The sequence below is a fragment of the Homo sapiens genome, chromosome 19 (genome assembly GCF_000001405.40).
Source record: "Homo sapiens chromosome 19, GRCh38.p14 Primary Assembly".
Classification (NCBI taxonomy): Eukaryota; Metazoa; Chordata; class Mammalia; order Primates; family Hominidae; genus Homo; species Homo sapiens.
Genome location: NC_000019.10, coordinates 5,912,757 through 6,119,504, shown reverse-complemented (window position 1 = coordinate 6,119,504; position 206,748 = coordinate 5,912,757). Strand labels below are relative to the sequence as shown.

Here is a 206,748-nt window from a genome sequence, read left to right as displayed (position 1 = left end):
GTCTCAAAAGAGAAAGAAGGGAAGAGGAGAGGAGAGGAGAAGAGAGGAGAGGAATGGAGAGGAGAGGAGAGGGAGGGAGGGAGGAAGGAAGGAAGGAAGAAGGAATGGAGGGAAGGAGGGAGGGAGGGAAAGGAGGGAGGGAGGGAAAGAAGGGAGGGAGGGAAGGAAGGAAAGAAGGGAGGGAAGGAGGGAGGGAGGAAGGGAGGGAGGAAAGAAAGGGAAAGGAAGGGAAGGGAGGAAGGGAGGGAGGAAGTAAGGAAGGAAGGAAGGAAGGAAGGAAAGAAGAATAATTTTCCCAGTTGAGCCTTCAGATGAGCCTGCAGCCCCAGCTGACAGTTTGGCCACAATCTCCTGAGAGACATGGAGCCAGAACCACTCAGCTAAACTGCACCCAGATTCCTGACCCACAAAAACTATGTGAGATCATGAATGCTTGTTTTAAGCTACTGATCTTTGGGGTAATTTGTTACACAGCAGTAGATAGTGAATACATTCAGTTCCCTTATATGTAAATGGGACTAATAATGCAAAAATTATCATGAAGATAAAATGAGTTCTTATGGCAAAATGATGGAGAAACTATTAAGCACATAGTAAACAATAAATGTTTGTATATTGACTTTAAAGGGTAACAGATATAGATAGATATCTACTATAAGACATACACACACACACACACACACACACACACACACACTGTAGGTAGACATATACTTTATTTTATTTTTATTTTTATTTTTAATTTATTTTTATTTATTTTTTTGAGGCAAGGTCTTGCTCGTCACCCAGGTTGGAGTGCAGTGACGCCATCTTGGCTCACTGCAACCTCCACCTCCCAGGTTCAAGCAATCCTCCTGCCTCAGCCTCCCAAGTAGCTGGAGTACAGGCATGCACCACCATTTCTGGGGTAATTTTTGTATTTTTTAGTAGAGACAGGGTTTCCCCATGTTGGCCAGGCTGATTTCAAACTCCTGGCCTGAAGTGATCCACCTGCCTTGGCCTCCCAAAGTGCTGGGATTACAGGCATGAACCACCATGCCTGGCTGGTAGATATACACTTTAAAGGTTACTACTTTAAAAGGTACTACTTTAAAGGGTACTCTTTTTAAATAAATATCTTTCTTTAAAAACACAAATAGGAGTGCACTGTGAACACTGTACTGCATTTACTTTTTTTGTTTAATAAGTAGATTGTAGCCATTCTCCTATACTGCTCGGATAGTTGCATCTTATTCTTTTTCATTGCTGCATAATATTTCATTGTTTAGCTGAATGCTGCTTTGGGTAATCAGTGCTTTATTGTAGGCTGTTTAGGGTGTTTCCAGGTTTTTGTCATCCACTTTTTCTCAATGCCTCATCTTAAATTATGTTTTTTACTCACAGACTATTTGAGGTGACAGAGACCCATCCTTGGAATCATTTGATGCTGGGGTTTCAAATCGGTGATTCTGGGCATGCAAACACTCTGTTGTGCCCCTTGCCTTCAAAACAGCTCCATTTTCACCTGTTTAACTCCAAACCCAGGTCTCTAGACACCTAACCCTCCTCACTAGCCTTCCATGGGAACTGAAGCTTTACCACAGCTTTATTATGGGGTGATGTGAGGCAAAGAATTCATTTCACAGCCAAAAATTTGGGAATACACCTAGGTAATTTCCTTTTTCTTTCTTTTGTTCTTTCTTTCTTTCCTTCCTTCCTTCCTTCCTTTTTCTTTTCTTTCTTCCCTTCCTCCTCCCTCCCTCCTTCCCTTCCTTTCCCCCTCTCTTCCCTTCTTCCCCCTTTCTCTTTCTCTCTCTCTTTTTCTCTCTCCCTTCCTTTCTTTCCTCTTCCTTCCTTCCTTCCTTCCTTTCTTTTTTTTTCCTTCATTGACAGAGCCTCTGTTGCCCAGGCTAGAATACAGTAGTGAAATCACAGCTCACTGTAGCCTCATATTCATGAGCTCAGTCCTCCTGCCTCAGCCTCCCAAGTAGCTGGGACTACAGATGTGTGCAACCATGCCTGGCTAATATTTTAAATTTTTTTTTAGAAATGGAGGTCTCACTTTGTTGCCCAGGCTGGTCTCAAGCTCCTGGCCTCAAGTGATCCTCCCACTTTGGCCTCCCAAAGTGCTGGAATTACAGTCGTGAGCCACTGCGCCCGGCCTAGATCACATTTTGTTTATTTGTTCCTCCATGGATGGACACTGGAGTTGTGTGCATTTTCTGGCTTTATGAGCTAATGCTGCTAGGAATATTCATGTAGAAGTTTTTGTGAAGACCTAAGTTTTCACTTCCTGTGGGCAGACACCTAGGAGTGGAATTGCTGGATCCCATGGGAATTCCACTTTTTACATTTTGGGGAACTGCAACTTTGAGTTTTAGAAGTGGGAAAGTCCCAAGGAAACCAGGATGAGTTGGCCATCCTGAAAATGATTCCTCCTTGGTGTCACTTGCCCTTGGGCCTTAGGTAAGAGGAGCAAGGGAGTCAGGTGTTGCCTTGTGCACACCCCTTTCCCTCTACCACTGCCTGGTTATCCACTCCTGTGGCTTCTTCTGCTGCAGACTTCAGCTCTGCTATTTCCTCTCCAAGCTGTGCCCAACAAGGTCCTCCAACATGGTTCAAGTGGCTACTTTAAGGAGGCAAAGCTTTGTCTCTGGAATGAACTGGACCAGAGTCCACTAGGAGAAAATATCAGCCTTACCTCCATTCATTCAAGAATTAAGCTTCATCTGTCTCCTCGCTGTCTGCCCTGGGTGTCCTATGTCAACAGGAATGTGGCACTTCAGCAATTTCTCTTTTCTTTTCTTATTAAGAGACAGGGTCTCTCTCTGTCACCCAGGCTGGAGTACAGTGGCGTGATCATAGCTCACTGCAGCCTCCATCTCCTGGCCTCAAGCGATCCTCCTGCCTCAGCCCCCCAAGTAGCTGGGACCACAGGCACATGCCACCACGCCCTGCTAAGTTTTTAAAATTAATTTTTGTAGAGATGAGATCTCACTGTGTTGGCCAGGTTGGTCTCAAACTCCTGACCTCAGGTGATCCACCTGCCTCAGCCTCCCCAATTGCTGGGATTACAGGTGTGAGCCACTGTGCCTGGCCCTTAATGTATTTTCTAATTTCCCTCATGATTTCTTCTTTGAGATTGAAGAGTTTTACACATTTTGGTTAGTTAAGAAATATATAAATACTATAGTAAATATGCCACATTGCCATGAAAAAGGGCTGAAGTTTGCTTGAGGAAGTTGCTATTGAAGGATTGCAGCTTGTGAGTTATTGTGAAAAGGTAGAAAAGTCATCTGTAATCAGATGGAAAGTTGTAATGCTAGGCATAGATAAATGTGGCTCATAATTCACAGGAAGCTGAGGTGGCTGGTAGATATTTCAGATGTGTGCTTATGCATATTTTGTGCAGTCCTACACGATTTGGTCCAGACAGGTGCAGTTTTCTATTTACCTAGTGTTTCTTGCAGACAAAATTGTGCATAAGGAAGGCAAAATCCACATTGTGCTCAAATTGTTTCCTATTATATCCACCACTTTGGGACTAACTGACATTTCAAAGACAAGCATTCTAGCAGAACGGAGTGTACAAACCAGCTACAAGGCACCTCCTGTCACACCCTAAAACGTTATCCTTCACTCCCCACATCTAGTCCACTAGAGTGTTCTTCCAAATGTACCCTCAGTCCACCCACTCATGTCCGCCTCCACTACCAGGTCCCTAAACCAAGCCACCATACTTTCCCACCCAGGAGAACTGGGACAGACTCCTAGGATCTCTCTCTGTCCCTTTTGTCTCCTACAATCTATTCCCCATGAGGTGGCTCAACTGAGCTTTCATTTTTATTTTTATTTTCATTTCTGTTTTTTGAGATGGTGTCTCTCTCTGTTGCCCAGTCTGGGGTGCAGTGGTGCGATCTTGGCTCACTGCAACCTCTACCTCCCAGATTCAAGCTACTCTCCTGCCTCAGTCTCCAGAGTAGCTGGGACTACAGGTGCCTGCCATCATACCCAGCTCATTTTTGGGTTTTTAATAGAGACCGGGTTTCACCATGTTGGCCAGGCTGACCTCAAGTAATCCACCCCTCTAGGCCTCCCAAAGTGCTGGGATTACAGGCATGAGCCACTGGGCCTGGCCTCAACTGAGCTTTTAAAATTATAGTTTAGGCTATGCATGGTGGCTCATCCCTGTAGCCCCAGTACTCTGGGATGCCAAGGAAGGAGGATCACTTGACATCAGGAGATCAAGACCCTGTCTCTACAAAAAAAAAAAAAATTCTTGTATTTAGCCAGCCTTGGTGGCACATGCCTATAGTCCTAGCTACTTGGGTGGCTGAGGTGGGAGAATCCCTTGAACCCAAGAGTCTGAGGGTGCAGTGAGCTGTGATCGTGTCACTTCACTCCACCCTGGGCGATAGAGTAAGAGTCTTTTTTTTTTTTGAGACGGAGTCTCACTTTGTCGCCCAGGCTGGAGTGCAGTGGCACCGATCTCGGCTCACTGCAAGCTCCGCCTCCCGGGTTCACGCCATTCTCCTGCCTCAGCCTCCCGAGTATCTGGGACTACAGGCGCCCACCACCACACCCGGCTAATTTTTTGTATTTTTAGTAGAGACGGGGTTTCACCGTGTTAGCCAGGATGGTCTCGATCCCCTGACCTCGTGATCCGCCCACCTCGGCCTCCCAAAGTGCTGGGATGACAGGCGTGAGCCACCGCGCCCGGCAAGAGTCTCTTAAAAAAATAATTAATTGACAAAATAAAATAAAATCACAGATCGGGTGACATTCCACCCACTCCCCACCCCACCTGTCCCCGCACACACCCCTGCTTAAAACCCTCCATGGGGGCCGGGCAAGGTGGCTTACGCCTGTAATCCCAGCACTTTGGGAGGCCAAGGGGGCCGGATCACTTGAAGTCAAGAGTTTGAGACCAGCCTGACCAACATGGTGAAACCCCATGTCTACTAAAAATACAAAAATTAGCTGGGCATGGTGGCGTGCACCTGTAATCCCAGCTACTCGGGAGGCTGAGGCAAGAGAATCGCTTGAATCCAGGAGGCGAAGGTTGTAGTGAGGTGAGATCGTGCCACTGCACTCCAGCCTGGGTGACAGGCGACTCCATCATAAAAAAAAAAACAAATTAAAAAAGAAAATGCTTTGGAATTAGATATAGGTGGTGGTTGTACAACATAGTGAATGTACTAAATGCCACTGAACTGTTTCCTTTTAAAATGGCTCATTTTATGGTATGTAAATGTCACCTTAATTTACAAAAATGTGCCGCACAAAAGCAGGACTCTAAGAATTTGCCACCTGTTGGCTTGTCTTTTGCTACTCTGTGCTTGTCTTTTGAGATAACTGGGGCCACAGTTTCCGCCTCTGGCCAGGGCTGGGAGCGGGAAGAGGTCTAGCTTAGCTAAACGGGTTGACCAGCAGTTCCAGGACAGGCGGTCACCTTACTCCCCGAGGCTACAACTTGAGATCGCACCACTGCACTCCAGCGTGGGCCTGGGCGATACAGCAAGACTCCAGCTCAAAAACAAACAACAACAACAACAACAAAAGACACCCTCCATTGGTTTCCCAGTCTGATCGTGACTTCTTCCCTACGGCCTCCAATAAAATGATGGCCATCATATCATCCCCTGACTCACTCACCCCACCCACTCACTGCTCTTCCCCTTTCATTGGCTCCAGCTGTGCCCAAGGACCTGCTTTCTGTTTCTTCCACATCAGCTTTCACCCCAGGGATTTCGAATTCCAAACTATTTTCCTTTGTTCCTCGTTACTCCAACGTTGCCTCAAATGTCAGCTCCTTAGAGAGACCCAGGGTGACCAACTCTTCCCGCTTTGGGGATTTCCCGGTTTTAGCACTGAAATTCCCATATCCTGGGAAACCCCTTAGTCTTGGGCCAAGCAGGATTGTTGGATATCCCAGGGAGATCATCTCTGGCTGCTCTATCTAAGGTAAGCCCCACCCACCCACTTCTCCCACCAAGCCACTACTGTATCACTTTTCCTATGGCCATGGGAATTTTATCTATTTTATTTACACCTGTGTCCCTAGCACCTAGCAAATAGTAGGCGCTATCTATCTATCTATCTATCTATCTATCTATCTACCTATCTATCTATCATCATATACTATATATATACACACATATATGTGTGTGTATATATGTGTGTGTATATATATAAATGTATATATATATATATTAGAGACAGGTTCTTGCTCTGTCTACCAAGCTGGAGTTCAGAGGCACAGTCATAGCTCACCACAGCCTAGAACTCCTGGGCTCAAGCGATCCTCCCACCTCAGCCTCCTGAGCAGCTGGGACTATAGGTGTGCACCACTGCGCCTGGCTAATTTATTTTATTTTTATAGAGATAAGGTCTCACTATGTTGCCCAGGCTGGTCTTGAACCCCTGGCCTCAGACGATCCTCCTGCTGAGTCACTGCACTTGGACCTCAATAAATATTTTTGACTAAATTAATAATTGAATGAAAGGGACTGATTACTGTAGACCACTTGAGCTTAAGAATCTGTCACATGGCCAGGCGCAGTGGCTCCTGCCTGTAATCCCAGGACTTTGGGAGGCTGAGGCGGGTGGATCACTTGAGATCAGGAGTTTGAGACCAGCCTGGCCAACACGGTGAAACCCCGTCTCTACTAAAAATACAAAAATTAGCCAGGCGTGGTGGCGCGTGCCTGTAACGCCAGCTACTCGGGAGACTGAAACAGGAGAATCACTTGAACTCGGGAGGCGGAGGTTGCAGTGAGCCGAGATCATGCCACTGCACTCCAGCCTGGGCGACAGAGACTCTGTCTCAAGAAAAAAAAAAAAATTAGAAGATGATGAAATCAATTTAGCAAATCACCGTCAACATTTTAATTAAAATGAAACAGAACAGGAAATATCAGAGTGCGTTAAAGTATCATTTCACGGTACTTTAGTTACAGTATCATTTGTTTTAGTTATAGATATGTTTGTGTGGACTGAGCCCCTAGGTAAAATGTATTTCCTGCTGTATGCTGTGGTCAAAAATGTTTGAAAACCACCCATCTAGTGATCAAGAGCATGGACTTTGGCACTAGACTACTAGGGTTCCGATCCCTCACAAGCTGTTTGACACTGGGCAAATTCACTCATTCTTTCTGGGCCTCAGCTTCCTGATCTGAAAAATGGGGAAAGGCCGGGCATGGTGGCTCATGCCTGTAATCCTAGCACTTTGAGAGTCCAAGGCGGGCGGATCACTTGAGGTCAGGAGTTCCAGGCCAGCCTGGCCAACATGGTGAAACCCCGTCTCTACTAAAAATACAAAAATTAGCTGAGCGTGGTGGCGGGCGCCTGTAGTCCCAGCTACTTGAGAGGCTGAGGCAGGAGAATCACTTGAACCCGGGAGACAGAGGTTGCAGTGAGCGAGCCAGATCGCACCACTGCACTCCAGTCTGGGTGACAGAGAGAGACTCTGTCTCAAAAAAAAAAAAAGAAAAAACAAAACAAATAAAAACGGGGATAATGCCTAGCATCTTTCTAAAGATGCGATTGTAAGATTTAATGAGTTTGCATATTTAAAAAATGCTTAGATCACTTTCAGGCACATAGCAATTTAATCAGTGCTCACTAATATGATTTCTTGTTGAATGAATGAGTGGGGCTGAAGCCTAATCTCCTGCCTTTTCTCAGTACAAGTTGTTTTCTCCTATTCTTCCAGCCCCTTGTCTCGAATAACTATATGTTTACCTCTTTATTCTGTTTGCTGTCAATGTTCCCTCACTAGAATAAAAGTTCTATGAGGATCTGTCTGTTTCTGTCCTACTCGTAGCTGAATCTACCAGCTTGAGAGGAGGGCTGGTGAGTTTGGCAAACATTTTCTGTAAAGGACCGTATAGTAAATATCTTAGGCTTCGCGTGGGACATGCCGTCTTTGCGCAACTACTCCACTCCGCCCCTGTAGTGTCAAAGCAGCCTTCCAAGCTGTTCAAGGAAATGGGCGTGGCTATGTTCCAATAAAGCTTTATTTACAAACCCAAGCAGGCAGAATTTGACCCGCAGGCCGCAGTTTGCCAATCTTTAAACTAGTTCAAAATACTGGGCCCAATACAATAAAAGAGAGTCTCCTATCAGGTTCACACCCCACAAAAGCTCCTTTTGATAGTTTCTTTTTTTTTCTTTCTTTCTTTTTTTTTTTTTTGAGACGGAGTCTCGCTCTGTCGCCCAGGCTGGAGTGCAGTGGTGCGATCTCGGCTCACTGCAAGCTCCGCCTCCCAGGTTCGCACCATTCTCCTGCCTCAGCCTCCCAAGTAGCTGGGACTACAGGCGCCTGCCACCACGCCCGGCTAATTTTTTGTATTTTTAGTAGAGACGGGGTTTCACCGTGTTAGTCAGGATGGTCTCGATCTCCTGACTCCGTGATCCACCCGCCTTAGCCTCCCAAAGTGCTGGGATTACAGGCGTGAGCCACCGCGCCCGGCCGATAGTTTCTTTTAACCATGTAAAAAATATATATATATTTAAATTTTCAGCTGGGGGTCCGTGAAAAACAGGCGGCGAGCGAGAGTTTGCTGACCCCTGATCAGACTGTTCCCACATGTCCCACACTCCTCCTGTGGGGTAAACGGAGTCCCTTGGGTCCCCTAAAACTGGACTTTCCCAAAACGCGCCACCAACCCACGGCGCCGCGCGCGCGACCGGTTCGCCAACCCTCTGAGCCGCGCGCGCCTCCCGCCAAGACCCGCCCCTCTTCGCGGCCATTGGCCGAGTCTCGCACTCTTTTTCAAGGGGGAACGCCTCCTCCTTCCGACAGACTCTGCAGACAGCCAATGGAACGCCGTAGGGTCTCGCGCCCCGCCCTCTTGGGGGCCCGTTGGAGGCGAGCGTGGGCGGGCCGTTAGGAAGGTGGGGCGCGGAGCCTGGTAACCGTTGCCGGTAACAACGCCCCGCCCCGTCGGGCGGGCGGGCTGCGCGAGGCTGGCTGGCGGCGGGAGCCGGAGGAGGAGCGGCCGCCGCCGCCACCGCCGCCGCCATAGAGACTGTAGCCGTGGAGACTGTTACTTACCAACGGGGACCAACACGCAGCAGCCGCTGCCGCCGCCGCGGGAGCCGCTGCCCGAACTCCCGGCCCGAACTCCAGGTGACCGATGCGACCGCCCCGGGCCCAGCCCGGCCGGGGAGTGTGGGGGGCGGCGGGGACCCCGTTCGGGGGCCGGGGGGCGGGCAGCACGTCCCCGCCGCTCACCCCAAACGTCCGGGTGGTGCGCCCGCGGGACCCGCCTCCGCCACCCCGTCCGCGCGCGCGGCGGAGTTTGGGGGGACCCTGGCGACGTCCCCACTTTCCTTATTGACTGAACGCGGGGGAGGTGCGGTGCCGTCGCCTCACTTTTTACAAAACTTCCTGAGGTTGGGGCGTCCGGGGACCCCTTTCTCACGCTTACCTTCAAACTCGCTGAGTTGGGGGCGCCCCGGGAACGTCTCTCAAACTCCTCAAACTCCCTGAATTGGGGGCGCTTGGGGACCCTCTTCTCACCTTAACCCCCTAGATCTCTGAGTTGGGGGCACCCAAGGACCCCTCTTTTACTCATACCCTCGAATTTTCTGAATTGGGGGCGCCAGGGGACCCTCTTCTCACGTTTACTCCCCAGATCTCTGAGTTGGGGGCACCCAGGGACCCTTCTTTTACTCAAACCCTCGAATTCTCTGAATTGGGGGCGCTTGGGGACCCTCTCCTCACTTTTACTCCCCAGATCTCTGAGATGGGGACACCCGGGGACCCCTCTTTTACTCATACCCTCAAACTCCCTGAATTGGGGCCACCTGGGGCCCTCTTCTTACTTTACTCCCCAAACCTCCGAAATTGGGGTGACCCCAGAGCCCTTCTGTCACTCTTAGTCGCAAACTTCTTGCATCGGGGGGACCTCGAAGACTCCCTTCTCATTTTTACCCCAAATTCCTAGATCTGACTTGTCCCGGGGACCCCCTTTTTAATGGACTCCCAGACATACTGAATTTGGGGGCACCCCTGGAACCTTTTTCTCATTCCTTAACTAAAAGCTGGTGCGTCTGCCCTGGGGAGAACCCCTCTTGCCCTTCTCACCTTTTCATCCCAAACTCCCCGAGCGAGCTTCCCCGGGAACTGTTTCTCACCTTTTTGCCCCAAATCCTCGCGTTCAGGTCGCCTCGGACACCCCCTCCCCTTCTCCCTGTGACCCCATATTCCTGAGTATAGGGGTTCGTGCGTCCGCCAGTCTTTCCACGTGCCCCCAAGATGCCCCTCCGCACGTCCGCAGCTCTCCTCTTAGGACTGATCTGGAAGGGAGAAAAGTTTCACCAACGCGAGTGAAACTTTTTTTTTTTTTCAATTTATTTATTTTGTTAAAGAACCTAAACTGCTCCAGGCATTTTCTCCGAGGTAGTGCGAGTGCGTGTGTGTGTTTGTGGATTTAAACTCCACCCCCTGCCCCCACCGCCCACCAGCGCGCTCGCGGGCGCACACACACACTCACACACACACACTCACTCACACCCCAAATGCTCATTTCTTTCTTTTTCCTCCCTCCGAGAAGCCTCCGCGCTCCCTCGCCACCAGCCTCCGGCTCCGTTCCTTTTGGTTTTCCTCGCTGCACCGCTGGGAAAGTTGGATTTCCCGATCCTAGTGGCTATTTCAAGGGCCCCCGAGGGCCCCAAGCGCCCGGGCCATTCTGGCGGCTGCCGGCGCGGTTCATCTTCCTATTTTAACCTCCTGGTTGTGCGGCAAGAATGGGGAGGGGAGAGGGCAAGATGGAGCTCGGGACCCAGGGCTGGCTGCCTTACCCCCGCCCCCCCAGGCTTCATTCCTACTTTGGGGTGTTGTTAGCATTGTGCCTCCCTGCAATTATTTTCCTGCTTTGTATCATAAATGACCAGCGCAGGCTTCGATGAGTTCTTTTCCCTCTCAGTCAGCTTCATCTCTGTATCAAACCTTGTACAAGCTTCATTCTCTGTTTCAACTAAGAGTTCCCCAACAAAGTAACAGTAATAATAATAATGACACAAAACAACAAAGACTTTTTAAAAAAATTTTTGCCTGTACATATTGTTGACATGTATTTTATCTTTTTACATCGTGCCCTGAAACATTGTTTGCTTATGGAAAGATCCTTACCTCCCGTCCTTCTGGATAAGGAGGAGGGGGGCATCTGTGCTTTCTCCTGCTCTAGTTTAAAGACTTGAACTGACTCTAAAATAACCTTAGAAACGACAACTCACCTACTCTGACCAGAGAAGTAAGAGTTTATGGTAACCTCCCTAGGAAAAGAATTTAAGTTCTTGAATTACTAGGGCTTCTTCATCAACAGGCGTGGTACGGAAGGCAACTTATAATGTATGATGGGAAAGATCACTGTTCTGTGATTCTGTGACAGTTCAACGGACTTGGGTTGGGAATGAGTTCTGAAATAGTTTGCTCCTGCAGGAAAAGCAATACTGAAATATTTTAGTTTTTTAAGTTCTTTCTTATAAACCACTGAATCTGAGAAGAGAGAGACAGTTATTACCTCAATAACAGGACAAGTTCTTTGAAATCACTTGATCTTTGCTTTCTGCGTGAAGGGCACGCATTACCTTAATGTATGTGTGATGTATATTTAAATACAACAATATAATATAATGTGTATGTGATGTATATTTAAATGTAAATACTCATCTTTTAACATTGTTTATCATTGAAGTACTGCTAAGGATGGTTCTGTCCACCAGAAATGCAGGTGCTGGGGAATTGTTTATCTGGGTCTTATTCCTTAGATCTAATTGTTTAGTTTTACATTAGCATTATAATTAATAAAAATATTAAATTGGCTTAACTTTAATATTATAATCGAGTCAAAATTTTAAATGCACCTGTGGATTTTTTTTTTTTTTTTTTTTTTTTTTTTGAGACAGGGTCTCACTCTGTCACCCAGACTGGAGTGCAGTGGCAAGATCTCAGCTCACCTTAACATGCACCTCCCAGGCTCAAGGGATTCACCTGTCTCAGCCTCCTGAATAGCTGGGATTACAGGCATGCACCCCCACACCCGGCTAATTTTTGTATTTTTAGTAGGGATGGGGTTTCACTATGTTGGCCAGGCTAGTCTCAAACTCTTGACCTCAAATGATCCAACCGCCTTGGCCTCCCAAAGTGCTGGGATTACAGGCGTAAGCCACCAAACCCGGCCCCTGCACCTGTGGATTTTTGTTTGTTTGTTTGTTTGTTTGAGACAGAGTCTTGCTCTGTCTCCCAGGCTGGAGTGCAGTGGCACCATCTCGGCTCACTGCAAGCTCCACCCCCGAGGTTTACACCATTCTCCTGCCTCAGCCTCCCGAATAGCTGGGACTACAGGCGCCTGCCACCACGCCCGGCTAATTTTTCGTATTTTTTAGTAGAGACGGGGTTTCACTGTGTTAGCCAGGATGGTCTCGATCTCCTGACCATGTGATCCGCCCACCTTGGCCTCCCAAAGTGCTGGGATTATAGGCGTGAGCCACCGCGCCCGGCCGGCACCTGTGGATTTTTATAGTAGCTAGTGATTGTTTTGCTCATAAAATGCTGGGGCCAGAAGGAACCACATCTTATAATATATATTTGTTTCTAAAGTTGACATCTATTTATTAAATATTTAAATATTTTTAAAATATATATTGAAATATTAAAACATGTATATATAATATATACTTATATATTTAAATATAATAAAATTTAAATATAAATATATGTTAAATATAAAACAAATATATTTAAATATTTACAAACATTTAAACAGTATACCCCCATAGGTACCCACTTACTTGTAAAATAGGAAACTTTTGAAAAACCAAGGGAAGTTCTCATCTTGCTTGTCAGGACACTCACTAAACTGCAGGGGAGGAGAATGCGAGTCTGTGGGCCTGTCTCTGAAACTATGGGTCCAGGGCATTCCCACTAAACACAGCCGTATTTCTGAACTGAACTATATGAATATTCACCCGAAGTGGGGAAGAGAAGGACCATAAGTAACTTCATGTCAATTCAGGCCAGCTTTTGTCACCAAGTGAGTCCATGCCAAATTTACAAAAAAATTGCCAGTTTTCAGAGTTTCCTGGATTTCAGTATTGTTGTAAGGGGTTGTGGGCTTATGTATTTTTTAAAAAGATGTTTTGACTCCGTCTCTAGAATTTAAATGGCAATTAGCTCCTCTGCTGGTCATGTTCTCATGTTCTCTCATGTAGACATATGCCTGGTGTAGTGAAAGGTCTTATTTTGTTGGATGGATGGATGGATGGATGGATGGATGGATGGATGGGCAGGCCGATGGAATATACACTGGGAATTAGAGAAAAAACTGAAAACCACCTACTTGCTTCTTGGAAACTCTAAGATCAGCAAAAGGATTCTCCCAGGAAAAAAAATATAGGGGAAGACCCAGAATGAAGTGGGCGAAAGGGATAAGGGTAGGTGAAGGAGGAGTGGCAAAAGGTCCAGAGAGAGGCCCTAACAGGCCTATAGGGAACTGGAGCCTGGGAAGCTCTGGACTGGCTTAGGATTCTAAGCTCTTCTCTGCAGAAAACATCTATCCAGCTGCCTGCTGGGTACATCCAGGTGGATTCTGACAGGCACCTTAAACTTAAGGTGGCCAAGCTGAGCCTGTCATAGTCCCCCCAGATCTACTCCTCCCAAAGCACCCCCCAAACTCGTTGGTACATATCAACTCACTTCTTCCCATTACTCAGGCCAAACCTCAGGACTGTCCTTGACTCCTCTCTCCCAAGCCATCAGCAAATCCTGTTGACTCCACCTTCAGTAGTTCCCCAGAACCTGACCATGCCTCGCCACCTCCACTGCCAGCCCCTCTGGTCCCAGCCACCAGCATCTAGCCCGGATGATTCCACCACTGGTGCTCGGCAGTCTCTCAGCCCAGCAGCCAGACGGGGCCTGTTAACCCTGGGAGAGGCGGCGTCATGTTAAGTTCTACTTCATACCCCTCAGCTCGAAACCCTCCGATGGCTCCCATCTCATCTGCAGCAAAAGCCAAAGTCACCCCTAACTCCACTCCCCGCCAAGCCTAATACCTCTTTGACCTCATCGCCAAGCTAGATGCCTTCCCTCACTGCACTTCCACCCTGCTGGCCTCTGGAAGCTCATTCCAGCTCTGCCTGGAAAGCTCTTTGCCCAGGTATTTGGAGGGCTGGCTCTCCGACTTTCTTCAGGCCTTTTCTCAGATGTCACCAGGCCACCCACTTGAGAATGGGTGCTCTCAGCCTCCTTCCCTGCTTTCTCTGTCTCCTTAGCATTTATTCCTATATAACACACCATAAGTTATACGTATTTATTGTATTATCACTGTCCTCTTGTTAGAATGTCAGCTCAGTAAGGGCAGGAACTTCTGTTTTATTAACTTCTTTTTTTTTTTTTTTTGTGAGACGGAGTCTCACTCTGTCACCAGGCTGGAGTGTAGTGGTGCAATCTCGGCTCACTGCAACCTCTGACACCCAGGTTCAAGCAATTTTTCTGCCTCAGCCTCCTGAGTAGCTGGGATTACAGGCACGTGCCACAACGCTCAGCTAATTGTTGTATTTTTAGTAGAGACAGGGTTTCACCATGCTGGCCAAGATGGTCTCGATCTCCTGACCTCATGATCTGCCCACCTCGGCCTCCCAAAGTGCTGGGATTACAGGCATGAGCTGTTTTATTAACTTCTATATCCCCAGGGCTGAGAAGAATTTTGGTGCTGAGTAGGCAATTGAGAAATATTTGTGAAATGAATAAACAAATGGTTTCCTTGACACTTATGGGGAAAGCATATGTAGAAATGAAGAGTTGAGAGCTGCATTGGGTGTGGTGGCTCACACCTGCAATCTCAGCTACCTGGGAGGCTAGGGCAGGAGGATCGCTTGAACCCAGGAGTTTGAGACCAGCCTGGGCAACATAGCGACACCCTGCCCTTAAAAATTTTTTTTTTTTTTTTGAGATGGAGTCTCACTCTGTTGCCCAGGCTGGAGTGCAGTGGCACCATCTCAGCTCACTGCAAGCTCCACCTCCCAGGTTCAGGCCATTCTCCTGCCTCAGCCTCCCGAGTAGCTGGGACTACAGGCATCCACCACCACAACTGGCTAATTTTTTGTATTTTTAGTAGAGACGGGGTTTCACCGTGTTAGCCAGGATGGTCTCGATCTCCTGACCTCATGATCCGCCCACCTCAGCCTCCCAAAGTGCTGGGATTACAGGCGTGAACCACCGCACCCGGCCAAAAAAATTTTTTTTAAATTAAGAATTGCTCATAGGTACCTTAAGTTCATATTGCCATCTCTGAGTCAGTAGAGCCCAAATTGGATGAATCTGGATGAATGGGGCAGGGGAAAGAGGAAAGGAAAAGTTGCAGGTCATAGTGCTGGGTGTTGCAGACCAGGGCTTTGGGGCACAGCAGAGAAGGAGTTAAATTGTGGTGCCACCGTTTATTAGCTTAGTGGCTCTGGGGCAAGGTTTGACATCTGTGAAATCGATAATAATAGCTCGTGTGGTTGCTATATTAGAAATAATTTCTATAAGCTATTTAGCACAGGGGCTGGCATCTAATAGGTGCTCAGAAAAAAGTAACTGTTGTTATTATTATTATTATTAGGATGAAGCAAATAAGTAGTAAGTGGCCTGGGATGATCAGTTTTTTACTGTGGTTTCCTGACCAGGACCAAATGCTAAGGAGGCGTTTAGTACATACATCTTGCTTGACTGAGTGGTCGGCCTCATGCTGTCTGTTTTAGGGTAGGAAATTCCCTTAAATTAACCTAGAAACTCATGGGTACTAATATGTCCCTCTGCAAACATAAGTGCTTCGTAAGAACAAAAACAGCACGAAAAGTTGTTGGAGTCCTACATCTTGGTTGTGGCATGGGTCCCTCTGAAATGACTCCCCAAACATCACATTTATGATGAGTTTTGGGGAGTGGCCAGCTCTACAGATGAGAACATTTTAAGACTGGTTTCCCTTCTCTGTTATCACTGGCTCTTGGATGCCAACACAGTCAGAGTCTGGAAATGAGCCACTTGGAGCCGGGGACTGGCCTGGTCTTCGTGCCAGGACTTGAGTTGGGCCCTTAGGAGCAGACGGCCTGGCCTTGCTGCACCTCAGTTGTTTTTTCCTGAAAGTGCATTCCTGTTTTATGATACATAGGTCTTGCATGTTTGAAAACCCTGTTGTATGCCCTGGCAATTCCTTATTCTTATTTTTAATGTTTGTGAATTCCATGACTTTCTAAAAAGTACAGTTGACTTGCCACTGCCTGTAGATGATACATAAAGCAGATAGATTTTAAATGCTGTCAGTCCATTTACACCTGCTACAGTCCATGTTTCAAAGTGGAGAAAAAGCTGAAAAGCCATTAAAAATATGTAGAACTTACATGTAATGGTCCAATATAGTGATTATTTGTCATTTATTACATAATGAAGCCCAGATGTGCTATATATGGTAAGCCTATTTCTACTAAGATCTCTGCAGTTTTTTTGGACGTGTGTGCATGTGTTTGTGTATATGTCTGAGACTGGGGGATGGGTAATTCATAATAAAAAACGAGATGAAGTCTCGCTCTCTTGTCCAGGCTGGAGTGCAGCCTCAAACTCCTGGGCTCAAGCAATCCTCCTGCCTCAGCCTCTCAAGTAGCTGAGATTATAGATGTGAGCCACTGTGCCTGGCCATAAGAGGCTTCTTGTATTTGAACTTGGCTGAAAAATTGAACAGTAGAGACAAAAAAGCAAGGCCGTGTGATGCGGACTGGGCTCCTGGCGTCCAGCAGTTTTTAAGGAGGTGACAGTTGAGCTGAGACTGAAATGAGGAGAGGGAACCAGCGCTGTGGGGTTCAGAAGGAAGAGCCTTCCAGGAAGGGGGCAGCAGGTACAAAGGTCCTGCAGTTGTGTGGCTGATGCCTGGCGAGCAAAGCAAGGAGAGGCAGAAGAGGCAGGGGCAACCTGCAGGGCCTTGGAGGCCATGGGCAAAGTTTGGATGCTATTCGAAGTATAAACTGGATCATTGGTAGAGTTCACATCAGCCGGTACCTGTCAGATCAAAGGTGTCCAGTCATTTACCGGAAGACCTGCTTTTCAGACTCCTGACATTTGTTCATCATTCATTCATACAATCTTCATTCATTCATCCTTCATTCATTTATTCATTGCCTATTTTGAGTAAAGTGCTATCCTATCCAGTTACAAAGACCAAAGACCAACAAGGAAGAGGAGTCAGTATCAAATAGGCTTTGCTAGATGTTTCTACAGGGCACAGAGGGCAGACAAAGTGGGGAGGCCAGCTGTCCCTGGAGCTGAGGAAAGGTCTGAAAAGAGGATGTGGATCTGAACTGCATCTTGAGAATAGTGTTCTGCAGGCAGCAGATGGGGGAGAGGGGTGTGGCCATGTTTTCAGGACTGGGCGGCCCATGTTTTCATGTCCCCGTGAATGTGATGACTATACACTATATAAGTGGAATCATAGAGTATTTGTGTTTCCGTGACTGGATTATTTCACTTAGCACAATGTCTTCAAGGCTTATCCATGCTGTAGCATGCATCAGAATTTCCTTCCTTTTTAAGGCTAAAGAATATTCCATTGCATGGATATGCCACATTGTGTTTCCCCATTCATCCATGGATGAACACTTGGGTGGTTTCCACCTTACAGCTATTGTGAACCATGCTAAGCAGAGATCTCAAAGGGACTCTTAGGTAGAGGGAGAACCTGGACAGAGGCTCAAAAGGCAAAGGAGGAAATAACTTCAAGAACTGAGCACCATGAAGAGTGAGATCCAATGGCAACCAGAAAGATTAGACTTGCCCAAGTCCCATGTGAAAAAGGATTGGGTCCCCACAGAAAGGCAGAAGGCTTGACTCATGAACGCCTGTCTCCTGGAAAACTGTTGAAATTATACCAATGATATAGAAGTCCATTCCTAAAGCTGCAACAGCACTTAATTATACTTTTTTAAAAATGCAAACTGTTTATCTTTTAGAAACTGTGCCATGTTTCCAAGGATACATTTCTGTCCAAAAGGTGATCTGTGGGGAAAGGCCTTAGAAGCAGTTTCCAAAAAAATTACCAGCCCACAAAAATGTATGCGGGCTCCACCCAGGCCAGTGGAAACCCAAAGAAAATAACACGAAGGCCTTTTTCCCACCTCTCCTGTCCTTCTCAGAATACATACAGACAGATGTAGCCTGCCTTGAGAAAAAATATATTTGGAATTCCAGACCCACTGAAAACAGACTAAAAGATGTGCTTCTGATTTTAAAAGGAATTATTCGTTTTCTTGAAGAATTCACCCTACTAGGGACTTCAGTGAGGAGCTCTCTGGGGTCTCCATCCATTTCTTTAGAAAATATTTGTGGGCCTGAAATATCAAACATCTGAGGAGCTTATAATTAGTTAAGCATTTACGTGTATTAATATATCGTCATGTGGACAGTTGAGAGGGGAGAAGGCACTAGACAAATTTAAAATTGTTAGAAACCATTGGCAACTGATATTCAGAGCCTAAGTTAAAAGCAGGATATGTCTCAGGAGCAAATCTTTTGTGTAAATCCTGGTATTTTTACTGCAGACCTTTAAAATGACAGACGCGGGTGAGTAAAAATTACTTCTGGAAATGGATATGATTAATTAATTCAATTAATTAATTCAATTAAATCAATATAATTCAATTAATTAATTCAATTAAATCAATATAATTCAATTAATTGCCAGCCTTGGTTCACACTGATGAGTGTGCTCATTGGAGAGACTCAGCATGCAAAAGAAAAGACTCATCAATTTGCAGTTATTTAATTTCACGAACTGCCGGATGGTGGAGTCAGTAGCAGCGGCTGGGCCGCAACATGGCGCCTCCCACCTAGACTTCCGGTCAGGAAACTTCCACCTTCCTCCGATTTACGTGGGCCTGCATGAGCCTACTTCTCTTCTTATTCTAGTGCCAGTGGCCTCTGGAGTCTTGGTCCTTCTTACTGGAAGTAGCCCTCCTCTCCTGTTACAGAGGCAATAATTCTCCAGCCTTCCGGTCGCCGCCAAAGCCTCCTGCCTAATCACTTCCTGTATTGTCTCCCTGCGGCTCTTTGCACAGACCTTGGGCTCTGTCGTCTCTGGATTCTTACTGATCTCTTCCTCTTCTCCCAACCGCCTTGTCATGTCTCTTTGAGCTATGTCAGGAGGAACGGAAGGGCACTTTCTTACTACTTTTGTTAGCCAAACGGACAAACTGTCCCCTCCCCTTTGTTGTAACCACACATTCAAGGCTTCCTTCAGTCCAGCCCCATCTCCCTTTTCGTTGCCTCCCTTTCACTACTCCAAATGAGCTTGCCATACTTTAAACGGGTCTTGTACTTTCTTATCCCTTCTCTGGAATGTCATTTCTACTGAAGAAAATCCTACTCTTCCCTCAAGACCCTTCTTTAATCCCCTCTTGCCATGGAAACTTGAGATTTTCATTGAGGAGCTAAGTTGGAAAATATAAACTAGAGCTGAGTCTCTACCCTGGCACTATTGACATTTGGGGCCAGATTATTCTTGGTTGGGGAGACTGTTCTGTGCACTGTAGGATGTGGAGCAGCCTCCCAGGCCTCTACCTGCCAAAAGCACACTCCCCTTTCCCCAAGTGGTGACAACCAACTGTTTCCAGACATTGCCAGATGTCCTGAGGTGGGAGTGAGGGTGAACAGAATTGCCTCCCAGCTGGGGGCTGCTGGACTAATCAACAAGAAGTGGCAAGGACTGCAGGCAAATTGCCTCAGCACTTAGATTTAGCACTGCAAGGCCACTTCGACAGGTGGTAGTGATTTGTGCGTCTCATTTCCTATTCTTGATTGTGACAAGGTTCTGGAGGATGGAGACAGCTACCCCTGCCACAGTTCCCACAGGCTATGTTGTACATAGGGCTTCATATTTAACATGTGAGTGAATGAAACACATGAGCCCGAGTGCTCTTCAGGACGGCAAGGCCTACATCAAGATGGTAAACCTTCAGTTCTTAAAAAAAAAAAAATCACGCAGCCCGTGCCTGAGATCCAATAACCTTCAAACTCCATGTTTTCGATTTGATCTCAATTAACATTCCAGCTCTTTCAATATGTACTTTTCCTTTACCAAATTTCAAAAGAAATTTTAATCAAAGACCCCTACTGTTAATTAATTTCCCTTTTTACCCAGCCAAAATTGCAAATGAAGTTCTTTTTCCAGAAAGTTCGGGGAGCGGGGAGGGGTTTTATAACAGAGCTGCTGCTGAGTCTCATTGCTAGGAGCTGAGTACACAGTGGAGAATATGAAATCCCGAATTCTATGTCCCAGCCCATTGCAGTGGCTTGATTTGTCTCTTGTTTTGCTTTGGAACTTTTCAAAGATTTCACTCTGTTAAAAAGTCAATTTGGAACAAATATAGAGCTGTTATGTCTATTAGAATTGTTTCAGCAACGAAATGTGGCACTCAGCATTTGTTGAACCAATGAATTCTCCTTTTTGCTCTGAGGGAAAGCAAGGTTATAGGGCAAGTTGTATTTTAACCCTTAGCTTTTTTTTTTTTTTTTTTTTTTTTTTTTGTGGTTCAAGCAGTTTGTGAAAGATTTGAAAGCTGCATACATTTGGGGTCACCCCAAAAAGTCAGCCCTGGGCCACGAGCAGTGGCAGAGGAAGCAGTTACAGAGAATTAACAGAGTTACATAAAATTTACTCACTTTGTAGGCAAATATTTCTAACCTTGGCTCCCTTTCTTAAAGATCTATTTCCCCAGCTTTGTTCCCCAGCTCAAAAGCATTTCCCAACACGTGGATCTGCTACCACTGGATCTGCCAAAGCAGAATCCTCTTTTTTTTTTCCAGTTCTTTTTTAGGCCTTCCCAGTAGGCTGAGGAGAAAGTCTCTCGTGGGTGTTAAGGTATCTTTAACCCCTCTATAACACTCCTGACCTCTCACGTTTAACGAAGAACAGACTTCAAAACTTGAGAGCTGAGTGTTAAAGAAAAATAGTAAATGGTAGTATTGGTGGTCCTGGAATGTGCTAAAACCACCAAAGAGACACTGACTCAAGATCATTGCCCAGGTGGCTCTGACGAACTTGGACGAAAACGCATCTCACTGAAGTCTCTATCTTGCGGCCTCTTTACAGGTGTTATTATCAGCCAAGCACCCACTGCGCTGTCTCGGTGCAGGGAGAGCCCCCATTTCTCAAGTTCCCGCAATGTAGCCCCACATTTCTAGTTAGACCAGTAACAGTTCTCATCAGGAGGAGAGGTCGTTTTTAATGCAAGTCAAAATATAAACCACTGAGGCTGGGATAAACTTCAGGGGTAGCAAAGTTCTTTTATTGTTTCCAAATAGACACTCTGGAATAAATTATACATTTAGTTGTCTGGTTACAAAGCTCATAGATAAAATCATGTATGACGTCATTTATCGAGTCATTCACCTTCTCTGATCTATATAAGAATGTTCAATGCTGTGTGATAACATTTTTGATTCTTGTATAAGAAAAGAAGAAAGAGGGTTTTTCAAGAACAGCAGAGAGTGTTACGTTGGCCACAGAATCAAGCAAATGGGCAAAAAAAGCAGCCCTCAGTAAGGAGTAGCCAGACTTTAAAAGTAGTGCCTGTTAGATCACCAAGGTTATGTTTTAAAAATAAAGGGAACCTGGCACAGTGGCTCATGCCTGTAATCCCAACACTTTGGGAGGCTGAGGTAGGAGGATAGCTTGAGGCCAGGAATTCAAGACCAGCCTGGGCAACATAACAAGACTCTGTCTCCACACACAAAAAATTAATTAGCTGGGCCTGGTGGTGCACACTTGTAGTCCCAGCTACTCAGGAGGCTGAGGTGGAAGGATTACTTGAGCCCACGAGTTACTTGAGCCGTGTTTGCACCACTGCACTCCAGCCTGGGTGAGAGGGTGAGACCTGTCTCTAAAATAATAATAATAATTAATAATAATAAAGGGTTGCCATGATGTTACCCATGGGTACATACTATGTGCCTGGTGTATTACATGTATTACTTCTAATCCTTGTAAAAGCCCGGTGGAATTGGAATGATGATCACGCCCTCAGAAGGGTAAAGATATCTTAATGCATGTCTCAGTCCTTTGGGCAGGTAGCTGAGGAATCTTTCCTGCCGCTAAACTCCATGCAATTTGCCTTTCTCCTTAGTTGCTTCCCCTCTTTGTTGCTTCAGAAAGGGTTGGGCCCAGGGTCTAGGAAGAAAGGCAAGGCCCAAGTGAAAGAGAGATGTGTGGGTCCCAGCCTGGGCACCCTGCTCTTGCCAGAAACCCGAGTAGCCTGGACCGCTCGTTCTTCCTCCCCAGGGTCTAGTCCAAGGCTGTAGATGGAGCTGTCTCCTCTGTTGCCCAGTGTTGAAGGCTAGGGGTCATCTCATCCTCTCCCCACTCTGCTTCACCCCCACTAACCCACTGCCCTCTTTTCTACTCACTACTTCCTATAGGTCCCACCACCCAAACTGGTCTTGTATTGATTCTTCCCTTTCTGTTTCTGATTATACTGTTCCAGTTCAGACCCTCTCATGCAGGACTGTTAAAGTAAACTTCCGATTTCTTCCCTTAGATGAAGGGTATGGTGCTGGTCCTCTTGTTCTGTGTTCTTCCAAATCTGGTGCTTCCAGCTGCCCTCAACAATGGCCTTAAGATGGTGGGGGACCCTGGGAGGGGGAGACCACATGATATGGTGGAACATCATGGAATACCAGGAGTGCGTTGAATTAAATCATGTGAACTCATATTTTATTAATGCAACATGATTAAATTATAAGAAACGAGGCCAGGTGCAGTGCCTTACGCCTGTAATCCCAGCACTTTGGGAGGCCAAGGTGGGCGGATCACGAGGTCAGGAGATCGAGACCATCCTGGCTAACATGGTGAAACCCCGTCTCTACTAAAAATATAAAAAATTAGTCGGGCATGGTGGTGGGCGCCTGTAGTCCCAGCTACTCGGGAGGCTGAGGCAGGAGAATGGCATGAACCCGGGGGGCGGAGCTTGCAGTGAGCCGAGATCGCGCCACTGCACTCCAGCCTGGGAGACAGAGCAAGACTCCATCTCAAAACAAAACAAAACAAAACAAAACAAAACAAAAAACAAAAACGAGAGTGTGCGCAGTATCAACTATGAGCATACATTCTTTAAAACTGCTGTTGATTGGGTGAGACAGACTGGTACAGGGCTTCCCAATAATGTGAAACCTGCAGGGTATCACATTAGTTTTTGTTTTGTTGTTGGCTACTCTTCATTAGCAAATAAGAGGAAATATCTACCAAGGGTTTAAGAAATATTGGTAGGGAAAATGTTTTAAATTCGAGGAACCTATTCAATAAATATTTCTGCAGATTGGCGCAAGTGCCATTATTTTATTTGAGCAGTGCCTTTATTTTATTTGAGCAAAGGAAGCCCACAGGATGTTTTAGTATTCCAAGGAAGTGGGGATCAGCAAACATTCTCTATAAAGGGCTAGATAGTAAATGTTTTAGCTTTTGAGGCCCAGATGGTCACTATCTCAACTACTCAGCTCTCCCGATGGAGCTTGAAAGCAGATGTAGACAACATGTGAGAGCTTGGGCCTGGCCGTGTGCCAATCAAACTTTATTTATGGATGCTGAAATGTGAATTTCATGTAATTTTCATGCATCACAGAATATTTTGATTTTGATTTTTTTCTAACCACTTCAAAATGTAAAAGCCATTCTTAGCTCATGGGCCATACACAAACAGGCTAGCGGCTGGGCCAGATTTGGGTGGTGGGCGGTAGTTTCCTGACCTCTGCCCCTGTGGTGCAGTCCAGGGGCTCTGACTCGCATTCGTAGACTTTCTCCAAGTGGTCCATCCTATTTCCCCCTTTATTCCCCGAGCTCCACCCAGCTTGGTCTCTTGACCCCTTCCCTGCCCCACACACCCTCCCCTTGTTTACACCTCTGCCTGATTTTCCCTACCCCACCTCCAGCAGGGTCCAGGACGGGATGCTGCCCAGACTCCCCTGCCCCATTGTTTATGGTACCCTGTTCCATCTGGAGTCTGCACCTGTTACCTTTTGCCACGTAAGGAATTATCTGTGTATGTCTCCTTTTCTTTCTCACCCCATCCATGCAAAACCCTTGAGGATAGAGGCCATGTCTAACTGTATTTGTGGGACACCAAATAGAGTAATTATTTGTCAAAATTACATGAGTTCTTACTAGATAGAGATCACATCTACATCTAAAAATCATTTTGCTTACTTTCTAGTAAAATAGAATCTCTTAAAATATTTGTGAATTCTTAAACTTATCCTGAGATGATTTATTCTAAGTGTCTTCTAGATCATTACCGGCCAATAAAGAAACATAACACAAGCCACGTGTGAAATTTGCAATTTTCTAGTAGCCGCATTTTATTTATTTGTTTTTATTTATTTATTTATTTGAGATGGAGTCTTGCTCTGTCGCCCAGGCTGGAGTGCGGTGGCGCGATCTCGGCTCACTGCAAGCTCTGCCTCCTGGGTTCACACCATTCTCCTGCCTCAGCCTCCCGAGTAACTGGGACCATGCCTGGCTAATTTTTTGTATTTTTAGTAGAGACGGGGTTTCACCATGTTAGCCAGGATGGTCTCAATCTCCTGACCTCGTGATCCACCCGCCTCAGCCTCCCAAAGGGCTAGGATTACAGGCATGAGCCACTGCACCTGGCCTAGTAGCTGCATTTTAAAAAGTAAAAAGAGACAAGTGAAAGTAATTTAATAATACATTTCATCCAATGAACTGTATTGAAAATATTCATTTCAATATATAACCTATATGAAAAATTATTGTCGAGATATTTCACATTCTTTTTTGTGTGCTAAGTCTTAGAAATGTTAGTTCGGACCAGCCCCATTTCAGGTGCTCAGCAGCCACGTGTGGCCCTGGCTTCTATACCGACTGCACAGGTAAAGGTGTTAAAGTCAAAGCAGGCACAAGTTTTAAGTCAACTCTTCCTTTTAAAAGGTGACCACTATATTGGCTACTTACTGGCGTGCAGATACTTCATAGCCGTGAAAACATAAGGTCACTGACAAAGTCTGAGTAGCGTGGGTCCACCTGACCTCAGCGTTGTCCATTTTCTAAAGTGATCATCACTGGACTTTGAAACACAGGTGGTGCCCTCCAAGCCACCTGAGTGATCTGTCCCCAGAATTCCCTAGTGACCATTTCAGGACTTTGGGATCCTGTGTGTAGTCCCCATAATTCTGACTGCTTCTCTTTTACATTATAAAAGTCTTACGTTTTCATCATTAAAAAAAAATCCAAATTGTAAAAAAGAAAAAAAGAGCCTCTGGCTGCTTCTTCCTCTCTCCTCTGCCCCTCCCACCACTAAGAAAAGTTTGGTGTGGATGGTTTCAGATATTTCACAGGCCTGTAAAACATACATACGAATTCTTTAGTGTTTTTTGCATTGGGATGTAATTCACATGCCGCAGAATTCAGGCTCTTAATGTGTACAATTTAGTGGCTTTCAGTATATTCACAAGGTTATGCAACCATCACCACCATCTAATTCCAGAGTCATCACCCCAAAAAGACACCCTGTCCCCATTAAGCAGTCACTCCCCACCTCCCTTCCCCAGCCCCTGGCAGCCACTAAGCCACTTTCTGTCTTTGTGGATTTGCCTGTTCTGGAAACTTCATGAAAATGGAATCATATAGTAAGTAGCCTTTTGTGACTGGCTGTTTTTAGCATGATGTTCTCAAGGTTCATCCACCTTGTACCACGTGTTGGTGCTTCATTCCTTTTCATGGCTGGACTAATAGGGTTTTTTTGTGTGTTTTTTTTTTCTTCTTCAAAAAAGAGATCTTATTTTTCTCACTTTTCTGCCACCTGCTCTTTTACCTAATATTTAGCCTGTATCTTTCCTTATCACTTTCTACTGTGTTTGTGCTTCATTCTTTCTACTAATGGTCTGATATTCCACTCCTGTCCTAAGTACTTACTTAGCCTTTTATTCTATTTTATTTTATTTTTTTGAGACAGAGTCTTGCTCTGTCGCCCAGGCTGGAGTGCAGTGGCACAATCCCGGCTCACTGCAACCTCTGCCTCCCGGGTTCAAGCAATTCTCGTGCCTCAGCCTCCAGAGTAGCTGGGATTACAGGCATGTGCCACCACGCCCGGCAAATTTTTTGTATTTTAGTAGAGACGGGGTTTCACCATGTTGGCCAGGCTGGCCTCGAACTCCTGAGCTCAGGCAATCTGCCCCACTCAACCTCTCAAAGTGCTAGGACTGCAGGCATGAACCACCGCACCCGGCCTTAGTTATTTATTTATAGGCATTTTGGTTATACCTTCCACTTTACCGCCAATGCTGCAGTAAGCACCCGTGTCCAAATATATTTGTGTACACGTGTGAGATGTTTGCCCACTCGCGGCAGGGAAATTGCTGAGCCTGATGGACTTCCTCCCCTTGGCGTTAGCTTGCCGCCACTTACATCTGCGCTCCATTCCTACTATAAAGGTGACTTTCCACTTTTGTCCTCTCCTGAAACTACGCCGCCTCCAGCAGGACCGGGGCCACCTCCTCGCCTCCCCGACACCACAGGGCCTTTTTTTTACCACATGCGTGTCCGTTGCCCTAAGTCCCCGTCCCACTCCTTGCCTCTCAGGCCAACACAAACTCTTTAGCTTCTTAACATTTCAGAGTAGCAGGTCCCGGACCCTTTGACAGCCTCGTGAAAACTTGTGTCCCCACCCTCCAGGAGAATGCACACTGAACTCACCCACAGTGTTCTGTGGGCCACTTAGGAGGTGCTCAAACCCCCTGGCAGCCTCTCCCTCCCCCGGCCCCTCCTCTGGAACGTGTTCCCTGTCAGCTTAGCTCTGCCTATCCTACAGTCCACGTGTGACTGACTCAGCCTCATTCTGTCACCGTGAGCTGCGCCCATGCTCGCGTGTGCCTCTTGGGGAGGCCTGGCTGCTGGGCTGGTTTGCGCAGCCACAAGCTCATGCTTGTCGCCCTTGACTCCTGCGCGGACTCGAGCCTAGCAACGGCCTGCCCCGCCCCTCTGAATTCCCTCTGGACGCGTGGCTGTAAACTCTGCTACCTTTATTCTCCAGCAGAGCACTCGTTCTTCTGCCTTCTCAGCGGAAGACCTTCCTTCCAGCAGCCCAGCATGCAGCCTGCGGGGCCACCCTCCGTCCCAAGCTGCTTTCTTGGGTCATTGACCCCCTGCTGCCATGGCCCGGGTTTAGGGACTTGAGCCCCTGCTCTCTCCAGCCCGAGGAGGGAGCTCAGTTGTGCAGCCACTAGATCCTGTTCTTGAATGTCTTCCTTGCTGTTATAGTTGGCTTCTTCTTATGGTACAAATTCTTTCTCTTTAACTCTACGTAAACAATTTAAAACCAGAATTCCTGTGACCTAATCCTCGATAAAGTTATTCATTCTTAATCTGAGCTTTTCTCCTATTTTAAATTCAGTGAATCATGGTTTTCTTTTTTAACATCCTTTAAGATTTCTGAGACACCAACCTCCACAGTTTTCCTCCCCCCACTCCCGGATGTAGAATCTTCTAGAAACTCCCTGCTCCTTTATTCTCCAGGGTTAATGTTCACTGAGGGCTTGGCCCAGAAAGTCTACAATTCTCTGACTCCCAAACTGGGACATAGTCTCATTTCAGATTCCTGATTGTAAAATGCCTACCTCCCGCAGTTCATTCCTCATTCAGTCCCTCGGCTTATTCTGTTGATGGGTCTCATGTAAACACGTTTTGCGGCTTAGACTCAGAGTTCCTGAAACAGATTTCCCCACACCTACTTCTCTCCCATCACTCGAGATTTTCACAAACAGTCTGTTAGGGATCGTGTCCAACAGATATTGTTGTTTGTTACTGAAGTTTATTTCTGAAAATGTTCGAATTGTACTTTGTACGTTCTCGTGCCTAATTTTCTCATAATTATGAGAATATTGCATTTTACTTCTCCTGAGGTGAGGAATGCAGGAATGCTTTTAGTCTCTATATCATTGTTTCTCTTCGTGGCTGGCATTTGCCAGCACTCAGCGTCATCTTCTTTTTTCAATTGTGATAAAATTCACATACAATTCACCTTTTTTTTTTTTTTGAAGATAGGGTCTTGCTCTGTCGCCCAGGCTGCAGTGGGGTGGTGCGATCATGGCTTATTGCAGCCTCCACCTTCTGGGCTGGGACTATAGGTGCACGCCACCATGCCTGGCTAATTTTTTGTAGAGACAAGGTCTCACTATGTTGCCCAGGCTGGTCTCAAACTCCGGGATTCAAGCAATCCCCAGCCTCAGCCTCCCAAAGTGCTGGGTTTACAGGCATGCGCCACCACACCCAGCCCAAAATTTACCATTTTAACCACTTTAAAATGGTTTTCATTTGGTGGATTTTAGGATTTTCACAGTGTTGTGAAGCCATCATCACTCTCTAATTCCAGAACATTTCCATCACCGTGAAAAGAAACTCCATACCTATTAGAAGTCGATCACAGTCCCCTACTCCCAGCCCCTGGCAAACACCAAGTCTGCTTCTTGTCTATGTGGGTTTTCCTATTCTGAATATTTCCTGTAAATAGAATCATACAATATGTGACCTTTTTCGTGACTGACTTCTTTCACTTGTGTGTATATAAATATATATTTAAGCCCTGGAAGGTTGGGTAATATTGTTTTGCAGTTCATCCACATTGTAGCCTGTGTCAGAGCTTCATTCTTTTTTATGGCTGAATAGTATTCCACTCCATGGGTGGACCACATCTGTTTATGCATTCATCCCTTGATGGGCATTTGGGTTGTTTCTACCTTTTGACTATTACGAATAGTGCTGCTATGAATATTTGTGGACAAGCTTTTGCCTGGACATATAGCTTCATTTCTTCAGGGAATATACCTAGGAGTGGAGTTGCTGAGTCGTATGGTAACTGCAAGTTAACTGCCAAATTGTCCTTTCACAGTCCCACCGGCAGGGAGTGAGGGCTCCAGTTTCTCCACATCCTCACCAACACTTTTATTTTTCCCTGTTTTTAGTATAACCAGCCTCGTAGGTGTGAAGTGGTGTTTCATGGTGGTTCTTATTTGTGTTTCTGTAATGACTGATGATGCTGAGCCTCTTTTCATGTGCTTTCATCTGTCTATAGCTCTTCTTTGGAGAAATGTGTATTCTTTTTTTTTTTTTTTTTTGAGACAGAGTCTCACTATGTCACCCAGGCTGTAGTGCAATGGCGTGATCTTGGCTCACTGCAACCTCACCCGGCTGAGAAATTTGTATTCAAAGGTGTTATCTGGGCTGGCATGGTGGCTCATGCTTGTAATCTCAGCACTTTGGGAGGCTGATGCAGGAAGATCACTTGAGCTCAGTAGTTCAAGACCAGCCTGGGCAACATGGTGAAACCCTGTCTCTATGAAAAATTCAAAATGCAAAAATAGCCAGGTGTGGTGGTGTGGGCCTCTGGTCTCAACTACTCCAGAGGGTGAGGTGGGAGGACCTCTTGAGCCTGGGACGTTGAGGCTGCAGTGAGCGATGTACATGCCACTGTACTCCAGCCTGAGTGACAAAAGCGAGAACCTGTCTCAAAACAAACAAACAAACAATCCAAAGATGTTATCTTATACAAACAATCCAAAGATGTTATCTCATATAATAATTTTCTCTAATCCACAAGTTTCTGTTCCTCTGTGAAATGCCCAAAGACCCTGAATCATGAAGGTCCCCAGCACATGTAAGAGCTACACAGGGTGGTGGAGGGAAGGGAGGGTGACAGTTCATTCAGATGCTACAACAAAAATATTAGAGACTGGCTGGCTTCTAAACAACAGGAATGTGTTGCAGTCAGCTCTGGAGGCTGGGAAGTCCAAGATCAAGGCACTGGCAGATTCAGTGTCTGGGGAGGGCCTGCTTTCTGGTTCGGCTTCTGCCTTCTAGCTGTGTCCTCACGTGATGGAAGGGGCAGGGGAGGTCTCTGGGGCCTCTTTTGCAAGGACCCTAATCCCATTCCTGTGGGTGCCATGCTCATGACCTAATCATCTCCCAAAGGCCCCACCTCCAGATGCCGTCATATTGGGGGTTAGGTTTCAACATGTGAGTTTTGGGGGGACACAACATTCCAACCATAGCACAGGGTCAGAATCCAGAGGACATGAGGGCTGGCCTCCCCCTTCCCTGTGACATTGCTCCAGCTCCTGCCCGTGCACACTCCCTTTTCAGAGACTGCCCAAAACCCCACATCCTCCGCCACTGAGATGGAGACAGGACAGGAGTGTTGGTCTTCACCCCCAGAGTGTCCCTGACCTGCTGGACGCAGATTTCTAGCGTGGTTATTTGTCATTACATGGGCTATTTGATACCTGCCCTTTTATTTATTTGGAGTTATTTTAGGCTCTGTTTTAAAGACATGAGTCCAAACATCTGAGTCTAATACAGAGTGGGCAAACTAGCCCATGGGCTAAATCCAACTCACTGCCTGTTTTTGTACAGCCCATGAACTAAGAATGCTTTTTTCCTACATTTTTAAGTAGTTGGAAAAATCAAAAGAAGAATATTTTAGGACATACAAAATTATCTGAAATTCACATTTCAGTGTCCATAAATTGTGCTTGCTTCAGCAGCAAATATACTAAAACTGGAACCATAAATAAAGTTTTATTGGCACACAGCCACAGTCATTTCACCCTACAATGGATGGGGTTGAGTCATCTTGACAGCGAGCGCTTGACCTGCAAAACCTAAAATATTTACTATTCCACATTTTACAAAAAAAGCTTGCCACCCCCTGGTCTAACGCACATTACTTGGCTATATGTGACTAGTACTCATGTGTATATGAATGTGATGCTGATTTTGAGGTTTATAAAACCCCTTAGGCTCTTCAATGGTGTTTAACATATTTTTGCTTTCTCTAAGAGAGAGAGGAATAATATTTACTTTGTTATCTTCTCCAGTTTGTTGTAATTAAAGAAGAGTCTTTGGCTACATCCATCTTGCAGGATGAATTTCGTTGCCTTCTTATACCTATGAGAACTGTGCCTTTAAAAAAAAATGCTGGGCTGGCATGGTGACTCAAGCCTGGAATCCCAGCACTTTGGGAGGCTGAGGCGGGTGGATCACCTGAGGTCGAGAGTTCGAGACCAGTCTGACCAACAGGGAGAAACCCCATCTCTACTAAAAATACAGAATTAGCGGGGCATGGTGGCACATGCCTGTAATACTAGCCACTCAGGAGGCTGAGGCAGGAGAATCGCGGGAGGCGGAGGTTGCAGTGAGCCGAGATCACGCCACTGCTGTCCAGCCTGGGCAACAAAAGTGAAACTCCGTCTCAAAAAAAAAAAAAAAAAAAAAAAAAGCTGTAGTGCCCTGGCCCTTCTCTGTGGCATTCTTCTTTGTCTTTCAGGCCCTGGCCAGCCTGGGTTAGGCTTAGAGCAGCACTCTGGGCTGGGAAGGGCTCTGTGTTCAGGGGTCATTGCTTCCTCTTTGTTCTCGTCTCTGACTCACCAACATGCAGCTCTGGGTGACTGTCCCTTGAGGACTGTGGCTTCCTGGCGGGTTAAGCCAGTTCTGGAAGTGGGTGTGCAGCTTATGGCAGCCAGGAGTGGTTTCTGAAATTAATTACTGCTCTAGATGATGATGTAAGGAGTGAGACTCCTGGGGAGAAACTGCCCATGTGGAGAAACCCAGCACCTGTAACCCATCACCTTCGTATCAAAACACGCTGTCCACCTAAGAAGGGCGAATGTGCCATGGCTAATCAAGGAAAATAATTTCTGTTTAGCTGTCAAAAAAGCTATTTCCATGATATCAGCCCTTTGATTTGGAGCTGAAACCTCCAAATCAAAATAAATTCTGCAGCATCTGAATCTTTTGTTGTAGCTGGATTTTTTAGAGTGAAGGCATTGCTAGGAATTACTGACAGAGTCCAGGGAGGGGCTAGAATTGGAATCGGGCTTCTCTGAGGTGAGAAAGTTAGTGGGGACTCGCCTTAATGCCTGGCTGTGGAACTGATCAAGGTCACTGGCTAGATGTGGTAAATCAGATGGGCTTCCTTGGGTTGGATGGGTGGATGCTAGAAAAAACTGCACTTCTCTCTAAGTCCCTTTACTCGCCTCTGGCAGGCATCTCCCTCCTGGGCTTCCTCTGATCCTCGATCCTCAATTCCTGGGCTTGGTGGACTGTGGGTTAATTATCTCCTAAGTGTTCTTTGAAAGCAGAGCCAATTATCAGCACAGTCCCTTCCCAGGCTGTTTGAATTCCTAAATACAGGGCAGTGGGAGGGAGGAGTAGCCACCTGTGGACTGTGGCTCCCTGCTGGAGACGGGTGTGCGTCTCGCTTCGCCCCTGTGAAGGTTATGCCTGTCGCCCTGTCTATCATGAGTCTGTCTCTGCAGCTTGTGGCTTCTGACCCGCTGCGACCATCTGCCTGTGCTCAGTCCCCACCCAGGAAGTGAACTGATTCTGTCACTTTCTTCTAAAGACCACAGATCTGCCTGGTTTATACAACGAAGCTCGTCTGAATTGGAGTCCTCAAATTTGTGAATTTAAGTTTTAAAAGATTAAAAAAAAAAAGACATACTGCTGTAGCCCAGTGGTTTTTAATCTTTCATCAGTCTGGATCTCTTTCAAAATCTGCTCAACACTGGGAATTTCTCCTCAGAAGAACAGGCATGGAAGGGCAAAAATTACATGACAATCTACGTTAGTAGTAAACAGAAAAGGCAGAGGTGCCCATGTGATGTTTGTATCTCTGTAGAGTTGTGTGGTCAGAACAGACAAATTCCCTTTGCAAATAATAGTAAGGAAGCGCATCACTGAAAACAGGAATGAGCCGTGTGCGTGGATGCATCCATTACTGTCAAAGGGGAGACACAGAAGTCATCTAATTCCTGTGAGCTTCTCTTGCAATTCACTTTTACAGTGCCCTTTCCGGCAAGATTAGATTCTTGTGTGTTATTACTTAACTTTAATTATTTGCTTATAATGCAGTCATGCCATGCATAACATTTCCGTCAACAGCAGACCACATATACAAGTGATCCCATAAGATTATAATGCTGTATTTTTCCTGTACCTTTTCTATGCTTAGCCATGTTTGGAGATACAAATACTTACCACTGTGTTACAATTGCCTGCACTGTTCACTGCAGTCACATGCTAGACAGGTTTGTAGCCTGGGAGCAATAGGTTATACCATACAGCCCAGGTGTGCTACGTAGGTTGTAGCGTCTAGGTTTCTGTAAGTATCACTCTGTGATATTCGCACAATGATGAAATTGCCTGAGGTTGCATTGCTGAGAACGTATCCCTGTCAGGAAGCGACTCATGGCCGTATTTTACTCCTGCAAGGGTGCCAAGATCATTCGATGGGGTAAATACAGTCTTTCCAATAAATGATGCTGGGAAAACTGGGTTTCCACATTCAAAAGAATGAAATTGGATCTCCCCTGCCTTTTTTTTTTTTTTTTTTTTTTTGAGACAGGATCTTGTTCTATCACCCAGGCTGGAGTGCAGTGGTACAATCATGGCTCACTGCAGCCTCGGCCTCCTGGGCTCAAGAGATCCTCCTGCTTCTGCCTCCCAACTAGCTGGGACCACAGGCATATGCCACCATGCCAGGCTAATTTTTAAATTTTTTATAGAGACGAGGTCTCACTATGTTGCCCAGGCTGGTCTTGAACTCCTGGCCTCAGGCAATCCTCCCACCTCACCCTCCCAAAGTGCTGGGATTACAGGCGTGAGCCACTGTGCCCAGCCAGGACTTTTATTTTATAACATACACAAAAATTAACTCAAAATGGATCAAAGACCTAAACATAAGAGCTAAAACTGTAAAATTCTTAGCAGAAAACATAGGGAGACATCTTTATGACACTGGATCTGGCAATGATTTCTTGGATAGGACATCAAAAGCACTCACGACAAAAGGAAAAACAGAAGGATTAGGCCATCAGCGTTCAAAACTTTTGTGCATCAAAGAACAGTAGCAACAGAGTAAAAAGACAACCCAAGGAATGGAAGAAAATGTTTCCAAATCATTTCTAATAAGAGGTTAATATTCAAAATAGATAAAGAATTTCTGTAACTCAGCAAAAAAATTTTTTAATGGGCAGAGGACTTGAGTAGATATTTCTCTTTCTTCAAAGAAGATATTCAGATGGCCAATAAGCAGTTGGAAAGGTGCTTCATACCAGTTATCATTGCAGAAATGCAAATCAAAACCCTAATAAGATACCACTTCACACCCATTACGATGACTGTTACCCAAAAGAAGAAAGACAGAAAAATGTTGATAAGAATATGGAAAAATTGGAACTGAACCCATGTGAACTGTTGGTAGGTGTGCAAAATAGTGTAGCTGCTTTGGAAAACAGTATTTGTACACTCAGACAGGGATTTGTACACTCATGTTCATAGCAGCATGATTTACAATAGCTAAAATGTGGCAGCAACTCAAGTGTCCACCAACAAATGAATGGATAAATAAAATGTGATCCATCTATACAATGGAATACTATTCAGCCTTGAAAAAGGAAGGAAATTCTGACACAGGCTGCAACATGGACATTATGCATTATGCTTAAGGACATCATGCTCAGTGAAAGAAATCAGACACAAAAGGACAAATCCAGCCGGGCGCAGTGGCTCACACCTCTAATCCCAGCACTCTGGGAGGCCAAGGTGGGTGGTGGATCACCTGAGGTCAGGAGTTTGAGACCAGCCTGGCCAACATGGTGAAACCCAGCCTCTACTAAAAATATAAAATTAGCCGGGCGTGGTGGCAGGCACCTGTAATCCCAGCTACTTGGGAGGCTGCAGCAGGAGAATCACTTGAACCCAGGAGGCAGAGGTTGCAGAGAGCCAAGATCGCACCACTGCACTCCTGCCTGGGCAACAAGAGCGAGATTCTGTCTCAAAAAAAAGAAAGAAAGAAAGAAAAAAAAGGACAAATCCAGTGTGATTCCACCCCTAGGAGGTCCCTAGAGTCATCAGATCCATAGCGACAGAAAGTAGAATGGTGGGTGCCAGGGGCTGGGGAGGGGGTAGGGAGTGAGTGTTTCATGGGGACAAAGTTTCAATTTGGGAAGATGAGAATGTTCTGGAGATGGATGGAGGTGATGGTTGCACAACAGTGTGAGTGTGCTTAATGCTACTGAACTGTATATTAAACATGGTTAAAATGGTAAATTGTACATTATGCACATTTTACCACAATTAATGATAAAGAGTAATTGACTCGTCATATTTCCCAGCATTACTTTACTAGGAGGCATATGCTTTTTATGGTTTGCCTCTAGTAAGTCCCTACGCTGTCCTGCTAAAGCAGAGGATCACAGCTTTAATAAAGACCCTAAATATTTATCTTGCCTGTGGTCATGTATAGCTGAACAATGCACAGCGAACTCATTTAGTTTCCATGCGCTTAACTGGGCTAACTCTGCTTTTGAGCCTAATGGAAAGCTTGGGGCAGGTGGAGGACCGGTTCTTTAGCACTCACAGACGATTCCCACACCACACTCCCATATCCGGTCTTCTCTGCCGAGAATTCTCCCTGCCCAAGAGGTCTGGGGTGCCCTGGACACGTGTGCTCATCTCCTGTATTTGGAGATCTGGGGCTGGGAAGAGAATGTAAAGCAACCTAAACAGTAATTTAAGAATGGAGAAAATGGGACTAAATTATTCAGACACGTTTGAGTGCCTACTCGCTAGCAGGCATTTTCCGCTGCCTATAATTATGAGTAAGACATGTTCCCCCAAAGGCCATCCAAGATAGGGGTCACAGCCTGGGCAAGATGGTGAGACCCCATCTGTACAAAAAATTAAAAAATTACCCGGGCATGGTGGCACATACCTGTGGTCTCAGCTTCTGGGGAAGCTGAGCAGGAGGATCACTTGAGCTCTGGAAGTGGAGGCTGCAGTGAGCCATGTTTGCACCACTGCACTCCAGCCTGGATGACAGAGCAAGACCCGGCCTCAGAATAAATAAATAAATGAATAAAAATTAAAAAAAAAAAAAACGGGTCAGCAGACTACATCTAGCACACTACTGTGGGTTTTTATTTTTGTTTTTAGTTTCCACGAGTTGAGAATATTTTTTGCGTTTTTAAATGATTGGAAACAAGACAAAATATTTTGTGACACATGAAAATGATATGAAATTAAATTTCAGTGTCCATAAATAAAGATTTATTGGAACAGCACCAGCACCAGGGTCAGAACTAGCATGAGGCAGTGAGGCCCTCGCCTGGGATGCAAAATTTAAGGCAGTGCCTACAAAAATCCACAGTCATCAAGATACACAATGTTTTAATGCAGTATTTTAAAAAATCAAAATAAATGCCAAAAAATTTCATGATGAAGGCCGGGCACAGTGGCTCATGCCTGTAATTCTAGCACTCTAGGAAGCCAAGGCGGGTGGATCACTTGAGGCCAGGAGTTCAAGACCAGCCTGGACAACAGGGTGAAACCCCGTCTCTACAAACAATACAAAAATTAGCTGGGGGTAGTGGCACGTGCCCGTACTCCCTGAGCCCAGGGAGGTTGAGGCTGCAGCGAGCCGTGTTTGTGCCACTGCAGCCTGGGCAACAGAATGAGACCCTGTCTCAAAAAAATAATGGGAAAAAAATTCCATGATGAGCAAAATGTTGAAATTTTACATAAAGACAGGATCAGCACTGCTGCTTCTTTTTCCTCTTTGCCCCAGGCTCTAGCATGGCTCTGAAAAGCGCTGAGTGCAGCGGCCACACTCACTCCTCCTACTGTCCAGAGGCAGAGTTGAGTAGTCTCAACAGAGACCTGCAAAGCCAAAAATGTGTATTTTCTGGCCCTTATAGAAAGTTTTCCAGTGGCTAACACCTGTAATCCCAACACTTTGGGAGGCCAAAGTGGGCGGATCCCATGAGCCCTGGAGTTCAAGACCAGTCTGGGCAACATGGCAAAACCTCATCTCTACAAAAAATACAAAAACTAGCTGAGAGTGGTGGTGCACGCCTGTGGTCCTAGCTACACGGGAGGCTGTGGTGGGAGGATGGCTTGAGCCCAGGAGTTAGAGGATGAAGTGAGCTGTGATCGCGCCACTGCACTCCAGCCTGTGTGACAGAGAAAGGCTCTGTCTCAAAGAAAAAAAGAAAACTTTCCAACCCCTGATAGACATCAATTCAGGAGAGAAGGACCCTCCTCTTACTATATTAATCCCCAGCAATGACTATAACCAAACTAGATTCAACATCTGGTCCATTTCCCCTGTCTACCATTTTTTTTTTTTTTTTTTTTGAGACAGGGTCTTACTCTGTTGCCCAGGCTGGAATGCAATGGAACGATCTCAGCTCACTGCAACCTCTGCCTCCTTGGTTCAAATGATTCTCCTGCCTCAGCCTCCCTAGTAGCCTCCCTAGTAGCTGGGATTACAGGTGTGCACCACCACACCCAGATAATTTTTGTTTTTGTTTTTGTTTTATTTTGTTTTGTTTTTGAGACGGAGTCTCACTCTGTCGCCTAGGCTAGAGTGCTGGAGTGCAGTGGCATGATCTCAGCTCACTGCAAGCTCCGCCTCCAGGTTCACGCCATTCTCCTGCCTCAGCCTCCAGAGTAGCTGGGACTACAGGTGCCCACCAGTACACCCAGCTAATTTTTTGTATTTTTTAGTAGAGATGGGGTTTCACTGTGTTAACCAGGATGGTCTTGATCTCCTGACCTCATGATCTGCCCGCCTCGGCCTCCCAGAGTGCTGGGATTACAAGCGTGAGCCAACGCGCCCGGCCAATTTTTGTATTTTTAGTAGAGACGGTGTTTCACCATGTTGACCAGGCTGGTCTTCAACTCCCGACCTCAGGTGATCCACCCTCCTCGACCTCTGAAAGTGCTGGCATTCCAGGCATGAGCCGCCGCGCCCAGCCCTCCATCTACCTTTATATGTACCTGTTTAAAAAAGTGAGTGTACACTCAAATTATTTAATTTTTGGATAATGGTACATGTAAGCCAATAGCAATTAACACTGAATTAATAAGCATGCTAATGTTTGTGTGCTGTGATGATTTACTGAGAGTATAATTACCTGCATTAAAAATGTATAGAAGCCATCATTTACTTTCATGTTAACTAAATGCTTAATTATTTAATCCTTCATGCAATGGGCTTAGTGTTACTTGGTTTGTTTATAAAATGATATGATTCCTTCCCCGGTTCCACAGACAGGTCTTAGAAGCATAATTAATTATTCTTTTTATTTGTTTAAAATAGAGACAGGGTCTTCCTTTTCGGCCTGGTTGGCCTCAATCAATCCTCTCACCTTGGCCTCCCAAAGTGCTAGGATTACAGGGGTGAGCCACCATACCCGGCCGGGAAGCAGACTTATTATGAACTTTTTTAAAGTAGTGAATGTCTTTGTCTTGGTTTTCCTGCATTCACTCTTTCTGTCTATAATCTAAGAAGAGTGCTCTTTTAAAAGATGTAAGTCAGATTATATTGTGCCTGTGGGTTGAGCCTCCTGGGGCTTCCCTTAGCAATTGGATTTTTTTTTTTTTTTTTTTTGAGATGGAGTCTTGTTCTGTTGCCCAGGCTGGTATGCAATGGCATGATTTTGACTCACTGCAACCTTCACCTCCCAGGTTCAAGTGATTCTCCTGCCTCAGCCTCCCAAGTAACTGGGACTACAGGCGTGCATCACCACACCCAGCTAATTTTTGTATTTTTAGTAGAGATGGGGTTTCACCAGGTTGGCCAGGCTGGTCTCAAACTCCTGACTTCATGATCCACCCACCTCAGCCTCCCAAAATGCTGGGATTACAAGCATAAGCCACTGAGCCCCGACAGCAATTGGAATTTTAAAACTCCAGACATCTGACCTTGTCCAGGGCCTCTGCTGCTGCAAGACCTTTGCACAGCTATTCCTCTTGCCCAGGCTGCTCTCTCCCACATCCTCCCAAGGTTGGCCCCTTCTTTGCAGCTGTCAGGTCCCAGCTCAGTGCCATCCTTAGTGCCACCCATAACTGGCTATCAAGAGGGGAGCCCTCTCCACCACCACCCCTGGCTCTATCCCTCTGCAATCACCTTGCACCACAGCCCGGATCTCTACTGAACAACCTTGTGTATCTGGAACCTTGTGTATTCTTGCCTGACAAGGATACTGGCACCCTGAGAGCAGCACTTTCATCTGACCTGCTCACCTTAGAATCCTCAGGCTGGGTGTCGTGGCTCACGTTTTAATCCCAGCATTTTGGGAGGCCAAAGTGGGAGGATTGCTTGAAGCTGAAAGTTCGAAACCAGCCTGGGCAACAAAGCAAGACCTCACCTTCTCTCTCTCTCTCTCTCTGTCTCTCTCTCACATACACACACACACACACACACACACACACACACACACATTAACCAGGCATGTGCCTGTGGTCCCAGCTACTCACAGGAGGCTGAGGCAGGAGGAATGCTTTAGCCCTGGAGTTAGAGGCTACAGTGAGTTGTGATCTTGCCACTGCACTCTCCAGCCTAGGCAACAGAGCAAGACCCATCCCTAAAAAAACAGAATCCTCAGAGCCTAGAATGGGGCTGGGCACTCAGTAGATGCACCTGGTTTTTCTTTTTTTTTTTTTAATTTATATTTTAAATCTACATACAGTCGTGTTTGCCTTTTTAGGTTTGCTGTTCTATGGTTTTTCACACTTGCATACTTTTTTTTTTTTTTTTTTGAGACAGAGTCTTGCTTTGTTGCCAGGCTGGAGTGCAATGGTGCAATCTCAGCTCACTGCAACCTCCGGCTCCCTGGTTCAAGTGATTTTCCTGCATCGGCCTCCCAAGTAGCTGGGACTACAGGCACGAGCCACCATGCCCAGCTAATTTTTGTATTTTTAGTAGAGACGGAGTTTCACCATGTTGGCCAGGATGGTCTCGATCTCCTGACCTCGTGATCCACCCACCTCAGCCTTCCAAAGTGCTAGGATTACAGGCGTGAGCCACCACACCCAGCCCACTTGCACAGATTCTTATAACCTCCATCTCAAACAGGATGGAGAGCAAGTCCAACCTCTCTCTGTAGTCAGACCCTGGCCCCATTCTTAGCCTCTGGCCACCATCTGCTGTCCCTTTCTATAGCTCTGCCTTTTCCAGAATGTCGTATAAATGGAAACATACATTGTGCAGCTTTTGAGACTGGCTACATTCACTTGGCATAAATGCCTCTGGGATTCATTCTGTCATTGCGTGTGTCAGTCGTTTGTTCCTTTTATTGCTGGAGCACAGTCCTTGTGTGATCCTACCACAGTTTGTTTGTCTGGTATATTTTCTCTTCATGATGGATGTTGAATTAACATGAAAACCTCTGGTTGTAAGAGCGACAGCATACTCTAGACCAAGTACACTAAATCGCAGTGATACTCCCTGCACAAACAGCCATTCTGTTTGGTAATTTACAGGATTACAGTTTGGTAATTTACAGGAACCTGCATGTCTTAGAATGTTTACCAATGAATTACAACTTTTAAAATGATATGCAAGTAATGGCCGGGCGCCGTGGCTCACGCCTATAATTCCAGCACTTTGGGAGGCCGAGGCAGGTGGCTCTCTTGAGGTCAGGAGTTCGAGACCAGCCTGGCCAACATGGTGAAACCCCGTCTCTACTAAAAATACAAAAATTAGCTGGGCATGGTGGCATGTGCCTGTAATCCCAGCTACTTGGGAGGCTGAGGCACTAGAATAGTTTGAACCCGGGAGGTGGAGGTTGCAGTGAGCTGAGATTGTGCACTGCACCCCAGCCTGGGAGACAGAGCAAGATTCCATCTCAAAAAATAAAATGATATGCAAGTAATACAAGTAACATTCTCCTGGGAAGGACCACCATCTACAGCAGGAGATTCAGAAATGAAAATTTCTCTTTTCGTCTTTCTGTCTATCCCACCTCATATGAGGTAAGCACTGTTAGTCATATAACTTGTGTCCTTCTAGATCTTTTTAAGGCCCCTTTACCTATTTTATAGTATGTATAGCTGGGGTTTTTTCAACATAAATTTATTCTGCAAATATTTGAGAGCCTACTGTGTGCCAGGCACTGCAGATGTTGGCTTTCTTTCTTGGAGACGGTACCTCTTCTTTTTAATGGCAGCATAGTTTTAGAGCTAGGATGCACCATAAGGTACTTAATGATTTTCCTGTTGATGAACATTTGTTTCTAAATTTTTATGACTTAAACTAATGCCACTGGGGACAGGTCGTCAATATACCTTTTTTTTTTTTTTTTTTACAGCTGTGCTGAGATCTGTTTTACATACCGTAAAGCTCACCCATTTGAAGTGTATGGTTCAGTGGGTCTTAGTATACTATCTTCACAGAACATTTTCATCACTCCGAAAAGAAGAAGAAACCCTGAACCTGCCATGAACAGCCACTTGCCCTTCCTCCTCCCAGCCCCGGGCAACTGTGAATCCACTTTCTGTCTCTGTGGATTTGCCTGTTTTGAACCTTTCATATAAACAGAATCACACACTATGTGGCCTTTTGTGACTGGCTTCTTCCACGTAACATAATGTTTTCAGGGTCCACTGTCCATCCGTTTACAGCATGTGCCAGTGCCTCGTTCCTTTTTTTTTTTTTTTTTTTTGAGATGGAATTTTGCTCTTGTTGCCCAGGCTGGAGTGCAATGGCGCGATCTTGGCTCACTGCAACCTCCGCCTCCCGGGTTCAAGCGATTCTCCTGCCTCAGCCTCCCAAGTAGCTGGGATTACAGGCATGTGCCACCACGCCCGGCTAATTTTGTATTTTAATAGAGACAGGGTTTCTCCATGTTGGTCAGGCTGGTCTCAAACTCCTGACCTCAGGTGATCCACCCGCCTCAGCCTCCCAAAGTGCTGGGATTACAGGTGTGAGCCACCGCGCCCGGCCGCCTTCGTTTATCCATCCATCAGTTGACAAACATTTGGGCTGTTGCTACTTTGGGGCCATTAGGACAACGCTGCTGTGAACATTGGTATCCAAGCATTTGTGTGGCCATGCACTGTTTAGCACATGTCTACTTCTGCAGGATGAATTTTGAGGAGGGGAAAAAGACCCCACTTATAGCTAGCTCTTTGTCTCTGACTGTGTAGGTTTGAACATCTCGTAAGTCTTGAGAAATGCTTGGAGGCCATTTCCTGCAGAGGCACACGCCCCTCTTGGGTGGGCTGGGGGAGGCAGTGGCAGAGCCCAGCCCACCTGCCCCAGCCACCAGTGCTCCCGGGTTTTGCATTCAGCCCCTGGCACACACTCATGGCTAACCCTGGTGCCCTTGCCTGTCTTTGACCCAGCACTGGCGAAGGAATTGGCAAAGCCACCAGGTTAATGATGCAAGCCCCAGAAACTTGCGGCATAGATGAGAAGGCAAATGGCCTCTCCTTTTGGAGAACTAAAGAGATTTAAGGAAGCTTGCTGGCTCACTCCCTCTCACCGGCAAGGATGGCACTAAACACAGTCCGCATCAATCACTGTTTTTGTTATGCGATTTATGAGTTGCTCAGCCGAGAATAAGGTTGCACGTGGTAGGAGGAGTTCTGTGTGTACCGAGGTCTCATGGAAGGACTGGATTTCTAGGGAAGAAAAGGGAAAAGGGAGTTGATGTTAAAATATCATTTCTATAACAGTAATGCAGTAGTGTTCATCTAGAAGGAGAGCTGCCACATTTGGCAAGATGCTGGGAGAGAAACAAGTATTAAGTACTTGGTTAAAATGACAAACCCCACAAATATGCCCTGGAATGAATATAGCTCATAGCAGGAGGCACTCCCTAAAGGGCTTAGCAACATCACAAATAGCGAAGAGTTTTTGAAATCACAAATAGCAAACAGCATAACTGCTTTTAGTTTCAGATATTTAAATCTGCAAAAAATCAGTAAATTATGTGGGTTACGTTATAATGGTGTGAATTACAACGATGACGCTAATGAACATTTATGGGCATTTTCCGTGTGCTGGGCTGGCCATTAAACTCCACACTTTGTAGGACTCCTCTCATTTAACACAACCACCCAACACAGATAGAAGTATTTTCTCCGTTTATGGACAAAGAAATGGAAGTGCAGAAAGATTTAAGTCCCTGGCTGAGGTCACCCAGCTAGAAACTGGAGGACCCAGGAACTGGACCCAGGCACCGGACCCAGGCACCCTCGCCTAGCCTCCTGTTTTAGAGCTAGGATGCACCGTAAGGTAGTTAATGGTATTCCAGTTGATGAACGTTTGTTTCTTATTTATGTATTTATTTATTTTGAGACAGAGTCTCTCTCTGTCACCCAGGCTGGAGTACAGTGGCACCATCTCGGCTCACTGCAACCTCAGCCTCCCGGGTTCAGGCGATTCTCCTGCCTCAGCCTCCCAAGTAGCTGGGATTACAGGCATGCACCACCACGCATGGCTAATTTTTGTATTATTTTTTAGTAGAGATGGGGTTTCGCCATGTTGGCCAGGCTGCTCTCGAACTCATGACCTCAAGTGATCTGCCCACCTTGGCCTCCCAAAATGTGCTGGGATTACAGGCATGAGCCACCGCCCCCAACCTCGTTTCTAATTTTTTGTGAACACCAAGCTCCGAAAGCCAAGTAAAGGGGTGACGCTGTGTATTTCAGAGCTCGATATTCCCTCTGCTTTCTTCCTCTCCTCTGTCCCCTATGCCAGATCCTCCAACTGTTCATGACCTTTGAACTTGAGAAGGGACCTCTTTTCTGCTTTATCTACACCTGCTTTCCTGGTGATCTCACCGAGGTACAAGAGTTGAAATGCATCTTAGAACCTCCAGTGTCCTAGTGTCTGCAGCCTGGCTCACTCCCCGAATCCTGGACTTGTGTACCTAGCTGCCTAGGTGGCAGCTGCATGTGGGTGTCATCTGATGGGCATCTGAGGCTTCTGTCACCCAAAACTGGGTGCCTGATTCGACCTCACACTTGTCTCTCCCCAGACCACGGGCTTCCCCAGCTCAGCACCGGGCAGCTCCATTCTCTAGGTGCTCAGGCCAGCCCCAAGCCTTAAGTCAGCCTCGACTCCTCTCTTTCTTTCACCCTTTATGTCAAACCCGTCAGCAAACCTGGCTGGCTCTGTCTTCAGGTGTCTCCCAAATGAGAGCACTGCTATCACGTAAGTCTTTGTCACCTCTGACCTGGTTGTCCAGCCCTGACGTTTGCTTCCATTGACCGTTGATACTTCCAAAATATCTGTCAGATTGTGTCCCTGTGCCCTAAACCTTCCAGTAGCTTCCCAGCACACTCAGAGCGAAAGCCAAACACTCCACTGTGGCCTCCTTGTGTCTCTAAGTCCATCTTCTCCTCCTCCTCCTCCTCCTCCTCCACCTTCTCCTCCTCTTCTTTCTCCTCTTCCTCCTTCTCCTCCTGTCTTAATCTGTTTGGGCTGTTTCAGCAAAAGGCCATAGACTGGGTGGCTGTAAACAACAGACACACATCTCTCAGCCCTGGAGGTGGGAAGTCTGAGAAGAGGGTGCCAGCAGGGTCAGGTTCTGGTGAGGGCTTCCCTCTGGGATGCAGATGGCTGTCTTCTTGCTGTGTCCTCACATCACATGGTGGGAAGCCAGAGAGAGCTCTCTGGGGTCCCTTCCATAAGGGAGGGCATGATCCCACCCTCATGACCTAATCACCTCCCAAAGGCCCCACCTCCTAAAGCTACTGCCTTGGGGTGAGGAGTTCAGCATAGGAATTTAAGGGGACACAACATTCAACCCCCAGCATTCCCCCAGCTCCCTCTGGTGGCCTCCTCACGTGACCCGTGTGACCCCACATGTCCCGTGTGCCTCAGCCTTGCCGAGCACCATCCCTGGCAGAGCCTTCTCAGCGGCGACACTTTCCTCACCTCACTCTGCCTCTGTCCTGTCACTGCCCCAGGTCACCTTGTTGCCCCTGGCCCATGCCGCACTCCACTTGTGCATTTGAGTGTATTTTTCTTCAGAGCATTTGTCACCTCCTGCTGTTCTGTGTCCATGGTGTCGTCTGTCTCTCCCTGAGGGGTCAGCCCCACATGGTCAGGGACTCAATCTGTTTCATTCCCTGCTGTGTCCTCAGCACTTGAAGCCGGCACATGGCAGATGCTCAGACTGTGTTTGTTGAATGAATGAACGATGGCTGAGTGTCCAGGCTCTGAGGGAGTGTGTTATGGGCACCCTTCAAGCCCCAGCCCCTGTACCCAGGGCACTGTGTGGGGTGAGGAGATGCACCGGCACAGGCCGGGTGCTAAGAGGAAGGTGGAAAGGTTCTAGCCCACCTTCTCTTCTCGTTGACTTGAGGTTAGGAAGGGGCTAGCTTGGGATGAGAGGAGGAGCTTCCTCCACACTGTGGCATCTGTACCCCGCCTGATGTTCCACCTGAACTCCTGCCACAAGCTCCAGATCTGTTCCTGTACCGCACCCCCACCCCTGCTACAAAACCCCGGCTCTCTGTTTGCCCACCTGGTCCGCCGCTTTGGGCAGAGCTGCCCTTCATTCATTTTCCATCTTCCCGAGGGCTGACCTTGGCTGCTGTGGGTCATTAGTGATGAGGCCCAGAACCTCAGCTGGGGCAGAACGAGTTCCTGCTACCCAGGGCCGGCCTGTCTGGGGGCTGCCTAGAAGTCGCCCTGTGGTCCTCTACAGTCATTCCTGTGTGAGGACGAGACACACACTTTCCACTTGCTGGAGAGGAGGGTCTGGGTGGCTTTTTATTGGTGCATTCACCCTCTCAGATACTTCCTGATCAGTATGAGCTGGGTAAACAGCCAATTCAGATGGCTCAGACTCCCGGAAGAGGAGCGCTTAGCCCAAATTACTGGTATTAGCCGTCCGCATTCAACCTCATCTTAACCATGAAATTTGCACGGTAAAAAAGAGAATTTGACTTACACAGAAATGCAACTGTGTCTTCATCGTTCCACTCTACAGTAAGCTTCAGAGGGCTTTCATCCATTCAGCCTTCCTTCTTTCCATCTTTAATTGTTTTGAAATTCCATTTGGATGGAAATATTTCAAATATTTATTTTTTGTTTTTATATATCTTTTTGCAGTTTTTATGGTTTTATTTAAACACAAAACATGCACATGAGCCGTCTACTCATTTTCTTCACTGCGCAGCCTGGCATTGGGGTTGGTGACTCTGACGGCAGCTGGGCGGCCCTTTCCACGATGGTTTTGTTTCTTGGAGGAAACACTGTGAGCGATCTCAGCACAGGGAGATTTGTTGCACATCAGCACTTCCAGCTCCTTGACGCTGGGGACCAGGAACTTCCGGAAGCCACTGGGCAGCATGTGCTTTGTTTTTTGTTGCTCCCATGACCAGTGTTGGGCATCAAGATCTGGCCCTTGCAGGCGCGGTGGCTCATGTCTGTAATCCCAGCACTTTGGGAGGCTGAGGAGGGTGGATCACCTGAGGTCAGGAGTTTGAGACCAGCCTGGCCAACATGGTGAAACCCCGTCTCTAATAAAAATACAAAAACTAGCCAGGCATGGTGGTGGGAGCCTGTAATCCCAGCTACTCTGGAGGCTGAGGCATGAGAATTGCTTCAACCCGGAAGGCGGAGGTTGCAGTGAGCTGAGATCGCACCACTGCACTGCAGCCTGCACAACAGAGTGAGACTCTGTCTCAAAAAAGAAAAAAAAATATCTGGTCCTTGAACCTTCTGCAAACCCTATTGTCAATACCTCTGGGTTTCCTCCAGTTACACTTAATTTTGACATGTTGGTCTGACTGGTGCCAGATGAACTCCTTGGTTCTCTTTTTGACGATCTTGGGCTTCACGAGGGGTCTGAGGGCGGCCATGATGCTGAGGAGGAGACAGCTGCCACCTCCGTAGGCAGCACTGAAGAGAGAGGGGCCTTTTTTTTCTCTTTTTTCTTTGTTATGTCCTTGGAAGGAAGACTTCATGTTTCTTTTTTGAGAGACAGGATCTCTCTCTGTCGCCCAGGCTGGAGTGCAGTGGTATAATCATTGCTCACTGCATCCTCCACCTCCTGGCCTCAAGCAGTCCTCCTGCCTCAGCCTCCTGAGTAGCTGGGACCGCAGGCACACCCACCTTACCCGAATAATTTTTAATTTTTTTTCTCTAGAGACGAGGTCTCGCTTTGTTACCCAGGCTGTTCTCAAACTCCTGGCCTCAGGCAATTCTCCCACCTCAGCCTCTCAGAGCGCTGGGATTACAGACATGAGCCACTGCTCCTGGCCCAAATATTTATCTTTTAAAATGTATGCAGAAGTGAAACATGCTTTCCAAGAGCAGCAACAGGCAGGGTCACCCAGCACCCAGGTGGATACTTGGGCCGCCAAGGCTTCTGGAAGCCAGGACAAATGGAAAGAATATTGGAACATGGAAAGGTCTGAAAGGTGGCAATTTGTCCAAATCTACAGTTGAATCAGAAGAGAAGCGGTGGGTCAGGAAGAGGGTGATTTGAGTTCTGTTTCATCAGACTCATCTCTGTTTCTCTTTCCATCTCTCAGGCGGAGTTAGAACATTCCATTTTTTTATCCAAAATTATCTTTTGCTCGGATTTGGGAACTGACTTAATACGGAGCTGGGAATGGAGACACCAAAAACAGAACCAGACAAAGCTGAGGGTTTGTTCTCGCCCCTCCTGGACAGCGTGAGTTGCTCGCTGCTTTCAGGCCCTGTCTGAAGTCATCCCCAACCCCACACCGGGAGAAAATGTTTCCTGAGAAAAATGAAAACCCCTCTCAAAACTTGATGGAATAGGAAAGCCATTTAAAATATTTTACAGGTTTTAAGGTGCCTTTTTACATTTTAAAAATAACATTTCCCCTCAAGCTTTTGTATTAAATTGCCTTTCTAAAACAGAATTGATTTTAGTGTATCTTCTTAGAATTAATTGGGACTAATTTAGTTTAAAAACCTAAAATACCTCCAACATTTCCCTCTTTGGGTTTAATTCTAATAATGAGTTTAACAAAAAGACCCTTTTGCTGCATCTTCTCAGCGCACACTGAGGTTTTGCTTTGGGGTTGAAACTTTCATGGGGACAGAAATAGAATGTCCTTTTGTCGTTCTCATTGGGTTGGATGGTGGCATTTGAGACAAGCAAAGAGATGACGGATGGAATAAATATTTCTAATTTTGTCTTTCTTCGCTTCATTTTCATTTCTTCAGAGATCCCTGGGTCTTGCTGAGGGGATCTCTGACTTGGCTTGATTTTCTGTCCCGGGCCAATTGAGATATGTCTGTGCCTCAAAGATAGACGATCACTTAAAAGTACCGACAGGATCTTTCCCTCCCAAAGACAGGCGAGACCTCCTCCCGTCAGGCTGAGTCCATTCCTTGTCTGGAGCCAGGGAGCTCTGCTTCCCAAACTCTCACAGCAAGATTCCTGGCCTCACTCATTTGTCTTGCATTAAATTTCCTTGCAATCTTGCATAATTCGAGCATGACTTAGCAAGAAATGCATTTTTAATATGTGACTCTAACACTTTCTTATTTAAGGATGCATGTTTGTACGTTGACATAGCAAGAAAAATAGGTATATTAAAACTCATTTCTAATAATACTCGAGTGTGGAAAGATTAGCCATTTGGCAAATTTGAAAAGAGGTATGGAGTAACCATAAGGAAAGCAGTGAGGGCCAGGCACGGGGGCTCACGCCTGCAGTCCCACACTTTGGGAGGCTGAGGTGGGAAGACTGCTTGAGGCCAAGAGTTCAGGACCAGCCTGGACAACATAGTAGGACCTTGCTACTACAATTTGTTTGTTTGTTTGTTTTAAGTAGCCAGGCGTGGTGGTGTGCACCTGTAGTCCTAGCTACATGGGAGGCTAAGGCAGGACAATCACTGGGCTGAGGGCCCAGGAGTTTGAGGCTGCAGTGAGCTATGATCCAACCACTGTACTCCAGCCTGGGTGACAGAGCAAGACCCTGTGTCTAGAAAAGAAAAAGAAAGCAGTGAAAAAGGCAAATCATGTGCATAAACCTGAGGAGTGGGGCTTCTGTCAGGCATTGAGGTGGGACCATGGGGTGGGGGCAAGTATTGGTCACATGGAGCCCATATGTGACTATGAACCCAGGGTCTGCTGGAGGCTCTGATGTGAGGTCTGTGGACCTAGGTCATCATACTTTATACCCAGGCCCTATCGTGTGGCTTCAAGCCCGTCCACCCTGCTGAGAGTGGAGGCCCCCAGCAGCCAGCTATTGAGGCTGGCGAGGAGTAAACACAGGGATTCCATGGATGAAGAATGGGACTGGGGACCAGGACCCCCCTCCAGAAGGACTATGACTTGGTGTCACCTTCCAGGGTGGACACTCTGTCTTCTCTCCTGTACTGGTGGATGCATATCCATGCACCTAGCCCTGGCCAAGCCCACCTGTGTTCTGCAGGACATCCCATTCCATCCCATCCACATCCCATCCCATCCCATCCCATCCCATCCCATCCCATCCCATCCACATCCCATCCCATCCCATCCCATCCCATTCACATCCCATCCCATCCACATCCCATCCCATCCCATCCACATCCCATCCCATCCCATCCCATCCCATCCCATCCACATCCCATCCCATCCCATCCACATCCCATCCCATCCCATCCCATCCCATCCCATCCCATCCTATCCACATCCCATCCCATCCCATCCACATCCCATCCCATCCCATCCATGAAAGAACATCCACTTGCAAGTCTCCCTTCTTTCTCCTATCCCAGTTCCCTCCTGGTAGGTCCTACCTGCTATTATTTCTTTCATTTTCAGAAACCCGCTCTCAGTTTCCTCTTCCAGCTGCCTCCCCATTCCTCTTCCTATCTTTCTAGCAAAAATTCCTCAAAAGAGCCATCTGGTCCTCCTGTCTCCAGTTCTGCTCCACTTGGGGCTCTCTTGAACCTGCTCCAACCTCTGTGGCTTTTGCACACACTTTTCCCCTGGAGCTCCTCTGTCACAATCACTGGTGACCTCCACTTTGCTGATTCCAGTGATCACCACTCAGCCCCAGAGTCACTTGGTTCTCAGGACACCACTTGCTTATACTTCTTTGGCCTCTTTTCAGGCTCCTGCTTCTTTGGGATCTCTAAATGGTAGACAGCCCCAGAACTCAGCCCTAGGCCTCTTCTCTCTGCTCTTCCTTGGTGAGCCCAGATAGTCTTATGGTTTTAACTAGGTCATTTATACACTGATGACTCCAGCCTACATCCTGTATACACTGGTGGCTCTAGCTCATGTTCTCTATACACTGATGGCTCCAGCCATGTCATCTATACACTGATGGCCCCATCCCATGTTCTCTATACACTGATGGCTTCAGCCCACATCCTCTAGACACTGGTGGCTCTAGGTCATGTCCCCTACACACTGATGGTTCCAGCTATGTTATCTATACATTGATGGCTCTAGTTCATATATTCTATACACTGATGGCTCCAGCCTGCATTCTCTATACACTGATGGCTCCAGCTCACCCCTCAGCCTGAGACTTATGTAATCTGCCTGCTTTCTCAGCATCTCAACCTGGGTGTCTAGGAGCCTCTCACACTTTACACCTTCAGAACTCAACTCCCAAGTGCTCTCCAGGCCTTTTTCTTGGGTAATTTTCCTGACCTCATCCTTTTAGTTGCCAAAAACCTTGGAGGTACCCTTGACCCGTCAGCAGATCTGGCTGACTCTACCTCCTATGTTTATCCAGAGTCTGACGGCTTTGCCCCTCCATGGCTCACAGCCAGGCCCCCCTCCCTTGCCCAGATTATCACATTAGCCTCCAGATTGCTCTCTCTGCTCCCACCCTTTTCCTTCTTCCCCTATTCTCAACCCAGCAGCCAGAGGGGCCTGGTTAAAATGCAAGTCAAACCAGGCCATTCCTGGGCTCAAACCTTGTGATGGCTTCCATTTACCCCAAGCAAAAGCCAGAGCCCCTACAATGGCCTGTGTGGGCCTTTCTCCTTGCCTTCTGGTTCACTCAGCTCCAGTTTCAAGCCAGGCATTGTCCCACCTCGGGGCCTTTGTACTGGCTTTTCCCTCCATTAGGAACGCTCTTCCCCAGGATATCTGGACAGCTCCGTCCCACACCTTCCTCATCTCTTTAATGAGCCCACCCAGGGAAGCATTTGACAACGCTTTAAAAATTGCAACCCCTTCCTATCCCAGCACTCCTTCTGTCTGCTTCCTTTTCCCCCTGGTACTTGTCACCATATGATATAGGGTGTCATCTGACGTACGACATATTTTTCTCACTTACCTTGTTTACTGTCCATATGCTCCTATCCTCCCGCATGGTCTAGAATAGAAACTCCATGAGGGCAGGGAATTGTGTTTTGATGACTGGTCAATGCCAGGCCCATGCTATGGATCCAATAAATATTTTATTGAAATCAATGAATGACACAGGATCTCTGTTACTCATCCTTCTGGACATGGGGTTTGGAGTCCTCACAGCCGCACCTCAATGCCTCCCTTGGGATGCAGCATCCAGGCAGAACCCAGCCGTGTCCCCTAAGCAAAGCCTCCCATGGCACCAGCTGCTGGTGATTTGACCTCCAGGACTAGCATTCAAGGTTGTCACCACATCACCACTTAGCCATACATTAACAGCCCAAGAGTCTGGCTTCAAATTCCTCATCTCCCTGCAACACAGATTCAAATTCTAACAGTATAGAATCTGTCTTCCTTTCTTCTCAGGGAGGCATGTCTATTCCATTCCTATTCTAGGAATGACTCCTGGATGATATCTTAAAAAAACAGTTTCTGTGCACTGACTGTGTCTGTCTCAAAGGGCAAACCTCCGCTGAGAGCTCCTTGAAAGGTATGCTTGGTCATGCACAAATCTATCAGCATTGTGTGCTTTTATCATCCAAAATGTTGACCCATCGAGGCTGCAGCTACATGTTGCTCATTCTATCAAAATGTTTTAAGATCCTTGGCTGGGCCCACCAAAAACAAGAGCACTGCTTAGAGCTCTGTGTTCCCCTTGAAAGGTGGTGGTGCCACTTCACCCTCTCCTGGTCCCAAAGCCTCAGAGAAGCCATGCTCAGCCTGAACTGCTCCAGGCAGAACAAAAGCTGCACTAGCTTCAGTTTAGCCCTTTTCTTTTCCCCCTTCATGGGTCGAGATTGCCCAACCATGTGCCTCCTCTTTCCGGAGATATGTGTCCCTTGTGTGTCCTGCCATCTGGGGGCATCTGATGTGGCCTGGCTTCCTCTTAGAAAAGTCTTCCTCTCTCCGGGTAGGGAGGGAAGAGCCGGCGCAGTGATGTCAAAGATATACTGTAAGTCCCTCCCGGCAAAGCCCCACAAGGCATTTCTGACGCTGAGTCAGTGGTTCCCTTTGCACTTGTTCCATACGTACATGATATTTCCAAAAGTCGTTTTAATTTGGTATCAACTCCTCTGTTTTCACACTTTTTTCCAAATAGCTTAATCCATGATTCATTTTACTTCGCCCAGAAAACACTTGTGCAGCTATGAACTCTCCCACATTGTTTGTTTGATGATAAATAGATTCTTTCCTCTTGGAGAAAAGGGCACTTTCTCCTCCCAGTACTAGGAAGGATTGAAATCCCTCCTGTGATGCCCTCTTACCTCAGAGAGAGTTGTTCCTCCTTGGGTTTTGTTATTTCAGAACAAATATGGTAAACTGTTTTCCCCTCAGTTACTATAGAGAAGAGATTATTTGCCTTTCTCTTAGGGCTTCTGAAAATAATAGATTACATATTTGAGAGGGTTTTTTTTAGATCTGGTTAATGTGAGATAGAGGGGGTTGCTCCGGGATGACATTGTTTGGTTTGGGAAGTATTCTCCCGGTTGCCCAGCAACAGGCTCTTGGAAACGGGAGTGGACTGCGTTGCCCCTGGCAACCGTTGTTACTTAGCAAACAATGAGGGCCGGGCAAACAGTGCCAAGACTGCGGACTCCAGGTTTTAATTGAACATCTGCATATATTTTTCTCTGATTAAATTTGAGTTTGATTTGCCACAACAGGCAGACATGGATCCACTCGGGATCTGCTTGAAAGAACCAATATTGTAATGTTGACTCCCAGGCTGCACAAACGCAGAGGCCCCATTGAAACAAACTTCTGGCCATTCGAATATGTCCTAGACTGCTCTCAACTGGAGACTTATTTTAGTCTTAAGTGGAATTTCTTTTTTGATCTAATTCCTGGTGTTCAGAAAATCATTACTTGTCCAACCTACTACCGTACATCACTGATAAATCCGCAATTTCTGGAGCGCTTTTCAGCACGATGCCTTCATTTCTGCTGCCTAAGAATTTCAGAAGAGCAAAGAGTTGAGCCCTGGCTGGCTCACATGTAGAGACATTCACAGATAGGGTTGGCTGAGGGTGGAAATTGGACCCAGCACCTTCTGGTTTCATGTGCTCAATGTTCCTGTTAAGAAGTTGGGTCCACCCGTGGCCCTCAGTGGGATGTGTATGTTATGTTTATTAAGAGAGGTCGCACGTTCCCACTAACAAAGTGCCCTGTTGATGGGCACTTTGCAGCCACAGGTTGGATTTTGATCAAAACAGCCTCACTCCCCCACCTCCTCCGCTGGCAAGCCAGAGATAGCGATTGTTGACAAGGGTTTGTTGCTTAGGTAAACACCACCCCTGAACTTCATTCAGAGCGGGTGACACATTTCTTCCCCTCCTCCCAGCCCCGCCCCCAGCCCCCGCCCCCACTGCCAGGGCTATAAATTCAGAACTGTTAGCCAAGACAGGTTTTTGGTGAAGACTTTATTCTTCCTCATTCATCTCGAGTGCAATCTGACTAATGCAGCAACAGCCGCAAAAGTGCCGCCTGTAACAGACACTCCAGCCCCTCACTAAAACAGCTCCTGTGGTTCCCGTGGTGAGACTCGCTTTAGTTGTATGGATTTTTTTTAAGGACGATTCACTTTGTTGCTGAATGCCCCCAAGAAAATGTTCATTGCACGTTTGTTACCGGCATTTCAGCTAATCTTAGGACTATTTAAAGTATCTAAACAAATTTCCCAACTTTCTTTTGCAGCAGAAACTTATAATGGAATGTCATTTGTGTTTTTTTTGGAGACAGAGTCTCGTTCTGTCGCCCAGGAAGCTCCGCCTCCCGGGTTCACGCCATTCTTCCGCCTCAGCCTCCCGAGTAGCTGGGACTACAGGCGCCCGCCACCGCACCCGGCTAATTTTTTTGTATTTGTAGTAGAGACGGGGTTTCACCGTGTTAGCCAGGATGGTCTCGATCTTCTGACCTCATGATCCACCTGCCTCGGCCTCCCAAAGTGCTGGGATTACAGGCATAAGCCACCGTGCCCGGCCTTTTTTTCTTAAAAAGGCAAGCTGATTAGCCATCAGCCTTATTAGATGTGATAATTAGGATCCAATGGCTGCGAGTGTTGTTGGAATGAAAATGAATAAGGTCTGACTTACACAAAGACTCCCCCAAAGATTAAAATACATTATTTGTCCTGCAACCTGTTGTAGGATAGTGGTAGAAGACCACTATATACTTAAAAAGATAAATCCTCCCAAAGAAATGCTGTTCTACCTTCTACAATATTATTTTCTGCCCAGTCCCCAGTTTAAGTAAGTCATTTTTCAGGAATTAGAGCCTCATTTAAAATTTTTTTTAAATTTATCATTTTCTTATTTCCCATGGAAGTATTTTCCCATATATCAGGCTTTGCAATTTGGGCAAACCACTTAACATCTTTAGGTAAGTTTCTTCATCTGTTTGATGAAAGAGCTGGGTTAGGTGGTTTTTAAAGGGGCCTCTCCATGCTGTGGTTTTAGATGGAAATTCTTGAATTTGAACTAGGCTCTTTCTCCGCTTCTTAAATTCCAGAATCAAATCACGACTGGAGGGGAGGTAGGAGGTAGATTGAAAAGGTCCCCTATGTGATGTTGGTGGGATCCAGAAAGCCAGCCTCCTCCTGGCCAGAATCAGTCATGGAGATGTGGAAAGAACATGCACTGCCTGTTGCCCTGCCCTCACTGGCTGTCTCTAGAGATGGCTGTCAGGAGGAAGGGTCACACAGGCAGGACGAGACCCCATCCCCAGGTGGGCACAGGTGCCCAGTGGGCGTGCTGCCGGGTCAGGTCACCAGGCTGAGAAAGCAGGAGATGCTACTGCTGAGGAACTGTCACTTGTCATTTCAAGGTCCACTCCTCCACCCTCTGGCAGCATGAGTCGCTCTGAAAGATTTTGAAGCTGGGACAGGAGAGGGTGAGTGAGGTGAGGCCTCCGCATGCCAGGTTTTCACTGGCACATTCCCCATCTTCATCTTGACCATCAGCAGCTGCACTGCAGCCCTGCTCATGGTCAGAAAGGGAGAGAAACGTGAGAGGGAAAGAAAGGCTGGTAAGAGAAGGAGAACACAAAAGCATGATGCCTTAGGAAGCCGCTTCCAAGAATCCTGGGACAGGCCCCTGTGCTCAGCTGAAGACGGGAGCTGGAGGCCAACATGGTGAAGGTGGCTAGAACAGGTGAGCAGCCCGGAGCAGGCGGGCTGCTCATTCTCTTGTTCATTGCAAAACACGTCTTGAGCATCTTTGCAGGCAATGTGCTACGTAGGGTCTGGGGTTGGGGTGAGGGATCTGTGAGGGGGCTGCTGAGATGACATAGATCCAGACTTTGTTTTCTCAAGAAGGGCTGGCTGGCCAAGAAGCCAGATGTGAACAGCTGCATGACATGAAGTAATCTGAGGGGACAAGCACGGAGAGTGGTTTGGTGAATCTGGAAATGCTGTGTGGAGTAAAGGTGTGGCCTTAGACGTGTGGTTCTCCATGGGGGTGGTCCTGCCCCCAGGGGACACTGGGCGATGTCTGGAGACATTTGTGGCTGTCAGACAGGGGTCGGGGGGTTTCCTGGCATGGAGTGGGTGGAGGCCAGGGATGCTGCCCAGCACCCTGCGGTGCCCAGGACGGCCCCACCCCAGAGTGTATTCCTGCCCCTCATATCCGCATTGCTGAGGTCAGGAAAGCCTGTATGACATGACAAGCTGACTGGAGAGAGGGTTTCCCCACTGCTCATCACTTGCCTGGGATCCCCTTTGGAGCTGCTGGCTGCTGTCTCTCTGCCTCCCTCCTTCTTCAACGCAGCAGTCACTTTAATCTTAGCTGTCATGGGCGGGTGGACTTTGAGGGACAGAGGGCTGCCCAGCCTGCCTGGCCCTGCTGGAGGGGTCTTGTCCATCCCCACCCTGGCAGGTGCATGGACCCCATCCTCACCCTCCCTGCGTTGTGTGCAGGAGACACCAGTGCCAGCCTCCGGTGGCCCTCCATGCACTGCAGCCACCTTGTCACTGCGAGTCTGGACCGCTGTGTGCCATGCTGGCCTCCCTCGATTCTGCAGACCTTAGACTTGCAGGCAGAGGCTAGCTGATCAGTGAAGGGCTGGCGCTCAGGCCTGGGGGTCTGGCAGGCGTAGGCTCCAATTCCGTTGGAATCAGAGGGTCCTTGGGGGTTGTGTGGACATCTCATTTAAACACTCCATCCGGAATCAGAGGAAGCCCGGCTTTCCCCACAGAGCAGGCGCCAGGGGAGAGTTTCAAACCAAGTAGCTGGATGCATGAGGGAGAAGGCGGCCTAGGAGCAAGAGCGAGAGCGGCAGGACAGGAGGGATACGAGACACAGCAGCTCACGGGAGGGGATGTGGGTGACCCCAGCAAGGGCCAGGCACCAGAAAAGGACAGACAGGTGACATTGGTCTCTGGAAGGGGAGGGAAAGGACGAGCAGATATTGAATATGCGCGACTGGCCAGGGAGCGACCCCCAGATCTTTACATTCTGAAAAACCCACTGCTTTAAACGCACAGGGAACTGCTTGTGGGGATAGACAGAGGGAACGATCATTCTAAGTCACGCTGATTTACCTTTTCCTCCTGGTTACTGAGAATGAATGAAGAGCACTTACTTCTCAACTGGAACCACAGAGGGCTGGAGAAATGTCCAAGTCCAGTTCGAGCTCATACAGTCACTCCCCACGGGGACTGTATCAGTTCATGATAGCTCCAATAGCATCAACTAAATTCTAGAAACTTCTAAAGCAAAAGCTAAGCTTGTGTTGTTATTTGGAGTTCTCTTTGGCATGGGGTTGGGGAAGCGATTTATATACAGAAAAGAGACGGAAGCTCCACGTAGGTCGGGAAGCTGTGGCTCCGGAGGCTCTAGTCATAAAAACATGTGCTTCCTCCTCCTAAAGGAGTGACTTAGCCAAACCCAAGCCAAAGCCAGTTCCAGTCTAGCCTGCCTCTTCCTGCTTTGTGACCTTCAGCTCATGGCTCGCCCTTTCTGAGCCTCAGTTGCGTGTGTGTTGTGTCTAGAGCAGAGGTGATGTGGTCACGGCTTCCTCAGAGTCAGTCAGCCCCCACGTATACCAGCTTTGCCCGCAGTCTGGGGCTCGGTCTGGCCACCAGCTACTGCCGCTGCTGTTGTCCTTGGGGTTGTGTCCCTCTTTCTTTCGGCTAGTTTGGTTTTTTGGTTGTTTTTCATTGTTTTGTTTTGTTACTTGTTTATTCTTTTTAGAGACAGGGTCTTCCTCTGTCTCCCAGGCTGGAGTGCAGTAGTGCAGTCAGCTTACTTCAACCTCAAATTCCTGACCTCAATAATCCTCTGGCCTCAACCTCCCAAAGTGCTGGAATTACAGACATCAGCCACCTTCCCCGGCCCCCAGTTTGTTGTTGTTGTTGTTTGTTTGTTTGTTTGTAGAGATGGGGCCTCGCTATGTTGCCCAGGCTGGTCTCGAACTCCTGGGTTCAATGGATCCTCCCGCCCCTGCCTAGGACATATTTCATTGATCAGGCACCTGCTGGGATCCACACTCGGGGTGGGCACATCAGCTATATCATTCCCTTCCCCCTCCCAGCCCCTTTCTCAGATGAAGAAACCAAGGCCACTGCCACAGTCAGTAAGCGAGTGACAAGCCTGGGACTTGAACCTGAAGCCTGGCCTCCTCCCTCTGCTCCGGGTGGTCATACCTCCTTCCCAGCCACTCGGCATTCCCCTTGGCATTTGTTCTTATTTATATAAATAATGGAGGTTGCAAAGTCTTTTTCCCCCGGCTGCAGCCGACTCCCCAGTAAGATCCAGAGGCGGGGCCGGGAGTAGGAAGGGAACCAAATGTTCCGTTTCTTTGGATGCATTCTGTGGGGCAGGGCTCTCTGCCTGCCTACGGACAGTCTTCAGGTGACAAGGTCTTGATCAGCCAGACTTGTAAGTGTGAAGGGTAGGCTCCAACCCTCTAAAGAAGGGATCCTACAGACAGCAGACCTTTTCGACATCGAAATGGTCTGGAACCCCCACCTTGGTAGTTAATCCCTTGATTTAGCACACACACTGTCTATGCGGTGAAAATTCTTGGGAGGATTTTTTGAGCCAGGGAATGAGAAGACATTGTTATCTTTTGAATCACCCCAATGTGAAAGAAAATTGGCTGGGAGAGGGCAGAGGCTGGAAGCAGGGAGACCAATTAGGAGGCGGATGTGGTGGTTCCAGGTAGGAGATAGGGAGGCAGGGGCTCACTGAAATAGTAGCAGCAGGAGCGGAAGGAAGGGGGAGGCAGAGATGGTATCAGGTGGAGACAGCAGGCTGAGTCACCAGCGACACGTGTCCCGGGGCGCAGGGAGATGCCCAGTGCCTTGAACAGCCCCCTGGCTTAGGAAACGCAAGAGGAGCAATTTTGGCGGGGGGAGAGTTTCCCTTGGACTTGTTGAGGCACCTGAGGGGCGCCCAGGCAGAGAGGTCTGGGAGGCAGCTGGAGAAGGGAGCCGGAGTCAGGTGATTTGGGTGGTGCTGGGAGTCCTGGTGCCGGGAGGTCGTCCACATTGAGTGTGACAGGGGAGGGGCACAAGGGTGGAGGCCGAGGGTGGGAGACAAGCAGGGACCAGTGCAGGGGACTGAGAAGGTATCATTAGGGGGAAAAATGAAACCAGATGACAACAGCACCCAGACACGAGGGAGGACAGAGCTTCGAGGAGCGACACGAAACACTGCAGAGAGTACAAGTTCAGAGGAGGCCCGAAAACTGCCCCGTGAGGACCTCAAGAAGAACAGTGGGCAGACATGAGAATGCAGAGAGAAGACGACAGAGGCTCCCTCCTGAGAGTCTGGACTTACAAATAAAAAAGAATCCATATCTCAAGAGAAGATAAAGGATAAAGAGCAGGGTTTCAGTGGCAGTGGATGTTCTCCTCAAATGGGTGTGATGTGAGCTTGTCTATAAGCTGAAAGAATGGAGCCTGTGCAGAAGCCAGATTGCAGGCTTGATCGGTGGGTCCTTGGAGGGAGACGGAAGGCTCTAGAACCTTCAGGAAGGGGGCCAGCAGCCTTTTCCTGTAAAGGACCAGAGAGTACATATTTTAGGCTTCTGCTGGGGTCTGTCTCAGCTCCTCGCCTCTGCTGTTGGAGCACAAAAGCCATCATAGATAATGGGAAAATGGGAGTTGAAGATGCAAGGAACTGGATGTAGACAGTCTGGATGTGAGATAGTGGGGGGAGGTCAGCACAGGGAAGGAGTTGTGGGGTAGAAGGAAGTGGAAGAGACAGCATGGCAGGGGCATGGCTGAGAGCCAGGAGGTGCAGAGGCGGTGTCAGAAAAGGGGGACAAAAGAGTTGCAATTTTAGAATGGAATCTTGCAAGGAGAAAAGTACAGAGAAAAAAATGTACTTTGAGGCTTTCTCCCAAAGGCATGTGTGTGGATGTGTGAACACAGGCTCCCCCCCATCACTTTTTACTACAAGAATCGTTGTTTTTGTCTAGTGGGAGGAGTCAACATTCAATTTAATAGAAAAATGTATGGAGTAAGAAAATGACGTGTCTTCTGAGTGGTTTTGGCCATTCTTCTCATATTATCCTGCGTCAGGTGGTGTATGTGTGTGCATGTATGTGTGTCTGCATGTGTACTTTTGTGTATACATGTATGTACATGTGTTTGTGTGTGTGTGTTTGTGTATATGTGTATGTCCATGTATATTTGTGTATATGCATACGTGGGGAGTGTATACATGCGTCTGTGTGTGTGTGACACTCTCATGTCCACTCCTGGGGGACAGATATCCACTCCTGGGGGACAGAGCACCAGCTGCTGCTCGGCCTCTAGCTTGGTATCCAGTTACCTTTCACTCCAATGTGTTGGACTTTAGGGCACCCCATAACCTAAGGAGAATTTCCATTTCCTAGAAACCAAGTTTTGTGGTGTTGAAGTTATTGCTAGAAGCAGTGGAATCAGGTTGCCTGCCAAAAGAGTATTTGCTGGGTGAAAGTGTCATGAAGACTTGGTGGTTTTTTAATTCAAAATTCACCCTGAATTTGGTATATTATTGATGGCAGTTAAAATCAGACCACATCAGAGATGAGGTAACCATACTTTAGTTTGGACAATTTTTATATTAATAGTCAAATCAAGGCCAGGCGTGATGGCTCACACCTGTAATCCCAGCACTTTGGGAGGCCGAGGTGGGAGGATTGCTTCAGTCCAGGAGTTCGAGATCATTCTGGGCAACATAGCAAGACCCCTGTCTCTACAAAAAATTAAAAATTAGCCGGGCGTGCTGGTGCTCACCTATAGTTCCAGCTACTCGGTTGGCTAAGGCGGGAGGGTCACTTGAGCCAGGGAGGTCGAGGCTGTAGTGAACTATGATCGCATCACTGCACTCTAGTCTGGGTGACAGAGCAAGACTCTGTCTGAAAAAAAAAAAAGTCAGGTTTCTAAAGGGGAAGGAACGGGTGTTTCCACTGTTAAGACGGGGGTCCCTGGCTTAGGGGAGGCCTTGTCAGCGCAGCCTGCTCTCAGCCTCTGAAGATTAGAACCTGCGACTTAAGGGCCTACTGGGTGTCTGCACTCCCCCATCCCCCTTCCAGTCTGCAAACAGCCCTTTCTCAGGCCAGTTGTCAAGGGCTTGGTTCTGATCCTTTTCTAGAGAAAGGAGGGAAAGTTTGGCTCCTGAGAAGAAAACAGGAACAGAAGCCCAATTCTTACGAAAAGAAAAAGGAATTTGAATTCTGAAGATACTTGATTTCAGAGAAGCTCGGAGCCAGCTCCAGTCCTTGAAAGCCCATTGCTACAAGAGGAGAAAAAAAAAAAACCCAAAAGTGAGGAATGACGGGCACCCCCGTGGCTTAGGCACGGAGGGAACGATGGTTGCCCTTGGTGTGCATTGAAGCCTGCTGCTCTGGAATGTGTGGGTAGCCTTCAGAGGGTCCTGTTCATTTATTTCACACTCCTTGCCTGGCTGAATTGTCATGATTTTGCATCCTGCCTACTCTCCTTTTTCATCTTCCTGTTCTCACCCTGTCTACAGGCCTGTTTTACTCGGGGGCTGTTTGTCCAGACCCCTTCTTAGACATCACAAATCCATTTTGAACAGAGGTCCTTCTGCGCCCCAGGGGACACTGGGCAATGTCTGGGAACATCTGTGGTTGTCACAACTGGGGGTGCTCTTGGCATGGAGTGAGCGGAGGCCAGGGATGCTGCTCAGCACCCTGCAGTGCTCAGGACGGCCCCAGCCCAGAGATGGATCCGTCCCCAATGTCCACAGTGCCAAGTGGGGACACACACTGTCATCTTTGGTGATTATCAGGGCAGAGTAATAACTCTTGGCACTGAGAACCAACTGGGTCCACAGGGAGTAATCCTGGTGCCAGAAAGGACATGGTTCCACCATCAAGGAGGGTTCGAGAATCCACTTTTCGGCAAGGAGATGGCTTGGAGGTGTCCTCCCTGTGCGTGGGGCCAGGCCACACAAGCCTGAACAGTGAGGACAGAATCTTAAAACACGCATCACTTACTCCGAGGACCTGGCCCTCAGAGGGGAGCCGGGAGAAGGAAACGGACAAGACTTTTCTGGGCAGCCTAATGACACTGGGAGTGTTAAGACAAGCTACCAGGACAGAATCTGGGCTTTGAAGCAACTGGTACTCCTGAGAGCACTCCGGGCTTGTTCCTTCTTGTTCAGAGGGAGGAAATTAATTGCTTTCTTAGGGCAGATGAACTCTGGTACCATCTGGAGGCCAGCGAGTACCAGGAGAGGAGGAGCTGATGGCCGGAGGAGGCCACGTGCCTCCCAAACACCGAGGCTCATCAGCCAATCAGAATGAAGGTAACTAAAACCACTCAGCTAACTCTGCCCCAATTATCACCAAAGATGACAAAACATTGTCTAAATACTGATCTGAACTATGTGAGGCAGGTGACAGCTCCATTTGGCATATGGAGGAACAGGAATAGAAGAGAGATTGCTTAAGGTCGCAGTGAGTCAGCGGCTCAGCCAGGAACGGGCCCAGAAATTGCTCTCAGCGTTTTCTGCATTTCCTTTCCTGACATTGCTGGTTACTAGGTGATGGGAGTATTTTTCTGTAAACAGAAGCCTCTTCCCTTTGTGCCCAGGCAGATTCATTCATCACGGCCGTAGTCCAGGGCTGCTTCTAGCTGCGTCTCTCCTGTGCCCCCTCACATGAAGTCAGGAAGCCACGGGAGATGTTCCCACTGGCGCGTTTGACTCAGCAGTGGCTCCAAAAGGTCAAGTGCGCATCTGGTTCACTTGAATGTTCGTTCAAGGTCAAATGAGCGTTTCGTGGATTCCAAAGGCTGGTGCCGGCCAAGGAGGGGAAATTGCGCCGCTGGTTCTGTGCTTTTCCCCTTTATTTCATGCCCGCCCTGATCTTGGACCAGATGGTAAATGAAACGTGCTCAGCTTATAAACAGCACTCCGGGCATATTTCTGAGGCACGAGGGAGGGAGCTTTGGGCCAGCCAAGCCCGTTGGCCAGGCAGGGCCAGGCTGGGTGACAGGTCGTGTTGCGGCCCCTCCCCTTTATATTGGCTGTTCCGAGGCTCCTGTAACCCAGTCTAAGAGGACACAGGGGAAGGCAGTCAAAGTAAGACTGCCCAGGTCCTCGCCACAGGAAGAAAAACAGAAGAGAGGACAAAGGAACGCGAGAAAGCAAGGACGGCAGGGCAGTCACTGAATGGGTCCAAGTTCCCACAGCAGATTCAGGTTCAGAGAAGAAGCATGGCCTCCACTCACTCACATCTACTGTCTTGCACTGGATTGAGGGGTTCCCAAACTGGGTGCTGCAAAGGTGCTCCACAGTGTGCGTCCCTGTGCCCTGTGGACTTTACCTTGAGTACACCCACGCCCTCGGGGCCCTGCCCTCTGCCCACTCTCTGCTGCGCTCTCCTCTGCCAGGTGGAGGAGTTACTCAGGATCCAGCATCACCCCTTCTGGGAGGACCATGTGAGCTACTGCGCTTACCTGGAAGCACCGCCAGGATCATGAGCCACTCCTGCTCATCGCTGGTGTCTTGTGTGTGTGTTTGTTTAACTCCTTATCATGGAAATTTCAAACATCCACAAAGTAAATACACAATGCAATGAAACTTATGAAGCCACCACCCTCTACAGGGTGTCAGGGTCCTGCCATTCTTATAACACCTGGATACCTGTACCCACTCTCCGTCCTCCTCTCCACCCTTGTATTTTTACAGGCTTCGTTGTCATTGTTAAAATTCACATACAGTAAGTGCACAAACCTTAGCTGGCTAATTTTGACAAATCACGACTCCATGTAACCGCACACTGTATTATCATACAGAATGCGTCCATCTCACTGGAGTGTCCCCTCCTGTCCCTTTCCAGTCACTCTCGCCCACCGCCACCTGCCCCCCCACCCACTATTATGATTTTTTTTTAACTTTAGTTTTAATCCACTCTACTCATCTACTCTTTTGGACTCAACTTCTTTCACTCAGCGTAATGATTTTGAGATTCATCCATGCATTGTGAATTTCAGTAATTAATTCCTTTCTATTCATGAAGAGTATTCCAGTAGTATTCCTCTATTAGCTTTTTAGCTATGCTCTTCTTTTCCATTTTTAGTGGTTGTTTTAGGGTTTTCAATATGAATCTTTAAATCATCATAATCTGCAATTTCTCGTCCACTCTCCTGATGAGGAACATTTGGGTTATTTTTACTTTTTGGTGACTGAATCAAACTGCTATGAATAAGGCTGAGGTGGGCAGATCATTTGAGCCCAGGAGTTTGAGACCAGCCTGGGCAACATGGTGAAACCCTGTCTCTACCCAAAATACAAAAATTAGCCGGGTATGGTGCTGCGTGCCTGTAGTCCCAGCTACTTAGGAGGCTGAAGTGGGAGAATCGCTTGAGCCTGGGAGGTTGAGGATGCAGTGAGCTGTGATTGTGCCACTGTACTTTATCCTGAGGGAGACCCTGTCTCAAAAACAAAAAACAAAAACCAACAAACAAAAAGCTGCTATGAACATGCTTATACAAGTTGTTATTATTTTTTTGAAGAGATATGTCTTCATGTCTCTTGGATAAAAACTACAAGAGGAATTCTGGGTTAAAGGGCAGGTTTAACTTTCTAGAAAACTGCCAAACCTCTTTCCAGTGTGGTCATATCATTCATATCTACACATGGGGGTGTGTGAGAGTTTTAGTTGCTCCATGTACTTACAACATTGGATGTTGTCAGACTTGTCAGGTTTAGCCATTCTAGTGAGTATTTAGTGATATCTTGATATAGTTTGAATTTGCATTTCCCTAGTGACTAATGAGGCTGACCACTATTCATGTACTTTTGGGCATCTGTATATCTTGCTTTGTGAAGTACCATTTTTTTAAGTTATTTGTCATCTTATATTGAATTGTAGGAGTTTATATATATAGATATAGATGTAGATATATTAGGATCAAAGCCCTTTATGAGATACATGTTTTGCAAATATTTCTCCCAGGCTGTGGCTTACCTATTCATATTCTTAGCAAAATCTTTTAATGAGCAGAGGTTTTAAATTTTGGTGAAATCTAATTTCTCAAGTTTTTCTTTTATGCTGATTTGTGCATTCTAAGAAACCTTTGTCTAACCTCCTATGTTCTCTCTGAGAAGTCTTATAGTTTTAGCTTTTGTGTGTAAGTAAGTTCATGTTCTAACTTGAAATCATTTTTATGTATGGTGTGAGGTAGGGGTCAAGGTTCATTTATTTTCCCCAATATGGATATTCTGTTGATCCATCACCATTTGTTTAAAAGACTTCTTTCTCTGTTGAATTGCCTTGACACCTTTGTGAAAATCCAGTTGAGGAAGAAAAGAGCTGAGGCTCCATTAGAAAAAAAAATCAATTGATAATCTAAGTGTGGGTTATATTATTTATATATTGTTGAATTTGATTTATTAATATTTTAAATTATTTTTGCATATATGTGCATAAGAGATATTAGTCTAAACACTTTCCTTGTAATATATTTGTTAAGTTTTGGTGTCAGGGTTTACTGACCTCATAAAATGAGTTGTGAAGTATTCTTTTTTTATTTTCTGATGGCATTTGTGTAATAATTCCTTTTTCAGTATTTGATAGCATTCACCAGTAAAACTATATGTGCCTGAAGTTTTCTGTGTAGGGAAGTTTCCAATAACATATTCAATTTTTTTGTTATATGTATTACATTCACATTTTTTTATTTCATCTGTGTCAGTTTTGTTATGTTGTGTTTTTAAAAAAGTGTTCATTTTATATGTTATTGAATTTATGGGCTAAAGTTGTTTGTAATAGTTCTCTATTATCATTTTGATTTCTGTAGAATCTCTAGTGATATATTTCATTTCATTCCTGATATTGGCAATTTGGGTTTTCTTTTCTTATCAGTCTTTCCAGGAGAAGTTGTTAATTAACTTTTTTTAAATACTTGCTTTTTTTTTTTTTTTTTTTTTGAGATAGAGTCTTGCTCTGTCACCCAGGCTGGAGTGCAGTAGTGCAATCTCAGCTCACTGCAACCTCTGCCTCCTTGGTTCAAGCAATTCTCCCACCTCAGCCTCCTGAGTAGCTGGAATTACAGGTGCCCGCCATTACACATGGCTCATTTTTGTGTTTTTAGTAGAGACAGAGTTTCACCATGTTGGCCAGGCTGGTCTCAAACTCCTGACCTCAGGTGATCCACCCGCCCTCGGCCTCCCAAAGTGCTGGGATTACAGGCATGAGCCACCATGCCTGGCCAAGACTTGCTTTTTTAAAGAGCAGTTTTAGGTTCACAGCAAAATTGACAGGAAAATACAGAGATTTCCCATATACCCCATACCTCCACACATGCACAGCTTCCCTCATTATCACCATCACCCACCAGAGTTGTACATTTGTTACAGTTGATGAAATCTGCATTAACACAGCATTTTCACCCAAAGTCCATAGTTTCCTCGAGAGTTCACTGTTGGTGTTGTACATTCTATGGTTTGGACAAATGTATAATGACATGTGTCCACCATTATAGTGCCATACAGAACAGTTCCAGTGTCCTAAAAATCCTCTGTGCTTTGCCTACTCATCCCTCTCTCTGATACCTGGCAACCACTGATCTTTTCATTGTCTTCATAGTTTTGCCTTTTCCAAAATGTTGTTTAATTAGAATCATACAGTATGTAGCCTTTTCAGACTGGCTTCTTTCACTTCATAGTATGTGTTTAAATTTCTTCCATGTCTTTTCATGGCTTGATAGCTCCTTTCTTCTTCTGAAAAAATTTCAGTTTTGAAGAAATATTGCTTTTGTTCATTTTCTCCATTGTTTGTGGAGTTTCTAATTTCATTAATTTTGTTCTTTATTGTTTTTCCTTCTTTCTATTAAGTTTAGTTTGTTTGTCTTTCTATATAGCTTTTTAAGGTTGAAAACGTTCTTAAATCTTTCTAACATAAGCATATAAAGCTAAACATCTCTTTCTAAGCACTGCTTTAGGTGTGCCCACTTTTTTTTCTTAATAATTTTACTTCTTTTTTTCACCCACAATATTTGTACCAGTGCCCACAAATTTTGATACAAAGTGTTTACATTATAATTCAGTTCAAAATATTTTCTATTTTTCTTTGGGGTTTATTATTTGACCCATGGATTATTTTGAAGGTGTATTTTAAGTTTTCTAAATATTTGGCATTTTTCTAACCTTCTTACTGATTTCTAATTTACTCCACTGTGGTCAAAGTGCATACATGCTCTGTATAATTATGGTATTTTGAAATGTATTGAGGCTTATTTTATGGCCCAGAACATGACCCATCACAGTGAATATTCCATGTGCATTTGAAAAGAATGTGCAGGTTTTGATTGTAGTGTTCTCTAAATGTCAATTACATCAATGTGGTTGATAATATAATTCAGATATTCTGTATCCTTAGTAATATTTCTGCTTAGTTCTTCTAATTTTGATTCAGTAATCAAAATTACTGAATGAAGGATGTTTAAAATCTCCGATTATGATTGTTTATTTCCTCCTTTAGTTTTGTTAATTTTTACTTTACGTATCTTGAAGCTGTATTACTAGGTACATACATATCTGTAATCAATATGTCATACTGATAAATTGATCATCTTATGATGAAATTTTATCTGCAGTAATATTCCTTGTCTTGTCAATGTCTCTAGTATTGCTAGTAATATTTCTCATCTCAGAGTCTATTTTGTCTGATTATTACAGCCGCTCCAGCTTTCTTAAGATCAGAGTTTGCAGGCTGAGTGTGGCGCTCACACCTGTAATCCCAGCACTTTGGGAGGCCGAGGTGGGTGGATCAAGAGGTCAGGAGATGGAGACCATCCTGGCTAACAAGGTGAAACCCCGTCTCTACTAAAAATACAAATATTAGCCTGGTGTGATGGCGGGCACCTGTAGTCCCAGCTACTCGGGAGGCTGAGGCAGGAGAATGGCGTGAACCTGGGAGGTGGAGCTTGCAGTGAGCTGAGACTGTGGCACTGCACTCCAGCCTGGGCAACAGAGCGAGACTCCATCTCAAAAAAATAAATAAATAAAAATAAAAGATCAGAGTTTGCACAGTGGATCTCTTTTTATTCTATTACTTTCAACCTATGTGTGCCTTTATTTTTAAGGAGGGTTTCTTTTAGGGACCATATAATGGGATCTTGATTGTTATCCAGGCTGATCATTTCTGCCTTTTCATTCAAGAATTTAGTCTATTTACACTTAATATATTATTAATATGTCTAGATTTAGCAAAGCAATTCTGCCATTTGCTTTCTATTTGTGCCATCTGTTTGTTTGTTTGTTTCTCTGTTCTTTATTTCTTGCCTTTATTTAGATAATCAAATATGTTAAGTAGGATTTCATTTGATTTCTCTATTAGCTTTTTAGCTATACCTTTTTGTATATATATTTTTTTGGTTAGTGGATGCTTCAGAGGTTACAATGTGCATTGTTAATTTATCACAATTTATAGAGTTAACATGTTACTACTTTAGGTAAAATAAAAGAACCTTGAATGTATAACTTAATTTGTCCCCATCCTCTGTGTTACAACTGTCATGGAGAACATCTACATATGATATAAACCCCACAATGGAGTGTTATAAAGTTTTTGTTAAATAGTTTTATGTATTTAAAATAAATTAAGAGAAGAAAAGGAAAAATATAAAATATATAAAAATACGGTTTTTTATAATTACCTGCGTATTTATCATTTTAAGTGATATTTACTCCTAATAGATCCAAATTTACCATCTGGTATTAATTCCTTTCATTCTGAAGAACTTCCATTAGCATTTCTCATGGTAGGCAGAAAATTTTATCAGGTTTTGTTTATGCAAAAAATGTCTTTATTCCACCTTCAGTTTTTAAGAATAGTTTTGCTGGAGATAGAATTCTGGGCTGATAGGGTTTTCCCCCCCAGCATATTAAAAATGTCACTCCATTGTCTTCTGGTTGCCATTGTTATTGATGAGAAGCCAGTCATCATCTGTGCCCTTGTTCTCCGAATATAATATGTAGTTTTTCTCTGACTGCTTCTTTTAACAGTTTAACCATGACATACCTATCTTGGCTTTCTTTGTATTCTTTTTAGGGTTTGTTGAGATTTTTGGACCTCTAAGTTGATATCCATCACCCAATGTAGAGGTGTTTGGCCATTTTTCAATATTTTTTTCTCTTACATTCTCTTTTTCTCTTCTGGGACTCTCGTTACATATATATTAGACAGTTTGTTCTATTCATGTTTCTTCATATATTTTCTCTTCATTCTTCAGATTGGGTAAATGCTTTTTATCTATTGTTAAGTTCACTAACTCTTTCCATTATCTTTAACCAGCTGTTGAGTGCATCCAGTTAAGTTTTTGTTTCAGTTATTGCTCTAGAATTTCTATTTGGTTCTCCTTTTATACTTTGTTTCTTGATTGAGATTCCCATATGTTCATTCATTATGTATATAACTTCCTTTAAGTTCTTGAAGTTATTTTTAGTAGCTGCTTTAGTCCTTGAATGCTATCTGTATCATCTGGGTTATCTTGCGTTTGGTTATAATTAACTGCTTTTCTTTTTTCTTTTTATTTGTTACTCTTTCTTTTGAGTGTATGTTACACTTTCCTGTTTCTTTTCATAGCTCATGGTTTTTACTGGGTCCTGGACATCATTAATGATGTATTGTAGAATCTGTAGGTTCATCTGAGTTCCCCTGAAGGCAAGTGACTTGGCTAGATTCAAACTCTCCCTCCTGCAACAGGCAGCAGCTGAAATCTTCACTTAATTTTTTTATCTTTGCACTGCTGGTTTTTCCCCAAGACCCCTGGTATCTCCCCCACACCTTTGTGGTGTAGTTGCTTAGCCAAAGATTCAGGTGTATTTTGTAGGAAGATTTGAGGGCTCACCCCTTCTGTGGCTCTCTCTCTTCCAGAATCTCCACACCCCAGCATTCAGAACTCTGTCCTCTGACCCTTCAGGATAACGAGGCTGATGCTTTCTGGCACCCAAGCATTTGTGGACTGGGGCATGCCCACAGGCAAAAAGCCACAGACTCATTGGTCTGACCTATAAGACAACACATGGTAAATAGTGTGTTAAATTAGGGGAACAGGCTGGGCACGGTGGCTTATGCCTGTAATCCCAGCACTTTGGGAGGCTGAGGCAGGCAGATCACATGAGGCCAGGAGTTTGAGACCAGCCTGACCAACATGGTGAAGCCCCGTTTCTATAAAAATACAAAAATTAGCCAGGCATGATGGTGGGTGCCTGTAATCTCGTCTATTCAGGGGACTGAGGTGGGAGAATCACTTGAACCCAGGAGGCAGAGCCAAGATCATGCCATTGCACTCCAGCCTGGGTGACAGAGCAAGACTTCGTCTCAAAAAACAATAATAATAATTAATAAAAATAAATTAGGGGAACACATTCATGTGTAAATGCCTGTGATGTGGAACAACTTGCTTTCTGGAAGGTGCATTCTGGCCATGGTGGACAGACCACGGTCTCGCCATTTATCCCCAACACTCTCATGGCCTCTTCTTACTTAAATAAGGTCTGGAGTTTGGAGCAAAATTATTTCCACCTGCGGAACAAGGAACTGGTCTTAGTCAAGTCAGCATTCTGACTTTATCACTGGTGGACTCCTTTCACAAAGAGTTCTAGTCAAATTATCTCCTAGTATCACTGATGCTACCCGCTTGGCTTCAGACGGGAACAGCATGGTGGATGGTGTGCAAATGACTGATTTAAACATTTAAAGGAAACTGTAAATACAAGCAGCTTGTAACAGAAAAATTCCAAAGGTCAGTTCTGTCAAAGACAGAGAGTGAGTTGAGGACTCAGGAAATACACTATGGGAAATTTACAATCTTTTGAAAGAGTAGAAGGTAGGAGGTGCGGGCTGTGTAAGGTTTAGTTAACGCCCCAGCCAATCACCGTGTGGCTCTGGGGCCATCTAGTGGTGAGAAGTGAGTCAGGCTCACACAGAACAGAAAAATCCCCAGGCACTGGCCGTGGGGCTCTGGGTGGCATCGAAGGCGTTTGGGAGGGGACGGGGGCGGGGGCCGGGGAGCGGTGGTGGTCGGGGAATAGTCCCCAACAATACAGATGGGATTAATCCAGCACACTCGAATTCAAACACACATATCCCTTTCTGCTTTCCTTAGGTAAATTAATTTATTGTAAGTTTGACTTTTCATTTTTAAAAAGCTTAAAATTTTTTTCACTCATTATAAGAGATAAAACCTCTGGGGGTGATAGAGAAACGTAAAAGTTCTAGCAAATGTCTATTGTGTTCTGACGATGTCGTGGGCACCGCGATGTATGTCTGAGGTTCAGTCCTCACCACCCCCAGCAGGCAGGAGCCATGGAGACCCCACACTGGGAGGGTGACATGCTCAAAGCTGGTGCCAGGACGGGGGACTGGTGTGCCTGATCACAAAGCCACCTCCCTACCTAAGTGTGTGTACTTAACTATGTCTCAAATGCTCAACATAGCCGATTGTTTATTTAAAAGTGAAGACTGTTCGACTTTTAGCATTTTCATGGAACAAATTTGTATCATCTGCCACGATATTAAATGAGTGGTTTTATATAGAATTGTAAAACTACCTATTTGAAAGATGTATGCCTCTGACAGCAAAGAAATATATGTTTATACTTTCTTGTGGGCAAAGATGGCTTTGAACAGAAGGCAGTTTTTACTTACTGCCAAAATTCGTGAGGACTTTTATCCAGCCCAGGATAAAATGTACTGTTTCTTTGCTCCCTCTGCAGGTCACCTTTTCTCTCCCTAGCCAGTGGTTCTCACACTGCCCTCCAGGGGTCACTTGGCAATATCTGAACACATTTGTGATTGCCACAGCTTGGGGAGGGGGCGCTCCTGGCATGGAATGGGTGGAGGCCAGGGGTGCTGCTCAGCACCCTGCCGTGCCCAGAATGGGCCTCCAACAGCAAAGAAGTATCCAGCTCAAATGTCAACGGTGCCACAGTGGGGAAACCCAGCCTTAGAGTTTCTCCCGTTGTCGTTTGGGGTGCAGTAGCTTCCCAAATGGCAGTCACCCACCCAGAGCTTTTGATTTCTGGGTAAATGAGGAAACAATTGAGCCCTTCAAAATAGTTCAACCTGCTCAGACTTGGGCACAGAGCCAGTGTCCCGGCCTTCTGTTGAGGAATTCCTGCCATTGTGCGCTGACAGAGCCCTTTTTGGGTTTTATATTTGGAAAACTTTCTCTGGCCCCTCTCTCCTTCTGTGGGACAGTTGTGCAGCCTGTTTCCGCAGCTCCTCACTTAGGCAGTACCACCAGGGTCTCTGCCTTTCGACTTTGAAGAATGTAGCTGGTTACTCCTTCCCTCCCTTGAACTTGTTAGTTGCCTCTTCGGATTTCAGTGCTTGCAGCCCTTGCCCACCCAATCTCTCTCCGCCTTTCTTTAGACCTGAGCATGCAGAATTCCGAGGGTGGAGCGGATTCGCCAGCGTCCGTGGCTCTGCGTCCCTCGGCGGCAGCCCCGCCTGTGCCAGCCTCCCCGCAGGTAACGCGCGCCTCTCAGCAACAACAGGGTGGCCACAGTGTGGACGCGATCTCTATGGGTTTGAAAGCTGCTCAGATCTGCAAAGAGAGGAATCTGTATTTTTCTGAATGGACTTCTCAGTCCCAGTGCTGCTGCTGTTGAAATAGGCACAATTTCCTTAACTGTATTTGGCTTTTTCAATATTTGTTAAAAAGATCCCATCAAGGAAACAATGACATGAATGGAAAAGAAACCACTCTCCCAAATCTGACTTGATCTCTTCTTAGCTTTCAGTGGAGGTTTTCTTGTACTTGGAAATGACCCTTTTACACAGAAATGCTTTATTAAGAATTAAGAAGTAAGGCCGGGTGCAGTGGCTCACACAGGTAATCCCAGCACTTTGGGAGACTGAGACTGGCAGATTACTTGAGGCCAGGAGTTTGAGACCAACCTAGGCAACATAGCCAGACCCTTTCTCTAAAAAAAAAAAAAAAAAATTAGCCAAGCGTGGTGGGCTGCACCTGTAGTCCCAGTTCCTTAGGAGGCTGAGATGGGAGGATCACCTGAGCCTGGGAGGTTGAGGCTGCAGTAAGCCATGATTGTGACACTACACTCCAGCCTGGGTGACAGAGACCTTGTCTTTAAGAAATAAAAAATAAAAAATTTAGCCAGGCATAGTGGTGCACGTCCTGTGGTCCCAGCTACTCAGGAGGCTATGGTGGAAGGATTGCTTGAGCCCAGTGGTTTGAGGCTGCAGTGAGCTGTAATCATACCACTGCTCTCCAACCTAAGTGACAAAAAAAAAAAAAAAAAAAAAAAAAAGGCAAAAAGGCAAAAGATGAGTTAGAATTTTTTTTTTTTTTTGGGGGGGGACGGAGTCTCGCTCTGTCGCCCAGGCTGGAGTGCAGTGGCACGATCTCCCAGGTTCAAGTGATTCTCCTGTCTTAGCCTCCCGAGTAGCTGGGATTACAGGCGTGTACTACCACGCCCGGCTAATTTTTGTATTTTTAGTAGAGACGAGGTTTCACCATGTTGGCCAGGCTGGTCTCGAACTCCTGACCTCAGGTGATCTGCCCGCCTCAGCCTCCCAAAGTGCTGGGATTACAGGCGTGAGCCACCACGCCCAGCCTAGATGAGTTAGAATTCTTAAGATTTTGTTCAAAATAGAATCTAGCACCTGAATGAACATATTCTTTAAAATTCGCAGAGAGAGAATTTTCACATTCAGGCTTTCTCTGCTCCTGGATTTCTACCGTGGAATGAAATAAGCCATAAAGAAGACAGAAATACAAAGCGAATGGCACCGGCCACATGAAACAGGCTGGAGGCTCATCACAGTGTGCAGAGGTCCACTGTGGCCGTGTGACCACCTCGATCTGGAATCTAAAAGTTAGGAGCACAGCAAAAAGAAATGATTATGGTTTTAAAACACACAATTCAGGGCCAGGCATGGTGGCACATGCCTGTAATCCCAGCACTTTGGGAGGCCAAGGTGGGTGGATCACCTGAGGTCAGGAGTTTGAGACCAGTCTGAGTAACATGGTGAAACCCTGTGTCTACTAAATACAAAAAATAATAATAATAATAAATTAGCCGAGCATTGTGGCACATGCTTGTAATCCCAGCTACTCGGGAAGCTGAGGCAGGAGAATCGCTTGAACCCAGGAGGCAGAGGTTATAGTGAGCCGAGATCGTGCCATCGCACTTCAGCCTGGGCGACAAGAGCAAAAATCCGTCCCAAAAAACACAAAAAAACAAAAACAAAAAAACACAATTCCGCAAAAACAAAAAGGCAGACAGTGAAGCGGTTTATTTGATGTAGTGTGTATGGTCAGACATCTTTAGCTTTTATTTCTTGCACATATGGCAGTGGGGAGGGCGTCTTGGAAGCCCATCTGAGGTGAGGATCAGACGCCGTCGCCCTGCCAGCAGTTGTGGCCTAATTGATATGTTTCCGTGCCCACTTGAAATTGTCCAAGAGGAGTCAGCCCTCAGGTCTTCCTGCCAAGCCCCTCTCTCAGGCTCTCCCAGGCCTAGGTGGACTCTGCCTTCCTCTGCAGCAGCCACCATGGACAGGTCTCAGTGCCACTCACGGCCACCATGTGTGTCCCAGGTTTCATCACTGTGGTCCCTCTCTGAGGACTTGCCAGGACCCTGTGAATTCTCCAAGCACACGGCGCCCAGCTCACCTGGAATCAGAATGCCCTTGCGCTGGCATCCTTATTAGCACCATCTTCATCCTTAGCTCCACTCCTGCAACACAGGGGATGGCGTGTCCTCACCCATCACCCCTCGTGATGTATATATGGCAGTCACTGCTACCTGTGACATTCAGGGTTCATGCCGGGAAATCACAGCACTGCAGCCAATGACTCCGAAAGCCCCAGCTCTCAATAAACACACAAAACACTCCTGTTCCTCCCTCGACTCGAGTTCACTTTGACCCTTCCCATTTTGATAGCTTTGTGTGGCCAATCGGTACTCCCAGAAAAATAGCAAAGCCACACTGTGCAGATTTGACTTAGGAGGCTGGAGAGCAGTGGGGTCAGAGAGCGAGGGACCCAGACACAGGGCACCTGGACTCGAGTATTCTGTAGCCAGAGGCAGCACTTGAGCCCTCTGGCTTCATTAACCTCATCAGAAAATGGAAACAAGTCCGGGTTATACTGCAGAAGCGAGGGGCGCCACAGAGTGCTCTCCCACGCAGTGGTGCGGATGGCTATCCAGAGGGCCCCAGCAGTCCCCTCTGTACTAGGGACGATCAGTGTCACCTTGCTGCAGACTACAGACCCACAGAGGCAAAGCTGCCTGGGCGGGTGAAGGTGCATGTGCTTCCGTGTATGTGTGTGTGCATACGTGTGTGTGTGCCCACAATTCGTGCATATGTGTGGTGCATGGGCTGAGTGTATGTGCACACTTGTGTATGTATGTGCATTGTTTGTGTGCCTGCACGTACCTGCCGTGTGTCTGCCCAGGTCGGTGTGAGTGTGCAAGTCTGACCATCACCCCGCCGTCGCCTCTGATCAGTCCTGCCTATGTTTTAATAAAAAGCACATGAACAGACAAACAGCATCTTACATTCTGTGTGTATCCTCAGCACTGACCTCTGACAAGTCTAACTGGCCTTCTCTCCCTTCCCTTTTAGAGGGTGTTGGTCCAGGCAGCCAGCTCCAATCCCAAAGGGGCCCAGATGCAGCCGATCTCCCTCCCCAGAGTTCAGCAGGTACCCCAGCAGGTAATGACAAGCACCGCAGCACCGTGCAAACCGGGGCGCAGTTAGCACTCAGCAATCCAGAACAATCTCTGAAGGATGCATCCTTTTCTGTGGCTGCTGTTCCTTGTTGTAAGCTTCAGTTTCTTAGCCAAAAGACTTTTCCAGAAGCTGTGCAATTTTAAAAAAATCATTTACTGCAGATAGTTTTGCAGAAAGCCAAGAAAGCTGGTGATCTTTCGTTCATTCAGAAATTCAGCAAGCATTTGGGGAACCAGTGAGCACCCCGCACCTGCTGGGTGGAGCTCAGGTAGAAATGCAGACAGAAACAAAGGGCTCTGGACTGGAGGAACCATCTGCTAGTGAGTGCCATACCCTCAGATGCGGGCACAACAGAGGAAATGCTTCTTATGATTTCAATTATCTAAGAACAAAGTTTGAAAGCACGGCTGACCAGCCAAGTAGCAACACAGATCATCAGCTTGGGGACACTCTAGAAGCATGGTTAGCAAACTGTTTCCAGAAAAGGCCAAATTATACATTTTTGGGGGTTTGTGGTCCAGGCAGTCTCTGGAACAACCACTCAATTCTGCCATTGTATCGCAAAAGCAGCCATAAATGATATGCAACCAAATGGGTGTGGCTGTGTGCCAATAAAACTTTATTTACAAAAACAGGCAGTGGGCCAGATTTGGCCCTCAGGGCCGGAGTTTGCCAACTGTGCCCTGCAGAATCCTGAATTAAAGTTAACTCAGGCTCCTCCCTAAAAGGAGCCCTGAGGCCCTAGAGAATGCACCGCTCTTCAGGAGGGTCCTGCCTAGATTGGCAGTCTGTTCACAGGCATTTGTCAGGTGACTGTGTCCATGAGAACTAGGAAGGTTTGCAGGATCACAGGAAGGAAAAGGCTCCAGACAGGCCCAGCGGGGACGCAGGGCCTCAGGCCAGTGGCTCTGTCTTAGCTGCTGTCTGTCAAGGCACTCCCCAGAGACACCAAGGAGAGGAGATTCCAGAAGCTTCCACCACTTTTCTGGTGCTGGGCCTGCCCCAGCTCTTTCTGTAACTTCTGCATTTCACTTGGACCCCAGAATTCGACATTTGACTTCCACCCCTGGGGCATCACCCAACAGATGTTAACCCCTGGAACTTGTGATTCTGGGGGTGGTGCGTTGGACAAGTGCATACCATGCTCAGTGGTCCAAGGAGGGGCAGGTCAGCCCCATCCTGCAGCTTCAAGCACAAGAGGAAGGTCACCATGACACCATGACACCCGAACAAGCCCACTTCTGTGGCCCTCCATCTTCTCACCCCAAAATTCAGTGGATGTAGACAGCCACTAAGATGCCCTCTGGGGTGAGAGTTTGAAGTCCCATGTGCAAAGCGTTTGGCTTCCACTGCTCGGACTAGAGTCCCTCGGGGCCTGTCAGCCGAGGCTCTGAACTGATGTTTCAGAGAGGGGAGGGCAGGGCAGCGGGGGTGTGCTGGGGTCCCCCCATTGCCCCATCTCTCCAGGCATGCCGCTCCTTCCCACTCTGTTCAGACCATCACATTCTCTCCCCTCCTCTCTGCCAGGGAAGGGGCACCAGGGCCACCCACGGGGGGTGTTGGGGCCATGTAGAGTCTAATCTGCTCAGCCCCCTGTGCACTGCAGCCTGCACGCCAGCTTGAGCTACAGAGGGAGACCCTGTCGCAAAAAAACAAACAAACAAACAAAAAAAAAAAACAGAAACCAGGGACAGTCCTGTGAGCCAAGGCTGGGCCTCTGTCCACAACTCTAGTTTCCACTGCACTGGAGGAGCGTTGTCATTCTCCTGGTCCCGCCCCCACGTATACAGAGGAGCCAGGGCGCACAGACACGCTAGCAGAGCTCTGGGGATCAGTCGCAGCTCCCTGAACTGTGTGGGCCCGTTTGGAATATGTCGTCTGTACATTACTGTCTCCTCAGTGTCTTTCTAGGCGTGCCGACTGTGGGCGGGAACATTGTCATTTGGTACTAAATGTTCATAAAGGCAATAGAAGACACGTCTAGCTTGAATAATCTGCAGGCAACTCACGAGGGCGTGACTGGCGGTAACGCAGCGTATCCGATGTTTCAGGTGCAGCCGGTGCAGCACGTGTATCCTGCCCAGGTGCAGTACGTGGAAGGGGGAGACGCCGTCTACACCAATGGAGCCATGTGCGTGCTTCTCCCGCGGGCCACACCCGGAACCCTCTCCCTGACTCCAGCCTTTGCCACCTGGGGAGGCATCAAGCAAATTCCTCTCCCTTATGCTTTTGGCGATGTGTTCACTAAATACTGTTAAAATGCTATTAGGAAACTGGGCAATATCTCTACAAAAAATTTTAAAATTAGCCAGACATGGTGACAAGTGCCTAGAGTCCCTCCCAGGTAATCAGGAGGCCAAGGTGGGAGGATCGCATGAGCCCAGGAGTTGGAGGCTGCAGTGAGCTATGATCACGCCTGACTGATGGAGCAACACCCTGTCCAAAAAAAAAAGGAGCGGGGTGGGAGCTGAGGGATTAGGACATCATAACCCTGTGGAGATTTCAGAAATCACAGACTTTTGTACTTTTTACTTTTAGAAAAGATAGTCTTGGAAAAAAAAAAAAAAAGGCTAATCCTAACTCTTCATTCTGAAGTCTCAGTCTTTGAGATCCAGAAACCATCCACCCCTGTGTGTTTTCCCCTCGCCTCTGTTAAACTCCAGCTTTGTATAATGTTGATAGAACTTGATTTTCCATGTTGCAAGGATGTCTAGAGTTTTCTGCTCTGTAACTGTGTGATGCTTGGGGTAGGAAAGTATGCATCTCCCGTGCAGCTCACTTTACTTTAGACGTGAGTCCTTTCGCCTGCTTGTCTGTTTCCATTTGGCCTGGATGGCTCCCCTCACAAGTGCAGGGGCTGTACATGAGAACCTGGCTGTGACTTCAGGGTTGTGATTGGTGGAGTTGTATGATTCTAACCCCAGCCACTGTGGCGGTGCACACCCATCACCCCAGCTACTGTGGCGGTGCACACCCATATTCAGAGGCTGAAGCAGGAGGATCACTTGAGCTCAGGAGGCTGAGGCTGCAGTGAGCTATGATTTTGCCACTGCACTCAAGTCTGGGCTACAGAAGGAGACCCTGTCTCAAAAAAACAAAACAAAAAAACCCCTGGAAATTGACATTGGGGTAAAACTGTTAACTAGCCCACAGGCCTTATTCAGTTCTACCAGTCTGTATGCACGTGCTTTTGCGTGTGTGCTTGCATGTGGAGTACATGTGGCTTTGCATGTTCATGTGTGTACCCTTGCATGTGCGTGCGTGTCTATTTCTTTGCATTTTTAGCCCATGTGTAGATTTGTGTAACAATACCACCATCAAGATACAGAACTGCTCCATCTCCACACAGGAGCTCCCTCATGTGACCCATTTATCCACTTACAATTTTAAGTTTTATTTGTATTTATTTTTTTTAAGAGATAGGGTCTTGCTCTGTTGCCCAGGCTAAAGTGCAATGGTGCAGTCACAGCTCACTGTAACCTCAAAGTCCTGGGCTCAAGCAGTCCTCCCACCTCAGCCTCCTGAGTAGCTGGGACTACCGGCACGCACCACCACACCTGGCTAAATCTTTTATTTTTTGTAGAGATGGTTCTCTCTATGTTGCCCAGGCTGGTCTCAAACTTCTGACCTCAAGCAATTTTCCCACCTTAGCCTCCCAAAGTGCTGGGATTACAGGCGTGAGCCACCACGCCTGGCCTAGAATTTTTAAGTGGTCACTTTTTGATAAGTCAGCCTGTGGTCCTAAAGATTTTGCAACATGGTGGCTGTGAACTTGCGCTGCATTTGAGTGTCATATGCCACGTCCGAATTGCTCCATATGTCTGGCCTCTCTGGGTTGCAGCTTTTACGTGATGTTTGGCTGGATATCTGTGAACTCAGACAAGGCATTTAAATGGGACAGCGTCCCATGCGTGACTTCTCTCTTTCTAACAGACGAACAGCCTACACCTACAACCCCGAGCCTCAGATGTACGCCCCCAGCAGCACGGCTTCTTACTTCGAGGCCCCAGGCGGTGCCCAGGTGACCGTGGCAGCCTCGTCCCCGCCAGCGGTCCCCTCCCACAGCATGGTGGGCATCACCATGGATGTCGGGGGGAGCCCCATCGTCTCCAGCGCGGGAGCCTATCTCATCCACGGGGGGATGGACAGCACCAGACACTCCCTGGCCCACACCTCCCGCTCATCGCCCGCCACGGTATGTAGGAGGCTCTTGGGACCAGCAGGGTAGGCCATGAGTATTCTCGAAGCAGCGGCAGCAGGGATGGTGAGTAAGAGGCAGCCGGAGGCCCGGAGGGGCTGTCGTCTGCTCTGGGCCCAGGCGGCCCCACGATGGAGTCGGGCCAGCCTCAGACGGGCCACGCAACCATAGGCAGGCCTGCAGAGTTCTTTGAACTTCAGTTGGCCATTGGTATAAAGAGGAGGACAAGCCATGCGTCATGGGCTGTTGTGAAAAGGGAATGAGTCAAGCATCTCTCCACTGGTGGATGCTGCAGCCTCCTTTGCTCTTATTATTGTTATCGTTGTTACTATCAAGCTTTTAGAGGCGTGGATCAATCCATCCATGAGACACCTGGACTGAATCAAGCAGGGGAAGTTTCCCTGCAGCCTCTGCCGAGTTCTCGCTGCCATGCCCCGATGCAAAATAACGACTTATCTGCTTTTCCAGAGTCTCTACATTTAAAACTCGATTACCCGTGTTTACTTTTCATTTATTTTCCTTCTTAAATTAACACAAAGTAAAATCAACTTTTTGGTGTACAGCCTTGTGAGTTTTGACATGGGTAGATTTGTGTATAATCAGGTCACAGAACAGTGCATTGCCCTGAAAACCCCCTCGTGGTATTTCTTGGCAGTCACAACCTCCCCCATCCCCAGCCCTTGGCAACTGCTGATCTGTTCCCTATTGCTGTAGTTTCATCTTTACTAGCGTGGTGTATAAATGGAATCGTACAGATTGTGACCTTTTCAGACAGGCTTCTTTTACTCATTCTGGTGCCTTTGAGATTCAGTCAAGTTGCTGCATGAATCCGAGTTGCTTTTTTTTGTTACTGAGTAATATTCTATTACACTACAGTTTGTTTATTCATTCACTAGTTGAGGGCCATTTGGATGGTTTCCAGTTTGGGGTGATTATGAATAAAGAAGCTCTAAGTTTCACATGCAGGCTTTTGTAAGGACATATGTTTTCTTTCTTTTGGATATATACCTACAAGTGGAATTGCTGCTGGCTCATACAGAAAGTGTATGTTTAACTTTATCAGAAACCACCAGTTTCCCAAGTGGTTGCACCATTTTGCATTCCCACCAGCAACATACAAGAGTTCCTCTTGCTCCTCTCCGTCAGCAGCATTTGATGCTGCTGGTGCTCTTGGTTTTGGCCATTCTAATAGATGTGTGGTGGTACCTCATTGTGGTTGCAACTTGCATTTTCTTTATAGCTAATGATGGTAGCAGCTTTTCATGTGAGTGTAGATGCTCTGGTCAGGTGTCACTTCAAGTCATTTGCTTCTTTTTTAACTAGGTTGGTTGTTTTCTTATGGTTGAGTTTTGAGAATTCTTTATGTATTCTGGATACAAGTCTCCTGTCAGATATGTGACTTGCAAATATTTTCCCCAGTCTTTAGTGTGTCTTTTCATTCTCTAAAAAGTGTCCTTTGCAGAGAAAAAAAAAATTTTAATTTTGATGAAATCCAACTTATCAATTTTTCTTCTGTGGCTCATGCTTTCAATGTCATGTCTAAGAACTCTTTGCCTATTTGCACATTATGAAGATTTTCTCCTGTTTTCTTTGAAAAGTTTTATAGTTTTACTTTTGTTTTGGGTTTTTTTTTTTTTTTTTTTTTTTTCTGAGACGGAGTCTTGCTCTGTGACTCAGGCTGGAGTGCAGTGGCACCATCTTGGCTCACTGCAACCTCCACCTCCCGGGTTCAAGCGATTCTCCTGCCTCAGCCTCCCGAGTAGCTGGAATTACAGGTGTGTACCACCACACCCGGCTAGTTTTTGTGTTTTCAGTACAGACAGGGTTTTACCATGTTGGCCAGGCTGGTCTCGAATGCCTGACCTCAAGTGATCTGCTCACCTCGGCCTCCCAAAGTGCTGGGATTACAGGCGTGAGCCACCGCGCCTGACCATAGTTTTACATTTTACATTTAGATCTGCTTCCTATCAAGTTAACATTTGTATAATGTAAGGTTTAAGTTGAGGTTCATTTTTTTTTGCTTATGAAACAATGTGTTGTTCTAGCCTCATTTGTTAAAAAGACTACCCTTTCTCCATTGGATTGCTTTAACACCTTTGTCAAAAATCAGTTGGCCATATGTGTGTGGGTTTATTTCAGAGTGTCCTATTCCATCCCATTGGTCTGTCTGCCTATCCCTTTACAAGTAGCATAGTCTTAATTACTATAGCTTTATAGTAAGTCTAAAATTGAAGAGGATGGTTCCTCCCACTTTATTCTTCAGTATTGCGTTGACTATTTATATAAACTCAAAGTTTCTGTATAAGTTTAGATCAATTTATCTATATCTACAAAGAAATGCTACTGAGATTTTGACTAATTTGCACTGAACCAACTTGGGGAGAATTCCCATCTTTACTATGTTAAGGCTTCCAATCCATGAACATGGTACGTTTTCTCCATTTGTTTAGATCTTCTTTCATCAGCATTTTGTAACTTATACAAAATTCTGTACATGTTTTGTTAGATTTATATCAAAGTATTTCATGTTTGGAGAGCTATTGTAAATGGCATTGTGGGTTTTCTTGGCATTGATCTTTAAATTTCTGTTTCCAACTGTTCATTTCTAGGATTTAAAAAATGGTTGATTTTTGGCTCTTTATCTTGTATCCTGTAATCTTGCTGAACTCACTTTTTTTTTTTTTTTTCTTTTTGAGACAGAGTCTCTCTCTGTCGCCCAGGCTGGAGTGCAGTGGCGCAATCTGGGCTCACTGCAAGCTCCGCCTCCCAGGTTCACATCATTCTCCTGCCTCAGCCTCCCGAGTAGCTGGGACTACAGGTGTCTGCCACCACTCCCGGCTAATTTTTTGTATTTTTAGTAGAGACGGAGTTTCACCATGTTAACCAGGATGGTCTCCATCTCCTGACCTCGTGATCTGCCTGCCTCGGCCTCCCAAAGTGCTGGGATTACAGGTGTGAGCCACCCTTCCCAGCCTGAACTCATTTTTTGGTTCTAGGAGCTTCTTGTTGCCTGCAAATATAACTGCTTTATTTCTTTCTTTCCAATATGGACAAAAAGAAATTTCATTTCTTTTTCTTGCCTTTTTGCACTGGCTAGCACTTGCAGTGAAATGTTGAACAGGGGTGGCAAGAATGGACATCCTTGCCTTTTTCCCAGTCTTAAGGGAAAAGCCGTCAGTCTGTCACTGCTAAGTATGTGATGTTAGCTGTGGGTTTTTCACAGATGCCCTTTTTCAGGTTGAGGAAGTTCCCTTCTTTTTCTAGTTTTCTGGAAGTCTCTATGATAAATAGATGTTGAATTCTGTCAAACGTTTTTTTACATATGTAAGCATCAGCATATTTTTGTCTTCATTGGGGTGTTAATATAATGAATTGCATTGATTGACTTTCAATTACACAATAACTTCTTATTTTGGTGTAAGGCTCATCTCCTGAGATAGAAGGTGGTGGTTTAGCCTTGTCTCTGTGTTTTTGTTTGTTTGTTTTTGGTTCTGGTGTGTTCTGGGGTCACCCTGGCATCAGAGAGGCCCCATGAATCTTGCTGTCCTCTCTCTTCCTTTGTCCAGAGTGACCCCCAGGCCCTGGCTTTGAGGACAGGCGTAGTGCCCCATGCCTCCTCCCTCTCTTCTCGGGAGGAGTCACTTGCTTTCTAGAGGCTGTGAAATTGTAGGGTAGTGTCTGCTGCTTCTACCCCTAGCCACTTAGTGCCTCGGTGCCATTAGCACCCCAGGCCAGGCAGCCCCAGCAGACCAGACATACTTCTCCCGCCTGGGATTGGCTGGGTGGAACTAGGTTTAGTTGTTATGGAACAGAAAGCTTTCCTCGCAGACTACAGTAATTGTCACGAATGTGGCACATTTGACTTAGCAAACGGCATCAACTTATAACAGTAAAATAGACTAGGATTGCAAGTCACAAATTTACTGAGAAACAATCATGTTCTCTGTGGATTCAGAATTACCTCATTGCAGCAAACATACTGCTCAGACCCTGGGCCACCACCCTGGAGCTGTGGTTTGTTATGTGGGTTGCTCTGGAAGAACTAAATTATTAAATCAATTAGAAATCCGTGAATAGGCTATGTTTTCACACACACACACACACACACACACACACACACACACACCCCCCACCAAGCTCTGGGGGAGTCATCATCTTGGATACGAATCTGATTCCTGGCTTCTGACTGCTCTGCTGTTGTTTATTGGCTTGTTGTTGGCATAAGAACATCCAACAAGGATGCCACAGAAATTCGAGACTTTCCAAGAGCCAAGAACAACCATGGCCCTGAAATTGCAACAGAAATACAGCTGCTGGACCCAACATTGGATGTCTACCAGTTCGTTCATGTCAGAGTTTTGTTTCTCGGGACTTTCGCTTAGTCCTAAAGACAGAGCACAAACACTGAAGCAAGTCCTCACTGGTAGCCTCGACGAGTGATTCCAGACTCTTGGTGACCAATTTTCTCGAGTATTTATTTCTGGTTAAAATGTCATCCATATTATAAATCTTAAAAATTAGTTGCCCAAATGGTGAGTTTTTGATACACACGTTTTCTATTGTGCTTTTTTTCACTGCGTGGAGCAGGGAAACTAAAGTGGGAGTTTTATTCTTGTCCTTTCTGCCCAAGTGGAACCTCCTTTTTTACTGTTTGGGTTGTGTCCAGGGGAGGCTGAAGGTCACTCAAGGGGGAACAAGAAAGAGACCCCTCCACCCTGGGAGCAGCCCTCAGTGGGCCCTTCCTCCTGCAAGACCCAGAGGCCACATGAGGCCATGCTGTGAAAACACACAGCCTCTGAGGGTCACACGGTGGGCCCTGACGAAGACAAAAAGTCTTTATCTTTTTTATCTTTTTTAAAATTTTTCTCATACTTTAATGCATCTTTTCTCATTTTATTAGTTTAAATCTGACTAATACAGCAGAAGATCAAAAAAGTCTAATGGATTTTAATTGCAGCTGAAGTTAAAATGTCCTACTGTACTTTATTAGTTTAACAAGCTAAATATTCTGCCTTTGACAGCTTTCTTTTTGCCCAAGAAGGGTGTCTTATGATACCCGATACATAATACCATTAAAAGAGAAATTTTCGGTAAATTAAACAAGAGTCTATCTGAGCAAAGAACAACTCTCCAGTCAGGCAGCCCTCAGAACTAGAAAAGGTTCAGAGAGCACCCCTTCCTGGTGGTCCATGGAGGTGGCTCGCAGAGGCCCATGGCACCTCCACGCAGTGGCACAGCTCATGACAGAATCAGGAGTCACACACATCTCTTCTTCTGTAGCCTGGCTCTTCAGTGAAGATGTAGAATGAAAAGTCACCTGGGCACAGTGGCTCATGCCTGTAATACTAGCACTTTGGGAAGCTAAGGTGGGAGGATCACCTGAGCCCGGGAGTTCAAGACCAGCTTAGGCAACATAGTGAGACCCCATCTCTACAAAAAACTTAAAAATTGGGCTGGTATGGTGGCTCATGCCTGTAATCCCAGCACTTTGGGAGGCTGAGGCGGGTGGATCACAAGGTCAAGAGATGGAGACAATCCTGGCCAACATGGTGAAACCCCGTCTCTACTAAAAATGCAAAAATTAGCTAGGTGTGGTGGTGCGCACCTGTAGTCCCAGCTCATCGGGAGGCTGAGGCAGCAGAATCACTTGAACCCGGGAGGCGGAGGTTGCAGTGAGCCAAGATTGTGCCACTGCACTCCAGCCTGGTAACAGAATGAGACTCCGTCTCAAAAAAAAAAAAAAAAAAAATTAGCAGTGTGTGTCTGTAGTCCCAGCTACTAAGGAGGCTGAGGTGGGAGGATCACCTGAGCTGGGGGAGGTTGAGGCTGCAGTGAGCCGTGATGGTGCCACTGCACTCCAGCCTGGGTGACAGAGCAAGACTCTGTCTCTAAATAAATAAATAAAAATAAATCACTTGGGTACTCCTACCATCTGCCAGAAGCCTGCTCAGCCCCTGCATAGCAGAGCTTTTGTCCAATGATCAGAGCGAATTATTTGCCAGCCAACACACATGATGATAATCGCTCTTCCCACTGCCTGCCTTTGACATTCCCACACTCAAGATACTGTTTGATAAAGGAATGTCACCAATGGCACATCTGCTTTTTCTCTCACTATGATATTTATCACCACTTTTTTTTAAAACTTCATAGAGTTCCCTTTGTGGTGCAGTTTGAAGTTGTTTGTTTGTTACATTTGTTGCAGCTGATGATCCAATATTGATACATTATTGTTGACTACAGTCCCGTTCACATTAGGGTTCACTCTTGGTGGTATGCGTTCCATGGGTTCTGGCAAGTGTGTGATCCTATCTTCACTTTCAAAGCTGGTTTTATAGGGTTTTTTTTTTTTTTTTTTTTTGCAAAGGTGGGAAAAGTACCCAGGTTCACACTTACAAGTAACCCTTTGAAAGATATGTTTGAAGATTTAGTCTCAGATTTGCCTGTAGTGACAAGATTAAAGACTGTCATACAAAAAGCACTATTTTTCACTTATTCTGAAGCATTTCAATTGATTTACCAGACAAGTCATCCTTCTTTGTCTGAAGTGACATAACCTCACTTGACAAGCTGTTAAGACAACCAGGGACAAATTGATCATTGATCTAATAATCGATTAGCTACTGATGGATCTCTTGAGTGTTGACCCATTTCTTATTTTCCTGTTTTCTTTCATGGCACCGTATGCAAAATGATCACAGTATGTGATCCCAGATTGGGTCCTGGTCCAGAGGAAGGACATTAGTGAGAAAATGGATCATATTCTATAACGTCCGTGGATTAGTTAAGAGTGTTGAAGTTAAGAGTGCGCAGTGGCTCTGTAAGAATCGGTCCTGCTGAGTGTGGTGGCTGATGCCTGTCATCCCAGTGGCTCTAAGAATCGGTCCTGCTGGGCGCGGTGGCTCACACTGGTCATCCCAGCACTTTGGGAGGTGGAAGCAAGTGGGACTGCTTCAGCCCAGGAGTTCAAGACAAGCCTGGGCAACATTGCGAAACCCCATCTCTACAAAAAATACAAAAATTCCCTGGTTGTGGTGGCACATGCCTGTATGTTCAGCTACTTGGGAGACTGAGGTGGGAGGATGGCCTGAGCCCAGGAGGTCAAGGCTGTAGTGAGCTGTGATCGTGCCACTGCACTCCAGCCTGGGTGACAGAAGGAGACCCTGTCTCAAAACAAAGAAACAAACAACAGAATTGGTTCAGAAAGATAGCCACAAAATATTAAGTAACAAACACAAGTTGCAGAACTAAATAGAGACTGAGGGAAAATAATTAAAGCAAGTGTGAATGTGATCTCATGCCCCACAAAGGACGTGCACAGAGATATTGGTGGGGGCTCCCCCTGCCAAGTGGGAGTTGGGAGGAACAGACAAAGGGATTAAAATGCCCCATCTCCCTCCCCCAGCCTCTCAGCCCTGCTGGCCTCCTCTGCCTGGACCACAGCGTTGGGCTTTTCCCTTCTCCAGGCCTAATTCTATGATTTACCACTCTGCCTTCAAAATTCCAGTCATTCTGCTTTTCCCTTTTAAAAACAATCTGCATTCTTGGGCCAGGCGCAGTAGCTCACGCCTGTAATCCCAGCACTTTGGGAGGCAAAGGCAGGTGGATCACAAGGTCAGGAGATCGAGACCATCCTGGCCAACATGGTGAAACCCTGTCTCTACTAAAATACAACAACAACAAAAAAATTAGCTGGACGGGGTGGCACGCACCTGTAGTCTCAGCTACCCAGGAGGCTGAGGCAGGGGAATCGCTTGAACCTGGGAGGCAGAGGTTGCAGTGAGCCGAGATCGCGCCACTGCACTGCAGTATGGCGACAAAGCAAGACTCCATCTCAAAAAATAATAATAATAATAAAATAAAAACAATCTGCATTCTCTATAAAGACCCCAAAGGGTTGTTAGCATTTTAACTTGAATTGGCTCCTTCTATGGTAACATGTCTAAGTTCTGTTTTAGAACAGAGGGTGAATTAACTACAGCAGGTTTGGGAGTGGCCCTCTCTGTCTCGTGTCTCCATATTTGGGTTTTTGGGGAATGACCTCCTCTCCCTCCCTACACCATGGCCACTTCTAGCTCCAGAATGAGCTATGATCATGCCACTGCACTCCAGCCTGGGCAGCAGAGAGAGACCCCACCTCTTTTTTAAAAAAGAATGCAGAGGCATCAAACTGTCCTAGAAGTCACTGTATTTTTCATCACCACATGCTCACATTCTAAAAGATGTTTTTAAGAGAGGAGAGAAAGAGGCTGGGTGCAGTGGCTCACACCTGCAACCCCAGCGCTTTGGGAGGCCAAGGCGGGTGGATCACTTGAGGTCAGGAGTTCAAGACCAGCCTGGCCAACATGGTGAAACCCCACCTCGACTAAAAATACAAAAATGAGCTGAGCATGGTGGCGGGCACCTGTAATCCCAGCTGCTCGGGAGGCTGAGGCAGGAGAATTGCTTGAACCTGGGTGGTGAAGGTTGCAGTGAGCCAAGATCGCAACACTGCACTCCAGCCTGGGCAACAGAGTGAGACTCGATCTCAAAAAAAAAAAAAAAAAAAAAAAAGGGAAGGAGAAGAAAGAAAGGAAATACTAGTTTCATTTAAGAATGTCCTTGATGAAGCAGTAAAAATTATTAATTTTATTAAATTTCAACTCTTGAGCACACATCTCTTTACTATTGTGTGTGATGAGATGGGAAGTCCACCAGAGTACAATGACCACCTCCAAGAAAAGCCTGTGTGTGCTTGATTGACGTGTGGGCAGAACTAGCCATGGTTTTCCTAAAACTCCATTTCTGCTTGAAAGAATGACAAACTATGATTATTCGGACTCAGGTATTTGGCAGACATGTTTCCAAAAATGAACAAAGCCTGACATATTAAGAAAAACAGCTGGCAGGTTTTTGTGGCCAATGATAAAATTCAAGTTTTTAAACAAAGAAATGAAAATTTTGGAGTTGTGTCTGCCAACCAGGAACCTGACAACTTCTCAAAGTTAGTGACTTTTCTGATGAGGTTGGTGGTGATATTAATGAATGTGATTTCTTGACACTATGTAATGAAATGTGGCAATGTCTGGAAGATCTGCAAACTCAGTAAACTCATGTTTTTCAAGTGACCAGTATATGATGTTACAAAACCATACCCATTAGTAAAATACTCATTCAAGTTGCAAGGGAGACTAAAATTACTTTTTGAAATTAGTTATATGTATATTTTTTATTGAGATAGAATGTATGTAACATAAAATTCACCATTTTGCAGTGGACAGTTCAGTGGCATTTAATACATTCACAGTGTGGTACAATCACCATTATCTAGTTCCAGAATATCGTCATCACCCTGAAAGGAAACCCCATCCCCACTAGCAGCCACTCTCCATTGTCCCTTCTTCCATCTCCTGACAGCCACTAATCTGCTTTCTGTCTCTAGGGATTTGCCAATTCTACATATTTTATGTAAAAGGAATTATATAATATATAGTCTTTTGCATGAGGCTCATCCATGTTGTAGCCTGTGTCAGAACCTTATTTTTTTGTGTGTGGCTAAATTATTCCATTGTATGGATGGACCACATTTTGTTTATCCATTCATCTGCTCATTGACATGTGGGTTTTTCCGCTTTCTGGCACTTTGATTAAGTCGTTTCACTGCCCTCTGGCCTCCATGGTTTCTGTTGAGAAATCAGCCATTACTCATATTCTGGATTCTTTGTTTGTGACGCCACTTCTCTCCTACTGCTTCTAGGATTCTCTCTTTGTCTTTGCCTTTCAACAGTTTGATTATAATGTGTCTTTGGTGTGGATTTCTTTGAGTTTATGCCACTTAAAGTTTGTTGAGTGTATAGATTTAGTTTAGAGTGTATAGATTCATGCCTTTCATCAAATTTGGGAAGTTTTCAGCCATTACTTATTCAAATAGACTTTACCACTTTCTCCCTCTCCTCTCTTTCTGGGACTCCTATTGTGTGTTTGTTGGTAAGCTTGGTGGTGTCCCACAAGTTTCTTAGGCTCAGCTCATTTTTCTTCATTCTTTTTTCTTTCCGCTCCTCAGACTGGGTAATCTCAATTGACCCATCTTCAAGTTCCCTGATTCTTTCTTCTGCCTGCTCAAATCTGCTGTTGAACCTCCCCTAGTGAAGTTTTCATTCCAGCTATTATACTTTCAACTCCAGAAATTTTATTTGGTTCCTTTTTACAATTTCTGTCTCCTTATTGATATTCTACTGGTGAAACATCACTCTCATGTGTTTTTTTGTTGTTTTGTTTTGTTTTTGTTTTGATATGGAATCTCACTCTGTCACCCAGGTTGGAGTGCAGTGGCGTGATCTCAGTTCACTACAAACCCCGCCTCCCAGGCTCAACAGTTCTCAGGCCTCAGCCTTTCAAGTAGCTGGAATTACAGACGCCCACCACCACGCCTAGCTAATTTTTGTATTTTTAGTAGAGACAGGGTTTCACCATGTTGGCCAGGCTGGTCCCTGAACTCCTGACTTTAAGTGATCCACCCAACTCACCCTCCCAAAGTGCTGGGATTACAGGTGTGAGCCACCACACCCAGCCTGTCATGGTTTTTTATAGTGCTTTGTACATGATTTCCTTTAGCTCTTTAAGTATATTTTATATAGTTGATTTAAACTCTTTGTTTCATAAGTCCAGTGGCTCGATTTTCTCAGAGATAGTCCTATTTATTTATTTCTACATATGGGCCATACTTTCTTTTTTTTTTTTTGCGTGCCTCATAATTTTTGTGGAAAACTGGATATTTTGAATAGTTTAACATGGTGACGCTGAATATTGGATTCTTCTGTTCTCCCCAGGGTTTGCTGTTGCTGCTTATAGGTGTTGTTGATCGTTTGTTTCATGACCTTTCTGAACTAATTTTGTAAAATCTGCATTTTTTTTTTTTTTTGAGACAGTCTCACTCTGTTGGCCAGGCTGGAGTGCAATGGTGTGATCTTGGCTCACTGCAATCTCTGCTTCCCGGATTCAAGCGATCCTTCTGCCTCAGCCTCCCCAGAAGCTGGGATTACAGGCATGTGCCACCACACCCACCTAATTTTTTTTGGTATTTTTAGTAGAGACAGGGTTTCACCATGTTAGCCAGGCTGGTCTTGAACTCCTGGCCTCAAGCAATCCACATGCCTCAGCCTCCCGAAGTGCTGGGATTATAGGCGTGAGCCACCGTGCCCGGCCAAAATCTCTATTCAGTTACCTTAGTGGTCAGCTAGTGATCTGACGAAAATTTCCTTAAATGCCAAGTTTCATCTTTTTTTTTTTTAATTAAGGGTTCACCTGTTTGCCATAATCTTTTAATTCATTTCCAGAGTTCTGATAAAGTCGATTCTGACAATTTTTGCCCATTTTTTGACTGCTTTTGTGAAGGGATGGGTTCTAGAGTTCCTTACTCTGCCATTGTCATGGATGTCAGCTCAAGATTAATGGATTTTAATGTAACTGAGGATGAAAAGCTCGTTGATATGGTTTCAGATTCCACATTGCAGCTAACCTTTAAGAAATTACCAGCTGTCAAGTGTTGCTATAGTATCAAGTAAAAATATCCCCAGTTATCTGAAAAGGCTATTAAAACAGTGCTCCTTTTCCAACTATATATCTGTGTGAGGCCAAGTTTTTTCAATGTACTTCAACTAAAACAGTATACAATAACAGATGGAGATACAGAAGTAGATGTGTAGAGTTGTCTTCTGTAAGTCACGCACTCTACAGATTTGTGAAGATGCGGAATCATTCCACTCTTCTTTTGGTTTTGTTGTTTTTTTTTTTAATTTGGAAAGTGTACCTATTCTTCAAGTGTTAACCTATAATGGGTTTATTATTTTTTAATGAATTAATACATCTTTTTAAAAATTATCTATTTTGATTTCTAATAAGGGAAATAATACATTTAACTTTTAAAAACAAAAGCAGGCAGGGTGTGGTAGCTTATGCCTGTAATCCCAGAACTTTGGGAGGCCGAGGTGGGCGGATCACTTGAGGCCAGGAGTTCAAGACCAGCTTGGCCAACGTAGAGAAATCCCGTCTCTGCTAAAAAATACAAAAATTAGCTGGGTGTGGTGGCACATGCCTATAATCCCAGCTACTCAGGAGGCTGAGGCATGAGAATCACTTGAGCCTAGGAGGCAGAGGTGGCCCTGAGCCGAGATCACATCACTGCACTCCAGCCTGGGAAACAGAGTAAGACTCTGGCTCAAGAAAAAGATAAGTAAATAAAGCTCTTTTTCAGGGGTGGGTGGTGAAATCTCAAAATTTTGTAATAGTGTATTTTTTAATAGACCAAATGATTGAGACCCACTATGTTGGAGAGACAGTGTTTTCTTCTCCTTCCCAGTCTGCTGGGCACTGGACAAGGCCCCCTGAGATTAGGGCAGACTTCCAGAGGTCATGCACTCTGCTCTCCCGGCACCCATAGGTGAGCGATGTCCCACAGGGAAGGTGCCACAGGGCAGTACTCACGTGGCTGCCCAAGCTGCAGATCAGAATGGCCCCAAGACATGGGGGTGGCATGTGTGTTTTTTCTATCATAGAGGTGGCGATTGCCTTCTCATCGCCTGCACCCTGAGGCTGATGGGTGGGAGAGGTCTCACCATCCTACTTTCCCCTGGTCCTCCAGTGTACCTTCTGCACTTCTTAAAGGTGACCCTGACGTCCTCCTTGGCTTGAAGCAAGGGTAGCTAATGAGAGAAGGCAGAACCACCGTGGTCGGAGGCCGTGGGAGAAGCAGTTACCCTCTCATTCTTGAACTCAGCTCCGCTCGCCTGCTCTCTGAAATACACACTCAACCTGCTCTTTGCAGAAGTGTCAAGTCTTTGGCCTCCTTAAGAAAGGAAGCATATACTTCAAGTTCATCTCCTCCCGCTTCAGTCCTCTGGTCGTCAGGGTGGGCTGCAGCAGATTTTACGTCGCTGTTTTCCGTGTGCGAGTCTAGGACAAACCAAATGCGTGCGAATGCCTTAGTGGCCACGCACAGCTGTGTGCCTCCTCCATCGCGTGGACCTGCCGCCCACCTCCCTCCCCACCTCCATCAGGTCCTTCAGGATCCAACTCAAAAGCCCCTTCCTCCAGGAAGTTCTGCTGTTAGCTGCCCAACTCTTTCTTCCAAAACTCTTTTCTCTTTTCCAAAAATCTTCTTCGCACAGCTCCCACTGGGTAAACATTCGCCAGACAGTGTCCAGTGGCCCTGGATCCTACGGCCTCCTGGTGGCAGGGTCTGAGTCTTTGGCCTCGCTGCTATTTTCCCAAAGCCTCCAGCAGCGGGGAGACCCTGGGATTTGCGACAGGACAGCCTGGCTGGGGAGTCAAGGCTGCCATCTCTCCTTGCTTTCATTCTGGTTCCCCATCGATGTGGCGTGGGGAAAGGAGCAGGTGACTATGATGCTGGCTTGGCTGACACTGGAATGGATGCAGTGGCTGCATATTAATGCTACGGCGTGCACACACATATGCCAGGTTAAAGTTCAGTAGCAAGTTTTTACAACATGATTTCTGCTGCTTCTGTTGGACGGGCTCTCGGGCTTACCTACGTGTGCGAAGCAACACTCCCTACCGCAGCTTTCATGCACAATTTAACTCACCCCCGCCCTGCCTGCGTGGAGCCTCATTTTTATTTTGTAGGAGCTCGAATCATTATTTGGATATTAATAAAAACAAATCTTGGCTGATGCTAACCATCTGATTTCCTTTTTTTTTTTTTCCATTTTGTTTTGTTTTGTTTCTGCACACATTTTCTTTAGCTTGAAATGGCGATTGAAAACCTCCAAAAAAGCGAAGGAATCACATCACACAAAAGCGGTTTACTCAACAGCCATGTAAGTGTGCGTCTGACCTGGCAACCTGTCCCTGCTCTGCTTGTAACCTGCATAGACATTTTTAAGACAAATGAAGGCAACCAGGTGCGGTGGCTCACACCTGTAATCCCAGCACTTTGGGAGGCCAAGGCGGGTGGATCACTTGAAGTCAGGAGTTTGAGACCAGCCTGGCCAACATGGTGAAACCCCGTCTCTATTAAAATAGAAAAATTAGCTGGGCATGGTGGTGGGCGCCTGTAATCCCAGCTACTTGGGAGGCTGAGGCAGGAGAATCGCTTGAACCCGGGAGGCAGAGGTTGCAGTGAGCCGAGATCACGCCACTGCAGTCCAGCCTGGGCAACAGAGTGAGACTCCATCTCAAAAAAAAAAAAAAAAAAAGAAGAAGACAATAAAATGACACCTTTAAAGTGTCATTTGTGAAAGGTGGTTGAGGGGAAGCCAATCTAGAATCCTACATCCAGCAAAAAATACCCTTCAGCAATGAAGGAGAAATCAAGACAGATTCTTTATTTGTAAAAGGTAGATAATAACAACACCTACCTCCTCGGGTTGTCATAGGGAGTAAATTATTTAATGTACGTAAAATACTTTCAACAATACCTGGCAGGTGATAAGCAGTATAGTTATATATGAAAAATAAAAACAATACAAAAATCAGCAACAGCAACAAAAAAGAGAGAAAATGACATAGGATCGGGAATGCCTTAGACTCTTAGCTAATTTTCTTGGGATCCTCTCTTGGAAAGAAACAGTAATTTGAGAAAAGCATAAAGCAGCTAATTCATACAGATTTTAGCGTCTAGGATTTTTCTCCTCCCCTTGTCTCTTGGGAGAAGACCGTGATCACAGTCCCCATGACAGGAGGTTGGGGGCATCTCAGCTCTGCACAGCCCTGTAGCAGGATGGGACTGGGGGACGTGGCAGGCTCCGTCTTTATTTCCAGGGACAACAGAGAAGGAAAGCTCTGGCCCCCTCAGACTCATCGCTTTCACTTCTCCCCAAACGCTCTTGATTCGGTTTTGCACATAGCTGGAAATGTGTTCGGCATCTTAACACTGGGACGGGCCATCGAAGTCAGAATGTCCTTCTAGTAGTTGCTCTCTAGCACTTAAACTGGGCTCTGACATTCTCTTGAGAATTCAGACATCAGAGAAGAAGTCCCCTTCAGTGGACCCCAGTCATCACCGTGATCCCGTCCTGACTCCCGTCCTCACCGTGATCCCGTCCTGACTCCCGTCCTCACCGTGATCCCGTCCTGACTCCCGTCCTCACCGTGATCCCGTCCTCACTCCCGTCCTCACCGTGATCCCGTCCTCACTCCCGTCCTCACCGTGATCCCGTCCTCACTCCCGTCCTCACCGTGATCCCGTCCTCACTCCCGTCCTCACCGTGATCCCGTCCTCACTCCCGTCCTCACCGTGATCCCGTCCTCACTCCCGTCCTCACTGTGATTCCATCCTGACTTCTGTGCTGGCCGATGTGTAAAATGAGGCGTTATCAAAAGGCAGTGAGTGATTCTGGGGGCAGAAAGTGATGTAGGACAGGTCCAGAAACCTGGGTTATGGGTTAGGTACAGGTGTGGTCACCTGCTCACCGCAGCCCCTGACGAGGCCTCTGCCCTTTGCCTCAGGGGGCTGGTCACTAGAAGAAATGGCAGAAATATTTCCTTCTGCCGATTGTCTTGAAGCAAAAAAGACAAAACAAAACAAACACCATGCCAGACCCCTGCTCAGTGCCCCGCCCCTCTCCAGGCTGGGTAGGACATGGTCATCCTGTCATCTGTCACTGCTGGATGACATCCTCCCTGTAGATGAACTCAGGGAGAAGGGAGTCTTCCACACGTGCTTGGAGAGAGGATCTCCCCAGCCCCCAGTCTTAAACTCAGAGCACATACATGGGAAAATGTGCAGAATACCATTCCCCATTCAGCAAGGATCAGGCCATCTTCAGCCTGAACGCAAACCCATGCGGGTCCAGGGTATCAGCCCTGGGCGAGAGGGCTGCGTGACCCAGGCAGGATGGGGGTGCAGAGCCTGGACAGGCAGCAAGTCCACGGGAGAGTTAAAATGTCTATGGGAAAATGGGCTGGGCACGGTGGCTCACGCCTGTAATCCCAGCAGTTTGGGAGACCAAGGCGGGTGTACCACTTGAGGTCAGGAGTTCCAGACCAGCCTGACCAACATGACGAAACCCCATCTCTACCAAAAATACAAATATTAGCCGGGCGTGGTGGCACATGCCTGTAGTCCCAGCTACTCTGGAGGCTGAGACAGGAGAATCGCTTGAACCTGGGAGACGGAGGTTGCAGTGAGCTGAGATTGCGCCACTGCACTCCAGCCTGGGAGACAGAGCGAGACTCCATCTCAAAAAAAAAAAAGAAAAAATGTCTATGGGAAAATGCATGAGCCGCTTGTCTCTGGCTGCTGGGATCCTTCCTGCTTTCTAACACTTCATCCGAAAGGCAGACTTTCTCAGGTCGCTTCCCCGATGAAGATTCGTATTCCCGAGCTGAAGGTAAAATCTCTCGTTTCTTTTACTCACTGATGATTCGCTGTTGAGTTGTTTCCTTCTGTCATGAGCTGTGATCAGTAAGATTCCGGGCTTGGTGACTCGAAGCAAAGGAAGTAAAATAAGATCTTTCTAAAAAGTTCACCACACACACGGGCAGAATAAACTTAGATCTTGTTTTGGCAAATGTGAGAGCCAGAGAGGAAGAGAGGAGTTAAAGCACGTGATCTGCTGATGGACGGGGTGACGTGCCCTTGCAACGATTGTCCCCAGGGCTGCCTGTGGCTGAGACTGAGGTCGTGGTGGGCAGCGGCCTTCTGCAGGTCAGGCGGGGGCACAGCCACAGTGCCACCTCCCCTGCCAGCCTGACCCTGTGGCAGATAAGCCAAGTGTGTGGGAGCAGCTGGGCCCTGGAGACCCATTTTCCCAGTGGCCTCCCAGACCTCCCTTCTCAGACAGCCCCAGGCAGGTCGCCCCAGCAGCAGGGCCTGTGCGCCTCTTCCTTGCTGCCAGCTGGTGACGTCAGACCACCGTCTACCGTGTGCAGGGTTCTGGCCAGGTCAGTGCCGAACATAGGGAGTAAAAAAGGAGGAAAAGTCACTCCAGGGAGCTTAGCATTTGAGGGCAGAAGGTGGAAGACGTGGGAAACCCACCTAGGGAACCCCTCACAGACATCTCTGAGCGGAGCTGGCCACGTGTTCCGCGGAGCTGGTTCCCTCCTCTGCGCTGTCTCAGGAGGGAAGGTGTATTCAGGTGCTGGGAGCCTGGTAAAACGAGACAGCATTGTCCAGACCCAGCCGGTCAACAGGAGCTTCCCAGGCCTCCCCTCTAGGGGCTTGGACCCAGGGGGTCTGCAGGGCCTGGAGGTCTGCACATTGGAAGAACCTTCCAGCCAGCTGATGGTCAGCCTGGCGTGGAAACTCCCAGGGAGGAGGAGGCCCCCTAGCAGTGTCCAAACTGGAAAAGGGCATGATATGGCGCCGTGAAAATGGGGATTAGCTCTTCCAGAGGGAAGGGGACGGAGCCGGGGCTGGGGATGAAACATGTCTTCACCCGACCGGGTGTGGCAGGCCACCGACTTGAGCAGAAGAGGCGGCCTCAGCCCCTGGGGGCCACCGGGCTGCCCTCAGGCTACCAGCCGACCGGGACCCCGTAGCAGGTTCACCGAGTCTCTGTCACCATGAGGTGGCGCTGTCTGCTAAAGTAAACACATCACTTGCACACCCTGCGGGAGAGAGCTGCGTGTGGAAGAGTCGTATTTGGGTTATGTGACTTTTTGCTTTGAAATCAAGAAACACACATTGTCAAAGGTCATTTAGCCTTCAGCTGGTGACCTGTGTAGCCTGGCACGATGGCCGTGCTGTCCTGCAGGCCACAGTGGGGTTGCTAGAGCCGGCAGCTCCTCAGAAGGGGCCTCTGTCCAGAAGTGCCGCTGTTTTCCCTTGGAATTCCTGCCTGCCTCGGATTAGTGTCTTAGCTCAGTGCGTGGCCTCCACCCTCAACAACCCCTGCGCCTCCCACAACCCCTGCGCCTCCCGCCCACGGTCCCATCTGAGGCAGGGGCAGCCAATCTTCCAGGCGCTCGGCCCCCAACCCCACTGCGTCCTCGCCTCCTTGCTCCTCTCATGCCCACCCCCAGATGCTCTTCAACCTCACCTTCAAGAAAGATCCAGAACCAGGTGGCACCCCCCACCTCCTCCACTTCGACTACTTCCCGAGCCGCCACTGTCCCTGTGGATTCTTTCGGCCACCTCCTAGCCAGCCGTCAGCACCCACCCCTACCCAGCCTCCAGCCCCTTCTCACAGCAGCCACCAGAGTGATCCTGCTAAAACCCAGGTCAGATCGCCACACTGCTCTGCTTGGAAGCCTCCAGGGCTCCCCTTGGCCCTCCAAGTAGAACCGAGTGTTGTCAAAATGGCCCACAAGGCCCTGCAGGACCCGCTCTCTCCCACTCCTCACTGTGCTCCAGCCACACGGGCCTCCTCGCTATTCCTCCAATGCACCAGGCTCGGACCTGCCCCAGGGCCTTTGCACTGTGGGGCCCTCTGCCTGAAGCTCTCTTCCCCAGGCTCCCCCTCACCTCCTCTGAGTCTTCACTCAGTGGGCACTTTCTCAGTGAGCCCTGCCTGACACCCCCACCCCACCTCAACTTACTATACCGTTGCAGTCCTCCCTCCAGTCCCTCCGTGGCGGCGACCCCATCCCCTTTCCCAGGTGAATTTCTCTGACGGCACTCGGCATCAGCCCTCATTCGGTTCATTTTACTTATTTATTGTGGGTCTCTGCCAGACAAGAACGGACGCTTCCAGGGGGCAGGGGTTTTTGTCTTTTATTCGCCGTTGCATCCCCAGCACCTAAACAAGGCCTGGCATAGAGCCAGCTCTCGTAAATATTTGTGGAATGGGTGAAAAGGTGGATGTTCCAAGTCGGATTATGTCAACACAGGGCACACCTGGACGGTTGGAATAGCTGCCCGAGCTGCTAGTGTATGGCCCGGTGAGACTCTAACTCACCACCAGGAGCCAGTGTCAGGCAAATTTGCCCCCAGGAATAGAAACAAGTATCTTAGGAGACAAAGGGGGCCAGGTAGGTGGGCATGATCCCTGCCTTCCCACCGGCAGGTGAGGATATCTGTCCACAGGGGCTGTGCCTGCAAAGAGCCCAGAACCACAGGCCTTTGTTGGGGGGCCGGGGAGAGGGAGGCGCTGGCATTTCGGGATTTTTTTTCCTTAAAAGGAATGATTTGATCCATTTCATCAAGAAGTGTGCTGTCCTGACAGATTGTGGCAAATGTGGGTACACATGTACATTTCCTTGGAAAGCGTTCTGCTTATTTGTGTTTGATATTGACACAGAAAGAATGCAAATATCAGCAGACAAAGCAGACTGCAGAACATGCCCAAACCAGAAAGGTGACTCCGTCCAGCTGCTGCCTTTCCTGGCATGAAGGTACCCGAGCCCTCAAGAGCAGGGGAGGTGGGCGAGTGTGGTTGGAGCGGCTGGACCCTCGTGGTCGGTTTCACGGAACTGACCTGTGATGCTTGCCGCAGTCTGACGTGCCGCCAGGTGTGGGCTCCAGCACCGAGGGATGGGAAGGCCCGGTGCATAAGTGGCTCCCAGCCTGCTGGTGAGGCGTAGACCCTGAACAGAGTCTGCAAGCCATACTTCGGTTCTAACCCCATTCTCCTCCCAGAAGTTCATCAACACAGAAGAGGGAGGAAATAGACGCGACTGTTCCAGCCGCTTCAGTCTTCTCTGTGGTTTCTTGATGTTGAGCAAGAAGGACTTGCTGTCAAGACAACTATGCATCCTTTTAGTGTCAATGTCAACGTAATTACCCAAGCAAAGGATTCTACTCTTAAATAGCCTGGGGGTTCGGGGGTAAACAGCAGAAGGATCATCTGTTCCAAAACTTTCTTTTTATGTGTGAGCCAGTATGTCCTCCTGGTGGATGGAGTCTTATACTCTAACCTCTCAGGACTCCTAGTCCAGTGCTCCTTCCAGCTCACCGCCCGCAAAATCTGGCCTCACAGTTTTAGCCTGAAAATCCGCATCGTCATTTGGCTCCTTGAGATGTGGTGTCACTGGCCTTGGCTCCTGCTGCCTGTGGAGGACAGTCTAAGAAGTGGCACCTGTGCCCCCAGCCTCAGAATGACCAAGGGAAGCCTCTGGCTTCTTCACCCAGACACCCTCTGTTGCTCCCCATCTACCTCCTTGGACAGTCTTTCTCTGCTGCCAGGCTTGAGACATCTCCAGGATCCTGCAGATGCTCACATGGGCAAACCTGGCTCCGTCTCCACCCTCAGGGAGAGCATAGTCTGCGGGGAACAGGCGATAAATCAATCAGCACACATGACAAATCCGGACGGTGAAGCCACTGGGAAGAAAAGCTTCAGGGCCCACACTGCAGCTCCCGACTGTCATCCCAACACTTCTGGAAGCTGAGGCAGGAGGATCACTTGAGCCCGGGAGTTGGAGGCTGCATGAGCCATGATTGCACCACTGCGCTCCAGCCTGGGGTGGTGACAGGATGAGACCCTATCTCTAAATATATATATATATATATATCCCTGTCTCTAAAAAAAAAAAAAAGTATATAAAAGTATATACACACACACACACACACACACACACACACACATACTCACACACTAACTTCAACATCAAGGTTGTGGTTCATAGTATTCATAGCATTAAATACAGGGAAGACTCCGGAGCTCTTAAGCTCTTAAGGGTCCAAGCACTCTGCCAGAGCCGGACTTTGGAGGAGAAAAAAGCAACACTGCCTCCATTGTATTGGAAAAAGTCCAGTCCAGAAAGTCGGAAGATGAAGGGTGTGAATGACTTGATGGAAAGTGAAAACTCTGATGTCCCTTTTCCCAAAGAGGCAAGTGAGGAAGAGATGAAGTCTCCACTCCGGGCCCTTCTCAGGGTCCTTTGTTTTAACTGCCCCTTATTCAAAGGACAAGAGGGCGGGGGTCCCTCCCTGTGGTTATGGGCACAGCCAAGCACATGGCACCCAATGCTGGACGGATGAAATTGGCACCTGCTAACGATGGCAACTGCTAACGATCACCTGCACTCATGGCGGGGGGGTGGGGGACACTGCACTTCACACAGGGCCCTGCAGGCGGCAGGAGGCAGACTTTGTGGTAGCAAGAGGGCGAGGGGTCCCTGGTGCTGAGGAGGAGGTGATAGGCTACTTGAGTGATTCAGGGGCGGCCAGGGAACCGGAATCCAAGCTCAGGGATTGTGGCAGGAACCACTCCTGTCCCTTTGGTAAGGAGGGATGTTTGGCCACGGGACTTACCTGCAGGAGCAGAGCTGGAGGGGAGCTTGTGGTCAGGAGGTCTGAAGCCCTCCTGGCTTGCCCCAGAGGCAGGACGTGAGGTTGGACCCACACTTCGAGGCTTACGCTTTGCTCCTCTTCATCCTCAACACCCACGTGGGCAGTGCCCCTGCTGGGTGACTGACTCTTCCCACCCCTTGGAGGTTTTGTCCTCAGCTCTTTGGTTCCAAAGTAACACATCTGGTCCCAATCTCTACCCTGAACTCCAGCCCAAGACTTAACTTCCCCCTTCCTAAAATGGAACTCAGCCCCGCAGCTCACCTGCAATTCGGCTTAAGAGACCTCCGCGTTCAGGCCCCACACACCCCTTCACCTGAACCTTTGACCTGTTTGTCCTCCTGTGAAACGTTCCAGAACCCAGGGCAGGTCCTCACTCCACTGTGGCCCTGGGTCAACCCCTGTTAGGGCTGGAGGGGCCAGGACAGGCTGGATCGAGTGGGTCTTAGATGAGATAAAAGGGGTTCTGAGGTGCTGGTCGCTGGTGCAGGGCTCGTCAGAACCACCCCATAGCACTATTTCATAAAAAGGAGATGAAGGCCGGGCGCGGTGGCTCACGCCTGTAATCCCAGCACTTTGGGAGGCCAAGGCGGGTGGATCACCTGAGGTCAGGAATTCGAGGCCAACATGGCAAAATCCCATCTCTACTAAAAATACAAAAAACATAAGCCAGATGTGGTGGTGCATGCCTATAATGCCAGCTACTCAGGAGGCTGAGGCAGAAGAATCACTTGAAGCCTGGAAGTGGAGGTTGCAGTGTGCCAAGATTGCGCCACTGCACCTCCAGCCTGGGTGACAGAGTGAGACTCCATTTCAATAAATAAATAATTAAAGGGAGATGAATGCTTTCTTCCTCCCCAGCTTCTAATGCTGAGTTGGGGGGGTGGGGATGGGGCAAACAGACAGGCAAACGTGACAGTGGGGCGGGGGGGTGCCATGGGTACGCTGTGGTGAGTGGACAGATATTTCCCAGGGGACACGCCTACTTTGTGTCTTGTGGGGTGTGCGGGGCACAGGGACAAGGGCTTCCCAGGCCAAGGGCTGTGCAGGAGCCCAACATGCCCGGTGGGGGAGGGCTGAGGACCCAGCACTGCCCACTCTGAAGGGCCCAGGCAGCAGGAGCCCTTCGGAGCTCTGGAAGCGGGGCTCAGCCTAGACAAAGCAGCTGACAGCCTCGCACAAAGGGGACCAGGTAGAGACAGCTGGTTTCCCCCGACGCTCTTGACATGGGATCTGGACTCGGGCCTCGCTTCTGTGCGTGGAATTCCTGTCTTTCTGCAAATCGCAGGCATCAGTGCAAGCCTTTTGTATTCACATAGCAGACCTCTCTGGATCAGGGGACAGACGATAGCAGAGGGAGAGGTGGAAACCAGAATTAAGCCGCAGTCTTTAAGGCACCTGGGTGAGGGCATCAGTTGGTGGGCAGGCCACCTTTGCGTCCATGCCCAGTGTGGGGACTGAGCTCTTCGTGTGGACAGTTCTCGCAGCCCTTCTAACTGGATGTTCACCTCTCGAGGCATAGTCCTTGGCTCGGGACTCATTTAGCCCATCTTTTTGTTTTGTTTCGTTTTTTGAAAGAGACGAAGTCTTGCCCTGTCGCCCAGGCTGGAGTACAGTGTGGCGCGACCCTAGCTCACTGCAGCCTCAACCTCCTGGGCTCAAGCAATCCTCCCACCTCAGCCTCCCAAGTAGCTATGTCCTGCCTTTTGACTTAGACACAAAACCGTGCATATAAGCATTTGTGTATTTTACTGAATTTCCATTTGTACCTCCCTCAATAAGGGATCTCAGTACATGTTAGCTCACTGCTCACTACAGAACACAGGGCTGTGGGGCCCCCGAGTCTTCTTCAATCTTCCTGTTCAGCAACAGAATTTCTCTCCATTCCTGTATGTTGGGGAGCGATTTGGTGTTAAAGCCTGTGTGGTGTGTGGGTATTTCATTTAAGGGACTGAAGACAGAAGCTAATAGTTCCTGATCACACCCAGATGTTTACAAATTAAGTCCAGGAACCTGAAAACCAGGCTAAACATGAAAGAATCAATAAGCAAAAGAAAATGAGGGATTCATTAATCTGCTTAGAGAACTCAAATCAGTGACCATAAAGATGGATTTCTGGCCAGGCACGGTGGCTCACGCCTGTAATCCCAGCACTTTGGGAGGCTGAGGCAGGCGGATCACCTGAGGTCAGTAGTTTGAGACCAGCCTGGGCAACATGGTGAAACCCCGTCTCTACTAAAAATACAAAAACTAGCCAGATGTGGTGTCGGACACCTGTAATCCCAGCTACCTGGGAGGCTGAGGGAGGAAAATTGCTTGAACCCAGGAGACAGAGGCTGCAGTGAGCCGAGATTGCGCCACTGTACTCCAGACTGGGTGACAGAGCAAGACTCCGCCTCAAAAAGAAAGAAAAGATGGATTTCCTCATCCCATTTGGTAACACAGGGAACGCAAGTAATTCTCTTAATGAGTCCACGTTGGCATGTTAGCGTTCCTCAGGCTTCTGACAAACGCAGACGTGTCTTTCTTTTTACAGCTCCAGTGGCTGTTGGATAATTATGAAACAGCGGAAGGTGTGAGTCTCCCCAGAAGTTCTCTTTACAACCACTACCTTCGGCACTGCCAGGAGCACAAGCTAGACCCAGTGAACGCCGCCTCCTTCGGGAAACTGATCCGTTCTGTGTTTATGGGGCTGAGAACGCGGCGGCTGGGCACCAGGTGGGTAGACGATCCCCAGCCCACCTGTTCTTCCTCTTCCTTTCCCAAGAAATGGAGCTTTTGGGAAAATGCGAGGCTTCCTCCTCCTTTCCAGGTGGCCTGATTCGCAGCCACCTCTGGAGTGCTTGCAGTTACTTTCAATTGGCGGCAGCCTTGGCTGTGGCCAGGTGTAGCCCACGGTGTCGGCTTTAGAAGCCGGTGATAGGACGTGGGGATCACTCTGGTTTTCTCTCTCCTTTTGAAATTTCCCAAACAATACTTTTCTTTTTTTGTTTTAGAGCAGCCTCTGGGCCAGGTGTGGTGGTGCACACCTGAAATCCCAACAGTTTGGGAGGCCGAGGCAAGAGGATCACTTGAGACTAGGAGTTCAAGACCAGCCTGGGCAACATAGCAAGACCTCATCTCTACAAAAAAATTAAAAATTAGCCAGGCATAGTGGTGCACACGTATTTGCACACCTGTAATTTCACCTATTTGGGAGACTGAGAGGGGAGGAGCACTTGAGCCCAGGAGGTTGAGGCTGCGGTGAGCCACGATTGCACCACTGCACTCCAGCCTGGGTGACAGAGCAAGACCCTGTGTCAAACAAACAAACAAACAAAATGTAGCCTCTGGTTTATCCAGCAGAGCTGGATTTACCATTTCTCAGTGTTTTGTTTTTGAGACACAGCCTTGCTCTGTCACCCAGGCTGGAGTGCAGTGGCGTCATCTCGGCTCACTGCAGCCTCCACCTCCTGGGTTCAACCAATTCTCCTGCCTCAGCCTCCCAAGTAGCTGGGATTTACGGGCCCCCACCAGCACGCCTGGCTAATTTTTATATTTTTAGTAGAGACAGGGTTTCGACATGGTGGCCAGGCTGGTCTCAAACTCTTGGCCTCAAGTGATCTGCCTGCCTCAGCCTCCCAAAGTTCTGGGATTACAGGTGTGAGTCACTGTGCCCGGCCTCTTGGTGTCTTTTGCTGTACCTGGACCAATCCACCCCGCCTTCTCTTGGCCTATGGCAGCCCCGGGACATCACAGGCCACAGACTTATCACAGGCAATTATGCCAACTCTCCTCTAACAGAAAGAAACAGCAGCACCTCCAACCCAAAGCTGGTGGCCCAGAGAGTGCAGTAGGCTGCTGCCTGCTGAGGCTGTGATCCTGTGGCCAGCGAGGCTTGGCATCTGCTTTTGTGGGGTTGGGGCTGACTCACGTGCTCTCAAAGCCGGTGTCCTGGCTGTCTATAAACGGCGTGGCGGTGGATCCACGAGGACCAGAGTCCCTTATTCTCTGACACTTTTTCATCCTTCACAGGGAATGTCCTTAGGGAATGTGGATGCGTAGAGGAGGGACAGAAGCGGGAGGAAGCCACAGGGAAGCCTGGTCTCTGGGGACACAGCCCCTGCTCCTGGAGGGGCCTCCCCTGCAGAGTATCCCAGCTGCTGGCTTCAGGATTAAGGCTGATTTCCCCCCGTTTTCCCTCCTCCGAGCACCTGGCTAAACATGTACCTCATCTAGAAAGGGCCCAGGCTGTCTGCTATTGCAATGAAATTTAAAAAGGAAAAGAAGGGCCGGGCATGGTTGCTCACGCCTGTAATCCTAGCACATTGGGAGGCCAAGGCAGGAGGATCACTTGAGGTCAGGAGTTCAAAATCAGCCTGGCCAACATGGTGAATCCCCGTCCCTACTAAAAATACAAAAAAATTAGCCAGGCATGGTGTCACATACCTGTAATCCCAGCTAATCGGGGAGGCTGAGGCTGGAGAATTTCTTGAACCTGGGAGAGAGGGAGGTTGCAGTGAGCCGAGATCGCACTACTGCACTCCAGCCTGGGCAACAGAGTGAGACTGTCTCAAAAATATAATAATAAGAGAAAAAGAAAGAAAGAAAAAGAAAGGACCCAGGTGCTTCCTGCATGTCCCTGTTGCCAGCTCTGGAGAAATGGCATCCTGTGAGCTGGGTGTCTCCACAGCCATGTCTGTGGGTTAATGCTTCCCTCCTGTAAGGACTCTGTGAGCTGTTTTCTGAACTAAATTGTTTAAAGCCCTCTGATCATCATTCTCCCGTAATAAACTAATGTAATGGTTCCCAAACAGTGCCTTATTCCAAAACGTGTTACTAGATGATTGAAGGGGGTGGGGAAGAGTTGTTAATAATAATGGTAATAATAATGGAGATAAGCCATGTGGAGCTCAACAAAGCTGACCTGGTGTTCTCAGCACAGGACTTGTCCGAGCCTTTATTATACTAGCCTGTGAGAGAGGACTCTCTATGACAACGGCATTATGTACAGAATTCCTTGATCACATTCCTCACACAGTTCAGGAAATGCTGAACCAGAGAGGCCAAAGTGAAAGGTCAAGATCCGAGTGTGGTGGCACACGTCAGCTACTCAGAGGCTGCAGCAGGAGGATCACTTCTACCATCCGAGTGTGTTGGCACACGCCAGCTGTCCCAGCTACTCAGAGGCTGAGGCAGGAGGATCACTTGATCCCAGGAGGTCAAGTGATAGTGACCTCCTGGTAGTGACCTCCTGATAGTGAGCTGTGATTGCACAACTGCACTCCAGCCTGGGTGACAGAGTGAGACCCTGTTTCTGAAAAAAAAAAAAAAGAGAGAAGAGGCCAGGCGCAGTGGCTCACGCCTGTAATCCCAGCACTTTGGGAGGCCAAGGCAGGAGGATCACTTGAGCCCAGGAGTTTGAGACCAGCCTGGCCAACATGGCAAAACCCCGTCTCCACTAAAAATACAAAAATAAGCTAGGCATTATGGCTCACGCCTGTCATCCCAGCTACTTGGGAGGCTGAGGCAGGAGAATCTCTTAAACCCGGGAGGCGGAGATTGCAGTGAGCCGAGATGGCACTGCTGTACTCCAGCCTGGGCGACAGAATGAGATTCTGTCTCAAAAAAAAAAAAGAAGAAAGAAAGAAAAAGAATCCCAACCTGTCTTGTTGTTCAGGACATCTGCAAAGGGAGCTGACCCTGGGATGTTTGGTTTCCAGGGGCAACTCGAAGTACCATTACTATGGGATTCGTCTGAAGCCGGACTCACCACTGAACCGGCTGCAGGAGGACACGCAGTACATGGCCATGCGGCAGCAGCCCATGCACCAGAAGCCCAGGTGGGTGCCGGGCCGAGCTGGGAGGAGCTGGCTCTCCCCTGGAGCATGGAGGGGTGGGTGTTTCTCCAACACGAAACAAACTCATCATAACTCCCCAGTCTCCAGCATCCTGGGAAAGCCAAGGTATCCCCCTCTGCTGAGACTGAGGTGAGTCTAGCAGGAGACACAGGAGGCTGGGATGCAACCTCCTCCAGCTAACTTTTCAGACTTTTTTTAAAACCGTTTAAAACTGTTTTTAACAGACTTCATTTTTTAGAGCCATTCTAGGTTCACAGCAAAATTGAGTAGAAAGTACAGAGAGTTGTTCTACACCCCCAGCCCCGCTCCCCACCGCCTCTCCCACCATTCACCTCCCCCACACAGCGGTGCATTGCTCATGACCCGTGACCCTCCGCGGAGCCAGCATCACCCCCCAGAGTCCACAGTCAACATCAGGGCTCACTCTTGGTGTTGTACATTCGACAGTTTGGACAAACCTATAATGACATGTGTCCCCCATCACAGTGTCACGCAGAGTCCTTTCACAGTCCTACACATCCTCCATGTTCTGCCTACCCAGCTTTCCCTCCCCACCCCAGTCTGCAGCAACCTCTAATCCTTCTGCCATCCCCACAGTTTCCCCGTTCCCCAGTGTCATATAGTTGGAATCACAGACCTTTAATTTTTAAAGCTTAGGAAGTAAAGAGAGAGAGGACACTGCAAATAACCCAAGAAGCCAGGAGAAAGAAGCAGATGTGCTCAAGTCACGACTTCTTCTTCACCTTTGGATCCAGTGGCTGGAAAGCCCTGGTTATTTTCTGGAAGATCCTCTTCTCCATCCATCACAAACTTTCTCATCTTCTAAGGCAGGAGCCAGCAAACCTTTCCTGTAAAGAGCCAGAGAGCAAATATCTTAGCCTTGCAGGCCAGACAGTCTCTGTCATGACTGTTCAATTTGGCTACATCCTGAAAGCAGCCACAGACAGCATGAGGATGATGGGCATGGCTGTGTGCCAGTAAAACTTTATTTATAAAAACAAACAGCAGAATTGGCCCTCAGGCCATAGTTTGCTGGCCCCTGGTTTAGGGCCCATTCAAATATCACTGCCTCCCAGTGTGCCTCCACAAGTGCCCCCCCTGAGGGCAGGGGCCACATTGCAATAGCCCCACGTGGCACCTTTACACCTGGTGCTGGACCCTCTGCACAGAGCCACCCGTGTATGTGTGTGGCTCAAAAACCCATTCCAGCTGCTCTGCGTAACCCATTGACTCCTGACCACACAGCCACTCCCAGGAGTTGGAGGTTCCAGGAGAGAGTTTCCAGAGCATTCCTTCTGTACCTCGTTGTCTGCAGACATGGACTCTGGAGCTCACTGCTGTTGTTCAATTTGGGCCCCTGGCAGACAGCTGTGAACCTGTGCTCCAGGCAGTGTGTCATTTTAGGAGCAGCGACACACATTTCAGGGGGACAGGCTGATGCCATTTGCATTTGGAAGCCACAGCCTGAGCCTGTGTCTGTGTGATGCCCACGGCCTGCCCTGAGCCAGGTGGTTTACACACACCTCGCCAGCATGGTCTCCCGCCTCCCTGTAGGCCTGGCCCCGCTTCGTATTTGAGGAGGGAGGTCCGCTGGAGATGCTCCAGCTCAAGCCGGCTCCCTCCCTGCCCCCACCACACCACACACCGGGCCCTGAGGAGTCCAGCGCCTGGAAAGTGCTGAGTGTTTCTCAGCACTGCCTGCACAGGCTGGCCACCACCATCTGGCTCAAAATGAAAGTCTCAGAACTTCTAAGATTGCACCAATAATAAGATGTTTGTGATTCACGCAAAGAATCTCCCTTTTATTTTATTTTATTTTATTTTATTTTAATTAATTTATTTATTTTTTTTGAGACCGAGTTTCGCTTTTGTCGCCCAGGCTGGAGTGCAATGGCGTGAACTCGGCTCACTGCAACCTCTGCCTCCCAGGTTCAAGTGATTCTCCTGCCTCAGCCTCCTGAGTCGCTGGGATTAAAGGCATGCGCCACCACGCCCAGCTAATTTTGTATTTTTAGTAGAGACGGGGTTACTCCATGTTGGTCAGGCTGGTCTCGAACTCCCGACCTCAGATGATCCACCTGCCTCGGCCTCCCAAAGCACTGGGATTACAGGCGTGAGCCCCTGCGCCCGGCCAAGAATTTCACTTTTTTTTCTAAGAGAGAAATGTTAGGGGGAAAATATATATCTATTTTCTCAAGTGTCCATTAACAAACTGTGGTTCATCCATATGATGGAATATTATTCAGCCTTAAAAAGGAGGAAATTCCAACACAGGCTACAACTCGGTGGACCTTGAGGACATAACGCTCAGTGAGAGAGACCAGTTGCAAAAGGACAAATCCTGTGTGACCCCACTCCTAGGAGGTCCCTAGAGTCGTCAGATTCACAGAGACGGGAAGTCAGATCAGGGGTGCCAGGGGCTGGGGACAGGGATGGGGAGTGAGCGTTTTATGGAGACAGAGCTTCAGTGTGGGAAGATGATCAAGTTCTGGAGATGACGACGGTGAGGGTTGCACAACCAGTGAATGTGCTTAATGCTGCTGAGCTGTGCACTCAAGATGGTTCCGATGGTAGCTTTTGTGTTATGTGTATTTGACCGCAACTTGTAAACATCACACACACATGCCTGACTGAATCCTGCCCAGCCCCCCAGTCTTTGGGCCCACCCGCAGCAGGGCTGCTGGGCCTCATGATGGTATGCGTGTTCCTGGCCTAGGTACCGGCCAGCCCAGAAGACGGACAGCCTCGGGGACAGCGGCTCCCACAGCGGCCTGCACAGCACTCCGGAACAGACCATGGCCGTGCAGAGCCAGCACCACCAGCAGTACATAGGTGAGAGGCCCGGTCAGGCCCGGGGGCGGGGCTCCCATCTGCTCGCCACACTCCTGGGTTTCAACACCAGCAGAACCAGTGGTGTCTAAGCGTCTGCTTCCGACAGTTTTCTTACGAGACACCTTTTCGGACAAATAGAAAGTTTTCGATAAACCTTCTTTCTGACATCCCTGAGACTTTAGAATAATCAGCACATGCCAAAAAAATTAATATATAAAATGACCATCAGAAAAATGAGAAAATAAAATCAAATGACCATCAGAAAGAACACTAGAGGACAGGCGGCTCATGCCCGTGATCCCAACACCTTGGGAGGCCAAGGCGGGAGGATCACTTGAGCTCAGGAGTTCAAGACCAGCCTAGGCAACATACTAAAAACTTAAAAAATTAGCCAGGCATAGTAGCAAGCTCCTGTGGTCCCACCTACTCAGGAGGCTGAGGCAGGAGGATCACTTGAGCCCAGAAGTTCGAGGCTGCAGTGAGCCATGATCACGCCACTACTCTCCAACCTGGGTGACAGAGCGAGACTCTGCCTTTAAAATTAAAGAAAAAAAAAAAGAAAGAACGCTAGATATTCTCTACTCAGGGTGCACCAGGATTTGCCTGCTATCTGGGCTTTCTTCCTTCTTGCCTGGAGCTTTTGGGGTGCTTCTGGTTCCCCAACATGAGGCAGTCTTGGCCTCTTCCCTGGGGGCTGCTCAAGGGACAGCGTTCTTCCCCAGCTGGCTTAGTGGTGGTGCCATCTCTGCCCCGGGAAGGCCCTAACTCAGAGCCTGCCATGAGGGAGGGCAGGGGGGTGGGGGGCGGCCAAGGAAGGCTCACTGGCATGTCATGATTCAGGTGGGCTCTGTACACACTCAGTGGCTTCCATGTCGTTTATGATCTTTTTTGAGCCCAAACAGAACCCTCCTGGGTTGAGTCTTCGGCAGAGATTGAGGTGGGGTCAGGCCCATCTCCAGGAGGTCACTGCAGGGACACCGTGGCTGGCCTTCTCCCCGAGATGTGCTGCCCTGAGCTGGCTCTGTGGGTACTTGCTGTGTGCCAGGGCCTGGGCTCAGGGCTTTCTCTGTGTCTGCATATTTAATGTTCCTGGGAGGTGACAATATCCTCTCCATTTTCTACCTGAGAAAACTGATGCTTAGAAATTCCCTGACTGTACTGGGCACGGTGGCTCACGCCTGCCATCCCAGCACTTTGAGAAGCCAAGGCAGGCAGATCACTTGAGGTTGGGAGTTTGAGACCAACTTGGCCAACATGGCGAAACCCCATCTCTACCAAAAAAAATACAAACTTAGCCAGGCGTGGTGGCACGTGCCTGTAATCCCAAATACTCAAGAGGCTGAGACAGGAGAATCACTTGAACCCAGGAGGAGGAGGTTGCAGTAAGCCAAGATCGTGCCACTGCACTCCAGCCTGGGTGACAGAGCGAGACTCCATCTCAAAAAAAAAAAAAAAAAAAATGGCCGGGCATGGTGGCTCACGCCTGTAATCCCAGCATTCTGGGAGGCCGAGGTGGGCAGATCACCTGAGGTCAGGAGTTCGAGACCAGCCTGGCCAAAACAAGGCGAAATCCTGTCTCTACTAAAAAATGCAAAAATTAGCTGGCATCGTGGCGCCCACCTGTAATCCCAGTTACTCGGGCGGTTGAAGCAGAAGAATCGCTTGATCCCAGGAGCTGGAGGTTGCAGTGAACCGAGATCGTGCCACTGCACTCCAGCCTGGGCAACAGAGCAAGGCCCTGTCTCCAAAAAAAAAAAAAAGAAAAAGAAAAAGAAAGAAAAAACAAATTCCCTGACTGCATGGGGTGGGGCAGAACATCTGTTTCTGGGCCCCCATCCACCGTGGCCTTCCAGTTGTCCACGGTGTCCTAAGAGCCTCGCCATTTCTGATGTTCCCGTGTTCCTCCCCCAGATGTCTCCCACGTCTTCCCCGAGTTCCCAGCGCCCGACCTGGGCAGCTTCCTGCTGCAGGACGGCGTCACACTGCACGACGTCAAGGCCCTGCAGCTGGTGTACAGACGGCACTGCGAGGTGACCGCCCCAGCCCAGGCAGGCAGCTCCTGCGTGTCCCTCCCGGGAACCGCCAGCGCTCAGGCCAGGCGTCCCCGGGTGACGCTGAGGAGCTGGAGCCCCGAGCCCCCCAACAAGCATCCTCTCTGAAGCAGCAGCCCCTCCGCATCCATGTCCATCGCCTGCTCCTCTCCTCTCTGTGGCCTCCCTTGGGATTCCAGGGCACCCCGCTGTAGCCCGGATCACGGCTGCTCACTTGACGTGTGCTGAGTGCACGTGATGGGCGCACGCACCCGTCTGTCTCACCGGTCCCTTCATTCCTAGGCAACTGTAGATGTGGTGATGAACCTCCAGTTCCACTACATCGAGAAGCTGTGGCTCTCCTTCTGGAACTCTAAGGCCTCCTCCAGCGACGGCCCCACCTCTCTTCCTGCCAGGTGACTGCCACACCCTGGCTGGGTTCACAGCCACCCCAGACTTAACCCCCTGCTGACGTCCACAGGTAACCCACAAACGAAAGCCTCAGCTCTCCAAGAATCAGGGTTCAGACCCCTCTGCCTCCATCCCTGTAATTTTTAGACTTGGTAGAGTTGACTTGAAATTCACATTGCCATCCGCCCCTTTGCAGGGTCAGACTGTTTGAATAGGGAGGATTTTAGAGGTGACCATGATGCAATCCCAAGTAGAAGTGACCCCAACCCATAGCTGCAGTGAGACGCAGTATGACAGTATGACCACTGGCAGGGGAGGGACAGCGTGGACAGTGAGGGACAGGGGGAAACACGGAGGCGCCGGGAGCAACATGGAGGGAGGGGACCCATCGAGGCTCAGGGATGGGGAGCAAAACCCCAGCCCCACTGTTGGGCAAAAGTCCCGCAGCCCGGCTCTCTGCTCGCTCCCGTGGCTGAGTGAGCCCACCTGGGCCAGGCCACAGCTCACCTGTCCCCCCTCCCTCCACAGTGACGAAGACCCCGAGGGCGCCGTCCTGCCCAAGGACAAGCTTATCTCCCTGTGTCAGTGCGACCCCATCCTCAGGTGGATGAGGAGCTGCGACCACATCCTCTACCAGGCGCTGGTGGAGATTCTCATCCCCGACGTGCTGAGGCCGGTCCCCAGTAAGTGACCCACGGCCCCGCCCGGCGCTGCTCCATCCTCTCTTCCTGCCTCCTCTGTCCTTTCTTACATGTACGTCTTCAGCCACCTCAGACCATCGCTTTCACAGAAAACCCAAAAGTGGCCGGGCGCGGTGGCTCATGCCAGTGATCCCCACACTATGGGAGGCTGAGGCAGACAAATCGCTGAGCCCAGGAGTTTGAGACCAGCCTGGGCAGCATAGTGAGACCCTGTCTCTAAAAAAAAAAAAAAAAATTTATCTGGGGCCAGGCAAGGTTGCTCACGTCTGTAATCCCAGCACTTTGGGAGGCTGAGGCGGGCAGATCATTTGAGGTCAGGAGTTTGAGACCAGTGTGACCAACATGCTGAAAACCATCTCTACTAAAAATACAAAGATTTAGCCGGGCATGGTGGCACACGCCTGTAGTCCCAGCTACTAGGGAGGCCGAGCCAGGAGAATAGCTTTAACCCAGGAGGAAGAGGTTGCAGTGAGCCGAGATCACACCACTGCACTCAGCTTGACTCTGTCTCAAAAAAAAAAAAAAAAAAAAAATGAGCTGGGCATGGTGGTGTGTGCCTGTAGCCCTAGCTACTCTGGAGGCTGAAGCAGAAGGATCACTTGAGCCCAGGAGTTTGAGACCAGCCTGGGCAACATAGTGAGACCCCATTTCTAAAAAAAATACAAAAATTAGCTGGTGTGGTGTTGCATGCCTGCAGTCCAGCGACCCAGGAGGCTGAGGCAGGAGGATCACCTGAGCCCAAGAGGTCGAGGCTGCAGTAAGCTATGATCGCACCACTGCACTCCAGCCTGGGCAACAGAGCAAGACCCTGTCTCAAAAAAAATCCCTAAGTGAGAGCCGCTGTGGGCCGTAGAATGTGTCCCCTCTGGCATGCGTTATTTGTCCTTGTCTCTGACTCGAGGGGAAGGTCACAGTGGCTCTGGTGAGCTCTACCTGCTGTCAGGACACAGCCAAGAGTAGCTGGGCTGGGCTCGGTGCTTTCTAGAAGGTTCACTGGGGGCATGCAGGCCGGCCTCTGGGAGTAGCCTGTGTGCAGCCCTGGAGCCGTCACTGTGCGGGAGGCCTTGGCCCAGGGCCATGTGGGGTTGCTGCGCACCCTGGTCTTGCAGACGACCACCAGCCACCTTCCTCCAGCCTCCCTTAAGCCCCACTGTGACACATCCTGAGTGCCACCCCTGTAGGAGGGGCAGGGACATAAACTCAGAAGAAGAAGCTGGGACATGGCCCTGGACTCCTGCAGCCTGTTAGGGTAGAGGCTGACCTTTAACCCCCAGCCAGACCCCACTTCCCAGCACCGTGGGATTCCAGGAGACATTTACACCCCAGCGCCCCACCCTGTGATTTCCCACAGGACTTGGTGGGGTGGGGAGAGAGTGACAGGCACAGTGAGGAAGGAAGCTAGGCCCACGGCAGAGATCACTCGTGCCCTTGGAGACCTCCCAGGGCCTCCAGCTCCTGAGGCAATGACAGCACCCACCACGAGGGAGCCCTCGGGCCAGGCCCGTGCCAAGCTCCCCAAAACCCTGGGGGTCGTCAAGGAAGCTGGGCACAGAGGCCTCTCTTCATAAATCACAGCATCAGGACCACAGGCCATGCCCCGCAGTCCATCCACAAACATCCGGGCCCATGGACCGTGCCCCTCAGGCCATCCACAAATATGCATGCCCGTTAGTACCAGGCAGCTCTCCGTCCTGTTGAGTAAACTCTATGCTCCCTTTGCTGGAAGATGGGAAACAGCAAAAGTATTGCATTTCTCATTTGGCCTGGCCTTGCCTGTCTGCCTGAAAACTGTTCAGGGCAATGCCTCGTCTGAGTTTCTATGTTATGGTGGGAGTTTGGGGTATCTTTCCTTTTGCATTTTAAAATATTTTTCTGGTTTTTTTTAAGACAGAGTTTTGCTCTTGTCACTCAGGCTGGATTGCAGGAGGCTCACTGCAGTCTTTGCCTCCTGGGTTCAAGTGATTCTCCTGCCTCAGCCTCCCAAATAGCTGGGACTACAGGCACCCACCGCCACGTCCAGATCATTTTTGTATTTTTAGTAGAGATAGGGTTTCACCATGTTGGCCAGGCTGGTCTCGAACTCCGGACCTCAGGTGATCCGCCCACCTCGGCCTCCCAAAGTGCTGGGACTACAGGCGTCAGCCACCACACCTGGCCTTTTTCTGTTTTTGTTTTTTGGTTTTTTTTTTTTTTAACAGTCTGATCATTTGCTTCTTATTCTAACCCACTTTAAAATAAATTAGGAAGTTGGTAGAATGTATTTACGTGTGTGTGTGTGTTTGTGTCAAGGCCTCTTTCCCTTGGCACTGTTGATATCTGGGGCTGGATCGTTGTCTGGGGTGGGGCCCTCCTGGGCACTGTGGGGTGCTGAGGAGCATCCCTAGCCTCCACCCACTCCATGCCTGAGGCACCCTGCAGTCATGACCACCATTAACGTCCCCAGACATTGCCCAGTGTCCCCTGGGGCAGAATCGCCCCTGTGAGACCCGCATAGGCAGTGGGTGGTGACCAGCAGCGCTGGGCCATGCCTGGTTCTTCCCGTTTCTAAGTGTCCTCGGTTCCCCGTCGCCTGTGTGGCTCGTTCTTCATGGTGGTCATTTTCATCGCACTTGGGCCAGCTCTTACACTGAATGCTGATTTCCAGGGTCCAGTCACTGCCTTTCTCCCTGGTAATATCATGGTCTGTATCCCCCAGGTACCTTGACACAGGCCATCCGTAACTTTGCCAAGAGCTTGGAAGGCTGGTTGACAAATGCCATGAGTGACTTCCCACAACAGGTCATCCAGACCAAGGTGCGTCCGGGGTGGGGCCTGGGCTCCCCAACGATGGCTGGGAGGGGCTCCAGTCCAGGACAGCATGAGGACCACTGTGTCCCAGAGAGCGCTGGCTTCTTCCCTGCGTCATGAGAGTAACCGATCCCTTCAGGAAGCCCTGAGCACACTGCCGGTGACGCGTCAGTGCTGGCAGGAAGGGGAACAACAGAAGATGTCATTTGATGTCACATCTTTGGGTCAATTCAGAACAGATTGCGTGTTTCTGTGCTCATCTTATTCGGGAAATTTAATCTCCTTGCTGTGACCCTTATTGCTGCAATCTTGGCCACAAATCAGTCGAATTTGAAATGTAGAACCTTGGCCGACTTGTGGAAAAGAGAGTGATTACCCACCGTTCTCACAAGCATTTCTTTTTTTTTTTTTTTTTTTTTTTTTTTTTTGAGACAGAGTCTCACTCTGTCGCCCAGGCTGGAGTGCAATGGTGTTATCTCAGCTCACTGCAACGTCTGCCTCCCGGGTTCAAGCGATTCTCCTGCCTCAGCCTCCCGAATAGCTGGGATTACAGGTGCCCGCCACCACACCTGGCTAATTTTTTTGTATTTTTAGTAGAGACAGGGTTTCGCCATGTTGGCCAGGCTGGTCTCGAACTCCTGACCTCAGGCGATCCACCTGCCTTGGCCTCCCAAAGTACCGGGATTACAGGTGTGAGCCACCTCACCCAGCCATCATGAGCATTTCCTGAAGGGCTCTTGGGTGAGAGGAGGCAGCTGCAGGGCACCCGCCTGCTCTTCGGAATTGATCTGTTAGGCAGTGATGCAAGCATTGATCAGGTCATTGTTAAAAAGTCACATTCAGGGCCGGTGCAGTGGCTCACACCTGTAATCCCAGCACTTTGGGAGACAGAGACTGGAGGATCATTTGATGCCACGAGTTTGAGACCAGCCTGGGCAACAACAAGCAAGACCCCATCTCTTAAAAAAAATAAGATTCCCAGGCCACACCCACTAAAAGTCTGATCCTGTAGCACTCAGGAGTCTGTGGTCTCAACAGCCCCTCCAGAGAACCACAGGGACTCTAGAAGTGGGCATGGCGACAGTTGTGAATTCTAACTCAGCAGCACGCAGGCCTCAGTTAGCGACGTGTGTGATGTGCCGGCGAGGTCTCCTCTTCACTGATTCTCACACACTGGGTCCTTAAGAATAGCAGGAGGTTCCCTCTTCCCTGCCCAGGTTGCTGTTTCCTGCTCCCTCCTCCCTGTGTTGTCCCTGAGCCCACACACCCCTGCAAGGAGCGCAGCGGAACAGGCTCTCCCTGCGAACCCCTGCTCACCACGAGCCCTGGCTTACAGGTGGGCGTCGTCAGTGCCTTCGCCCAGACGCTGCGGCGCTACACGTCCCTCAACCACCTGGCGCAGGCGGCCCGGGCGGTGCTGCAGAACACGTCCCAGATCAACCAGATGCTCAGCGACCTCAACCGCGTGGACTTTGCCAACGTGCAGGTGACTTCCTCCACACCGTCCCCAGGGCCCGGGCTTCCCGCCCTCCAGCAAAACCAGCAAACCCACCAAGTGGAGCCCGTGGCACAACCTGGCCCCTGCCCCGAGCCTGGCCACGGTTCTGTTGCATGACACGGGTCCCAGGCCAAAGCCCACCCACAGCCCCCAGCTCTCTCCACTCCATCATCTCTCAGGGCCCTCTGGCGTCCAGGCGCTGTGGCCAACACTTCTGCTCATTTTCCTCACAAAGGCCCCCAGCTTCCAGGATCGTGGCACCACGTTGACCTCCCTGTGGCCATTTTCCTGGCTCTGTCCCCTGGGCTTGGCAAAGTGTCGGCCCACAGCAGCTTCCGAGCTATGCTTATTTCAGGCCCTGCGTCTATCCATTAAATAAATAAACGCACACACATACATTTAGAAGTGACCCCTTTGAAACAAAGCTAAACAAAGACCTCATATAGCATGAGCTTTGATCCAGAAAGACCTGGGTATGAGTCCCCGGAAGCCGGGTACGATCCCCCTCAGCTCTCTATTCTGCCCCTGTGACGGGAGACACAGGACTTGGCTTGCAGCTGTCAAGGTCAAGGGCGAGAAGGCTCAAGCACAGCACGATGTCCCGCCCTGAGCATGGCTAGGTCCAGGGAGGGCTGCCGTGGCTGGGGGTCCACATTGCTGACACTGGCCTCTGCCCTGCCCACAGGAGCAGGCCTCGTGGGTGTGCCAGTGCGAGGAGAGTGTGGTGCAGCGGCTGGAGCAGGATTTCAAGCTGACCCTGCAGCAGCAGAGCTCCCTGGACCAGTGGGCCAGCTGGCTGGACAGTGTGGTCACCCAGGTCCTGAAGCAGCATGCCGGCAGCCCCAGCTTCCCCAAGGCCGCCCGGCAGTTCTTGCTGAAATGGTCCTTTTACAGGTTAGTCCCACCAGACCTCCGAGAGAATTCTGGCGGGTGGGGGGCTCTGAGAGAAACTTCTAGAGGGTAGGGGGCTCGGCTGGTGAGCTCAGAGCAAAACAGGGCTCAGCAGAGTTGCAGCAGTGTCTGAACCCGCAAAAAACAACTACCTGGCTGGGGGCCTCACTCATGACCAGCGGCTCCCAGGGGCAGGCCCAGAAGGCCACCGTGGCCTAAATACTAAGTTGCAAGTTCTGCAGACAGAAATCATCACTGAGGGCTGGGCATGGTGGCTCATACTTATAATCCCACCACTTTGGGAGGCCAAGGCAGGAGGATGGCTTGAGACCAGAAATTTGAGACGACCCTGGGGAAAATATCAGGACCTCTACAAAAAGTAAAAAAACTTAGCTGGACGTGGTGGCATGTGCCTGTGGTCCCAGATACTTGTGAGGCTGAGGTGGAAGGATCCTTGAGCCCAGGCGGTCCAGGCTGCAGTGAGCCAAGATTGCACCACTGTACCCTAGCCTGAGTGACAGAGCAAGACCCCATCTCTAAGGGGGGAACAAAGCTATCTCAGAACTGAAGGGCACAAGGAGGCTCCTGGTGAAATATCGAAACACCAAGTTTGAGAAACAACCATAAAAGCTTCCAGAGAGAAAGAAACAGGCTGGGGATGGGAGCAGCATTAGACTTCCGAACAATGTGCAGAAACCCAGAAGGCAGTAGAGCGATGTCCTGAGAGCTCTGAAGGGAAATCATTTCCAAGCTACAGACCTAACCTGTGCAGACCAGGGCAGGGGAGCCAAGGCTTCCAGAGGGATTGTCCCCAGGAAAGGCACCAAGATGCCTCCTGCAGTTCTGTCAAGGAGTTTTAGTCTCCCTGAGTACATGGAAAATGTGCATTTTTAAAAAAAGAGCCAGTTATTACCCCAGGAAAAAACAAAGCTGTTCTGTGGCTGACAGGCCCCACGTGACCCAGCGCATGGATGAGCTATGGCCACAGGGCCAAATTGTTATCCCCACCTGTATTATTAGTCCATTCTCATGCTGCTGATACAGACATACCCAACACTGGGTAATTTATAAAGAAAAATAGGTTGAATGGACTCACAGTTCCACCTGGCTGGGGAGGCCTCACAAGCATGGCGGAAGGCCAAGGAAGAGCAAAGGCACATCTTCCATGGCGGCAGGCAAGAGAGCATGTGCAGGGGAACTCGCCTTTATAAAACCATCACATCTCATGAGACTTATTCACTCTCAAGAGAACAGCACAGGAAACATCTGTCTCCATGATTCAATTACCTCCCACCAGGTCCCTCCCACAACACATGGGGATCATTACAATTCAAGGTGAGATTTGGGTGGGGACACAGAGCCAAACCATATCACTGCCCCAGCCCATTGTGCAAATAAAGTTTTATTGGAACCTCAGCCACATGCATTAATTCACAGATCAGCTACAGCTGTCAATGCAAACAAAACAGTTTGACTGTTGGCTACAAAGCTGAAAATATTTACTATCTGGCAAGCGTGAAAACGAGTTTGCCTGGCCGGGCGCAGTGGCTCATGCCTGTAATCCCCACACTTTGGGAGGCTGAGGCAGGTGGATCACTTGGGGTCAGAAGTTCAAGACCAGACTGGCCAACATGGCGAAACCCCATCTCTACTAAAAATATAAAAATTAGTCAGGCGTGGTGGTGGGCACCTGAAATCCCAGCTACTTGGGAGGCTGCAGCAGGAGAATCACTTGAATCCGGGAGGCAGAGGTTGCAATGAGCCAAGACCGTGCTATTTCACTCCAGCCTGGGCAACAGGAGCCAAACTCCATCTCAAGAAAAAAAAAAAAAATAAGAACAAGTTTGCTGACCCCTCAGCTGGCCAGCCAGCACCCCTGTTCTCAGCTGTCTCCTTACACACTCCCCTGGCCACGCTGCCTCAGGGCCTTTGCACCTGCCCCCCTTGCCTGGAACATCTTTCCCCCAGACAGCCACACAGAGAAACCCATCATCCGCAGAGAAATCCCTCACCCCCAGCCTCTGTAAATAAGACGGCCCATTCTTTCCCACTTTGCATGCCCCATGCCCTGCCTTTCTCCTGGCATTGACCGTCACCTGTCATCTGTTCACTTGTCTGTTGTCTGTCTCCTGCATGATCAGGCACGCTACCCGAGTGCCGGGACCTCACTTCTGTTTAAATGCTGGCTCAGTGAATGAATGAGAGGAACCACACGCCTAATAGACTATGCGGCTCTGCCATGGACCTAGCACACCACTGCCACATAACAGAAACACCAGTGTAGCCAGAAATTACAATAAAGCCACACTGGGATAATGAGGGAGGAAGAGCAAGGGAAGAGACAGCGTAGGGATGCCGATGCCAGTCTCCATGGACAGAGGGAAGGTTGCAAGCGGAAGAATTGAGAAGAGCAGAGTGAGCGCAGGACTGAGGTGCCTGCCAGCCAGAGAAGAGCACAGCTCAGAGCTGGAGGGGATCGGGGTCACGTCTGCAAGGTGGGGGTGCTCTTCACAAGGGAGACCGAGACACTGTTCCACTTCATTCTCTTGTTTGCTTGTTTTTTGAGACAGAGTCTCGCTCTGTCACCAGGCTGGAGTGCAATGGTGCGATCTCGGCTCACTGCAACCTCCCCTTCCCGGGTTCAAGCACTTCTCGTGCCTCAGCCTCCTGAATAGCTGGGATTACAGGTGCCCACCACCAGGCCTGGCTGATTTTTGTATTTTTAGTAGAGACGGGGTTTTGCCATGTTGGCCGGGCTGCTCTCAAACTCCTGACCTCAGGTGATCCACCTGCCTCAGCCTCCCAAAGTGCTGCGATTCCAGTCATGAGCCACCACGCCTGGTCTGACTTCATTCTTATGCACGTGCAGTGCAGTCATAAAAAATAAAAATTAGGTTTACGGGATTTATTTCTGTAGCACCCACTAGAAAATGGTAGCATGTGGACTGAGGCCTTGGCTGGTCATCCCCAAGCTCTGGCTGGGCCTCCCTTGGTGGTGGTCGGCCGATGCTCCTACTCTCTGGGAGCTGCGAGCCCATTTGGGAACCCAGAGATACCGGGGTGACCGCAGGCGATGTTCTGGAAATACTTTGGACTGAAGCATCGCACCAGACACCGGGGCTGTGGGGAAGCTGGTTGCAGAGTGCCAGCACCTCATCTGCGTGGGGGAGGCCTTTGGGGAAAGGGGGCTTGGAAGCCAACCTGGGTGGGCCCGGAGGAACAGGAGGGGGCTGGGGGCTTTGCAGCTATGCTTGACACTTAAGGATAGACAGCTTTGGTGGTCTTCATAGTGCGGCTGTCTTTGCCTTTCTCAAGCCTGTGTCTTCTTTTTATCGCTCGATACCGATTAGACGTAACAGAGTTTATGAAAGTATACTTCGAGCCGGGGCAGTTGGGCATTGGGGGCCGCCTGGCTTGTAGGCCAAAGTTTTTAATCAGGTGCCACTGTATATAAGTCCTTTAGGTCTTATAGGAGGACTGAGACATTGTTCCACTTCATTCTTTTTTTTTGAGATGGAGTGTTGCTCTGTCACCCAGGCTAGAGTGCAGCGACATGATCTCGGCTCACTGCAGCCTCCGCCTCCCAGGTTCAAGCAATTTTCCTGCCTTAGCCTCCCGAGTAGCTGGGATTACAGGCATGTGCCACCATGCCTCACTAATTTTTGTATTCTTAGTAGAGATGGCGTTTCACCATGTTGGCCAGGCTGGTCTAGAACTCCTGACCCCAAGTGATCTGCCCGCCCTGGCCTCCCAAAGTGCTGGGATTACAGGTGTGAGCGACCGTGCCTAGCCCCCTTTGGTCTTATACTGATCCTTTAGGTCAGGGGCCGCCTCTCCCAGAAAGAACCAGGTAGTATTTGCAGCCATCCTAGGAAAGACAACATAGGAACGGGCATGACGCGTGCCAGTGAAACTGTCTGTGGACACCAAAATGTGAATTTCATGTAATTTCCACGTGCCACCGAATATAATTATTCTTTTGACTTTTTCCAACCATTTCAAAATGTAAAGCATTGTCAGCACACAGGCTGAGGGCTGGACGCGGACTGGATCTGGGCTGAAGTCTCTGAAACCCCTGCTTTCGCTGACAGAGACTAAAGCACCCTGGCTTTTTGTCTTGTTTTTAGGTGCCTGAAACCACAGGCTGAGGAATGGCGGGAGGTGGCAAGGATACGGGGAAGGTGGGGAAAGGCGCCTCCTGCTGGGGAGACAGGCACCAGCTGCCAGCCTGTGCTCTGATTCGGAGTCCGAAATGTCACTAGAAAGACTCACCAGCTAAGATCCCATCTAGCGCCTGCGCTAGCACCAGCCACAGTTGTTTCCCGCAGCCTGTCGCTTTGGGGCTGACTGCCCATCTCCCTCTCCTGTTCCCCAGGTGGTCTCTGGAACTGAGCGCGCAGGCCGGCCCCACCTGTCCGTCACGTGGGCCCAGGGTCTCGGCAGCCCGTCAGCCCCCGCGTAGGCCTGCACGTCTTAGGATCACTCAGCCTCTGGGTTCCCCAGGGAACGTAGAGCAGGGGGTGTGTTGCTGCCATGAAGTCTGGCCTGGGGCCCGGGTTCCATGCTCCCCTGAGGGTCCCCAGCCTCTGTCCGCTTGTCCCCAGCTCCATGGTGATCCGGGACCTGACCCTGCGCAGCGCTGCCAGCTTCGGCTCCTTCCACCTCATCCGCCTGCTCTACGACGAGTACATGTTCTACCTGGTGGAGCACCGCGTCGCGGAGGCCACCGGAGAGACGCCGATCGCTGTGATGGGAGAGGTGAGGACCCTCCTGGGTGGGACGGCCGGGGCTTGGCCGGGCCTGTGGGGAGAGGGCGGTGTGCTCTGAGCAGCCCAGAGAGAGGACACTCGCAGGTCCCACTGCTCTGCCGCCCGGACAGAGCTGCAGCTCGATAAAGAACAAGCCACAGAAACGGGCCCACCCGTGCCAGGACACAGCAGTGTCTCAAAACATCAAAACCACAAGTTTTATCAGCACTGGGAAGGATTTGGGGCTCTGTCCAAGTTCACAGTCCCCATCGCACCGCTGGCTCTGGAAGGAGGTTGTCCTTGGGCGTCCCGCCACACAGGGGAGGCCTCGGACACACCACCCAGAGTTTTCTGTTTATTGTGGTAACACACACATAGGGAGAGATTTCCACGTGAAAGCGCACAATCAAGTGGCGCTTAGCACATCCACAACGTGCAGCTGGCACCTCTGTCCAGTTCCAGAACATTCCGTCACCCCAAAAGGAAACCCCGTCCCCAGGAGCAGTCATTCCCAAGCTCCTCCTGCAGCACAGCACCCACGCAGCCCCCTCCTGCCTCTGTGGATCGGCCTGTCCTGGACACTTCATAGAAATGGGATCACACACTGTGTGGCCTTTTGTGTCCGGCGTCTGTCACGGAACATGACATCCGCGCTGCGGCCCGGGTCAAAGCCTGGTTCCTCTCCTGGCTGAGTTGTGTTCCGGTGCGTGGCTGGCCGCGCTGTGCTGACCGCTCGTCCCTCCGTGCTGCACGGTCGCTCCCTCTCTGTGGCCGTCGTGAACGGGGCTGCGTGGGCGTGTGTGGGCGGGTGTTTGTGTGCACTCCTGTGTTCAGTTCTTCGGGGTCCACACCTTGGAGTGGACTTGCTGGGCTGCGTGGGATGGCCTCCAGGAAGAAACGAGATGATGCTTGATGAATGGCGGGGTCCCTGCACTCTTACTACCCAGAAGCCACAGCACTCTAAGAGTCGGTGGCCAGGGCCCCGCAACGTGTACAGAAACTGTGGAAGCCGCCTGTTCTCTGCACATTGGCGTGAACGCCGGGCTTTGGGGCAGCCAAGGAGTGGTTTTCCTGCTGTGTACAGACTTCAGGGAGCAAAGATAATTTGGCCCACGGCTCTTCCATGCCACCTTAAAACCCGGAGCAGCCGCACCCAGGGGACTTTGGGAGCCAGCTGCTGTCCCCTCGCTGCCCCGAGTAGTCAGCACCCTCCACCCCCAGCAGCTCCCAGAGGCGGCCTGGACAGGGCACAGGGACCCACCCAGACACCTGGCAGCATCAGAGCCACATTTCAGGGCAGGCCCCAGCTGCTTCACTGTGAATGGAGGACGTGGCTCAAGGCAAGGTTGGGCCGGCATCCCCCGAGCCCCCAAACAGCAACTGCCGCCCCTCTGCAGGCGCCCCTGACTCCAGGTTTCTCTTTCAGTTCAACGATCTCGCCTCTCTGTCGCTGACGCTGCTCGACAAAGGTAGGTGCGTCTGCGGCTTTCCCACCACGACCCTCCCAGGAGGGTGGTACTCCTGGCCGTGGCCTGTCTGCCCCATCTCATGATGAACAGGTGGAAATGCGGGCAGCCCCTTGGGGGGTGAGGGCCCTGGGATCTGTCATCCGGACAGTGGGTGATGCCTGAGCAGCAGGTGACACTGCAGACTGGCTCGGCTGGGGCTCAGACTGCCGCTGGCCTCTGGGTAGCCGCTGCCCAGGGACCTCAGCACCAGGCCCAGACTAGGCAGCCCCTGGTCTCCTGCGCCCACGCCCAGCAGGAGAGTGGGACAGGCAGGCCAGAGGGACCCCCGGGCCCCGTCTCTGTCCCATGCGGGTGGGAGGACCCCAGAGGCCCCAGCCCTGTGGGGAGCAGGCCCCAGGCCCGTCGGCGCTGGGAAAGGGAGGCACAGGGCAGAGGCTCTTTCGCCTGGCCCGAGCTGGGGGCACCTCTGGGTAACGGCAGGTGGGGAGGACAGGTCAGCCTGGAGCAGAGGCCGAGGTGGGGTCCACAGGCTGCCATGTATCCTCGGTGCCCTGCCTGGCGTGCCGGAGCAGTTCTCGGAACGTGCACTTCCTTCTCTCCCTCTCGTGCCCTCCTGATGATGGACACTGACCCTACCCCTCCCTCCGCAGATGACATGGGCGATGAGCAGCGTGGCAGCGAGGCGGGCCCAGACGCCCGCAGCCTGGGTGAGCCCCTGGTAAAGCGGGAGCGCAGTGACCCCAACCACTCCCTGCAGGGCATCTAGCAGCCCCGGCCGGCGCCTCCTCGAGGTTCCAAAAGATGCCGCCTGGTCACTCTGGGAACCTGGATTTCACCGGCTCCACCAAATTAGTGCCTCTTAGATGATGTGATGTTTACTTTGACTCAAGCGGGGGCTCCCGGGGTCAGTGTTCAAGAAGGAAAGCAGTTGTTGAAGCTACAGAAGCCCAGGCCAGGGCTCCCACTGGCTGTAGCTGTGCTCTGGGTCCCCAGGTCCCTGCGCAGCCACCAGGGCCCCACCAGACCATGGGTTCCTTATTCTGGACAAACCCTCCTCTGCTGGAACCCTGGACTTTGGCCCCAGTCCCTTTAAGAGCTGAAAGGGCTGTGCTGAGAGCACTGGCCTCTGCACTCAACTGGAACCAATTTTCACCATGATTTTAAAAATTAAAAAAACCTGGCAGAGCCCGACTAGAAAGGGACGGCCTCTCCCCTCCTACCTGCCACCGCTGGGGAGGCACAGAGCTCGCCAGCGTCCCTGGAGTCCCCTCAGGAATGGAAAGTGGAGTGCCCTTGTCTGGTAGCACCATGTGGGAGGGACCCAGCTGGGCGCAGCGCCCTGTGGCCTTTTAGATCCAGACCTCCCTGCCGGATGCCCCGAGGCGGGAGGCCGGCTGTGCTGCAGGAACCCATCTCCAGATGCCAAAGGACTTGAGGGGCAGCTGACAATCGCTGTGTCCCGGCAGATCCGCAGCTCGAAAAAGAACAAGCCACAGAAACGGGCTCGCTCGTGCCAGGACACAGCAGTGTCTTTCAAAAAATCAAAACCAGAAGTTTTATCAGCAGCAGGAAGGATGTGGGACTCTGTCCAAGTTCACCGTCACCATCAAGCCACTGGCTGTGGAAGGAGTTTGTCCAACAGGGTCAGTGTCACAGCCACAACTTCAGAAAGCAGCCATCCCGCGTGTCGTCCAAACAGCAGTGCCTGCGTCCCGCTCCACGGAGTCTTCCAGAACACCTCCCTCTGAACTAATCCCGGAGCACCCCACCCCCAGCGAGTCCCACCTGGACCTCTTCAAAGTCAAAACTCTTCTCTCGGGACAAACAAATATTCGGGACTTTCGAAGCCCTGAACTTGAGACACCAAGTTTGTCTCCATGGAAACACGTAGCCGCTGCAGTTGGACAGCTGCGTGCTGGAGTTCTGTCCCCAAACCAACTGCAGAGAAGAAAGACGAGCCTCGGCCCAGGACGCGATTTCTAACGAAATGCAATAGTTTTCTCTTTTTGGAAAAATGTTTATACCAATAGTTTTGTGCGCTAATTGTTATTAGAACGTTTCTTATGAATGTGTACATTGCAGTATATTCAGTCCCAAATGTTTTGTTCTCATTCACACAGAAGGTACTAATGTCAGCTCACGTGGCCTTTAAAAACCTACTTCCCCGCCCGCAGGAGCTCAGAGCATCGCTGGGCCTGCGCCAGAGTGAGGGGTGCAGGAAGACAAAGACGCGTGCTCACTTTAGAAACGAAAAGCTGGGAATAATCACACTGTTTGTCTGGTCGTATAGCCCAAACCTTAGTTGAAATCAGACAGAAAGAATGTCTTTAAAATATACATCTCCTCTCCTTGGAGACACTGAAGCTCACAGTTAACGGATTGTAATGCCCGGCTTTTCCTCACTCCTGGTAACCAATACAAGCTGGTTTCTGCCTTAGGCTCTGGCCTGTCTTTCCGATCCACGAGGAGGAACAGAGGTGGCAGCGAAGCCACAAGCCTCTCAGGCCTGGTCTCATTTTTCATAGCAGTAAACACACTGAGCGTGCCCATTTTTGGACTCACTGTCCACACTCTAGGCCCTGTCCCCCCGCCGTGGGACACCAGCCTGCCGGGCCTGCCCCACTCAAGACCCAGAGGGGAAACCACAGAGGTGCCCCCTGCACTTGCCTGCGGGCTCCCTGGGGATGTTCTAGTGCCTTCCGGAAGGAGCCTGGGCCCCTTACTTCCTTAGCAAGGCCTATCCTGAGCCAGTGATGGCGCAGAAACCGTTCTTTGTCCAGGATGGTCAATGGCTCCTGTTTACACTTTGGGTTTTTTTCTGTTGTTTGTTTGTTTTTTTAAGAGACGGTCTCATTCTATCACCTCGGCTGGCGTGCAGTGGCACTATCATAGCTCACTACACCCTCAACCTCTTGAGCTCAGGTGATCCTCCCACCTCAGCCTCCCCAAGTAGGTGGGACTATAGGCGTGCGCCACCACATCCAGCTAATTTTTTTTTTTTTTTTTTTTAGAGATGGGGGTCTTCCTGTGTTGCCCAGGCTGGACTCAAACTCCTTGGCTCAAGCGATCCTCCCACCTTGGCCTCCCAGTGTGCTGAGATTACAGGCGTGAGCCACCGCCCCAGCCTCCTGTTTACATTTGTTACAGGCTAGACCCACTCGGATCTAGCGGAGGAAGCGGGTGTGCCAGTCTCGGATGCGAACCCCTGGTTGTCCGCAGGGTTTACTCGGGCCAAACTTCAGAATCATTGAGAATCAGTGCATGAGCTTGCTCAAAAATGGCCGATTCCTGGACCCATTTCACAAGGAGCATGACTCGGTGAGATTCGGGTAGGAGCCAGGAAGCGTGTTGTTGCTGCCATTCCCTCTCAGGGGACTGTGGTGCGGGGCTATAGGACTTTGAAGAAACCCTACAGAGGAGAGCAATGGGCTCAGGAACCAGGCAGGGCCCACCTGCGGGAGGGAGGGTGGCCCACAGAGGCTAGTACAGTTGCTGGTCAGCCAGGCCAGTTTCCCGAGTGCCAGGCCAGTGCCCCGTATGCTCCCAGGGACACTCGGCCTTTGCCCCAGCCCAGGCCTCTCTGTCTCAGGTGACACTAGAATCGCCTCTCACTTCCCTGGGCTGGGACTCCAGGACCCCACTGTGTCCTGACGGTGCCAACATCAGCCAGGAAATCCACTCGCCCCACCCCCTGCTGGGTCACAATTTCAGACATTCCTCCAGCTGAGACCCCTGAGCCAAATTAGGCAAGTGCCAACTCACCCACCTCCCCAGCCCCTGAAGAGCCAGGCCCAGTGTGGACTGCAGGGCCCAGAGTAGGAGGCCCGAGCCCTGCCCATGGGGCCTGAGAGGCTGGGGAGAGCGGGAGCTCAGAGCATGGGGGATGGCGCCCCAGGAAAGAGGAGCCCGCTTGAGGTCCGCAGGCCATCATGTGCCTCCAAAGCCCTCTGGGTAGGTCCCCAGGGTGCAGCCGCCTCAGAAAAAAAAAAAGGGGAACCTTGGTCTTACCAAGCACCTCTAGGGGGTACTGGCCATAATCACAGCAGGCTCCACACTAGACACTTCTATCCCATCTCCTATTTTTGATGACCTAAGGTAGATGTAATCCCCATTGTACACATGGGAAAAGCAAGGCTTCTGGCTGGAATGCAGATGTGATGGCTGGAGCACGGCAGCCACAGTGGACCTCAAGGTGGAAGCCCCATGATAAGGATGGAAAAGCAATGAGTCAGAAGGAGCCTGGGTCCCTGGTGATGATGGAACTGCCATTACAGCCCTGACCTCCAGACAGACGTCAGCAAGGAGGGGTGGGGAGGCCCAGAGATGTCCCTGCCTTCACAAACTTTCTGGTGGCAGGAACTCCCTTGCAAGATGGGAGGGGACCCCAGACACTGCAACTGCCAGCGTGCTAAGATGGGGCAGATGTGGGCCAGGCGCGGTGGCTCACCCCTGTAATCCCAGCACTTTGGGAGGCCGAGGCGGGTGGATCACGAGGTCAGGAGATTGAGACCATCCTGGCTAACATGGTGAAACCCCATCTCTACTAAAAATACAAAAATTAGCCGGGTGTGATGGCACACTCCTGTAGTCCCAGCTACTGGGGAGGCTGAGGCAGGAGAATCGCTTGAACCCAGGAGGAGGAGCTTGCAGTAAGCCAAGATCACGTCACTACACTCCAGCCTGGGTGACAGAGCGAGACTCCGTCTCAAAAAAACAAAAAAAAAAAAAAAAAAGAAAGGGGAGATGCTCCAGCTGGAGTGCCCCCCACCCCCGCCAACCGCCGCCACCCCTGTTTTCCTCCTGCCTCTGGCTGCTGCCCCTCTGCGCCTGGGTCCTGCCCACTCCTCTCCTCCTTCTACCCCCTCAGTCACCTCAGCCACTCCCACAATGGAAACACCCTCCAGGAGCTGCTGACTTCACCTCTGCCCAGAGCTCCTGGGTGCCTGGCCCTCGGCAGAGCAAGACAGCATTCCGGCATCTGGCCGTCCAGACCTCCTCCCCAAGTCTCCATCACAGCCTTGGCAGCACCGTCCGTCCCCGCATTGCCCCGCCCCGCCCCTTGGCCCTGCTCCTCAAAATGGCCGCCAACTGAGCGCTTCTCCCCTTCCTCTTTGCTACTCCCCAGCTCCTCCTCGGCCGGGAGAGGCAGAGTGGCAGGGATTAGACTGCACAGGTTTGAGAATCAGCTCCACGGTCATTCACTGTGCCCTCAAGTAAATTACCTTCATCGGTTTCTCCCACTGGAAAAGAGACATTAAAAATACCTCACGGTGTTGTGAGAAAGAAGGTCAACATACAGAAAGCACGGGACTAAGCCTTCAAGAGCTGTTTCTACCCCTCGGCACTGCAGATACCGCAGATGGTGGGGGATCAGATAATTCTCTGGGGGGGCCCGTACTGGGCACTGCAGGGTGCTGAGCAGCATCCCTGGCCTCCACCCACTCCCTGCCAGGAGCACTACAGCCCAATCCTAACAAGCAAAAATGTCTCTGGACACTGCCAGTGTCGCCTGGGAGACACCTTCCTCTTTAGCACTCACCTTGATTGGCACTTCTTTCGGGAAGCCTTCCTGGATGCTCTCTGGGTAGATTAGGGTCACTTAGACCCAACTTCCCCTACCATACTTTATAGTCATTGTTTGCAAATCTGTCTTTCCCATAAGCTCTGCGAGTGAGTAGCTATCATTTGCCTTGTTGAAATGGACTTCCCAAATCTATCACCGGGCATGCTCAGCAAATATTGAGGGTGTGAGGGAGTGAGGAGGGCCTCCCAGAGAAGGCGTTTTTTACGGTGATGTTGGGAAGGAAGGTGCTGTGCCATGGAGGAGAGAAAAATATCCAGAGGAGTGACAAGGAATTCCAAAGAAACTGGAATTCAGGCAGGAGGCCACCAGAGGTTTTTGATGTAATCAAAGCTGGGCTTTAGAAAGATGTATTCGGGCAGGGTGGATTCACAGGAAGAAACAGAAGCAGGGGGGTCAATTAGGTGCTTGTTAAAATCGTACAAGTGAGGGGGAGAGTTGTGGCTGTGGGGTGGAGCAGGGGCACACAGGAGCCCTGTGGAGATCAAATTGGTGAGTTATACCCGATTTGGTTTGTTTTTTGTGTGTGTGGTTTGGTGTTTTGTTTTGTTTTGCTTTGCTTTGTTTGAGACAGAGTCTTGCTGTTGCCCAGGCTGGAGTGCAGTGGCACAATCTCAGCTCACTGCAACCTCCACCTCCTGGGTTTAATCGATTCTCCCCCTCAGCCTCCTGAGTAGCTGGGATTACAGGAGTGTGTCACCGTGCCTGGCTAATTTTTGTATTTTTAATAGAGATAGGATGTTACCATGTTGGCCAGACTGGTCTCAAACTCCTGACTTCAGGTGATCCGCTCACCTCAGCCTCCCAAAGTGCTGGGATTACAGGCATGAGCCATTGCGCTTGGCTTTTTTTTTCTCTTTCTTTTTCTAATGAACCAGGATAAAAATCTAACTAAAACATCAGGAGTGATGGTGTAATAAGGATAAATATAGCTTTGCAAAATTTTCATTTCAGTGTATGTGTGAGTGCACATATACACATGCATTTATGGTATTGGGCTGCAATGTAAAATGCATATGCATAGGTCTCCAAAGCCACAGTATCATATATGCATGAGTATACGTGCACTCACACAGAGGCTCTCAGGAGGGCTGAGAGTTGTTCTCAGCTTATTGTGAGATCATGGGCCCCTCCTGGAATCCTGTCATGGACATTTTGTGGGGTTTTGCTGTCCAGCATCCATCCTGCCTTCTTTTGGAATAACACCCTGATTCTCTTGGAAGAGTGACCGTCCTTTTGTGGCTTTAAATACTGTCTCTGTGTGGGTGGCTCTCACATATTGAGTGAGGCGGTTCCAGGTGGGAAGGGAGCAAATGAGCTCAGTGTGTTGGGGGTGGGGGGAGCAGTGAGGAGGCTGGTGTCATGGGCACAGAGTGAATGGCAGGGCAGGAGGTTGAGGAAGGCTGCAGAGTCATGGGATGGGGGCTTCCTAGGTCCCGGGGAGGAGCTGGGATTCCACTGGCTGCCTCCACTTGGATGTCTCAAATGGCATCTCATACCACTGGCTGGGCACACAGAGCCCAATATGTATTTGTTGCTCAATAAATATTTGATGGAAGGGCCAGGCACGGTGCCTCAAGCCTGTCATCCCAGCACTTTGGGAGGCCAAGGCAGGCAGATCACCTGAGGTCAGGAGTTCAAGTCTAGCCTGGCCAACATGGTGAAACCCCCTTCTCTACTAAAAATACAAAAATTAGTTGGACATGGTGGCGGTGCCTATAAATCCCAGCTCCTTAGGAGGCTGAGGCAGTAGAATCGCTTGAATCCGGGAGGCAGAGGTTGCAGTGAGCCAAGATCGTACCACTGCACTCCAGCCTGGGCAACAGAGTGAGATTCCGTCTCAAAAAAAAAAAAGAAAGAAAATATTTATGGAGGAATGAATTTGATTGGGGGTGAGCACAAATTAACGTACCGTACCCTGCTGACCCCATCCAACACTTTCTCCTTAGACTCTGAACCCTGCGTTGAAGGGTGAGACTGAAAGCAGTCAAAGATCAGGCATCCTGGGGGAGACACCCGGCGCATTGTCCTCAGTGATTTTTGCTTCTAAGACCTGTTGAAACTGCTGGTTGCTTCTCCTTTCTTTTTGATCTCATGAATATCCTCATAACCTTCCAGTAAATTCCCCCTTGGCTTACATCTTCCAGAACTGCTTTCGGGGGGTTGCAATCAGTCTCCAAACAGGTACACCCTCAGCACCCAGGAATTTTCTAGCCAGTCTCAGAAGGGGATTCTCAGACCTCGTGAAGCCCTCCCGAGGTGACAGCCCCAGTTTTCAAGGTGGGGCATCCATACGGCTTGGCAACAGCAGCAGCAGGCTGGGAGCGAGGTGCAACTAAGACTCCCTACCTCCACTTCCACGACCTGGCTCATGGAAGACACCAGAACCCCAGCAGATGCGGAGCTTACCGGTAAGTTTAGTTTCCCAGAAGGTAGCCAACTGCCCTTTTTCCTGGAGTTGTTTTGATTCCTCTCAAGTCTCTGCTGCCCCCCAGTGGTCACTCTGTGACACAGCGTTTTCCTTTTCACAGGGGACACAAAGTTGGATTTTGCCCAGAAGCCTGGCTGATTTGTTTACTTATTTGCAACGATGCATGATAAGAAAGATCAAAAACAAGTGAGTGAGTGAGCTAATTTCCTTCCTTCCCTTCTCCTCCTCCCCTTCTCTTCCTCGAATATTTCCTATTTGTTTACAAAGGCCCAAAATATCCCCCCAACATAACAATGGGAAAAAGTCACCTGGCAGATACCATTTAAAGCAAGCGATTGGACGGGCGCGGTGGCTCACGTCTGTAATCTCAACACTTTGGGAGGCCAAGGCAGGCAGATCACTTGAGGTCACAAGTTCAAGACCAGCCTGGCCAACATGGTGAAACTCCATCTCTACTAATAATACAAAAATTGGCCTGGCGTGGTGGTGCGCACCTGTAGTCCCAGCTACTCAGGAGGCTGATGCATGAGAATCGCTTGAACCTGGTAGGCAGAGGTTGCAGTGAGCCAAGATTGCACCATTGCACTCCAGCCTGGGCAACAGTGAGAGACTCTGTCTCAAAAAAAAAAAAAAAAAAAAAAAGGTATAAATCGCCATCATGTGCCCTTGCTAGGATGCATTGACACAGACACACATCGCTTCTGCGTAATCCCTGCCAAAAACACTTAACCTGAGTTTCACTGTGAGGAAACATCAAACAAACCCAAAGTTAAGGGGCATTCTACCAAATGATTGGGCAGTACTCGTTAGAAATGTCGTTGTCAAGAAAAGGTATATAAAAAATGGAGGAAATGATCCAGACTAAAGGAAACTAAGGAGAAATACCTACATGCAAGACAGGATCCAGGACTAAATCCTGGAACAGAAAAGGGACACTAGAGCTGAACAGAGGAAATGTGAATAAGGCTTGCACATTAGTGAATAGTACTGTATCAGTGCGAATGTCCTGATTTTGATCAGGATGTGAATATCTGAGGAAGCTGATGGAGGCTATATGGAACTCTTTGTACTATTTTTGCAACTTTTTTTAAGTCTGAATTTATTTCAAATGTATTTATTGTAAAATTTAATTTATTTAATTTAAAATAAAGAGGCTGGGTGCCGCGACTCATGCCTGTAATCCCAGCACTTTGGGCGGGCAGATCACTTGAGGTCAGGAGTTCGAGACCAGCCTGGCCAAGGTGGGCAGATCACTTTAGGTCAGGAGTTCAAGACCAGCGTGACCAACATAGTGAAACCCAGTCTCTACTAAAAATACAAAAATTAGCCGGGCGTGGTGGCGGGCACCTGTAATCCCAGCTACTCGGGATACTGAGGCAGGAGAATTGCTTGAACCCGGGAGGTGGAGGTTGCAGTGAGCAGAGATTATGCCACTGCACTCCAGCCTGGGTGACAGAGGGAGACTCCATCTCAACAAAAGAAGGAGGAGGAGGAGGAGGAGGAGGAGGAGAAAAAGCAGAGTTGATCAGGAGATAGGAATGTGTCACCGAGCAAAGTGAAGGCTTGGGAACCCGGCTGTGGCACTCTGGGCTCTCCACCTCTCAGCACGGCTGACCTGGTTGCAGATCAGGTCATGTGAAGGAGAATGTGGCCCTACCCCATGTTAACAGGATCCAGCCCAGCTTTCTTCCAGAGAGAAGCAATTCCAGTCCCAAATCCCTGGCTGATGTGCCTAGTTTGGGTCAGGGGTTCCTGCCATCATGGGCAAGGGGCCACCATTGGTCACATCCGACATCCTGTTGTCAGGAACTTGAGGCCGTGGGTTGAGGGAGAACGGGGAAGGCAGATGAACTAATAACGCATTCATGATGAAGTCCCTCCAACCCCACCTGGCTCCAAGCTCCTTAAGGGCAGGAATTATACTTGATTGATCTCTGGGTACTCAACCTCAGTGTGGGCTGGGCACAGAGCAGGCACTGAAGCACTGCCCCAGGAGTTAAAGAAACCTATGACTAATAGAAATTCCTGAGTTTGCTGGATAAGAAAAGAAACAACTTACTGAAACTCCCTCTGCTTGTAAGATAACAAAACTGGCTGAAGTCAGTTGGAACAATATGGCGGACTGGAGTTTGCACAGAACGAGCTTGCTGATGTCATAGCCTCAATTTCTACCGCATGGTTTAGACTAATGCCCCCCGAACTTGCACATGCGCTCCATGAGGGATGAAGAGATAACTGCGCATGCCAGAGGACTTTCCAGACTTCCTATTCCTTTCTACCAGTCACCTACCTACTAATGCCACAGTCTACCCCCTACACCTCTTCTAATAAAGGTATTGACTGCCTTAGGGTGGGCGTGGTGTCTCAGGCCTACAATCCCAGCCCTTTGGGAGGCAGAGGGAAGAGGATTGCTCGATGCCAAGAGTTTGAGACCAGCCTGGGCAACATAGCCAGACCCCATCTCCACACACGCAAAAAGTATGGTCTTAAAGCTAGCACGGGGAGACAGCTTTGAGTTGGACTCCCATCTGCTTGTTAGTCAACTTGCAATAAAAAGCTTTTCTCACAAACCCATGTCCTAGCATTGGCTCCTAGCGCGTCAGACAGCAAAGCTCCTTTTGCTCCATAAAAACACATGCTGGCTCCCTGCCCATGATGGGAAGATGAAAACTTAATTGCAGCTGTGAAGACCCCTTTTCCTGAAGCCCAGCTGCAGAAGCCATCGTCCTCTTTGGCTGCAGAGGAGAGAGGGACATAAGTCTTCAGAGCTCAGCCTGGGTTCAGAGGCTCCTCAGAGACCTGTATCCTGGTGAGCCAAGGAGGAAGCTGACAGCACAGAGGCCAATCAGCAGTTAAGGGCAAGTCATTTGAAGCCCTCCCATTTCCTGCCTCCAACCCCTGCAATTAGGAGAAAACCCTAACTCCTCACTGCAGCCTCCAAGGCCCTGCACGCTCCCTCCCTGAGCTCATCTCCACCACCTCTCTTTTTGGTCACTCGGCTCTAGCCACACCGAGCTCCTTACCATGTGAAATTATTCCCTCAGCTGGGCGTGGTGGCTCACGCCTGTAATCCCAGCACTTTGGGAGGCTGAGGCAGGAGGATCACTTGAGGTCAGGAGTTTGAGACCAGCCTGGCCAACATGGTGAAACCCCGTCTCTACTAAAAATACAAACATTAGCTGGGCATGGTGGTAGGCGCCTGTAATCCCAGCTACTCGGGAGGCTGAGGCAGGAGAATCGCTTGAACCCGGGAGGCAGAGGTTGCAGCGAGCCGAGATCCTGCCACTGCACTCCAGCTTGGGAGACACAGTGAGACTCCATCTCAAAACAAACAAGCAAACAAAAAGTATTCCCTCTTTCTGTCACTGTGTCATAGCATGCTGTTTTATTTTCTTTGTAGCACCCATCACTATCTCAAATTATTTTGCTTACCTGTCTACTGTTAGTCTCCCCACAAAAGGCTGCAAATCTCCGTGAAGTCAGGGCCTGTCTAGTTCATCCCGGGAATCCAACATGTGCCTGATGCCTCATAGGTGTGGTGGATACATACTACTGTGTAATGAACATCCCTAAAGCTTAGTGGCTGATAATGGCAATTCTTTATCTTTCGTAGTTTCTGTGGGTGAGGAATGGGAAGGGCTAGGCTGGGTGGTTCTGACGGGGCTCAGGGTCTCTCATGCAATTACAGTCAGCGGCTGCCGCAGGAGCTGTTGGGGTTTGGCTGGGCATCTCTTGGCCAGGGCCTTGCCATGAGATCTGTGTTTCAGCTTCCTTACAGCATGGCAGCCGCAGGGCAGTTGGACTGCTCACATGGTGGCCAAAAGCTTTCAGAGAGACTGTTCCAGCAATGCTGCAGAAGCTGCATCTCTGTCCGTTATGTCCTAGCGTCGTCAGTTACACGGTGTCATTTCCTGTGTGCTCTATTGATCAGCAAGCCCACCTACATTCAAGGGAAGGGAGCTGCACCCTCCTCTCTTGCTGGGAAAAGGGTCAACGAATTTGGGGCCATATTTTAAAGCTACCACAGTAGGCAACTGACAAATATTTGTGTAAGTGAATGTTGACTAAGTTAATTTGCTACGAGAGGCCAGATGAGGAAAGCTGGCAGCCATCAACACTTGGAGGAGGCTTGCGAAACCACTGGAAACGTCCTTGGCTCATCAGCCTGACAGGTTTTGCGTGTCTCAGTGTCCCCTGAAAAGCCACGACTGGATTCTATTTAGCAAGTGATGACATGGTGCTGCGAGTTTCCCAAAGTGTGGGATGAATGTGGTGTGTGACATGACTTTAGGCGACATGTAGACATGGCGTTAAACGACAATGAATAACATAGATTATGTTAGCCCGTTTTCAATTCTCTTTCACTCCTTCTCATCACATCAGGAAGGAAGTTTCCGCCAAGTGCTGAAGCCTCTTCAATAACGCTCTAATACTTTGCTAATCTCCCTTTGTATCAAAGAAAAAGCAGGCCCAACACCTTGGCAGGCGACAGTATCTACTTTGAATGTGAAAACATTGTTTCATTTTCATGTTTGCTTTTACAATGGTCTACTCATGGCTTAGTGGTTTTCCATTTTAAACGGTGATACGAAGTATCTGTTTAATGTAAATTTAAACCAAAAGAAAAGTATCGGCCGGGCGCGGTGGCTCATGCCTGTAATCCCAGCACTTTGGGAGGCCGAGGCGGGCGGATCACGAGGTCAGGAGATCGAGACCATCCCGGCTAAAACGGTGAAACCCTGTCTCTACTAAAAATACAAAAAATTAGCCGGGCGTAGTGGCGGGCGCCTGTAGTCCCAGCTACTTGGGAGGCTGAGGCAGGAGAATGGCGTGAACCCGGGAGGCGGAGCTTGCAGTGAGCCGAGATCCCGCCACTGCACTCCAGCCTGGGCGACAGAGCGAGACTCCGTCTCAAAAAAAAAAAAAAAAAAAAAAAGAAAAGTATCAAGTTCATGAAAGGTCACACCGTGCAGATATGGTAAAGGCTGAGAAGACCTACCCAAGAGAAGTTTGGGGAAACCTGAAAATAATGAAACCAACACCCCAGGAATGACAGATGACCTGAATTCTACACACTGTGGGTGACCAGGGGGACTGACATTCGAGCTACTCTTAGAGAATTTCTTTCTTTGGTTTTTTTCGAGACGCAGTCTCACTCTGTTGCCCAGGCTGGAATGCAGCGGCGTGATCTCAGCTCACTCCAGCCACCGTCTCCCGCACTCAAGCAATCCTCCCACCTCAGCCTCCTGAGTAGCTGGGACTACAGGTGTGTGCCACCACGCCTGGCTAATTTTTTCTATTTTTGGCAGAGACAGGGTTTTGCCATGTTGCCCACTCAGGCTGGTCTTGAACTCCTGGGCTCATGTGATCTGCCTGCCTCAGCCTCCCGAAGTGCTGGGATTACAGGTGTGAAGTTTCAAATTAACCGTTTTCTTTAGAGACAAGGTCACAATCCGTAGCCCAGCCTGGAGTGCAGTCGTGCCATCCTACCTCACTGCAGCCTGCAACGCCTGGGCTCAAGCCATCCTCCCACTTCATCCTCCTGAGTAGCTGGGGACTACACGTGAACACCACCACAACTAGCTAATTTTTTGCAGAGACAGGATCTCACCATGTTGCCCAGACTGGTCTTGAACTCCTGGGCTCAAGCAATCTGCCCACTTCAGCCTCCCAAAGTGATGGGATTACAGGTGTAAGCCACCACGCCTGGCCATATTGTGTATTTTTTTTTTTTTTTTTTTTGAGACAGTCTCACTCTGTCGCCCAGGCTGGAGTGCAATGGTGTGATCTTGGCTCACTGCAACCTCCGCCTCCTGGGTTCAAGCAATTCTCCTGCCTCAGTCTCCCAAGTAGCTGGGATTACAGACGTGTACCACCACACCTGGCTAATTTCTTATTTTTTTAGTACAGACGGGGTTTCACCATGTTGGTCAGGCTGGTCTTGAACTCCTGACCTCAAGTATTCACCCGCCTTGGCCTCCCAAAGTCCTGGGATTACAGGCGTGAGCTACCGCACCCAGCCCAGATTGTGTATTTCTAATAAGCTTCCAGGTCATGCTGATGCTGCTGGTGTGGGGACACACTGAGAAAGTAGCAGGTTTTTGTTGTTGTTGTTGTTGTTGAGACAGAGTCTCATCTGTTGCCCAGGCTGGAGTGCAGTGGTGCGATCTCAGCTCGCTGAAACCTCCACCTCTCGGGTTCGAGTGATTCTCCTGCCTCAGCCTCCCGAGTAGCTGGATTGCAGGCGCCTGCCACCACACCCGGCTAATTTTTTGTATTTTTAGTAGAGACGGGGCTTCACTGTGCTGGCCAGGCTGATTTTGAACTCCTGATCTCGTGATCCACCTGCCTCAGCCTCACAAAGTGCTGGGATTACAGGCGTGAGCCACCGCGCCCGGCTGAAAGTCAGGTTCTTGAAAAAAATCTGGTGTGTGGCCGGGCACAGTGGCTCACACCTGTAATCCCAACACTTTGGGAGGTCGAGGTGGGTGGATCACTTGAGGTCAGGAGTTCGAAACCAGCCTGGCCAACATGGTGAAACCCAGTCTCTACTGAAAATACAAAGATTAGCCAGGCATGGTGGTGAGCGCCTGTAATCCCAGCTACTGGGGACGCTAAGGCAGGAGAATCGCTTGAACCCGGGAGGCAGAGGTTGCAGTGAGCTGAGATCGCGCCACTGCACTCCAGCCTGGGCAACAAAGCGAGACTCTGCCTCAAAAGAAAAAAAAAAAAAAAAAAAAGAATCTGGTGTGCTACTACTGCGCATGTCCTCCCAACTCTGGTGCTAGTGACATCCCATTAGTAACAATATAGGCCATGGCTGAAGGATTCACACCCAGAAAATCAGCAGACGCTACAAAACAGGGTTCAATTTGTTTTATTAATTGTCTTGTGGTCTTAAGAAAGTGATAGAAAAATAAGTAAAATTTACAATAAACTATATACACACACATAAATACATACTAACGAATACATTCTCTTCCAGAGAAGCTGCTGTTAAATATTTACCACATCCCACTGGCTGTTCAGAAAAGTTTAACAACCATGTAAATACATGTGTCCTGGATTAGGAACTGGCAAACTTTTTCTGTAAAGACACAAACAGTAAATGCTTTAAGTTTTGTTGGCCAAAAAGTTTCTGTTAAAAAAAAAAATTAGCTCTAATGTCACAGCTCAAAAGTAGCCAGAGACAATATATAAATGAGTAAGCATTGGCTGTTTTCAAATAAAACTTTATTTACAGACACTGAAATGTAAATTTCACACCATTTTCACATCAATAGATATTCTTCTTTTGGTATTTTTTTTCCCAACCAGCTAAAAATGTAAAAAAATCGGCAGGCGCGGTGGCTCATGCCTGTAATCCCAGCACTTTGGGAAGCCAAGGTGGGCAGAGCACCTGAGGTCAGAAGTTCGAGAGCAGCCTGGCCAACATGGTGAAACCCTGTCTCCACAAAAAAACACAAAAACTAGCTGGGTATAGTAGTACACAGCTGTAATGCCAGCTACTCAGAAGGCTGAGGCAGGAGAATCACTTCAACCCGGGAGGCGGAGGTTGTAGTGAGTCGAAATTGTACCACTGCACTCCAGCGTGGGCAACAGAGTTAGATTCCAAAATAAATAAAAGAAAGGGAAGGGAAGGAAAGGGAGGGAGGGAACAAGGGGAGGGAGGGAGGAACCATTTTTAGCTCATAGACTATATCTGGCCCACAGATTGTAGTACTCCTCGCTCTCTTTTAGATCATACTCAAAAAGGTGCAGAGCTGGGACTCCAACCTAGGTAAGACCTGAAACACAAGGTCCCAGGCAGAGAGACGACCAAGTGCAAAGACCCTTAGGTTGGAATGAGCTTGTGCTCCAAGGATGGAAAGACCCACGCGGCTGAACAGCAATGAGCAAGGGGGAACAAAGCAGGGCATGGGAGCCAAGTTCAGGGGACTTCATAAACCTGAATACAAGGTTTAGGATATTCCAAGTTCAGCTGAGAGCCCTCTGGAAGCACTGAGTGGCCTTGATATTTCCATTTTCAGTCTATGTGTATATATATATATATACACACACACACATATATATGCACACGTGTATGTATATATCTGTGTGTATATATATAGATAAAAACAAAGTATATATGTGTATATATATGGGGGAGGTTCTTGCTGTGTCCCTAGGATGGTGGCAGTGGCACTGTCACAGCTCACTGCAGCCTCAACCTCCTGGGCTCAAGTGATCCTCCTGCCTCAGCCTCCCAAGTAGCTGGGACCACAGGCTTGCACCACCACATCCGGGTAATTTTTGTGTTTTTGTAGAGATGGGGTCTTGCTCTGTTGCCTAGGCTGGTTTTGAACTGAGCTCAAGCGATCCTCCCACCTTGGCCTCCCGCAGTGCTGGGATTCCAGGGGTGAGCTACCGCGTCTGGCTGATTATATTTTTCAAAGACTCCTCAGCCTGCGGCCATGTGCAGAACCAAGCCTGGGGCTTCAAAAGAATGCAGCAAAGGATAGCAGAGAGGCCGCTGTCCAAGTCTTCCATGAGATAGATACGGACGATGTGGCCTAGGGTGGTGACAGCCTGGGGGTGACAATGGGTGGCTCTGGGCTGTATTTTGGAGGCAAGGCCAAGTCCGAAGGATTTGCTGAGAGATTCATAGCAGGTGAGTAGAGAACAACTCCAGGGTGTCCAGGACCCTCCCATGAGCCTTGTGAGTGAGGCTGATGGTCCCATTTTACAGATGGGTAACCTGGAGGCGCGCGGTTCCCCTCCCATGAGCTTGTGAAGTTGATTCTCGTAGCTCCGAGGGGTCGAGTCCCTCGCGCCGGCTCCCCCCGCCCCCAACGCCAGCACCTGGGTCCCAGGGCTGCGCCCCCTCCTAGAGCCTGACCACGACCCCCGCCCCCGCCGATGAGCTCTGATTTACCCCCCAATCCCAAGCACCCCGCGCCCTCTCGCCACTTCCCCCGTGGTTTCAGGAAAGCGTTTGCCGAAGGTACCGGCTCCTAAGGCGGGTAAACTGAGGTAGGAGGCAACGCGTCTCCCGCCCGCGCGTGTGGGAAGCCCCCGCAGGCCCGGCGATTTACCTGGAGGAAGGCCTCGGCTGCGGCGCCCTGAACTGCTCACTGTCCCACCGCGGGGGAACCCCGGAAAACGAGTGGGAAAACGAGTGCTTCAAGACCCGCCTCGGGCCGCGCGGTGCCGCCTCACTAAACCTTAGTCGCTGCCACTGCGCATGCGCCCTTCCCGGCCCTTTCCCCGCCCTCTCAGTCGGCGGGAAAAGGAGGCGGGAGATGGCTCGTGCGCAGGTGCGTGCTAGGAGCGCGGCTCGTCAGGGCAGGCTGCTCTGCAGGGCAGGCGATCCGGGGCTCGCCTCCGCGCGGCATTCAGCGCGCAGGCGCGAGCTGGCCGCCTCACACGGAGTCGGCTTGTTAAGTGCGCACGCGCGGGAGTTTCTGGCAGAAAGCAGGCGAGCCTGGGCCGGCGCGGGGCCTTGTGGGAGGGCTTAAGGAAGTAAAATGGCGGACCTGGCGAACGAAGGTAGGGGAGGCGCCGTTGGGGACCGGCTGGCGGCCGGGGAACGGGCGGCGGGAGGACTAGGGGCCACAAGCCCTTGGGGGGAGCACCGCAGAGTGCAAGGGTTTCGTCCGCTCCAGGCTAGCGCCGTGGCGGGCCTTGCAGCCGCCCCCTATTGCGTCCCCTCAGGCCGGGCTCACCGGCCCGGCCCATCACTCCCGGCAACCCCAGCCACTGCAGCCGTCTGGCTAGAGGAGCCGGGTGGCCATCGGGATCGCAGCCCTAAGGCCCCTCTGCGTCGCAGCCAAGCTCGGGGCTGAAGGGGGCGGGAGGCGCGGCCCCAGTGCTTCGGCCACGGATGTAAATAGACCTTAGGGCCTGGTTGTGGCCCGGAGCGCGCCACGCTCCCTCCCCGCCCCCTCGTCCTCCGCCACCCGGCATCTCCCCTTCCCCGGCCTGGCTGCCTATCTCCTAAGCCCGTGAGGCCCTCGTCCTCCGCGGGCCAGCCGCACACCGCGGACGGAGGAAGCCCAGGCCGTTTTCACCCCGTCCCCGCCCCGAACTTCGGCCCCCACTTCCCGCCAGTTCCCCCCGGATCCTTCGGGGCGCTTCGTCTCCCCCTCATTTAGGCCCCGCCGCAGGATCTGGGCCGCCGAAAACCCTGGCTGCTCTTTGGCCCTTTTTGCTGCACTTCCAGACAAGAGACCGTGCGAGTCCCTCCTCTGTGGAGCGCTGACAGCCCACCTGAGTGTTTTTGACAAGGTTACACTTCCAGATCCCCCGAGAAGGCACCATAAGGCTGATGTCTGCTTCCATCCATAGTCGTGTTGCCATCGCTGTAGCTTCAAGACTTCTGAGGCCTATTTTTAGCTCCCCCCCTTTTCTAGTTGCACAAATGCAGGCAAGCTCTCTACCTGTCTGGCTCTGATTCCCCCATTCGGTGCTCCCTGTGACTGGAGGGTTTTCCCTACCGAATTGCAGTAATGAATGAATGATGATAGGAAGTGCTTGGTCTTGTGGAGCATTTAGGGTAGTTACCAGGTGTGGTGCAAAGTCTTGACATACTGTTTTCCCTGGTAGGAGGTATAGATACTGTTAGCCCCATTCACTTGATGAGGAGACTGAGTCAACGTGGTTAAGTCGCTTATCCAAGGCGTGTCACACAGCTGGGAAGGAGCAGGGATGTGAACCAAGATGGCCTGGCTTCAGATGCCAGACCACGGGTGCTCAGTCCCTGCAGATTCTGATTCTGTGTGGTGTTGGGCGGGCGCTGGGCATCTGTACAGGCAGCAGCACAGGTTCTCTCCCTGATTCTTGGCCATTTTATTCTATTTTATTTTTTGGGACGGAGTCTAGCTCTGTAGCCAGGCTGGAGTGCAGTGGCGCCATCTCGGCTCACTGCAATCTCCGCCTCCCGGGTTCAGGTGATTCTCCTGCCTCAGCCTCCCGAGTAGCTGGGATTACAGGCGCGCACCACCACACCCAGCTAATTTTTGTGTTTTTAGTACAGACGGGGTTTCACCATGTTGGCCAGGATGGTCTCCATCTCCTGACCTCGTGATCTGCCCGCCTCGGCCTCCCAAAGTGCTGGGATTACAGGCGTGAGCCACCGCACCCGGCTGCTACATCTCTTTTTTTAAGATAAAGGAGCCCATGGAGGGTTGCAGCATTCCAACTCATGAGATCTAGTTACAGAGGGACTGGGTAAGTGGGAATCAGTATGACATATTTTATGTATTTACATCCTGAGCCCACATAGCTTCTTGAACTCAGGACTCATGTCCAGCATCACATTTCGACATCTCCATTTGGATGTGTCATAGGTAAGTCTAGAGCGTTTCCAAAACAAAATCCTTATCTCCCCCACTACACCTGCCCATCCCATGGTCTTTCACCCATTGTAGTTAGTTAGGCAGGTCCATTCTTTGAATTCTTCTGGCCCCAAACCTTGAAGTCACCCCTGGTTTCCCTCTTTCTCATACTGCACAGCAAATACTATCATTTCTACCTTAAAATTATTCCCAAAGGGGGACCACCACTTCTCCCCACCAACACCGTCAATGCTTAGCCCCCGTTCCCTCCACCCTTACCCATCTGAGAACTTCTCAGCCCATAGTGGGCCCCAATATGTCCCTGTCCTTCTCTCTCGCCACTCTCTGCTGCCTTGCTCTGTGCTAACTACTCTGGCTTTTTCAGTTTTCCTTGAATGTTGCATACACTCCCCGCTTTTAGCCTTTTCTCCTGCTGATTCCTCTAACTGAAACAGTTTTCCCCCAGATACCCCCATGGCTCACTTCTTCTGGTTTTTACTCATATATGTTACTTTATTAATGAGAGCTTCTCTGGCCACCTATTTCAAATTAAATCCATGTTCTCTATTCCGTTCACCCTGCTTGATTTTCCTGTATAGCTCTTAACAATCCGGCATGCTAGATATTACATGCATGTTTGCCCCATGTAAGCTCCATGAGGTCAGGGATTTTTATGTTATGATCACTGATTGCCCCCTTGCATCTAGAACGGTGCCTGGCACAGAGTAGGTACACAGGAAATATTGGTTGAATGAATGAATGCATGAATGAATGAATTCACCAGTGAGGACCCTGTTGTGAGGAATACATTTGAGCACAAAGGGGAAATTATGGCTTGCCCTTTTCCAGGGGATACTGTTTCTAGCATATGCTGTCCACATGAGCTATTGGTTGTAAATGGGATAGTTGAACTGGTAAGGGCCAAAGAGAGAAATGGAATGTTTTGAACTTCACTTTTTTTCCCTAGTAAGTGCCACACTCACCTAGCACGTTGTCCCTGACGCTAGTTCTGGGATAACTGTCCTCAGGAAATCAAATCTTGGTGGACTTTGTGCCTCATATATCCCTGCCGTCCTTCAATCAGTCATTGTGTGTTTCTTGAACACTCCATTTCTGGTTTTGGCTTGTACAGCCTGCCAGGATGTTTAATTTGTTATTCACTGTGTAAAGTGGGGCCTCCTTGCCTGTGCCTTTTGAAGCTTTAGGGGCTGCCCCATGGTCACGTGTTTGTTCTTGCTGTTTAAGCTCTAGTCAAATGCCCTCTTGGCTTCTGCCTTTCCAGACTGAGATCATAAGTTGCTCCACCCTCACACCCAGTCCCTCCTCCATCCATTTGCCATCTCTCTTCTCTGGGCCAGTCCCACCTCTGTGTCAGGCTGAGCAGCGGCTGTCCACCCGGCTGGGCATCAGTACCCCCTGGGGAACTTTCCTGAAACCGCAGATGCTCAGTCGCCACGCCCTGCAGATTCCGATTCTCTCTGGTGTTGGGTGGGTTCTGGGCCTCTGTACAGGTGGCAGCACAGGTGATTCTCATGTGCAGGCAGGGTTGAGACCCGCTGGTTTGAGTAGTAGAGGGTAGGTGTCCTCTGCTTGTATACGAGGAAATGTTTTCTGTTGTGTAAAGCATCTTGTTGGCCCTCGTCACCATGGTGAACGCCTCATGGATGGTGACAGCAACTCTCACAGCCCTTCCTGTGGTCTGGGACTTTTAAAGTCCACCTGAGTGCTTTTCCTCTCAGACAGTGTGTGTGCATGTTTCACCCTTGCATCCAGGGATAAGTCTCCCCTGCTTGGCATTTCCCCATTGATACCTCCCAGACTCATTACTCATCCTGTCTCTAGGGTTATGCTGCATTGTAGGCTGACATCAGGATTTGAAGGCAGAGTTTTGTCCCTGGCAAAGGTAAAGAAGACTGGAAAGAGGGTGAGCAAAGCACATTTGAACTCCAGGGAATCTTGGATTCTAGATCCTGACATGAAAGGCCCTGTTGGCCTGTGGACATGCGTGGTGGAAACCCGGGAGACAGTGTGAAGCAGGGCTCTCACCTTTGTGTGGTGCAGTTGACGTTTTGATGGCTCTCTTTGGCGGGAGGGGCTGTCCTGTGCGTTGCAGGATCCTTAGCAGCACGGTAGCATCCTTGGACCTACTCACTAGATGCCAGTAGCACACACCTCCCCTCACTCGCGGGGTCGTCATGACAACAGAAGAAGTCTCCTGACACAGCCCCTGGGGAGTGGGGGTGGGGAGGCTGCAGAATCGCCCCCAGGTGAGAGACTCACTGGTATCGATGGTGGGGACACAGGCTTTGGTCCTCAGAGAGCTGGGTTTGTGTTTTAACTCCGCTGTCCACTCTGAGTCATTTGGGGCAAATTTCTTAACCTCTTTGAGCCCCCCGTTTCCACACCAATAAAATGGGAATAATGGTAACCACACCCACCTCGTGGTTGCTGTGAGCATTGAAGGAATGAGTGCACATACATTGTTTAGCACCAGTCTCTGCTCATAGTAATAAACACTCAGGTCACTGTTTTTACTACAGTGCACTCTGCTCTGGACACATTCAGCTGAAGGGTTCAGCAAAGTCTCCATTGTGTGGGTGAACCTGCCCCACTCAGAGTTGGCCCTGGGCTGAGCCCCTGGCAGAAGACCAGCAGGGCCTGGGCTCTGGGTCCTCCTAAGTTCTGTCCTGCCTGTCACTTAGTGATCTCAGGGATCCCAGCCTGAGCACTACAGACATCTGGGGCCAGGTAATTCTCTGTTGTGGGCGATTGCGCTGTGCACTGTAGGATCTTAATGAGGATCCCTGGCCTCTACCCCACTAAATGCTAATAGCACATCCCCCTCCTCATCCCCGCCAGTCATGACAGTGGAAATGTCTCCGTCCCAGTGTCCCCCCGGGGGCAGAGTTGCTTTCAGTTGAGAACTACTGATTTAAAAGCCTGACCAGGTATGAGTCGAGAGATTTTTGAGGGTGGTTTGGCTTCTCTCAGCTTGCACCTTGTTGACTTAAAACCTAGCCCCTGAGAGGGTGAGATGCAACTGAATTTTTATTGGTTAGCTAGAACTGAAATAGTTGGAACCTATCTTAAACAACTTTTGGAAAGTTTCTCGTGAATTTATTATAAAAACTAATTCTGGGATTTTTGCTTAGAGCAGAATGTGTGCTTTCACCTCCACTGTGCCTCCTGTATCTGTAGCAGAAGGGGCCTGATGGTACCCAAGGGGTATCCAGGCTGCAAAATCTTTATACTCTTTGAAGAGACTTTCCATTTTGCCCAGGATCCTGCGTATAGACAGAAAAGCCCTCACTGGGCTTCTGCAAAATGTTTCAAACAAGCCTTCAGCCTGCCTCTCCGTTTACCAGAAAATGGGATTTTCCCGGCACCCTCGTGCATTCATTAGGTGTTAGGGTCAACCTGGGTCTGGTGTGTGCTCCTCCTCTGAGGTGGTCAGAGTGAGCAGAAGCAGCAGGAATGGGGTGAGCTTCGAGTGGCATTTGGAGGAGCTTGGGGTGGAGAAGGGGGGTTGAATTCTGCCCTCCTACGTGAGTTCAGACAGTGAATAGGCCTGGGTGTAGTGGGAGACGAAGGCCATTTGGGGAAAGTTGAGATGCATTTGGGGAATCTGAGAAGAGAGCGCCGTTCCTCAAAACTTACCAGAGGACCACAAAACTGCCGAGATGGCTGGTATTGGCTTGGCTGGGCATTTGGTAGCTCTCCATGGTACTTTGAAGCAATCGTGAGGCAGTTGGGCTTGCATCATTATCTATTCAGGGTCTGGTGGTGATGTTTTCTTTGTTTTAGGGGGTCCTGGTGGAGCGGTGTTCTGTTTGACTCTGCCCTACGCAGTAGAGAATAACGTGGCCTGGGACATCAGGGTAAAGCTCCTCACCACCACCTTCCACATGTCCACAGTTTGCTTCCTCCTCAGTAGTCTTGGCACTTAGAGCTGCCACACAGCACTAGCTATGGATCTCAGCCCTGGATGGGCTTCACACTTGTTTAAGGAGGTTGTCAGGGAAAATCAAAACTGCTGCCTGGGCTGCACCATTGGAGATGGTTCCAGGAGTTCTAGGGTGTCTGTGGTTTTAAAGAGCTCCACAGATGTTTAACAACATGAAGCCAGAGTTGAAAACCACAGGCAGAAGTTGCAAACTTGCCTGAAGGGCAAGCAGACATATTTAATTTGGCCCATTTAGGTTTTTGTTTGTAATTAGGAGCCAACACTTAAAATTCTGAGATTTCAGAGGGGAAAAAAATTGTATTTCTGATTTCTCTCAGAAAACAGCAACCACCCTTGGCCTGCATTCTTGCACAGCAGTGATTTTTCAGTGCTAAGGAACAGCTGCGCCTGTGGATAGATTAGATTGGATATTGTGGTCTCCGCCATGTTACTTGGGGCCTAGCCCACTTCCTTCTCTTCCAGTGCCTGTGACCTTGGTTGGTATTTGGGTTTCAATCCTATTATACAGACTCCTAGACTCTGCATTCTCTACACTTAGAGTGCTCTTTAGCTAGAACCTTAGCATAAAGCACCTCATGGTCTGTAATTTAGGATTTAGTGTCCTTGGAATGCTAGAACTCAGATAGCATATGGCAGCAGTTCTCAAAGATGGTCCGGGGCCCTGCAGTCCCCAAGACCTTTTCAAGGGGACTGCAAGTTCAAAACTATTTCATAACAACACAAAGACACTATCTGCTCTTTTTTCACTCTTATTCACTTGAAAATGGACAGTGGAGTTTTTTTCCAGAGGTTATTGGATGTGTGATATGCCAACAGATGAACTATAGAAGCAGATAAGAGAATTCAGGCCGGGCACAGTGGCAAACACCTGCAGTCCCAGCTACTTGGGAGGCTGAGGTGGGAGGATCTCTTGAGCCCAGGAGTTCAAAGCCAGCCTGGGCAACAAAGCCCCTCTCTTTAATAAAAAAAAAAGAGAGAGAATTCAGCTATCTTCTATTAAGTCAGACGTTAAAGACATTTGTCAAAATGTAAAATAATGCCACTCTTCTCAGATTTTTTTAAATACTTATTTTTCATAAAAATATGTTATTTAACTAAACCTTTCTGGAGTTTATTATAATCTTAAGTATTTTGAAATTGTCTTAGGTTTCATTTCTAATATGGTGTCAGTAGTAGCTACATCCCACATTTCCAAAAGCTCTTGGGGATGTTCAGTCATTGACAAGCGTGGAAAAGGGTCCCGAGACCAGGAAATTTGAGAACCACTGGCATGTGCTAGCAGAGCCTCAGTGTACAGTGTGGGTTTCTCCGCTGCCTTGCCAACATCGGGAGAATTCTAAACCAGAGCTGACCAGCAGGTTCCCATTGGCAACTTGTGGCATGGTTGGAAGCACCTGGATTGGCTGTCCTTGGTTTGTGTCTTGCCTTCTGCCCTAGAAACATGGGCAAGTTGTCTGACCTTAGCTCTTGCATCTGTAAAATGGGAACGATGATACGCAAGTCTGAGGATTGTGGTGTGAGAGAGAATATACTTCTGGTAATTGACCTACTGGAATGTGGAGATACATGTCAGTTACTTCTAGCTGTGATTCTCCTAATTGGATGCCTGAGTAGAGAGAAAGCACCCTGTGAGTTATACCAGGGTTTTTCCACCTCAGTATTCTTGACATTGGGGCTGGTGGTGGCCATCTTGTGCTTTGGAGGATGTTGGGTAGCCCCTCTAGCCTCTACTCATGTGATGCCATAGCACCCAGTCATCCCACCCATCCACTCCCAGTCATGAGAAGATAAAAGGTCTCCAGACACTGTCCAGTGTCCCCTTAATGTCAGAATTGCCCCCACTTGAGAACCATTGGGTTATGGGATTTCATTGACACCCAAGAGACTTTGTGTTCCATAGTTATCTAACCTACTGAGGTCGTAGGAGCCTGTACACATTTAAAGCCACAGTCTGAGTGGGGAGGGAGAGAGGCGGTGAATCCCAGAAGCCAGGGTGGGGGGTCACCCTGGTTTGTGCCATCTAATCTATTGGGGATTTATTTTGGTGTATAATGTGAGTTAGAGATCCAGCTCAATTTTTTTGCCCAAGATTAATGCAAGGTTTCTTGCCCTCAGCTCAGTTGACATTTGGACTTGGGTCACTTGCTGGTAGGGCACTGTTCTGAGCCTCCTAGGATGTTGGTCAGCATCCCTGGTCTCCATCCACTAGATGTCTGTAACAGTTTCCTCCACACCCCCACAAACATGACAGTCACAATGTCTCCAGATTTTGACCAGTGTCTCCAGGGAGATGAAGTTACTCCTGGGTGAGAACCACTGGTCATAGGATCAAAGGAACCTACCCAGGAATAAATTAATTGCCAGCTAGAGTTTAAGGCCCTTCCTCCCAACCTTATTTTTCTATTCTGGCCTTTTGGCAGCTGAGTAGGCCTCAATGGACATCATATCCCTCTTCAGGAAGAACAGTCTTTTCCTTGACCTTTAACACTGCCTCTGGTCCAGGGTGAGGACCTGACAGAATGTAAGGGCTGGGAAGAACCTTCAGGGATGCCTGAGTCCTGGCTGCACCATTTCACAGGGGCTGAAGCCCGAGGCCATGGAAGCAGGTAGGGCTGGCTAGGGCCAGTGCGCCTGTCTCCAGCCATGGAGTCTAGGAGTTCATGCTTGTCCTTCCCGGTGAGTCAGTAAACTCTAGGTAATGGGCACTCGTTCACCCCTGAAAACTGACCCGCGTAGGGCACTGCATTTCGCTGTCGCTGTTTATGGTGTTCAAAGAAAGGGAGGAAATTCTAGAGACAGTAGTAGTTACTCCATACACATGTTTAGAAGGCAGGCCTTGCCTTTTGCAGTAAGTTTAAAATGCCTTTGCTAAATTAAACTCCCCCAGGTTTGCCACAGAGAATTTTGGGAACTTATTTACCCAGAATTAATTCCTGCGTTGCATCTGTGAGAGCAGAGCGTGAGTGGAAACGGTCCTTGAGAACTTGCCTTTCTCTGGGGGAGAGGGTGAGAAAACAGGCAGTTACCCTCTGCTCAGAGGAGAGAGGATGTTTTGCAGCATTGATGGTGATGGCCACTGGGTCCTAAGAGTCCAGAGCCTGGGCCCCAACCTTTACACTGGATAAATCCAGATTTGTCAGCATGGCCTGCAAGGCTGAACGTCCTGTGGGCTCCACCCAGCCCTTCCCGTTCTCCTCCCCTCCAAACATGGGCCTCCAGGCTCTTCCTTTCCTTAGAACCTTTGACTTGGGGTCCCCTCTGCCTGGGATCCCCTGCCTTCACCTGGCTCATCCCTGCTCACCCTTCATGTGTGAGCTTCAGCGAGGCCTTACCCATTCACTCACTCTCTCCCACCATCCTGTGGTATTTTCTCTGCAGCACCCAGCTCCAGAACTACCCAGTTATCTCTGCACACAGCAGGTACTTGTTTGTTTTCTCTTTCCCAGTAGAGAGCTGCGGCCTTGTCTGCCATTTCTTTCCTGTCTCCAGTGGCAAGCTCGGTGCCTAGCACAAGTCTGTGCTTGGTAGATCCTGCTGGTGAGAGCAAGGCTTGGCTGCTCGGCTCGGCCTGCCTTCAGATCCCACCTGTTTCCTGTGACCTCAGAAGGGCTCAGGCATTCCGAGCACCTGAGCGTTTGCCTTGAGTGTCCCAGGCGTCCAGGCAGCTCTTGGATCCAACCATTCCACCCCCTAAAAGGGGTCAGACTCTGACGCATTTGTCGTTGCCGGGCACTGGCAGCTGTCCTTGAATCCAAGGCCTATGCTTTAAGGTGGCATCAATATGTTTGCAATCTTCCGAGCATAATAATGCTACCAGTGCCAGTGTGGAATCATCCTGTGTGCCAACCACTTCCCCAAACACGGCATGTGCAGCATTTCATTTCATCCTTGCCGAAGCTGCCTGGGGTGAAATAACAGCCCTGATATGCAAATGAAGACATTGTGCCAGAGGTACATTGTCTTATCTGGGATCCCAACCGCAAGTAAGTGGCCAGGGCAGGTTTGAACACACACAAAGACCAGAGCCCGCGCTCTCCAGTATCATCAGTTTTGCTCTGCTGCCTCAGCATAAATTCTGTAGTTCTTGGATTTCCTTCCTGTAAGCTTCCGTGTAGAGAGGAGGGGATTCCTGTTGTCTCTACTGGAACTTTCCCGAGTCTTCAGCCACTTGCATGTTGCCTCAGCTGTGTTGGTGTCACACCACCTAGTGGCGGAACAGAAAAGTGCCGTTAAAGCTGGATCCTCCATCTCTCCACGCAGTTTTTTCTTTTTTCTTTCTTTTCTTTTTTTTTGGAGACAGAGTCTCACTCTGTCGCCCAGGCTGGAGTGCAGTGGTGCTATCTCAGCTCACTGCAACCTCCACCTCCTGGGTTCAAGTGATGCTTGGGTCTCAGCCTCCCGAGTAGCTGGGATTACATATCCCACCAGGCCCAGCTAATTTTTGTATTTTGGGTAGAGACACGATTTCACCATGTTGCCCAGGCTGGTCTCAAACTCCTTTCCTCAAGTGATCCACATGCCTCGGCCTCCCAACGTGCTGGGATTACAGGCATGAGCCACTGAACCCAGCCATCCATACAGTTGTAGGCAGAGTTGCTGACTTTGTATAACTTTATGGGGTTTCTGTTCAGAAGTGCAAGTTCTGCCCCCCGGGGCTTACGGTCTGGGTGGCGCAGGAGTGGAAGCTTAGAAGGGTTTGGCTGCAGGGCTGATAAAGGTAGAAATAAAGAAGGCAGAATGTGGCTTGGCCCTCATGGGGTGGAGTGGGATATGAGGAGGATGTCATGGGGATGCGTCTATGATGAATGAGACTAGATATGTAAAGTACCTACCTCGGAGTCCAGTAAAGGCCTTTTAACAAATGCCTGTTGCCCCTGCAATGCTTGTTGGAAGTGTAAGTATCTGGTGGTGAGATGAGAGTGGTTGGAAGTTGGCTTGGAGTTCGGTAGTTGAAGGTAATGCCAAGATGATGAGCATTCCAGAAAGAAGTACATAAAATGTAGGATATCATCAGCTCCAAAAAGTGTGTCCCCATAATCTCCATGAGACCAGTTGAAAGTTATAGAAATATATTCGAGTATTGAGAAAAGAACGGAGTCATCCAGGGTCCCACCGCCTTCCACTAGCTGGGCTGGAGAACCCGAGCATGCTATACACGGAGATCCGCAGAGGCATCACCTAGCAACTGCATGTTTGAGATCAGTTCCATTCCGTACCAAAGAATCAGTTGGAGGACAGACCTGACACGTCAGTGACAGATTTACCTTTGTGCTGTGGCACAGAACTGTTTATAATAATTTCTGAAAAAATAAATGACTTGAAGGGTTGTGATCGTGTCACCAGATTACAGGAGTTGCCACATTTTAATAGACTGTTATTTGTGTTGGCGAGATGCTTTCCATATTTTTTTCACAGGTAAGAAGATTAAGACATATCAGCCCAGGATTAAAGCTAATTTTATGCAAGTACCTTGCTGACAGTTTGGTCAGGAGTTCTCAATTGCTTTCTAGATGAGGGCATTTTCTTGGCAGGTATTGGAGTCATCAGTCAGGAGGCGAATAAACAGAAAAAGCAAAGATATTCCAGATTCTCTCTTATATGTGTTTTCCCAGGCCTACGTAGTTTCTTCTATTTAGTTTTAGCGGGAGATCCTCCATGACAGGCTGGAGACAGCCATGGGCTGGTGGGGAAGCAAAGCTTACTGTAAGGCAGGGCTGCCCTTGCTTCTTTGTAAATTATTCTCTGCAGCAGTGAGGAAAGAAAGTTTATACGGAAGAGGAGAGAGGCGGAGGCGAGAGTGTGTGTGTTGTCAGCTTAGATTCTGAATATATTACGCAAAGCATTCCAGGGCCGAACATTTGACAGATGAAGACAGAAAGCAGCTTGTGTCACCATTGAGTGTGTGCCTTGGAATGTGTCTTTGATCCTTGTCTTGACAACCTTAAAGGATTGCAGTCTTGTCGGGGATCAGCCATTGGGATAATCACACACTGTGTTGGCTGAGGCAGGTGGTCATGTGACCTGTGGGAAGCCTTTCACTGACCCCGGAACTCATGACTAGCCCCCTAGTTTGGTTCGTGCTCCTCCATAGGTGCTTATCCAGAACAGCAACTGACAGCTACTTTATTCCTGCTGTCATTTCTCTAAAGGGAAGAGTGTATGTGTTGTAGCTCTGAGGCCTACCTGCACAGAAAAGGTGAGAGGAAGCAAACTGGAGTCCAGGTAACTCCTCCCTTTTGCACACGTAGTTCTTGGCCAGCAGCGGAGTGGAGCGTGGCACTCAGGAGCATGGGCCGGGGCTTCAGAGTCGGCCCACCTGGCCCGAAGACCCGGGCCCACCTCCGACAGGTCGCTTGACCTGATTATCCGTTTCCTTTCCTGTGAAAGGATGTTGGTGTAAGCCACCTCCTAAGGTGGTTGTGGAGATTAGGTGACATGATGCAGATAAAACCTAACACATAAAGAAGTGCTCGAAGAACGCTGGCCACGTATATGAAACCATCACGCGTCTGGGAGACCCCATTTGTGGATGCCTTTGCTGTGCATATCATGGCAGAAACTAAGATAAGTCTAAGAGGTAAAACAGGATTCTACAACCCTTCTTCACCTGGAGCGTTGGGAAACTCACCTTTCTCCCCTGGGCCACCGCTGGGGTTCAGCCCAGCTCCTTGCTTTCTCCTTTCCTTGCTTGCAGTAGGCTGCAGAGACCTCACTCCTTTCCTTAAGTCTGGGAAGCCCCCACCACCCACCCTGTCCCAAGGGGCTCTACAGCACCCTCTCCCCTCCTTGCTGCCTCTGAAATAGACACAGAATTCATTTTGTCATCAAAGTTTTGCCACCAGTCAGTCTCTTGGCAGAAAAAATACAGATAAAACCTTTTTGAGTCCTGGTCCCTGGAGGCTGCTTGTAGAGGTGCTACCAGGAAGCCTGCTATTTAACTCTCACATGTGGGCTGTTGAAACCGCCCTCCTCCTTTCACCCTCCTTACTCTTTGAAGAGGCAGTATCTGGGCCCTTTCCCTAGATAAAGATGCTGTCCACCAAATTACAGAGGTGACTTCATCAGGGTTCAGGGTGAGGGTTTTATGGACTTCGCACACACACCCCCAAGCCACCTGGGTCCCAGATTGGTCATTTCTGCTTTAGAGGAAGGGCCCACCTCCTCAAGCCCCCCACCTCCTCAGAGACCTACTGCCCCCTGCAAGGAGAACAGTTCCTCTAGGGTCAGGAGGAAGCCTGTATCCCACCAGGGGAAGAGACCCCCTTCCACCAGGATCCCCACCTTCATCGCAGAGATCTTTGGCTCTTTCCTCAAAAAAGCTGTCATAGGAACTGCTTCAATTTGATTGGAGTTTCCTTCCTAGGAGCTTCTACACTGACACATGCAGGTATAAATGTGCAGACCTCAGACCCCAGGGAAGGGCGGAGGTGACCCCCCACCGTGCCACCCCCCCCCCCACCCTACCACCTCCACTTAGCTCCTCTTCCCCCAGGCTGCCCTGTTTTCCAGTCTGTCCCCAAGGCGTGTCCCAAGCATTAGCACAGTACTAGGCCCACTGCATGTGCCACCCTGACCTGGTTCCTCCAGCACTCCTCACTCTGCTGCCGTGTGCTTCCCGGTCATGTGGCCAAATGCTGCTTGTCCTTCTGTCCAGACAGCCCCTCTCCCAGCAGCATTCCCTGATTCACTCCCTTCACAGCCTCACTGGGTTGGAAGCCCCAGCTCTATGTTCCCAGGGCCTGCTGTGCCTCCCCTGTGTCATATGTTCAGATAAGGTGTGATGGGTGCTCTAGACAGACAGGGACGTGTCTCCAGAGGCCGACGCAGTGCTTAGTGCACAGTGGGTGCTGGGATGTGTGGAATTGCTGAGGGAATATTAGGATTGAATCTTTTCATCCTCTGTGCAGCTGGCAGAGTGGTTCCCAGGCTCAACTAGGTGGGACAGAGCACCCTGACAGCCATAGCCACGTGAGGATGACTGGGTGGAGGTGGGGGGGCAGGCCAAGCAGGTCTAAGGGGTTCCCAACATCTGGCAGAAGTTGGAAAGGAGAGCAGAGATGGCCAAGCTTCCTGTGCTGGGGCTGGCTTGCTTCTTAGCCTGTCTGTGCTCATCGCTGGGGCTGCAAAGACCAGGACCAGGACACCGGCCCTGTCCTGGGGAATCCCAGCTGGTCCCATTTTGCATCGGAGCCTCACAAGTGGGTTGAGGGTAGCAGGGGATGGGAGGGAGAGCCAGCACCGTGGGCCCGGATGCCAGCAGGGGCTCACTCCTTTCAGTTTCTGGCCAGGCCATCTTCCCTTGCTGTTTTCCTGGGGTACCAGGGGGCAGCAGGGGACTCTCCCTGGCCTGGGTCTGTGATCATCACAGGATCACAATTGTTGGGCTCAGGCTGGGTGCTGTCTGGGCATGTGAGCTGAGGAGGTTCGCAGGGTAGAGGATGCTAGATGGGACGAGGGTTCTGAATTCAGCAGCAGCCATGTGGGACTTGGTGCACAGTGCCCCTGAAGGCCATGGTGAGGCCAGAGAAGAAGTATGTGGTGGGCCAGAGCACTTCACACATTGTTTGAGGTGACTTGTGTCCAAGGAAGAGGGGCTCAGAATCTCCCCCGCTTCACACACCAGTGTTGTCCACAGTGGTCCTTGAAACGTCATTCTCAGGCCTCATTGTGGATGTCCCTGGAAATGGGGGGGACTCCCTAGTCAAATAACTTTGAGAAGCGTCTGGTCAAATGAGTTTCTTTCCTTTCTCTCTGTTTTTGAGACAAGGTCTCACTCTGTCACCCAGCCTGGAGTGCAGTGGCACGATCATGGCTCACTGCAGCCTCTAACTCCTGGGCTCAAGCAGTCCTCCCACCTCGGCCTCCCAAGTAGCTGGGACTACAGGAGTGCGCCACCATGCCTGGCTATTTGTTTGTTTTTTGTAGAAATAGGGTCTCATTATGTTGCCCAGACAGGTCTTCAACTCCTGGGCTCAAGTGATCCTCCCTCGTCACCCTCCCAAGTGCTGGGATTACAAACATGAGCCACTGTGCCTCGTATTGGTTTTCTAATCTCTTAATATACGGATGTGTAAAGTCAATCTCCAGACAGACTGCATTTTTTACAAACTAGGTTTCAACAGGGAGCATGTTACAGGACCAAAAACAAAAACAAAAAACCCAACCACTTGGTTGACAGATTCTGGGTCAAATAGTCTGCATTTGACTCCTATTTTAATATTAAAGGTCTTCATGGTGGGTCTCTAGAAATCTGCAGTGGTGATCTTCCCTTGACCTGTGAAAGAAAAGCTGGGCTAGGAATTGAAGCAGGTTGTTGAAGCCTCCCTACTTCTGGCCGCCTGTCCATTCCCCAAACTTGAGTTGGAGGTAGCGGTGTTCACACGCTGCTTCCTCACTGGTATAGCCAGAATCAGCCTGGTGATAGGGAATGGCTACGAACAGCAACCCGTGTGTCTGGTGGTCGGGGGCAGTGGGGCGGTCCTGCCTGGAATGGGGCTTGTGTGTCTTGTCTGTTTGCGATAGCCGTGCTGATTTGCAGTTGATCAACCTTTGGCCTGAGTAGAAATGCAGCGTGAGTAACTGACGCTCTGTGTTTTGGGTGCAGATGTGACTAAAGCTCATTTCTACATGTTAGTGCAGTGGCTGGGTCAGTCATGAATGCCAGACCTGCCATCAGCAGGGGTCCCAATGGGCCGAGATGGGCCAAGTTCATCTCCTATTGCTGTATCCTCTTGGTTCCGTTCCTCTGGAGAGCCCTGACCATGGCTCCCTGGGTCCTTGTCCTTGCGGCGTGTGACATTTCATTCACCCTCTAACTGCCGGTTGAGTGCCTGTTAAGTGTGAGGCTCTGTGTTTGGCACTGAGAATACAGAGAGAAACGGAACAGACGAGGCCCCACTTTCTAGAACTTACATCTAGGGGTAGATGCTGTCACCACACACCCCTCTGGGAGTGCCAGGGCTCCACAGTGCCTGGTCACCAAGTGCAAACACGCCCCTCCCTTTCAGTCAGATGTTTTCTCCTGAAGCGTCTGCCCTCAGCTTCCTGTTCTCCACTCTTCCTGTGGCGCCCTGCACAGAATGAGGGCTTAGTAAATATTTGTGAGTACGTAGCAGCTGGTGTTGTGTAGATGAATGACAGAGAGAGGGCCTAGTTCAAACACTCATTGCAGGGTGTTGATGCGGTGTACGCTGGGTGATAGGCTGTTTCAGCTGCTGTGGCCGTGGTCTCCGCGTGCCCCGTGGCAGGATATAAGGCCTGCTCGGGAGGGAGTGCAGCAGGGCAGGCACGCCTCTCACAGTGGGAGCTTCCTGAAGGAGATGGTGTCTGTGCAGGAGTAAGCACTGGCCATGGAAAACAAGGGGAACCACGCGCTCTTGGTAGTGGGACTAAACCAAGCAGAAGTCCAGAAGTGCACCCTAAGTGTGGGACGTGCAGCGACAGCGGGCTTTTCAGTGCCACCACAGTGGGAGGTGGAGGGTGAGTGGCTGGATGTGGCCTGTCTCAAGGTGCTCAGCCTCTAGTCTGTGGGAGACACTGCAGTTTTGTTTTGTTTTGTTTTGTTTTGTTTTGTTTTGAGACAGAGTTTCACTCTTGTTGCCCAGGCTGGAGTGCAATGGCACCATCTCAGCTCACTGCAACCTCTGCGTCCCAGGTTCAAGTGATTCTCCTGCCTCAGCCTCTTGAGTAGCTGGGCTTACAGGTTGCGCCACCACGCCTGGCTCAGTTTTTGTATTTTTAGTAGAGAAGGGGTTTCTCCATGTTGATCAGGCTGGTCTCGAACTCCCGACCTCAGGTGATCCTCCCGCCTCGGCCTCCCAAAATGCTGGGATTACAGGCATGAGCCACTGTGCCCGGCCGACACTGCAGTTTTTGTTTTGTTTTGTTTTGTTTTGTTTTGAGATGGAATCTCGCTCTGTCACCCAGGCTGGAGTGCAGTGGCGCAACCTTGGCTCACTGCAAGCTCAGCCTCCCGAGTTGCTGGGACTAAAGGCACCTGCCACCACGCCCGGCTAATTTTTTGTATTTTTAGTAGAGACAGGGTTTCACCGTGTTAGCCAGGATGGTCTCAATCTCCTGACCTCGTGATCCCCCCACCTCGGCCTCCCAAAGTGCTGGGATTACAGGTGTGAGCCACCGCGCCCGGCCAACACTGCAGTTTTAAGTGTGTGTTTCATGATAGTGCTTCTGGCTGCTCTGTGGAGGCCAGATCTAAGGGAGTGAGAGTAGAGGCAGAGAAGGAAAGGAGGGCTGAATGGTGGCAGGGGTGGGTACAGGAACAAGAGATGGGAGGCAATTGTGGAGGATCTGATTGGACTCCACCCTGGCTTTCTGTTCTCTGGGTGGCTCCTTTCAGAGCTTGACCCTCACGTCCCCTTCCATAGCCTCCCTCTGTCTCCAGCTGGGTCACATGTCCAGGCACAGGACAGGGTTGCTCCATCAGAGGGGCCCTCTCCTGGCCCATGCCCCTCAGCCCTGCCGTGTGTCCAGAAGGCTCCGGGCAGCACCTTGGCACCACAGCCTGCCCAGGCCTCCCATAGTTACTCAAATAGCTGCAGTCCCTTCCGTGCACCTGCAGATCCACCGACACGGTTCTCAACACCAGCGCGCACTCCTCTCCCATCCAAATGGTTCTCTCTCTTCTAGCCCTTCCTTACTAGCCTGGCACCAAGTGTCTTCGCCTCACATTTTCACTAATGTCCTCCTTCCCTCCCCCTTCATGAAGTGTTTGTTGAATCCATAAAGTGTGCCAAGTACTGTTCTCAGGCCATGGGGTACCCAGGGGAACAAAGCAGTCTCGGATCTTATGGAGTTTATATCTTAATGGGTGAGACAGACCATAAACCCATCAATATGGAGTGGATCAGGCAGTGACACTTGCTGTGAAGAGAAAGAAAGCATCTTAGCGTCACTTTGAGGCCTGTCCAAGGTCTCTTCCACAGATGCTGGAGTGCAGCATGTGTGTAATTCAGTCTGCAGTGGCTGGACCGCGCCTCTCTCAGGCCAGAGTCTGTTAGCGACAAGGGGCAGAAATCGAGCTCAAACTGGCTTAAGCAAAAATCAGCACTGATTGGCTTCACTGAAAAGTCTGGGGGCAGAGTTAGCTTTGGGCCAAGCTTGACTCAGGGCCGAACACAGGCCAGATTTAGTCTTCCCCCTCCCTCTGTGACTCTGCTACCTCTGGTTGGCTCTGGTCCAAGGCCCCTCTCGGTGACATGGGATTGCTGGCAGCCTCAGGGTCATTCACCAGCAGCTCAGCAGCCCCAGGATCTCCAGCGAAAGGCCTGGCCTTGTTCATGTGCCATGTGTTAGACGATGCATGCGGGACTCTTCTTGTCAGGCCTGGAGCTGGGGCTGAGCTTGGCTCCATCTGAACTGGGGGACAGGGGGACGAGGGGTGGGTAGCTCCCTAAAGAAAATGGGGTTGGAGAGTGCCAAGCTGGCTCAAACCCTGGCTCCTTCCTGTGCATCTTGTCACCTGGCAGCTGGCAGGGAGGCAAATGCAGAGGTCAGGGCTGGGCTTGTGGGGTACAGGCGTGGCACCGGAAGACCTCTAGGATCCTGGTGGCACACATGGTGTGGATACGCTGCTGCTCTGTCCCAGAGTCCCCCAGCATTCCTTTGACATCATTTATTGCCTGGCATAGGTGCATTCATTCACGTTTGTCAAGCAGCACCTGTGTGCTGTGTTGGCAAGAAGTCTGCTTAGGGAAACCTGGAAGTCTGGTTGGAGACCCCTCTGACCTCCCCTGCTCCCTTGTAGCCCCTGGGTCTCGCGCACGCCACTCACTCCAGTGTTTGCCTTGGCTGTACACGGTGAATCAGACCCTGGTGTGCCGAGGCTTCGGGGAGCATGGTGGGGGGAATGTCACCATCAGTGGGCTGCCTGGCTGTGGACTGATGCCCCAAGGTCAAGACCAGAGTCTGTCCTGCGTCTGCAGGAGTGGGATGGTGTCTGTTTGGTCATCTTGGTGCTGTCCCTTTCTCTCCACCTCAGTCACTACCCACCTGGTCTCCCCACAGCCACTCTCACTCCCTTCCCCAAACTGTTTGCTTTCAACCTAAACCAACCCCAGGCATCCCCTTGCCTTTTATGACATTTCCCCAGCAAGTCAGCATGCCCACCGCCTGCCCCTGGCCCCATCACCCCGCAAGCTGTGACTTCAAGCTGCTGCTGCTCTCCCTTCCAGCTCTTCTTGAGACCCCAGCACAGCCCCCTCTTCTCAGGGACCTCCCCTGGACTCCAGAGCAGACCAGGTCAATGCCCAAGCAGAGTGCCTTCGTCGTGATCATGGGCAGCACATGCTTCCTGGGTAATGCCTGGCTCCCCACGACCGGGGTCGGGGGGCCTGCGAAGGCAGGGCTCTTCCCAAACCCTGCTCAACGCGGAGGCACCAGTGCGCAGCCCGCAGCCCACAGCAGGCATTCACCAGAGTCACAGCTGCTCTTGCTTGGCCTCCACGCTAGGCCCTCAGTGCCCTGAATGGTGAAAGAGGCCCTGGGAGCACCCCCAGAGTTCATCAAAGTGCATGCAGGCCCAAGGCCATGAGGCAGGTGTGGTCTGCGCCTCCTCGTGGGGTCGAGGCAGTCCTCATCTGTGCTTCCTGTGCGGGCAGCAGGGCCTCCTGGGCTGCCACCCACTCCGGGGCTGAGTGGCACAGGGCTGTGGATCTGGCTGCCCCTGGGTAGGAGACAGATGGTGTTGCGTGGGCATTACAGGCCGCCTTGCTCTTGTCCCATCAAGTGACAGAACACCCCAGAGTGTTTCTTCCTTCAGCCGCTGTGCAAGATGGACTCTCAGGCCTCTAGCAACTCCAGACATCCTTTCCTCCCAACCAGCACTCACTTAGAGATCCAGGTTGAGCGTTAGGATTCTTCTACCAGAACTGTCTGCAAACAGCGCGAGCGGTGGCCCTTTTTTTTGCCCTCTGGCCTGTAAACTTTAAAAAGCTAAATTAGTCTCTAACATTTGCAATTCAGGAGGTGCCACATTCCTGCAAGGTCACAGTTCATGGCGCCAAATAGCGCTGCCACACTCTCCGCTGCTCTCCCACTCCCATTTACACGCCCGCTCTCAGTGAGTCTTGAAAACTCCTTATTGATGATAAATGCATACAGCAGAGGGCACACGTCACATCATTCTGGGTGCATTTCACAAACCCAGCACACCTGTGCCTCCAGGCATCCGAGTCAAGACGCTGTTCTAAGTGATTTGATGTTCTCTGGAGTTACTAGTTTCATTTATATATATGTTTAACATATTACAAACAAGTGTAGCTTTGTTTACTGTATGCATATAGTGTTGGGGGGAAAAAAACTAATTTTTCTTTTTGCAGAAAAGCCTGCCATTGCTCCGCCCGTCTTTGTGTTTCAGAAGGATAAAGGACAAAAGGTAAGGGGCCGGTACGTTCTCTCTTCACTTCGTTACTCTAATTTGTTCTCTCTTTACTGAGAGTCTCTTTTCCAGGTCGCATTGCCAAGGCCACTTCTGCCCACAGACGGGGAGACCTAAGCAGAGGCCTTTACACTTTCACGTTGAGCTTGGAGGGAAAAGGCTTGGTGGCTTTAGGTTACCGTGGAGAGAGGTTAGGATGGGTCTGTTGTGGAAAGGGCTCAGAGAGTACAGTTTGTTGAAACGGTATTAGAAAGCTTCTTCCTAATTCCTGATGATTTGTTTGAGAAATGCCACTGTACCTTAGGAAAACCAACAGCAGAGGGACAGTAGGGGGCAAAGGGAGGAGGGAAGGTGGGGAGGGAGTCAGGGAGGGAGGGAGGGAGGGGAAGGAGGAGAGCAATGGTGGTTACAGGGGAAACAAGACCTTTAAGCCTGGATTTATTGGCCCTAACGAGCTGGGCGTACGTGCATTTAGAGTAATTGTTCATTTGTTTGCATTATATATTTATCCCGTGTCCATGAGGCTGCTTCTCCCTTGGATTCAGGGTGTCTGGGTCGCAGTGTGGTTGGAAGTACCTCGCCTGATTCATGGCGATGAGCTGGCAGCCTGTGGAAGGTCTGATTGGTGTGGCAACAGGGTTCTGTGATAAGACAACGATGGGTGCTATTTACCTTGAAGCCATCGGCTTCTCTCCCTGACAGATCGGTGTGGATGGTCAGAGTTTTGTCAGAAGTTAGTTGGTGCTGTGTGGCAGTGACTCCTCAGCTTGCATGGGGACCCTCACTGTTTATCCAGAAATAATGTGTGGTCCCTCCCCACTGATGCCCAGCGACGGCACTCCCCACCTCATACCCGCTGCAACAGTCCCACTGATGCCCAGCGGCGGCACTCCCCACCTCATACCCGCTGCAGCAGTCCCACTGATGCCCAGCGGCGGCACTCCCCACCTCATACCCGCTGCAACATTTTAGAGTGACCAAGTGTTGTGCTGAATTCGGTGCATTTTGAGGATGTCTGCATCTTGTTGGTAATAACAGGATTTGAGAATCTCATCAACTCCATTCTCCTGTGGCTTCTGTCCCCTCACAGGTGACCGGCTCCCAGGCTGGAAGCCGCTCTCATGATCTGGGACTCAGCTGCTGGTCTTAGGTCCTGTCCCAAAGCCAGCATTTATCTTGATGTGGCCCGGTTTTCCTGAGCAATGTTGAAGTGCTCTGTGGGGATCGGGTGTGTGTGTTTGTAGGGGTTGGGGAGGAGGGGAAAATGGTTGTTCTAAACCTCCCCCAGCACACCCCTCCCAGGATACCTGTGTGTTAGCCTGGACTTATCTACTAAGCTTGTAACTTTAACTCATGAAACTTTCCCATTGTTACTTTTTTTGCTGAAGAAGCAATCCAGAAACATGAAAACTTTCTTCTAGTTTTGTTTTGGTTCTCCAGGTATTTCCAAGATAAATCTGCCTCTGCTATCTCCTCTCCCTTGGGCCCTGACAAGTACAGCTTAATGACGTGGCTTTATGATTTGTCTTTTGGAGGTTCCATCAGTACGAAAGGACTGGTGCATTTCTCTAGTTTTAGAGAATAGTGAAGCCTCAGGAGTTGGGTGTGTTAGAGCTATGTTGGAGATGTTATAGTCATTCCTCAGGTGTTCAGTAAAATCAGGATTTTCTAGAATTTTGCATTTTATTATCTTTTGAACCATTTTTAGTTTAAAACAAAGGTTAGCAAATTAAGGCACAGCACTGCCACCTGTGTTTTTTTGTTTTGTTTTTTGCTGTTGTTTTATTTGTTTATGTTTTTATCTTTGAGAGACGGAGCCTCACTCTTTGGCCTAGGCTGGAGTGCAGGATCGTGATCATAATTCACTGCAGTCTTGAACTCCTGGCTTCAAGCAATCTCCCGCCTCAGCCTTCTGAGTAGCTGGGACTACAGGCACCACCACCACACCTGGCTAATTTGAAAAAAAAAAATTTTTTTTAGAGATGGTGTCTTGCTGTGTTGCCCAAGCTGGTCTCGAACTTATGGCTTTAATCATTTCTCCTGCCTCAGCCTCCCAAAGTGCTGGGATTGTGGGCATGAGCCAACAAGAACAGAGCCACAACTATCCCCTTTGCGGTTGCCTGTGGCTGCTACAGCAGTAGTATTTGGACAGAGACCGTGTGGCTTGCAGAGCCTTAAGATATTTAGTATCTGACCCTTTGCAGAAAACAGTTTGCCAACCCCTGGTTTAAAACAAACAATAGGAATCAGTAATTCTTTAAATCTGAAGACTTTAAGGCAACCAGCAAGATGGAACAGTAATGTGTAATATTTGCTCAGATGAATTTAAAGTGCTTTTAAAGTCACTAGCTGCTGTGTCAGTACTGTTTTCACAGCTGAGGGGGTTTTGTTGCTTTGTGATTTGCAGGCTAATTTGCATGTATGACCTTCAAGGGGTCTATGCCAATTACATAAACATGTTGGAGTTGAACCAGAAGGCTAGCCAGGAAGGCATTTTTAAAAATGCAAGTAGGCCAGACACGGTGGCTCACACCTGTAATCCCAGCACTTTGGGAGGCCGAGGTGGGCAGATCACAAGGTCAGGAGTTCAACCAGCCTGACCAACATGGTGAAACCCCATCTCTACTGTGGTGGCAGATGCCTGTAATCCCAGCTACTCAGGAGGCTGAGGCAGGAGAATCGCTTGAACCCGGGACTGGAGGTTACAGTGAGCTGAGATCGCACCACTGCACTCCAGCCTGGGCGACAGAGTGAGACTCCATCTCAAAAAAAATTAAAAATAAAAATTAAAAATAAAATGCCAAGTATAGTTCTTATCAAAATATTGGCTCACAGCCAATTCTAAATGGACTTCTAAAAATAACTGCCCTCCAGCCTTGGGAGTTGGGCTGCCCACTTCTGTCACTCGCACTTCTGTGGCACCGTCGCTGAAGAGGCATGTGGGAAACCTCTGTGCTGAGGCCAGGAGCAGGAGGAGCGTGTTTGCTTCGCTGTCGGAGGACAGTGTCCACATGGCCCTAGAGTCCTTTCTGCCACTGGGGAGTGAGGTGGAAAGTAAACACACAGGGCGGGCGGCTGGCTTTGTTTCTCCTTGGCTTTCTGGTTCAGGGCCTGCAGGGAGCAGCTGCAGTGTGTGTCAGAAGTGAGGGTTTGAGAGCCTTTATGGTTTCATTCTCTCTTGCGGAGGCCATCAACCCATCCCTGTCTTGCTCTCCAGAAGCCGAGCTGGGACCGAGCTTTTAGAGCTGCTGCCATTGTTTTTCCGAGGAGGTTCCCCCCGCCCCACCCTTTTTGCTTCAACATTTTATTCTGAAAATTTTCAAATCCTTGGAAAAGAGTGACACTGCAAACACTTGGGTATCCTGCCCCTGCCCTCTCTGTTAGCATTGCTGCCCTCACCTCTCATACCGGAAGTTAAGCCCATGTGACATTTCTGCCCTAAATTCTTCCACGGGTGTCTCATAGGGATGAGGCCATTCTCCTGCATGGCCTTACCACCATGTTACTCCTACGAAAATGTTAATTCAGTAATATCCTCCAGTATATAGTCCATGTTTTAAATTGTCCTAATTGCCCCTCAGATGTCACTTATAGTGACTTTAACAACTTCTTGATCCTCAAAGATCAAGAAGTCTCATCAACTGTGGGACCAGCTGACTTACCTTTCAGTAAACGAGATCTCAGACCACACCCGATGGGGTGCAAGTAAAAGAGCCCCTTCGTCTCCACCATCCCTCTCACGCCATTCAAAGGAGACAGCTCTTTATGCTCAGGTTTTATTGCTGAATCATGATTCAGCATGATTTGGAGTTGAAAAGAAAGACATGAAGCTGCCAGCCGAGGAATTTTTTGTTTTTGTTCAGTGGCAAAGCCACACAGCGGTTTTCTGTGGGTCCCGTTGATGTGTCAGATTGCACTTCAGCACACTACGGATTGGGACCGTGGCCTGCGTGTGGGTGCCGGTGGCATCACTTAGCCTTGGGTGAGGTTGCCAAATCCTATCGTTCCAGGATAGAAAAAGCCATGTGTGGTTTTAATTGTAGTCCTAGGGCCTAAAACGAAGCCATGGTCAGATTGGCAGCACAGGGATGTTACTCCCTTCCCATGCCTGCGCTTCCTGGGGAGGGGCGTGCTGTCTCATCGAAACGCCTGCGTTTACATGCACCATTGTTTCCGGGGCAAAAATGAAACCTTTCTTTCTTAACTGCCTTGGATGGAGATAGAGTTCTTTCTTTTTCTTTTTAATGTGAAGAGAATTTAAATATCCTTATGTAGGCTGTTCCATTCTTTGTAAAGACTAAACATTTCTTTCAGTTGCTCTCTCTCCAGAGCATTTGTTAATCTGAAGTGGGGAGGCTTTGAGGTTGTACTAGCAGAATAATGGCCATTTGGTAAAAAGAAGGCAGTTACAGAAATGCTATTTAGCAGAAAGTACAGTATCACTGAAAATGTGGTCGTAGGGTGTTTAGACCTGCTTTTGAGGCTTACCGTTGGTGTGATGAGCTTAGCCCTGGTGCACGTGGTTTTTGCCAGCCATGTGTATTTTAGGATGAGGTCAAAGGCTGGCAAACTCTTGATGTCTGATTTTACCAGACATGTTGAAAAACTCCAGGCTTCACCTTAGTTCTTTAGAGCTTACGATTCCTGCCCAGGAGAAATGCTAGGACCTGAGTAGAAAATGCTGGAATGACATTGTTAATTCTCCCATCTGAGAGAGGAAGTGATGTAATACTTCTCAACACTTATACAAATCATTCATCTTAACCAAAGATGACGAATTTGATCCTGTTTTGATGTCTTGGTTTCCATGTTTATGACTTACTTCTTGGTCCTCCTGTTTAGCATTTTGAATTACCATGAGGATGTTTGAATATTTACATTTCAAAAGCAGGGATTACAAAAAATTCAAGTGGTTCTAATTAGAGATAGGCAGTCCCCCACAGAGCTCTGGGTTTAATTTTTCTCTTGTGAGGTGTTAAGTCTCTCACCATCAAGTAGCAACAGACATGGGTGGCTGGACGAACCACGGTGCCCTGTGCAGGTTTAGAGAGCCAGGTTTAGAGAGCGGCTGGTCCGTGGCTCTGCCCTGGATACGAAGAGGCGACAGTGTCCCCTTGATTACTTTTGAGTGAAGATTGCTTTTGCTTTCCTAGGAATTTGTGTACATTCTCTTACATCCTCTTTCTGTAGCTCCTTTCCTCCTCCCGGATCACTGCTTTTTAAGTAGTGCCCAAACCCCGTCTAAAGAGGTCAGCCACTTCACACCCAAGAAGAAGCACAGCCACGTCCACGGGGAGACGGGGCAGCCCTGTAGTCATGTAGGTCACCGAGTGCGAGAAATGGCTCCATGTCGTTGGACGATGCCAAGAGGGAGGTTTGGGGACTGGAGTCTGTTTTAGGACACCAGGTGTTTAACCCATTTCTCAAGAAAAGTCTTGGAGTTACGGCCACAGAGCTCTCAGCCCATGGAAGCCCTGCTGGAGTCCCAGGAACCACCTTAAAGGATGCTGGGTGTTGTACTGTGGGGAGGAAGACTTCTGGAACCGGCTGCTCTCACCTTGGCAGCTTTCCAAATGAGCCCTTGCCTGGGGTGTTGAGGATGCACCTGGGAGAATCCTAGGCTGAGGGGCTCTGTGGATTTGCCCCCCTCCTTCATCTGAACTACCCGCCTGCCACTGATGCAAAAACCAGCTCTCAGTGTCCATGTCACCCCACACTTGCACTCACCGAGGTGGGAAAGCACTTTCTGGATCCTGGGTGTAAGCAGAACAAATGGAAAGTGCTAGAAGAACTGTAGTGAGAGGCAGAAGCCCTTGACCCCGGCGAGAGGCAGAAGCCCTTGACCCTGGCCTCCCTGGTTTCTCCCTAACTTTGGGGTTCCAGCCACCTCCCTCTTTCCTAAAGCACAGAAATGGTGCTGATGGCCAGCTCCCCCACTTCAGTATTTTTGAGATCCTGAAGGGGTTTTAATATTTTGCATGATCGTCCCTGTCCCTTGATCACCAAGGCCCGTAAGCCAAGTAGCTCCTTGCCAGGCAGCCCATAGTTTTGGAAACGAGGGTCCTGCTTCTCATACACTGTAGAGCTCCCTGCAAAGTCACATGGCACCTAGTCCACTCTCACTTCCCTTCCGTCAGCCGGAGAGCCGGTTTTGTTGAGCAGAACCCAGAAGCAGGTGCCTGCTCTCCCCATCTTCCTCCCAGGCGCAGGAGCTGCTGCAAGCTGAGCCAGCTCCAGCCTCTGACCCCTGCCCGCCCTTCCTGCTGTGTGATGCAGCCTTTATTCACATTGAAGGAAAATTGTCTTTTTTGCTCCCAGTCCCCTGCAGAGCAAAAAAACTTGTCGGATTCGGGAGAGGAGCCTCGGGGGGAGGCTGAGGCCCCCCACCATGGCACGGGTCACCCCGAGTCAGCTGGCGAGCATGCCCTAGAACCTCCTGCCCCTGCTGGCGCCTCAGCCAGCACTCCTCCGCCTCCCGCTCCTGAAGCCCAGCTTCCTCCTTTTCCGCGAGAACTGGCAGGGGTAAGTCCACACCTACCCGGCACTCCTACCGCCCAGGGGGAGCCCAACCCAGACCAGCCACTTTCCCTTCGGGTCCCTCAGATCCTGGCCCTAGCTAATTGTAAGCAGCTAATGGTAACTTAAAAGATGACAAGGATTTCTTCCAGCTCGCTTTAATTCATGCTGCTGAAAAGTCAGGGAAGATCGAATCCCCTTTTAGCCTTTTCTAAATTGCCGTGGGAATATATACCCACAGCAAGAGGTGAATCCTGTTTCCCAAAAAAGACACGAGGGGTCAGGAGGAATTGAGTCATGTGAAGTAGAACCTTCCAAACCTAATTTGACCCCTTCACCCTCCTTCCATTTTTCCTTCTTGTTTCCCTGAATGCGGGCATTCAAGTTTAGCGTCTTAGAAACCCAAGAAGCTAAGGCTTCCTTTGATATCTAGGAAGAGGCACTCTCCAACACAGATTGCTTTGCAAGACTGATTGTGTTTGGACTGTGGTTAAGGCAGTGAACTGATTGTCTTCAATCAAAGCAGGAAGAAGAAAAGACTCTTCCTTTGAACCCAGAAGGAATCCCCTGAGCCCTTTATCTTTGTATTAAGAAGCCTTTTGAAGATTATAGGTGGAGAAGATTGTGAACTCTCAAGAACAAGAAATGTCTTGGGTTTTTGAAGTTTGATAAATTGGGAAAGGTAAACATTATCCTACATTCAGGATTGAAAACTCCATCCTGTAGGTAACTCATGACAGAAGACCCCTATTCTCAGGACAGGGAAAAAGGACTCTTAACAAGAAAAGAAGGGACCCAGCTCTACCGCCTGAGCACCAGGCAGCCTTCCAGGCTGGTACGGTCCCAAACCTTATCCCGGACCTCAGCGTTCTTTCTAGCACACAACAGTCCCCGGTTTTTAAGGAAACTGTTAACATTCAGCTACAGCCACCAAACCTCAGGACACTTAGGAAGCACTGTTCAGCCAGGGGTGGGTTGGAGTCCTGTGTTAACATTTTGGAGGAGTCAGTGTGTGATGGAAAAAGAAGCAACAGTCTTTACTTGTGCCATAGGCTATGGGTGTGGGGGAGGTAACGGCAGTAGTGGCCTTCGTGGCACAAAAGTGGGTTTGGGGTAGTGAGACACGGGAGCCGCGGGAAGGAGTCCAGCCAGGAGGCACTTGACCCACAGTGCACTGGGAGTACAGCCCTCCCATGAGCGCACGTGACTGCCGCCAGAGCAAGAATTAGGAGGTGGCTGCGTCCTTCTTTTGTTGGCAGAGTGGCTGCCGGAAACTTCTCCTGAGTCAGGTATGGTGAGTTACTGCACCTCTGGTCTTTGAGAGCACAGGAAATGGTGTTCTCAGGTTTCCGTCTTCAGCTGTCTGGGAACAGATGGTCTTTAGGGTCCCCCCCAGAGGCCTTCTGCAGGTGCCTGGGTTTGAAAAATGCAGCCCACATAGGACTCTCCAGCTGCAGAGGTGACAGGTTCTAGAATGAGAGTAGCAAACAAGTGCATCACAGAGTTTTTGTGACAGCAGGTGCTCTTCAAGAGCACACGCGCTGTTCTGTGCCCTGCGTACTTCTCACAGAGGCCCATGTTGGAGTGTCTGGAGGGGCCTCACCTCGTCCACATGTTCATCTCTTTGGCCTGGCCAGCCCAGGTAGATCTCAGCATCCTGATTCTCATGGACTTTGGGTCTGAGGCTCTGATCCTGAGAAATTCAAGCAGTCCCCCACACTGGCAGGTGGAAGGTGAAGCTGTATGGCAGGGAGCCTTGGGATGAGCTTGTGGGCACCGTGGGAGAGCCAGGATTGGAGGCTGCATAGAGCAGTATGTAAATGTTCCAATGTAGCTCTGGTGGCCATGTGCATAACATGCACCTTGTAGTTTTAGCACTCGTAACTTTTGGACACCCACTTTCAGGAGCCCCAGGAGAGCCATTGTCAAGCCCCTTGTGACAGCTCTGAGCTGACCAGGGCTCTTCCCTCAGGCTGTCTGCAGAGAACACCCTGACTGGTTGCTAAGGGCTCCTGTTAATTGGCTTTCTCTACTAATCGGGCCTGCTCAGAGCAAAGTAAACTTTATTTTAGGTTAGTTAGGCCATAGATCAAGTCAGATGGAACCCGATGCCAACTGCTTCTTGGCCTGAGCCTTTTTCGTGTGTGTGAACTCAGACCGTTTTCGTTTGCATCAGAAGAAATTTGGGTCTCACTCTGTATCACACTGGTGTTCAGGAAACCACCCCCATGTTACCCGGCAGGTCTCATCCGTCACATCTAGTCTGTTCACTTTATTCCATGGTCCCTGGGGGGAATATAAAGCTGAGAGTTCTTGATGATAAACAGTGGTGCGCTGAATTGTTACTTGTAAAGGGCCCTTACCATCTTTTAGTCTCGTCAGAACCCTGGCCATGGAAGAGTCAGTACCAGGAAAAAGTCTCTATATATCAGACTTCCTGGCTTTCAGAAGACAGTCTGAAGAAGACCAAACCACATCCCGATTAAGTTCTCTGTTTGATGTGGAGAAAGCAGGCAGCTCTGGGCACTCACTGCGAGCCTGGTGGAATTGTACTGGACTGAAGCTCCCTGCCAAGGACCTGCCGAGCTTCAGATATGTTTATTAGACCCACCAGGGAGCTTAAGGAGGTTCTGGAATGAATCCCTCTGGCCAGACAGCTTCCCCCCACCTTCCAGCCCCTGCACAGGATTTGACCCTCAGCACCCCTCAACTTTGGAAGCCACCTCTCACTTGCTTTTCTCAGGGCCTGCCCTTTTGACAAGAATTTCTGAGCTGGTTGCCTCTGCCACAGAATAAAAAGCATTGAACTGGCCCATCATTTATTTTGTATCCCAGGTATCCAGCCATGACCAGCCAGGTTTTCTAACTTGCCAGACTCACTGAGGCCCTGGTACACCGCTTGGTTGCCAGTTTTCTAGGGGGAATTTATCTTTTTTTTTTTTTTTTGACATGGAGTCTCGCTCTGTCGCCCAGGCTGGAGTGCAGTGGCCCGATCTCTGCTCACTGCAAGCTCCGCCTCCTGGGGTTCACGCCGTTCTCCTGCCTCAGCCTCCTGAGTAGCTGGGACTGCAGGCGCCCGCCACCATGCCCAGCTAATTTTTTTTGTATTTTTGGTAGTGACAGGGTTTCACCGTGTTAGCCAGGATGGTCTCAATCTCCTGACCTTGTGATCCGCCGACCTCGGCCTCCCAAAGTGCTGGGATTACAGGCGTGAGCCACCACGCCCAGCCATCTAGAGGGAATTTATCTGACATGGCCTTGCTTTCTGGCCTTTCCTAGGGGACCAGGTAAACAGTGCCATTCCTTCCTGCTTCTTCCTTGTTCGTCTTTGTGTCTGTGGAGTCGGCTTCTGAAAGCTTTGTCCCTTTCCCTGGGCCGCCTTGGCACCGAGGACACACCAGACAGTCTGACAAGACCCATGTTTTTTGGACAGGGCAATTCTTAATAAATGTGACAACCATGATTTTCACTGTTTCATTCCTTAGGCAAAGAACAAGCTTCCCACCCCTGCATTCCCATTCCAGATGGGATGTGCCCCTCTGTCTTGTATTTAGTGACAGGGACTCATGCGCCTCACAGAATTGAGTTACTTCCCACAAGCTCCCTATGGCTGCCGGTGGGGAGCTTGTTGCGCCACCAGCCCCCACCCCGCCGGCAGGGACGTGGGGCACATGATCAGCACTCACAGTGCTCGCTCCCGACCAGCCTGCAGCCCAAGCCGCGGGAGGGCTGCTTCATCTTTTCTGAGCCTGCTCTGTTCACTCCTGCTGTCCCAGTGCCAGAGAGACAAGTCAAAGGGCCCTCTGGTCTTCTTTCTCTTCTGCTTCCTTATTATTACTCTGGGATGTTGTCATCATGGTGTTGAAATGGATGCTGACCCAGCATTCCCCGGTGTCATCCTGAAGCCCTGCGCCTCGCAGCAGTAGAGTCTAGTTTGGGAAAAGTGGAGGAGGAGGAGGAAATGGGGCTCTTATGTCCTGCTTCTGTCCTCGCTCCTCCCCACTAAGCTCGAGTCTTCGGAGCTTGCTCTTTTTGTTTTTGTTTCTTTCTTTTTTCTTTTCTTTTCTTTCTTTTTTTTTTTTTTTGAGACAGAGTCTCCCTCTGTTGCCCAGGCTGAAGAGCAGTGGCGCCATCTGGGCTCACTGCAAGCTCCACCTCCTGGGTTCAAGCGATTCTCCTGACTCAGCCTCCCGAGTAGCTGGGATTACAGGCATGCACCACCATGCCTGGCTAATTTTTGTATTTTTAGTAGAGACGGGGTTTCTCCATGTTGGCCAGGCTGGTCTCGAACCCCTGACCTCAGGTGATCCACCCGCCCAGGCCTCCCAAAGTGCTGGGATTACAGGCATGAGCCACCGTGCCCGGCCTGGAGCTTGCTCTTAAAATCCTCCTGAGCTCTGGTTGCAGACCTCTGGGGGCTGACCCTGAGTGTGTCCCAGGCATTGTTCGGGACCAACCCCTGAGGACCCACTGCCTTGTTTGGGGTGAGGGGTGGCCCCAGACTGCCTTGACACCAAACAGGTCCAGACTCCTGGGCTGCTGAGTCTAGGAAATGGAAAATGTGGAGCTGGCATTGGCTGTGTGCAGGGCTGGGTGGCTTAAAGGTTCCTTCACCCCAAACCATTTCCTGCTTTGGAGAAGGCAGCACAAGCCAGCTGGACAGCAAGTTCCAACGTCTCCTGAGAGGAGAGGCCCTCCATCCCAGCAAGGTGCAGGGTGTGGAGGCCTGGATTGGGGCAGAGGGCAGGCGGCACCTCACGTGGCCAGCGGGTTAGGATTCTAGAAGAGCTCTGTCCACAGGCACGCGTTCTGTCTTCTTGCTTCCCTCCGCTGGGTCTTAGTGGAGAGTTGCTGGCAGGAGGTTCCCCTGTCGAATCTTCCTGTGTTGTTCTTCCCAAGCCTTGGCTTCCCAGCCTTTCCAGGACCAAGAGGCCCCCCACTTTGTTGCAGGCAGGCTCTTAGAAGATATTTGGGGCACGGATTTGAGGGTCTCCTGAGATCAGGGGTCAGGCAGCATCTGAATCTTGTCTGCCTAGGCACCCATTCTTCTCAAGGTCACTGAAGGGGACATGGTGGAGGACACGGACTCCACCCACGCAGCAAGTCCTCAGCAAGTGCCTTCTGTGCAGGTGTCCCGGGTGTCGCGTGAATGAACTGTGTTGTAGGAGACACCTCTGAGATCATTTCCCTATGTGATAGAACAAAACAGGGTAGCTCCCGAGAGGGGCTGGGATAGGGAGTGAGCATGAACTTACCCTAGAGGTGGTGCTCACAGCATCTCAGACACGCAGGGACCTGGAGGGAGGGCGCCCACGGAGGAGCAACACTCAGTGAGGCAGGAGCAGCCAACATGTTCAGAAAACAGGAGGCCACATGGCCAGAGCCTGGTGGCAGAGGGGACCCTGTGCCTGAGGAGGCCACCGAGGCAGGAGGGAAAGGTACGTTCTCGGGGGGCTAGAGCTAATGGGACTTGCTGGCAGGTTGGAGGTGGTGGGTGAAGGGGAGGATGAGTGCAGAATGCCTGGGGGCACCACAGTGTTCCCGGGGCTGCTTCTAGAGCCACGAGTAGACCCCAAGAGACTGTTGGGAGCCCCGGAGCCACACTCTTGACCTGGACATGCTGCTCTGGGGAGAGCATCCATGGCATCCATGATCCCTGAGAGGCATGGGTATCGTCAAAAGAGCCCCCAAAATACGCAAAGCAAAAACGGACAGAACTGAAGGGAGAAATAGTCGAGTCAACCGTAAGAGTTGGAGGCTTCGGTACCACACTTTGAGTAATGGATAGAACATCTAGACAAGATCAGTAAGGAAACAGGACTTCAGCAACACAAAAACCAAGCAGACCTAACAGACATATAGGTCACCCCACCCAAACAGTGGGGTACACAGCCTTCTCAAGTGCACATGGAAAATTCTCCATGGGGGGCCATTTGTTAGGTCACCAAACACATCTCAAATTTTAAAGGATCAAAATATGGAGTATGTGCTCCAACCACAAGGAGATAAAATTGGAAATCAAAAACGGAAACTAGGAAATTGACACATGTGGAAATTAACCTAGATAACCACTGAGCCAGAGAGTTAGGTGTGGAGATGTCAGGAGAAACATCCCGTGCAGGGGTGAGGAGACACGAGGGAGCTCGGGGACCAGTTCCTTCTGTAAGGCCGGACTCAGGTCTTCGGCTTCTCCGTGGCCTGCAAGGGGCCTGGGATGCAGTGTCTTTTGTTGAACAAATGCTAAACGGGCTTCTACTGTGAGGTCCAGTTCCTTCCTAAGTCTAGTGGAGTCCCTGACACAACTCCCAGGATCAGAATAAGCCACAGAGAAAGAGTATAAGGGGCCTGGAGGTCACCTCACCAAGGGGTTCATTCTCGCTTGAGGGAAAAGGAGGGCGTCACTGGATGAGAGAGCAGGTCGTCTACAGAGGCCAGAGAGGGTATGGCCATCTCCTGGTCCCAGAAGTCATTTAGGAAGGGACAGATCCCCCAGGACCAGGGAGGACACCGTGTAAGGGTTTTGGTACAGTTGAAAGGCTCGTTGGATTAAAAGGGGAGAGAAAAGTCTAGAGCCACAGGATGGGACTTGGGGGTGGGGATGTCCTGGGCCTGCTGTTAGGAATGGATGGGAGGACTGGTGAGGCCAGGGAAGCCAGAGGTGAGGCGAGCAGTGCGGTGTCCGAGGAGATCGGGCTGTGCAGAGGCTGCTGGCCTCAGACAGTGACCTGCACAGAGCATTTGGAGGCCAAAGCCAGCCTACAGGGCTCTGGAGGGCATGGGTTACCCAGAGGGCAAGGAGGCTGTGTCAGGTGTTGTTTCTCACAGCTGCCTGTGCTGGGAGGCTGATGTAAGGGCCCGTCGAGGGCAGTAGCTGCCCCAGGCATGAGATGCCCAGGCTTGGCTGGATGAGCAAAGGTTTTGGCTGCCCGGGTGGGCAGATGCTGCTTCTCTGTACTTCTGTCACCTTTGCTAAGTATGAGGGCAAGCGATAGCTGGAGCCTGTACCCACCCCACAGATGTCACCCAAGAAAAGGGATGACAAGGTGGTGACAGCTCAGCACTATCAGATGCAACCCCAGGCTCTGGCATTTCTAGAAAGGTTCCCAGTCCAGGTCCCTCGCCTCCTGGCTGCACCCAGGACTCACTCCACACCCCTGACTCCCTATTCATGCCTGCCTTGAGCTCTAAAGCCCTGCCCCCAGCGTAGCCTCCAGATTTTACATCGGTTGGGAGTTTGATCTCATCAGGTGTGGGTCACGAGCATTATAATCATCTGCTCCCAGCGTGCAGGGCACTGGGCTGAGCACCTTACCTGCCCTGCCTGTCACCTCACGCATCCCTGTTTTCCAGGTGAGGAGACCGAAGGCTGGGCAAGGTAAGGTTTCACCCGTAGAAAATGGCAGAGCCGGAATACACTGAGTTCTTCCGGCCTTCAAGAGGCAGCAGGGACCAGGCAGCCTCTGCACCCCTCGTGCTTTTGGCCTGGCCGGAGTTGGTACTGACTCTAGGGCCTGGCTGCTTGATGGCATTGCGTTTTGGACTCAGTGGTATTTTCACAATTGCCCCAGTGACTAATAGAACCCACTGTTGTGTTACAAGGATTTTGTGTTTCCCACACACTTTGATGATGTCATCTCGTGGGGATAGTGATAATCAGCCCTCACTCGTACAGTCCCTTGGGAGCATTTCCAAAGCCCCCTCAGAACACGGGCCTCAAGCAAGAAGCCCAGGCTTGCTTTTCCCACACAAACCCATGTTGTCAGCTCACACGGGAGGAGAAAGTCCAGGGTAGCTTTTTTTCTGACCGTCGTGAACGAGCTATGTGACTTCAAGTCAACTTCCTACCTTCTCTGGGCTCTCACTGCCACAAGCTCCAGGCCTGGGCCTGTAAGCTAAGATGATGTTTACATTTTTAAAGGATTATAAAAGCAAAAACAAGAATATATGACAGAGACCAAATGTGGCCCACAAAGCCAGCAGTACCGACAGTCTGGCCCTTTATGGGAAAATGCATCGCCCTGACTTGAGGGGGGTCTGCCTTGGCTCCTGTGCTCCTCAGTTTTATTTATTGCAGTTTGCTTTCCCAGGCCACTCTGCAGTTTGCAAAGCACTTTCACATGCATCACCTCCCCTAAGCCCCAGCAGCTCGTCGAGGCAGGCGGGCCTCATTTGGCTAAACTTGACCTCTGAGGAGCATTTTAGAAAATAAGAAAATTGGCTTTTCTGCTTGCTCTTGCAGGGAGCGCGCCAGGAGGAGCGGCCCTCACTCATCGGTGCGCTTTGGGCTGCTAAATTCTGAGACAGGACATAAATGAGGGATTGTGTTGGGGGAGAGGATAAACACTCCTCATGTTAAGTTTTGAGTTTGTTTGTGTTTTGAGATGAGATGTGTCCTTCAGGCTGGGGTGCAGTGGCATGGTCATAGCTCACTGCAGCCTCAGACCCCGGGCTCAGGTGATCCTCCTGCCTCAGCCTCCCTGGGAGCTGGGGCTACAGGCATTCACCCCCCTGCCCAGCTGATTTTTATGTGGTTGGGTTTTTTATAAAGACAGAGTCTCACCATGTTTCCCAGGCTGGTCTCAAACTCCTGGGCTCAAGCGATCCTTCTGCCTCAGCTTCCCAAAGTGCTGGGATTACAGGCATGAGCCACTGCACCCAGTCCATTTTAAGTCCTTTTGTTTTTTTTTTTTTTTTTTTTGAGACAGAGTCTCGCTGTGTCGCCCAGGCTGGAGTGCAGTGGTGTGATCTCGGCTCACTGCAAGCTCCGCCTACCGGGCTCAAGCGATTCTTGTGCCTCAGCCTGTAGCTGAGATTACAGGCGTGCACCACCACGCCCAGCTACTTTTTTTTGTATTTTTAGTGGAGACAGGGTTTCACCATGTTGGTCAGGCTGGTCATGAGCCCATTTTAAGTCTTGGTTGCTGGTTGTTCACACTCTAAAGCTAAAGTTTGTGGAATAGGGAATTCTTCAGGAGCCTTCCCTCAGCCTGTGACTGGGCTTTGTCTTTGATGGTTCTGTTCTAAACACTTCGCAAGTGGGCTTTGGTCCAAAACATCCAAGCTCTTGCTTGCTCTGGGAATAACAGCCGACCCTGAGACAAGCATGTGCATGGTAGAATGTTCCAGGGCAAGGAAGGGAAATCGCTCCTATCCGGTGTGATGTGACCATTTTACACAAGTCCGCTGCCCTCAAGGGTGGAGAGGGTCGCTTTTCAGCTCTTGGCAGAATGAACGGGGGCCAGATGAGGTTCGGCTGTGTTTGAGTTTAGGGGTGGCAGGCCAGTTAGCGTAACCTGTGGAGAAACAAGAAACTGATCTGGGTGCTGCGGATGCTTTCCCAGCCACTGAGAGGATTCCTTGGCATGTGTTTGTGAAGCTGGGTGCAGAGGTTCATCGGGGGGATGTTTGAGCTTTAGGCTAAAATCCTGGCTCTCATTCGGGTGCTGGGCTCTGGGAACTAGCTGCCCGTGGTGCATGTTGGGATATTTGTTACGGCCCCGAGAGTTGCTCGGCTGCCGTGAGCCTGATGCCCTCTGACCCCGGCTGTGTGCTCCTTGTTTCAGAGGTCAGCTGGCGGCTCCAGTCCTGAAGGCGGAGAAGGTAAGGAGCTCTCTAACACCTTTGACCATCTTCAGTTTTAAAGACAGAAGCAACCTGATTTTTCTCCTCCTCTTCTCATCATTTTCTGTAGATTCTGACAGAGAAGATGGAAATTACTGCCCTCCTGTCAAGCGAGAAAGAACATCCTCTTTAACCCAGTTCCCACCCTCACAGTCAGGTAAAATATGCAAACTTACGGAATGGTGAAAGCGTTTATGCTTACAAACCCGCCATTCCCCTCAGTGCCGCGCATCCGTCTGCTGTGTCCTTCCTGCCCAGCTCCGGTTAGAGTCGATCTGAGGCTCGGGCTCTGTCAGGAGTGAGGTGAGAGCTTGTCCAGAGTGCAGCATCAGGGGTCCTCGTCTCGAATCAGTGACACTGACGGCATGGTGAGACTTGGTGGCCTGAGGAAGACTGTGAAGAGATCGTCCCTCTGAAATGGAGGAAAGGGGTTGACTACTGAGAGCCCTGTTGGGGCCTCTGCCTGTTAATTACATCTCCTCTTTCCAAGGCTGGACACAGACTGGGGGTTTAGGGGTGGGGTGTTCTCCCAACCCCTCAGCTGCATGCCCAGCACGGGCAGTCCAGTGCAGTAGCCCAGACACACACACGCATGTACACACAAGCATGCACACACACACGGTAACCAGCAAGCCAGGAGGCCCCAGCAGAGGCCCGTGTGTGATGCTGTGAACTCCCAGAGGAGAGGAGCTTGCGGGGGCCTGGAAGGGTGGGCCAGGCTCGGACTGTGGAGCAGGGCAGGCTAAAGGGCTTGAAGGCCCTGGACGTGAGGCCTGGTCTGAGCACAGGCCTGGAGGTCGGCCTGGGGACTCATGCAGGCTGGTACAGGAGAGAGGTTCCTGAGGCAGATAATGCCGTCAGCACTACTTAATATAACACTCAGAAAGCCCGGCCTCCTGCCATGGGCACAACTCTGCAGATTTGAGGGTAAATGCCACTGCAGGGCTATTCTCTCGTCCCCGTCTTGACTTCCCACTCTGGCATTGTCTCGTGGCCTCTGTCTTAGCTGTCTGTAGTGCCAACTTGGACATACATGAGTGTTTAGACAGGTTCTCTGGTTACCCAACTGAAATCCATTCCTGGAAAGTTCATGTAAATCATTTTACAGTCCTGAACCTTCAGGATGTCAAGTTGTTTCTGCTTACAGAAGTCACGCATGCGTTACAGGAACACACAGCGTAGGAAGCCAGGGTCCTTCCCAAGTCACCCCTCCACACCCTTGTTTTCATGCCCTTTTCCCATCACGTTGGTTTTGGACATGGCCGCGTCTTTTTGCACAGCTGCATTAGGTTTTCCAGTGCTATTACACTGTCATCTGCTGACTGGATATTGCGGAACTGTCCAGATGGCTTGCAGTCCAGGCTGCAGTTGGCATCCTTTTAATTTAAGGATCTTTGCACCTGTGGATAGGTGTTCTGTGGAATGAGGGAGCTCCACTTCCTGCTCGTTGATTTTATTCCTTCCCCCTCACTGCCCACTGCTGAACCATGCTTGCTGTATCGAAAACCAGCATAGAGAAGAGGAGGTGTTTGGGCTGTGAATGTAGGCTAAAGAGGCGAGGGACCACCATTCTTCTCCCCGGCCCTCTTCAAATCACCTCCCGTCCAGCGCAGCAGCCCCCAAGAGACACTCAGCTCTCCAGGGTAACTGGAGGCGTGAGGGGCACCAATAATTTGAACAGTGTTGTCTTTGGTTCCATTCTGCGTAGAGTGAGTTCTTCCCCTACGAATTCCACTTCATTTGTGGAAACCTGTTGGCTGGCCCACACCCTGGGAAGCAGTTGCCCTGGTGAAGGAAGATCTTAGGTGGGGGAGGGGGAACCCCATGGACAAGCCTTGACAGGTGAGGAGGAGTCAGGGCCTCCAATGTGGCCTGGAGCATCTGATATCTCCCCTGCCGGCTGCCCCTGCAGAGGTGCAGGGACAAGGGGGTGCCCCCAGTTGACCAGAGTTGACTGTAGTCATCAGACAGATCAAGGCCGTCGGGCTGGAGACCCTCGTAGTGCTGTAAAGAGTCTTGGGGTTTGCTGTTCTCGGGAAAGACTGAATGCCCTGTTTGCGTGCTGTTCCGTCTCCTCCCGTGGGACGTGAGAATCCACCCCTCAGGTGGGAGAGGTGATCTCTGAGCGTCCACCCCACCCATTCATGCTGTTTTTCCTCTTGTTCCCTCCCCCGCCTGCACCTCCTTGTCAACAGTTTCAAAAAACAATGTTTTTATGCCATCAAGCTTCTGCGAGCCATCTGCAGGCAATTCCGACTCAGAGCCAAGTGAGCCCCGGCCCCTCTGCCTTCCCGCCCGGCCTGGGGGTTCTCCTGGGAGGAAAAGCAATTGGTGTGGGAAAATCAGATCTTCAGCGGGCATTTAAAGTCAGTTCTTCTTCAGCTGTTAAAATTTTTCCCCCAACTCTTCAGCTCATAGTCTGGGGATCTGGCGTGAGATGAGGCTTCATAAGCCCTCATGTTTGTTTCTGCAAGCAGGGCCTGGTTGCATGGAGCTCTAAGTCCTCTAAAAACAACCTGTGAAGAAATGTATCACTCATTTTTCAAAATTTTATACAAGTAATGCATTCATAATTGGGGTTTTTTGGTTTTTTAGACAGACTTTCACTCTTTTTGCCCAGGCTGGAGTGCAGTGGTGTGATCTCAACTCACTGCAACCTCCGCCTCCCGGGTTCAAGTGATTCTGCTGCCTCAGCTTCCCGAGTAGCTGGGATTACAGGCGCACACCACAATGCCGGGGTAATTTTGTATTTTTTTAGTAGAGACAGGGTTTCACCTGTTGGCCAGGCTGGTCTCCAACTCCTGACCTCAGGTGATGCACCTGTCTCGGCCTCCCAAAGTACTGGAATTACAGGCATGAGCCACCGCACCTGGCCCATAATTGTTTTTTCTTTAAAGTAAATCAGAAATATTTCAACTAAAAAGAATCCCTGCCCCTTCCCCACTCACCCTGCCATCCCAAAGGTAACGCCTGTGAAGTTGGTGAATTTCTAGACCTCTTTTTTGTGCATTCTCACATTAATTTTGCTCAGACCTACCTAGATAAATATGTTTAATCACAGCTTCAAAACTTTTTGTGTGTTTTGGAGACGGAGTTTCACTCTTGTCCCCCAGGCTGGAGTGCAATGGGGCGATCTTGGCTCACTGCAACCTCTGCCTCCTGGGTTCAAGCAATTCTCCTGCCTCAGCCTCCCAAGTAGCTGGGATTACAGGCATGTGCCACCATGCCCAGCTAATGTTTTGTATTTTTAGTAGAGACGAGGGTTTCACCGTGTTGGCCAGGCTGGTCTCGAACTCCTGACCTCAAGCGAGCTTCCCGCCTCAGCCTCCCAAAGTGCTAGGATTACAGGCGTGAGCCACCACGTCTGGCCCCCAGCTTTAAAATTTTAAGGAAAGCCGCTCCCCCTTTCTGAAGAATATGGAGCCTGCCTTTTTGGTCTTTCACTGGAGAACCAACTCCAAGGTTTCCTGAAAGTTTCTCCCACGTGGCTGAAATTCCTCATAAAAGATTTAACAAGCGAGTTTAACAACCTGAATTCTGTAACCCAACCTACCATATATAAATTCATTGCCGACTTCAAAAGCATTGTGAGATAAGTTAGCTGCTGGCGTGATGTCCGTGTCAAGGGAAGAGGTGGGTTCTTATAACTCTCAGCATTGAGTTGATGGCCCCGTTTCAACAAGGCATTTTGACTCTAAAAGCAAACTGTTTTGAGCCGACCACCTGGTCTCATCCTGCAGAGGGGCTTGGTGTTTCAGGGTCCTCAGGAAGGGCACGATGTTGGTTATTCCTGGGGTGTCGCTTAGCAGGTGGTGGTCTGGATGGGGGCACAGAGCCTGCCACGGTGAGGCAGGTTCTGCTTTAGGTGATCAGTTACTAAAGCCGTGTGTCTGGACCCATTTGTGCTGCTGAGCTCTGTTACAAATCTCATGATCGCTTCTGAGGTCTGTGAGCAACGGCCTCCCTCCTGTCTCTCTCCCCACAGACCTTTCCCCTCCAGCCTCGAGCAGGGCAGCTGTTTCGCAGGCCCCGACGCGGCATGGTTTAAAGCCCCAGTGCCCTCACGCATGAAAAGGCAGTCATATCAGCCACACATCAGTTCTGCAAACCCAACTTCACATCCTTGTCTGCCTGCCTTCTGTTTTTTAGCTTTAATTTTGAAAAGCTTTAACACTTACAGAAGAATTTCTCTGTCCCTTTTGTCTGAAGACCCCATTTAGCTTTCTCCAGTCAGCTCCATGAGTCCATTAGAAAAAAGGACTGAGACCCTGGTCCTACCACACATACCTCCACTTTTATCGGGAACAGGTCTTCAGGCTTCCCTTGACTTTCATGACCTTGAGGATTACAGGTCAGCTGTTGGGTAGAAGTGTCTCAGTTGGGGCCTGTCCAGTATGTCCTGGTGGTGAGACCCAGGTGTGGCATCTTGGATGAGAATGTCACAGAAGCCATGCACAGTACTCACTTGTCCCCTTACCAGCACGGGGTGGCCGTGCTCCTCGATCAGGGTGCTGTCTGCCAGGTTTCACCACTGTAAAGCTACTTTCCCCTTTGTGCTGGATGGTTTCTGAGAGACACTTTAGACTCTGGGACTGTGTGTACCTCATCACACTCCTGCCCTCCAGTGTTCGCGCCCAGTGATGTCTTTAGAGTGATGTTTCCCGCTGACGACTGCCCCATGGGATTTTCTTCCTTTTTTTTTTTTTTTTTTTTTTTTTTTTGGAGACAGAGTCTTGCTCTGTTGCCCAGGCTGGAGTGCAGTGGCACAATCTTGGCTCACTGCACCCTCTGCCTCCTGAGCTCAAGAGATTCTCAAGCCTCAGCCTCTCAAGTAGCTGGGATTACAGGCACTCACCACCCGTGGGATACTCTGAGCACCATCCCTGCCGCGTTGATTAGTGGTGTTCACTGGAAGGAGGAGCTTGCCCTTCTCCCCACGTGCTTGTTCCTTGATCGATTGTGTCAACATAGACAGGCGAGCTTCTGTTGGCATCAGTGGGTGACCGTCTATGGTTACTGGTTTTTATTTAATGTTCAGGTTGTCCCAGATTTGGCCAGTGGAAGCCCTGTCAGGCAGGTCCCCGTTGTTCATTTGAGCACTGCCCTTACTTTGTCACAACAAGAGCCTCCCGGCTCAGCCTCTTTTCTCATCCCAGTCCTGGAATCTGCATTTCTCAGAGGCACGCTGGTTCTTCAGGGAACATGGTCTTTAGAAACCAAGGTCTGAAATCACTCCGTGCGGTACTGCGATCTCACTGACTCAGGTGTAGCCCTGCTCCCGGCCCTCCGCGGACAGAGCTGGGGACACACCTTTGTCCACATGATCTCTTACTCTCTGCCTGCCTGCCTGCCTGCATGTGGAGATGACGGACAGAGCTGGGGACACACCTTTGTCCACATGATCTCTTACTTTCTGCCTGCCTGCCTGCATGTGGAGATGACGCCAGGGGCACGTGGGTGCCTCCCTTGGTATATTCCTCCCTCTTCTGGCACTAAGAAACCGGCACCCTCTGTCCTCTGTGCATCAGGCATCACTCCCTGCCCACCGCATGGCTGAGCCTCCTCCCCACCCTGCACCAGCGCCGTCCACGCACAGACCCCAGCTCCAGCCAGGCTGCCTTCTCAGCATTTGATGCACACAGTCTCATTCCCATCCCTTCCCTGGTTAAATCGGGGCTCCCTGGGGGGCAAGCATGGCTTCCCACAGACATCACTTGGGGCTCTCTGAGGCAGGCGAAAAGCACCCTCAGACAGGGAGCCTGCCAGCTTCCCAGGAGGGCAAAGGCTGCCGGCGGGAGGGGTCCTCTTCCTCTCTGGAGTGATGCGCATCCCTCAGAGACTGGTGCAGCATCCTCTACAGGCCCACACCCTTTGGGTATGTGGCAGGCGTCGGGCTCTGGCCATGATTCAGCAGCTTGTGTTGCGACCTGTGTTGCAGAAGAAAATTTCTGGAAGGAATGAGAAGAGACCACCCTTGTTTTCGTGGAGCAGGGCCTGTGACAGGGACCTCCAGATTTTGGCTACCCCTGGAGCACGCCTTGTCTGTCTGCAGCTCTGGAGAGGGCCACGCTCTGGGCCTAGCACTAGTGGCAGGTCGGTGGCAGGGATTATCCAAGTCTCCTGCTTCCGCTTGGCAGCTCGGGCCAGCCCCCAGGCTCCCCTCAGCGTTAGCGCCAGCGCTGCACGGAGCGGAGTGTGGAAGGGCAGTAGTCAGTCTGTGACCAAAACATCAGCGTGGAGAGCCAGCTTGAAGAGCTTGCTAAAAACTATCTAAATTGTGAATTTGACCTTTTAAAAATGTATCTAAATTGCCAGTCGTCTTCTGCATAGCTCCGTGCTTTGGAAATGTAATTGAGTGTTTCCTTCGGAAAAGGAACATCTGGCGGCTCACCCCCGCATCCTGCAGGATCTGGCTCTCCTGAGTTTGTTTTTTTATGACCAGTCTGTTACGGGAGAGGCACCAGCTCTGCTAACACAGGCTGCCAGAAGCCCCTGGGGCTGGACTCCCTCATACAACTATTATAGTAAGAAGGGTTGCTGCAATCCTCTTGCTGCCCAGGCACAGCGGCGCCTCCGGGGCACAGCGGGAGAGGGGTCTTCCTTGGCCTGCTGAATCTTGATTTGGAGTCTGAAAATTTGGGCTGACAAGGTGTTTTGGGTTTTGTTGTCATCGTTTTAGTGTACAATTGAGTGGTTTTAGTACATCCACAGAGTTGTGCGACCATCACGTGATTAATTTTAGAACATTTCCATCATCCCAAAAAGAAACCTCATCCCTGTTAGTCACAGCCTGCCCCCAACCCCCTCCCTTGAGCCCTGGTAACCGCTCAGCTCCTTTCTGCTTAGTCTGGCATTTCACAGAAATGCAATCAGACAGCATGAGGGGGTGTTTTTCTTTTGATTTACACCTTTAATTTCTTCCAACAATGTTTTTGTTTTGTTTGAGACAAGGTCTCACTCTGTCGCCCAGGCTGGAGTGCAGTGGTACAGTCGTAACTCAACTGTAACCTCAAGCTCCCAGGCTCAAGTGATCTTCCCACCTCTGCCTCCTGAGTAGCTGGGACTACAGGCATGTACCACCATGCCTGGCTAAGTTTTTAATTTTTTGTAGAGTTAGGGTCTTGCAGTGTTGCCCAGGCTGATCTCAAACTCTTGGGCTCATGCAGTCCTCCTGCCTCAGCCTCCCAAAGCACTGGGATTACAGGCATGAGCCACTGCACCCGGCCCTAACATTGTTTTATAGTTTTATCTTGTGAAATGTATTCCCAAGTATTTTATTCCTTTTGGTGTTATTGTAAATGGAATTATTTTCTTAATTTTGCTTTTGGGTCATTCACTGCTAGTGTTAGAAACACAATCGATTTTTGTATATTGATCTTGTGTCCTGTAGCTTGACAAGGGGGTGAAGCTTAGCACAAACGCAGGGCTACCTCCAGGAGCCATAATGCCACAGTCTCTGTGCCTTGCCCAGGAACAGGCTTGCCTGCCTGAGTCACAGGCCTTTTATGACAATCCTTCCTGTTGTGGATCAGATTAGACCACCATCCCCACTCCCTGTATGGGCACAGTTGCCAAGACACACAGATGAAGGGGTCCATGTGGACAGGTGGCTGGGCGAGGCTGGGCTCTCGAGCCATCCCAGGAGCTCGTGGGCATTCACCTTTCCCTCTAGTTTTGTGAATTTGTCAGCCCGGACTCTGGCCCAGGGGGAGCTGGCCTCCTCCACGGTGGCCAGGAGTGCCCCCTCACTGAGACGGGAAGCTCCGCAGGCACATCTGGAAAGGGGAGGCAGGCTCACTGTGTGCCACCTTTGACCTTTTCATCACAAAAACCTGTCTCACTTCCCAGACATCTGTAGTGGTGCCAAGGTTCTTCCTGGCCACAGCCGCATCCTCTGACAGACAAGCCTTCTAGGAAAGGGAAGTGGGGCCTGAGCGCCTGTGTTCCGTGGCTCCCTGACATTCTCCAGAGCCAGGTACAGGGCCGCTGAGCAGCTCGGCTCCTGAGCCTGCAGCAGGTCATAGACAGCTGGGAGGGCGGCTGACGCCCCACCTGCCCCCATGGTCAGCAGCTGGCCCAAGAGCCATCGTTCCTCCTGCCCTTGTCTCTCCCCTCCTCCAGGCGCCTTCCAGGCCTGCTGATCGGACGAGACTTCTGTTGTAATTTGGAAATGTTCTCCCTGGTTCTCCAGGCCCGAAGTCACTGAGGCCAAGACCATAGTCCTCTCCTGCCCTTGCCCCCCAGGCCCAGCCCCAGCCCAGGCAGGCCTGCTGTTGATATTTTGTCTTGTGCTTTTAGAGGAAAGGAGCAGTGGCTTCCGGTTGAAGCCACCAACGCTGATCCACGGCCAAGCCCCCAGCGCAGGTAGGTCGTCTACCTCCCTGGGGCGGGGGGTGGCTCTCTGACGTTTTTCAGACCTCTGCTAGGCCACACCAGGGCACCGCGGGCTCAGCCTGCTTTCTAGAAAGATCACTTGTAACTTGACCCACGAGCCCTGGAAAGTTCCTTTAAAGAGAGGCTGTCTGAGCAGGGAGGTTGGGACCCCTGACTGTGAGCGTCGTGTGTTCAGAAAAGTGGGCAGTGGTGGCACGGGAGCAGGCTAGGCGGGGTGCATCGGGCGGGCTCCATGCCCAGCAGTAGCGCACTTGGTTCAGCCTGTCTGTCCTTCATGTTCTGGCCCCCACATACCACAGTGTTCGCCCCAGTTAGCAGGGTGGCTGCATTCCAGCGGCGCGCTGCTAGTGAGCCGGCTGCTAGTGAGGCTGCCGGGGATGCTGCACAGGGCAGGGCACATGCAAGGGTCCTTGTCCCATCTGCCTTTGGCAGAGGGACTTCCTCAGCATGGCTGTTTTGAAAAACAGGTGCAAAATGTGCCTGTACGTGACCCCACACCGAGTCCTGAGCCTCCAGGTAGCTGCCTGTGAATGCACTGCTCTCCTCCCACAGTCTCCACTTGACTGTTGAGTCTGCCGGCGCCCCGCCACGTTACTGTGCTAACTGGATTAATTCACAGGCGTCGGTCACTGGGAGTTTCATGTAATCACATGTAAAAATAACAGTAGCCAGATCTCCTGGCCAGCTGTTAAAAAAAGACCTCAAGTTTTTAAAAAAGTGCTTCCCTGCAAAGTCTAGCCTGCAAGGGGCATGAAATGGGATGCCAGGGGTCAGTCTCTGAAGCGCCTGGGGGCAGGCAGGGGTCCACGGGCACTGGGAAGGCCGCCTTCTGTTCCTAGGTCTGCCAAGCCAGAAGCCCAAGGAGCAGCAGCGGAGCGTGCTTCGCCCGGCAGTGTTACAAGCTCCGCAGCCAAAGGCGCTGTCCCAGACTGGTAAGAAACAGCAGCCCTGGCGCCCAGGCCCAGACGGCAGGGTAGAGCGTTCCCGAAGTCGCACCCGGGACAGCAGTGTTGCGACAGAGGTGACTGCTGAATGCACCAGAAATACAGAGAGATCAGGGAAGATGATCCTTTAAATCACCCCCCAGCCGTCTCCAGCCCCAAGCCTCCTGAGCCCTGGCAACGGAGAAGGGAGAGGCGGCTCCACAGCTTCCTCACAGCTCTCGGCTGAGTGTGACTGTGTGGGTGAAACCTGCTTTGTTCATTCACTGTCTTCATAAAAGCAGGCCGGCTCCTGGGAATGAGATTTATCCCTGTGTGTTTGCAGATAGAATTTCAGCCTCAATTTTCACAGGTTATCTTTAAAAACTTGAAAGGTCATTTTATTTATTTATTTATTTATTTATTTTGGAGATGGGGTCTTGCTCTGTCACCCAGACTGGAGTGCACTGGTGCAATCATAGCTCACTGCAGCCTCGAACTCCTGGGCTCAAGCGATCCTCCCACCTCAGCCTCCCAAGTAGCTGGGACCACAAGTGTGCACCACCACACCCAGCCAGTTTGTTTTATCTTATTTTAGAAACGAGGACTTGCTGTGTTGCCCAGGCTGGTCTCAAACTCCTGGCCCCAAGCATTCTCCCCGCTTCAGCCTCCCAAAGCACTGGGACCACAGACATGAGCCACTGTGCCCGGCAGGTTTCTCTTTTTTGTTTGTTTCTCTTGTTTTTTTTTAAATCCAAGAATTTTGGCTCTTTGTAGAGATACCAGGTCCTTCCTTAAAAAGGAGACATGTGCTGTGGGCTTTACCATGGGAGGGGCCCTAGACTAGACGTGGCCCAGCCCCTCAGCTATGTGAGTGGGGGTGGGAGGGCCGCCAAGCACCTGTGATTCCCCACTCTCCTTCCCTCCCACAGTCCCCAGCAGTGGCACCAACGGGGTCAGCCTCCCAGCAGACTGCACGGGGGCAGTGCCCGCAGCATCCCCTGACACTGCTGCATGGAGAAGTCCTTCCGAAGCTGCCGATGAGGTGTGTGCACTTGAGGTCAGTGGGTCCTGAGGCAGGGAAGCGCTGCATGCTAGGCCCCTTGGGAGCGGGAGGGCAGCCTTCCCAGCATGCTGTGGAGTCCACACGCTGTCACCTGTTCCAAGCAGTTTCCACGTGGGCCTATTGTAAGGCTCTCTGGATTTGCTCAGTAGGCTCTAAATAACAGTACCTGACAAACCAGATCTAGATTCCCAAGGGTGGTCTTGCTGGTCAGGCAGAAGAAGAGTGTCTCCCAAGCAAGCTCTGCCGGAAGGACCTGTTGCCCAGAGTTCTGCCGGAAGGGCCTGTTACCCAAGGCTGACCGCCACATGTCTCACGGGAGTGATCCTTGAGGGAGGACCTGAACCACTGCACTCTGAGGAGTCACTAGGGCCCGAGGAACGGCTGTCACTGATGGGTGTCTTGCAATGTTTAACATGAGGAATGTCTCCCCTCTCTGTGTCCACACCCAAACCACCCCTCAGAGACTCCTATCTGTGTGGTTCCAGTTGAAAATTTTTCTTTGGGAGTCATCTCAGAAATAGTTTGTTTAGGCCGGACACGGTAGCTCACACCTGCAATCTCAGCACTTTGGGAGGCCGCGGCAGGTGGATTGCTTGAGGCCAGGAGTTCAAAACCACCCTGGGCAACATAGCAAGACTCTGTCTCTACAAAAAATACACAGATTAGCCAGGCATGGTAGCATGTACCTGTAGTCCCAGCTACTCAGGATGCTGAGGCTGGAGGATTGCTTGAGCCCGGGAAGGGGAGGCTGCTGTGAGCCGAGGTCACACCACTGCATTCCAGCCTGGACGACAGAGCCAGACCCTGCCTTAAAAAAAGAAATAGTTCCATTTAAGCGGGGGTATGGTTTGGATTATATGGGCCAAAAGCTTTGTGTTTCACAGCCACTGTGAAATAAGGGCCTTTGATGAAGAGCCTCCTTTGAAGTTGGCAGAGATGGGTTTGAAGTCAGAATTAGGGTAACACCATGTGGTATCTTCTGTGTAAAAGCCAGATTGGATCTTTGTGTTTATTTTCCGCTCTGTGTCCATGGCCTGCAGTTTTATACCCTCCATCCCCAGTAGATGTTCTGGCTCAAAGGGTGAAAATGGCTGTCCACAATTAAATTTGAAAACATCCTCACGCCCTTTTTCAAACGAGTTTGCTGAATTGGAAATAGGGATCATTTCCACCGCATTCTGCGGCTTGGAAGCTTTGACTGCTGAGGTCTCCTGAGCAGATCAGGTGTGCAGTTCTGAGTTGGAGAAGGACTTAGAAGTGACCCAGCCCGTCCCGCCATCTCCCAGTGTCTCTGATTGTCCCCGATGGTGAGTGCACAGGCTGACCTGGTAGCACCCGCTACCGAGAGCTTGTTCCTCACTGGAGAGGCCTTGCTGTGTCCCATCCCAGGGGACGGAGTCCGTCTTCCTGCCGGTTCCAGCCCCTTCTCAGCAGTGCACACAGCTTGTTCCCAAATGGTTGAGCTCAGAAGTTGTGATGTGCTGGCTGCCATTCCCAGCTCCTGCGTCTGGCTCCAAAGCCACTGCTCCATGTGGGTCTGGGGTGGAGCCATGCGGCCACACCCACGCTGCCCTCTGACCACACCCAGTACTGTTGAGATTCGCCAGGCTCGCTGTGTGTATCCTTCTCTGGCCCTACAGCAGGAGTCCGAGCTTTTCCAAGCCGCCCATGAACATGGCACACACTGCTCATCGGGAACGTGAGCTATGAGGCATCTCCTCTAAGGAGGGCTTAGATGTTGGGGGCGACCCATGGGGGAACTCCTGGTACCGTCTTTGGGAAAGTGGGGAAGAGGCTTCCCCTCCCGCCCCACACACACACAGAGTCTCAGACTGGTTACAGGCCTCGGGATTCGTTTATCAGTTTAAGCGAATCCTCTAAGCAGGCTCCGCCAGGTCATAGACATACCCTGTAGTCAGAAACATTTTGCTGTTTGCCTGCCCCATCTCAGGTGACTCTGTGGGCTCCACCCACCCGGGATTAGCACCAGTCGGTGTGAGCAGGGGGCACACAGCGCAGAAAGCCAAGAGCCAGGGAGTGTTTCTGCTGGACGGGATGCAGGCGGCCCCAGTGGGGCTGGGGATTAGCCCATCCTCTGAGGACTTCCAGGTCGCCAAACACGTTGTGTGTTTAATTTTAAAAAGCCACGTTCACTCTTGCACAGGCACAAGGATGCAGCGTGAAGTCAGCAGTAGCAGAATTTCTAGGGAGCACAGTAGAGAAACATTTACACTTTTCACTTCCTTCACAGTTGGACCAGAAAGTGCCCTCAGCGCTGTGATCCGCTGATTCTGGGCCTGGCATTGTAACTCCAGGCTTCCCTGCCCGCTGGACACGCTGAGCCAGTCAGAAGCTGCCTGCAGCCTTTCTCACCTCCGAGTTCACGGTTGTCAGGTCCCTTCACGACATCTCCCAGGAAAACACTCCCTGCCTCACGTTCATGTCCACTGTACACATCGCCAGAGACTCCAAAGATCTGCCAAAAGCCTTTTAAAATTTCTTTTCAAATTCTACAACACCTTTTTCATCATGTGGTATAGGAAAGACATATACAAATTACTAGCAACTCCATATTCCATTATCTCAAGATAAATGCATTTGGTCTTAGGATATTTAGTTACAAAAAAGTCATGCCTACATGTTGAAAATATTTACACAAAATGGAAATCCTAGAAAGTAACAAGCAGGAGCCACCCTCCAGCTAAGAGGTTCCCGGGTAACCTCCGTCAGTAGTTTGAATTCTCTCTCCCGACTTATTTTCCTGGGCATTCCTCAACACACATACACACCACACATACACACACACACACACCACACACACGGGACTGGATTGGCTTTAACAGAAATGGAATCGCACTTCCGTGTCCCACAAGCTGCTCTCTTCTCTGATCCATGTATTGTGGGCATGTCAGAGGCCTACCTCCCTCTCGGTGGTAATAGCTGTGCTGTACTTTTTTTCCCCCATATTTTCTATTGTAAATTATTTCATTCCTTGGCCAATGATGAGCAACCAGGTTATTTCCTGTCCTCTGCCGGCACTAAGGCTTCTGCAGGGCACAGGTGTTTCTTGTTGTTTGGAGACAGGTTTTTGCTCTGTCACCCAGGCTGGAGTGCAGTGGTGTGATCTCAGCTCACTACAACTCCCAGGCTCAAGCAGTCCTCCTGTCTCAGCCTTCTGAGTAGCTGGGAGTGCAGGCACATGCAGAGGAGACGTGTGGAGTACATGATCTGGTGTGGGATTGCTGGGCATCCGTCTGGGCCAAGTGTGGCACTGGTTTTGATTACTCTGTTTTGTTTTGGTTTTTGATAGGAGAAAGAGCCCCAGAAAAATGAGTCCAGCAATGCCTCTGAAGAGGAAGCCTGTGAGAAAAAAGACCCCGCCACACAGCAAGCCTTTGTATTTGGGCAGAACTTGAGGGACAGAGTTAAGGTATGTGAGCTGTTGAACCAGCACATTGACTTTTTATGCCTTCCCCAGGTTCAACAGCAGGCAAGTAGGTAGATTTTCCTTTTAACAGGGGAGGGGAGCGTGGGACAAAGAAGGTGTTAGCGAGGCAGCCCCATGGCTCACGGCACAGTCTGCTGCTGGTGTGCGTGTGCTGGGCCCTGGCACTTCCCCACCAGCAGCCCAGGCTTCGGAGCCCTCACCTGCAGTGACTTCTCAAGTCAGGGTCCCTGGTTCTCATGGTAGCGGGGACAGGGAAGGTGACTGAACCTGAGGCCTCAGGCTTTCATAGCAGAGAAGAAAGACAGCACGGTCCAGTGTTCTCAGCTCTGCCCAGAGGTTTCTGTTCCCGTATTTCAGGGTTTCTCTGTTTCAGCACTAGCAGCATTACGGCTGGACCATTCTTAGTTTCTGAGGAGTCGCCCTGGGCACTGCAGGGTGCTGAGCAGCATCACTGGCCTCCACCCACCCAATGCTCCTGACATCTGACAACCACAAATGTCCCCAGACGTGGCCAGTATTCCCTGTGGAGTAGAATCGCCCCCATTAAGAACTGTCACCTTATTTTTTTTTAAGTGGGGCAGGGTGGGGTGACAACACTGTCTTCTCTCCTGAAAGGGAGCAAAGCGTCTGCCACCTCTTGGCTGCCCTCCAGACATGTGGTCCTAGTTTGGAGATTGTGTGGTGGGGAAGGGATGGCAGTGGTTGGAAACAGTGGCCCTGGACCATGCACTGGGACTCTAGGAAGACCAGGGTCAGCCAGCACCACCTTTCCCAGCCACAGACATGGAATGTGCTACGGCATCTCTAGCAGCTCCACTGGCAAGAAGCTTCTTTCAAAGCTCGAGAGGCGGTATCGGTGGCTGTGTCTAGAGACTTTTGTGGTTGTCACAACTGGGAGGTACTTCTGGAGGTCAGGGATGCCACTCCGCCCCTTGCAGTGCCCAGGATAGCCACACCACAGGGAATGTTCTGGGCCCAGTGTCAACATGTCAGTAGTGTCGACGGGGAGGGCCCTGAAATAAACAAAAACCTCTCTAGCATGCAGAAAGCACCGGCTTGTGTTTTCTGCTTTCCTTTCTGTTACTCACCGTCCAACAGAAGCCCAAGTCGAGAAACGTGGAAAGTTGATGTTGCTGTTGCCATGGCTTTAGGCAAAATAATGAGTCCCTCAGGGGCTGTTCCCTCCAAGGAGGGAGGGCAAGAGGCGGGGAAGGGCTTGGCCTGTGGAGTTCAGGCCCTGTGGAATCTCTGCCTTGAGTCTGGGGAGACAGCTGCTTTGAATTTGGTGGGGTTGGCTTCTTGCAGAAGTCAGAGGCTTACGTGCACTTCGCAGTCTCAGTCAAATCCCAGCCTCTCCTTCCAGGGCAAACTTGAGCCATGGATTCTTTTTTTTTCTTTGGACACGAAGTCTTGCTGTGTCGCCCAGGCTGGAGTGCAGTGGCATGATCTCTGCTCACTGCAACCTCCACCTCCTGGGTTCAAGCGATTCTCCTGCCTCAGCCTCCCAAATATCTGGGATTACAGGCGCCCACTGCCACATCCAGCTAATTTTTTGTATTTTTAGTAGAGGTGGGGATTTCTCCATGTTGGCCAGGCTGGTCTCGAATTCCTGACCTCAAGTGATTCCCCGCCGCCTCAGCCTCCCAAAGTGCTGGTATTACAGGCACGAGCCACCGCGCCCAGCCAGAGCCATGGTTTCTTAACCCTCTGAGCCTCTGCTTCCTTGTTGGTCAAACAGGGTCCCTAACATCCCCCTCCCAGGCCTCGTGAGGATTAAAGCAGATCGTGCATTTGACAGACTCAGCATAGCAGCTGGTAGGAAAGAGGCCCTCAAGAAATTCTGCTTCTATCATGTTCATAGTAAACCCCCCAAAACGTCAGCTTTGTAACGTTGTGTTATTGGTATGAAGCATTGACCGAGAGGCCAGCTTAGGCGTGGTTTTATAACAAGGCGTGGTTTTGTAACAAGGTGGAAAAGGCTCCTTGGAGCTTCATGAGCTCTCTTTCCATCCTAACTGTTAAAGCAAAAGGTGATGGAGTTGATTATAGCCCTGCCCCCCAGCACATGCACGCGCACACACACAGGCGGGTACAGGAGAGGGTTCATGGCTCCGAGCAGCTCCATGCAGCTCAGGGGGTCTGCAGACACTGAGCTGTGGAACTCCAGGCACCCCCCCACCCCCGATTACTGAGCGCTCCGTCTCATTCCCAGCTGATAAATGAGAGCGTGGACGAAGCCGACATGGAGAATGCTGGACACCCCAGCGCAGACACGCCAACCGCAACGAACTATTTCCTCCAGTATATCAGTTCCAGGTGTGTGTCTCGGTGTCAGCGGCCAGCCTGGCATGGCGATGCAGGTGGCCGCGAGGGCTTCTGCCAGAGAGGGGTCTGTGGTCCCCGTGCCCGACTCAGGCCCAGAATCCAGGTTGCTCTCAGGCCCCTCTCTCTCATTCCCCACTCTGGGCACAACCTTGGGTGGGCCAGGGTGGTGGGCCTTGTCCTGGGATTCACTGGACGCCTGAGACAGGACCAGAGTTCTGTGGGGTTGTCCAGGGGCCCATGGAGGCTACAGCCCAGCCCTTGGAGTGTGCCCTCTGTCTTGTGGACCTCATGCCCAGAGCAGAACAGAGCAGGCCAGAGGCGACTCAGGCGCCCCCTTATTCTGGGTTTGGGCACCTGGGGCAAAGACCTCATCATGTCCTTGACTGACATGGCTGGGGGTAATGCTACCCACGGACCAGCTGCCCCTCCAGGTGTCTCAGAAGAAAGCGTGTCCCGACTGGGAGATGGGCGGGTAGAGCAGGTGGAAGGTGGCTTCCCTCATGCTGTGGGGCCCCTCCATCAGGGCGAGCTAAGGGTTAATGTTTTCAATGGCACAGGGAGGTGTGTGGCTTCCTGCCTCTGACACGCCACCCCGTGCACAGTGGCGGAGGCCCCTCCACTGTGCCCTCTGTGTCAGTGTGTGCTCCATGGGTACCCATACATTTGCCTGGCCACGTTCCCACGTGACGCCCCACACTCATTGCACATCTTCTCTTCAGTTTAGAGAACTCAACCAATAGTGCCGACGCCTCCAGCAACAAATTTGTATTTGGCCAGAACATGAGCGAGCGAGTTTTGGTGAGTGGCTGTGTTGGGAATGTTCTCAGGGACCAGAGGCTCTCGGCGCCAGCCACAGGTCAAGGGGACATGGAGAGCAGGGCTGCTGTGTCGTCCTATGTGAGATGGGGATGCCTTCAGTAGCAAGTGAGAGAGGGAAGACCCTGCTCAGACTCAGCCTGAAAACTGGCCAGGGCCACTGGCTGCCTACGAACTGGCATTCGCTTTTCCCGGCTCCTCCGTGCTGACCAGGGCCAACTTCATCCCAAGATGGGCTTCCCTGGAGGCTGCAGGGTCCTGCTGGCAGTCGGGGTCCATGGTTCCTCCCCACCAGGCCAACTGACAAAAGTCCTGTGGGACGGAGCCAGCCGTGCTGGTGGACAGGGTTGCTGGCCTCCCTGCTCCTGTGAGCATAACCGCGGCCAAGGCCTTGGGTGCACGAAAGGCCCATCTCCGTTCCCAGGAGCCCAGCCAGCCTGGGAGAGGGTTCTAGAATGGTTTGCCTACCTCTTTACACATGTTCCTTTTTCTTCCTGATTCCACCCAGCTCCATTGCGACTGCGTGAGGGCCTGTCCTGAGCCGCCTGGTCACTCTAGCTCTGTCTGGAGTTAGGCTGCATTAAGTACTCTGCAGCTTCTCTTCCTTCGTGGCCACGCTGTGCTTTTTCTATTTCAATGAAATGTTCAAAGTCTTGCCTCACCCAGACGGAGTGACCAGTGTGGCTCGAGGGGACTGTCGGCTGGTGGCACTCACCCCGTAGTGATGCCTGAGGGACCACGTGGGGAGCTCCCAGGCAGTTCAGGGTGTCACCGGGAGTGGGCAGGAGTGCTGGGGGCAGCGTAGTGTTGGGGGCCAGGCAGAGAGGTGCTCAGAGCTGCTGCTGAAGGACCACACAAGTGCCCTCTTCCTTGTATGCTTTTGTGTCCCTGCAGAGCCCCCCAAAATTAAACGAGGTCAGTTCAGATGCCAACAGGGAAAATGCAGCTGCCGAGTCAGGGTCTGAGTCCTCGTCCCAGGAGGCCACCCCTGAGAAAGGTATGTTAGCGTCCCACCACAGCATGGGGCTCATGGTAGGTCATCTTGGGGGATGCTGGGTCCATTCACACCCCCAGCCGGGAGGGATAAGGGGCCCGACTCCCGCAGCAGTAACAACCACATGTGAACCAGCTCCAGGGCCCTGCCTTGCAGTGAGCAAGGGTTTGTGATAAAGAACTCGAGGGCCTGTGTCGCCTTGTGGCCGTGGGGAGGGTGGGGAGGCGCAGGCAGCAGGCGTGGAGGAGTCCCTCACTGTCCCCCCGTCGACTGCTCGGCACGAACACGAGAGTCTGGGGCCACACTTGGCCCCCAGATGGTCTCCCTGCAGCTTCTGAGGCCATATGCTCTGGCTGTGTCTAGGGTCCACTTGGGTTGCCGGGGCAGGCCTGCCAGGGGCAGCAGGCGTCCTTGAGACCAGAACCAACCCTCTCATCTCCTGTCGGATGAGGGGAGATGGCTCTCCTCTCGCCAAATAATCAGTCAGTCTTTTTGGCCAATAACTTTTCAGAGTCCCTGGCTGAGTCGGCAGCCGCCTACACCAAGGCAACAGCGCGGAAGTGTTTGTTGGAAAAAGTGGAAGTCATCACCGGGGAGGAGGCGGAGAGCAATGTGTTACAGGTGAGGGGCCGGCCCCTCCTCGGTGGCCCTGGGTCTTCCATGCACCTGGGGGTCCAACCGCAAGGGCTGGGCCCACATCCTCTGAGCACACAGGCCTGCCCCTGAGATGACGGAGGGGCCACTGGCCCCACGCTCTGGGACTTTGTTGGTGGCGTTTGTAGAGAGAGCTTAGGCTCAGGGGCTTCTTGCATGTCTTTGGTTTCAGAGGAGGAGGATCTGTTTGAGACATTCTTTGTTTTGTTTTAATTTTTTTTGAGACAATGTCTTACTCTGTCACCCAGGCTGGAGTACAGTGGCACAGTCTCGGCTCACTGCAACCTCTGCTTCCTGGGTTCAAGGGATTCTTGTGCCTCAGTCGCCTGAGTAGCTGGGATTACAGGTGTGCACCACCACGCCAGGCTAATTTTTGTATTTTTAGTAGAGACGGGGTTTCCCCATGTTGGCCAGGCTGGTCTCAAACTCCTGACCTCATGTGATCCACCCGCCTCGGCCTCCCAAAGTGCTGGGATGACAGGCGTGAGCCACCACGCCCAGCCCGAGACATTTTTGATGGTTCAGGGAATGACAAAGACTGTCATACCAAACATATTCTCTTGTCGCCCAGAGCTGGCAACTGTATTATTTGTCACCTGGCATCCTGTGGTGTCTTCGTAGGGAAAAGATCAGGTGCGGCCAGAGGTTCCACCCCACCGTCCCCTCCTGGCATCCCCCATTCCTGCTCCTCAGGCCGCACCACCCGGCTTGGGCAGCATCCATGTGCTTCCTCTCCCGTGGCACATAAGCAGGTGTCTGTGTCTGTAAACCGGGTGGCGTATCGTGGCGTTCTTAAGAGCACTGTTCTTTTTTCCCACTTACCACTTTGTCATCTGTTCATGTTGAAAGAGATTGACTTAGGGGGTATGTGGAAAGCCATGTAGGGGTGTCTGTCTCGTATTTTTCTTTGTTTATATATACAAAACTGCTGTATTGAAATATAGTACAAATGCTATATAATCCATCCTTTTAAAGCATACAATTCCGTGGTTTCTAGTATATTCACAGAGTCAGACAACTTTCACCAGAATCTAACGTACAACATTTCTGCCCCCAAAAAGAACACTGTCCCATTCCCCCAGAAAGAGCATTGTCCATTCGCAGTAACTCCTCCTCCCTCCCCAGCCCCTGGCAGCCACAGATCCACTTCCTGTCTCTGTTTTTTGCCTGTCCTTGACATTTCATATAAATGGCATCAACGCACTATGTGGCCTTTCGTGTCTGGCTTCTCTCGCTGAGCCAGAGGTTCATCCACGTTGCAGCGGGGGTCGGAGCCTTGTTCTTTATTAAGACTGAGTGAGATGCGCTGTAGGGGCGGACCATGTGTGTCACTCCATTCCTCCTTGAGACTTGGCTACCGTGAATGATGGTGCTGTGCACGTTCATGTGCGATCTGTGTGTGAACACGAACAAATGTTCCATTTCTCTTGGGTACATACCGAGGAATGGAATTGCTTGGGCATGTGGTAATTCCTTGTTAAGCAGTTTGAGGAGCCGCCAGACTCTTCCACAGCAGTGGCACCATGCGGCCTTCCCGCCAGCAGTGTGTGAGGGTTCCAGCTTCCCCACATGGGTATAGCCGTCCTAGAGTGCGCAGAGAGGCTTCTCACCGTTGTTTTGCTTTTCATTTCCTTAGTGATTCTTTTAATTTCAGATACCCCTTATACAATGTAAAGCCTGTTCTAGCTTGAGGGCAGGACAAAAAACTGACCAAGGTGGCCCCCAGGCCGTCGTTGGCTGGCCCTGGCAGTCCCCACAGGCTAAAGGGCGACTCTCAGGGTGTGGCTGCAGCAGGACACCAGCTGGGGTCCCTGCTTACCGGCGGCCACTGTGTTCCAGATGCAGTGCAAGCTGTTTGTCTTTGACAAGACCTCACAGTCCTGGGTGGAGAGAGGCCGGGGGCTGCTCAGACTCAATGACATGGCGTCCACCGATGACGGCACACTACAGTCCCGACTAGGTGAGCTGCCGACGGCGGGGGCTGTGGCCGGGTCCCCATGGGGAGGGCTGGGGACTATGCAATTCCAAAGGGAATGAAGCGGGGGAGATCCTGACCCTACCCTTGTGAGAGTCAAGGCACAGAGTCGGTCTCCCATGAGAGCCGCCCCCCAAACCCCCTCCCTGCACCCAGCCCTCAACACCACCCTCACACACTGGCTCCAGCTGCCAGCTCGTCCGTGACCCTCTTAGTGTCAAAATGGACAAAAGTCTATGGAAGTTTTTAAGCTGATTTTCTGACAAAGTGGCAGGTTTATGATAGAAAGGAAAATGAAATCAAACATCAAGTCTAATCTCTTGATAAAGACAAATTTTGGCCAGGCGCAGTGGCTCACGCCTGTAACCCCAGCACTTTGGGAGGCCAAGGTGGGCGGATCACCTGAGGTCAGGAGTTCAAGACCAGCCTGGCCAACATGGCAAAACCCTGTCTCTACTAAAAATACAAAAATTAGCCGGGCATGGTGATACATGTCTGTAATCCCAGCTACTCGGGAGGCTGAGGCAGGAGAATTGCGTGAACTTGGGAGACGGAGATTGCAGTGAGCCGAGATTGAGCCACTGCACTCCAGCCTGGGCGACAGACCAAGACTCCATCTCAAAAAAAAATAAAATATACTGTTTTTGAAAAGCTTTCATGTTAATATTCCATTGACAGTCAATGGACTTTTCCCTATTGGTGGACATTTAGCTTGGAGTACCTGCATACACACACCCACTTAAGGAAATCAGCCTGTGTGTGTGCACATTTGAAATGTGGGCGTGTCTTTTTTTTCCTTCTAAAGCTGATTTCACTCCATCACCCAGGCTGGAATACAGTGTGATCATCGCCTCAAATTCCTGGGCTCAAGTGATCCTCCCACCTCAGCCTCCTGAGTAGCTGGGACTACAGATGCACCACCACGTCTGGCTAATGTTTTTATTTTTGTCTTTATAAAGACAGGTCTCCCTGTGTTGCCCAGGCTGGTCTTGAGCTCCTGGCATCAAACAGTCCTCCCACCTCAGCCTCCCAAAGCGCTGGAATTACAGGCGTGGGCCACTGCGCTGGGACCATCTTTTTGTTTTATCTTCCCAAATCAAAGTGTCTTCTGGCCTTTTCATAAATATGGGTTTCAGGCCCAGCAGTAACTCAAGCAGCCCCCTTGAAGGGTAGTGTTCATGCACTTCAATCAGAAACACTGCTCTGGTCAGAACAGACAGGGGATGTCCCTGCAGGCTGGGACTGCTCTTTTGTTCCCCATGGACGTCTTTTTTTTTTTTTTTTGAGACGGAGTTTTGCCCTTGTTGCCCAGTCTGGAGTGCAGTGGCTTCGTTTCGGCCCACCGCAGCCTCCACCTCCCAGGTTCACGCGATTCTCCTGCCTCGGCCTCCCGAGCAGCTGGGCTTATAGGCACCCGCCACCAAGCCTGGCTAATTTTTTTATACTTTAAGTAGAGACAGGGTTTCTCCACATTGGTCAGGCTTGTCTCGAACTCCTGACCTCAGGTGATCTGCCCACCTAGGCCTCCCAAAGTCCTGGAATTACAGGCTTGAGCCACTGTGCCCAGCCTTATGGACGTCTTCTTGTGTTTTTCCTTTTGTCTCGTGGAAATGTTCAAATGTCCATGGAAAGAGAGGGCATAGAGCCCTGAGCCCCCAGGTCATCCCCTCTGCCTGGGTCATCAGCCTGTAGCCCCGTGGCAGCAGTACCCTCCCCAGCTTCAGGGAGAGCAAAATCACCTCTGTCTTTCTCCCACTCGGCCTCTGAGGTGGGCACCTGGGCTCAGGGAGGTCTGTTCGCTGGGCCAGGGCAGGGGGACAAGTTTCTGACCGTCTCCAGGCCTGCTCCAGTGGGGAGAGGCGGCTGGCAGGAAGGTAGGGGCTTGGCTGAGTCCACGGGGTGGGCCCAGGCCAGGCGCAGGGGTGTTGCATCCTCTAGAAGAGTCAGGGCCCTCCCATTTTCCTCCGTAATCTGCTGCCCACAGTCCTCTCGTCTCCTCTCCATGGAAGCGCTAAGCTGCGGTCCTACTCTGCCTTCTCCTAAGGAAACCAGAGGGCAGGGCTGGCCCACTCAGGGGAGGCCAGTCAGGAGGACGTGGACTCCCATGGAGGCCGATGTCTCACACACACAGAAAGCGCATGCACCTTGAGTGTCAGCCCCTGCCTCCCGCAGCCCACCCCGTACTCCTCTCTAATCCCCCCTTCTCCAAGGGAACTGCCATCCTGGTGCCCACCTGTGTGGACCAAACACAACCTCCCACAAGCTGCATGTGGCCTCTGGTCACTGATCTGCAGCACCAGCCTGTGCAGCCACCTGCAGTTGTGGCCTTCAGTGGTCCAGGCTTGGGGAGGAGGAGCCCCGCCCCGGGAGCAGGTGTGCCAGGGCTGGCCTCAGGGAGAAGTCTTGCTCTGTGGGTGGGTCCTGGGAGGATCATGGGCTTTTGCGCGGTGATGTCGCTTTCCATCTGGACTGTGTTGGCTCTTGGAGCTGGCTGTTTGTGAGGGGGCCGGTGTGGGGGCCAGGGCTGAGTGGCCTTGTTGGTTGTAGTGATGCGGACCCAGGGGAGCCTGCGACTGATCCTCAACACCAAGCTGTGGGCCCAGATGCAGATCGACAAGGCCAGCGAGAAGAGCATTCGCATCACAGCCATGGACACCGAGGACCAGGGCGTGAAGGTCTTCCTGATCTCGGTGAGCCAGCCACGCGGGTGCATCTGGGACCCCTCATCCTGCCAGCCCTGTGGGGGTTCCTGGGCACACAGATCAGGCAGGACGGTGGGGAGGGGAGGGGGGAGGGGCTTCAGTTGCTTCCTGGGACACAAGAAGCACTATGGGACCCGCCAGTCCCAGCCTTCAGGAATAGAGATCATGGTCCTTGTCCTCTTCTCAACCCAGAGAAGCCGCTGGGGTTTGGCTGAGGGGTTGTGATGTGTTCAGGGCTAACAGCCCTGTGGGGCGGTCACCTCTCTCCTATGTCATGGTGTCACAGTCGAGTCCACCAACCCTGACCTCTGGGATATTCCCAGCCACCTGGGAGTGGTGGCATCCTTTCGGGGAGAGGCCGGCAGGCCCAGGGCCAATGGCCTCCCCACAAGGCCTTGTGGCAGTGTCACCTCTGAACCTTGGGACTTGGCACTTGTGTTCTGCAGAAGGCAGGAGGGGGTAGGACTGGGGTCCGGGGGTCTCATACCCTCCTCCCTTCCCAGGCCAGCTCCAAGGACACAGGTCAGTTGTATGCAGCCCTGCACCACCGCATCCTGGCCCTGCGCAGCCGCGTGGAGCAGGAGCAGGAGGCCAAGATGCCCGCGCCTGAGCCTGGGGCAGCCCCATCCAACGAGGAGGACGACAGCGACGATGACGATGTCCTGGCTCCTTCAGGGGCCACCGCAGCTGGTGAGTCGGGTGGTCCCTACCCTGGGGGGGATAGAAAGAGCTGCCCGCCATCCTTGATCCAGTGCTGATCTCCTGGCGGGGGTGGCCAGACCTGGGAAGTGCGGGCTCCATCCTGATGCGGGGCTGCTGCTTCCCTGCAGGTGCTGGTGACGAAGGGGACGGGCAGACGACCGGGAGCACATAGCGGCCGGGAGCCCGGCTGCACACCAGGCTGCTGCTTTGTCCGTCTATCCACCCGCCCACCCGCCCCCACCCCACCGGCAGCGTCCAGGTGCGGGGCCGGGAACCACACACCCCACTGGGCCGGCCACAGTCTGGACCCGCACGTCCTGTTCAAAAGCAGACTCGGGAACTGCCTGAATGTGGTTTGGGACACGAGACCTCATCATATTGATGAGCGAACAAACAAGAACATTTCCTCCCTCCCCTCCTTTGAATTGAAATGGCACATTAAGACTTGTCACGGCTTCTCACTGGGACTGGAGACCTCGTTCCTTCACCCCGCGTGTCGCCAGCCTCTGGGTCCAGCCAGAGCCCCTGGCTTCTCCGCCACCCACACCCTTCCCACCCTGCTGTGGGGCCCTGCCTTTGTGGGGAGCAGCCAGCCCTCTGCCCCTGCCCAGGGCTCCCCAACTATAGGCCTGGGACCCCCGCCCAGCTTGGGGGGCTGCTCGTACGAGTGTAGACACTGGGCCCATTGGACGTGCTGTTAACTACTATCTTCATTTCCCACTTCCCCTCTCTGATTGGGGGTGTATATTTTACATCTTTTTTTCTTTTTATTTTCGAAGGCTTTGTTTTGGTTTCTTAGGTTAAGATGCTCTCGAGCGTTGAGCAGGCACAGCTCTGTCGAGGTCCCTGTCCCCCACCTGTGGTTCTGGCCTCTGAGGTTGGGGGACTACTTGTTTCCCACCCCAGGTTCCTCCAGGCCAAGTCATGGGGTGATGAGGAGTTGGGGCCCTGTCTGTCCTAGGCCTGGAGAGTGCCTGTCTGGGAAAAGGTCACTGGACCTGGAAGGGTCCCCAGGGTCCCCTGACTCCCGTCTCCATCTGTCACGTGGTTCACCATCATCAGGCACCAGGCGCAAACTGCTTCCCGCTGTTGGCCATCCCTTCCCCAGCCACAGGTGTCCCTGCCCCCAGGACAGTCCAGGGCCAGGGGCTTCTGTGAGAGGCAGAGGGGGACCCTCACCAAATCTTGGTGGAAGAGCCCAGGGGCTGGTCCCAGAACAGGCAGTCTCACAAGCACGCAGCACACTGGAGTGGACGCCTGTGCCCACCCGAGCCTGGAGCATGGCCAAGAGCCAGCTTGCACCACCCACCTGGGAGGCCGAGGAGGAGGTCCCCTGGGCACAGGGCCTCTTTGGGACTTCAGAGGAAATCTCCCAGTCCCACTCTCGGAGGGTTAAGAGAAGGCCTCCTGCAGCTGTGCCGTCCACACCTCTAGGTCGCCAGAGCCCTGGCCCCCAGCCCCCAGCAAGCCTGAGCCCGGGAAGAACCAGAGGCCCTCCCGAGAGACCCAGTCACACGTCTCTGCTTTAAGCCTTAGCCAGCTAGTGACGAGTACAACGAGATAACGCCCATGTGTTTTGGAACATTTATGTAAGATTGTCATATGAAATGTATTTGGGAACTACATTAAACTTTTAACTAAAACCCTGGCCTCTGCATGCCCCAGGGGCCTCAGGAAGCCCCTGACCAGGAACGGCCTCCACCTCCCCGGGCGAGGACCTCCAGCAGCCTGGGGCCTCATGCTCCCACCCAGCGTGTCACCAGTGCTGGGGTCCAGCCACAGCCCTGTTCTCTCCACCACCACCCGCACTTTACCCCCACCCCTGCTGCAAGGCCCCGCCGGTCTGCCCCCGCCCAGAGCTCCCAGCCTCGGGCCGCTCACCAGAATGTAGATACTGGGCCCGCTGGACATGTTACCTGCTATTTTTATTCCCCATTTGCCATCTTCTGATTGGGGGTTGATGTTTTACAGATTTTTTTTTCAAAGGCTTTATTTCAGTTTCTGAGGTTAGGATGCCCCTGTGCCCCTCGCTCCACACCTGGGCAGGTCTAAACTTCCTTCCAGGATGGCCTCCACACACAGCCTCCCACCTGGGGTCACCTGGCTTCCTGGGGGACCCGCAAGGGAGGGGCAGGGAGCAGCAGTCCGGGTGCGGGGATCGGGGGACCTCGGCGGGGGCATCCACAGGGGCTGCAAGATCTCTGGTCAGCATGGCGTGGGTGGGGAGAGCGTTTCTCCCTGGGGTCCTGAGCCAGTGACTCCTGTTAGGACCTTTGTCCCACCTCCGCCTGGTGGACCGGCAGGGACCTGGTCTAGCCAGTCCTGCAGCCTCCATTCCCCCACCTGCCCCTCCCCGCTCTGTGGTGTGGCTGCCCAGGAGAGAAGGGGCCCAGGGAAGGGAGGTCTCCGGCAGGGGTGGGGAGTGACAGGCCAGGGCAGCAGGGCTGAGCCGGAGCTGCTCACAGCTGCCAGGCACTGGTCATCATGGCCACGAACTCCTCATCCGTGTTCATGGAGGCACTCACGCCGCTGTAGTAGTCCTGGAATTCCGCCAGTGTGACCTGGGAACAGAGGGCCGTGAGGGGGCACGGCCGAGGAACTGCCTGGGGAGGGGGCCCCCCGCGCAGCCACCCACCTGCCCGTCCTTCTCAGAGGAGTCGAAGTTGTCCAGGAAGCGGCGCAGCACCTCGTCCTCGGTCCACTCCCCACTGCGCACCTTGGGGTGGGCACGGCCACTGTACACCCCGCGGAGGTCGTCCACCGTCACGACGCCGTCCCCACTGCGGTCCAGCTTGGCAAATGCAGCTGCGATGACAGCCTCCCGGGCCTGGGACATGGGGGGCTGGGACAGGAGGTGGTGACTGGGGGTGGTGGGTAGCACACCCAAACCCCCAAGACGCTGTGCAGAGCACTGGGGCTGTATGCCCCAGCAGGCGCCTCTTAACAGCAGCTCTTAGGGAGGAGTCCCCGTCTCCGCATCTCAGCATCCTCTGTCGCCCCATGCCCAGGGCACACGCCTTGACTGTGAGGTGGGGGCTCACCCGCAGCGCCCGAAGGAACTCCTCCAGATCCAGCGTCCCGCTGCCATTGCGGTCCCACTTCCTGCACACACCCTCTGCCTCCGCCTGGTCCAGCACCAGCCCGAGTTTGGCCAGACCCTGCCGGAACTCATCAGCGTCCAGGGATCTGCTCCCGTCCCGGTCTAGTTGGCGGAAAAACCTGGAGGCAGGGGACACGGTTGGAACAGTGGTCTCAGGGGCCGGGGTCAGGAAGGTGAGAGGGGACAGCTCACCTGGCCAGGCCCTGGATGCCCGAGGCCCCGCGGGACAGGCACTGTGCCCGGAGTTTCTCCATGGTGGCATCCACGGCGTCCATGCTTGGTCTGGGCTCTGGGCAGCTGGAAGGGAGAGAGGTCAAGGTGGGGACTCCCGCAAGCCCACCCTGGCCGACTGCCCCTTGTTCAGATGCTCACCTGGCCTGCGTCTGTCCCAGAGTCCTGCCTGCGGGGCCTTGTGTTAGCTGTGTTGTGCCTGGGGAGACTGTTGCTAGTGGAAGGTGCCTCTGGAGATGGGGTGGGGCCCAGCTGCATGAATGCACTGTGCTGGGCAGTGGGGAGTGGGGGAGGGATGGGTGCGCCCAGCCTGACTGCTTACTCAACTGCCAGCCCCACAGGGCCTGGGACAGAGCCAGATCCCTGTGGCACTGCATCCCTTCCTGGCTCCAAGGAGGAGGGGCAGGCCACTGCCCTGCAGGGGCTGAAATGCCCTGGATGGAGACAAGTCCGTGGCTGGGGAGGCTTGACGCATGATTCCTGTGTGACCCTGGACAGGTCCCTTTCCCTCTCTGGCTTCACAGGGGCTTCTCAGCCCGAGCCAGGGCTGACAAAATTGCTGAGGAATCAAAGTTCAAAAGGGCCCCAGGTTCTGACCGGCCACTGCGGCTCATGCCTGAAATCCCAGCACTTTGGGAGGTCTAGGTGGGAGGATCACTTGAGCCCAGGAGTTTGGACCAGCCTGGGGAACATATAGAGAACTTGTTTCTATTGTACAGCAACAAAAATGCCCCAGGTGGGCTGGGCGCGGTGGCTCATGCCTGTAATCCCAGCACTTTGGGAGGCCGAGGTGGGCAGATCACAAGGTGAGGAGTTTGAGACCAGCCTGACCAACATGGTGAAACCCCGCCTCTACTAAAAATACAAAAATTAGCCGTGCATGATGGTGGGCGCCTGTAATCCGAGCTACTTAGGAAGCTGAGGCAGGAGAATCGCTTGAACCCAGGAGGTGGAGCTTGCAGTGAGCCAAGATTGCACCACTGCACTCCAGTCTGGGCGACAGAGCAAGACTCCATCTCAAAAAGAAAAAAAAAAAAAAAGCCCCAGGTGGCCCAGGTCCTGGGGCCCTAAGACCTCCCACCCAGGCCCACCTCCAAGGGCAGGTCCTGCAACCCACAGAGACTGAGCTGAGCCTGAGGGACACCTCTGCTCACTGCCACAAAGCTTGTCACTGGCCGTTGTTAGGAGCCAGTCCCAGGATTTCTGTCTTTACGGATCTTTTGTTGTTGGTTTTCAGGCCTGAAACGTGACTTAGTGGGCTGGCTCCTGACAAGGTGGTGAGCCAGAGGTTGTGACCCCGAGTGGAAGAGCAGCCCTGATCCTGGACATAAACCTCAAGAGACGAAGCCACCTCACTGAAGGCCTTCAACGGAGACATCGGATATACCTGCCCGCTAAGATAGGTGGGTTTTCCAGGACTTGAAACGTGGGCCCTGTTTGAGGACCCACTGTTCGCCCCGACCCAAGGATCATCAATCGGAGCCTTCTCCAAGCCTGGCTTTACCTCGCTCACAGCACAATTATATTGTCAGAAGTTGCCTTGCCTGAGCGCGGTGGCTCATGCCTGTAATCCCAACACTTTGGGAAGCCAGGGCAGGAAGATCACTTGAGCCCAGGAGTTTGAGACCCGCCTGTGCAACATAGTGAGACCCCCCCATCTCTACAAAAACTACAAAAAATTAGCCAGGCATGGT

General features: G+C 50.1%; 3 protein-coding genes, 2 long non-coding RNA genes and 1 pseudogene across 26 annotated transcripts, besides 34 other annotated features; 2 read left to right on the top strand and 4 right to left on the bottom strand.

The window, feature by feature from the left end:
- Nucleotides 8,684–9,143: a silencer, noted in NCBI's record as "silent region_9944". NCBI's record gives its function as "represses an Ori minimal core promoter by ATAC-STARR-seq in GM12878 lymphoblastoid cells {active_cell/tissue: GM12878}" and the evidence as "EXISTENCE:reporter gene assay evidence [ECO:0000049][PMID:35858748]".
- RFX2 (regulatory factor X2) lies at nucleotides 9,005–126,341 on the top strand. Of its 7 annotated transcripts, XM_047439196.1 has the most exons (19): nucleotides 9,005–9,112; nucleotides 47,358–47,500; nucleotides 72,001–72,098; nucleotides 75,223–75,312; nucleotides 77,382–77,461; nucleotides 79,264–79,525; nucleotides 93,268–93,342; nucleotides 103,234–103,415; nucleotides 106,400–106,519; nucleotides 109,254–109,369; nucleotides 111,281–111,399; nucleotides 111,703–111,815; nucleotides 112,339–112,493; nucleotides 115,207–115,304; nucleotides 116,635–116,784; nucleotides 117,482–117,690; nucleotides 122,292–122,445; nucleotides 123,862–123,904; nucleotides 124,555–126,341. In XM_047439196.1, exons 3-19 carry the CDS (start codon nucleotides 72,009–72,011, stop codon nucleotides 124,668–124,670), a joined length of 2,172 nt encoding a protein of 723 aa, XP_047295152.1. In that variant the 5' UTR covers nucleotides 9,005–9,112; nucleotides 47,358–47,500; nucleotides 72,001–72,008; the 3' UTR covers nucleotides 124,671–126,341. The 7 variants fall into 7 exon arrangements, with proteins under 7 accessions (XP_047295152.1, NP_000626.2, XP_047295153.1 ...); NM_000635.4 differs by lacking the exon at nucleotides 47,358–47,500; XM_047439197.1 differs by lacking the exon at nucleotides 93,268–93,342.
- Nucleotides 9,991–10,491: an enhancer, noted in NCBI's record as "H3K4me1 hESC enhancer chr19:6109025-6109525 (GRCh37/hg19 assembly coordinates)". NCBI's record gives its function as "activates a minimal SCP1, AML or CMV promoter by ChIP-STARR-seq in primed H9 embryonic stem cells {active_cell/tissue: H9 hESC(primed)}" and the evidence as "EXISTENCE:reporter gene assay evidence [ECO:0000049][PMID:30033119]".
- Nucleotides 26,228–26,933: an enhancer, noted in NCBI's record as "H3K4me1 hESC enhancer chr19:6092583-6093288 (GRCh37/hg19 assembly coordinates)". NCBI's record gives its function as "activates a minimal SCP1, AML or CMV promoter by ChIP-STARR-seq in naive H9 embryonic stem cells {active_cell/tissue: H9 hESC(naive)}" and the evidence as "EXISTENCE:reporter gene assay evidence [ECO:0000049][PMID:30033119]".
- Nucleotides 31,724–32,223: an enhancer, noted in NCBI's record as "NANOG-H3K4me1 hESC enhancer chr19:6087293-6087792 (GRCh37/hg19 assembly coordinates)". NCBI's record gives its function as "activates a minimal SCP1, AML or CMV promoter by ChIP-STARR-seq in naive H9 embryonic stem cells {active_cell/tissue: H9 hESC(naive)}" and the evidence as "EXISTENCE:reporter gene assay evidence [ECO:0000049][PMID:30033119]".
- Nucleotides 32,224–32,725: an enhancer, noted in NCBI's record as "NANOG-H3K4me1 hESC enhancer chr19:6086791-6087292 (GRCh37/hg19 assembly coordinates)". NCBI's record gives its function as "activates a minimal SCP1, AML or CMV promoter by ChIP-STARR-seq in naive H9 embryonic stem cells {active_cell/tissue: H9 hESC(naive)}" and the evidence as "EXISTENCE:reporter gene assay evidence [ECO:0000049][PMID:30033119]".
- Nucleotides 32,233–32,302: an enhancer, noted in NCBI's record as "active region_13820". NCBI's record gives its function as "activates an Ori minimal core promoter by ATAC-STARR-seq in GM12878 lymphoblastoid cells {active_cell/tissue: GM12878}" and the evidence as "EXISTENCE:reporter gene assay evidence [ECO:0000049][PMID:35858748]".
- RFX2-AS1 (RFX2 antisense RNA 1) lies at nucleotides 42,381–56,907 on the bottom strand. Its single transcript, NR_199041.1, has 2 exons — nucleotides 56,737–56,907; nucleotides 42,381–42,485 (listed from the first exon to the last, which is right to left on the bottom strand). It is a non-coding gene; the product is annotated as an RFX2 antisense RNA 1 (long non-coding RNA).
- Nucleotides 44,345–45,138: an enhancer, noted in NCBI's record as "H3K4me1 hESC enhancer chr19:6074378-6075171 (GRCh37/hg19 assembly coordinates)". NCBI's record gives its function as "activates a minimal SCP1, AML or CMV promoter by ChIP-STARR-seq in primed H9 embryonic stem cells {active_cell/tissue: H9 hESC(primed)}" and the evidence as "EXISTENCE:reporter gene assay evidence [ECO:0000049][PMID:30033119]".
- Nucleotides 44,956–45,125: an enhancer, noted in NCBI's record as "experimental_51983 CRE fragment used in MPRA reporter constructs". NCBI's record gives its function as "activates a minimal promoter by MPRAs in K562 erythroleukemia cells, with activity observed for both the introgressed and non-introgressed 19:6074476 variant alleles {active_cell/tissue: K562}" and the evidence as "EXISTENCE:reporter gene assay evidence [ECO:0000049][PMID:34662402]".
- Nucleotides 45,927–46,737, bottom strand: RPL32P37 (ribosomal protein L32 pseudogene 37; annotated as a pseudogene).
- Nucleotides 53,122–53,623: an enhancer, noted in NCBI's record as "H3K27ac hESC enhancer chr19:6065893-6066394 (GRCh37/hg19 assembly coordinates)". NCBI's record gives its function as "activates a minimal SCP1, AML or CMV promoter by ChIP-STARR-seq in naive H9 embryonic stem cells {active_cell/tissue: H9 hESC(naive)}" and the evidence as "EXISTENCE:reporter gene assay evidence [ECO:0000049][PMID:30033119]".
- Nucleotides 53,313–53,607: an enhancer, noted in NCBI's record as "tiled region #343; HepG2 Activating DNase unmatched - State 1:Tss". NCBI's record gives its function as "activates a minimal TATA promoter and a strong SV40 promoter by Sharpr-MPRA in HepG2 cells {active_cell/tissue: HepG2}" and the evidence as "EXISTENCE:reporter gene assay evidence [ECO:0000049][PMID:27701403]".
- Nucleotides 70,480–70,599: a silencer, noted in NCBI's record as "silent region_9943". NCBI's record gives its function as "represses an Ori minimal core promoter by ATAC-STARR-seq in GM12878 lymphoblastoid cells {active_cell/tissue: GM12878}" and the evidence as "EXISTENCE:reporter gene assay evidence [ECO:0000049][PMID:35858748]".
- RANBP3-DT (RANBP3 divergent transcript) lies at nucleotides 99,142–141,102 on the bottom strand. The gene is made up of 4 exons (NR_046376.1): nucleotides 140,991–141,102; nucleotides 107,281–107,385; nucleotides 99,562–99,669; nucleotides 99,142–99,455 (listed from the first exon to the last, which is right to left on the bottom strand). It is a non-coding gene; the product is annotated as an RANBP3 divergent transcript (long non-coding RNA).
- Nucleotides 100,618–101,119: an enhancer, noted in NCBI's record as "H3K4me1 hESC enhancer chr19:6018397-6018898 (GRCh37/hg19 assembly coordinates)". NCBI's record gives its function as "activates a minimal SCP1, AML or CMV promoter by ChIP-STARR-seq in primed H9 embryonic stem cells {active_cell/tissue: H9 hESC(primed)}" and the evidence as "EXISTENCE:reporter gene assay evidence [ECO:0000049][PMID:30033119]".
- Nucleotides 103,996–104,495: an enhancer, noted in NCBI's record as "H3K4me1 hESC enhancer chr19:6015021-6015520 (GRCh37/hg19 assembly coordinates)". NCBI's record gives its function as "activates a minimal SCP1, AML or CMV promoter by ChIP-STARR-seq in primed H9 embryonic stem cells {active_cell/tissue: H9 hESC(primed)}" and the evidence as "EXISTENCE:reporter gene assay evidence [ECO:0000049][PMID:30033119]".
- Nucleotides 140,972–141,021: a silencer, noted in NCBI's record as "silent region_9942". NCBI's record gives its function as "represses an Ori minimal core promoter by ATAC-STARR-seq in GM12878 lymphoblastoid cells {active_cell/tissue: GM12878}" and the evidence as "EXISTENCE:reporter gene assay evidence [ECO:0000049][PMID:35858748]".
- Nucleotides 141,072–141,241: a silencer, noted in NCBI's record as "silent region_9941". NCBI's record gives its function as "represses an Ori minimal core promoter by ATAC-STARR-seq in GM12878 lymphoblastoid cells {active_cell/tissue: GM12878}" and the evidence as "EXISTENCE:reporter gene assay evidence [ECO:0000049][PMID:35858748]".
- On the top strand, nucleotides 141,365–203,366 carry RANBP3 (RAN binding protein 3). Of its 15 annotated transcripts, XM_047439574.1 has the most exons (18): nucleotides 141,365–141,444; nucleotides 145,074–145,155; nucleotides 161,532–161,598; nucleotides 167,909–168,112; nucleotides 177,670–177,706; nucleotides 177,798–177,884; nucleotides 186,026–186,091; nucleotides 186,961–187,053; nucleotides 187,974–188,101; nucleotides 191,418–191,537; nucleotides 193,768–193,871; nucleotides 194,600–194,678; nucleotides 195,591–195,693; nucleotides 196,202–196,311; nucleotides 198,184–198,304; nucleotides 200,867–201,009; nucleotides 201,525–201,711; nucleotides 201,852–203,366. In XM_047439574.1, exons 11-18 carry the CDS (start codon nucleotides 193,798–193,800, stop codon nucleotides 201,893–201,895), a joined length of 861 nt encoding a protein of 286 aa, XP_047295530.1. In that variant the 5' UTR covers nucleotides 141,365–141,444; nucleotides 145,074–145,155; nucleotides 161,532–161,598; nucleotides 167,909–168,112; nucleotides 177,670–177,706; nucleotides 177,798–177,884; nucleotides 186,026–186,091; nucleotides 186,961–187,053; nucleotides 187,974–188,101; nucleotides 191,418–191,537; nucleotides 193,768–193,797; the 3' UTR covers nucleotides 201,896–203,366. The 15 variants fall into 15 exon arrangements, with proteins under 15 accessions (XP_047295530.1, NP_003615.2, NP_015561.1 ...); NM_003624.3 differs by lacking the exon at nucleotides 145,074–145,155 and having other exon boundaries at nucleotides 161,532–161,587; nucleotides 187,974–188,086; NM_007322.3 differs by lacking the exon at nucleotides 145,074–145,155 and having other exon boundaries at nucleotides 161,532–161,587.
- Nucleotides 141,472–141,581: a silencer, noted in NCBI's record as "silent region_9940". NCBI's record gives its function as "represses an Ori minimal core promoter by ATAC-STARR-seq in GM12878 lymphoblastoid cells {active_cell/tissue: GM12878}" and the evidence as "EXISTENCE:reporter gene assay evidence [ECO:0000049][PMID:35858748]".
- Nucleotides 151,233–151,527: an enhancer, noted in NCBI's record as "tiled region #310; K562 Activating non-DNase unmatched - State 25:Art". NCBI's record gives its function as "activates a minimal TATA promoter and a strong SV40 promoter by Sharpr-MPRA in K562 cells {active_cell/tissue: K562}" and the evidence as "EXISTENCE:reporter gene assay evidence [ECO:0000049][PMID:27701403]".
- Nucleotides 154,929–155,479: an enhancer, noted in NCBI's record as "H3K27ac-H3K4me1 hESC enhancer chr19:5964037-5964587 (GRCh37/hg19 assembly coordinates)". NCBI's record gives its function as "activates a minimal SCP1, AML or CMV promoter by ChIP-STARR-seq in primed H9 embryonic stem cells {active_cell/tissue: H9 hESC(primed)}" and the evidence as "EXISTENCE:reporter gene assay evidence [ECO:0000049][PMID:30033119]".
- Nucleotides 155,480–156,031: an enhancer, noted in NCBI's record as "H3K27ac-H3K4me1 hESC enhancer chr19:5963485-5964036 (GRCh37/hg19 assembly coordinates)". NCBI's record gives its function as "activates a minimal SCP1, AML or CMV promoter by ChIP-STARR-seq in primed H9 embryonic stem cells {active_cell/tissue: H9 hESC(primed)}" and the evidence as "EXISTENCE:reporter gene assay evidence [ECO:0000049][PMID:30033119]".
- Nucleotides 156,165–156,812: an enhancer, noted in NCBI's record as "H3K27ac-H3K4me1 hESC enhancer chr19:5962704-5963351 (GRCh37/hg19 assembly coordinates)". NCBI's record gives its function as "activates a minimal SCP1, AML or CMV promoter by ChIP-STARR-seq in naive H9 embryonic stem cells {active_cell/tissue: H9 hESC(naive)}" and the evidence as "EXISTENCE:reporter gene assay evidence [ECO:0000049][PMID:30033119]".
- Nucleotides 157,087–157,136: a silencer, noted in NCBI's record as "silent region_9939". NCBI's record gives its function as "represses an Ori minimal core promoter by ATAC-STARR-seq in GM12878 lymphoblastoid cells {active_cell/tissue: GM12878}" and the evidence as "EXISTENCE:reporter gene assay evidence [ECO:0000049][PMID:35858748]".
- Nucleotides 157,407–157,626: an enhancer, noted in NCBI's record as "active region_13819". NCBI's record gives its function as "activates an Ori minimal core promoter by ATAC-STARR-seq in GM12878 lymphoblastoid cells {active_cell/tissue: GM12878}" and the evidence as "EXISTENCE:reporter gene assay evidence [ECO:0000049][PMID:35858748]".
- Nucleotides 158,110–158,759: an enhancer, noted in NCBI's record as "H3K4me1 hESC enhancer chr19:5960757-5961406 (GRCh37/hg19 assembly coordinates)". NCBI's record gives its function as "activates a minimal SCP1, AML or CMV promoter by ChIP-STARR-seq in naive H9 embryonic stem cells {active_cell/tissue: H9 hESC(naive)}" and the evidence as "EXISTENCE:reporter gene assay evidence [ECO:0000049][PMID:30033119]".
- Nucleotides 159,408–160,056: an enhancer, noted in NCBI's record as "H3K4me1 hESC enhancer chr19:5959460-5960108 (GRCh37/hg19 assembly coordinates)". NCBI's record gives its function as "activates a minimal SCP1, AML or CMV promoter by ChIP-STARR-seq in naive H9 embryonic stem cells {active_cell/tissue: H9 hESC(naive)}" and the evidence as "EXISTENCE:reporter gene assay evidence [ECO:0000049][PMID:30033119]".
- Nucleotides 160,706–161,354: an enhancer, noted in NCBI's record as "H3K27ac-H3K4me1 hESC enhancer chr19:5958162-5958810 (GRCh37/hg19 assembly coordinates)". NCBI's record gives its function as "activates a minimal SCP1, AML or CMV promoter by ChIP-STARR-seq in naive H9 embryonic stem cells {active_cell/tissue: H9 hESC(naive)}" and the evidence as "EXISTENCE:reporter gene assay evidence [ECO:0000049][PMID:30033119]".
- Nucleotides 161,982–162,491: an enhancer, noted in NCBI's record as "H3K4me1 hESC enhancer chr19:5957025-5957534 (GRCh37/hg19 assembly coordinates)". NCBI's record gives its function as "activates a minimal SCP1, AML or CMV promoter by ChIP-STARR-seq in primed H9 embryonic stem cells {active_cell/tissue: H9 hESC(primed)}" and the evidence as "EXISTENCE:reporter gene assay evidence [ECO:0000049][PMID:30033119]".
- Nucleotides 165,060–166,056: an enhancer, noted in NCBI's record as "H3K27ac-H3K4me1 hESC enhancer chr19:5953460-5954456 (GRCh37/hg19 assembly coordinates)". NCBI's record gives its function as "activates a minimal SCP1, AML or CMV promoter by ChIP-STARR-seq in naive H9 embryonic stem cells {active_cell/tissue: H9 hESC(naive)}" and the evidence as "EXISTENCE:reporter gene assay evidence [ECO:0000049][PMID:30033119]".
- Nucleotides 165,060–166,777: a biological region, named in NCBI's record as "CDK7 strongly-dependent group 2 enhancer GRCh37_chr19:5953075-5954274".
- Nucleotides 165,242–166,441: an enhancer, noted in NCBI's record as "CDK7 strongly-dependent group 2 enhancer chr19:5953075-5954274 (GRCh37/hg19 assembly coordinates)". NCBI's record gives its function as "activates an origin of replication core promoter dependent on BRD2, BRD4, P300/CBP, MED14 and CDK7 cofactors, with strong dependence on CDK7, by STARR-seq in HCT116 cells {active_cell/tissue: HCT116}" and the evidence as "EXISTENCE:reporter gene assay evidence [ECO:0000049][PMID:35650434]".
- Nucleotides 166,219–166,777: an enhancer, noted in NCBI's record as "NANOG-H3K27ac-H3K4me1 hESC enhancer chr19:5952739-5953297 (GRCh37/hg19 assembly coordinates)". NCBI's record gives its function as "activates a minimal SCP1, AML or CMV promoter by ChIP-STARR-seq in naive H9 embryonic stem cells {active_cell/tissue: H9 hESC(naive)}" and the evidence as "EXISTENCE:reporter gene assay evidence [ECO:0000049][PMID:30033119]".
- Nucleotides 166,778–167,337: an enhancer, noted in NCBI's record as "H3K27ac-H3K4me1 hESC enhancer chr19:5952179-5952738 (GRCh37/hg19 assembly coordinates)". NCBI's record gives its function as "activates a minimal SCP1, AML or CMV promoter by ChIP-STARR-seq in naive H9 embryonic stem cells {active_cell/tissue: H9 hESC(naive)}" and the evidence as "EXISTENCE:reporter gene assay evidence [ECO:0000049][PMID:30033119]".
- Nucleotides 174,387–175,027: an enhancer, noted in NCBI's record as "H3K4me1 hESC enhancer chr19:5944489-5945129 (GRCh37/hg19 assembly coordinates)". NCBI's record gives its function as "activates a minimal SCP1, AML or CMV promoter by ChIP-STARR-seq in naive H9 embryonic stem cells {active_cell/tissue: H9 hESC(naive)}" and the evidence as "EXISTENCE:reporter gene assay evidence [ECO:0000049][PMID:30033119]".
- Nucleotides 179,551–179,731: a silencer, noted in NCBI's record as "fragment chr19:5939785-5939965 (GRCh37/hg19 assembly coordinates)". NCBI's record gives its function as "represses an EF-1alpha promoter that drives an FKBP-Casp9 reporter gene in an ReSE screen in K562 erythroleukemia cells {active_cell/tissue: K562}" and the evidence as "EXISTENCE:reporter gene assay evidence [ECO:0000049][PMID:32094911]".
- Nucleotides 191,544–191,633: an enhancer, noted in NCBI's record as "active region_13818". NCBI's record gives its function as "activates an Ori minimal core promoter by ATAC-STARR-seq in GM12878 lymphoblastoid cells {active_cell/tissue: GM12878}" and the evidence as "EXISTENCE:reporter gene assay evidence [ECO:0000049][PMID:35858748]".
- Nucleotides 203,294–205,251, bottom strand: CAPS (calcyphosine). Of its 2 annotated transcripts, none has more exons than NM_004058.5 (5): nucleotides 205,196–205,251; nucleotides 205,016–205,120; nucleotides 204,765–204,942; nucleotides 204,359–204,565; nucleotides 203,294–204,284 (listed from the first exon to the last, which is right to left on the bottom strand). In NM_004058.5, exons 2-5 carry the CDS (start codon nucleotides 205,096–205,098, stop codon nucleotides 204,183–204,185), a joined length of 570 nt encoding a protein of 189 aa, NP_004049.3. In that variant the 5' UTR covers nucleotides 205,099–205,120; nucleotides 205,196–205,251; the 3' UTR covers nucleotides 203,294–204,182. The 2 variants fall into 2 exon arrangements, with proteins under 2 accessions (NP_004049.3, NP_542157.3); NM_080590.4 differs by having other exon boundaries at nucleotides 204,440–204,565.
- Nucleotides 205,252–206,748: the final 1,497 nt, after the last annotated feature.

What these genes read in the sequence shown, in the direction of transcription:
- RFX2 (NM_000635.4), top strand. Translation starts at nt 72,009, where the DNA reads ATGCAGAATTCCGAGGGTGGAGCGGATTCGCCAGCGTCCGTGGCTCTG. An exon ending in CCCACCTCTCTTCCTGCCAG is followed by an intron (nt 111,816 to 112,338) that starts GTGACTGCCACA and finishes CTCCCTCCACAG; the next exon opens with TGACGAAGACCCCGAGGGCG. An exon ending in GCTGACGCTGCTCGACAAAG is followed by an intron (nt 123,905 to 124,554) that starts GTAGGTGCGTCT and finishes CTCCCTCCGCAG; the next exon opens with ATGACATGGGCGATGAGCAG.
- RANBP3 (NM_007322.3), top strand. Translation starts at nt 141,423, where the DNA reads ATGGCGGACCTGGCGAACGAAG. An exon ending in CAGTCCTGAAGGCGGAGAAG is followed by an intron (nt 177,707 to 177,797) that starts GTAAGGAGCTCT and finishes CATTTTCTGTAG; the next exon opens with ATTCTGACAGAGAAGATGGA. An exon ending in CTCCAGTATATCAGTTCCAG is followed by an intron (nt 193,872 to 194,599) that starts GTGTGTGTCTCG and finishes TCTTCTCTTCAG; the next exon opens with TTTAGAGAACTCAACCAATA.
- CAPS (NM_004058.5), bottom strand. Translation starts at nt 205,098, where the DNA reads ATGGACGCCGTGGATGCCACCATGGAGAAACTCCGGGCACAGTGCCTG. An exon ending in GGCATCCAGGGCCTGGCCAG is followed by an intron (nt 204,943 to 205,015) that starts GTGAGCTGTCCC and finishes CCCTGCCTCCAG; the next exon opens with GTTTTTCCGCCAACTAGACC. An exon ending in AGTTCCTTCGGGCGCTGCGG is followed by an intron (nt 204,566 to 204,764) that starts GTGAGCCCCCAC and finishes CTCCTGTCCCAG; the next exon opens with CCCCCCATGTCCCAGGCCCG.